Genomic DNA, 216,131 nt, shown 5'->3' with positions numbered 1-216,131 from the left:
GTGGAAAATCAATAATAGGGGTGGATCACGGTTAAGTTACTGTTCGTTATTTTATGTGCCAAAGAAAAAACGAATTGGTAAATGTCATTCAGCTTAATATTTTCAAGTATAACTGTACCACGATACTTGTAAAAAATTGCGATCTTTTTACTAGCATATGTACATTATTATAATATCACCCTTACAAACCAAGTGGAGAATAAATATATAACCTCAAAAGTTCCTCCTGCCATTTTCGCAAATTACAACTAAATTTTTTTCATCGCTGAGCCAAATTTTGCTGCTCAAGTTCATGCTGGGGTAGTTCTGTTCCATTCTAACTACATAGTTATAGATTACGTGGTCAATTGTTGTTGTAGTATCATAGAATCTACTTCAAAATTATGTTGAGAATGATCTTGGGCTGGCAGCGTTAAACTAATATAAAATCGAGTTCTTTCCAGTCTCCGAATCACACATTTCTGGAAATTGAACTCTTTTATGCTCTTATAAGATCCCATCGAGCGTTGAATGAATATTTACCAGAAGCTTGGTCATAAAAATAAGATAATTTCCCACCGAACTTTGAATGAATATTTACCGGAAGTTTTATTATACAAATATACTTCCCTACCTTTGTTCGAATTTTACTGCCGGTGAACGATCGCTTTAAGAACATAGTCGTTGATTTGTTTTCCTGTACTTTTTTCCTTGGAAACCAGTCATTTATATCTAAGCCTAGGTGATCGGAAACATTATTTTAATCAAGTTTCAGCCCGTGTTGCCATTATAAAGGTCTGCAGACCTGAAAGTAAAACTTATGACTATTTACATTCTAAGAGGAATCGAGGTTAAACAAAATGATTTTGGTCAACAATCAATCAATCTCACGCAAAATCTTCTCATAATTTGATATGAAGAAAGAGTAAATTTTACAATTCTGGACGACCGTCTTATCAATCCAATCAATTTTGGATAATCAAGGAACTAATAAATTAAGTATTTTCTCAGATGATAGCGGGAGAACTGAATATACCGTCTTAGATCACTTAGGATGAAGTTTTAAATTTGAGATCCACTCAAGACAAGAACATAAGTAGATTTTTTCTTAGCAAGCTCAGAATATTAGTTTTAGTTTACCCATTTAATGGAAAGCAATATCAACAGATTTCTCGAAAATCAACCGATCCTGACTACTGTAACGTTGGACAAGCAAAAATGTGTTTTTAAAGATAAATGGAGCAACTGTTTTGTTAGATTTGCACTTCTGCCACTTTGTAGGATATGGATTTTATCCCACTTTGGAGTGCTAATCAATATTGTTTCTGTTTTGACAAGGGAAAGAAAATGATGTCATGAAAAAGCTTCTCATAACCTCAGTCGAAAGAGGTCTTTAACATGTAGAACCCTCGATTTGTCGGATAACTTTATATAAATTATAGTCCAAGTTGGTATTTTATAAATCATCACCTCCATTACTGCAAATTTGTGTTCGGTTAACAAATTAGAACTAACCAAGTAGATGACCTAATTTACTAAACCTATGTATGACGATAGTATTGTATTAAGATAGTTTTAGTATATTAGAACCATGAACAACCTATATTAATCGGTTCCCACGAAAGCCGGGTCTACGTAGCAGAACGGACCCGGATTTTTTATCCGGTCAAGGACTGTCAACTCGGCAGAATTCTGCCGCTACCACAACAACAACTAAACCTATCTTAATCAAAAGCTTGCTATTGGACATTCTTGATCTATTCTAAGTCTGTAAGAACTATCTTAACGGATTTTGAGTTTTCAAAAGCCACTGGCCGACATTTAAAATCCACATTGAACCTACTGGACCTAATTACTCTAGAATCATTGAGATTCCGAAAGCTGGTTACGTTCTTAAATAACTTACTAGTTCTACGCCAATTCCGCAATGTGATAAAATATCATATCTTTCAATGAACAAAGATTGTAGTTAGCAATAAAAATACTGACAGAGTAAAAAATATAACTTGCGAGTATTCAAATTATAATTTTTTGATATTTTTTTCAATTTCGAGTTTACAGCATAAGCACTCATGTACATACATACATATATTTGCATGTGTGAGTACATATGTGCCCATATCGGGTATTTTCAGCAGCGGTTATCAGCTGAACTCCGCCAGTTCCGCTAAAAATATAACATACAGATTTAATTTTGAGTGTGCAGATGTTATACGCTATAGTTTAAAAGCTATAAAAGCGCGTATCGGTTAGTAGTTGTTGTTTCAATAGTTGTTGTTTCTAACGAGTGACGAATTAAACTCACTAATTGCTCAACGCTGACGTAGGAAAATTTAATCTTTGAAAAAAAAAACCAATACAATTCCCGACGTGCTTTTCGAGTGTGCCGATGTACTTCGTGTAGCTTTTTGCGCATATTTGTTTTATTTATGTTTATAGATTTACTTAACAACATGCCAGCAAGAGTTGTTTCAAATAAATTTATGTTATCGATAAAGTGCTAAGTGAAAATTTTGTTACTGGCGCAGTATGTGCTCATAATTCTAAACAAAGCTTAATTAAAGCTCTATTTAGGCTTTTTTCTTAGTATTATATAACATTTGCGCTAATTTTACTTTAGATTATAGACAATTTTTATATTTTATTTAATTTTTTTTTCATTTTGAAACGATTTTCCAATTTCCGCTGCATTTACGCTCATTTCGGCCAGCGTTGAAAATGGCGTCGCTTAACAAAAGCTCATCACGTACATATAAGCTCAAAAGGATATTACAAACAAATAATCTACGCTGATTATATAATTTATAAATAAGTTATACGAAATTAAAATTTTCCACATATTAAATACTCATATAAACATACATACCTACATACTTATGTATGCACATACATACATACATACATATGTAAGTATGTAAATTTCTAATTGTGAAATTATAGCCAGTTGAACCTGTAACCATCGTCAGAATCGTAATAAAAATATATTTTTATAATGACTTCGTTGATCTACATAATACATAATGTGTACACATGAAATATTTATTGTATATCACACACATTACACACATACATACAAATATACTCACCCCCTCTACTGCTGCTCGAGTAATGGTGCAACTTTCAAAGTTATAAGAACATGCTAAATACGAAAATGAATATGTGTACATACATATGTATGTATAATTTGTGTGTGTGGATATGTGTGCGTGCCTGTCCAACTCGCAGATACATTAATAAACCAGTGCATATGCTCATAAAATTACATACATAGAAACATGCATACATATGTATATATACGCTTGTAAAATTACTTCTCACATACATACTTACATACATATATGTATACAGTTACAACCTAGTGCACACTTCCAAACATAAATACACGTTGTAGATATGTGTTCACTTATGTAGGCTGTGTATTTCATTTTTGCTCGAATGTGGGTGTGAGGTTTCTATTAAAACTCTGAAAGAGACTTCGTAGCTTTTGACGATCAATATGTTCGTCACACATAAGTAGACCCATACATACATGCACACATACATATGTGCTTATGTATGTATCTTCATACAAACAACAATTCATTATTCATAGTTTTGGGGATATTATGCACACAGGCAGACACACACATGCACACAGCAACATTCTAAATTGAGAAGAGAGTTGCCGCGCTGCCGTGAGAGCGAGCGAATTCTTGAGTGTTGAGGTGGTAGGCGCCTTTACCTACACCTATTGGGGTGGCTCGAAGCCACATTCATCTCGTACAATATTGCATGTAGTTGTTGTTGCTGCTATTACAATTGTGTTAACGTCGTGTATGTCGTGTGCTTTTGTGCCCCTCAAATGTGAAAAGTTGTCGAATTGCCTGGCCTGACGCATTGGAGGGTTCGGACGATATTGTGCTCAGCTGGCTGCCGCAGTAACAATACAAGCTCTCAGGAATACGGTCGGTCCAGCGGGTGGACGATAGTTGCTTACATTTTTACTAAGTAACTAAGCAACACCAATATTGTTACTAGCGTACATATACACATACATACATACATACAAAACCACAAAAGAAACATACAAACATACACGCTATAAAGTAGAAGGAAAAAGTTTATAAACGTGAAAAGCGCAAATTGCACGTTCGTTCAAAAAGAAATAATAAAAAAAATAGAAATAGAAATACTTACATGCATACATATACAATATAAACGTATATAAGCTTGTGTGCGCTATTTATTTGTGTGTGTGTGTGTGAAATTTATAAAGTAAAGAAAAACTAAGAAAAATTAACAAAACAAATGAAAAAACGAAGAAATATTTAATAATAAAATTAAACAACACGATCAACTGCATAACCATTAACTGCTATGTGTTAAACATTTTCGAACATAAGTAACTGTGAAATCGGTACGCTTTTTCGCTTTTGTATGTATTGTGTGAGGTATATTGGAACCAGAAGTTGGGGAAAATTCGTGCATGTCAAGCAAAAACAGTTGGTGTTAAGGTCGTACGGAAAGTGTGACAGTCAGTGAAGGGTGCATGACAAATGCACTCATACGAGCATATTGTAACAACAAAAATAAAAAATGTACGCAAGTTTGGCAGCTTAAGAAGTGCAGCGCTAGAACCATAACATTACCTGATGCATCTCTTCGCAAGAGAACCGGAGAGAGCGTGCCTAAAAAGTAAGTTTTGAAAGTTGTATTTTTTATTTTTTTATTTATATACATATATATATATGTATGTGTGCATATAATTGTGCATACAAATATGTAGGTATATATAAACATGTATGTTTTTTAAGTAGCTACAAATTGAAATATACCAGTTTAGCAACGTTATTAGTTAGTAATTGCAAGCCGGTACCGCGTGACACCAAATACAGTTATTTTTTCGCGATGTCATAACCGAAAAATATTTCAAAAATATTTAAAATACATTTTAAACTAATAAAATAATGCCAAAAGTAAGTGCTTTTTAATATGTACATAAACATGTATTCCTAAGTATTTACGAATTGAAGATCTCAAACGCAGTAAAAATTCATTTTTATATTTATGCATTATTATTTTGATAATTATAGAGTAGTAAATTGTAGATACCATGACACGTGACTAAAGTATTACAAAAATATGTATTTACATAAATACATACGTCTCGTATATGGTATACACTTTTCCCCCCATATGAGTGCCCTTTTATTTTATAAAGTATACCAGAATAGTACCAGAAACCTTAAATTACCATTAACTCCATATTAAATAAACAATAAAGCCGTTTTCTCAACAATCAATTCTAAAGACGCGTACCAACTTGGGATTGAAAATTCGGCAACATTCTACAAAACTAATAATTTGGGAAGAGCTTGGGTCTTTCCAAAGACAACAACAAAACCGAAATTTTTGCGTTTATTGTTGACAAAACTAGTCCCATATTCGACGAAGAACGTCCAACTTCGAGGTGTAAATATTTCTGACATAGAAACATTTTGTTTTCAAAGGCTGCTTAAAACTAGTTGGACCAGCTATTTGTCGGAAAATATTTATATGGACACGCAAGTAAAGGCCAATATATAACAAGTTTTCATTACATATAAAAATACCTTTCTCCAGCATCTACAATTTGTACCCCAACCCAACGAGTGAGCAATCAGGAATTCACTTACTCTATCTAAGTTGCAGATTCAAAGGAATCATTTGATGTTTTGGTTTATATGGGTACGTAAAGTCAAATTCAAATCAAAATTGAAACGAAACATTAATTAGTATTTAACAAAGATATAATTCCGGTTTAATAAATTTCTTTGTATTGAAAAAAGAATATTACTATATTGTTATTAGCCCGAATAGCAAAATTATCATGAACAAATGAACTAAATTGACCTAAACTAGTGGTATTCAAGCAGTACCTTTCATTGGTTCCCTTTAGCACATCAAAAACACTGTGGATCCATTCCCAAAATCATAGATATTTTAGGATTAAAAAAAGAGTCTTAAAAATCATATCATAAGCACTGAATTGCGCCGACGCCAACTACATACGTACCTCTCTTTGGTTCAACCGAAGCATGGCGCATAAAAATCGATCACATTAGCTCAACCGTAGAAGACACATTTGGTTTGGTTGGCGTTCGCTTGAATTCAAGTACAAATTCTGCTTTGGATCTACAACCATACTTCTGCGGGCGATGCTGTTGTAATTTTTAATGAAAAAAATTAAGGAAATCCACGTCACTTCGTTATGCTTGCCTGTTTCCAAGAAGACAGTGACAGGATTGCGACTCGCAACGTCATGAACGAAGCGTACTAACAAGTAATTTAAATAAGGTTGTTGGACGGCACACGTCACGTGTATTTTTCTGTCAAATGCAGTCCAAGAAAAGTACCGGAATGAAATTGTCGTAATTAGTAGGTATTTTTCTCATTCTCGGTTTCCACCAATTTAAGAGATATCTAACTGAAATTTGTTGAAAAAACGAACGGCCGACAGATTGTGCAAAGGAATTGTTTGTTCAGATGTGTGTTTTTCTTTAACAAATCCCTTAATTTAATAGATAAGAGCACAAAAGCTTCTAAACCTTATGTTAATTCTTATTAAAAATAGCTTTGGGTAAATGTTTGTTATCTAATTATTTGTTTTAAAGGGCTTTCTAAGCTTTGTTCTATCAACTGTAGTGATTTATATAACCTGAATAAGGTATATAAAGTGGGCACGAAATTTGTAGCACCCGGAAGGATATGTCGGAGATAAGGTCTCCCTGACCAGTGTGACGAGCCGAGTAGGTTCAGCTATGTCCGTCTGTCTAACCGTCTGTATATATGCGTACTAGTTACTCAATTTTGGAAATATCGATCTGACGTTCTTCCCAAAAAGCTCCTCATTTGTGGGAACCGCTGATAGCATATGACTGCCATACAAACTGAATGATCGGAATCAAGTGCTTGTATGAAAAAGCTATCTTGACGAAATTTGGCACGGGTTATAGTCTAAAGCAATAATGCAATCACCGAAACAATGTTTAGATCGGATCACTGTAGCGTATAGCTGCCATACAAACTGAACGATCGGAATTCAATCCCACGACAGTCGGGTGTACATAACCGAAATGAACTCGGATTTTTATCCGTTCGTGGACTGGCAACTCGGCAGATTTCTGCCGCTACAACAACAACAATAACGATCGGAAAATATTTTCATTTGGCGAAAAAACTTGAAAATCAAGTTATTGTAAGGAAAACTTGGAATTATGTTATAGCTTCGGTGCAGACGAAGTTAGCGTTTCTAAGATGTTTAGAACTCTTTCTGATGCTACTATAGAAAAATTAATAAAGGGTTAAAACACAATATTATTATATTTTCAACAATATTTTTCTCAAAAATGTACAAAAACATACATATGTACATATGTACGTACTTTTAAATAAATTAAACATTCCGTAAATGTTTCAAAGTTTTGTGAAATATGTATGTAATGTGAATATGGACCTGTCATCAAATACAAATGCACTTACGTATGTTTCTACATACATACATACATATGTAAATGTTAATGTTAACAATAACAAAATAAATTATTTCGTTGCTTAGCACTTTAGCGCCCGCACTTTGCTTTTCCTTACCGAAACTTTACACACATAACGCTTTCAAGTGACTTAACTGAACGTGTTGGTGAGAGCGCCGAACAGGTGTCCATGTGTGCGTGGATTTTCTCTCATACATAAACACACACACTCAGGCAAGCACACTTGACAGTGTATTGAATTTTTCGAAGATGGAAACGAATTTGAAGTTCTCTGGTCGAAGCTCGTGCTGGCATGGCGAACTTTTGCAGTTGAAGCGACGTCGTGCATGATTAAAAGCGTTTGGAGTCTCAGCTCCGCAACGGGCGTTGGAAAAACTTTCATACACTTATGGATACAAAAATAAGGAGCTAAAAAAAGTAAATTTCTGTAAAAATTAAAAATATTTAACATATTTGTTTCTATTTTACATAGATATGTACATATGTATGTGTTAATGTATGTATACAAAGTTGAAAAAATTGAAAATTTTCACGAATTAGTGCGTGTTTTGTGCAGGACAGTGAAAAGCAGTAGCAAACTTACTCAAAAGTTTCACAATAACCACGAAAAAGCATATTGAAAAAGTTGAAATCGAAAAATAAGTACATGCATACAAATGTGTGATTTTATGAAAGTGTGTGTGCGTGTGTGTGAATGCAGCTGGCGAACATGGAATAAAGATTTTGCAGAGCAGAGTTTAAAAATTACACATTCACAAGCATTTTTACCTACATACAATAAATAAAAAAATATGAAAAAGTAACAAGTAAAAGCCAAATGCTGAAAGCTGAAAACATTCGAAAAATTTCTGTGCGCAAATAAAACATGATCACTTCAAATTAATTTATTGGGTGTGCCAATAGGTTTTCTATGTGGCATATCTATGTATATACTTATATATTGTATATTTATGTACGTGAGTGTATCTAAATGATGACCTATGTGAATTTTATGTATGCGAGCACTTACAACCACACACAATTATACAAAAATACGTATAATTGCATATGTATTCGAAGCAGGCAGCTGTACTTTTTCTCTAATTGGTACATTTGCACATTTATGTACATTTGTATGTAGATATGTAAATATTTGCATTTTCTATGCGCCCGTGTATTGGTGCAATGAGCTAAATTAATGTGCATGTGTGTGGGTGAAATGAGAACTTAACCAGTGTATTCCCTCATACGTATGTATGTACATACATATGTATGTGCAAAGCATGCTTAAAAAAGTAATAACAGCAACAACAAAACAAAATATGTGTATTCTGCATAAATATTTAAACAAACATTCATACAATCATATGTGTATATGTACATATGTATGTATGTATTTTCGTAAGTTTGTGACTTATTGACGAACAACGACAGCGAATGCATGGAGCAGCGCAACGAGCGCTCATATGTTCATACAGCGAGTGAATCCCACAATAAAACAGTATTTCTCATGGATAACAGAACGCATGTGCATATTTATGTATGCATGTATGTATGTATGTATTGCTGTGTGCAAATTTGTAAATGCAGTGCAAACATTGATGTGTGACATTCTTAAATGCTTTTTGTTTTTGTTTTTATTTTTTCATTTTTGCTCTCCTTTTCAAACAGTATTCTAACCAGTGCTACTAATTTATTTAAAAAAAAACACTTGTTTTTGGTGCCTATGTGTTTAGGAAACAAGTTAATTAGTTGAAATTACAAACGGTTCTTAATGTTCGAAACGCTTTTCAAATCATCATTACATAAGTGCACGTTTTGACGAATGCACTTGCGTTTTGTATGCAAATACACACACATATCCATACAACAAACACACACATGAACGCATATATGCACACAAGCATACATTTAAATGACAGTGCGTGCGTGTGTGCGCTGTCTCCTTACACAATAGACGCGAAGAGGAAACTTCTTAAAGTTTCACTTCGTAAATCTGATCTTAAAATAGAAGTTAATAAGAATTACGGGGAAATTGGAGAGAGACCATCATTTATTGTTTTGCTTTTTTTTTTTTGAAATTCGGCCAGTGGCGGAGACAAACAATGGAAATGGCAGCCATTTGTAAATTGTCTGCCACCGGTGCGATGGCAGCCATTTTGATTTTTCCGCGTACCATTTTCATCATTGCGAGTCTGTTTGTATTACATATGTATGTATGTACAGCTATGGACATATAAATGGCACAAAATTATATTTCAACTAAATGTTAAAAATTGTCCATTAAAAATTGCTCGAAATGTCAAACTTTTTGCATCCAACTTTGTCCCGTAATAGCTCTCATATCTGCAGCGGCGAAATATTCCGTTATGTTTTGCTAATTATTTACCGTTATCAATTTTGTGTAAACAACACTAATATTGAATGGACACGTAAATGGCACAAACTAATTTGCATACACAGTTCCCGCGTAAACTTCGATAGAAGCGCATGATATTTACCATAGTTGGATAGTTTTTTATCAGAAGTATTTTGAGTAAATAATTTATAGAAAATGGGATCAGGAAAGCATACCACAATAGAAGAAAGACGAATCATATGGAAAATGCATGAAGGAGGACAGAAAGTGGCCGAAATTGCTAAAAATTTAAATATTTCTCGGAAAAAAGTATACAATGCAATTAATTCATGTGTGAAGAACCCTGATTTATTGATAAAATCACAAATTCGAAAACCAAGGCCTCGAAAAACAGATGCGCGTACGGATGCTGCTATTGTAAGAATGTCCAAAAATGACCAATTCGAGTCATCACGACAGATAGCAGCCGATATCAACCAATCATTGGATACAGAAATATCCTGTAGGCTTGTCAGGAGACGACTGAATGAAGCAAACTTGTTTGGGCGCATTTCTAGGAAGAAGCCACTCCTGTCAAAAAAAAACATTTCTAAACGATTGGCCTTCGCCAGAGCCCATCAAGAAAAAGCAATCAATTTTTGGAAAAACATATTGTGGAGTGACGAAACGAAGATCAACAGGATAGGGCCAGATGGAAGAGTCTTTGTTCATCGTCCTAAAAGCCAAGAATTTTATTCAAGGTTCACACAGAAGACAATCAAACACGGGGGCGGAAACATTATGGTTTGGGGTGCATTTTCCTGGCATGGCATAGGGCCACTCGTACGGATAAACGGCAAGATGGATAAGTTTCAATACTTAGACATTTTGAGACATCGTATGGAACCATATGCCTTCGATAACATGCCAATTAAATGGAAATTTATGCAAGACAATGACCCCAAACACTCCTCTAAACTAGTTAAGAATTGGTTTAGTGCGGAGAAAATCGATGTCTTAGATTGGCCAGCGCAGAGCCCCGACTTAAATCCCATTGAAAACTTATGGAATGAAGTCAAGATTAGAGTCGCGAAGAAAAATTATAAAAATCTGGACAATCTTTGGGCTGCCGTTCAGGAAGCTTGGCATGCCATACCTAAGACCAAGTGTGAAAAACTGGTTGAGAGTATGAGTCGCAGGTGTGAAGCAGTCATTAAAAACAAAGGCTACAGCACAAAATATTAGCTACTAAATTGTTTGTACACAAAAGAACCAGATAAAAACACGTTTTTAACTCGAATTTTCCCCTCTTTTGCAGATTGTGCCATTTATGCGTCCATCTAATTTTACCACTTTTTCTACCTTTTCATAATTTTTTTTGTGTAATTAGTGAATTCGAAATTGAGTTTGTGCTATATTTTAGATGTATGGAATAAACTTTCAGAAAACCACAAAAACTTGGTTGTTTGAAAGAATATTAAAGATACTTTAGCATATGAAAGTATACTTAAATGAATGTGCCATTTATATGTCCATAGCTGTATGTGGTGAATGTACACTGTCATTGTCAAATATCCCTCAAAGTTATGCTTGTGCATTTATAAATGTAAATATAACTTAAAAAAAATAAATAAATGCAAATGTATTTAAATTTTTTTAATGTTTATATTACGAACTGGATACAATATATACATACATACATACATATGTACATATGTATATACGCGAAGCTTTCTCCAGTTGAAAATTTGCGCTTTATAGGATCAGAATTAATGGTGTGCGTATTACAGTGCTATTTTTGGTGTAATTGTATAAATGTACACACATACATATATTTACTTGTATGTTTTGTTTTATGTACTGTCAAGTGTACAAATTAACATGAAATAGGTAGGAAAAATCGATTTCATGCTTATGATTGATCGATACATAATTCGTATGCTTATTTCCAAAGCAATTTAATATACATACTTACAAATATTTTAAATATTTATGTACATATGTACATACATACATATATGTACAATTACATACATATGTTTACCATTGATCGACATTGATTTTAATAGACAACTCGGCTGAAATCAAAATTAAATTTTTATCTTGAATCCTTTATCAAAAAGTGTCAAAGACATAAAAAGTTAAAATATAATTATTAGTTCATTTTAATTTGTAGTTGTGAAGGAGCATACCGAGAAACTTCAAATAATTTGAATTTGCAAGTTCTAAAAGTTTTAATTTATTTTCATAGTCTTGTTATGGTTTAGGCAAAAGAGATTGATAATGAAGTATAAACTAATTAAAAGTTTATAAGCAGCGCTAGGAATGTAGAAACAGGCAATATTTTCTCACTTTTTTCCGTATTACTCCTTTGTTTTTTAGCCACTTGGTTTTCGTTATCTAAACTCAATTCGAACTCCTAACCTACCTTTAGATCCTTAAGCTTTCAACGCCATAAAAAAGACTTAAAATATTGAATTCTACGATTTGTAGAAATTTTGTGCGAAAAATAATGAAAGTAAATATAACTTATCGATAAATAGACAGCTCACGTCCCATAAAAACATAAATAAAAAGTCGCTTTTCTAATTTGGTACGTATCTTGAAAAATTTTGGCTATAAACAAATGAATTAATTCTTGTTATATCCTGAAGTTCTGTTACAGAACTTGACTTGGAAGCATATTTTAACAGATTCTTTTGAAAATAACTGAAATCAACCTTTTTGTACATATATGTACATATGTACGAATATATGTACATACATGTATGCAAGATACTCCTAAATGGCCTTGTATCCAAAATCTGTTCTATTCTGTATATGTATGTATGTATGTATTGTATATCCCTTCATATTTTTAATAATAAATATTTTTTAAGCCGATCGTTTTGACTAAGTTGATAATTGTTGAACTAATGTCATAGCAATTGGCCTTGAAAATAGGAAAAATACTTGGTAGTGAATTAGAAAAACGATCTTTGTAGAAAGCCATTATCTGCACTAATGGTCAAATGAATTTGTATATGGTATTTGGAGGGCACAAATGCGCACACATATGTACATATTTAAATATCTTAATATGTCAAAGTGTACGTTGAAATCGCCATCTTAGGTAGTTAAATTTTTTCAGGTACCAACGTAAAAGTTTTTTTGTTTGCTCCACGCAGAAAAACAATTTCTCCAGACTAGTGGAGATATGGTCTTTGTTGGGACGGTACTTATGTATGTATGTACATACGCTCATAGGTCACGTTCAATCGCTAACGCAAGTCTCCAGCTGTCTATATTTCCACTATATAGAACCACAAGAATGTATGTATGTATGCATGCAGAACTTAACAAGATGAAAATGTTTGGTAAATTATTCGTGCCACTGCGGAGGAAAAACTTGTTCAATTGTTTACACAATATACAAGATATTAGATTTGCCACCACTTTATATTAGTGTGGTTAATTCGATAATTATACTCAAAGCAAATACACATATTCTTTAAATTTTAAACAAAAATATACGTATGTATGTATGTATATTCATAAATGAACAGCTGATAAAATCGTTAAAAATTTATTGAACTTCGTAAATTTTAAAGGTTTCAGTGATGTCATAATAAATTTGAATGATATGTACATATGTATGTACAGTGTGCGACAAAACTAAAGCACGGAATCTAACTTGTCGGTATTTAACTCGATAAAATCATAAATTAGGCATTACGTGATGTTTTATTGATTTGTGTTATTAGTTCATGTATTCTTCTTTTAAAATTAGTAAAAATTAAACAAATTAACTTATTAAAAAAATATATAAAATACCATATATGAAAAACTCCAAAAATTTGGTGCGACAAAACAAAAGCACGAAATGATTTTATGATTGAAAAATGTATGTCTTTCAATATTTGGTTGCGTATCCCTTATTTTTCAATACAGTTGCACATCGGCTAGGCATGGACTCAATTAATTTATTTGATATGTCCCAGGAAATGCTTTTCCATGCTACCTTCACTTGAATGTATAAAACGGCCTTATTTTTACAATTCTCAAGTCTGATTTTTCGATCTACAATTTACCATTGGTTCTCTATGGGATTGCGATCAGGTGATTGTGCGAGTCGCTTCAAAACCTCATTCCCGTTATCAACAAACCACTGTTTTACACAAATAGCAATGTGTTTCTGGTCGTTGTCATGTTGATAACTCCATTTTAAAGCCATTTATTTTGCAAGATGTGGCAGCATTAATATTCTGAGAAATATTTTTATGCTTATATTTGTCCATTATACTGTTTATATGATGAATTTATCCTATTGCATTCCCTGGAAAACAACCCCACACTAGTACATTGTCTCCACCTTGTTTCACCGCGCTTGTTTTATAACGTTGATTTAGGCGTTGTCCCTTTGGTCTGCCTACCAGCTTCAGCCCATCTCAATCTTTGATATTAAACTTCGATTCGCCAGAAAAAAGTACAGTTTGCCATTTGGTAATCGCTCAATTTATGTGCATCCTCACAAATTCCAATCACGCCAGTCTGTTCTTTAAATAAATAATACGGCTTTTTTGCAATAACTTGCTACAGGTAGCATGAAAATTCCCCATGGACAGCTCGACGTTGTATGGATCTCTGTAATATATTTAACCGTAATTGTCTTACAATAGATATTGCCGATATAAAAGGGTAATTTTTTATTGCCCGAATGACTCCCTTATCCTCTCGTTCGGTTGCTCTCCACGGCCGTCTACCTCTATGCGCTGTAACCAAAGTGCTTGATTTGCCAAATCAGCTAAATGTTCGGGAAACATTAGGATGATTTATTCCAAACTTTTTTGCAATAGTCATAACCGATTCTCTTTTCTTAAAATCCTTAACAAATTTTTTTCTAAAATGAACAGAATACTTATTTCGAGCCATTGAAATATCTTTCTCTTTAACATACAACCAACCGTACTGCATGACGAACTGCAACTGAATATGCATTAATATTTTTCTAATTAGGTAATAACTACACATATCCAACATTTTTGATCATTAAAAACCATTTGACAAACAATTAATGTGCAATTAATGTAAATTCTTAGTTATGTGCTTTTGTTTTGTCGCACCAGATTTTTGGAGTTCTTCATATATTTAATTTTATATAATATTTTAGTAAGTTAATTTGTTTAATTTTTACTAATTTTAAAAGAAGAATACATGAACTAATAATACAAATCAATAAAACATCACGTAATGCCTACTTTATGATTTTATTCGGTTAAATACCGACAAAGCAGATTCCGTGCTTTAGTTTTGTCGCACACTGTAGATATCAAATGACATTTATTCATACATACACATGTATGTACATATGTATGTATAAAGCATTCCGCTTTTAGCATTTTCTTTAACTTTTCTGTATGATAGTTAGAAAAAATGTTAAAAGGGAAACAAAAACTAAATTGTTTAGTTGATCTCTCATAAGTGCAAGTATCTTCATACATATGTAAGTATGTATCTCTGGAACATACATATGCATGTACATACATACAATCACGTTACAACGCTCTCCACACTTTCCAGTGCAATCTCGCAAATTTATTGAAACTCATTTAAATTTTTTTCGAAAGGAACTGCATGCACTCACCAGCGATGTTAACGTCAGAGGTCTGTCTATGCGTAGCCTTGACGAACTTTCCACGTATGTACATATGTACATATGTATGTACGTGGCAATTTTTTATCCGGTCGTAAATGGTAATTACATAAATAACATGCAGACATACATATGTACATATGTATGTAAATAATATACATGTACCTATGGTTTGAAAACTACCCTAATCTCGCGAAATTCTCGCAGAACTTCAGGGTGAATTAAGGCTTCTTTTAAAGATCCCCATGTACACATAAATACAAACATACATTCATGTAAGCACGAGCATGTGTAAGCATAACGACGGCTCTTTATATTGATCGACGCTTTGTAGGCATATACATACATACGCACGTACGTTTATACGTTTAGATACAACTATGTAAGCATGTTCTCAAAACGAAAATGACTGCAAGGGTGCTTAAATTTGTAAATGTGTTTGTATATACATACATATATGTAGGAGAGTTTGTGAAATAATAGCATGGGGAGAGAATTTAGAACTCTGCACATGACAAGAGGGGAAATGTAATAAAGTAGGGGTAAGGAAGAGAATTTAAGGCAACAAATATAGCTCATATGATTGCACACACATCCGTCCATTTGTCGAATGCCTACATATTTGTGTAGATGTTGCAAGTTGTTAGTGGGTTGATATTTTAGAATAAATTTGTAGCATAAAAAGGGAAAATGACTGCTGGAGAGTTGAACTTCGCAACATTTTGTATGTATGTATGCTTCATTGATGGCGATAACATACCTAAACGCAGAGAACTTGAAATACTTTTCGTGTTCTCCGCTAAAAAAAAACCCCAACTTGTTCGTTACTAACGTTTCATTTTCAACAGTTTCGTCGTTTGCGGTTGTTTTCCCATCAAAATTTCGTGTAAGTGGCCAGATTGAAATGTGAAATTGATGGAAAATTTCAGAAACATAAGTTGGATATGACAATATGATCCTGCTTTAAGACGAATTTATATTTAAAATGGATAACTTTAAAAATCTGTCACTTGTGTAAATAAATTTTGGTTTTGTTCCGGATATATGTACATACAATTATAAATGACTTTGCCTTACAAACCACGATCATTGGCACTTATGTCCGCTGTAAGAATATAGATATGTATAGTATTTTTATTAGAAAAAATCAAGAATGTAAATTTTATAAATATGCTTATTATTATTATAAAGCTAAGTCAATTAATACTGTGATCTTTTTCTAAATCTGATCAATCCACCGATTTATGTAAGAAACTTTCAAACTTTTGCTATGAAGTAAAAAAAGGAAATGCGAATATGTTATCGTTATCCATGTTTTGATCCATCATTATTTTTACTCGTTTAGCAATTCTTTTTTCAAAAAGTTGGTCGGTCTTATGTTTTTCGCTTTAATGTGTTCATTTAGATATTAGCTAAGCTACTTAAAGATTTTCAGTTTTCCATGTATGCTGGCAACCTTGACGGAAATTCATGATTTTCTTTGATTCTCTTCATGTTCACTTCTGTTTCAATTCCACCAGTAATAAATATGTTTGCATATATTTATATACATATATGTATGTATATATGTATATGTTTTTTTTTTGTAATATTTCTGCATTAAATAAAAGCAGAGTTGTGCAGCAGTTAGCAACCGGAGGGTAAACATACATACTTACATGTAGTAAAAGGTATATAAATTTACATGTAGATAAAGTAGTTAGTACATAATTGTGTACCTGAATATAATATAGATGTATGCAAGTGTAGAGAACGAAACGAAAATTCCCCTTACTTCATTTCTTCCCTCGTTTGCGATCGTGTTCATATTACGTACCTGAGTATGCTGCTTCAGTAGGAGAGAGAATCTATGATTTCCCTTAATATGTTTCGCACGTAAAACTGAGAAATTGAGGGACAGCGGCAAACTCGTTATTATATTATATGGCGTCGGCTATTGCTATTGCTGTATTGCTGGCTGGCCTGTTTACCTCTCGTTTGTGGATTGTCGTTCGTGATGCGCCAGTTGAGTTTAGGCTGTTGGAGCTTTTGTTTGTGTCTGCTTAATTTTTCGCGGTTGTTTTGGTGAAAAAGAAAGTTGAAGTCTGGAAAATGTGAGTTATTTAAACATTTATGTTGTACATAAATACATACATATGAAGTGTATGTGTGCTGCTTTGGTTTTTTGATAAGGAAATATGTGTTGATAAAAATATTTGTATTTGAAGAAATACTTTACATCTTCGTATAAAAATAATCATAAGTATATATACATATATGTATGTGTGTATATGAGTACAATATCGAAAAGTACAACGTGGAGTGTTAAAGAAAATCAAGTGAAATTATGCCAACTAATTGATATGTGTGTGTATACGTGCATCAGCATAACAGTTTCGTTGCTTTGCATGATATTCTGAAGGTGTTTTTTCTCTTCAAGTATGGATTATTTCACAAAATATATATGCACATTTATGAAAAATAATTATTAAAAAAAATCATTTTAAAGAAACTGCAATTGAAAAAGAACTTTGTATGATGTTTTAATTTTGAAGTACATAATTATGTCCATAGAGACTTTCGGACACCATAGTAGTGGTAAAAAAAATCGTTGGTTGGTGAATTTCCTCGAGGAAAGGAAAGTGCAGAATAACGGGCGTTATTGGCAAAACAGGCAAAATTGCTTGCTTAATGAAGAGAATAAAAAGTAGCAGTGGCAACACTGTTGGGGAGGAAAAGTAACGAGCGCAAACTGTACGCTAGCTACGAAATCGAACGTCGGGCGGGAAGCCGAACAATAATTTCGCGCGGTGGTGACAGCAAAACGAAGTCGAGACATGTTGGTTGTTTAATCTATGCTATTTGTTGTTGCGCTGGTCGCATTTGAGCTGTTAACGGTGGTAGTAGTAATTTATCCCCACATTCATATTAACGGTGCTTCCATTTTGTTCGAATTTTTCTTCTACTGTTCTCACAACATGTTATTGTGTTATACATACTAGCTAGCTGACTCGGCTGTTTGGCTGCTAATCATAAGTTTGTCCTTTGAAGATTGTATATTCTTTTGAGTTGCTTCTATGTATTTTTGATATATTTAGCATATATTCCTCAACTATTCGTAGAGAAAGTGCATTTCAATCGATACAGTGAAGAGTGAACTCACATAGTGACTAAAAGTATTGAAGGTAGATAAGTACTCATACATATAAAGAAGGTATTTGTGTCCAGAAGTTATATATTTTGCTGCTGTTATACGCTAATGCAAATCAAGTTTACATATCTGTTGCCAATGTTATCAAATAACAACAAAAAACTGTGTGTGAATGTATATTTTAATAACAAATGGTGTATTCTTTAAACAAAAATATTGAAGAATTTTCGTTCATAATTTTTTGTTGGTGTGAACCGTGGCAACTTTGGGCCATGTTTGCATTAAAAAAGTGAGAGAAAATTGCCTTGTGTTAGAAAGTCACATGCTGCACCACTTGCAGATACATTTTTGATAAATATTAAAACGAGATAAAACAAGCATAAAGTTTGCTTCGATGTACATATGTTATATACATATACAAACATACAACATTGTTATTGTAGAACAAACTAGATGTAATATATATTAATAATTTAGTATTTCTGGTTTTTTAATAAATGTTAGATTTTTGAAGACCAGTATACAACTTCTGGTTAGGTAGCTGGCGGTCAGTATATGCAAATTAGTATAGATCTCCACATATGGGACAAATATTGTTGAGCTCCCATGGAATTCATTGAAGCTTCCATCACTTTATTAACATGATCAGTTGTAATTCTAAATATTGCAGAGGAACATAATATTTTCTTAAATCATATTTCATTACAAGCTGAATAGGGTATACTGACATTGTCACGAAGTATGTTACACTCAGAAGGGAACGACGGAGACACCATAAAGTACCTATGGAGGTACATTTATTAATGATCAAATATAAATATTAGCGTAATTAATCGATTTAGCCATGTCCGTCTGGTTATATGCAAACCTAGTCCCTCAATTTTTGAGTTTATGAACGATCAAAAGCATGATCCTCTGCGGAAAACTTTCTTATTTGACAAGATATCTTCACAAACTTGACTCGGATTATTGGTTAAAGCAATGGTACAATCTAGTTTGTACAAGTTTTTGTATGGAACCTTTTTTTTGTCGAAGTTAACGTTTATTTTTGATCTTAAATAATTTGGATATTCCGAAATTAAATTGAAGTTATTCGGGTAGCCGGTCGAATATTTATTTACTCTACTGCTTTGCCGAATAAAAAGCAAATAACAATTTATGTGATATTGTTGTGTATGTACAAAAAGTTAAGAATAATATTAATTGAAAATAAATACCAGAAAAAAATAAATATTTTAATCTTAATCTATTCTTTTTATATTTCAGTTACAATTACTGTTGCAGTTTCAATATTGTGAAGGAATTCTCTAGTTATAACATTTTGGTATTACACTTCTAACTACATTCATTCAACGTCTACAAAAACAGAATTAAGAACTGCAAAATTATAATCTTTTGCGGGATTGGTTTCCCCATATAATCACCATAAATTGCCCATCATCAAACAAAACTGCTTTTAACATTGGCGTCATAACTACATCCTCGTGGGACCATCGCTGTCAGTTGGCGCCATGGAGGACGATCAGCAGTTTTGTCTTCGGTGGAACAACCATCAGAGCACGCTAATTAGCGTATTCGACACTCTGTTAGAAAATCAAACACTTGTCGATTGCACACTAGCCGCTGAGGGAAAATTCCTTAAAGCTCATAAAGTGGTGCTGTCTGCGTGCAGTCCATTTTTTGCCGTAAGTATATTTATATACCTTAGAAAATTGCAAATTTCAATTGATTGATGTGTTTGTTTTGTATATTTTTAGACTTTACTGCAACAGCAGTATGATAAACATCCGATATTCATTTTGAAGGATGTCAAATACCAAGAATTGCGTGCCATGATGGACTATATGTATCGTGGGGAAGTTAATATTTCGCAGGATCAATTAGCTGCATTGCTAAAAGCTGCGGAATCACTGCAAATCAAAGGTCTGTCAGACAACCGCAGTGGTAGTACGCCGAAAACAGAACAACACCGTGGTTTAAATGTACCTGGAAGTGGTAGTAGTATCGGTGGTGGTGGTAAATTGAGTGGCTATACACTCGAGCAGACGCAGTCGAAACGTCCTCGTGTTGGACCATCCCCCATGGAGACTGCCGATATATCAGGATCCCGCGAGGGCTCATCTAGTCCATCTAGACGTCGAAGGAAAGTTAGACGCAGGAGTGTCGAAAATGCTATGTCCGGTAAGTATCTTAAAAGCAAAATTTTAATATAATATTGGTTTTCATCATCTCAAAATTCCAAACAAACAAATTGAATGAGGAATAGAAAAGTTTTATTTTGATTTAACAATATTACACTCGATTTTAAAGTATTAATATATTTGTGAAGAATTCTTAAGACTTATTTTGACACAATTTTAGAAACCAATAAAATATATGTATATCATATTTAAAGCAACATGAATTAATTCGAATATTTTTAATGTTTACAGCAGACGTTCATGACAATTCCAACTCTTCTCAAATCAATCAATCGTCACTTCAACCACAACAACAACAGCAACCACAAACCAATGCAAGTCTAACTGGGGTTGGGGCCTTAGCGGCAGCCACCTCTTCACTTCCAGTTTCGGCATCCGCACTATCGACCGGTTCAAGTGGTGTTTTAGCAGCAACTGGTTCCATAGTTAGCACACAAGGCACTACTCAGCAAATGACCACAAACATTACCAAAAAGACTGAAAGCGTTAAGGGAGCAAGCGATGCCATGAATTCAGAAAATATACCAACAGTGGGTGTAGTTGGTACCGGAGACGAACAAAATGTTGAACATCTTAAGGGTGAAAAGTCCAATCACAAACAAAAGTCATCGGCACCTGGTGTTGCTGGTAAAGAAACTGCCGAAATGGTAATCGAACCGAAAAGTGAATATGAAGAAGAAGGCAATGAGGAAACCGTTGAAGATTTAACATTAGACGATGAGGAAATGGGTATGGATGATTTAGATCAAAATGCCGGTACAAGTCAAGCCGGTGAAGGATCGAGTCAAGGTGAGACAATGGCAAATTTAACTGAACTACAAAAATAATTGCACGCAATTTTGGAATTTTTAGTTTTGTAAATTATACGTTTGTGATTAATTTGTTTTTGTGTTTTTCTTATTTAAAGGATATGCACCGTGGCAACATGACAGATCTCAGGACGAGTTATTATTGGCGCCACAAGAAGCACAGCAACGGGATCCACAAGGTGAGCTAGTGTAATAAGTCAAAGCAAAGCATATATGAAAAAAGCAAAGAAAGCTAAAAAGAGCACGACAGATAAAATGCCAAAGATTGAATGAACAATACTTTTTTACAAACACTATTAGTTGCAAAGTATTAATGCGAAAATGGATGCAAAATGAAAACTTAACATCCACAAACAATAGCAATTAGTGTAATACGGAAAAATGGGCAACTAGTGAAAAGTGAAAGTTTACATATTTGTTTACATTTTTTTTGCTTTAGTTTTTGTTTCTTTGATTGTTTAACATTTTTTCTTTACACTTTGCTATGTATGTACATGCGTATATGTACTTATACCATATAATTTATTTGAGTTTGTAGCTTAAATTGTTTAAATTAATAAAAAAAAAAATATTTAAAATTAGGAGTTACAAAATTTATTAGTCGTGCTCAAAGAAGCTACTATTGCTGTGTCACAGTGACAGTAAATTCTAAAAATCTAGTAGATACATATAACAACGAAATTTAAGAAAAGTTTGCGTTAGAAAAGAATTAAAAACAAGCAAATTAATTTTGATTATACTTTAAATTACATAGAGCAGCATGTAAGATGCGAAGAAAGGAAGAGTGGTGCTGCTAAATATAATGAGTTTAAAATTTAATACTTACATTAACTAAAACCAAAAATGTGCTACATATATATATACAACATATATTTGAAAACACAAATATGTTTATTTAGTTAACATTTAATGTGAATAGCAACAGCTATGCAATGCAGCCCACTTCCACTGTCTTTCTCTTTCTTTGTTTAGTTAGTTTTGTTAAATAATGTTTTTTTTTGTATTAACTATGCAAGTTTTAAAGTATTGTATTTGTTATTGTTCTTTAACACCACACAACTGTGTTTACTTACTTCTTACTTACTTACACACACACTTTACAACAATATTTATTTTTAATATAGTACTTCTGATTTCATTTTGCTTGACAAACTTACATACATATATACATATTTATGCTAATTTGTGTTCGTTTATTGTACTAATATCGTTTACGTATAGTAGTTTTTCAGTTGTTGACTTTGGTGCTGGTGTAGAATTCGTTTTGTTTTATCATTTATATTTGAACAAACATGCCCTTTAGCTATTTACTTATGTATATATATATGCTATTATTATTATTTATATTTTTTTTCTCGAAATCATTCACAAAATATGTACATTTGCCGCTTAACGAAGTTTTTTAGTCGAGTATTAGTTTTTTCCTTCTGAATACCAGCTTTGATGCAAGTAGTATTGCCACATTTTTCACTTCATACATACATACATATGTATCGAAATTCATATATTCATTGAGATTTATTATATGTTTTATGTATTTATGATACATAGATACATATATAATTGAATATTAATGATCATATATAATTGAATATTAGTGCAGTCAGTCTGTCCGTCGTACGCGCGCAGTAACGAAAATGTGTTTTTTTGTTTCTAATTTGTATACACATATTAGCAATACAAACCATATACCCTTCACGCTCACGTCCACTATATATACCTGTAAATCGCTTACATTCAAAATGTCATTCTCAAAAACTCATTTCGTCGCTTCTCATATATCATAGTATATTTTTTTTTGTCGTATTAACACAAAGCATTTGATTAGCTGGTAACTAAGCTGACATTATCACCACATATTTTTTTGTTTTTTAGTATATTTTCTTTTGGGTGAAGATTGAGTTTTTGTTATTTGAAGTGCAGGCTTCATTTGTAAGAATTGAAATTTTTTATGGCAATTGCCTTTGTTTCATATGTTTTAATGTACGTAAATAAGCAGTAACGTGTGTAAATTGTACCAACACACACTCTCACACACAACACAAGCACACACGTGTTTATAGCGTCGTGTGTGTGCGCAGGCGGATGCATGCTAACTCTTCCTGTGCATATACACAAGCTTAGCTATGGCGTAAGCCTTGTCAGAAATACAAAGTGTTACATAATTTTATTTTATTTTTACATTTTTGTATTTAAGTTATATAATTTTTATGTTCGTTGGTTGACGGGACTCAATTGTTTAGTTTATTTTCTATATAAATATTATTTTAAGTGGCAATCTAAGCAAAGTATGCGCTAAAATCTTAGGATACGTGCGTTGGCGGACGCTGTGGTCGTGCTTAGTGCATGGCACAGTGGCTGTCAAATATTCGTTACTCTTTTCGGCTCGGTACACTCGTGCATTTGCTCGCGTTTTCTTTTCAACTACGCGACTTTCTGCTTCAAAAAGTCGTGTAATTTTTTTAAAGTTTTGTTTAACGGTGTTGAAAGTGTAAAAACAAACAAGTGCTACAAAGTGTTGATATGTGTGCGTAAGAAAATTGGAAGTTCTGTTACCTACATAATTTGGCTGGTTGTTTTGTTGGACACCTCGTTGCCGTGGCTGCCGTAAGGTTTGGCTGAAACATGTAGCTGTGAGCATGCGTAAAGCATGCTGCAGCGAGGTACTGTGCGTTTCATGCCACATCGTCATCAACATCTTCATCGCCACACCGTTAACAACATCAGTAGCAAACAAGCAAGCTGTCGCCAAATCAGGTGAGTATTCTTTGTTCAACGGTATCGGTTGGACAAGGTGCACATTTCAATGGAATATTAATGTATATTAAAATTTCATTATTATGCTAATGCATCCTGTCACACACTGTCTGTATTATGAAACACCAGCATATAATCGTATACATATATAATTCCTTGTATGCCATTTTCAAGTACCTGTAATCCTTGCTGCTACCTTCCTTTCTACATCATATTCCCTCTTTTCATACATTCGTACATACATACAAACATACGTACATATTATATCATCGTTCATTTGAATGTTGCCAGTTACATTTTTTGAAACACTTTATGCATATGTTAAGTACAAAATAAGTGTAACCGTTTAATTTTAACGGTGAATTTATAACATTAAGTTTATAGACATAAAAAAAATATCGTTTGGGTTGTAAAATTCTATTTTCTCTTCGACGATTTTTATTTCCGCGTTGTAAACCTCATTATCGACGTTGGGATTGGTTGTTTTAAAGTTTCCCCAACTATTATGTTATTATACAACAAAATTTACTAGAACATTTAAGATTGCAGTACGAAATAGGTATCTTTCGCGTGAGAATTTTGCTCTAAATCGTCGGAAATGTAAAATTTTTATGAACAGGTTGGTATATCTTAAGAAATCCTTATGCTGTGAGAAGTTATGACGATCAGCTGTAATATTAGACACCACCAGTACTCTTTTCCGGTGAAATCCAATAAGCAAACCCCCTTCCCCTTGAGTTACCTTCTTTTTCGAAAATTTTAAAATTTTTGAGTTTTGATAGCATATGCATTTTTTAATTTTTTTCTGCACTATTTCAAACGTTTTAAAACGCAAAAATCTTTCCAAACATTGAAAGTAAGAAATATTAATTTTTTTTTTTCAATAATATTCGAATTTTATAGCATTTTTCAAAAAATTTTAAGCGCAAAAATCTTTCCAAACATTGAAAGTAAGAACTTCACTTAATTTTGGTTTCATTATTCTTCTTAAACTATTTAATAACTTTTTCAAAAGTTTTGAAACTAAAATATTTCAGAATTGTGAAAGCATAGCATGTCTAATAATTAATTACTATTTTGAATATTCTACCAAAATATTATAACTTCAACTGATTTTCGAATTTTCGAAATTACAATGATTCTGAACATGGAAAGTATGAGGAACAATTTTCGTTCCTATGCAGATAACCGAATATGAAGCAATTTTTTAAATCAGCTTTCACATATTGTAATGCATTTAATCAGCAATTTATTTCGATTTTGAAAAACTTTTTTTGAAATTAGCCATCGACTGATCAGTTTATAAACAAATTTGATAAACATCGCTGTACCGTGTATATTATAACCTCAAAAGCTTTTTTTTTCTTTAATACAAACACAGATATTTTTCTATATTTATTCAACTCTCTTCGACTCGTCGCTGTAGAAAATTTAAAAATAGATTATTTTTGAAAATGCAGCCGCGTTATCTTACATATATGTACATATGTACATGTAGCTCTTAAATCAATTGTTGAAATTACTGCCTGACCATAATTTCTGTTGCGGGGGGCGGTGGTTGGTCACTATATGCGTCCATTATATTTTTGAAAAATCTTGTTTACGAATTCTGCGTCGTTACAAATGCCAAAACTGAAGCAGCCTATAGAAACGCGAGAGTTGCACATAATTGCAACGCTGTCAAAAACCACACGACTGCTGGTCAAATGTGACTACTGCGCGACACGACGCCGGTGTTATGACGAGGTATCGTCATGTACTCAACATAATATGTAAGTAGCTTATATTTATTTTGTTATTATTAAATGTAGACCTTTTAGTTATAAGTAATATCAAATATATTTAAAATAAGTGAGCTTCAAAAGCGTATACATACATTTGTTTGTATATGTAGTTATGTAGAACTAAAGGATATATTTTGTGAAGGGAATGCCGATGATGACTTGAAGTGAATTTCAAAACCCGTTTTCGTTTTTCGTTTCAATTAGTATTTAACAGTGTTTTACATACATACAAACATATACTTCTATGCATACATATTTGGAGAAATTTAAGTTGGAGGTTGGTTAATATATTTGATTGGTATAACTGGTTAAGCCAGGCTATACACAAACAACATACATACATACATATGTATGTATGTGTGTATGCAGCAGTTAGAACCGGCCGAAAATCATATGGATTCAAAATGTTCCACACACACTATCTGTCTATAGCTATCTATCTTTTCTTTGTCTGCGTCATTCGAGTGTATTGTATTGTTTTCGAATTTTAATTTTAATTTATCTACGGACGCATAGTGAATGTCGCTTATAATTCAAGTGCTTTTTGTTGTTATTTTCGTTGTTGTTGTTTTTTTCGTTGTATGTTTGTGCACATGCATAAAATGTGTTCGAGACAAGTTTAAAGACGGCCAAGTTCAAGGTCATGGTTTGTTGAAAAATTGCTCCAAGTGCGCCGCGCTTTGCCTTCTCTCCGCTCCCCTTACACACAACACCACACAAGCAATGTTTAATCGACTCTAAGCTCATCGCTTAAAACATCAAGTTCTCTTTTATTGCCAAATATTGAATTTGCTATGCGCTAGTAGTGCATACAACGCAACAACAGTTCTTCAACTGTATTTCTATTGCAGTCATTTACTCATATATATGTAAATATGTATATGCATATACTTGTATAGGCAACTCTATGCCGTTATACAAGTATATCTCAAAATCGACACATACATGCGATTTTTAGTGAATTGAGTAATGTAAAAGCGTTTCAGTGACGCAACCAGCGCATAATTTGCAATGAGAAAGTTGCCTGTAACAGCTGACGTTTAGTGTTGTAACTAAACTTATGCAACTAACGGTATGCAACTACTAGTAAGAAGACAACCGTGAGTCCTCCTCATCGGAGTGATGTCGATTCTGTTTTTTCGACCAAGTCCTGCCAAATCGGCTGCATTATTTTATTAGTTACAAAAACAACCACCGCTAGTAACTGTTGTTGGCCTGCCAAATAGGCTGCATTTTATTTATGTTATTTACAACAACAGCAGCTAGCTTAAGCTGTATTTTCAGATATTCAAACCACAAATAAATTGCGAAGGACTCAATTTTCGACCAGTTCGAGTCTAAGTAACCCTAATTGTACCTTAATTTGTACTCGATTAAGTACTCTGTAGGCTTTGGGCATAATAAAGAACAGTAACAGCAGTAATTTTACCATGAATATCTCTTTTTGGTCAATTTTATGTCTTAACAACAACAACTGTAAGCACCAGTAACTGTGTAACTCTCTATGGTCTGACCCCGTCGAAACAGCAAGTTTCCTGAGCCTATCGTTGGATGACCTCGATGGCATCCTATCTGAACCTTACAACCCTAACGTGAACTAGATAACCATTTCAACAACAACAAGAACTTGTATTTTTGTACCGTTCGCACTATAGTCGGGACTAAGTAACGGGCACGTACTCGGATTTTTATGCTGCAAAGGATTGTCTATTCGGCATCTTCTTTGAAATGTTTTCTGTCGCTGCAACAGCAACAACATTTTGTTTTTTTTTTTGTAACTCTCAAGCCAAATAATATATAAAGTCTAAATTGTTATTATGTATTTTCGGTCTAATTAATCCTAATGCAACTTCATTTTTATGCCATCTAGTACTGCGACGTCCTGAAAAACTTTTTGTTTGTATGTTTTACGCTGTTACAACAGTAACGTGCCAATATGTGTGCCTTATTCAACATAACCTATAAAATATAAGCGATTTTCGACTTTTTTTTTTACAATTTTTTTTGTTTTTCATTTTGTTTATAATAAACCTATACACATACATACACATGTGCTTTACAACAAAGATATTGTTTTTTGTCGTGTGCAGTCTTTGGTAAAATTTTGAAAAAAAGTATAGGTTTTCTGTATACTCTTACAAATCAAGCATTATTTCTCTAATATTTATTTTTATATACATACATATGTATTTACGTATATACTTTTCGTTAAGCAGTTGTATTTATTTAATACGGTGGAAGTGTGCAGCAGCAAGCTCTTAGTTTTTTTTCAATATAAATGTATATGTATTGTCTTTCGAATCTATGCCACTAGTTAGCCCAGTGTTAGTTAAATGAAAGCTCAATAACGGTTGAAAGTAGCTTTTGAGCATGTAAAATTCAAAATTCTTTTTTGCTTGTTTTTTTTCGAAAACTTTTCAAATACCATTTTTTCAAAACTTCTACACAGTAAATTTTTGATAAAAAAAAGCTCTTTGGTCCGTTAAACAATTAAAAAATGTCACGAAAAATAGCGTATATTTGCCTTTTCCCTCCTTCCTATTTGCTCCGTTTTTGAATGGACAAGTTTGAAAATTTAACAAATTGAAAAATGAATATGACCAACATCTGCGCTCTTTCTCTCTTCTTTCTTCTGCAGAATTGCGTGAGTCAAATGTTAGACGTACGAAGTCGAGAAGAGCTAAAAAGTCTGTGAAGAGGAAGAGCTTTGCTAACCAACCGGAATTAGGCACCTCCATTAGAGCGCAGAGGTAAATAATAAAACGTCCCTTTACTTCTTACGCTGAAATATTATTCTCAATGCACAAACGAATAATGCGCTTTTCTTTTCCTCTTCTCCCTCATTCTCCATATGATATATAAATAGAGCTGTTTCTGCTGCTGCCGTCGCCTCTGCAATTGGTAACTCAGCTAACCCGTCAAACACCCGTTTGAAATGTCCGTTTACGTGCTTAACTTGTGGCCGTGTCTATCAGAGTAACTTCACACTAAAGCGTCATTTGACTATCGAATGCAATCAGCCAAAACGGTGCAGTTGTTACATTTGTGGGCGTGGCTTTCATCATAATTTCAAATTGAACGAACACTATAGGCGCATGCATAGAATGTTGCCACCAGAATAATTAGTTTAAATTATATTTTCCTAAATGTACTATCTATACATATAGTTTATGTATGTAAACGTGTCTAAATATACCGTTTTGTGCGTATATTGAAATTACGAGTTTTTTTTACATTTATTTTTAATTTCTTGAATTCCATAAGTATGCGTGTGCACCCTTTTTAAGTGTACCTTAAACTTATTAAGTTGAGTTAATGAAACTGTAGCAGCCACTGCTGCTCTTCGGGCGGCATTTGAGGGAACTTGCTGCATTTCAAAATATTCCGTTACCACTCAATACTTTAGTTTTCGATTCGTACATAAGATTTCATTCAATTTTGTATGGAAGTCTGCTAATTTTAAGTAATTTTAGCTTGTTTTTAATATTTATAAAGGCATTAAGAGGCAATATTTTGCATAAACGAGGTAGAGCGAGGCTAAAAATATATATGTATGTATGCATAGATTCATACGGAAATTATTTTTTGAATAACTTTCTTTTTTGTTCATGGAACAATTTAGTATAGAAGAACTGCTAAGCTTTTGTATAAATGCTTCTTAAAATGTTGAGACAAAATCTAACACATTTTCAATCCCGCCAAGTCAACTCGAAGGCTTCTAAAAGTATTTGGCATTTATTTTTGGATTATTATCTCTTTATAATATTGGCCGTGGCTACGTCTGAGACGGTCCATCCGTTGAGTCGAAGTTTCGATGACCCGTTCGAGCATTTCGACTGGTAACTGGCAAATGACACGCATGAGGTTTTGCTCCAATGCCTGAATCGAAGCGGGATTGTCTGCGTAAACTTTAGACTTTACATATCCCAACAGGAAAAAGTCTAACGGTGTGATATCACATGATCTTGTTGGCTAAACGACCGGCCCAAAATGTGAAGTTATCTGCTCACCGAAGTGTCCTCTCAATAAATCCATTGATTAATGCGATGTGTGGGAAGTGCCGCCGACTTGTTGAAACCAAATGTCGCCGAGATTACGAGCTTCAATTTTTGTCATTAAATAGTCGGTTATCATGGCGCAATAACGGCCGCCATTGACGGTTACTTTCTCACCGGCATAATTTTTGTAGAAATATGGACCGATGATTCCACCCTCCCACAAACCACACAAAACCGTTAGTTTTTCTGGGTGAAATGGCAGCTCTTGAATCCCTTGGGTCTCATCGCTGAACAAAATTTGACTCGAAAACGACGGATCTTCTTGGAACTTTTCAAGAGCCCCTAGAGCGCAGCGATGTCGCTTGGGAAGATCGAGCGGCTTCAGTTCTTGCACAAGCTGAATATTGTACGTTTTCAATTTAAGATCTCTCGAATGTGCCAATTCGTTCGATACGTCAGTCCGCGTTGCTGCGGACGGCGAGGAATCGACTCTCCACTGCCTTCGTGTACACCCTCAGCTACGGCTGGTATATTTTCTTTACTGCGTTCTGGACGTGGTCTATTCGGTCAAATATTATCCAATAGTGAATGCTGGGTCTCGAGATGGGTGATAGTGTTGCGAATAGAACGCTTAGTAGGCCCAATACGTTAACCATAATTTGAGCGAAGCGCACGAAATACATTCTTTACAGAACGTAAATTTTCGTAATAAAGTTGGAACGATTTGTAAACGTTGTTCAGGGGTAAGTCTTTCCATGCTTAAATGTCAAATAATACTGAATAAATATAACATGACAGCTTTACACGACTCACCGTGATCTGTCAAAAAAAGCTATTGGAAAAAGTACCTCTACTTGGATCACCCGTTAGTACTTTAGCCATATCGCCATCGATTTAAAACCGACAATCTTAATGCTTATTTTGGAAGATCAGTGTTTATGTCCTGATGTTCACTTTATTCAATAAATTCAATTGTGTGCTTATAGTCCCAGAAACTATTAGCAAAATTTGTCTCTCTGTCTACCTAAGTGCCACTTTAACCGATCTTGTTAATGCTGACATTTATATACACTCTGGATGGAGGTGCTTAATGAAGATATTATATTTGTTGGTAGAGGGCTTGTACTATTATTAAAGTAGCGCCTAATACAAATCAATCTGAAAAATATAGCAGATTATTAGTACGCTGAGTTCATAAAACGACAAATTTTCTTTCAATAACGGTTCTCTTGAGTTTTGAGAATAGAGAACAGTTATAGTTGATATCTTTAGAGTATCAGCTACATCGACTGACTTCTACGTAACCGGAACGGACCCGGAACAGACCCGGATTTTTATCTGGCCAAGGTCTGTCAACTCATTTTTCAAAATTATTTCAGATATAATTTCTGCCACTACAGCAACAACCTAATGAATTTTACAATCAAACAAAAACATTCCCTGGATTTTCTTTTTGATGTTTTCGTCCACAACAGACTAATTTAGATGTCATTTTTCTGCTTATTGCTGTCAGCAGCACTTTTATGTAAATAATAGCGTTAGATTAAGTACGAAAGCCCTTTTCAAAACTCCAAGCATCCTTCAAAATACTGTAATTCGTGAAACAATCACCTCAGTTGCGAATTTTTTCAAGCGCATTTTGAAGTTTACGTCTAATGACAAATAACATGCATTAGCTCTACTGGTAGAAGCCAATCGTAAGTGATTCTTTCTATGTGAAAAGGAGATTAGTCACTTATTTTTATTGCCTAGCACTGTAAAACACTTTCAGTGCGCCCTAACCTCAAAGAAAAAACTGCAAATATTCAACTAATATCTTAAGTCCCTAGTGAAATATTAAAATAAAAATTGCCTGAACTGTTTTTGGGCTTAAATTCAGTCACTATCGTACTCTTTTTGAAAAAAAAATTCAGCTTTATCGAGACGAGTCGAGAAAGAATGCGTTTCTTACACCAAATATCCATCAAAATCAAAATCGAACGAATACGTGAGAGATATCGAGCTCTCTTGCCATCTCTCCAACAGCTGCCTGACCACTTTCAAGTACCATATCCTTTACTTTTTAAATATTTTCATCAGTTGAAGAGGTCGAATGTCGTAAAGAACGATACATATCTTCAACGATTTCTCGACCTTTATGAGGGCTTTGGTATCACTCGTAGTTTTGTGGTTTTGATAAAACTGAAACAGCCTTTTCCAACAATACCGCACACAAAATTTTATACAAATTCTTTATTTGCTATATTTATCCATTGTAAAAATCACAACGTACTACTGAGGTGTACCGACTTAAGCTGCTGGTGTAAACAAACTGGTTGACAGAACGTGCTCCTATTTGGCATAGTAATTAAGGACAGTTCTACCAACTTAGCAAAATATATATTTTTTGACATATCATTTACCCGGGAAATTTAAATTGCCTAGACAGTTTGTGCGCTGTTTAAATTCGCTAACACGAACTCATAATAATATGAATTTTTGTTAAAAAGATATAAATAATACCAAGCCCACTATAGTATTTTTGATATAAAACATTATACATACATATATTACTAGAAAGCATGTTAGGTACTTTTTTATTGTTGTAATATTTATTACAATTTAAACAAATTAGTTTTGTTGATCTTTGGCTATGAAAAATCTGCTCTTTCTGCTTTTAACCTTGCTCTATTCTATGTGCTGTGTTTCAAAAATAAACAAGAAAAAAACTAGACTTATACCAAAAACAAAACACCCTGTTTTCGCAGATCTGCTTCATCCCGCATTCGATATTGCGCGCAGCTTAAATAGTTTCCTCGATGCCACAGCCACAACTGCCAAATCTAGGTAACAACTATACACAAAACTATTCTCGCCTTTATTTGTACATAATGTAAAATAATTGCCAAAAAACATTTTCAGTCCCTTTACTACCGGTAACGATGCTTTACCCACTTGCCCCCACTGTGGAAAAGTTTACTCGCACGTATCCACCATGCAACGGCATTTGAAAAGTGGCTGTGCCTCTGGCAAAATCAAACGTTTCATGTGCAAGATGTGTAGCAATAAATACGCGCGCAGCGACACCCTCTCCCGTCATATACGCACCGTGCATGCCAGGGATACGGAAAAGTGTCAATCGCGCGCCTAAAATGGACTGCAAGCCTTACGAACCTAGTGCATAAATACATATGTGTGTGTATGTATCTTAAGCTGCGCTTAGCTGCTTGCATTGCTTGAAACCACGTGTTAAAATGCATAAGTTTGTATTATCTGTAGTTCTCAAGCGTATTTTGTACATAGAACCAATTCAGTTTGTATTGCGTAACATATTAGATTCAATCATTATGTTTTTTGTCAATGTGTAAAAGAAAAATAAAAAAGTGTGTTAAAAAATATGATTTTTTAGTTCGATTTGAAGATTATGTTGCTTCAGAGAAGGTTAAAAAATGATTTTTTGGTTAGTTTTGGAGTTTACGTTGCTACAGTTAAGGATCTACGCATACTGTTAAGACTTTTTTGTAACAAATTTTCAAAAACATTTTCATAGACCGTTGTATGAATAGATAAAAAGTTTCAAAAATATATTTTTCTTCTAAAATTGTGGATATAAGGAGCTTAGTACAGATTTGCTAAGTTTTTGTATAATACTTTGGTGAATGCTTCATAAAATGTTGAGATAAAATTTTATCTAAAAAATTTTAAATGCCGATTCAAATCGGCCTATATACGCAATGAAAAGCAAAATCGAAAGGAGTAATTTTTTGGGTAGTTTTGACGATTATGTTGCTTCAGAGGCCGTTGCTTGAACTGATAAAAAGTTTCAAAAATATTTTCGCTTCTAAAATGGAAGTTGTATGGATACTTTTGAAGAGCTGTTAAGAGATTATGTTGAAAACCATCACTTTCGCAGGTTATGTTGAAACACTATTTTTTGGCACATATTATATAAATATTCTTTAAGAAATACTACACAATTAAAAATTTTTTTATGACAAAACAACAAAAATAGTAATTCTGCGCTCGCAATGTCCACTACTTTCACTTGATCTGTAGTAGCTTTGAAAAAGTGCCTCTTAAGATTTCTAGGCCATGTTACACCCATTTTCGTAAACAGTTGTAGATCTGTTTGAGTTCGGCTCGACCCAGCTGGGGATGTTGTGCTTATATAGTTGTAAAAAATTATGGCAGCTTCACCTTGTAGCATGATTTTCAAGTAGTGGCAAAGAAAAACACTTTTCAAGCGAAATATGTTCGAAGAAATGGCATCGGCGCATGCCACATGGCAAACTCAAGGGTTCAAACAAAATAGGATGACTAGCTCCAAATCCGAAATTGTGTTATTAATTAGCTTACCTGTAATAATGTAACTTCAAGTATTTACTGAAGTGTTTAATTAAAATTTTTTAGAGTTGCTTTTGCGCTCGATACTCAAGTCTATGGAAAAGCTGTCAAGATCAAAAGTTTTCAATAATTTTGTAAGTTCCTTCTTATATATGTATATAGGTTAGGTTAGGTTATACTGGCCGGCTGTCACGTCATGATCCTATGTACATATATAACCTAGAAAAGATAAAAAAAAAAAATTTTAATTATCTGACCATATACATACATTGTGACAAAAAATACACGAAAATCGTAAATAATACGCAAAATATTTAATTATTTATCAATATTTGTTTTGTCGCCTTCAAAGTAATTCTCATCATAAGTAATATGGTGAATGTGAGCTCGGAATTCGCACGATCAAGCATGTCCAAAGAGACCTGTTTACCGGTTCAGCTTTATCGAGATCACGTTTCATAGCCAAAATCATTCGAATGGACTCGCGAGAGATGTCGAGCTCTCTTGCCATCTCTAACACTTGCCTGACGATTTTCAAGCACCATATCTTTCACTTTTTTAATATTTTCATCAGTTGAAGAGGTCGAAGGTCGTCCAGAACGAGGCATGTCTTCAACGATCTCTCGAACGTCTTTGAAGGCTTTGTACGACTGTTAGGTCTTTCCAACATTCGCAACGATTCCACACACGAAATTTGGTTAGAAATACAAAATTTGAGACAAATCCTTTGTTCGATATTTGTATCCATTGTAAAAATAGCAACATCAAGCTGATGGCTTAACCGCTAGTGTTATATACATATATATATATATATGTATATATATAAATTGTAATTAATTACCTTTTTCAATTTTATAAAAAAAATAGCAACGCACTACTGAGGTGTACCGACTTAAGCAGCTTTTGTAAACAAACTGGTTGACAGATAAAATAAAAAGAACATTCTTATTTTCCTCAAAAAGCACTGGTATACATATGTTTTATATCAAGGTATTTTTGAAATATGCTGTTCCTGGAAACTTGTACTGCCCGCGATGTGGATTTGTACTCATATTAGGCAACTCTTTCATAATTTTTTTTCGTTTTGTAAGAAACTAATGCCTACGATAAGATCCTTTTTTAACTACGATTTAAATTTTTACGAAGAAAAATATGTGGCGATACGGCTTCGAGAAGATTAAATTTTTCACTTTTGATCATGACAATACCTGAAACTTAATTAAGGAAAGTATAAATAGGTGCACTCCATAACTGCTGGCGAGTTTAAGATTTTGTTAATCATACTGCTTGCATTTATTGTTCACACAGCTCTACAGAAACCAAATTTTTTCGTTGCAAATATCACGCGATCCTCACTCTCAGATTCCTTACCGTAGATATGCGAAAAGTTGAAAGGTTTTATTAAAAATCGTGGATATATCTAGTGTAACAGTCTACAAAATGTCTCGCTTCCGTTTCAAAAGTAATTCGCATGGACTACTAGAAACAAAGATGCCGCCAAATACCTAGATAGGTACCGTCTACCAATGGTTGTGAATACGAGTATAAAAAATCTACAACAAAGTTATTTGCACAAAATGAACTGGAGGGATTTAATACATGATTAATGATAAAACAATTTGTCAAAGCGGCGAACGTGGAAGGATATTGTTTTAGTAACGTTTGTAAACAATTTGAGAACTTAGGAAAGCGAAATTAAATTTCTTGAAATCTATAAAAACATACATATTTCTTTGAAATCGTCGGCCTAGTTGAATATGGAAAAGGGCTACAGAAATGGATTACCTTAGAACTGTGTTATGTCTTTTTTTATATCACAAATATTCTTTAGTGGATTGTGACTTGTGAACAAAGAAAAGGATTTCAGAAATGGATAACCTTAAAAACTTATTTTTTTTTTATCTTTCAAATATTCTTTAGTGGATTGAGCTTGAGACAGGTTTTCCTAGCTGAAAAAGCTTCTCTAAAATTATTATACAATTACATTATTATTGCATTGAAGAGTAGTTCGTTCAGTTCGTTAATTCCGTACATAAGTGTGTTTGAAGCGAAATTTGTCAGTCGCAATGCTTTTCCAATGAGTTGGAGGTTTCCAAAAAATACAAAACATTTTGTTTCTGTAGAACATTTACGCCTGGCAACCGCTTTATTACATTCACTAATTGCTCGTCAAATATATGCAGACCGATTCCACCACAGCTTGGTGTAGTCGGTTTAACAAAAAAGTAGCATTTTAACACATATAACCTTATTAACCGCAACTAAAACGTTAAATGTTAAAAATAAAGCAGCAACAACAACAACTTATTAACACAGGCGGCTTGTGCAACCCAGAAGAGAATGTGCATTGTGATTGTAAAATTGTTTTCGGCCACGGCGAACGCTCTACCAGTTCCTTTATGGAACGGAGACGGCGCTCTGGCTTTTTAATACATACACATATACATGAATAAGTATATTATTTATAAATATTGGCATGCCTAATATACTGACCAAAGCAAACTATACTATGCTAAATGCTACAACAAATAAACACACGCACGCAACTACATACATACATAGATATTTCGTAAGATTTCATTCAACTTTTGCTCCACTTCAATTCAAATATATGTACTTGTTTTGAGATTTTCGAACTTTGAAAAAAATGCAGAAAATGTTTTTGAATTGCTCTTACCACAAGGCAAATTTGCAAAAAAGTCAAATAAAAAAAATACAATAAACAAAATAACCAAAAGAAAAACTCAAACAATTAAACAACAACAAATTTCAGGATATTTCCCCTCATACGTTCACTCAACCAATACCACAAGCAACGCCAACACCAACAACTCCAATTCAAATTTACGCCCAACCGGCAATGCATTTACGAGACAACAACAGCAACAGCAACAATCATCCCACCATCACTCACAACAAACGCTAACCGCCGCGAATATACTCCTAGATAACAACAATAGTAATATGTTTGCAAATAATCCAACCGAAGACAGCCACCCACACGACAACAACAGCAGCAACCACAACACAGTCGAATGCACTGATGCCCTCTACAGTGGCAGCCTTGCATTGGCCGGCACGCACTATCAGTTGCACGAGAATTCCGAAGAAAATTACGAGTGTCCGCAATGTTTTCGCACGTATCGCCGTCACGGCACGTTGCGTCGTCATCTGCGTCAGGAGTGCGGCAAGGGCAAGAGTATGGTGTGTTCGGTGTGTGGCCATCGCACCAAGCGCGCCGATCATTTGCGCCAACACGTGCGCAAGAAACATCCCGAAATGGCGATACGTTCGTTTTTTCGCCGACCCACCGCCGTAGTGGGCAGCAATCATGGTATACGCGCACATGGTTACGCGCATCATCGCCTCTCGCCGCAACAGCAACAACGTAGCGTTGACGGTATGCAACTATTGTCATACGCCGTTACACGCCCGCGTCCACAAGCGTCGCCGGACGCCACAAAAGCGCTGACTTACAATGCGACTGCAACGGCGGCAGCGTCGTCGGCGGTCAGGTTTATGGGTGTTGATGATGTGGTCGATTTGGATGCCGATGAGGACACAAAAGATGCTGATGAGGATGACAAAAGCGTTTCCGATAAGTTCGATATCGATAACGAGGACAATGACAATGACGACAATAACGTGCTGCGCACAGCAGCAGACGCAAATGTTGTTGGTGATAGCACTGTGGACATCGATGTCGCTTATAGGCAACATTTGCAGTCCCAGCAAGCCTTATACCACTTTCGACATCAATTTCAGCATCAGCGCCAAGAACAACAAGTCGATGCGTTCAAGTCGGAAAATGCGGATTAAATGTATTTTAACTTTTTCTCCTTATACGCAAGCACCGTACGTCAAATTAACATACATTTGCTTTGATTTGTATTGTGGTAGCATTTTTGTGCAATATTTACGTAATTCATCGGCCATTATCTAACCAAAGAATTCAGTTTATCGACCAAAAAGCATAAATTGCCATTTTCATTTAATTTTTCCTCTTTTTTTTCATTGCGTGTTAACAAACGAAGTTTGCGCTTTATAATAATACTCGAAAATGTACACAAAGTCAATGTAAGCAGTGTAGTTTTAAGGTTAGAGTTGTTGTTGAGGTTAGGTTAATTACTTTTTTTTAACTATTATTATATTTTAGTACATACGTATATACGCGCTGATTTGTTTATGTGTGTATACATAACAGGTAAGCTTTTCGGCAACGCGAGACTGTTCTAACTTTAGAATTCCAACGTTTTCTTTACTACTAGTGGCATATAACCTGCATTTTATTTATGTATACGAGAAAAGTTTACATATTTTTATGAAATTCGTTTTACCTGAAGGTTTTATATTGAATTTTGTAGGCAATACATATTTGTTTTTATGACAAAAGAATTATATGTATATATATTTATAGTTAATTATATATATATATATATATATATATATTTATCTGTAAATATAATATTTATATATACATATGTACATATATGAATATGTATTTATATTTATTGTAATATAAATTTTTATTTACATTGCCAAAGTAATCAAATTTATATATACATATGGCATATTTGTATTAGTATGTATATTATATATTAATCTTTTAAAAAAAATATAGAATTTGTTAAGCTCATCTTTAACTAAATAAATATGTAAGTTTTTGTGCATCTATATATAATAGAGTTTTTAATTTGGTGTTAGCATAACTGTATAAAATGGGCTGCTTCGTGTCTAAAAAGTAAGGTTTTCTTGTTGGAATTTTGGCACTTCGTGCGTAATTCAGCAAAAAAAGTACTATATTATATTTATTTTTACCATTATGGCTATTGTATATAATTGTTTATACATAACTACATAGTACATATGTATATTAGTGACTACATATGCTATATAAACGTGTAACAATACAAGTAAGTTTTTTTTTGTATGTATTTATGTATACACATATGTATGTATGTATATGCATAAGTCTGTATATATATGTATGTCCGTACATAATCTATATTTTATTAAGTTAATGCGTTAATAGTGTAAAGCATACACGTGTCAAGGGCGGTAAATAACATTTTCTGTTTAATTAAATTGTTGCTACACACAAATATGTACATACATACATATACTAAGCAACACGTGCATACATACATATGTATGTATGTTTAATGATTGAGGTTCATTAAGCCGCTAGCTGCTGGTATATATGTATAGTACATGTTCTATATAAAATTTCGTAATCACTAAATCTGCTCTACTACTGTGTTATTAATTAGGGTTTAACGGCATTTGTGGTTAAGAAGTGTGTGCACCACAGCTTGGTTGCATTCATTTGTGGGTACTTTTGAGGCGCATTTTTGCAAACTGCTACTTATATATGTATGTAAGTACTTATCTGATATAAGTACATATATACCATTACTATGTATGTGTCTTGTTATACTTACATATATATTTCATTATCAATTTATACATACTATATATTGATAGGTACATATATGCATATGCATAATAGTATTGAATTAAACTCTTAGCGCAATGCAAAAATAAGGGGCGTATTACACCCAGCAAAGTCTAAAAATAACTTAAAATCTCGTTGCCAATGCGAAATCATCAATTTTTCAGATTTACGGACATTGTATAATATTGCCACCGCAGCGGCAGCCGTCGTCGCAGCAGCCTCTGCAAGCAGCAATGCGGTCCACATGCACAATAATATCAATAACAGTAATAATAATAATAACAACAACAACAACAATAGCAATTACAACAAACAGCGCCACAGTAGTATTAGCAAAGAGCGCAATGAATGCGCCAAGCATAGTGAATTATTAGTTGCCAAAAATCGCCTATTAACTGGCCTGACAGTGGCGGATGTGACTAGCGCGCTGCCCGCCGCCTACACGCCCGTTGGCGCAATGTCCAGCGCATCGACGCCGCCCACGCAAAGCCCCGCGCCGCCGAACGTAAACAAGCTGCTGTGTGATGTGCTTGAGCCGGAAATATCGATACGCTCCATGTACAAGTGTTGTGGTGGTGGTAAGCGGTTTCTGCAACAGGCGCAAACGCCACAGCAACAACACCAGCAGCAGTCGCAGAAACAACATTTACACATCATACAACCGCATGCTATGACAAATGCCGTCGCAACAATAACACCACCACCGCTAACAACAACAACAACAACTAGCCTGCCAACGCATTCCACAACGACATGCTGCACACCAACATCGTCCAGCCATCACAGCAATTGTAGTGGTTGCCAAATAACAGCGGCCGCCTCCATACAGTTGGCCAATTTGATAGGCAGCACAATGTTGTTGCCACAAACAGCCGCAGCAATGCAAGATGTTGCCACGAAAGCTGTAGCAGCTGCCGGCGCAACCGTAAATGTACCATCCGAACATAATGCTAGCAAGAAATTACATGCCGCCAACACTGCGGAGAATCTGCTGTGTAGAGGAGGCGGCGGCAACAGCGCATTGGAAGCCGTGAGCAGCGCCAGCGCCGGCTCCTCTTCGAACATAGTGTCGCCACACACGGCGGCCGCAACAACCAAGAAGGCCAACGTGCAGTTCCACTGCGAGTTCTGCGCCTTCGCCTGCTCGTGGAAGTACGACTTGAAGCTACATTTGCGGCAAAAACATGGCATACACAACAAGAAAATGTGAACTGTACGCGCTGCGTGCCGAAAATGACGTGCCAAATGCAAGCAACATACGCGCTTCACTGCATTACAGTTGCATTAAGCTGCGTTAGAGGCGTATTTGTGTGCTTATTGTTAAACTGCTTATTTGTAAAACAACTTTAAGTGTGCGCGCGTTTGTTTTTTAGCATTTGAATTGTTGTGTTCAACTATTAGCCTACTTGGAGTTAGCTGTAGTTTACGGTTAGGCGCGTTTATTTAAATATTTATTATTATTATTATTTTTTTATTACATACTTGTATGTATAGCATAAATTGTACAGCTGTAAGCGCGTAATAGTAGTTTATAATGCTATATGCCTATGAAAGTGTATAATAAAGAGCCCAGTGTGATTGAATTTCTATATATGTAAGCATTTAAATTTAATTTAAAAGTCATGCAACGCAAAGTGCATACACACATACATGTATATGACATATATGCAATTAACTAACGTATTTTTTTACTGTATGTACAGCAGTGTTAGCGCATATTTCCTAGTTTGTGCCTGGCAACTGCAGCATATGTGGCAGCAACAAGGATTTATGGCATTCAAAGCGTTGCTGCAACCAAAAATTTGTATTAATTAGCCGAAAACACATGTACATACATATATAAATATATATGCAAAAAAATAAAATTTGAAACTCGAAAGTAATGTACAGCGTTTACACCTACGGTTTGTTATAATTAATTGCTCATAACTGATATTAGTTTAGTTAGCTTTTAGCGTTGCAGTTGTTTTTGTAATGTAGTTTGATAATATTGCTGAAAAACCAACAATATTTTGGTAGTTTCATAGTCTAGCAACACTTTGAATTACGAAATTTGTGCACACTTGTATGTAGGTGTACATATAATTACATAATTATTATTGTAAACTTTAGCTAATTGATCCTAAAAACATTATATAAACAGCAGTACAACGTAATGTACGTAGTACCAGTATGTAAGAGTAGTACTCCTGCCGTCGCAAGGACTTTGGAACCAGTAATTTACCTTTTTGTCGTAGACAACAATGATTTGTGAGTAAAAAAACAACAATTATGCTTAACTTGTATTTTATTGTATTTATTACTTGTAAAAAAAAAACAGAAAAAATTGTTTAAAACTTAATGCACATTAAGATACAAAAAAAACAAAGAATTGAATAATAAAAATAAATGTTTTTACAACTAAAAGTGTTTATGTAGTTATTGCAATGTGTTCTCTATTACATTATATAATTTTTTTTGTTTCCTTTTTGTTTTCATTTCATACATCACATAAAATCTCATTACACGCACGCACACACACTCATCAACGATGCATTTGCAACAACCGTTACGTCCTATTAAACCACAAAAAAAAAACGCATAACATACATTTCAAAAAACCAACAACAACAAACACGTCGCAAAACAAAACATTAAACAGATATAAAGTACGACTTCAAACCCTCAATGCTGATCGGCAATGAAATGTTCGTTGATAATCCACATGAGCGCTTCCCCTGCGCCGTCTGCGGCAAAAGCTATTTGCGCAAGCGTCACTTGCAGCGTCACATGCGCGACGAATGCATCGGCATACCGCCACGTTTCAGCTGCGAACTGTGCCCCTCACGTTTCCGCCGTAAATATCACATGGTGCGCCACCTAACCTCGAAGCACGGCATACCGCCGGCCATAGCGCAACAGGCAACTAGCAATAGTGGTGGCGGCGCGAGCGGTTACCGCAGCAGCGGTGAGAATAATGTGAGTCACACCAATGACGCTTGTAATGGCGCTGTACCGGAGAATTTATCACTGAAAAGGGAGCCTTACGACTCGGAGAACATGCCACATAGCCCACAGGCCGCCATCGCACCACCACAAGCACATGCTGCCAATGGCACGGAAGTTGATGGCGCTGTAAATATGGAAGCGGCTGTGTTGGACAAGAAGCCGATTTATGGTTTGACTGGTGCCATAACCGCCATATCGGCCGCAACGGTGATGAGCGAGAGTAATGGTCCGACGGTCGTTAACGAGGCCGTTAATGAGGAAATCGCCCGCTCGTTGACCGCGGCTAATGCTGATAATAATGGTGCTGCTGGACAACTCGCGGCCAGCAAAGCTTTGGATGCTATTGGTGAGGAGTGGAAAATGAAATTGGGCATACAGTTGATATCGAATACGTTGTTGAAGGAGCGTCTCATCAATACGATGCCATTTGCATACAACAACAACTAAGCAAGCGCTTAATTGTCATACAAGGATTTTTATTATGTATTCAACATGCCAAGGATATTTAGCATAAAATAATACTCATTTTATCTATTTACTTATTTATTTATTTATTCACTTATTTATTTAATAATTCCTATACATATATATATACATTTACATATAAAAACGCAAGCTGTACGGCAAAAGTCACCGACACGCACAACATTTTGTTTCAAGCACCAAATGTGCACTCCACATATGCACACATACATATGAATATGTACTATACATGTATGAATGTATAATTACGAAACATTTACCAAAAAGTATTAACATTTGACAACTTTTTGTTCATAAATTTTTACACATAATTTTATTTTACTCATATACATATGTATGTATACCTAAAATAATTTTAGTAATTATTTATTATTTATTTTCAAAGTGATGCATTATCATTACCATTACCAAACGAAGAAGCGACACGAAACACGACGTTTACGGTATTTTAATTATTTTGTAATTTACATTTTGTAAGCAAACATACCAAAAGATATTTTATTTTTTAACGCATATTCGTCTAGTATTAACTATATAAAAGTTAACCAGATCTCCAGGGAACGACAGGCAGTCACAGTTAATCCCAACTAGATTATAAATTATTTATTTACTTATGTATTTTTCGTCTAAGTCATGCGTGTTTGTGGACATTTTCATTCAAAAACGCCTATGTGGCGTGGTTAGCGTCGATCAGGCAAGAAAGCTGACTATTTAGCTTAGCGTTGACTACCGTTAGAAATTTAGTGCGCATGAAAAACAATGTTTTGAACTTCAAAATATGCTTTAAGTTTGTAAAAAGCGCGCTTAATAATTTTTAGATTTGTGTTTTTAACTTAACTTTAAAAAATTGTTTAATGCGTCCAGCAGCATATAGTTGAAAGCTGTTTAAATATTTAAGAATTTTATTGATGAAAACAGGGAATTTTAGTACTTTACTAACCGAAATTACAGCCAGTTATCTTCATGGGGCACAAATTTAGTTTAAAAACTGCAAAATTTGCATATATAATGATTATAATATTTTTATTTGCTTGATTTTAAACATTTGGTCATATACCATATAAGTCCTAACTATGCCAAAGCATATACAAAATAAAAAAAATCATAAAACATATCAAAACAAAAAAGCCGAAATAATTAATAATTGTTAATAATATTATAATATAATATCATCATTAAAAATAAATAAATAAATAAGTGATGACAGTTAAAAATGTATTTTTATTAAAAAACAAAACATCAATATGACAAAATAATTTAAAAAAAATAAACATATTAAAATATATAAAATAAATTAAATAATTTTAACAAAAAAAGTAAAATACATACAGTAGTATAATACAAATAAAAATATAATAAAAGACATTGCATATGATTTTATCATATAAAACTATGCAAACTATACAAAACACAATATTATTAATAATACAATTAAAAATTAATAAATCGTAATAACATTAAATAAATGAAATAGAAAAGTAATATTTACACTTAAAACAAAAGGTAATAAAAACAAAAAGAAAATAACATCGAAGCGAAAATTAAAAATAAATCATACAAAATATAAAACAATATAATTAAAAATAAAAAAATAATGTTTTTGAAAAATTAAACTATATAGGCTATATAAAAAACATTAAATACTAATTATTATATATAAATTACAAAAAATGTAACAAAAAAGGAAAGTATCAAAATAAATAAATGAAAATTATAAAAAAAAAACAACTAGGAGGTAACAAATGTAATAAAAAGAATAATAATAATAATAAAAGCAAAATAATAAATTAAAAAACAAAGTAATAATATTGACGATAATAAAAGCAAAAAAAACTAAAATGAATAAATAAACAAGGTACCACAAAAGAAGAGATAAAATATATTATGCCAAAGATATAATTATAATATCGCTAATATTATTAAAAAAATAAATACAATAAAAAATGTAGAATTAATTAAAAATTAATAAATAAAATAAAATAAATTATTAATAAAAAAAACTTTGGGTTAATAATTAAAATAATAATAAAAATAATAATAATATAAGCAAAAAAAACATATAAATTTATATTAATTAATAATGCAAGTAAAAATAAAAAATTTATATTAAAACAAAAATATACACATAATAAGCAAATATAAAATACTAAAAATTCACAAATAAAAAAATAATAACGATAGTTATTAACAGTAAAAAATATAATTTAAGTACAAAAATAAATAATAATAAATAAGTTCCAAAAAAATCGTAAACAAAGGATAAAAATATATATTAAAAAAATATAATTATATGAACATTTAAAAGAAAACTTAATAACAAAAAATAAAAAATCACAAATCAGAGATTACTTGAAATATAAAAACGCTGTAATAGTAAGAAATACAGATAAAACTTACAAGCATAGCACAAAGAACTAATACATAAACAAATAAAATTAATAAAAATATACATATTAGATAAAAAATATACAAGAATTTAGTTACCAAAATAACAAAAAAGAAATATTAAAAAATAAAAATGATAAAAAACAAAAATATATAAATAAAAAAATAATAAAAACATATAAATGAAAAAATAATAAAAAAAAAATAAAAAATAAGCATAATATGATATAAAAATTAGAAACATAATAAAATATAAAAATTAATAAAAAAAAAACGTAATAAAAACTGACAAACAAAATAACATATTTTTTAAAAAAAATTTCAGATATTTAAAAAAAATAGTGAGTATTAATAAAATATAAAAAATAAATAAAAAGTAATAAAAAAATAAATATAATAAAATATAAAGCAAATAAAAAACCAAAAATAATAAAAAATAAGTGTATAATAAAAAATAAAAATAATAAAAAATAACGAAAATTAAACATAAATTAAAAATAATAACAAAAAAGTAATAATAATAAAAAGTATTGAAAATAAAAAAATAGTAAACAATAAACATAACAAAATATAGAAAGTAATAAAAAATAAACGTAATAAAAAACTGACAAACAACAATAAAGGAAAATAACATACTTAAAAACAAATCAAACATTTAAAAATAATAATAAAAAAATAAAAACAAAAATTAATCAAGAAATAAAAATTTAGCATAATAAAATATAAAAATAATAAAAAGGAAAAAGTAATAAAAAATAAACATATAAAATAATAAATATAATAAAAAATAAACGTAAACCAAATAAAAACAAATAATATACTATTTTAAAAAATTTTCAAAAAACATATGTAACCTATCAGGTATCGTGTCGTAAATTGATGTTATTTAACATTCTAGTCTGGCGCTGATGTATGTGTAGATATATTTGACGTATAAACCTACCCATAAACGACTGTAGAAATATTATTACAATGTTACACTTTCTGATAATTACATGTGTATACACATATGTATATAAAAGATATAATAGATATATATAAAAGAAACACCTACATACAAACACATAATACATATGTATGTGACAAAATTATAGATATACATAAATGTTAACCAAAAGATTACGAATTTTCTACATACATTGTATTTTAGTTATGTAAGTTGATGGATTTGTGTTGTGAACATGCTGAAAACCAAAATAACATGCATACAATTTAGTATATGTGTATTACCAAAAAATATATATATATAAAATTAATATATACATATATTATTTAATTACGTATTAGTATAACAGCTATTCATTGTTAAACCGCGAAAACAAATGCCATGTTCTTCTACATTAAGCGTTGCATGAATATACATATAAATGAGATGTATGCATATATACACATATACGCATATACCATATAAAAACACAAAATGATAATATATTATTAAATAAACACTTAAATGCAATAATTGTATTCTTCTTTCAGAAAATGTTTTAAAAATGGTTTGTTTTTCTACACTTTTTCTCTACTTATGTTACATCTACCGTTAAACTGTGTCAATTGTGTGTGTTTCTACAACAACTTGCGTGTGTATGTGTCATCGGCAATGGTTTGTGTTGCCTATAGGTTGCAATAACCGTTATTATTTGCATTTTATAAATGTGTTTGTATCACTTTGACTAATCAATTTGCAACTAAGTCTCTTCTAGATCTACTATATAATATCGTCTATCACAACTATACACCTACCGTTAGTGCTACTATATCCACTACTACTACTACCACTATGTACTCTTCTACTACTACAACGTCTTTAACCTCTTATGTGGTGTGCAGGGGTTTCGGTGGCTCTTCACAAAAATGAAAGTAAAAAAAGAAAATATTATTTAAAAACAAAAACAAACGCACGTCAACTTCTTTTCTTTTTTTTTGTTTTGTCAGGATAACTGCAAACCGCTTTCTTCCATCCACTGCTAAATCACGCAATCATTTTCTCAAGTTTATCCAAACTACTACTGTGTTTCCATCAGTGCCTTGTGTCGCATTGCCTCTTGGTGTTTTGTGCTACCGTCATTTGTTTGAGCGTACATAAATATATATTTTCGACATACTGCATATGTATATTTTTAAACTTATAAAACAAAAAAAAAAGATAATAATAAGCGATTGTAATGTTTATACAAATACAAATACAAACATATAGTTTAAATTGAAAGTAAAAACAACAAAAAATGGCTGTTCATTTACTTTATGTTTTCAGGACTTTATGGCATTTATTATGCACTGCATATTTATGTCTTATGTTTTTGTTCTTGGTTTCCTTTTGGGGTGCTTTTTGCGTTTCTTTTAAAAGTGGCGCTTGTTTTCCTTTTTTATGCCTTTTGGGGCTCGTCAATCTCGCTTGCAGTTTTTTCATGTTTTTTTGTTTCAACACTTTGGTTACCTTATGTACGAGTATGCTAGATTTTAACGTTATACATATGTATGTATTTGTATACAATATATATATATATATATATATATATTGTGCCATAATGCTTGCTATAATTTCTTTCAATTACAGATTCTTTTTATAATTTGTATGAAGCGACATTTTTACGTATCTATAATTATAGCTTGTATGTTCGAAAAAATTTTATTTTTAGCAAAATTTGGGTTTTAGTCACAATTCTGTGCATTTGAAAAATGATTAAAAAATAAATTATCGTTTATAAGTTAATATTTTATAATTTTTTGTTTTTAATTTATGTTAGTAAGAAAAATATTATTTTGTTGTCATTGTAATGACATAAAAAGGTTAAGGTAGTTTTCAAACAACTGCGGAGTTAGAGTTTTACTATTTAACGATAAATATAAATAAATGGCAATCAAGAGACGTGTTTGTCAAAGAAACTAAGCGAAATATGTTAAAATATTTTTTTAAATTAATAATTTGTTATTTTTTGAATAAGCAACCAATAGCCGCCGCAATTAATATAATTTTTTATGTGTTATTATTTTTTAAAATTGTTATTTTTTATATATTTTTTTATTGCTTTTATTTTTTTAATGATTTTTATAATATTTTTGTTTTATATTTTTTCTTTAATATTTTTTTGGAATTGTTATTATTTTTCATTATTTTTTAATACATTAATTTTGTTTAATAAATTAAATAATTCATACAAAACTCGACGCGACTGTTAAAATAAGTATTGCTCTTTATATTTTGTATTTTTTTAAATTTTGCCTACATATGTATTTTAAAATATGTGTGTATAATTGTAAAGAATAAAATAAAAAAATGTTTTAATATTAATATCTTAACACATACACGTCAACTATACAAAAAGTTCTTAAAAACATATTTTTTAAAATTAATTTTTGTATGTATTTAAAATATTTTTTATTATTTTTATTTTTTTATATTTTTTAAAAAATTTTTGTTAAATATTTTTTTATACTTAAATTTTTTTATGTTTTTATAATTTTTAAAATTAAAAATGTGTGTGTATTTTTAAAAAAAAATATTTTAATTTTTTTATAATATGTTCATTTATTTAAAATATTGGTTTTAGTTCTTTGTTAAACATTTTTGTAAATATTATTTTAATACTTTTGGTTTTGTTTTTTAATATTTTATTCAAATAATTTTTTTTAAACTTGTTTCTTAATATTTTTGTTTTTCAATATTGTTTTTTTTTTTAATATTTTCGTTTCCAATATTTTTTTAATATGTCATTTTTTTTATTTTCTAATTTCTTTAAATATATTTTTTCGTTATTTTTTATTATTTTTTATTTTCTTAATTTTTTAAACATATTTTTTCAATATTTTTCTAATCCGCAATGTCTCAGAAAAACTATTAATTGCTCCTTAATGTTTTTTTTGCTGCGTGTTTAAATATTATCTTTATAATCAAAAAATAATTATATTTCGCAAATCACACAGAATTGAGCGGTATGTTTAATTATTATTACGGTTATTGTTATTATGTAGTACCAGCATTATATGTTTTTGTTTAGATTTAGGTTGATAATTTTTTTTTCAATAAACATGTTGTCATATTAGTTATATAAGCTCTAGTAGTTTGGTAAATTAAATATGTAGCATTTTTATAGAATTATTTATGCATAAAATCAATGGAAACTACAATTTTGAATTTGTAATTTTGTTTTTAAGATATTTCTTAGCGTAAAATTATTTTTTCTTGTTGTTTTTTAAAGCCATACAATAGTATTATATATTTTTTGTTACGTTTTTCTATTTTGTAAATAAAAATTTCACTATTGCTCATCAATCCATCATTGTTCATGTGTATATAGTCGCTAGTTACTTCAATCAACAGCAAAAAAAAAACAATAAAAATATAAAATAATATTTAACATCGGTTTAAGGTATATAAATTGTATCATATTATCTTCTTCTTCTACTCCTTGTTTGAAAAAAATCTTACCTCATTCACACCACATTCAACCATTCATCACCTCACAACAACAATACATACACATTCTCAATGGACTGATAACGCAACAACAACATTTTGTCGCAACGTCAATAATTAAAAAAAAATTTCATATACATATATATGAATCGAAAATGGACGAATTCTCTCGAATATATAGATTTCCTATTAACCTGGTACCAACACGCTTGCGATCAGTGTGGCAAATCGTATAAGACGCGGAAAAGTTTGAGTCGTCATCGTCGTTTCGAGTGTCGTTTTACCACCGAACGACCGATATTCCAATGTCCCTCATGCAATTACGCAGCTAAACGTAGCGATAATCTCACCAAACACATAAAGACACACTTCGCTAAAATGCAAAAGGAATTTCTGCCGTTGGCGGTGAAGATGCAAAGCGCCATACAGAATCAGCTGGAGACCGTATAAAGAAGATGAACTGCAGTGAAAAGCGCCCATATAGGCATGACGATGCCAGAGCATACTTATTGGAAGACCAATGCGCCGGAGAATAGAAGAGAAAGAGATGAAAAATCGAAACTTAAAGCTGCCTACAATCACTGGATCCAAGTATTTTGTATTCTTGAGAACTTGAAAGGCTACCAATCATTGGATCCAAGTATTTTGTATCGTTGAGCACTTGAATTTTTGTTGAAAACCGTTATACGGTTTTATTTTGAAATGACAGCGAAGCTTACGCGCTAGTTCAAGCTTTTCAAACTTATATAAGCATAGCTAGAATCTACAAAAAGCGAATACGATTCAAAGCACACAAAAAAAAAATATATAAAATGTGTAAGCCAGCGCAGTTTGAAACAAGCTTGTTGCAACTACCTCAGCGAAGGCATCGGCAAAAAATTTGGTCTTGAATCGCCAGAAACGCCAAAAAGGCCATTTAAGCACCGCTTTTTACGGCAATTCTTAAAAATGATTGCTATAAAAATCAAGCTATAATTTATTGAGCGTCTAATTTATGTCTACTATGTATGAATACTCGTATAATTTAAGTAACTATTTATTATCAAAGCGGTTTAGTACTTTGGTTGCATACTAATATTGATAGTTTTGTAGAAATTCTCCTCATTTCTAATAACAAAAATAATTTTATAAGTCAAAAATTTTAGCAATACTATAATCGTATACATATATAAATATGCTTTCGTTAGTTTAAGTTAAAAAATGTAGTACATGCTATGCAGAAACCAATGATTACTAGTACCAGTGACTCGGCTAACCGAAAACTCATAACCAGTAGGGTGTATTTTTTAACCAAAACAAGTATTCTATGTTAAGGTAGTTATGATATTTTGAATGTTCAAAATCTTACTATAATGATATCTATCGGCTGAATGAACTAAGATAGTAATCTTAAAACAGTTTCAAACGGATCGTAGCACGGAGCAGGCAAACCAATTTTGTGCTTGTGAAGCAGCTCAGGCATATTATATTATATTATATTATATTGAAGAGGTTAGGGTAGGACGTATTACATATTAGTTATTTAAGTTATTTATCTATTTTGATCGTATCTAGTCATACTCATACATAACTTCAAAGCTTACCTAACTTTATAGCTTAGTAGGCGCAAGCGAAAATTTACTTAATATGGTGTTATTGGTTGAAAGAAATTGTTCAAATGCTTAAATTCTTAATGCGTAGAAAGTTTGTAGTCTATCTTAGTAAATGCTCCACTTTCGAATTGGTTTACAAGCTCAAACACTGAGGCATTCGAAGAACAGAAAATATTGATAGCACTTAATAGATAGCAACCCATCCAGTGGAAATTTGACTCACTTGTCGAGCATTACGAAAGAGTCGGCAATCTGGCGTTTATTCGAAGCTACGAAGTCTAATCATATATTAAAACTGTTTTTTAAATTAAAATATTTAAGTTTTTAATGACTAAAACTTTTTCAAAAATAATACATACATACGTTTCGAACGCAATTCACCCCAAAGTCATATTTCAATTACAAATACTAAGTCTTAGAAACCTATTTATTGAACTAATATTTTTTTTTCATAAATTAAAATCACTTTAGTCATTTATCGATAAATAACCATGTTTCTGCAATTATAGTCGTCTTCGATTCGCCACTTCTCAGCTCGCTAAGTTTGAATTTGTCAGAAAATTTGATAGCTCACGTGACAAAACCACTTGTATTCCAGCTTCAAGCAAGTCTCTTAAAATTATACAAGTTTATAAATTTTTTATACCAGTTTATTGCATTTATGCCAATTTATAAATTTTCATACCAGACGTATTGCATTTACATATATCGTTTTAATGCCATACTACTGCTTTTATACCAGTTTATAAATTTTATACTAGTTCATTGCATTTATGCCAGATTATAATTCGTATGCCAATCTCTTACATTTATACCAATTTATACCATTTTCATGCCGGTGTATTGTATTTATATCGGTATATTCCTCACACCAGTATATTAAATTTATACCAGTTTTTTCGATTTACCACGCGCTATGCTTTTGTGCGTTGGTTAGCGAGTTTGTTCATTTCGATATGAATAATTTCTTTAATTTTTTTTGATAATTTTTATAAAACAAACTGTGTATAGCATTTATGAGTCCTAGTGTGTGAGCCGAGTTCACAGTAGATATGAAAATGCAATGCGTTTAACCTAAACAAATTTATTGGTTATTGCATTAGAAATATTCTATGTTTTTTAGGGAAACGATTATAACGATCACCCTGTTCACTTTCAAAATAGGTACATATACGGGGTTGCCACTGTATGAAAAACGTTTTTCATCATCATTCAGAAAAAAGTCGGATATAACTTTCTAAATTTCATGATCAACACCGATATTATCTATTGAGTGTTGAAACTATTAAGAAATACCTTAAAAGTGTATATAGAGTGCTAACACTAACAGATTCTTTTATTTTTTTGGTTTTTTGTTTTTGTGAAAATTATGTCGAAGCAACTTTCCATAAACACAATTTTTGCTGGAATTGATCTCTTCAGTTCTAAAACCATAAAAAGTCAATTTATACTATTTAAATATTCAAATAATTTAATAATTACTTATTCAAAAACAGGCTTGAGAACTTTTGCCGATCTCCTACTTATTGTTAGAAACTCAAAAATCCAATTAAAAATTACTAAAATTGTTTCCCAATACTCGCGATGCGCTTAATAATATATCTAGAATTGATTTTCCTTGCGTCACAACAGAAACTAAACAAAATGAGTTCCTGTCGAAAATAAACAAAGTGCATTTGTCCAAACACTTTGTCTATATCCTTTCGATATAGTGATATAGAAATATAAGGCATGCGTTTGAATAAGCTCTATAAAACATAACTATGACAAAGGCTAAGCATACAAGAAGGTTATAATAAAAATCGTACCCTACTCGCATACAAATATGCCTAAACCGCACAGCATCCTTCGTGAATGCACGAAGTATACTACAGATATTTTGACTAAAGTACAATGAAAGCAACAAAACCAACTGATATACAAATAGTTTTACATACAAACATACCTACAAACAACAATGCATAAATACATATATACATATAAAGTTAAGTTTGTTGACATAAAACTATTTTAAACACTAACTAATACTAGAAACAACAACAACACAAAACTAAATAAAAATAGTTGCAAGCGAATGAAAAATCAGTATTTAAAGTATGTGTGACTACAAAACATATTCGATACCATTAAATAAGCGTTTTCTTACATAGGAGGATGTGGAAACTGCCTAAGCGCACTTTTAAAGGGTGTGGTTTTTGCCAAAGTACCGTTATTTTGGCTGCTAAATGCGACATAACGGTATATTATATATGTATGTAAGCAGCTTGGCAAAAGCGAACACTAACAAAAACGGTAACTTTTGAACTCAAACCATTCACCTAACCTCAAAAAAACCGCCGCTGACACCCTTAAAGCGCTTAGCGAGTTTTCTTGTCACCCTATAAAGCGCTAAAAATTTGAAAAATACTCAATTATTAGTTAGTATGGCTGGTCTGTGTTAAGTTTAAAGCGTATATATAGTTATACTTAAGGCAAAACATACAAATATGTTATATAATAAGCAGCTGAGTATATACTGCATACATACATATAACATTATAAGTATATATTTACTTGTATTTATGTACTTAAAGTATTTATAACTGAAACTTTTCGTATTTATATTTGCCAACAAGCATTTTTACATACTATATACATATATTTACATACATACATACATATTGGAATACTACATAAATAATATTTATATTTTTATACGGTAAATAGTATATACTATATATATATATTTTTATACTTGAATAAAAATTGAATGTCCTAACAGAAAATTTGTACTTTTTGCTTTTCGGCCGCACAATGTACATATATACTGTAATAAAGTATATTATATATACACACATATAAATATAACTATATATGTACATTACAGCACCAAAGAAACATAGACTTAAAAGCCAAATTTTTTTCACTAAAATTAACAATTCTTGAAAGCTTCTCTTTGAAGGGCTATTTACAGCGGCGACGTGTCAATCCTTCGGGAATTTTCGGCAAAGTTGTTTAAGAGAGGGAAAGAGGGCGTGAGAGAGAGAGAGATAGAGAGGGTAGTGTGCAGTGAAGTGCAGCAGGAGAGTGTGTGCAGCAAGTCAATTGGCAACTCGGCTAGAAAAAGAAAGTTAAACGCACACACACACACACATACACACCATGTGTACATATTGTATATGATAATCATCTGTAACGCATAATCAATCGCAAATTCATCATCACATAGAATTGGTCCTTAATAATAATCGTATGTATTGCTATGAATGAGTATCGCATCATCATAATAGTCATCATAATCTCCATATATAACTACTATCACCACTACCAAAAACCATCACTACCACCAACAACCAACCACCACCACTACTACTACTACTTCTTCTACTACCATCACCACCACAGTTATCAGTCAGTCAGTAGTCAGTCAGTATTAGCAACAAGAACAACAGTAACACCAGCATTCAGTCCAACAACAAACACAGCCATTATCACAAGGTCATCATCTCTAACTAATGCTAGTCGTCTGGGAGTCCTTACGCACGCCAAATCATCGCAGCTGCATATATACATACATACATATGTAATAGACACCACCAGCCTGTTTGTGTCGTTTGCTCACACACACACATGTACTACTACTACTACTACTACAACCGACCGCCTCCTTGCCGGTTCTAGTGCCCACAAAACGTAATTGTAAATATTTCTCATTCATGTTGTTTTTGCTTTTTTTCGTTTTTTTTTTTACATTTTGTTAATACATTTTTACATAGTTACATACATACATGCATAAAAATTTCGAAAAATAATGTTGCAATAAGTTTTACTAGTTGGTTTTGCAAATTACTTGCTTGTTTTGTTTGTTGTTGCATATAATTATTATTTTTTTTTATTAAACAAAAATGTTTCATAACTTACGCAACGCTTTAATTTGCTTCTTCGCTAATTAAAATTAAAAAAAAAAAAACAAAATATCAACAAAAAAAATTTAAAAAAGAGCTCCAAATAATTTCGAAAAATATTTGATTGTATTACTTGAATACAAAACTACAGTTACCACGCAAGTTAAATATTATACTCGTATATATAATTTTCCAAGTCGTCACTTGCAATACCATACCTACTCACATACATATGTATGTACATATGTGTTTGAATAAAATTTTTACTATATTTTTCTGAAAAGTGCTTTATTTATTTTACAAAATTGTATTTTTTCACTTTTGCTTATTTATAAAGGTTGTACGACCAGCTCATCGACAGCATCCAGCCAAACGCCGCCCCCACCCCAACAAGCTCTAATACGTGACTACTGGTACGAGTTGAAATTCTCCGATTTATTCAAGTTTATCAATCCGGATGGACGCTATCAATGCCCGAGATTTAATTGTCTTAAGAGCTACAAGGATGCAAGTTCACTTCAGAGACATATCAGGTGAGTCAGCCAAAGCACAATTTTCAATAATTTCAGTTGTGTATAATACATTGTCTACAAATCCACATATAGCGAATATTGTCAAAGAGAGAGACTTTATAAATTTTCACAAATGTTTATACCAATTACACAAATCTTTACAAATAAAAGAAAGTCGTGTTTGTTACACCATTTTAACTCAAGCACGACTTGACCGATTTTGATGATTTTTGATTTGTAGGATTAGTGTTCGTTCCAAATAGCAGAATTACTGTTAAAATATTCGTAAGATTCACATAAAAGAGTACCAAAGAAAGTTATGCGAATACACAGAAAATGTAAGAATTGAAATGAAAAATAAATTAAAGGGAAAATTCTCAACGATTCTTATATCGATTGGTCTCAATGATTGCTACCGTAGACGATACAAAACTCTACATAATTTCAAATAATACTTGTTGGTCTCAAATTAAATCAATTTTATTCATTTATCGATAAATAACCATGTTATTTATAATAGTCGCCTTCGATTCGTCACATCTCAGTTCGCTAAGTTTGAATTTTTCAAAAAATTTGATAGTTCACGTGATAAAACCGCTTGCTTTGCAGCTTCAAGAAAGTCTATTGCAATTATACCAGTTTATAAATTTTTATACCAGTTTACAAAACCCCCAAACCAACTTAAAAAATTTATATCAGTTTATAAATTTGTATTCCAGTTTATTGCATTTATACCAATTAATAAATTTTTATACCAGTTTATTGCATTTATAAATTTTCATACCAAGTCTTTGCGTTTATACCAATTTATACCTTTTTCATGCCAGTGTATTGAATGTATACCAGTTCATCTTTTATACCAGCTTATTAAATTTATACCAGTTTTATTTCGATTTACCACGCACTAAGGTTTTGTGCGTTGGTTAGCAAATTTGTGTTTTTGCAAACTTCTAACCAGTTTTTTCATTTAGAATAGCAAATAATCTGACAGTTTCTGTGTCTAATTCATTGCGATGTCTACACATATTCACTGGGCGGTGATTTGAAGAACCCTAACACGGGTTACAAGAAGAGCCCCAAAAAAAATAAAATAGCAGCAAAAGTCTTAGTTAGTATCGAGAATATATATCTCACCAATTTGTTTAGTTTAGTTTACCAACACCAGAATCACACTACATTAGCTTTCAACACAAGAAATTTAAAGCTCAAGTTTAATCCATTACAAAAGTGATCACTTTTAATGAATGGTCTAACGTCAGCAGTGAGATTGATTGCATTTCTAGACTTAATGTTAATTTGGAAATGGTTAGAGCATCTATTATATTCAGATAGGATCTTAATATAGTCAATTAGCACCATTGCCGGAGTTATTATTGAATTTGAATTTTCGATGTCCACGACAATCGGAATCACTGATGTGGTAGACATCAGCGTATTAAAAAATAGTAGTTTTCAAAAGACTTTTTTCACTGCTTTTTAAAACTGAGGCTGATCCAATGGAAGAAGTCGTTGCAAATTAACTTACTGTTATAAATCTTCTTTAAAATATCAAAAAGAAAACCGTTAGTTATTACAAGTGTTATTTTTCAATTATTTGCAGCCATTCCCAAACTTTTTTATATTGTCTAATGAAAAAATTTTAGTAACTAGTTTTTAAAAGTGCAGAAATTGGCAAAAAATTAAATTTGCTCATAGTTCAGTTTAGTTGCCTCAAAAAACATGTTCTAACTGATACTGATTTGTTTTCTGTTGATCGCTTGTATTCTTGCGTTATAAACTCTCAATTAGTGAGAGATGACCCCCCAAAATTTTACAGTCTAAAACACGTTATCCCATTTTTGAGGACATATGCGTCTTGTTGGAATGCCATCGAAATTAAAAAGATCAATTCCGCGTACTGAAACATTTGCTTCTCATATACATATAAATCTATGTTCTTTCATTTATTCAAAGAACAGATTCCATTACAATATATAACCTTCACCTTAGCCCCCAAAATTATACAATCTAAAACAAGGTTATCATATTTTTGAGGACATACGAGTCTTGTCAGAATGTCCTTGACAATGGCTCTTTTGCAGAAAGTTTTGTATAAACAAATAATATAAATAAGTTCATACTAAGTCTTCGGAAACGAGAGGGCTTTGTTCGACATTTGCCTTTTAACATTACCATTTTTTTAATATTTTAAAATTTTTAAATATTTTTAGTACTATTGTGCCATTAGCCTATTTAATTTGATATCTCCTGTTCGCGTCCTGTCCGAAGATAATGCAAATTCTCACATTCTCTATTTACTCGCGAATCTAACGGTTCAGCCATAATGAGAAAAACCAGTTAATAATTTGTATAACCTGAAAAGATTATATTAAGTTTGCCACGAAGTTTGTACCACTTAGAAGGAAACGTCGTAGACTTTGAAAAGTAAATATACAAGTATAAACGATCAGCATGGTGAGCTTAGTCGTTTTAGTCATGTCCGTCTACCCGTCCTTCTGTCCGCCTGTATATACACGAACTAGTCTCTCAGTTTTTGAGATATCGATCTGAAATTTTTAACACAGCCTTTTCTCATCTATAAGCTGCTCATTGCTCTCCAAAATTCGACAGTCTAAAAGTCGTTATCACATTTTTATACGTACATATATATCGTCTTGTTGGAATGTCATCGAAATTGAAAAGGTCAATTACGCGTATTGAAACCTTTGCTTCTCATAGCCGCTCATTGGTCGGAACTGCCGATATCAGACAACTATAACATATAACCGTCATACAAACTGATTGCACAAAATCAAGGCCTTGTATGGAAAATTTTTTCATTTGACAATATACAAGGGTACAATATTCAAACATTTTATTTAGATCGGTCCACTTTAATATATAGCTGTCATATAAATTGTTCGATCAAAATCAAGTTCCTGTTTGGAAACTTTTATGGTTGGCGAGATATATTAGCGAAATTTGTCATGGATTATTTTCCGAAGCAACGGTACAATCTCCGGATAAATTGTTCAGATCGGGCCACTATGGCATATAGCTGTCATACAAACTGACCAAACAAAATCAAGGCCTTGTATGGAACATTTTTTTATTTGGCAATATTTGTTTACGAAATTTGACATGGCTTATTGTCCAAGGCAACGTTACAATATGCAAATATTTTGTTTAGATCGGACCACTATAATATATAGCTGCCATATAAATAGATTCATCAAAATCAAGTTCCTGTTTGGAAACTTTTTTGCTTGGCCGTTTAGAGAGTTTAAAATGCATTTTCCAACTAAAAAGCGTTTAGCGAAATCAAATTGTCTTTGAGGTTAACATAATTCCATACTTTCTGAAAGTGCACCTAATCTAACTATTGCCTAAACTAAAAATTTATATAGCATGTAATCAATATACATATTTACTATCGATAAATGATTGCGATGCTTGTTTTTATGTTGTTCCAGATATGAATGTGGTGGACAGAAAAAATTTCGCTGCCTCATGTGCGGTAAAGCATTTTCACAAAGCTCCCACCTAAAGCGACACCTGGAATCCGGTGTTTGTGTCAAATACTACTTATGAGATAATGTTTTCTTTAAAATCAAATAGAGCTAGTGCGTTCAAAACGGCAACATGTGCAACACCAACAGCAGAGTATCATAGTTGATATATATATACAAATATATATATATATATATATATAAAAGTAGGAATTACATATGCACTACATACATACACACATATGTAAGAGCAAGAAAATAGCAACCAATATGTATACAATGCATGCGGTTTACATATACAATACATACATAAATACATATATACATAGCTAATACATACAAGCAAAGAATGAAAGATACATATGTATATTAGGAATTTCATAGGATTTTAACCTCAACCTCAAACCAAAAACTAAAATTGTTCAAGAAACAAGCGAAAAGTGTGTGTGTGTGTCGCACGTAAGGTTACTTACACACACACGCACACACACATACAACAAACATATTTGAAGTATGAAATACTAAAAGTAACAACAGCAAAACCAAAATAGCAAACAATAAGCAAGTAGGATAGTTGGGTGCACGGTCAAAAGCCCAAAGTTTTTAAACAATTTGATACCAAGGGGAATAAAATATAAAAATAATACAAAAAAAAAAACTAAAACCAAAAAAGAAAACAACAACTTATAACCAACAACAAAACGAATTTATTGGATGCCACATCATTTATTTACATAGATAAAATATTTGATGATATTAAGTAATTTAGAACAAATATTCAAATTAACTTGAATCTACATACCTACATACATACATACAAACAAATAAACATACATACATATGTGCGAGTGCAAACTTGTGTATATGCCTGTGTACATATGTACATATAGTACGTACTATGTATTAACTGACAAAAAATACTTATTGTATTACATACAAAACAAAAACAAGAAAAACAAAAGCGAACAACAACAAAAACGTGAAGAAAATAATATTGCAACAAGTGTCATATTTACATACACATAAATATATACATATATATATTATAGTATATATACAAAATTTGTATGTATGTATAAAATTAGTTAAATTTGTCTTAAAAGCGTAAAGCAGGTGTTGTTGCATTAACAGTAGTGTAATATTAATATTGAAACGTGAATGCAAGTACACAGAAAAATTAAATAATTTCAACAAAATGAACAAAAAAAAAACAGAAAACGAAACTTAGGGTTCAAATAAAAGAGTAACAAATTTAGTCAAACTAACCAAGTAACTTAAAAAAAAATTAAAAATTAACAAAGAAAACAAATTATATATACAATATATAATAGTGAACCAAAACGTGGTATGCGCTGGGTGTGGAATCCACTAGGTCAAATGTTTTACAGCAAATTGAAAATGTTGAACAGGAATTACATAATATGTAGGTGTGAAGTTGAGAAACGTACTGTGTTTATTTGTTGCCAAAAATCTACATGCACATATATGCATACATACATACATATGTATATAAAGAAATACATGCATATACACACATACTACGTACGTAATATGCATATGTTAGTTAAAAGAATATATAAAAAGTATGTATATATGTGCCTATGACAAATATATTGTTGTTTTATATACGTGTATACACACACAAACACACTCATGCACACACACACAACTTTATATGAAACACAATAATTATTAAAAAAAAATAATTATAACTCAGAATCTTTAGGGATTTAATAGGTATTCGTATTGAAATTGTAGAGGCGTTACATACCTACATACACACATAACTAGCAAAGCAGAGAACAAAGCAACTAACAGTTAATGTTATTTAAGTTAAGTACATTGCAATTTTGGGTGCTGCTTTAAATATTTTACTTCGTTAGGCTTGTTTTGGTCTTAACTACAAAATTATTTCTTATAACCTATTTCTTTTTTGTTACTTAGTTTTTTTTATAATCAACAAATCTTTTTTTTTAACGAAAATTGTTTGTTGAAGCATCGATAATATTTTATTTATAAACCAAAAATGTTTTTTTTAACCAAAATTGGTTTTTATAACCATTTTTATTAACCAACTTTTTTCCTTTGTATAATCTAAAAAAGTTTTTTAGCTAACATTTATTCTTAAAACTTTGAAAATATTTTTTATAACCTAAAAATGTTTTTTGTTTAACGAAAATTGTTTTTTTGTAACCTTAAAAATATTTTGTAAGCTAAAAAATGCTTTTTGGTAACCAATTTATTTTCTTTTTTTATAAATTTTTTTTTACCAAAAAATTATTTTAAAAACACCGACAACATTATTTTCCTAACTTAAGAATGCCTTTTTTTAACTAAAACTGCTTTTTATATCCTTAAAAGGAGTTTCTTTAGCTAAAGTGCTGGTTTTATTAACCTAAATTTTTTTATGACGAAAATTGTTTGTTGAAGCATAGATACTGTTTTATTTATGAACCAAAAAAGTTGTTCTTTTTACCAAAAAAATTTTTTAAAGCTTAAAAATATTTTTTTAAAGCTTAAAAATAATTTTTTAAGCTAAAAATTGTTTTTCATTAACCAACTTTTTTTTGTTTTTTATAACCAAATAAAACTTTTTTTCTAAAAATGATTTTTAAGGCATCGAAAATCGAAAAGATGTTTTTATTAACCTAAAAATGCTTATTTTTAACTAAAACTGTTTTTTATGACCTAATAGTTTTTTTTTAGCTAAAGAGTACTTTTTATTAACCTAAAAATGTATTTTATTAAATTTTTTTTTTTATACAAAACTGGGTTTTATAACAACAAAAATATTTTTTCTTTAGCCAAAATATTTTTTTTTATATCCTAAAAATGTTCTAAAACTAAAAAATGTTGTTTTTAACAAACAATTTTTATGACCTGAAAAATATATTTTCATAATCGAAAATTTTTATAACATAAAAATTTACTTTTATAGCCTGCGATTTTCATAACCTAATTTTTTTTTTATATTTTTGCTATACAACATTAATATTTTAAGCATTTCCACCCAGCAATGTTTTTGCAAACTATTTGGAGGCTTTAGCATTAACTGCTAACACACGTGTGTACATATGCACATACATATGTATGTACATAACTTTATATACTCCAAGCGGAATACTTGTGAAAATATATATATATATGTATATACTAAATATATAAGTATGTGTTTCTATGTTGATACGAAAGCTAGACCCAATATTTTAACTAAAACTCCATTTTTTTTAACCCAAAAGTGCAAATATGTTAAAACTTGCTTTGCTATAATTTATAGTAAGCGTCTAAACACTACTGTTTAGCTTGCAGTTAGTTATACTACATAATAAACAGTTATTTTTTCGGAATTCAAAATTTCATACAAAAAATAATTCGAAATTGGCGCCGATTTTTAAGAAAAATAGGCGTAAAACGTTAGCTATAACCGACTAAGTTGCTATAAATTGCATTTAACTTGCATACTTACACAAATAAAAAGCTAAATATCCGAGCTATTGTTAAAATATGCATGTATTATTGTTTGTATGTGCATTATTTTGAAAACTAATGTGCTCAGTGTGCACTTTTAAGGAATTATATGCTGCTATAATCATATAGCTAAGTATATATCAAAATTGCATATTATTTAGAACGAAAGTAAAATTTTTTCACTTCAACAGCTTTGTTGTTTTGTAATTGTTGTCATTTTAGGTATTTTTTCAAAAAATGTTCCAGCTTTGCGTCGGTTATAACTGCGTTTTCACTTTCGTTTCGATATCGAATCATGGTTTAACCATGCAGAAATACATACATACTTAGGTAAATACATATATTAGTGTTTTTTAAACAAATTTGTATATATGTTCGTAAGGAAAGTCATATGAAATAGTTAAAACACAGAGAACTTAACTGCTACTAGTGCCATTATAACCAAACTATAAAATAAATTTAAAAAAATATATATTATTAATATCTTAGTCAAATAATTTGTACCTTAGATGCTACGAACGGGTTTTTAACTAAAATATTTTTTCTTGTTTTTGTAAAAATAATTAAAATAAATTGAATTTATTTTTTTAATTATAATTATTTAACTTTTATGTCTGGCCACAAGTCCGTCTGCTTTGCAAAACAAATGTGCGTATTTTAAAGCGAGGAAAAATTATAATTAAAATTTTTTTCAGAACAATGTACAAACCTAACTTCAAATTCGGAATATATAGAAGAATTAATATACTTAACCTTAAATTTAAAAAATCCATAACCTTTCGTTTGTAGCTATACAGCTACTTGTCTAACAAATATTGTTTCGAAAAGATTTTTTTATGTTAGATTTTCGTAATAACGCGAAATCTAGAATATAAAAGCATTACTAAAATGGAAAAGTTGTCCGCATGAGTCTAATGGATCAAAATTAATGTGCTTAAAATATGATACTTCTTGAATATCGTTCTTAACATTTATTGAGGTTAGATTTTCGAAAACATGAAAAAAAATTCTGAAAATATTAAAGAAATAAAATAAGTTTTCGAAAACAAGAAAAAAATTCTGAATATAATAAATATATTCGAATTTAATTTCATTTCGTTTAAGATATGAAACTTCTTGATTGTCGTTCTTGAAATTTTTTTGAGGTTAGGTTTTTGTAACATGAAAAATATTCTGAAAGCTTAAAAAAATCGAATATAATTTCGTTTCGTTTAAAATATGGCACTTCTTGAAAGTTTTTCTTGGCTTTTTTTTGAGGTTATATTTTCGAAAACATGAAAAAAATCCGTAAACTAAAAAAAATTTATATAATTTGGGTTCGTTGAAAATATGTAACTTCTTGAGTATCGTTATTGACATTATTTTGAGGTTAGGTATTCGAAAACATTAAACGAAAAAATTAAAAAAAAAAAACTGGAAAAATATAAATTAGTTTCCAAGTTGAAAAAGTGGCCATAAACAGTTTAATTTGTCGAAGGTTATTTTATATGAACGTGTGAAACCCGTACATAGATGAGCTTAGCTGAAAACTCTGTATATATTAAGTTGATATTTTATCTGTAACTAAAAGCTAATTTATTAGTCAAATATTCAACTACGCCAATGGAACAAAATACACTGAGATGTGCGTAACTAAGTAGGGCGGTAGTTAGGGGAGCTTAGAGAGCTTATGTTAGATACAGTTAGACATTTCTCCGGTTAAAAGTCGGTATATACATATGTATGTATGTATAACAAGCTGAAGGCGAAGCTAACCGTCGAGATACGCCTAACCAAAGACGAAATGAAGTGAAATATTGAAAGGCCTATGCCATATAACGGGAACACTAGTAGACGTCTAAACTTGACAATGTTGTTTGTGCCATAGTACCGTTAGCACTGTACTAAACAGCTACTAAACGTACTAAACGAAGAGAATCTTATAAAATGTTAATGCATTGCATAATATATACATATACATATGTAAGTGTAACTAAGAAATTGTTAAAGTTTGCTAATTTTATTATTGTTAATACTCGTTAACTTTTAAAGAAAATTGAATTATGTACAATACTATGAATATATATGTAATATGAAATTAGCAACAGTGCCAAGTTCAACTTGGAGTTATTAATTAGTGGAAATTATCTTGGAATTGTCTTATTACATATGTACATGCATATATACATACATATGTATGTCAAAGAAAAATTGATGTGTGAATGTGTATAAAATACAAAGAAAGTTAAAGTACCTACAAATTCCAAGATATGAAAATATTTTATTAAACAATTTTTTTTAACATTGAAATATTTTGAAAAACAATTTTTAAAATTTCTGTTCAAAAACAATTTTTTTTTCAAAAACAATTTTTATTTTTATTTTCAAAAATTATTTATATATTTTTTTATCAAAAACAATTTTGAAATTTTGTTTAAAAACAATTTTTAAAATTTTGTTCAAAAACCATTTTTTGCACTTTTGCACGGCAGGTCCCACTTTTATAATTTGTTGAAAATTACCGTTATTATACTCAATGTGCCAATATTTTTCACTTTTTCCAAAAAAATATTCCGCAAACATATGTATATACATACATACATTAAGTCCGCCTATGCGCAACGTCTTGACCTAGAGACGTGACTTAGTTTCATATCTAGTCAATGTGTTATTTAATGTAAGTCAATCGACTATAATTTAAAAGAGCAAAGTTTACCTGCATACATATATGAAATATATAATAAAAAAATTGTTCAAAACGCTAAACGGGAACCTGCTGCTATTCTAATTTAACAACAACACATACATACAAACATATAACAATACTTATGCGTTAAGTTCCCTTAGATGAATATATATTTTAGGCGAGATACAAATGTATATCTAACACACACTCGTATACATACCGATTTATGTATGTATATTTGAGGAAAATGCAAATAATAATAATAACAAAGAGAAGCAGAAGCGTAAGAGTTGAAAATTTTTTCTAATCGTAACGGGGAAAAGTGTGTTAAAGCGTGACTTGCATAGGCTATGTGATGGCATCAGATCAAATGTAGTTATAGTTATAGGGCGAGCGAGCAAGAACAAGCTAAATAGGTAGTTAATGTGTATGTAATTCCTAACGGTGCGTTATTAATCATATACTCGTATATATATAAAAAATATATATTTTATAATTTTAATTACGACGAAGAGATTAAATCAATTTTACAATGTAAAAATAAAAAACAGAAGCTAGAATTTTTAAATTAACACACACACACTCACTCACACTGATATGCACAGTTTATATGTGTATGTGTGTAAAATACAAGCATCCATATGCATATGCTGCATATTGTTGGTAAAGCTATTTCTTCTCCTTTGGACGCTATTAAGTTTATACTTTGCATATTTACACCGTTAATTTGTTTTTTAGTACTACTTATGCGTACTTTTGTAGCGTAGTGTTAGCAATTTTATTGGTTTAAGCTTAATTTTACGAAATTTATTATTAGATTTGATTTTTGTGGTACAAAGTGAGTTTAGTTTTTTTATTTTTAATTTAAGTAAACTAATTAAAGTTAATTTTTTAATTATAACTATTATTTTTTTTTTAATTTTAAGCACATTAATTAATTTTAATTATTTTGTTATTGGCTTTAAAAGAATTTTGTGTGTAAATATATGCATATTATTATTTTATTTTTGTTTTTGTTGGGATTTTTATAATTTTTCTTCTCTATATTTTATTTATACACATTTTTTAATTTTTAATGTTGCAATTTTTTGTTTTAATTTTCGATATTTTATATTTAAAATTATAAGTTTTTATTTTGGTTTTTACATTTCTTAATACTTTATTTTCGATTCAATTTTTCGTTTATAGTTTTATATTCTTTTTTTATTATTTTATTAAAAAAAATTTAATATTGGAGTTTTTTGTTTTAATTTTCAAAAACATTTGTGTATGAATATATGTATGTATGTGTATTAATTTTTGTTTTATTATTTTTTTCTTTGACTTTTTATAATATAATTTGCTAGTTGTAAATATTTTATTTTTGATTAAATTTTTCGTTGTAGTTTATTTTTTTTAATTTAAATTTTTTTATCTTTACCAATTTAATCTTTAAATTTAATAAAAAAAAATAAATTTTTAATTTTGAACGCTTTTTTATTAAAAAAAAATTAACTTTTTTATATACAATTTTATTATACATTATTTTTAGTTTCGATTTTATTTGAATATATTTTTTCTTAAATTTTTAATCGTTTTTTTAATTTTTAGCTCTAAAATTTTTTTTATTTCAGTTAATTTTTACATATGTACATACAATTTTTAGTAATTTTTTATATGTAATTTTTATTTATTTATTTGTTTTTATTCTTTCTATACTTTTATTTTATTAAAAAGATAAACTTTTTTAATTTTAAAGTTTTTATTTAATATATTTTTTCCTAATTTGTTTTTTTTTTTTAATTTTTTTGTTTCCAAAACTGTTATATGCATTCAATTTTTAGCCATTTATATTATATATCATACATATGTATATTAATTTTTATTTATCCTTATAAATTTTATTTTTACCTTTAAATTTTTTTCATTTCCTTAAATGTTACATATATGTACATACATATGCCTTGTTAAACTGTTTATTTTTGTGCTGCGGGCGGTGAGTTGCAACCGAATTGTTGTTGTTGTTGTCATTTTATAGCATAATGTTGCGCGAATTTCGTCAACTAATTAAGTAAACTTGTTGGTACAGTTGAAACTATACATATACATCTATAAATATATATGAAAATAGTTATATATACAAATAAATGAACAAAATATACTCCAAAGAAATCAACCAAATACATAGGTATACACTTATTAAATGCATACATGCATATACATACATAGCTCTATGAACAATATGTATACATTTATATTTATATATACATAAATACATATGTACATATAGGCAAAAGCATATATTAATGTGCGCTTGTTGCAATTTTTTTGCGGTCAAACGGAGAAAGCTAATAAATAAAACAAAAAAATATATATAAATTAAAAATAACATATAAAATAAAAAATATATAAGCGAAATAAACAAATAATATGTGAATTACCAAACATACAGGGTTTATTGTTTAAAGTTATTATTTTTGTTTAAATAAAAATGAAGCATCATCCACAGCGCCGCGTTGAAAGTGCAACGAGTGCATACAAAATATATGTATATAGTCTTATGTACATATAATATAATATACAAGTAAGCTAGAAAAAAAGAATATACACACACAAACATACACAACACACACACAGTTATGCATACACACACATATATACAAGTGAAAAAGAAATCATTATTAAAGAAGTTTTGCCAACGCACGGCAGAGAGAGTCTAATAAATAAGAAAATATATCTAAAAAACTTGTTATATACATATAAACAAAAGAAGTTATTTGTGAGCTTAAAGGAAGCGAACATTTTTGCCATATTACCATATTAGAACGTATTGAAATAATTGCAATTAATTGACTAAGAAACAAAAAACTGAAATGAAACGAAAATGTTTTTGTAGGCAAAATTAGACAAAAAATTATAAAAAAAAAATAAAAACAAAAAAATCGTGAACATAATTCAAAATGAAAACACAGACGTTTATGGAACATATATATGTATATGTTCACAATATATATACAATATATATAAAACACTGATGCATATACACAATACAAAAGGATAGGTACATATATATTTATTATAGCAATAGTTGCCCGTCTGTTAAGCGGAATTTAAAATAGTCTTTAACTGTTATTTCGTTTAAGAAAAGCGTGGCGTAGCCAAAAAAAAAAAAAAATAAATAAATAAGAAAAGAAATTAAAAAAAGAAAACAAATAACCGCAAAGAGCAACATGATATTTATATATACACACACTAAAACGTTTATGATGATATTTGTTAGTACCTAAAAGAAAATATATATACATACATATATATATATATATGAAATAATACTGTAATAATACTGCGATTAAATTTAACAAAAAACAAAAGCTAGAAAAGAAGTAGTGGAAACGTATTTATAATTTTCACCAAAATCGAATTGTAATACCACAGAGCGCTAGAGAACAGAACAACAACTAAAAAGTGTACGAATAGGCTGCGCATACATTTACAAAGCCAAACTGATATTTTTGCCAATTTATATTAAAAACAAATACATACAAACATACTGTAGCTATGTAACTATGTTATACGTTGTTTTTGTTGAAAGATAAATATATTAATAAAAATTAATTGTAAACCATTTCGTTTTTTTTTGTTGTGTTAACTTGTATGCCAAATGGTATTTAATTACAGCAAATTGAAGTACACAGCAAATAACATAAGAAAACATAAAAGCAAGAATTACGTTTGAAGTTAACCGATACCGATGCAATAGCCGAAAAATATACATAATAAATAAAAATAGAGAAAATATAAATACATAAGACGAAACTATGAATATTAAAGCGTTTATATATATACATACATATATATAGCATAATTTGTTTAATGAATGATGATGCCGTTAATAATGAATAAAATATTTAAATTGGTAAGAAACGTAATGAAACGAAAAACTCAAAAGCATATGTGTTTTATTTCGATGATGAGAGTGGGCGTGAATGTGAGCGCGGGATGATGAGCCGGATGCTGGTAGTAGCAGAAGAAATGTTATGTATGTTAAAAAAAAATTATTTTTATATGACAACTTGTATAAAATAACATAAATATTTATATTATTTTTTTAAATATAATTATGATATTAAAATAAAAAAAATAATAAATAATATAAACATTAAAGATAAATAAAAATTAAAATAAAAATATTCAAACAGTTTAAAATAAAAAAAAAACAATTAAAAAATAAATAAATAATATAAAAATAATGATAATTATTTATATAATATACATAATAATAAAAATTATTTATATATAATATTTATATTTTTTTATTTTAAATATTTATGATATAAAAATTGTTTATATATCGAAATTATATTTTTATAGATATATTTATTACATTTAATAATTATACAATTTTATTAAAAATGTTTGTAAAATTTATATTACATTCAATATTTATATTATTTTATTATTAACATGTATTAAATTTATATCACATTCAACATTTTCATTATTTTATTATAAATATTCGTCATTTTTATAATAAAAATTTTACAAGGTAACAAATTTTATAAGATTAAGATTTGTTTTTTTTTTTGTAATTAGAATTTTTAATGAAAAAAATTTACAGTGAAAATTATAATTAAAAAATGTATACATTTTTAATAATTTCAAAAGTACTAAAACGCAATTTCTTTCTTTTCTCTCACCAAAAACAGTTAAACTGGAACTGCAGCGGCGTGCCGTGTTGCCATCTAATCAGCAATTGGCTGCCACACCAGGAGCAACAACCACTACAACAACTTTGAGCAAGGACTATATATTTTGTGAGCAAAATGTGGATAATATTAATATTGCCGACTATATTGAATTGTCAGCAGAGAGTTTTGAGTTCATAGAAACTGCAAGCACCGATGTGTCCTGTCTGGAAATCGATAATATTGTAGAAAGCTTTGCTGATATGAGCGAAGAAAATGAACAAACTGTTGATTCACTGATAACTTGTTGTGCGCCTAGTTCAACACCTGAAAGGAGTGTGAGCAAAAATCTAAACCTAACTAAAGCTATAGGGGAGAGCGCGCCAACGGCGAAACGCGAAGTGGTTTCATATCAACGTTACGGTCGTCAAAATAGCAAACAATTGCTGCAAAATAAATTTAAATGCCACTTGTGCGGCTTTGGTTGTGGCATCAAGGAGACGCTCTTGACACACTTTAAACGGGAGCATCCTACCTAGTGGTGTGGTAGTGGTTATTGCAACAATTAGCAATTAAGTTTTCCAAAATGTAAATATTTATTAGAGAAACACTTTTGTTTTGTTTTTGTAAAGTCAGGTCAATTATTGTGTAGCTGGTGATATGCATTTATTGCCATTTCAATAATTGCTACCGTAAGCTAACAGTAGACGGTACTACCTGCGTCTGTTGTTTTTTATCATTTCCGCCCTCTACAATTCAGTTTGTCAACTACAACTCCACTATAACCTAATGGGAAATCCCCTCACGTTTGTGTTTTGTTAATACATCAATGTTATGATCACCTAATAGATAATGGTAAGAATCTATTGCTGAGAGGTTAACATTTACATAACTACATATGTATGTACATACCTATATATTTGTGAGCAAAATGGTATGTACATACATATGTAGTATTATTAGTGTTGCAATTTTGGCACATGCAACTGAGTGTAACATAAAAGAATCATAAAAAATATTGAAATGAAAATTAATTAAAAAAACAATTAAAATAAATAAAAAAAAACATTCGTAAAAAGAATTGAATTAAAAATTAATAAAAACAAAACATTTATAAAACAGAATTAAAAAAAAAAAACAATTAAAAAATAATAATACAAAAAGAAAAAAATAAATAAATAAAAATTAAAAAAAAAGTAATAATTTAAAAAGAACAAAAGAAAAAAAATCTGTTTTATACTTATATATATTATATGTATGTACATATATTTTTAAGCAACATGTTGCCAGATTGTAAAATAAAAAAAAAAGAAATAAATAAATATTAAAAAAAATCAATTAAAAAAATAAAAAAATGTTTTACATATATATTTTATCGCAACTTGTTGCAATAGTATCAAAATTCTTATATAAATAATATTATCAAGCGCTTAAGTAGTCATATAATGTTTGTATTATCCTATTATCATGCCTAAATATATAAATAATTAAATAAAATAATGTGACAAATAAATTTTAGTGAATATTTCAAATAGTCGCATCACTTTTTCGTTGTTTATTTTTTACTTTTATTTAAATTTTTAATTTTGCTCTGACTTTTATTTTTACTTTTATTTTCAAATATTATTATTATTTTTTTTAATTTTACGCCTTACTTACTTGTACTTACCTATTCCTCTCTCATTTTCTCTTTTGCAGAAAATTATTGGGCGCTTTCCATCAAATCTGTGACGTCATTGAACAATATCGCTTGGAAAGAAATACTGAAGAAACGCCATAGCGCAGCCGCTTCTGCACAATGCACTGATAGTTTTAATGAAGAAAAGCATGATGCGCTAACACTCTCTTCCATAACGGATCCACACATTTGTCCGCGCTGTGATAAAATGTATGCATATAAAAAGAATTTGTCGCGTCATTTGCGCTTCGAGTGCGGCAAGCAGCCCTCGGAACGCTGTCCGCATTGCTCTTACGTAACGCGGTACCGGCACAGCCTCAATACGCATATGAAGTCGCAACATATGGAAATTGACAGAGCGCAAACTGAGCAAACTTAATAAAATACAGAATTGCGAAATTTACATAAATACAGTTATATATGTACATATATATAAATATGTATGTCGACTTTTGAAAGCGCTAGCCATGCTACATAAAATGTTTGGACAATTCTGAGCGCTTGTACATAAGTATGTTTAAATGAAGTTAGCATATCTACGCTAGCATTGACGTACGGCTTGAAAATTAAATAATACAACAACAAAAAGATGTTTGCCTTCCTATTCAAAGTTTGTCGTATTTTATTATAAGCGCATTTTCAGCTTAAAAATTGTTGAAAATGGTATTGTAAATTTTGCTAGGTTATACATATAAATATATTTATTATAGGTTTTGAAAATAAATAATTCCAAAAAAATCAGCAATGTGTCATTTAATGCTATATAATGAATCCAACGTTAATTATTTTTCCAAACTTTTCACACACACGCACACAAACACCTACATAAATCATTATTGTGAACTACAGCTACACATCACAAACACTAATTTGTTGTATGTATGTATGTATGAAAACTCATACACATTTGTACGTACATACACCTACATATAAATACATTTTTTTATTTCGAAAGGATTTGCTTGTTTTCGATTTAATTCTTCTAATGCTATAACTTTTTCATTTTATTTTTACCATAATTATAATTATAGCATAAATTGTATTGAAAAAAATTTATGAAAATAATTTTTGTGATATTTCCTTAATTAGTTAAGCATGATAAATCGGAACAGACGGACATTACACCCGAGGAATTCGAATTGGACGATTGCCTGCTGGAGAGCAATGACATCGTGATCACCCAGAATAAAGATGGCTTTGTGTTGCATGTGAAGAAGCTGGGCAACATAACAACGGCTAAGATTGCGCCCACCGATGATGAACAAACAGTCGCTACCAATGTTAGTGAACTCAATGCTCAAGCGCATATAACGGATGTGCAAAATCTTACAGATGTCAAGCCCACATTGGCAACGTTGACGAGCACCCCAATTAAGTTACCTTCCTCCGAGTGTGGTGAGTCATATAAACTACATCTTAAATATTACAGTTATTTATATTTATTTATATGTAAACTAAATAACGTTGAGCGTAGAGCTAAGAAAGATTTAAATATGAAAAGTGGGCGTGTTTGGTGTAGCTCATTCTGTGGCTTATGGGGTTAGTGCCTTGTGCGTGCCAAAAAACGCTTGAAATATTGAAATAAAAGATCTTAATTTGCTAGTGAAAACATTTCAATGATTTTCGCAAAACGACAAGCCGAATTTGAAGTGATTCTTATAATAAAAAGTTCAAAGTTAAAGTAAATCGTATGATATATGCTAATACTGAGTTGGTTTTTGATCGAAAACTGTTGTACTAGCAAACTAACTGCAGTATAGGAATAAAGGTACTTGTATGGAAAGCTTTCTCTTTTGATCAAATATCTTCAAGAAATTTCGTTTAAATTATTGCCTAAAGAAATGTTGCAATCTTCGAAAGAATTGTACAGAACGTGTTACTATAGCGTACAAGCTACCTTACAAACTGTCCGATAAAATTCAAACCCTTGTATGTAAAGCTTTTTCATTTAATCTGATCTATCAATGATGCAATCTCGCAAGAAATTGTGCAGATCGCGTCACTAAAGCCTTACAAAAGGGCCCATCTAGGTTCTTTTAAGGAATATTTTGTAATTGTGAAGAGTTTTTTGTAGAGAAGAGAGAAAACTCTTGTTACTTTTTTCAATAGGTGGCTCCTATATTACAATATATGTTTAAATTGACCTGAAGATTAATTTTTTCAGCCGTTGGCAATACTTTCTTGATCGCCGTATGTTTTGAACATATATTTTGTAGCCATGTTTGTTCTAAAATATATGAACTAATTTTGAAAATATTTAAATGCTAAAGTTAGCATCGGATATTTCTGAAATATTATCCCAAACGCCCATTAGTATAATTGTCACTCATTTAGACTCCTAATAAGAAGCATCTCTAGTTATTTCAAGACACGTTCACATTGATGACCACCGAGCAATTTCTAGAAGCCTTCGTAAGTGTTCACATGGGTTTCCTCGAACAAATAAGCCCTATCATAAAAAAGTGTAATGTTTTGTTCAAACTTTGTGTTATTCCAAAGATACATATTTTACACATTGTGAATTTTCAAAGAAAAATATTCATAACTCGGCCATTACGACGTCATGTCGAGCAATCTTTCGGAAAAAGGTACCTCCATGTTGAGAACAGACCTTCTCACAGGATCATTTGTTGTAAAAAGAAAAAATAGGTGTTTTAGTTAGGACCATAAACTGGTATTGGACGAAGGAGAAACAAAAAAGGAATATATTTTACAAAAAAATGCAAATTTTGGTGAAAATTTGTCGATGCTTTTTTTTTAAATAGTTGTAACTGGACCAAAAAAGTTCTTTCAAAAACAATGTGCTAAATTTCGTTAAGACCGTTTGAGGAGTTCGCGAAAAATCGTGACAACTGACTTGCGAAAACACAGTTTCGAGAAAAACGCGTTTAACGTTCAAGTGACTATGAAGCTGGTCTGGAGCTACAAAGCTGTATCTCCAAAACTATTACAGGGTTCAACTTGAGCTTTTAGAGATATCATGGAATTAAGTTATTATAGATTTCAATAATATAATAAAAAAAAATATTTTTTGAAGCCGTGAAACCGATAAAACCGATGTAACCCCTTAAACACCTTATATTTGTCTAATTATTTCCTATTACAAAATAAATTTTAGTGAAAAACTTTCAAATATTTTCCCAAAAGTCGTTTCTAAATGTCTGTGGCACAGGTCTTGTACATATTTTGAGTTCTCAAAAGGTGGCAACCCTTTTCCACCACAAATCTTTTATTAAAATTCTATTGAAATTTTAGTAGTGACTTTTAAATGCTTGGTAAACATACATATTTGGTCTTTTTTCAGTTTTGTTTTCTCAAAAGGTGGCAACCCTTTTTCACAATAAATCTAAATTATATTCTATTGAAATTTTGAGTAGTTTCGCTAAAATGCTTGTAAAACATATTTGGTCTTATTTTCAGTTTTTTTCTCAAAAGGTGGCAACTCTTTCGCATACTTCTTGAGTTTAATATCAATGTTTCATAAATTTTTCGCACGAAAAGTCAATGCAAAATCGCTTTTAGTCTTACTTATCGTGTCCACATTAAAAACAACAAACACAGCCGTTCTGTAGTTTTGAGTTTCATAGGTTTTTATATATGTAAATATATCTGAACGACTGTTTTTTTTATTCTTAGCGTATATTTTATACCAATTCCTCCTTAATACTAACAACCTCAAATGCCCTGCTATTTACTTTAGAACTGATCAATTTGAAGAAGATAATACCGACGGTCTCGCCAATCGCGACGCAACAAACTTCGGCCACGATCATACATTCACACCAATTCGGACAGCAACCGCATACATCACATCAGCAACAACATCAGCATACGCATCAGCACAGTCATGAATTGGAACACCAGCAACAACAACAACAACATCAGCAAATCCAACAATTACAAGCACATCCGCAAGTACAAAGCATCGTCACCACACATCCACCACACCACACACAGACAATCAATTTGATGAGCCTGCGGAATGTACAAATCGCCGAACAAAAACCGGTTGCATCGCGTATCAAATATTCACGTGGCAAAATAATAACACCGCAGAGCACCACCGCCACCAGTGTACAAATCGTGGAGGCACACGATGCCGAGACACAACACCACCACCACCACCAACTCACCGAAGGCACGAAATATGAGATAAGCGAAATCGATTTAAATAATCCGTCAGCCTCGGCGGCGATCATCAGCGATTTGGTGAAATATGCCGAAATCGATGACATCGAACTGCCGGACGGTACGAAAATCGGCATCGGTTTTGCACCAACCGAAATCACCGAGCACATACAAACCGGCGTGCCGACAACGACACAAGTGACGACGGTCGACGAGGACTCCGAGCAGGCGTTGCACCACCATCATCATCACCATCACCATCATGTGCAGCATTTACAGCAATCACAAGTGCATCACATACATCCGCAGCAGAGTCATCATGCGCAATTGCAGCTGCAGGAACAGGACGATGCCACAACGAGCGTTGAGGCGACGCTCCTGCCTGACGGCATTACACTGCACGAACAACCGACCATCACCAAGAGTTACACCATACTGACAACGCGACCCATCAAACAGGAGGGCGCCACCAGCATTGACGGCACGACAACAACCACATACGAACTGTCGTTGAGTGATTCGTCGATGCATCAGGATGATGCCGACTCGAAGTATGTATGTCGTCATTGCGGCAAGAAGTACCGCTGGAAGTCGACCTTGCGCCGCCACGAGAATGTCGAGTGTGGCGGCAAAGAGCCGTGCCACCCGTGCCCGCACTGCTCCTACAAGGCCAAGCAGCGCGGCAATCTCGGCGTGCACGTGCGTAAGCACCACCCCGACAAGCCGGCATTGGAGAGCAAGCGCGGCCGCAAATAAGCTGCTTCGTATTTTTATACGGAGAAACGGAACTGTTGCTAGTACAATTGTTGGTTGGGAGAGAAATCTTTAGTTTTCCACTATTTTCTGTACATAATTCTGTGTATGCAATGTCAACCGACACCCTGTGTGCTGGTAAATATGTATGTACAACGTGCTAACTGCGTATGTATTGTAGTAACTATTTTTACTTACCAATAACTGTTTGGTATTCAATTTTTTTTTGCAATCGTTTGTTGAGCCCAGTAAAGAGTCTTCAATTAGTTTTCTCATTATTGTTTGCATATCTAAATTTATTATTGAGTTTTATTTGCAGTTATTGATTCGAAATCATATATGAATGTTTTCTTGTGGCAATAGGACAGCTTTAATTTGGAGTGTCCAATTTATTTTTAAATCTATACTTTAGTAATTAAATTGTATTAAATAATTATAGCACTGTAAATGCGAAGCACTCGCCGAGGTGTTAGTGGAGAGAAGAGAGAAACAGCGCAAGCTTTATTATTGCTGGCTTTTTTGCAATTAAAAGGCGATTCGTGGAGTAAAATTTCTAAATTTCAAAAATTTACTTTGCAAAAAAATTAAAAAATTTATATGCAAAAGTTAACTTAGCAAAATATTATATACTTTTTTTGCAAAAAAATTTACTTTGTAATTATTTTTATTTACAAAGTTCAAATTCTAAGTATATTTTTCAAAAATGTTACTTTCAAAGTTTTGCTACAAAATATTTTAAATACACAACCTATGTACCTACTTTGCAAATTCTGTAGTGAAAGTTCTTCATTGAAAAAAAATTCAAAATTTATTTAACAAAAATTTAATTGAAAAAAAGTCTTTGAAAAGTGGCTTGCAAATAGTTGAAATTTACAAAAAATTAAATTCAAAGTTTTGCTATAAAATATTTTAAATATAAACTACTTTTCAAAAAATTAATTAACGCAAGTTTTTCTGTGAAAACATAATTAAAAATTTTTTGTACAAAAGTCTTTGAAAAGTTGTTTGCAAATAGTTGAAATTTACAAAAAATTAAATTCAAAGTTTTGCTATAAAATATTTTAAATATAAAACCTACTTTGCAAAAAATTAATTAACGCAAGCTTTTCTGTGAAAACATAATCAAAAATTTTTTGTACAAAAAATAAAATTTCGAGGGGAAAAACTGAAAAATAAATTCAAAATTTGCTAAAAACATAAATTCATTGTTGCTCTTTGAAAAAAGTTCAAATTCAAAATGCAAATACCAGATAAAATTTTTTTTATTTAAAAAATTAAATTTTTTTAAAAAGGGAAATTTTAGTTTTCTTGCAAAAAGTTTTTAATTTTTTTTTTTTTCAAAAAAAAAACTTAATTTTTTTGTAAAGTTAAATTTTTTGGCCAATGCAAATTTTTATTATCTTTTTTTAGAAAAAAATTGAATTTAGTATTTTTGGAAAGCAAATGTTGAATTTGAGTTTTTTGATAAATTCTTCGGATTTTCAGTTTTTCTGGAAATAATTCAAATTCAAAATTTGCTTTGCCATTGTTCCTCTATGAAAAAAGGTCAAAATCGAAATGTAAATGCCGGATTAGAGACTTTTCAAAAAATTTAATTTACAGTTTTTATTTACAAAAAATTTAAAATCAAAGCTTTTTTTTAAAAAAATAATTTTCAGAGATTTTTGCAAGAAAATTAAAATCTTCATTTTAGAATGAAATTCAATTTTTTATATAAGAAAAATTTAAAATATTAATATTTTAATTAAAAAACTTCCAATACAAAAATTACATAAAAAAATTGGTTTTAAAAAATTTAATTTAATTTAAATTTTATTATATTTTTAAAATTTAATATAATTAAATTCAAACTTTATTTTACAAAAAATTACTTTAAAAGTTTGCTTTGTAAATACTTTAAACACATATTTTGTGTCGCAAAAAACTTAATTATTTTTTTGGTTGAATTTCTTTAAATACAAATTTTTATTTGAAAAAAAAACTGTATGTTTAATTTAAGTTTTTTGAAAAATTAAATTTTAAATTCAATGCCTTGCTCTTTAAAAAAAAAATAAGAAACAAAGTTTTCCTTCGAAAAAAATTTTTAATTCACTATTAAGCAAAAAAATTCATTTCACAATTTTAAATATGTAAATTATTTTTGCAACAAAAAATTTGTATTTAAAGTTTGCCTGAAACAAATTATTTTAAAATTTTGCTTTCTTAATTTAAAATATTTTTTACATAACAAAAAAATAATTTGAAATAGTTTTACTGATAAAAAGTTAAATAAAATTTTTGATTTGCAAAAAAGGAAAATTAAATTAAAATTTTGCTTTGTAAAAAAAATTAATTAAAATTTTGTATGTGCAAAAAATAAATTTAATTTATGTTTCCAAAAATATTTGATTTCAAAAATTTCTTTATAAAAAACCAATTCCTTCAATTTTTATTTTTCAAAAAAAAAATTATTTTCACAAACAGCGTTCTGCCTCCGCCAGCATCGCGTTTATATATATTTTTAACATGAAAAAATTGCACATAAAAAGCCAACGGCCGTTAGAAATCCAAAAAGCCGTTAGAAAAAGGCTTAAAAGTTGCGCTATGAGGGCTTTATAAAAATATTTCTTTAAAAACAACAACAAAACTACTTACTATGACGTAGAAAAGCTTTTTAAAGTACTAACTAAGCAAATCTTAGCTGTACAGTTATTAGACATACTTAAATGCAGTGTTTTGAAGTTGTATAAACTTAGCATTTTTTGAAAACGTTATTTTTTGCTTGATTACCATACTTGTAAACAATGTTTAGTGAATGTTGACGCATATTAGCAAAGATTAAGTATAATAGCACATATGTATAAACAGAAATATGATTTTGCGAATATAAAAATAAAAAAAAATGCACAACCAGAAGATTTCGCTCCAGATTTATGAAAAATCTTGTGTGAACGCAAATAATGGAACAAATAAAATAATTAAAATAATTATGTGTATAAATATATTCTTATAAAAAAACCACAAAAAAACACGTGTTGTGTGTAAAGGAGTGTAAGTGGAAGAAAGAGAAAAGAAAGTAAGGAGAAAGAAAAAAGTAAAAAAAAACAACTACAAAAAACCACATGCATTAAACAAAGTTTTAATTTCAACAAAAAAAATTATTAACTGTACAAAAAAAACATAACACACACATACATACATACACATTTGTATTTGTATGTAATTACGCAATAGTTAAATAACTAGTTTCTTAATTAGTTCACTCTTCTTAAGGTATAAGCTTGTGCACAGAAAACAACAACAAAATTAAGCAAATGAAGTAAATTAAGACTTACTTTGCTGTTTCATTCGTGTACATAAATTATATGTGTACTTTTAAATATTGTATTAGTATTAATTCAATATTGAGAAATAAAGTTTTATTAAGTAATAATAAAATTGGAAATGTGGGCGACAACGTGTTTACTTTCTATGGGTCTCTCATTCACACACACCCACTCACACACATCATGCTATGTTTCTAGCATTTTCTTCACACATACGAAATCATGCATCATATAATTTCTACACCCTCCCTCCTTTATAGCGCGCCAGTCCATAAGCGTCCCATTTAAACTTTTACTAACCTATTTTTCTGTATTTACAGGTCTAAAGAAGCCTAAGTACGGGTGCAAGTGATAAAAGTGCCATATATGGTTTGTTTCGTGTGGCTTGTGGGCCATGAAGTGCGTCGTTGCTCAAGTCCCATGCTGGCTCTGCGAAATATTAGTGCTTTTTTGCATATTGCTGTTGTTTTTGTACGATATTCGATTAATATATTTCTCTTTTCTTAAGGTATTGCCGCGACGTGGTCAACTGTGCGGGAGTTGTGCGTGCGTTGGAGCTAACCAAAAAGCGTCAAAAAACTGCAGGGACATGCATATTGGGTTTGCATTGGATAATAGTGTACACTTAACATATTAATAATTGTGCTTAGCTCTTAAAATGTTGTTCATTTAAAAAAAAAAAGCATTACTGTTGTATATGAAATAGTTACACAAGGAAAGTACCAAGTGGTCTGTTTTTTCGAAACAAAATGCCAACTAAGCAAAATCACTTTTAGGTTAGGTGTGCGCAGGTTGTGTTTATGTTTTGTAGTCTTTATATGTATATCTATGATGATTTATCTAGTGTTATAAATATAATTTATTATATACATATTGAAGTAATATTAAAGAAGTCACATATGTATATATATATATATATATTTATCAGGTGCGCATGCGCATAAAAAATTGTTATTTCAACAAGTTTCAATGTAATTTATTACATACATTTTGAAGCAATATTATAAAAGTTACATATACTATATGTATATATAATTATATTTATTAGGTGCACATGCGCATAAAAAATAACTTTTTGTGTATAGATTTAAGCGCGCGCCTTTATACATGCCTTGCACCGCGCATTTAGGAGTTTATATATTTTTGAAATTTATGAAAAATTATTTCAGCATTGATTATTTTTATGCAGCTCGATCTTTTGTGCAAACTTATGTATTTATCATTACTTAGTTTACTCAGCGCTTTGTTAGTTTGTATTTTTCAAGTAATTTTATACCTATTTTTAATACTCTTGCTTATTTTTCAACATATTTTGCCACTTACGCGCGTGCCTACTAGTTTATAACGGTTAAATGTAAATTTTATAGCTATTTATTATAGTATTTTCGCTATAATATATATTTTATAGCAACGTTATATAGTATTTTCGCTTAAACGCTTACGTTTAACTGTAAATACCAGCTTTTCTTACGAACGCAACTCAAAAAGGGCATTCATAAATACATACATAAATAAATATTAGAAATTAAACTCATTGTAACTATGTATTGATTCATATAGCCTTTGCATTTTGTACTTCACCATCTGCTACCTCATACGTTTACATTTCATATGCATATGTATGTATCTATAACTGTAATTTTATCATTTGGATGTGGTATTCATTCATAATCGTATCGCTTCATTGGCATTGGCTCGTTATTCGTTATTACATATGTATATACATAGTTTAAGCGCAAATTATTATTTAAATAACTATTTTTCCTCTTCTTAAGTGATTATTAGTTGCTATGTACATAAATACACAAATAGATGCTTCACTTGGACTAGGTATTGTTGCTGTCAGGTTCCCCTTGTTTTTAGTATGTATTTTAATTATTATTATTTTTTTATAAATACTGTTTTGTATTTCTTGATTTGTGCCAGTCCAAACTTAATATTATTTTTTTCTCTCCTTTTTTTTCTTTTTTATTTTTCTACTTTTTTATTTTCATATAATTTGACAACAAAAACACACACGTTAATTTTTACCAACTTGACCACCAACACCACCACAACGCAAATGTAACATACTCACCATTGAAATATAAAAAATAATAATATGCAACGGTAAAACACGACGTTAATCAATTTACACATGTAAAATATGTCCGATATCAATGCAGATTTAAGTATTACGCGCATAGCGGGACTCACTTGGAACGAGTGGAATGCGCGTTTGGCCATGCCGTTGGTTACACAATTGCGCGAAGGTGTCAATCCGTTAGTTTTTCCCACCGATCTCTCCATAAACACGATGGACAAGGCGGGCGGCGGTGCGCTTGGCGGTGGTGTGACACCCACTTTGGATTGCAAGTCACCGGCGCCGGAGACATCGAATGACATGACTAGCCTTAGCGCCGCCACTGATGCGCCGCTAGCAAATGCAACGCTGAATCGTAGCAGCTCCAGCGCGAGTGGCATAGACAAGCTGGGCGCCGCTGCTGTTGCGACCGGCAGCGTAGGTGGCAAAATGAAACACCTAACCGAAGAAGAGGCCGCCATATTGATGTTGAAGGCAACGGTGGAGAAGTCCACCGCCGCCGCCGCCGCCAATAATAGCGGCAATCTGAGCGATGCCAGCTACGGTGAGGATGTCGCTAACGCGGGCAGCAGCGCGATCAGCAACAGCGGCGAATATCATACAGCGCTCAGCGGTGCCGCCGCCTTTGCCGACATCAATATATTGAGTAATATTAGCGCATTGAATAGCTTGATCGGTGCTGGTGGCAATGGTATAGGTGGTAGTGCGGCGGCTGGTGCCGGCGGCGGCGGTGGTGGTCTCAGTGTCAGCGGCAGCGGTCATCCGTGTCCGGAATGCGGACGTGTGTATAAGCTGAAATCGTCGTTGCGCAACCACCAAAAATGGGAGTGCGGCAAGGAGCCGCAATTCCAGTGTCCCTTCTGTGTTTATCGTGCCAAACAGAAAATGCATATCGGTCGCCATATGGAGCGCATGCACAAAGAGAAGTTCATCAAATTGGAAGATTTGAAAAGTTTCACCGGCAACAGTGGCGATGACAGCGGCAGCGCACCGACTGCTGCGGCGCTGGCGGCCAATACGGCCAGTGAGCTGCGTCAGAATTTCTCTTAGCTTGCAAGCTCGCATGCATAGTTGTTGTTAGTGGTGTTGCAAAGCGTGAGCGCGACACTGCGACAGAGCCATAAGATACAAAAACGTTCGTCACAATAAGCAGAGCCTTACAAATAGACCGGTGTGTGCAACTCGAAAGTGTCGGCATAGAGTATTCGGGTTGTGCATGTATGCACGCAAACATATATATATACATACATACAAAAAAAGAAACAAAATAAGTGAATGTAAAAATGGAATCAGAGTGCCAAATTTTTTAATTTAATTTTTATTGATTTAATCATTTTGTTTTTGTTTTTTTTTTCATAGTTTTAAAGAATGCCTTTTAATGTTTATACAACGATGTCGTTAAACCTGACAGCTGTGACCGTGAATTAGATTTCGAACTAAGCAAAAAAAATTAGAAAAACTTAAATCCTTTGGAATTTAAAATTTGCCATTAAACTTTTTTTGTTTTAATTATAAAATTATACATGCTCATACATACATACATATGTATGTATATAGGAGTTAAACTTCTGCTAACCACAAATAATTTCAAATTATCGTTGGCAACAAAATGTTATTGAATTAAATTTTTTTATTATGCTAAAATGACAAGCGCTCATTTGTGTGTATAAGACAAAGTTAAAGCTAACTGTACCATATTTATTAGTTTAAATGCGAATTTTAGATATTTTTTATTGTTATTATTGGCAACATACATACATACATACAACATACATGTGTGGCAACAGCGCAAAACAGCCAGAAACGCGTTATTACACAAGCATTCCAGGCGCCAAAGCCATAATATTTTGCAACAACATAACTTTTAGGTTTAAAAAGTACAACAACAATGCTCAAAAATTACAAAAAACTACAAATATTGCCATAATAAAAGCGCATTGCGCAAAATTTCACAATATCCGGTTAAGCTGTTTCAAACAACGTATTGCTCAATATAACAGGCATTCATACCAAATTCACTTTGAAGTTAAAAAAGTACCACAACAAACCACACAAATCAATAAAAGCAGCAAAAATAATAAATTACAAACGTAAAACCGCATATCTCAAAATTATACAATGACAAAAAAAAAATTAATAACCCTAAAATTGCTTTTCTAAAAATTTCTTATGACCAGTTAAGCGCTTCTATACTTCACATTGTAGCAAAACAACAATAATTTCGCTTTTTGTACAATAAAAATCATAAAAAATACAAATACAAGTCCTGACAGTGTTTTTCTCAAAAGTGTCCAATATACAGTTATGCTGTATCAGTAAAAAAAAATTGCACCAAGGCAACAATAGTTCAAAATAACTCAACTGTTGAGTTGAAAAAGTTCAAACAATGCGAAAAAAATCAAGAAAAGCAACAAAAATAATAAATAATCAACGTAAAAGCGCCTAACTCAAAATGTTACAATATCGAGTTTAGCTGTATTAAGCATAAAATTGCACCAAAGCAACAATAATTCAAAATAACTCAACTTTTAAGCTTAAAAAGTACAACAACAAAGCGCAAAACCAATAAAAAAAAACAGAAATAATAAACGATAACTCAACATTTTCCATTATCGTGTTAAGCTGTTTTGTGTGCTGTTAACACACTGTATGTATGTAAGCATATGTATATAACAATTTAAAGTAACCTCGAACTTGATATTCTCCCCGCCCCACATAAATAAGTTTGCAACAAAAAATGCTCAGGTGTACTCAGGTGCTATAATAGTCCCTGTAATAGTACAAATTGAATATTGAATAACAGATTTAATTCTTGTTGCTTCTCATGTGGCATACAAACGTAAATATACATATGTAGTATTTTGGTATTATTTTTTATACGCAACAATATTTTTTGTAATTTCTTTTTAAAGCCGCGTTAAACTAATACAATTGCACAATATTAAAGCAAGACACAATTTAAAAGTTATAAAAATTCGTTAAAAATGGCATAATACGCCAAATAGTTGTAAGTGAGTTTTATACATACACATTTACAGTGTTGAAGCATTCCACAAAACGTCAAAGTGTTTTTTAAAAGACATACCAACTAATACATACCTACTTATATAATTTTATATATGAATATACAAACAAAATATATATTAAATGAAAGTATGTGGTACATATATAAATATAGTTGCCTATAGACATACATATATATATATACATATGTAAGAAATAGCATATACAGCATACAGCAACAAACTCAGTGAAAAAAGCTTCAAATTTAGTCCTTGATTATTAAAAAATAATATTTATATACATAGTTACATACATACATATATATAAATATGTATGTATGTATGTATACAGCGAGTAGCAAGTAGCGAGTAGTACGCCACAACAGTTTTCACATGGCAAGTCAATTTGTTTGTGATATAGCCGACGAACATACTACGCAGGCATAGTAGAGAAAATGTGAAAAGACAGGTGGTTAGACAAAAGACAAATAAACAATAATAATTATTGATAAAAAATAATTAAAAAAAATTAAAATAATAATACATGATACACAATATAATAATATATAATAATGAGGAAAAAAACTAAAATTTATAATAAATAAAAATAAAAAATAATAATAACAATGAAAACAAATAATTTAATATAAAAGACAAAAGCCAACATGCAGCGCGTGACCTTTGACCTTTGATATAAGGTTACTACGCATATAAATACTTTATAGACATACAAATATGTATACACATACATATATACATATATATTTATATGTAGTTTTAATGTTATAACATTTTACCTCAGTTATATCCGCAAGTGTATTATCCAAGAAATTGAAAGTTGTGAAAAAAGAGGGAAATTTGAGGTTATACTCGTTTTTTTTTTTATCATAGCAAAACCGAGTTTTGGAAATACAACGCAGATGCAGACTAACAAGACAACAGTTGTACGCAACTTTTAGTATTTATGTGTAGGTGTGCACGTAACTGTATAGTCAGAGAAACATATGAAAATAAAAATATATATAGTAAGTCATAAATAATAACGGTGTTTATATGCAGATTTCACTATAGACATTCCTGTTAAATACATACAATAAAAAACACCGTTATGTTATATATATGAATTAGTGTAGTTTAGCGTTAATGTTAGCAGACGAAGACAGCGAAGTTATAGTTAGTTGCCTAAGACAACGAATATAAAACTCAGGTACTTAGTTGAAGCAATTTTGAAATTAATTACGCTAAAACAAAAACAAAAAAAATATAAAAATAAATAAATATTAAAATTAAGAAAAAATTTTTGTTGCAACAAGTAGACAGTTTAAGCATTTTTATACATACAAACATACATATATATAAATATATACTTTGTGCCAGTGAGACAATTTATTTTAGGTGTGATGCTTCCGACACTGACTAAGTTTTTTATTAAAATTAAAATATTTTTTTATTTTTGCATATTTTTCTTGTACGAAAAATGATAGTGCTTTCAAGCAGAGCTTGACACTGCCATTAAGCTTTTGACGAAATTCGCTAAAAACATAAAGAAACTTTTTTAGTAAATACAACAAAAAAACAACAAAAACAATTTTTAGTACATAACAGTAAATTATAAACTATATTTGGGCACAAAATGCGACATTTTGCTTTTTACCACACTCATACATATTTACTTTCAAGTATATTTTTATACGCCTGAAATAAAATAATTTAAATTCTTTTTTTTTTAATCTTTTTTTTTTGACTTTGAAATTTACAGCAAAAAATGAATTTTTAGTAGAAAATATAACGGTATGTGCTAAAAGTAACAAGCACTTCAGTATATACTTTAATATATACAGCATATAACATACATACATACATATGTACATATATATTGCTAAATATTGCTATATATACATATGTATGTATATGCATATGTATTTGATATACATATGTATGTTCGCATTATGCATTATGCATATAATAAATTGTTTTAAGCTAACGCACGATATTATTTAAGCATAAAATTTAGAATTTTCATTCAGCGAGACCAAGGATCGCTCTAAACAAAATTAAAACTGTTCAAACTGAGCAACAAAAAGTGAGGTTATCAAACAGTGGCCACATAAATTTGCTACAAATACACGTGGAAATTTTCAAAATTTTTTAATATTAAAAAAATAGATATATTTATACTATATACATATGTATGTGTATATAAAAACATATTTACATACATATATTATATGCATATTGTGGATATTTAATTTGAATTAATTAGTGATTGGCTCTTTAAGATAAATTGGTGACGGGTTAGTTCTGAAAGAAACAACAATAATAAGACAAAAAAGTAAGCGAAATTTATGCAAAAATGTTAAAAACTTATTATAATTTTTTTTTGTTCAACAAATTAACACACAAACGAAACATTTCCTTAAAACATTCTAATAGTTTACAACTTTTTTTTATAATTTTATATACAATTTTTGCAAAGCAAAATTTACAAGTTGATATACAGTTACAAACAAATTTTAACAATATAAAAACAAAAATTATTAATTTAAAAAAGATTAATTAATTAAAATAATTTAATTAATTAAAAAAAAATTAATCGAAAAAAAATTAATTGCAAAAAAAAATATTTTTTAAATATAAAATGGCAAAGCAATACATGTGTATGTGCTTAGCCAAAATGAAAAACTAGTTTTTAGGCAGAAAATTTATTTTTGAAAATGTGAAAAATACTCATAATATTATACAATTTAATAATGTGCTAAGCAAATTGAACTGCAGTGTCATGCGTGTCAGCGTAAATGCACAAAAACAAGACAAAATGCAAGCAACCGTTAACGCTGCATTTGAATTTGCCTATAGTCTATCTTATAAATAGAATAAAGTTTATTGTATAAATAAGGTCGTTGAAACAACCAATCAGAATAAAAATAAATATTGTATTTTGTAAAAACCAAGCCTGAATGAGTTTGAGTATTCCTCTGCACTGCGCAAAAATCGGCCACTTGTTTTTTTAATTGTTATAATTTTTTTTATTTTTTTGTGTTTATTGCAATTTTTGTTTTATGTATGTTTACTTAAGTTAATTTTTCAGCACTTTTTAGCATAGCTTTGTTGCCATATACATACGTATTTTGTTGTAGCTTGTTTATTAAAAAAGTAAGTACATACAAGCAGTTTTATATTTTATTACTATTTTTTACTGAAATATTTTAATTTATTTATAATTTTTTTGTTAATTTTTCTTTTTTTGTAACTTTTTAAAATATTTTCTTTAACTTTTTTAAATTTTTTTTTAATTTTTTAATATTATTTTTGTTTTTTTATTTTTTTATTTCTTTTTGTTGTAGTTAAAATTTTTTTGTCTTAATTTCTTTTAAATTTAATCTCGAAATTCTGTAAATTTTTTCTGAATTTAATTTAAATTTTTTTTAATATTTTTTATTTTTGATATTTTTTAGTTTTATTTATTTATTTGTTTTTTATGTAAGAAAATTTAAAATTTCTTATAGAAAAACCCATAAAACGCACAAATATTTACAGCTGTACTATTGTGGGTTAATCATTTGTTTTTTTTTTTTTTGTAAAATTTCAATTTTCTTAAGAAATTATGCATTTAAGTTATATATTTTTCTAATACCAAACGTTTTTGTTATATTTACAGATGATGTGGCAATTTCAACATGTTCAACTGGTGCGGCACTTACCTCAGCAGCCGGCACCAACGTCTACAGCGCCGAAGCACAAACTCAGTCACAAAGTGAATCACGTATACGCGTGCGCGACTGGCTGATGCTGGCCGATCAGTCTATATTGCAGAAGACGATAGAGCAGCAACCAGGTATTTTCACTACACACATATAAAAATATACTCAACAAGTAATTTATATATTTAATTTTAAATTTTTTTTTATAATTTATTTTTTTAATTTTTATTTAATTTTTTATAAATGTGATGTATATAATTTTTAAGACTTTTTAAACAAATATTATTTTATAAAATTTATAATTTTATTTATATATGCATATTTAAGTTTTTTTATGTAATAAAATGTGTTAGTGTAAGCAAAAGTACTTATGTACTCACAGTTACATATACATTTTTATATATTTTTAATTATAATTATTTTAAACCTTTGTTGTTGTTTTTATCATTAATTTTTTTACTCTCTTTGCAGTCTTTATTTCGTTTTGTTACCACATACTACATTATTCTTTATTTTTTTCCTCTTCCACTGAGCTTTTTCGTTGGTCGCAACGATCGCTATCAACACTTCACACATTTAACCAGACAAAAAAAAAACCAAAACATAAAGAAATTAATATTGCATATGTACTAACCTTACTTATCTCTCCCTTTCTCTTTCACGCTGCATTTTTGAACATGCAAAAAAACTAAAAAAAATCTTATAACTCACCCAAACTAACCGTCAGATCAAACACTAACCACAACCACTAATGCGGCCACTAACACCGTTACCGCGGCTACGGCACTAAGCAATGTCGATATAAACGCACATAACCTAGCAAACGCATCGCCTGCAATTGTATCGTCCTCAATGGCGACAACAACAGCAGCAGCGGCCAATACAACGCCCAATAAGCAGCCGACATTGATGCGCATCGGCAGCATTGGACGCACCACAATAACCTGCGTGGCACCGGCGAGCACTGGCGATGATGGTGAGATGAATTTGTTGAATAACGGTAATATGGGCGTAATATCGGCGGCAGCTTTGGCAGCTGCGGGTGTAGAACTCGAATCGGTGGACGAAAGCATGACCGAGGTGCTGGTGAAAATCGAGAATTCCTCATCTTCAACGCAGGAGGAAGATGAAGAGATGGAGGCGGAAGGCGAGAATGAGGGCGAAGGCGAACTCGCCGAGGACGATGATGATGATGATGATGAACAACAAACGGGTGATAATGGCAAAGAGTCCGATTTCAATTATGAACTAAAGCTGTCCAGCCCCATGTCGTGGGCTTTTGACACAGTGAAAATCGAGAATGAGGAGGAATTCGAAGATATACTCTCCGGTGAGCAGGACACCACCAATACCGAGGATGAGGATGATCTGTTGACCACAGCAGCAGCCACAACCAAACAAGCTGCCGCCGGCTCAACCGAAAACAGTACACGTGTAAACGCAAATGTTACCGAGTGCGCCGAGTTGCCGGCAAGCACACGTGAGGCAGCAACGAATCGCGCCGAGAGTGCGTCGCATAAGGGCGGCCAGCAGCGTGCCGCTGGCAAGCGACGCACACTGTTGGAGCGCAAAGAGACGACGACATTGCTGAGCAAGCAACAGCAACAATTGCTTCTGGAACAACAACAACACTTGCAACATCTGCAATTACGACCGACGCAACAGATGTTGCAATTCAAGCTCGCCTCCATACCAGCAACCATCACCTCAATAACAACAACAACAACAACAGCGGCTACGGCACAGAAACACAACAGCAATGGTGTTAAGGACGTCGCAAGCGTTGGCGTTGGTGGTGGTGGTGATGCTGTTGGTGGCATTATTGTTGGTACCGCTGGCAACAGCGAACCACATGCGAAACTGCTTACCGCAAGCAATAGCGGTAAAAGTAGCGCCAATGCCGGCGATTTTAAATCGTCCGTTTCCGATGATAAACGCTATCGCATTCTGGTGCAAAATCAGCGCATGCGCAAGGAGTCGCTCGAACACTCGGAGGATATGATCTATAATGCGGACATCGAGAAGCCGTGGGTGTGTCGCAATTGCAATCGCAACTACAAGTGGAAGAATAGTCTTAAGTGTCATTTAAAGAACGAGTGCGGCCAACCGCCACGCTACTTTTGCAGCAAACTCTGCGGCTATGCCACGAATGTGCACAGCAATTTGAAGCGTCACTTGAACACGAAGTGTCGCGATCGCATGGAGGAGGATCAGAAGAACAACACCAGCACCTACACGCTCGTATTCCAGCAAAATGAATAAACAGCCGACCGGATGCACGCGCACACGAACCGACGTTGCAGTTATGTATAGTGTAGGCGTTCGGCAACAGTTCGCACACGCTCGTTTTTATTAGCAACTTGTCAACGTTTGCATATTTAACGTATTTATTTATGTATGTATTAGGCGTTTTTTAATTTATTTTTATTTGTAAAAATGGAACATTCCTTAATTTCGAATTTAAGTTCGGATTTAGTTCGAAATCCAAAACGACGCTAGTCAAATTGAGCGGCACATATAAAATATGTTTGCATAAACGTTCATACATATACATACATATACATATATGTATATATATTTATTGTCGTTCTTATATATTTATATATTTTAGTGCGTAAATTTTCATTAAAGAAATATTTTTCATTTTAAAACATTTTTTATATTTTTGTTGTTATTTTTTTGTTAATTTGTTAATTTAGTATTTATTTTATAGTGCGAGAGTCATGAGAAATAGTTTCTCACGCTCTTATACGTGCATATACATACATACTACATACATATAGTCGTGTGTATATGTATGCATATATGTAGGAGCAACGCAAAAGTCATTAATGAAACCTTTTCTAGTCAAATGATGATTAAAAGTCTTATAGAAAATTTAATTACACATAGATATTTATTCTAGCATATGTACGTACGTATTTAACATTGCAATTTATATACATATACATATGTTGCTGTCATTTTAGTTTAATAAAAATTTAATTGTTTTTTTGACGCAAAAAAAATATAAATATTGATATAAAAAATTATATAAAATAAAATATTTTCGAAAACTTATGTATTAATATTATTTTACGTATTGTAAAGCTTATGTAAATGTAATATAAAATTACTTTAATGCAACATACATACATAACTCAACGTTAAAGTGTATTTATTCTAATCTTTTGTGTAATAATGCTTATGGCAAACACGCTGAAATAAGCTTTTTCGAATTGAAAATTGGTCAAGTTGCAATAATATTGTAAAAAAATGAAAACTTTGTAAATGCAATAAATTAGAAAAACAAAGCAGAAACACAACAACACACACATTCACACATACACACAATTATTACCGCAGTACTAATGTGAAAAGAATTTGTATTTTGCCAATTCAAAGCCATTAAAGTCATTTAAATATTTATTTATAGTTTTAACTTTAAAATGCTTACACAAAGAATGAGAGTATAAATAATTTGAACTAAAGAAAAACTGTACACCCGAGCATAAAATTACTAATAAAACACATTTAAACCAATTTAAGGCGGAATGTAAACGAAATGTGCAATTTTATTGAATGTTCTCATTGCAGCGCGGATAACGGAACGGTGGCGCACTACGCGTGTTCAGTAACTGGTGTTGAATATTGACAGAAAATTAAAGAAAAATTAAATAATAATAATAAATGAGATTAAAAAATAATATTAATAAATATGAATAAAAAAATTAATTATAATAAAAAATAAATAATTGATAAGAATTATTATATTTTTTTACCTGAAAATAACAAATTTAAATATTTTTTTAATAGTTAAATATTTTACATTATCAGTAACTATTAAAAAAATATATATTTAAACTTTGTTTAATATTTGAAAATATAAACTTTGTTTTATCTTTAAAATATTTGAAATAATTTTTTTTAAATAAAATTGTCTCCTTTTCAGCTCTATTCAAAATAAAAATAATAATAATAATAATAAAAAAATTAAGACAAAAATAAATAAATAATAAAATTAATAATATTTAAAACAAACTTAAAATACTAAAAAAAGTTTGAATTTTGTTTAATCTTTAAAATATTTTGAGAAATTTTTAATAAAATTATTTCCTTTTCAAAAAATAAATAAAAAATGGAACAAAAATAAATTAATGTCACAATTAATAATATTCAAAAAGCTTTAAATACTTTAAAGTTTTTTTAATAAAATTGACTCACTTCCAGCTCACTTTAAAAAAAAAAATAAATAAATAATAAAACAGTTTGTTCTTAATACAAAAACGAAGAAATATTACAATTGCTGCATTTTCAGCTCACTTCTAAAAAACAAAATAATAAAAAAAAACTAAAAAAGTGTTTTTTTTTAATACAAAAATAAAGAATATTAAAATTAATGAAAATTATTTTAATATTTAAAGTGTTACAGGCCTAGCTGCGTCGTTAGAAAGCAACCCTACCTACTCCACATATAATTTTTAAAATATGTCAATAAACAAATAAATTAATTATTTTTCAAAGTTTTTTTATATAAAGTCTATTATATAAAATATTTTAATAATTTTTTTTACAAAATCTCTTCCATTTCAGCTCACCGCACACCCTCATTGCTAACATTTTTACAAGCATAACTGTTTACCTACAACATATACATATAAACATATATTCTAGCCAATATAGAACTCTCTCTAACCAGTTTTCTCTTCTAGGTTTCTGCTGGCTGCCGGCGGTTAGTGGAGTGCCATACAGTGCCCAAAAAAAGCAGCGTTTGCTAAGAAACTCTGAAAGAACTTTGAATTTTATTAATTATTTAAAATTTATAATAGCAACAAAGAACACAACAATAAAAGCAATAACTTTGGTGGCGCTTTGTTAAAAAAGAAGGTAGATGTCAACTAAAGCAAGCAAGCAAGCAGCGCGCCGCAGAATTTCGTATAAAATTATTTGATATACATATGTACATATATACATGTTTATATTATATATGTATATATACATATATATATAATATATGTATGCATTGAGATTTATAGCTTAGTTTATATTTGTACTTCTTTTAATTTACTATGTGAAAAAAATATTAAGTTGTAAATTTTATATATTTTTATATACTTTACATAGTGTTATTTATACATACATATATCTGTGTATATTAAGTACTTATATGTTTATATATTTATATTTTTTACCATTATTCTTTTATATTTGCCAGTTTAGCTAGTTTTGCTTGTGACTTTGCGTTCACACACGTTTACTATATAATTGTATGGTTTTATATAATGTAACATATAATAAATTGAATTTAATTAGTTTAAATATACCCGAATTATAAAGTACTTTTAAATGCATGCGTAAACTTATACAATTTTTTATATAAGGTTTTTTATATGAAGAGTGTTGTTTTTTATATAAAGAGTAATTTTTTATAAAAATAATATTTTTTTACATAAAGAATGAAAACAAAATTTTTTATGTGAAGAAATTTGTGTTAACCACTTTTTAAGCAACACTGTACGCATATATGCGCATCTCTTGTGTATAAATATATATAATATATTAGAAATGTATATGTATGTGTGCTGTGTTGGCGTGTAAAAGTAGTGTTATACTACCAAGTGTGGTTTAAAATATTTTTTTAGAAATAAGTTAAGACACAGCCAAGCCTAATCTCAAGTTATAAGTCAAATAGTCATCTGGCTGTTGCACATATGTACATGTTTGTATGTATGTGCATGCGGTTTTACACAATTTTTAGTTACCAATAAATAGTTGTGCAAATTTCCAGAAACTATGAAGTTATATTCTAGCTTTTTGTTCGGAAAATTTGTGCTACACACATATTTTAAACTAATAACTACACACATCATATAAGCAAGCATATAAACAATGCAACGCATACATATAAAAACGGAAACAAGTAACTGTTATATTAATATTAACAATGGTTATTGTTATTTGCATCATAATTGTAACTAACTTTCTGACATAAAACTTGCAACATGCAGCGTGCGAGTTAGCAAATGCTTTACTGCTGTGTGGCAGCTCCTTTTTTATGCAAACAAATTACATACATATATAAAATAATTACATAATGATTAAAAATAATAATGCCAATAAAAAGGGTGACACATATGGGGTACTCAAAAAGTGTCATAAAGCATCGTAAAATCATAAAATCATAAATTTTTATACTAGTTTAAAAAATTTGTTGTTGGATTGCTTACTAAAATAAGTTTACGCAAATACAACTCTGAACGCTATGTTTTCGGATCGTTATAACTTATGTATAACTTTATGAGACGATGTGAAACCCCTAATAGTTTTAATAAAAAAAAAAGTTTTATTGAATAAAAATTATTAAAATTAAAAAAAATATATATAAAATATGTAAAACATAAAATTAAACCATTTCAATTTTTTAATTTTTTTTAATCTTAAATTTAAGAAAAAAAAATATTAAAAATAAATAAAAATAATAAAAATATTTTTATTTACTAAATTAACATATACTTAACAAAATTATAAATTATTCAAAATTAATTAAATAAAAAATTACAAAGTATTAAAATTAAAAAAAAAAATAAATATAAAATTATAAATTATTAAAAATGAAATATTTAAATAAAAAAATACAATTTTTTAATAATTAAAAAAGTATAAAAAAATATGTAAAATATTACAAATTATTTTAACTAAAAATATTTCACGTATTAAAAATATTTAAACAGAAAAGTATAAAGTATAAAATTATATATAATAAAATTAAATCATTTCAACTTTTTAATTTTTTAAATTTAAGATACAAAAAATTTTTAATAAAAAAAATAAAAATATATTTTACTCTGTGCAACATATTGCTAGAGTATAACAACATTTAACAAATGAATATAATTAAAAAATTACAAAGTATTAAAATTAAAACACTTAATATAAAATTATAAAAAAATATTTAAAAATTTATAAATTGTAAAAACAGAAATATTATTTTAATATAAAATATATGAATTAGTTAACAATTTTAAAAAAATATATACAATATAAATTATTTAAAAAAAATTAAGTAATTTTAACATATCATTATGTGATTGCACAAATTTTAAACTTTATTCTATAATATAACTATAAGTATGCACAGCCGTTTTGAAGGAATATGTGTTTATAAAAACCAAAAAAACATTTATAAATTCGAAAAATATAAAAATTGTTTACGGTAAAATATGTATGTACATATGTATGTATCTCAATATGAAAAAATAAAAATTACTTAAAATTACAAAAATATATATTTTTATACAAAAAATAGTAAAAATTACCAAAAAAATATAATTTAAAAAATAAAATAAAATAACTAATAATAATATCAAAAATACTAATTATTTAAAATTTAAAAATATGTATTTTAAAAATAAAAATTATTATTATTTAAAAAATTATCAAAGAAAAAAAAATCAAAAAAACTTAAATTGCTAAAAAATAAATTAAATAATAATTTAAAAAATATTAATTATTTAAAATTGAAAAAAAATATAGTGAATAATAATAAAATAAATAATATTAATAAAAATAATTATACTATCATCTATATCACGTGCACAAATTTCCAAAAATAAGTAAAAAGGTATAAAGAAAAGTGCAAATTTAAACTTTAGTTATATAGTACGAGTATAAAGTGTAAATATATTTGCAGTATGGAAATTTGTGAAACGCTCGACCAACATTTATATTTCTTTATTACAAAACGCATAGTTTTCTCCTTAATTCAGGCTTAAATTCGCACAGTTCACATAAGCAAACACACTAATACACACGTACATGCGGACGCACACATACAAAACGAAAAAAAAAAATAAAAAAAAATCATACCAACCGATTTGGAAACATTTTCAAGTAACAAAGCAATTAGCAAAATTCAAAAGCAGCCCATCATCATCTTGCCTAAGCGTGTATGCATATCATCAACACCTTGCCAACACCACTACCACCACCACCACCACATTCGTCACCTATGTATGTATGTATGTTTGTATTTACTCATATTATGCCAGTCAGTGATTTAAAAAAAACAACGAAAAATATTAAAAAAAAAACATAATAAGCGAAGTGTATGCAAAAACAAAAAAAAGAAAAATCGAGAATGAAAAAAATAATCATTTTAATTTTTCATTTTCTGTATTAAACTGTTTTAACAGTTGCGAAATGCAGTATTTAACATATATTTCTACATATATAATACATTGGTGTTTTAAATAACATTATATATATGTATGTATATTATTTGTAAGACTCCTTCCAATTGAATTCAAGCATAAAATGAATTATTTTTTTAACCAAAGTGACTGCTATTTCCTTTCGAGACTAAACTATTTACAAATGTATTTTAGAAATTTTTTACTTTTACCCACTAAATAGCAAAACAACTAATTTAATTTTTCTCTTTTATTACCTCTCTTTTTCAATGGTGACTCCGTTGCATGCCACACGCTGTACGCTGTACGACAATCAATAAATTGTGCGCGCGATCCACCAGATAAACTCAATGTCACGAGCGTATTCGCTGCCGCCGGCACACATCTGCGATCCAACTTGCGCGTGAAAGCCAGTCCGCCCAGCAGTCGTGTCTGCACGCCGGTCATAAAGTACGAACCGACGTCCACAGTCGATGACAATGAGCATGAGGGCGATTTGGCCGGTGTGCCTAGCCTTGGTTTGGTCACGCAAAGCGGTGCGATTACAGTTGGTATCACTGGTGATGGCAGCGCCGCATTGCCCGGTGACTGTACCGACGACGAGCAACCATGTGATCTACGCTTGAGCGCTTTCCCGATGAATCTGGTGTCGATGGCGATACAACGGGCTGCACTACAGTCCATAGCGGCCGCACCGTCCACCCACCTCTCGTCGCTGATGAACTTCCCGCATCCGCACGCCAGCGCACATGCACAATTGACGACGCAAGCAGCCGGACAACCGCGTGCACTATCACCAACACGTCGTTACAGCATCAGCACCAGTACTGCTACGGGTAATAATGCTACTGGCATTGGTGCGGGCGTTGTGCCTTCAAATAGAGCCAACACACCACCGCTTACGGGTGGTGGCGTTGGTGTTGGTGTTGTTGTTGGTGGTGGTGGTGGTAACATCAACACTGTGCCACTAACTACGGGTACGAGTGCGCCTAGCGCCACCTCAGGCGGTCCATCTACCTCGGCAGCGGCGGCGGCAGCAGCAGCAGCAGCAGCGGCAGCGGCTGGCAACACCGCACTCATAGCAGGCAGCAGTTGTGGCGATGAGGCCAGTGGCGTATTGAGCAATAGCGGCACTGCTGCTGGCAGTAGTCACATGGCGGCCATTGCATCCGGTACCGGTGGTGGTGGTGGTGGCACCTTCGGTGGTGCCTACACATGCGAACGTTGTGGGAATTCGTATGCACGACCGCACAGCCTAAATCGGCATATGCGTTTCGAGTGCGGCGTCGAGCCGAAATTCGAATGTCCGATTTGTCACAAGAAGTCAAAGCATAAACATAATCTCGTTCTGCACATGCGCACACATCAACATCGATGATATAATCAGCCGTCACGATATACGCAATGACCACCGATACTCCGCCAACGCATACTACGACTACATACTGGGGAATTTAGCAAAATTAGCAGCAACAAAAACAACAACAACAACAACAACGACAATTGGTGCAACAGCTGCGGCAACAACAACAATCGACAGTATGGATTCATCACAATTGCAAAGAAAATTTTTTATATGTTGCTATGAGCAGCGCGCGCACCCACACATACACAGGCGCATACGCATGCGCACAACCACCCACTTCGCCACGTTGAGTTCGACGCTTTCCTTTGCTATTCGCATATAAATCTGCCTACAGACACACACACATGAAACGCATATAGCGCAGAGCACATTCCAACGCATAAGTATGAAATTGTTGAAATCGTTTTTATTTTAGCGAAGCACGCACGCCGTTACAGTGGTAAATACATACATATATAAATAGTGAACAATTAAGTTAAAAGTGTGATAGATTGAGGGTTAGGTTGCGTTAAAGATGTTGATGGCAACAACAAAAACACACACACACACATACACTCATACACGAAACACCTTTACACTTACACAAACACACAGAGAGACATGCATGCAGGTATGTAGGAGTGCAATTTGATGAAGGGAGTTCTCCAAGCAAGCAACACACACATTAACTAATTAGCACGAATGTGATTTAATTCTTTTAAACATAAAGAAGTCTTATAATTTTCCAAATGATCTTGAGAACTTAGTCGTTTTTTTATTTACATTCATTTATTTTTACAATTTTAACTATAGCTTAAAAGTATACTTTTATACGAACATATAAATATATATATTATAAAACTAATATTCTCTACAACATTATGTAGACATGCACACATACATACATACATACTTATATAAGTAAAACAAAAAATGTATATTAAGTAAAGCCTGTATGTCTGTATGTATGATTAAAAGTGAGAGAATATTAAACAATTATTGTAAATGTAATTGTATATGTAGTTTTACAAAAACAAAAACAAAAATTAATATGCAAACAGTCAGCATATGTGAATACTTGTTGCATATACATATAAATATTTTGGCTGTTACCGTTATGGCCGCCACATTACAGCACAACTAAGCATGTATGTAAGTGGCAGCCAAAATTGGAGGAGGAGGAGACACAAGAAGTGATATTTGAAGCACAAAGTGATATGGACAGTGGTATATGGAGTACATAAGTAGTTATGTAGAACGTATAAGTTGCGATGGTATTAGGGGACTTTGTTAAAAAGGAGTAAAAAATAACAAAAAATGTAAAAATTAGAATAAAAGCGAAAAAAGCTTGGACTTGAGAAGAGCAATTGTATGTTGACAGGAGAGAAAAGCCAAAATTTAACGAGAGAGATGAAAGAGGAAGAGAAAAATAAGATAGAAAATTAAAACGAAAAGATAAAAGGAATAATAAAAAGTAAAAATTAAAAATTAAAGCGAAAAAAGCTTGGACTTGAGCGGAGCAAGTGTATGTTGATAGGAAAGTAGCAAAAATAAAACGAGAGAGAGGAAAGAAAGTAAGATAGGAACGAGAACGTAGAAAGAAAAGATTAGCGGAAATAATAAAAATAATAGATAAAAAGAAAACATAAAAATAATAATTAGAAAGAAAATATAAAAAATAATAAAAAGAAAAGTTAAAAATAATAATTGAGAAAAAAAAACAATCAAGAAAGCAAGCGAAAAGAGAGTGCAGCGCGCGCAAAAGTGTGAAAAGAGCGAAAGTGTAGCGAAAATCAGTAAACATACAAAAGTAATAGTAAATAATTAATAATGATCTCAGTTATTTAAAATTACGAAAAAGTAAAAGAAAACAAAAACAAAAAGAAAATGTAAAAAAAAATTAAGAAAACTAAGACGCATTTCAAAACAAAAAAACGACGATAACGACATTCACATTGTTGCATATTTATATAAAAAAAATTTTGTACTAATATTTTGTGAAAAAAACACATTATGATAAATTAGTGAGCGTACATACATACATACATACTCACACATGTATGTAGAACAAAAAAAGAACACACAACAAATAAGATTTCAAGCAAAATTTTACAAGTTTACGTTTCCAAAGTAGTTAAAGTGATTTGCTGTCGTAAATTATGCAGTTACAATATAACGGTAATTTTTTTTTTAACAATTTTTACTTGTTTGTTTGCACAATCATACACACGTGATAGCCGTATATCGACGAGAGAGACTGCAACTTTTAACATTTTTCGAGTTGTCCAACACAATGGAATGGATTTTTGTGGTTAGAAATGCATAAACAGGTATGCAACGGTAAATGTATGTATGTATATAGTGGTAGATTTGCTAAAGTAATGATTTTTGCTATATAATATGCATATGCATACTTATATGTAAGCTTTTTATATACAATGGCGCACGCTTGTATTTGTAGTGCGCTCAATTGCTTTTGTTAGTGTAAAATACAGTTTTCTGAAGTTTTCAAGCACGCAAAGTGAATGTTTGAAAATCGCGCACCCTACAACAACCGAGAAAAATGCAACAAAATTTCATAAACTTGTTGCTATTATATACATATATACATATATACACTTAAATGTCTGTTTCAGCTTAAGTCAAATTGACAAGTGTGTCAGCAAGCCGGCAAAACAGTTCTTCTTACCCCCGCCCCCCTTTGTATGGTTTGTAGCATAGGTTTCAATACATACATATGTGTACAAGTATATGTAGTACATATGTATATGTACTACTATATATATGTACTTATGTATGCGCGTATATGTAGTCAACTATGTGCAATAAGTTAGTTAAACGATTTTATTTATATATATATAAGTGTAGACATACATACATGCATATGTATTTGCAATTATTAGTCATTTGTGTAAAAAAGTTTTGGAATTATGGAGTACACGAAAATGCACAGTTAAAAATACAGTTAAATGAAGAGTTAAGATAATTGTGATCTGCGTTTGAAAAACGACTAAATAATTATTTAAAACAACAATTATATATAAATATATATATATATATATATATATATATATATATATAAATCTATGTTATGAGTATGTCTAAAACATAGAGCTCTAAACTTTAGTGATACACTTATGGAAAACAAAGTAAAAAACAAAAAGAAAAATGTGAAAATACAGTTCTTAGCTAACAATGTTTAACAATGAATTCGAAAAATTGATAAATCTTATGTGATATTTATTAACATAAAACACTCAATAAAATTGAGATGAGCTTGTCTGGCAACATCAACATCAATTGTGCAATGGTTTGACGGCATATAACGGTAAGGCTTGAAAAAGTATACAAAAACCGTTAGAGAGTCTTTCGAAGCTCCCCAAAATGCTGGCCATTTGCAATTGACTTTCAAAATTTATGTCTCAATTTCTAAATGTATGCAATGAAGAAGAAGTAGAAGAAAATGAATTGAAGATAAGCAAAAACTAGTCATTAGTGCTGAGCGTTGAGTGAGGAGTTAGTGTCGTTTGAGAAGTAACGATTTGTGCATAGGTTTTTTTCTGTAACTGTAATAAATTTAATTAAATATAATTTTTTTTCTTAATTGTAAGTCGTTAGTTACGTATAGCGGTACATTAGTTGCACTTGCATAAAATTCACTGTCAATCATTCGCAAATTTTTTTTTAACTTTTTCCAAATGGAAAACATATGCTCATGCCGGGTTCCATCAGCCCTTTAAGGTTAAAAATTTAGTTTGCGCAAAAAAGTAGTTTATGTTTGTGCAACTCTGATGTGGACCTTTGAAAAAAAAATCAAGTTGGATCTCTAATGTGTAAATCTATAAAAAAAAATAGTTATTGTCACGTCGTTTGGTAGCATTCCTTAAAAGTATACGGTTTTTATATATACATATATATTGTGATTCACTAAAGGCACAACAGGCAGCGGAAATGGAAATAACAGTAAACATTGTGTTTATAAAAATTATTAGACAACATAAAAATGTAGCAAATGGAAAATTGAAAAGCAACTTAGTAAATTATTTGTTAAATATTACAAAAATCCGCATATGTATATATATACGTACATATATTGAACTTTAAATGAAAAGAAAATGAGCAAAAATTTAATTGTGTACTTAACACATACTACAAGTTGGCTGGCAATGAACAAGAAGTGTTTTTAGTGTCTTTCAGTTGTCGGTAGAGTATATACATACATACATACATACATACATACATATAAGCTTGTAAATGTTTACAGACATCAAAAAAATACAGCATAAACCCTACAAATATGTTAGAATACAGTTTAGTGTTTTCTATTTTTTTTTTAATATAAAATAATTTAAAAAATATATGAATGCACAAAACTTGTATCATTTTAAAAAATATGCAGTTTTAACATATTTTTAAGATTTTTGAAAAATGCAGCTGAGCGCATTCAAAATTTTGATCGAAATTTACCAAAATTATTTCAGAATGGTAATCTTAAGTTTCAAAATATTGAATAATATTCCATTGATCACTAAAATAACATTTTAATTACAATTAAACAAATTATTTTCAAAATGCTAATTTTGAGTTTCAAAATATTTCTTCGATCATTCTTTGTGTTATATTTTTGGAAGTTATAAAAAGATTAATAAAGTAATAAACATTTAAATTTTTTTCTTAATATATTTATCCATATCTTGTATATACGCATATCTTATATTTTCCAAATAAAAAAATAACTTAAAATCATTCAGTTTTCAGTAAAATTTGATGAATACAGATTTTAAACTAAAATTTTTTTCTCTTTTAATTAATTTTTTTATGTGTAAACTCTTTTTTTTATTTTTTTTTTTTATTTTTGAGATAAAAAAACATATTGTTAAACTATAATAAAGGAAAAAGTATCCAAAAGTATATATATTTTATATAATTATTGATAAATCATGATTCAGAAATCAATTTCTTGTTAAAAATTATAATTTGTCTCAAAAATCTTTACCACGAAATTTGTAACACCCTGTAGGAAATGTCGGAGACCATATAAAATATATACATAAATTACAAGTATGATGATGTGAGTCGATTTAACCATATCCGTCTGTCCGTCTGTCTATAAATACGCGTACTAGTCCCTTAGTTTTTGAGATAACGCGCTGAAATTTTGCACACGTTCTTTTTGTACAAGAAGCTGCCCATTTGTCGGAACCGCTGATATCGGACCACTTTATACTCATATACTTATGAACTGACCGATCGGAATCAAGTTCTTGTAAGGGAAAATTTTTATTTTCACCCGAAGATCGGATCACTACAGTTTTTGTATGGAAAGTTATATATATTTTTGAAGGATGCTATGCTATGGTGCTACCGAATTTAATATTTTTTTAGTTTAACAAACGATTCTTTGCATTCTTTTTCGGCTCAACTAATTTACATACATATGCATTTTATTTTTTGCTTAACAAATATAAATATCGGTTGCTTTTAAATTTGAAAATTTAATTTTAAATTAAAAAATTTAATTTTTAATTTTTTTTAATTAAAAAATTAAATTTTTGCACTTAAAAAAAATTTTAAAATTTGCAAGCAACCGATATTTATATTTTTTTCATTTTCACTTCGCAAAAAAAATTTTTAAATAAAAAAAAATTTATGCATATTTTATTATTTGATAAAAAAAATATTTATCGGTTGCTGTAAAGATTAAAAAAAAACAACATATGTAGTTTGTCTTAAAAACTTTTTTTTATTGCTGTTATATTTTTTTTTTTGTAAAAAATATACCTATGTAAATATGCGTATATAACATATCGATAAAATTAAACAAATAGTAAAAAAATATTGAAAATTGGGGAATGCAACAAACGAGTTGCCACTGTCTGTCTGTATGTATGAATGTTTTTCTTTAACAAAAAAAATATATGTATGTATGTATGTAATTGTGCGTTATGCAATCGTATTGGTATGTGATATAAAAATAAAATATTAGTTAAACTTTTTTCACTTCAACATAAATATATAAAAGTCCATTTGAATGATAAACATTTATTGTGTTGACTAGCGACTGATGTACCCCTGTTTCCACTCGTCCTCTTTATTTTCATTAATGAGCTCACAAAGCAAAACGCAAACCAGCAACAACAAAAAGTCAAGCGAAATTTAGCAGTATATACGATTTTGAGCACACACACACAGACACATAAATCGACGCGTATATGCTTAAGTTTATGCAAAAACAATTGTGATAATAAACGAATAACTAAATTTTGTAGCTTTCCTTCGGCCGTGGGGACTAATGAAATTTTAAAGTAGTAACAAAATTACCTGTTTGGAAAAAAAGTGCAAGAAAAAAGTATAAATTAAAAATAAAAAATTGAAATAGAAAAAAAAAACTGTATGAGAAAAGTGCATATTTACTAAAATTTTACGAAGGTTACTTAACGCATAATCGAGAAAAAGGAAAAAATGTGAAAAATTCGAAACAAAAAAACTATAATTTGGTCAGTATTTCAGATAAGATGTTATTGTGTAAATTTTTTTTGTAATGTTTTGTATTTTTTTTTTTTTTTGGTTTATTTTATGTAATTGTATGAGAACTGTTGTTAAAGGCAATTGAAGGTAGCACCTACATTTATATATATTAAAAAAATTATTATATCTTTAAAAAAGTAATATTTAATAAATTATATATTATAAAAAAAATTATGTATTTAAAAAAAAATTTGCTTGATCAATTATAAACTTTTGTTATAATAAATAGTTTTGATAAATAACTAGTCAAATATATAAATAAATAATACATTGTTAGTAACAACTCATCTCATGCTGCATTTTCCACACCGCCCTCCACTTACCCCTTCACTATATACTATAACATATGTATATTAATTATTAGTTTTTTTTTATAATTATAATTAAAATTAAAATTTATTTTCCACACATTTAATTTAATGCTAAATAATTAACTTAAGTTCTTAAGCAAATGTTGCTCTTTAAGGTTGTGGTCTTTTCGTTTGTTTTAATTGAAATTTTTATGTTATTTTATTTTTTTAATTTTTACTATTATTAGTAATTATTTTAAGCGTGTTTTACTTGCTTATTGTATAACAAAAATATATACATACAATATATATAATGTAAATACATATTTAAGTTGTGTCCTTTGCAGCGTTTCTTACTTTGCTGGCCTTTTGTCAGTCAACTAACTAATAGTTTTGTTGTAAACAATTTTTTTAATTAACTTTGTGCAATCTTTTTTTTTAAATAATTAATAAATATATGTACATATGTACATACACGCATATAACGAGCATCACATAGCGCTGTTGAAATTTTTCTTTTATATATGTGAATTATATAATAATAAACTATTTATATACATAAGCTATAAGCCTATGTAAAAAAACAACAACAGAAATTGTAGTCAAAACCGTTATAACTGCATATTAATTAAGTGCAAACTGTGCAATAACGCGAATATCTATGTGATAATCTAAAACTATTTGTATTTTTTGCAAAACAACAAATACAACAAATACTAAAGTCCAAGTTATATAACATAACCACTATGTAAGCGCATATATACTAAATACATACAAACATGTACGTAAGTTAGTCAAAACTTTTTAAATGATTTTCTTTTTTTTATAGCAAGTGTTGTTAAAGTTTATTATAGCAAAGCAAAAAAAAATTCTAACAGCACAAATTTAACAAACTAATAGTAGAAAACGCATATGTACACCGTTATCCATGCATATGTATGTATATGCTTTCGTATGCGAACATGCGCCAGCTAAAGTCATTCAAGCAAACTACTGAATTTTGACGATTTATTTAATCATAATAGTAGATAAATGCAAATATATTTTCAAATATACACATACACATACAATATTATATATAGAAAAAAATAAATTAAATAATAATAGCGAAAATTTAGTTGGCAGGCAAAATTTCGATGATTAGCTAAAATGAAATGAACAACACACAATTTGAGTGAAAAGCAAGTCAAAAAAAATAAAATAAAATAAAATAACAGAAACCGTAAATAAACAGTATATTATAGGAAAAAAGTAATGTTGTATTTTATATTTTATGCATAACACACATTCACTGTATGTCGATATGTAAGCAGCGCGGCGCTCATGCATAAACGCTCATACATAGGTATATGCATACATATCGTCACCTTAAATGTAAAATAAACGATATAATAGAACCACTAATATTGAAACGAAATTTGAGTTTTGGTTATAAAATGGTTATATTATGGGTTATGTATTAGTTATCATACACTCATTGAAACAAAATTAGAGTTTTCGTTATTAAATGGTTATATATTGGTTATTATATCTGACAACGATTTGCAATTTTTTTTGCTGATACGTTGTTTTGCATTTTAGGTGATGATATACATACATATGTACATATGTTATGCATATGTGTGTGCGTGCGCCTGCGTTTACTTTAAAAGTTACAACTTTTTGTTTTGCAATAACATATTTAACCAAATGAGCTGTGAATATAACATAGTGAAATAAGCAAACGAATTAAACAAAAACAAAAACAAAAAAATCCTAGCATTAAATGAAAAAAAATAACTTATGTGATTACACGTATGTGATTGTAATGGAAACTAGAAATTTCACATAAATTTAAATTAAAATAATTATAAAAAAATATGTATGTATTTGTAATTAGGGATGTACGAAAAATACAGCAGCACATACATACACATATAAAAAGATATGTATGTGTGAAGCAACACTTACACATATACATATATACTATACATCGGCTAATGCAATCGAATAGCGTATTTTTTTACAAATACTATGTAAATTTTGGTGATGCTTAAATACAATTATGTGCAAAATAATTGCCACAACTTTGTGTGTGTGTCTTCGTTAAGTAAAATTGTCAATATTTTGAAGCGCCACACAATTCAGCTACTAACAAGCAACATTTTCTAGTTACACGCAAACACACATACATACATACATATTTAAAAAAAGAAAAGAAAATAAAACAGTAATAAATAGTTAAAGTAACAGTCGCTTATTTACATATACTATATTTATGTATGCATTTGTGTAATTGTTAGTTGGACACACAGGCAACATTTATTAAGTTTGTTAAGTCTTTAATTGCATAATGTACGTATGTATGGCGCATAGTTTAATAAAAAGAAAATGAAATAAAAATTAGAATAAAAGTGAAAAAACGAAAACTTTTTGCATAGTTGTAATGGCCCACCCTTGTGAAGAAATGCCTTTTGAAAACTGTGAAATTGCGATGTGCAAGAATTTACACACAAAAAAAAAAAAAACAACAACATAATTTAATTAAAAAAACAATAACAACAAATGTTGCACATAAACGAATTGTTAACTGTCTTAAGTAGCTGTTGTTGTTAATTAAATGCATTATGCAAAGCCTAAAATGCAAACTAAATGAAGAAAAAATATAATAATTAACTGTCTATTTGGTGCAAAAACAGCAAACAACAACAAATTTTACACTTGTATGAATTATTTAGATAAAACATAAATCTATGCAAAAGCAGTAAATACAAAAAACAACAACAAATAAACCGTTCCAAAGTTGCTTGCACTAAAGCAGTACCGATAAATTGAAAGTAATTTAAATGAAAAAAAAAAAAATAAAAATTACAAAAAATATTAATAAAAAATTATTGAAAATGTGAAAATTTCGAAAAATACAAACGACAGCGTGTAAAACACAAAACTACACTGTAATACAGAATTATTAAAATATATAAAAATAAAATTTATATTCTATTGTTAGTAGCCGCTGAAACGAAAGTAACTATCTAAAGAGTATGCCTACTTAAAACAACAACAACAACAACAAAAAAACGAATAAATATAAAAAATGCAAAAATGTTTAATGAGTTTTATTTTGAACTAACATTTAACAGAAAACAACAAAAGCAAACGAAAAAGGGTTGGAAAGTAAGCACGCAATGCATATACATATATAAGTACTTATATATTTTTCTATAAAACAAAAACATATGCATATATCTACAAAAAAACTAATGAATTTTGCTCTCTTTTGCAGACAGCCTCTATACAAACACAAATTGCAATTTTTCGAAAATTTTTAAAACTTCAACTAATTGTTGTTTCTTTTCTTTTAGGTGCTTGGCTCACAACTATGAAGCGTTCTCCATGCACAGCGATGGCGTAGAGCACACAGCTTGCCTTACTATATGTATATGCATTTATCTACATACATATATACATATGTATGTAGCTTTGTATGTGCATAAGTGAGTAAATGTGTGTATTGGCCGTTTGAAAAAAGCAAAAAGCAAACACAAAAGGCAAGCGAAGCAAGCAATTGTTGTTATTAACTAGTTTTGTTGCCTGAGAAAGTCTTTAGCATACTAATGAAATATACATACATAGACTTACTTACTTTACTTATGAATTGTTATAATTAATGCTAATAAATTATTGACTTGAAAGAACAAATTAACCAAATATCCATTTATATTCAAATGAACACCGTGGCAAAATGCAAAAAAACCTTAGAAATATAAAAATAATAAAAATAAACACACACACACACAAATACAATTAGTGCATTATTTATTGCATATTTAATTAATGCTATTAACACATATGCAATGCAATGTTGTCGGCTGTTATTAAAATACAAAGAATATATAACACGCTTGAGTGCATTTCTTTCACATAAGTGTTGGTGTAGTTATGTATACCTGTATATACATATGTACGTATGAATATTTGTTTTATAATTTTAATTATTCTTAAAACTAGCAATTATTTACATTAATTTTTAGTAAAAAAATATTTGAAATTTGTAGTTTTGTAATTATTAAATTAAATAAATGTTTTTTTATATATAAATTTAAAATTAATAAGTTAATATAAAATTAATTTAAAACATTTTTTTTCTAAAAATTAATTCAAACTATGCACTACATAAGAAAAATTCAATAATTTAAATTTTTATAACTAAAAAATCATTAAATGACTTTATATGCTTTAATTAATTTTATTTTTTTACCAAAAATTATTTCAAAATATTTAGAAAATATTAAACTAATTAAATGTGTTTTTATTTATGAATTTAAAATTAATTAGTAAATATGAACCTAATTAAACATTTTCTTCTACAAAATTAATTCAAAATAAGTACTACATAAGAAAAACTCTATCCTTTAAATTTATATATTTAATTTTAAAAAATCATCAAATTATTTCTTATTTTTTTATTAATTTAAAATTTTTTTTTACCAAAAATCATTTTAAAATCTTTAGTAATTATTAAACTAATTAAATGTTTTTTATTTATAAACTAAAAATTAATTCAAAATATGCACTACATAAGAAAAATTCAATAATTTAAATTTTTAAATGTTACATCAATTGATATAAATTAATAAAATAATTTTTATTTTACAAAAATTAATTCAAATAATGTGTAAACAATTTAACTAGCTATAAAATACTGAACAAAATACTGTTTTAATTTTTGTATATTAAAAGTTTTTTAACCTTAATTAAAAATAGTAATAATTAATTTTAATAAAAACAAGAAAAAAAACTTTAACTTCGGCTGCACCGAAGCTAATATACCCTTCACAGGTGCATTTCTTTTAGTAACTATGTGTCCAGTTTGTATGGAAGCTATATGCTATAGTAATCCGACCTGAACAATTTTTTCGGAGATCGTATTATTACCTTAAGCAGTAATCCACGTCAAATTTCGTGAAGATAACACGTCAAAGATTTCCATACAAGCCCTTGATTCCGATCGTTCAATTTGTATGGCAACAATATGCAATAGTGAGCCGATCTGAACAATTTTTTCGGAGATTACATGGTTGCCATAGAAAATAGCCTGTGCCAACTCTTGTGAAGATACATTGTCAAATGTGAAAGTTTTCCATACAAGAACTTTTTTCCGATCGTTCAGTTTGTATGGCAGCTATATGCTATAGTAAGCCGATCTGAACAATTTCTTCGTATATTACATTATTATCTCAGAAAATAACATGTGCCAACTTTTGTGATACATTGTGATACATTGTCAAATGTGAAAGTTTTTCATACAAGAACTTGATTCCGATCGTTCAGTTTATATGGCAGCTATATGTTATAGTAGTTCGATATCGGCCGTTCCGACAAATGAGCAGCTTCTTGAAGAGAAAATGATGTTTGCAAAATTTCAAAACGATATCTTAAAAACTGAGGGACCAGTTCGTATATATGCAGACAGACGGACGGACAGACAGACAGACGGACATGGCTAAATCGACTCAGCTCAAAATAGTGATCATTTTTACATATATATACTTTATAGGGTCTCCGACGTTTCCTTTTGGATGTTACAAACTTCGCGACAAACTCAATATAGCCTGTTCAGGGTATAAAAAGTATATGTATATTTTTTATTAACTTTTAAATACTAAATGCCAAAAATTCACTGCCTTTCAGTAAGTTTATATTTAACAATTTAATTTTGCATTAATTTAACATTAAATAAAAAATTAACTGAAAACTTTTTTTGCAAAATATACACTACCTGAAAATAATAATAATGAATATTTTAAATTTTAATAATATTTAAAAATTAATTTTTTATATTTAAAGTGCTTAAAACCTAATTAAAAATAGTAATAATTAATTTAGAAAAAAAATTAGATGCATATTTTTTATTAACTTTTAATTACCAAATGCCAGCAATTCCCCGCCTTTTGGTAATTTTATATCTAAAAATTTAATTTGTTACTAATGTAACATTACTTATAAAATTATCTGAACACATTTTTATTAAAAATTTATTCAAAATATACACTAGCTGAAAATATAAATATTTTAAATATTTAATAATAATTAAAATTAATTAAAAAATAATAATTTTATATATAAAAATATAATTTTACATTTGCCAAAGTTTTAATTTAATTTAATTTAAATTAGTAAAAAAAAAACTGATTAATAATATTTAATACGTAATTTAATGTTATTAATTTTCCAAAAAAAAATTAAAACACGCTTGAATACATTATGTTTCTTTTTTTAAGAGTTTCTGTAGCAAAGAAAATATAATTAAAGCGAAAAACTTAGTATTTTATTTCTATTTCAATTAATTTATTTTTATTTAAGTGCACGTGATTATTTGCAGAGACAATTTTTACACGCTTAAGCATATATAGACATCAAACATATAAACAAAGTACTCATCAACATCATCATTAGCCATTTAACTATTAAATACAACAAAAACTGGAAGATTTTCGACAGCAAAATGGTTTTTTAATGCCTCATCATGCCCACATACAGACATATAAAAGTCATGCGTGACATAGATACATAAATCATATGTATATATAGCACATTCATCACTTGCCCGTTACATAATCATCAACAGTACAAACGTTCATACATAATTGGCACATTTTTAAGCGTCAAAGCAAGCGACTCACATACATACATACAGTTATGGGTAATTAAATTGCATTCTAATGTTTAAGTTAATTTTTGTATTAAAAATTTTCATTGTTTTGCAACATAACCTTACTTAAACACACACATTTAATGAAATATAACCTCAAAACCTGCGTTACCCACACACAGACCTTGAATCTCCCTAACCCTTTAAGTGTTTGTTTTTTGTTGAAATTAATATTTTTGTTGTTGTACCATTTAGTAGTATTTTATTTACATTTTATTTAAATTACAGTTATGTTCTTTATTAAAAATATATTTTTTTATTTCTTTTTCATTTGTTTTGTCTTTTATTTTTTCTGTTGCCCGCCACATACAAACATACGTCAACACCACGCCAGACATGTATCCTATACTCGGCAGTCTGCTGGGCGTTGATACGAGCGTGAGCGCGTCTGGCGCCTCACTGCCCGGCACTTCCGCGTCCGTCACCATACGCCGGCAGGAGCCACCAGCGACTGATTTGTACGGTTATTTGAATAATAACAGCAGAGGCGTGGCGTCGCAGCTGCAGCGTGAGAACTTCATGCAGTGCAAGCATTGCAACCGTTATTATAAGTCGCATCAGAAGCTGCAGGAGCATGTGCGCAAATACTGTCTCAAAAAGAAAAAGTACAAGTGCATTTCGTGTGAGTATCGATCGCGTCGCAAAGATCATGTGTTGCGTCATGCGAAGCGCAAGCATTGTGAGCTGTATGCGGCTTCACGTGACAACGAAGAGAGTCTCTATGAGATACGCACAGAAGAGGAGGGTGACGATCCCGCCCGCTATGATGAGCATACGTTGGACTATGATGGTGTCTATGGTGAGGGCGACGGTGAGGTTGAGGGCATGCCGGTTAGCGCCTTACTCGATGTGGGACATTTTGGCTTTGGGCTGGGCAGTAGAGACCTGACTATTACCGCTGTGCCCATTTTGCAGGATAGTGATGATGATGACGATGATAACTATGATGATGAGGATGATTGAGCGTATAAGTGACGTTAAGGAGCAGGGAATATTAGTCAAATACATATTTTTTTAAAAATATGTAGTGCAGTTTTAGGCGCTCATACTTATTTTGACGTGAATTTGGATTAGCAGTCTTTTAAGCTCTTGTTATTAATCTTATTAGTGTGCCGCAAGTTCGTAAGTGCAAGTAATTCAGGCGCATACCAAGTAAGTACAGTGAAAACTCGATATAAGGAATACATTCAAGTAAAACTAACAATTTAACAAAAGTAGAAATAAAATCAATCGTCGCCATGATTTCTATCATTGTGGTCATCTGAAAAGAAACATTGCTGGATTTTTGTTTACTGCGAAGCTATCTCAAGAAGCTGCAAAACTAAAAAACAAATTCATAAAATGGCGGTTCAAATAAATGTCGATTTTTTCACTAGTTTTTTGACGATTTTTTTAAATATATTATTGAATTTTTTCATTTTTTATTGCTTCATGTGATGATAAAATATTTAAAGCATCAAAAAAAGTGGTATCGCAAAAAACGCGTTTTAAGTTTAGTCCAAGGCTCTAACTGGTTTAGTTACCACGACACTAAAATGGCTATAACTTTGGAAATAATTTAAATTTTGAAATATCGAATTTTCGAAAACAAAAAATTTTTAAATTTTTTCAAATTTCTAGCTTAGAATAGGCCTTCACAAATTTTGAAAGAATCGTTTTTTAACACGTCTGAATTTTAAAAATTAATTAAAATTAAATACATATATATTTTTTTTCATTTCTTTTTTAATTTACTAACTCTTTTGAATAATGTTCTTATTATAAAAATAGCAAATTACAGCATTTTTAAATAAATTCATAAATTTTTTAAATCTTAAGCTAATAAAAATGATTAAATGTAAAATACAATTAAAATTTAATTATTTATTTAAAAAAAGTAAACAAATAATTTTTAATTCTTAAAATTTATTTTAAAAAAAATTTTAAAAATTAAAATAAATAAAAATAATAATTTAATAAAGAAAATAATAAACTAATAATTACCAATTATTTGGCTTAATTTAAATTAAAAATGCGAATATGAATAATATTTCATAATTAAGAAATAAATAATAAAAGATATTATATATGTAAATAAAAAACTATATTAAAGCATTCGTAAATAAATTCATAAATTTTCGAAATTTGAAAGCTAATAAAAATGATCGCATATAACTTAATTATTTTAAAAAATTATTAAAAATTAAAACAAATAAAAATAATAATTACCAATTATTTGGCTTAATTTAAATTAAAAATGTGAATAGGAGTAATATTTAATATTGAAAATTTATTAATTAATAGATAAATATAAATAATTAATAAATATAAAATTAATTAGAAATATTTTTCTCAAATCTAATAAAAATATTTAATAATTTTTGCTTTAACTAAAAAATACAGCGTAAATTTTATAAAATTTAATATTGCAAGAGATTAATTAAAATTAAAAATGTGAATATGATTAATATTTAATATTGAATATTTAATAATTAATAGATAAATATAAATATAAATTGAAAATTATTCTTAATTAATTTTTGATTATTTTTAAATTTATTTTTAATAGCTTAATATTTTAAAATTTAATGCTAAATTTCTGATGGGGAAAAATACGTTATCAGGAAAAATTTCGGAAAAAGGCTTTAATGGGTTGTAGTTTTTGTTTTTATTGCAAAATTATTTTCAATTAATTTTCAGTTTTTTATGTTATGTATAAAAATGTAATATTAAAAATAAATTAATTATTACAAAGAATTTTCGAGAAAAAAGCTTTTAAAAGCTGAGACGTGTTTTTAAAGCCTTAATTGTGCTACTCTTGTTTAAAGATAAAATGTGTATATTATGTAAAAATATCAAAAACATTCTCAAAATAAGTTCGCCACATCGAGGTTTCACTGTAAATACTTGCTGCAACTGTGTAAAAGCAAGGTATAACTGTTAAATTTGGCTCAGGACTGCGCTCAAAAATATTCAAAAAGTCCAAAAACAACACTGTATACATTGTCACGAACTTCACTTCAAATACGTTTCACAGAAATTTCCTAATTTATGCTTAATTATAAGTAATGCTTTGGCGCCGCTGATATGTTTTGTATCAGACATTTTGAAGTTTGTGTATAACCTCAAAATTTTATATCACCGCCAAACATTTTGTGGTACTTTAAACCGAAAAAATTGAGATTTTAAAGGAAAACACAAAGAATAACTGCAAATTTTTAAAAAAATTTAAAACTTTTTATTTGCGCATATTTGTACACTATTGAAGCAAAGCTTGTGAAGCGAATTTTGTTCTCTTCGTACATATTTCGAATAAGTTTTAACTACAGTAAACTACATTTAATTTTAATTAATTTTTATAATTTTATTTTACAAAATATTAGTTTTAAAACATAAGTATATACATAAAAAACATATATACAAATATTTTATCGGTTCTGCTGATCGCTCAGGAATTTTAAGGCTCCAATATAATTTGTTAATCAATATGAAATATAGGCTTGCAAGCATTCTATGTAAATATTTTTGTAATTTTGCTATTCATTTCACTTAATTTTTGTACTTTTGTTATTTGCTTTTAAATGACATTTCGCTGTAGTGCAAGTGTATACAAGCATTTGTTTTAGACAATTTTAAATTTATACTTATTTTGTCAAATCTCAATGAATCTTGCCATTTTTTTGCTAAATATTGTTTAACTGTTATTTACACCCTTACAAAATGTATAGGTAAACGTATGTACATATGTATGAAAAAATATTTAATTATTTTTTTATGTGATAAGGCCACACTCGAAGTGTAATGTCAGGCAACTTGCCGAAAAATGTGCCCTGTGAAAACTAACCTCAAAAATTTTGCGTGCAATTTTTAGATTATTTGCTACATATTTTTTTTGGTTCTATGGATAATTAAAGTTACAGTAACTGTTGCTCCAATTTTTCTTTTAATTATTTGCTATATATAATAATATAATTTTTTGCTGAAAGTATAATGAAAGTGAGAGTAATTATTTTTTTATTTTATAATTATTTTTTTATTATTTCTTATTTTATTATTATTTTATATTTTGTTGTATTTTTTCATTTTATTTAATTAACTTAATTATTTATTTTTTTTTATTTTGTTTTAGTTTTTCAATTTATTTAATTTTTTATTTTTTTTATTATTTTTTTTTATATAATTTCAGTTAATCGAATTGTTTTTCTAGTAAATAATCTCAAAAAATGTATGTACAGAACCTGCATTAATTAATTGCAAATATTTCAGAATTTCTGAAAACACCACCAAAACATTAATTTTTCAACTAAAAATTATTTTTTTGTTATTTATTTTTATTTAATTTAATTTTTTTGTTTTTGTTTAATTTTTTATTTTAAATATTTCGCTTCAGACTATTATTTTTTTATTTTTTTATCTAATATCTGGCTATATTCGATTTCAGTTAAAAAATTGTATTAAGATATCAATTTTTTTCCTGATAATTTTTTTTTCAATTTAAATATTTCTAAATTTTCCTTTTTATAACCTAAAAAATGTATAACAACACCAAAAAACATTAATTTTTAAATTTAAATCTACTTTATTTTTTGTTGTTTATTTGGATTATTTTCTTTTTTTCATTATTTTTTTATCTATTTTATTTATTTTATATCTAATATCTAGATGGAATTTCAATTAAAAATTGCATAAAAATATCGATTTTGTTTCTAAAAAAATGTGGAAAAAATATTTTTAATATTAGTTTTGAAGATTTCCATATTCATCTTTTTATAAAAACATGGTCTTTTTTATATAAACATCTCCAGTTTTTTTCATTTGCCAATTTCTGATTTGCCACAGCTGTTTAACATACAGTTATTTAACATAATTTATGCGTTATTACTGAAGAACTATATTTTTATTAAAAAAAAAATTGCTACGAGTGCGTGATCCTTGCCACAGTTCTTTAATAGCAAATAATTTTCATATAGGCCTGGGCTTAACTTAAGAAAATATTTATACAAGTATGTTTATAATTAAAAATATTTTTATTTTTTAATTTAAATAGAGTGAAACACAAAATTTTTGCTCAACATAAGTATGTGTGGTTACTTTTTTTAAGGTTATATGTATGTAAATGGTAAAACTAAATAAAAATAAACTACAAATCAAATAAAAAAAATTGTCTTACAGTTGCAAACTTTTGTACTTATACATTTATACATTTCAAACAAAAAGAAAATTATTAAAATATGTGAAATAATAAGCATAAGTAAGTGTTTAATAAAAAGTGAGGTTAAACTGAAAATCGAGCTCTACTAATTTGTCATCTTTGCAAGTCATTCAAATATTTTTCACAACATTTGCACATAGCTGCAAACGCATCACCCATTCATTATTTACAAAATTTTAATGAGATCATTTATTTTGTTTTATGTAAATTTCAGGCACCTCCGATGGTTATTGGACAATCTTGGAGACAGTACCCTATTCGTTGCAGAACACCGCCACCAATGCGACCGGCACCATTTCCAGTATGGCGAATACGCAGTTGCCGGTGCAGCAGCACCAAGCGCTGCACCACCAACAGGACGAGGGTAACTCCAGCGAGGCCAATCTACTGGCTGGTGCCACAGTTGTGGTCGAAATACCCACAGAAACGATGCGCAACGCCATTAAGTACACTATACCCGAGGCGGAACATCAACTGCTACACACCGCGGAGAGCACGCTAGCCACCGCAGGTACCAAGCAGCGCATACACATTGTAAAGGATATGCGTTTAAATCCCACGGTGACGGTGGCACAACAAACCAATATAACAGCCACGCACGTGGAACAGTCGAATCGTCAGCAGAGCACACAACAACACTTCACACTGAATGATTGCCTCAGCACGGGTGTGGTGGTGCAGCAACACCACCACCACCACCACCATCCGCAGCGGCAACAGACGACGCAGCAGCAACAGACGGAATTCATAAAAATCGACACAATCCAAGAGAAGATGATGTTGCGCAACGTTATACAATACGATGCGGTGGACGGCTTGCCAGCGGACACATCGCAAGTCATCAGCGCATTGGTGGAGAGTGAGAAGCAGCAGCAGCAACAGCGCCAACAACAACAACAGCAGCAGCAGCAGGAAGTGTTGCGCAACACGCGTGAGCTGGAGTTGTTGGACAAGGCCGCCATTGAGGCGGTCAGCGACACGGTGCTCAACGCTTTCGAGCAACAGGAGGCGGAACACATCGAGGAGCACAAATCGCAAAATCATGAGCCACAGGACAAGCAACTGTTGCCGCTCATGCATTGCCCCACAAAGATACTGGTGCCCAACGCCAACGAAGTTCAGCTGCAGTATGTTTGCAATTTGTGCGGCAAGTCGTACAAAATTAAGGGATCCCTGAAGCGTCACAAGCGCTACGAGTGCGGTGTGGCGCCAACAGTCGCGTGCCAATTCTGTCCGCATAAGTGCAAATACAAATCGGATTTGCGTAAACATGTCTCGCAGAAGCATGCGGGGCATAGTGGTGAAGATATGCTGTTGGACCAACGTTTAAGCACCGAATAAAATGGCGGTTTCCAGTAGCATTTAAATTACTTTTAAATGAGAACTTTTGAAGTAGCAAAATCTTAACGAAATAGTGCAAATTAATTTATATTTGGTAGCCAGTTGAAAACTGTAGTTTAACGGTTTATTTATTGTTGCGTTTAAGCGACACTTCGCAGTCAATCACACTGGTGTTAAATTCCACCTTGGAGTATCGAACTCTTTATCTTTTTATTGATGACAGTTTCAAAGTTTTTCGCTGATTATTTTTAATTAAATATGTTTATATATTTTTTTAAAATATTTTTTTTTTTAATATTATAAATGTTTTTGATGAGGCTTGGAATTTTTAAATATATTTTTTATTACAATTGCTACTTAGCATATTTGAAACTTGCCAACTTGAAACTATGAGGCTCATATAATGCATTAAAACTATTTTTATACCCTGAACAGGGTATATTAAGTTTGTCATGATGTTTGTAACACCCAGAAAGAAGCGTCGGACACCCTATAAAGTATATATATAAATGATCAGTATGTTGAGCTGAGTCGATTTAACCATGTCCGTCTGTCTGTCTGTCCGTCCGTCCGTCCGTCCGTCTGTATATATACGAACTAGTCCCTCAGTTTTTTAGATATATTTTTGAAGTTTTGCAAACGTCATTTTCTCTTCAAGAAGCTGCTCATTTGTCGGAACGGCCGATATCGGACCACTATAACACATAGCTGCCATATAAACTGAACGATCGGAATCAAGTTCTTGTATGGAAAACTTTCACATTTGACAATGTATCTTCACCAAATTTGGTATAGATTATCTTCTAAGGCAACAATGGTATCTCCGAAGAAATTGGTTAGATCGGTTTACTATAGCATATAGCTTCCATACAAACTGAACACATAGTTACTAAAAGAAAAGCACCTGTGAAGGGTGTATTAGCTTCGGTACAACCGAAGTTAACTTTTTTTCTTGTTGTTTGTATGCATTAGTGATCAACAAAACATGCTGGCCATATTGTCATAAAATCTGCGACACGTGTACAACTTACATGACTGTTCAACACGAATATTTTCAATTCATACCAATTTTTAGTATAATCAAACCATTTTGCTTACATGAAGCTTCTTTGTCCAGCTCGAGTTTAAGTTTTCAACATTAACACGTTCGCTCCTAGTGTATTACCGGTGATCCTAGTGTATTACGAAAAAAAATCTTTTTTTTTTTGCCACAAAAATCTACTTCCAGGTGCCAAGCAAAAAACTACATGTTGCGTTTTGGCCTAAGCGTGTATCACCAGAGATACCGTGGCGCCTGGGGCAGTTTTGTGTCGTGTTTACCAGTGAGAGAACGGGAAGCCAACGTGTTAAAATATTACGAATTTATTTAACATTTCCTACATAATTAAGTTTTATAATTTTTTCATATATGAATATGAACTATAAAGCCATTTGTGAACAAATTAAATGAAGAATACAGAAAGTAATGGGAAAATACTTTGTGGTTGAACTTTTTTACGATTTTTATTATATTTTATTAAGTGTAATTTTTTTAAAAGTCCTTTAAAAACTTAGTGTTAATTTTGCTAGTCTTTATTAATTAACAGTATTCCAAAATATAAAAACAATATTTATATATGTACATATGTATATTTTTTAATTTTTAACTTAAATATTTTATAGTCAACCAATGCAACTTTTCATAACATACACATATGTATATATTACGAGTAATTATTATATTGAGTTTTCTTTTTTAATATTATTATTATATTTTATTAAGAGCATAATTTACATTGCAAAATATTATTTATTTCTTTATTTTTAAATATATTATATTTTTTAATATTTTTCTTTTTTTCATTTTTACTGTAATTTTTTATAGTAAGTAAATGAAACTTTTCATAACACATATTAAAAGGAGCTATGATGCTATTAGTTAATTATTATATTGACTTTTCTTATTTAAGCTTATTATTATATTTTATTAAGATCATCATTTTATTGCAAAATATTTTTTTATTTTAAAATTTTTTAATTTTTACTGTATTTTTTATAGTAAGTGAATGAAACTTTTCATAATACATATTAAAAGGAACTATGTATAATGCTTTTACGGAATTATTATATTATTTATATTTTGAATACAAATTTTTTTTTTAATTTTTTTGCATTGAATATTTTTTTTATATATTTTACATTTTAACTACCATGAGTTTATAACAGTTTATTTTAATTTTTTACGCTTTTCAAACATTTACTAGTTCTTATTTAAAAAATTAAATTCAAATTAAATTAAAAAATAAAAATATTTATATTTTCAATACGTTTTTTTTTTATTTTTGTGCATTGAATATTTTTTCATATTAATATATTTTAATTTAAAAAATTTCAAAACAAAAAAATCGTTTGAGGTAATACTTTTTTCTTACTATTTTAACTTCCAGCTTACTAGTATGGTTATTATTATGAACGAACAGTATTTTTGTCTATTTTCTGTTATATATTTTGTCGTATAAATTATATACTTCTTATGCTGTATTATTAAAATTGTTACTTTTTTTTTGCTATATATTTTGCTTAATTATATCTTGTTTGAAATTTATTTATTTTAAATTAAAAGTATCTTAATTGATATTTTTTTATAATTTTTTCATTTATAAATTATATATTCAACTAAAATTAAAAGCATTTTAATTTATTTTATTTTCTTATTATTATTTTATTTTTATTCATTATTTTTTTACTATCTCGACCCACAGTTTACTTATATTTCGCCTTTGTCGCTCGAAATCCTTGTTTGCATTCACCAGTGACTATTCTAACTATTGTAAATACTAATGTAAAAACTAAGTATGTATTATTGATTACTATTTAAAAACCTGTGTAATATGTAGACTGAAGTAAAACATATGTTTTAAAACAGACATATGAATTAATCGAAGTAAACTTAACAAGCCAAAAATCTTAAAATGAGTAAAAAAAAATATTTTAAGCATTAATAATAATATTAGTATTAATTATTAATAATATTTTAAATAAATGTACTGATGTGTGTGTATTGAACGTAAGCCTCTAAGCAGTTACAACTCCACAACAACAATAAGGCATCATAATTTTAATGTAAATAAAAAAGAGAAACAGCAATAAATTATAAAATACGATATTTGTATGTATGTCTATTTATAAGTAAGTGAAATTCACCAACAAATTCTGTGCTGTTTATTTGTCAACTATTTTTTTTTTAAATTGGTCAATATTGGCAGCTATTGTGTCGTAAGACTTCAAAAGGCAGCGTTTTATGCATTTATTTAATTATATGTATTTATTTATTGAAGTGTAAAGAGGCATATTTTCTTCTACAAATACATATATAAAGAATCATTAGTGTTATTAGACGAGTGCGATGTTCAAGCAGTTACAAAAATAAAAATAAAATTTAAACACATATGTACTATGTATGTAAAAGCGAGCTTTCTATTTAATGAACAAGGTGTGGAATGTAAATAATGTAAATATGTATGTGAATTACTTGTTGAAATGTGTAAAAAACAATTTATGAACTTAAAACTAATATTTGTCTCTCTTTTTTTAGGTATCAACACAAAACGAGTTGTGAGCTGAACTTTGTGTTTTTGCATTTGGAAATGAAACAAACACGTGACTGCATACATATTTATTTATGGGCTGACTGAAATTAACACTTTACTTTAAGTATTATTTTGATATTTAAAAAAAAATGGAAGAATGTTGTATTATTATTTTTGTGTGTATTGTAATAGACAGTTACTACAATTTATGCATACAAATATATATACACATATGAATTTACTGCTACCTAGTGGACAAATAATGGATTTTTATATGAGGGATTTTGGTAATTTTAGACTATTTTAGCTTTGAGAAATATTTTTTTTTATTTTACTATTTAGGTCTATGGTCATTAAAATTGTACAGTAATATAAATACAAACAAAACAAAAGACTTGCGTGCTTTGAAGGTCAAGGTATTTTGTTTGTTGTCTTTCATTCTACAGTGCAGTACCTGTCTCTTAAATAGTTAGACTTTCGAAAACTAATATTTTCAACTTATGTGACAGGAATTCAAAGCATAAATAGTTTCCAGAATCGTTGTGTAGTTTTTTGTAAAATAAAATGCGCTTTTTTGATGCTAAATATATGTACATATGTATATACATATATAAAGTTACACCTGTTTGTTGTATATGTATGTATATCTTAAAAATTATCGTAGCAGTCAAGTAATTGTTCACTTTGAGGTTACAACTAGGCTTACGGCTAAATAAAAATGCAATATTTATGGAATAGTTAATGACTTTTAATATAAATGCTAACCGAAGAGCTTTTAATAACAAAAAGTTTAGGAATTATAGATTTGTATTTGAAAAATGTTGTTTGTTTTGGTATTTGATTAAGTTGAATAAAGTCTCAATATTAGTATAATAATTAATGAATTTATTATATTACTTTTTAATCTAATTTAAATTTTGATCGAAAAGCGTTTAACCATAGAAAGTGTAGATATTAAAATTTATTATTATTATTAAAAAAATTGCTTTTATATTTAATTAGGTAAAAAAAAGTGTAGATATTAAAATTTATTATTATTATTAAAAAAATTGTTTTTTTATTTAATTAGGTAAAAAAAATTGCAATAATTTTAAATTATTAATAAATTTTGGATGTTAATGTTGACCGAAGAGCTTTTAAGCACAAAAGGTTTATGAATTGATAATTTTTAAATTAAAAATTTTGTTTTTGTATTTGATTAGGTTAAATAAAATTGCAATAGTTATAAAATAATTAATGAATTTGGGATGTTAATGTTGACCTACGAGCTTTTAAGCACAAACAGTCTATGATATACCAAAAATAGTGAGCTTTTATGAAAATTCGATTAGTTTAATGAAATTTCTTAAAAATCGGTGTATAGGGGCAGTTATATATTATATCAAAAATATTTATTTACATTTTATGTATGTCATTTGAATATGTTTAGTATAAAATATATTGTGTGCAAACTCTTCATTTTTTGTTTTCTTATTTTTCTACGCTGTCGCTCATTATTTTTTCAATGCAACTACATACATACATATTTAAATTTATAATTTTTTATTTACTTTATATTTTTTCATACTTATGTAAATTATTTAAGCTCATGCTTCTATATATATAAACTATACATATGTACTTATAATTTTACCAACACTAAAAATTCAACAACTTTCTGCTATTTTCCAGACACCATCTCCTTGGACAGCATAACGATCACCACGAGTAAGTACAATTTGCGCCGCCAAACACGACGCGATTCGGCAAATCTCGGCAATGCAGCGACCAGTAAAAGCAAATTGACAACGGCGGCATTGGCTGAGCTACAACAACAGCCATGCCACCCCAATTACGACAGCAGCAGCAGCAGCAGCGGCGGCTCGCTCATAGAGGCACAACAGAATACATTGAAAACCGATTTGCATGTGGCCACTTCGTTAACCGCTGCGGCCGACGAACAAGGCATCGCCAACAATCCAACCGCGCTCATTGCACTACAACAATTGGCCTCTATTTCGTCGGTGCAATCGTTGGAGCGCATCATGCCGACTTTACGTAAAAATCTGCTCGTCAATACAGATAGTTTATATGCAAATCGATCGGGCAAGTTGCCGCGACAAAGCTCGAAGCGGCTGTCGCAATTCGAGACCAATCGTTGTCCGCTCTGCTCGCGTGTCTATCGCTCGCAAGCTTTTCTCAACGAGCACATGCGCAAGGAGCATTCGGTTTTGATATAAGTCACCTATAATTAGCGCATACTGCTACATAGATATATGCATATGTACGTACTTTGGTATAAGTGCATACATACTTGCCGCGTGTTGACTAAATAAAACAGCTTTAATTAAGCCACTGAGCGTAACTTAAAATTAAAAATTAAATAAAATTATAATGCATTTTTGTTTTGGGGCCTGTTCGTAGACAGAAAAAAAGCGTAGAGCAACATGCATACTCATATATTTTGTATTGTATAACATTTTCGACAAATATGCTAAGAATTATTTCAAGTGGCATGTGGTATTTCACACTTTAGCAGCGCCACAACAACTTATTTTCACATACATACACATATAGAAAGTAATGAAAAATGCGTAACAGTGCCCTGTAAACAAAACAGAATGTTTCAACTATCAAATATATAACTGTACTATTATGAGCAAGCCAAATTTGTTACAATGGCAGATTGTTTAAGTTTTTTATGTTAATAATAAAACTTGAAAAAGTAAATTTTATAAAATTGTTGTGCAAGATTTATGTTATTAACGAGGCAGTAGATTGTTTAACGGTTGTTTTGGAACATTTTATAGTATGTATTCGTGAAAGCGCTGGCATCTGTTGAAGTTATATGTGTACTTTTTTGCTTGTGTTTCATGTTTTGTTGTTGTAGTCGTCTAATTAAGTAATATTTGTTCCGCAAGTTTTAGTTTATATATAAATATATATACATGTGTATATGTTTTATGTATAATTTGATTTCAAAATGAAATAATACTGCTGCCAAAAGTAAAGAAATGTACATTCTAATAAATGTATATATTTACATTTGTACATACTTTATTGTAAGCAGGGTTGCAATATTTTTATAAACAAAATATGGGTTAAAAAATTTCAGAATTTTAATGCCATTTCGGTGACAAAATTTAAATAAAAAATAATAGTTTTATAATTACATATAAATTCTTTTAATGATAAACTTGGGATATTTATTTGGGTTAAAATTGTTTTTTTTTTAATTTCTCAATCTCAATTAAAAAATAATAATAATATTAAAATTTATAATTATAAATATATAATTTATAAATATAAATAATTTGAAATTATAAATTTGAATATTTATTTGAGTTAAAAATTTATTTTTAATATTTTAATCCGGTATTTTGGTTTAGCAATTTCAAAATAATTTTTTATAAAGATTTCCTGAATTACATAATTCTATTCTATATACATACATATATTATATATATATATGTATATTATACCGATGCTAATCCAATTATTTTTTAACATAACCCTGCTTATAAATATGTTTATCTTGAACAAAAATGCGAAATAGAAGCAAATTAAAAGTAATACAACCTAAAATAAGTTTTTATATACTAAAATATATATTGTGTGTACATATGTGCATAGCATATATTAAATACCAACAACCATCAGTTTGTAGCAAAAAATTAATATAAGTCCGCATAATTTTCAAAAATATAAACAAACATACAAATTCTTTACACGGAAATTGAAAATTCTGCAAGTTTAAAGAACAAGCACAGTTAAATTTCGCTAAAAACAGTTATTTTTATTATTTTGGCCAATAATACATAAAAAATAAAATGGAAAAATTAAAAATTGAAAAACGAAATTTTAATGAAAAACTGCAAATTTCTGTTTAAGCATATGCTTAAATGCATGCACAACGCTATTTGTACACATTTCTTTGTAGATACATACACTTTAAGTATAAATACATACATACACACATAATAACACAACTGCCTACGTCAGGCTTTGAAAACTATTTTCCAGTTTGCCAAGTTTGTCTTTGGGCACATTAAACGCGCAGCCTCATCATAAATATAGCTACACTTATACGGTACATACATACGCACGTACTGCGATGCATACAAAAAGGATCAACAGTCGGTTTCTTAACTTTTGCCAACTGTGCTCATGTTGGAAAATCGTATCGAATACAACGAAAATCGTAGACACAGCCGTCGCAGGAAGGCAACAATTCCGAGAAATAGCTGCAATTGTTTTCCAAATATTCTAGTACCTACTAGCTGCCTACATCCAAACACAAATGTGCACTTTTGCTGCTGCATATGCATGTGTATGTGTGTTATATGTGTCGCTTGTGCTTGAAAACAACAAATTTGAAGGCGAAATGTTACTTGCAAAGGCTTATTTGTACATTTGGAAAATAAGCAGACATATGTATGCATGTATGAAGGTGTATAGTTGAATTGCATTTTGAAGAAAATGCCTCATTTTGCCGATCCTGTCGCACGAACACTTGCAACAGGCTTGCAAAGCGTTTTTCCTGCTTGCATTTCCATTTATTTAAACATATTTGTGGGCTTGTGTGTATGTGTATATAGTAGCTGCAGGGTATATATGGCGCATGCTCAAACTTTCTCTCTTTCTCTTATGCTGGTGTCAAGGATAACTTCAGACCTAGATTTCGGTTTGTGTATACATGGAGAAATGTTTATATATGGATGTATATATGTTTACATACAACATACATGTATATGCAGGTATTTGCGATAAAGTCAGGCGCAGCAACAACAACAATACAGCGGCAGCTGCTTGCAGCGGTGCAACAGTGTGTGGACACCGCCTGCGCATATACAGCCAGATTTACTATGCAGCTAGCTAGATACATATGTATGTGAATTTGTGTGATCTTTGCAGTGTTGTGTATATCCTCTGTGGCAGGATTGAAAATAGCTTCTGTGATCGACGCATTACTATTTTGCCTCCGACCTTTTTCTATTTACATGTTTGTGTGTGTGTGGGTTTGCGTTCGAAATGCATACATGCAGGCTTTTGTATGCACACAGCGCCGCACATGCATACGTACATACGTATCTGGAGATATACTTATGGATACATGCCTGTGATTCTACGAAAATCGAAGTAACGCTTAGAAAATTAAGTTAAATATTTTTTTCGTAAGCGCAGTGCTGAAACACGAGTGGTACTGTAGCGACGCTTCTTTACGTTTTGTGTGTAGCTGTGTGTCGTATGGAAATAATTAAAATAAACTAAAGCTTCTGGAGCTTTAAAAGTATTATACAAAAATTATTTTGATGATTAAAAAAAAAAATTTTGGTGTGAAGTGCTTTTAAAAATAAATCTATAAAACAATTATATACAATTTTTGGAAATTAAAAATATTTTTTAATTTTTTTAACATTAAAATTAATTTGTAATTAATTAATTACGGTGCTTTCGTGTAATTATTGTATAAATAAACTTTAATTATTGTATAAACAAAGATTTTTTGTGTAGCAAAATGCAAAATAAATAGTGAAAATACACCAAAAAAAACGCTAAAAAATAGTGCGCAGTGCCTACTTGCGAGCTACAAGTGCAAAAAATATTTTTAAAGTGTAGTGATATATGTACATATAAAAAAAATATAAACTGTAGTAAATAAGAAATAAATAAAAACAATAAATAAACCATTTGCCAAGACAGTTTTGTGCATGTGAAGTAAAGAAAAATACATAAAGTGATTTTAAAGCACTCTTTTTCAAATAAAATCACATTTTATGCAACAAATGCATTTCAAAACTATATATTTAATATTACATTTTAAAATTTAAATAAATTTTATATAAAATTATTATTCATAGCAACAAAATTTTGCCCAAATCAACTTTTTCAACTAAATTAAGTAAATTAAAATGCATTTATAGCTTAATTAAGTCGAATCTGTAAAGGAAATGCATTTCCAAACTGAATACTCACAGCTACACACCGAGCGTCAAGCAGCAATCCTGTGTTTCAGCACTGCCGCCGTGCCATATGCATAGATACACAAACACATTTGTACAAATATCAATGCACACACGCACACATACACATGTTATAACACCGTTCTAATCTATTCTCTCTCTATCTTTCTATTTTTCTAGGTCAAGATTTAGCGTTACGTGCCAGCGAAAGTGACAACATTGTGAAACCGGTTTCAGTACCTTAGCAAAACTAATCTATTTTCTCTTTTGTCTTTCTTTTTCGCAGGAAATTTCGAAAACCAGGATTAGGCAGCAAGCTCAAGCTCTACAGAAAATCACATATTTATATACATCACATATTTATATACATATACATATGTATGTACAGCGTTCAAACTACCTGCAGGCGTTATTTGACTCGTAAGTTAGTAAGCGTATAAGCCTTATGTCGTCGAAGTCGATAGCAAATTAACAACAAATCATCCGATCATACAATTTGCACATCTTCCGTAATGTTTATCATCCAAATTGTTGCATACATTACTATATTTCAAGCCAAAAACTCGCACTTAACGAAGTTAACAGCAAAATAATATTTAAATATTGCAAATAAGTATAATTTTTTTCTAAATATGACTTAAACGACTTTTTTGTATTTAGCGTAAAATATCGAACTTCTAGCATAAGGGCGTATATTTTTCATAACCAAGCGCAACTTGTTGCACAAGTGTATTTTTCACCTGTAGTTCAAGATTTATATATGTACATATACATTATATAACAATCTAAAATCTCTTGTAAAATTTTTGCAATCTATTCGTTAGCAAAGACTGTTACAGCAAATAGAAATCACGAATTTGGTCACATATGTATGTTCCACAAATTCCACAAAACAGTGAAAAAATCTAAAATCTCAATATTTTTGTTATAAAGCTCGACTTGGAGCAAAATCATGTCAATTATAAAATGGGCGTGGTAGCGCTTAATACTATATCATTTTATTGAAGCTTGCTATATATGTTCCACAACTTCCACATACATAAGTGTGTTAAATGAAAAAGCGCAATATTTTCGTAACAAAACACGACTTAGAATATAATGATGGAAATTACAAATATACTATATATGGTGAAGCTTAGTTTTATATGATTATACGAAGGCTTGCTACAAATGTATACATATGTATGTTCCACAACATATATTTTTGAAAAATTCTTGAAGAATTTATTAGTCACTACAAGCACAAAAATACAATTTTAATACGTGAAACACTTAAGAACAAAAATTATTTGCGCTGAATTGGCAGTTTCTTTCAAATATTAATAACCTGAAGAGGGCAAACACGCGAACTAGTCCCTCAGTTTTTGAGATATTAATCTGAAATTTCGCACATGTGTTTATCTCCCCAAGAAGTTGCTTATTTGTCGGAACTGCTTATATCAGATCACTGTAGAATATGGCTGCCATATAAATTGACCGATCGGTTCCTATTATCGGGTCTGGTCTGACCAAGGACTGTCAACTCGGCACTATTCCTCTATCGGATCGGATTCAAATTGCTTAGATCGGATTACTGTTGCAAATCGATCGGAATCAAGTGTTTGTATTTGATAAGATTTCTTCAAGAAATTCCGTATGGATGACTGCCCAAGAAATCTATACAATATTCGAAGAAATTATTGTGATCGTACCACTATAACAAGCAGCTTTCAAGCAAACTGAACGATCGAAATTAAGTGTTTTTATGAAAAGCTTTGTATTTGACGAGATATCTTAACAAAATTTTGAAAAGAAGAAAATGTTTAGATCGGAACACTATAACATATAGCTGCCTTACAAACAGACCGATGAAAATCGGGTTCTCTAACAATTGTTGTTGTTGTAGCGGCAGAATTCTGCCGAGTTGACAGTCCTTGACCGGAAAAAAATCCAGTTACGTTCCGGTTATGTAGACGCGAGTGCCATGGGGACGGGGTTCTTTAAGTCATCTTTTGTATTGCTGCAACCAAAGTTTAGGGGGTTTTCTTGTTTTAAATTACATATGCACATAAACTCAAGCGGAGAGTGAATTTGTAATAATTTTAGACTTTTTATGTTTTAAAATAATAATTTGAAAACCGAGAATGTAGGATTGTTTAAATTTTATAAATTACTAAAAGTGATCTGAGAGAAGAATTTTTGAAAAAAATATTTTCCAATATCTTGAATATAATTATTTTATTTTTTGTATTTTTATTTAGGTCATTGTTATTCCGTTATTATTATTATTATTATATTTTTGGCTATTATTATTTTATTATTATTACTATTTCTACTATTATTATTACAAATGTTTTATTAATAATTATATCATTTTGGTTTACAATTGTTTTATACAACATTATATATTATTTTCTTATTGTGTTTTGAGTAGCAAGCAGATTAAGTTAATATTTAAGTTATTACAATTTCTTTTTTAATATTTGTTTATACCTTAAAATTGCAGATTTATTAAAGTCTAATTAATCATTAAATTTCAATTTTCTTTAAATTTATAATTATTTTATTATTAATAATTCTATATAATTTTATTTATATTTTTTTGTTATATTCTATAAAATCATAAACAACTTTATTAAACATTGTAATAATTTTTAAATTTATTTATATTTATATTTTTTAGACAGAAACACCTACATTCATGCGATTCACGCTGCACTGTGTAATAAAATATATTAAATACATAAAAAAAATCATGACATTGTTGTTTTATTTTCATTTTAGTCATACAACATTTTTTATATTAAATATTTTTATTATTCTATATTATAATTTTATATTTTTTATAATTATATGTAAGCGTTTCTATTTGCTTGTTTGTATTTTTATTTATTTCTTTATATATTTTTATTGTGCATGTAAATTTTTGTTTAATTATTTGAATTTAAGAATTAATAATTTCTTAAACTTTTATTTTTATTATTGTTAGTGTTTAGACATTCGTATTAATTTAATTTTAGTTTAATGATAATATTAACCCCATATAATTTTTTTGTACATTGCATGCTAACCCCTTCACTTTACATAACATTTAACCTCACTTCTTCACGCAGCATCAATTTCATAACACATTTACATATACATATGTATGTACATATGTTTACTTTAACAGAAATTTAATTTTCATAAATTTTTAATCACACAATTTGCGTATTTCAGATTTTAGCCGCAAACCAACGCAGCCGCACAAGGAAAACACCTCGCCGCAAGGCGTCTTGATACAGAAATCATGCCAGCGTTCCATACTCAACACACACGGCGCCAAGCGACTCAACGTGCGCAACGCCAGCACCAGCGCCAGCGCCGCCATGCCGCCAGAAACTGCGACCGGGCTCGTGCCCGGATTGTCGCCGCAAATTCAAGCCGAGCGAGTTACTATGCCAGCGAATTTGTGTCGGAAAAATATGTCCATGACGGATGTGTCAGATATGCTCATCAATCTGTACAAAGCAAACGTAGCTAATGCACCAAAGAACCAACAGACTGCAGCGTCCAAGTTTAGACAAACTTCGCCCACGTCGGCTGAGGGTCACGAGCCATCGAGCATAGCGGCTATTGCCACCAAAGGCGCTGCCGCTGCAGTGAACGAGCCAAAAAACTTGCAAAATGATGAAATGTTGTTCGCAGCGAAAGAGGAACAACAACAACAGCAAAAGACGGCGGTAACATCAGAGAATAATGGTACCGTTGAGCAAGCAGCATTTCATCAAGCCACTGAGAATGCAAATATAATGCAAGCTACAAGCACAAAAGCCGACAATAATTTGTACGGATTTGCTGCCGGCGCAATGCCACCCTTAAATGCCATACCAACATCGGTAGTGGTGACACCGAATGGTGAACCGCTCGATATAAAACCCGTTATAAATCCGACAACCGGACAGGTGATGCCCATGCTACCTAATGCGGGTCTCGGTGTCGGCTCCTCGGTGATTAAGCCGGTGCCCACATTGACCGATGCCCAAATCCCTTCTTTAGCACCCTTGAGTAGTGCTTTGGAACGCGCCAATGCACTTAACAGCCAAAATAATGGTTCACCAGCTGGTGTTATGCCCGCCGGCTGTGATGTCTTGCCACCGGCGGCCGTGCTTGCCGCAGCACTCCTACGTGATGGCTACAATAATTTCCAACAACAATTGCGCACACAAGAGCTGCTGAAGATGAATGGACCAGTCGATGCGAATAATGGTAATGTCGGTGATGCGAGCGCCGCAAATACATTTTCTTCGAAAATATTGGAGAATTTTTTACGTCAACGACGTCTCAAATCGGAAAGTGCAGCCGAGAATACGGCAAACGAAATGGACGCCGGCGATGGCGATGACGAAGATGACTCACGCTATAACGGTTTCGAGGACATACACTTGGTCGAGGGTAACAAACCCACTTATAACAATTCTTCCATGCCCGGTGTCTACCAACCGAGCGGCGCTTCTTCGTCCTCACCACATTTAACAGCCTCAAATACCGATTATATGTCGGACGACTCGCAAAAGTTCATGTTCGGTGCACATTCACAGGCATTCCGCCATCTAGAGTACACGCTCGGTGTTGAAAACGGTGCCAACTCGTTCGGCGCGGCGAGTAGCCAAGAAGGCGGCAATAACGAAAACAGCAATGAGGGACCCGAACCCATTTACGAGTGTCGTCATTGTGGCAAAAAGTACCGTTGGAAGTCAACATTGCGACGCCACGAGAATGTCGAGTGCGGCGGCAAAGAACCCTCGCATCAATGTCCCTACTGCCCATACAAGTCGAAGCAACGTGGCAATCTCGGTGTGCACGTGCGCAAACACCACTCGGATCTGCCACAATTGGCGAGTAAACGACGCTCGAAATACTCAAATAAGTTGGACGGTGGCAATATTAGCGCAAATGCATCAGATGACTCATCGAGCAAATTGATCATTGATTGCTCGAAATAATGTTATAACGGTTAAAACGAAAACGAAGAGACTGCGCGCATTTAATGTGAAACTTCAAAATATTAAAAAACAAAAAACAATTGCCGTGCGTGCGCTGCAGTTTGACAGCTGCGGCCGCATAATTAGATACACACATACCCACACATGTATGCGCAGTTGCATACTTGCTGCATTTTCATCAAAAATTTATATGTTATTCGTCGTTATACATACTTAAATACATATAGACTTACATGCAGATATGCCTACATATTTGTGTTATGTAATTTAGTGAAAATTTAAGACTGTTTACAATAAGTTTAACAATTAACTGAACCGAGATTATATACTCACTTACGTGCATACTTACATATTTTTGTTATACTAAATTTATTACATACATACATATGTACATTCAAGCATAATATTGTATGTGTTTCTTGAAGTTATACTCATTACTTTTACATTTTATGCTTTAAGTCAGTCAGTTGCAATAAAATGACTTTTTTCTTTATTTGACTGCTACTACATGCATGCATACGCACACACATACTTCCATGCGTGCATCTTATGTAAGTGTCGTCAACTAGTTATGTGCCTTTAGTATAAGTATTTACGTCCATATCACTAAAGTAAGTGTTCAAGTCTTTACCTTTCGCAACATTTTTTAAGATTTCATTACGCTTACCAATATGCAAGGCATTTTCAAATCTTTTTTATAACTGTAGCTTCATTTAAAAGCAATTCGTATGCAATAGTTGACTTGGAAAGTGAAATTTGAGAAACATTTCTCGAGTCAAAACCCTTAAAAACAAAGATTTAGCTACTAAAGTCAAACATTATGAGGAGCTGAAAAAGAAAATAAGACGAACAGCTAAAATTAGTTATTTCCAAGGTGCTTAGAGTATAAATAACATGATTTTAATTTTATTAATCGATAAATAACCTTAAAATGCTCGCTCTGGAATTACGAAAATTCGTATTTGGCTGTTATGTCTAATTTAAACGCGAATTAGTAGCATTCTGGACACGTACATACATTAAGTCTATGTTGTTGTTGTATATTTGTAATGTAAAGTGAATCGGAATGTGCTTGCTGAATTACCTTTTCTGAACAAATGTTGCATGAAAATCGGTAAATTTTTGCGGTAAAAAAGATATTAATGAATAATAATTATTATGATACTACTTAATTTTTTAATGAACGATAAATTTTTGCAAAAAAAAATTATAATATATAAAAAATTATAATAAAAATATTTATCATAAAATTAATTGATTAATAATAATAAAAAATAATAATCATAAAATTAATTGAACACTTAGTAAAAAATAATCAAAAAATAAATAACTGCTATTATATTAAATGAGTTTTTATTAATCGAAATTTCTGCAGTAAAATAAATAAATAAAAAATAATAAAAAAATTATAACAAATAATAATCATAACATTAATTGATTAATAATAACAACAATTAGTATAAAAAAAATAATTATTATTATAATATTAATAGATTCGTTAATAATCGATAAATTTTTGCAGCAAAAGAAATATATAAAACATTATAATAAAAATAATCATCAAAGCATTAATTGATTAATAATAATAAAAATTATAATCATACAATTAATCGAACATTTAATAATCAATTAGTTTTCTCTTGTAAAAAAAATATAAAAAATAACAATAAATAATAATAATAATAGCAATAATAATAATAAATTATCAGGAATTGAGTAACTATTTTTACTTAAATTAAAAAATATATGTGACCTGGTCTACAAAAAGGGGGCTTAGGTGTCCAAAAAAAAAGAGAACAATTAATGAGATAACGAGAAACTGACGATTATTTTTAACAGCTTTTCCCAGAAAACTAGTTTTCGCACGTTAGCCCCCTTTTCGTAGACCAGGTCACATATACATATATGTTATACATTCATACATATATTTTTTTTAATTTAAGTAAAAATAATTAACCGGTTCTTACATTTTTTTTATACATATGTACATATAATAATAAATAAATAAAAAATTAAATAACAACAACAACAATATCAGAAAAAAGAATTAATGATAAAAATAAAAAGATAACATTTGTTTCACCTAAAAATTAAAAAAAAAAACTCATAATTGTAAAAATAACTGTAATAATGAAAATGACAAAAAATATTAATAATAATAAAAACAACAATAAAAGTTTATCACTGTTGGTTTATTATTCTTTTTACTTAAATATGGAAAAATTAAACAACAATAAAAATGACATAAAAAACAAAAATTAAAACTAAGATAAAAATAATAAAAATAATCAAAAATGAAAATAAAAAAATAATTACAATTGTTATACTTAAAAATGAAAACAATAATAATTATAAAAATTACTATAACAATGCAACTGACAAAAAATATAAACATTACTAAAAACAACAATAAAAATTTATCAATGACGCTTTATTCGTTTTTTAATAATTTTTTTTAATTTTTTCTAACTTAAAACATAAATAATTAAAAAACAAAAACAAAAATCTATAATACAGAAATCGTTCACATTTTCGCTTAAAAAAATATATTAAATATATACATAAATAAATTAACGATGATAAAAAATATACAATAACAAAAATTAAAAAATAATAATAAAAAAATAACATTTATTTAATTTCAAAATTAAAACAATAATAATTATAAAAATAACTATAATATTAAAACTGACAAAAAATAGTAATTATAATAAAACTATAACAAAAATTTATCACCTATGGTTTATCAACTTTTTCATTAGAAAATTGAAACACTAAAAATAAAAAACATTAAAGAACAAAAGTCAATAACAAAAAATCGTTCACTTTTTCGTTAAAAAAATATACATATGTACATAAAATATATACATATGTATACATACATAATTTAACGATAAAAAAATATACAATAACAAAAAAGAATATTAAAACATAATAATAATAATGAAAGTAATAATATTAATAACAATTAATTTACTTAAAAATAAAAAAATATTAACGAAAAGAATATTAAAAAAATAATAATAATAGCAATAAAAATTAATACATAATAATAATAATGAATATAATAACATTAAGAAAAATTATTTCACTTAACAATTAAAAAATATAATAAAAATTACAATAATAACGAAAATGATTAAAAGAAAAGTAATAAAACAACAACAACAAAAATTGTTGCCTTTATAACTGATTAAATTTTCCACTTGAAATTAAAAAAATAATAATAATTATGAAACATAATAACAACAAGCAAAGCAAAATAAAAAACTGAGTAATAATTAAAACAACAACAATAGCAACAATTGTTTTCTCAATAATCGATTTTCAAGACGAAAAAATCAGTATAAAAGATAATGGCAATAATAAAATAATAAATAAAAAAGGTTATAATAATAAAAGCGACAATAACAAAAAATGTTTTTCTTGATAATTGCTAGTTTTTCACGTAATGATAAATAAATAACAATAGAATATAAAAATAACAATTAGTCCCGCGGAAATGACGAGGACATTTCATAGACTTCATTACAGTCATCTAAAAAATTTTAAATGATTTTTAACATATTCAGACTTAAATATATTTTATATTTTTTAGATTTTCTAATTACCACCTAAATAAGCTAAAATATATGCATGTAGAAAAGTAATGCATTCGAAACCAAAGCCCAGCACTTACATTAATTGGGAGATTTTTTTTTTTTTCATATAAAATTATATAATTAAAATGAAAACTTGAAAAAAAAACATTTTTAGGTTAAGTTGCAAGTGCAAGTATTATACTCATATAAATATATACATATGTATATTGAAATAGTGCTTCAACATAAATAAATACCTTGTCGATTACGCTCTCAACGACATATAGATATTGCAAAAAAAAATAAAGAAAAGCACTATATATTATATAACACCTATCATTTAAACTTAAGTGATCTCTATGTAAAAATGTTGACTGAATTTTATTATTTATTAACAAGCAAGACTGAATAGCCTCTTTATGGCGCAAAAAGAAGTTTCCATTTATACATACATACATATGCACAAATGGGTATACAAGTTGATTGTATGCACAAAAATTAAAAAAAAATTATGATTTTATATAACTAGACACTTAGGTGTATGCATCTATGACTCTGAGTACGTGTGTACTAAAATTTATGTAAAACACACTTATGATTAAAAAAATACTACCAAATACATATGTAAATGTCGCTAAGTTAGTTTACCGCAAATAAATATAACTTTATGGAAATATCTTTAATAAAGTATAAATAAAGTATATTCTAAAATAAAAAAATCTCGTTAGCTCCATCAGATGCATGACCACTTGAAACCTCCTAAAAAGCTCGCCTTAAGTTCATTAACCGCATACTTTCTGACGCTGAGACTGCTCCTGGCAGGACCTGAAGCCCCGAAGCGCCACTATCATCTTTCGAGAGCAGACAACACCCGTCTTAAGCTTAATTTATAATTATTGAATGGACTTATAATCAACAGACAAGAGGCCACGGTAAACAGCTATCTCTCCGACTTTTCTTGCTTCCTCACTGTACGGAACTTAACACTCTCCCGAACTAAATCCATAGCGACCATATTCAAAAAACGGGTCGTCGAAGGCAGTCGATGGCGACTGTCAATAACCCAATTAAGGAGAATAATGAACTCCTCTTCAGGCAGTTCCTGCTGGGGTGCTTTCGCAGAAATCGTGCCTGCAGTCACCTGTTGGGGCGGAACCGCCTCCTAGGAGCATCAAAAAGTCATTCCTCAACCACGTCGATAACATCAAACAATACGCCGACCAGACTTCAGACACAACTTACTTCCAACAAGCACTGGTGGCCATTCACAGTGGAACCATAAGCTGGAGCTTTCACCGACTCTTTCTCTCAGTGAATGGCGTAAATTGAGTCAAACCACCACCCATTGCAGACGAAGAGCTCGAGTTGCCGCGAGAAACGAGAGTGACCCTTGCGCAGCTTCGTTCTCTCGTACTCTAGCAGGTTAAACTCCTACCTTTCCAGAATAGACCCCGACATATCCAATATATGTCCTGCGTGCAATGAGTCTCCTCTTTGCATGCTTCACCAACCCCACCCATCTGACATTCCTCTCCCTTTGGTCCGACACAGCCGAAACAGCACATTTTTGGGCCTTCCGTTGGATGACGTCGACAACAACTTGGCTAATCATTACTATCCTAACGGAGGTTAGGCATCCGTTAAAACAACAACAACCAACCAGAACCTCTTTATCATTAACCGTATATATTCTGACGCTGAGACTGCAGCTGGCAAGACCCGAAGCTCCGAAGCAAAACTATCATCCTTCGAGAACAGATAACACCCGCTTTTAGCTGAATTTTTAATTCTTGAATGGACTTATAATCAGCAGACAAAAGGCTACGATTTTGAAATACTCCCATGGACCAAAACAGTATCCAAAAGCTCAATATAAACCTGGAAACCCAACTCTCCAACCTTTCAGGGCGCCCAAATCGAAATAAACAAATAGCGGACACCTATATATATATATATATATATATAAATGTATATATGTTTATGGACGCTGGATAAATCGTTCTTCATTGGTCTTCTTACTGTTTTGAAAGACGATCGGTCGGTTGAAGTAGTATTTTCCAGAAGCACGCAATCCCTATTCGAATTTTTTCATACTTGCGCAGAACGTTTAATGTTGTTGTTGTTATTTTATTAACAGCATATTAACTTATCTTTGCAACCTAAATATCAGAAAACGCAATGTTCATAGAACTCCAGGTGTTCGATTTGGCGTCAAATTACGGTTTCTTTCGCAAGCTAAATATGACTTCAAGGTAAATCCAGCAAAGTTTAACCCGATGCATCGTACGAACTGAGAGTTGCTAAGCTAAACGTAGGCAAATATAAGCGAACAGACATCAATTTCTTCTTAGACTACATGCTGGACCTTTTTCCATGTCTCCGATAAGATAACGATAGTATGAGGTAGATTTGGAATTGTGATTGTTATGGCGATTCCTTCCACACCGATGTATACAATGTGGCATATTAATTTTGGCCTAACGATATTAGTATTGGAATATGATATAAAAATGCAAGATATTTTGCTTCTAGCTTTTTTAATTGTATTTACAAACACACTGTTTATAAGTTAAAGGCAAAGGTATACATAAAATAATACATATAGATAACACATTCATTTAAAGTATGTATGTATTTGAGATTATTGATTTAACAACGTGCATTTATGGTGAAATATAAAAATGTATTTTGGCTTGTTGAAAGGCGCAAATAGTTACGGAATGACATTTACTTTCCGGAATATACGAAACGGACTATGTTGAGATTTGTACTGGTTTCTTTTCACTTATTTTCAATAGGAACATCCAATAGCAATACTAAGGAAATCCTCAAATCCGATTGTTATCGTGCCATTTTGTTGAGTGTCTCGTTGTCTAAATGACTCGGTAAAGCGTTGAATTTGCACACACAGAACAATAAATTGATCCACAGACACTTCTTTATGATCTCTTGGATCGCTCTTTTTAACCAGAAAGTTGATGAATTCTGGCGTGAATCTAAAGCCCATTTGCGAGAATGCTTTTTTATAGAAACGAAAAAAGTAACATTAAAAGTTATTTTGGATTCTATTAAGATGAATTTGAATACCTTGAGTTAGTTCGTTTTCATCTATGTGACCGCTGCTATCCCGATCGTAGGTTTTAAATACCATTAACCACTGGTTTATGTACTCATAAAGCTTTTCGAATTCGTAAATGTCAATTGTACCGCTAGCGTCCTTATCGAACATGCCTGTTTAAAAGATAAGAAATTCAAATTATTTACATACATACGTATATTGTAAGCTAAATACTTATTCAAACAATTAGTCATGATTTCGATTAAACCTCAACGAATTTTTAATTTCGAACATATTTTGTACTTCAAGGTTTTTTTCTTTTCAGAATGCAATGTGAATGTACACATCCCTGAATACATTACATCCATGATTAAATTCTTTATAATAAAACATATTAACAAAACGTTAAGCTTTATGAGAAATTGAGCATCAGGTGTTGTTAGATTTGCAAAAATTATAATCAATATTGATAATTAACAGAATTTGGCCTGACTCATTTTTTTAATTGTCTGATATGCGTATTCAAATATTTACTTACTAATCATTAACTTGCAAGCATTATCTGAAAAGTTTTCACCACGTCCATTCACCAATGCTGCTTTCAGTTCACTGGAATTTATTTTTCCGGAACGATCGCGATCGACCATATTGAACCATTGCTGTGCCTGTGGCGAGACTTGGGCGTTTTGTGGCGGAAAGGCACCGGGAGGTGCAGAGTAAGGATTGTAGCCACCAGGATAACCGCCCTAAAATAATGTAATTAACTGCATAATTCTACTCTTAAATTTGTTACTTACGCCGTAAGACATAATGTTAAATATTTGTTTAATTATATACAACAATTAACTTTCTTTAAATTGTCAGATGAACTTTGCAAATCAATTGTTTATGCCGAAAAATTCCTACGTAGGGTTGCGTGCAGGTGATTAAAAGTTAAAACTAAAAAAAAATGTGGAACGTATTAAAACGATTTGGCAGCACTCCTAATAAATTTGATGGGTCAAGCATAATTCATTCATTTACAAAATTTTAATTTATGAAAGAAAAATTACAAGTTCTTGAAACAATTCAATTGTTTTTATTTCATGTTGTAATTCATTAGTAAATTTTTTTGGGAACTCGAATATGTTGGTTTAAAATTATTACTTTGATAACATTTTGAGCAGATTTTCTGAATCATCCTATGATAAGTGCTGCCATTTCTTTTCATGTACATAAATCGGGCAAAGAGTCGCACATTAGTACTTAGAAGTATCGATAAATGTATTAGGATAAAATTCGTTCAAACATTCATTTTTGTATTTGTTTTATAACGATTCATCAATAATAATATTATTTAAATATGTATTTTTATGTATAGGGATTCACTTTGATTAACCTTGTTTTCAGTTTTAAAATGTAGCATTAATTAATAGTTGTTTACAAGATAGAATCCATGAAAATCGATTAATTACTGCCGTTGTGTAGTTGGAGATAGATAGTACGATTTTTGGTACTCATCACTATTTATTATATTTGAATCAAAACTTATAAACCACATCAAATCGTGTATTGCTAAATTTGTTTGTGTGCGTAAAAACTGTTTGTGAATATGGCAAATTTTGTTAATTTAGAAGTGTTTTCCAACTATCAAAAATATATCGACAATGAACAGGAAATTCGAGAGGTGGGGAAAACCAATTTTCATTGATATTTGCAAGCTGAATTTTCAAGTTTTCCCTTTTTGCAGAATATCAGAATAAAAGTGCGAGAAATCGAGCAATTGGCCAAAGAAGCTACAATCCAACTTCAAATCATTCATTCAGATCTATCAAAGAGTATGTATACATACATATGTGCAAATTTGAGAGATATTTTTATGAACATATTTCTTTATAGTTGATGGTGCATGCCAAGCAGCGCGCAAACAAATAGCGTCATGTGCCGGTGTCTATAAACAATTGTCAGAGATCATTCCCCATGGACAGTATTATAGGTAGGAAAATTTACAGTTATTTATATTTTCTAAATACGTATTCATATTTAAAAATTAAAGATACTCTGATCACTGGACATACATAACACAGCGTCTAGTTTTTTTAATTGCAATGGTTGTATATTTGGAAGCCGGTTTTCTGGTAAAACGCGAGACCGTAGCAGAAATGTTGGGTTGTACGTATACACGCAGCGTTATCTATTGGCATTTTTATAATTAATAAATTTTTTTTAGTACAAGTTAGTCACACAGAAGGCTTTCACCTGGATATAGAGGACTATTTAATGGGAATTCTTCAAATGGCTTCGGAACTATCTCGTTTTGCCACCAATTCAGTAACCATGGGCGATTATGATCGCCCCCTTAATATTTCACATTTCATGGCGAATTTAAATTCAGGCTTTCGTTTACTTAATCTAAAAAATGATGGTTTGCGCAAGCGTTTCGACGCCTTAAAATACGACGTAAAGAAAATCGAAGAAGTTGTTTATGATATCAGTATACGTGGTTTGCGCAACGAAACGCCACAATCCACTGCAGAAGATATAGCCGCAAATGAAACCGCCAGTGCGTAGGCGAAAATTGATTCATGTGGCATTGGTATACAGAACTTTAATAATTTCGCGCACGACTCGTAGGAATTAAAGCAGACTTATTTTGGTGTTAAAAGAAAAACTTGACAACGATTTGTGTTTTTTTATATGTAATAAACTGATTTAGTTAACGTTTTCATTTATTAAAAATATTACTTTTTATAATTTATGCTAATAATTAATTGAACTAAAACAAAAAAAAAAAAAAAATAAATAAATAATGTGACTTTATGCAACGCAAAATATGTGTATAATAATGGTTATAAGTCTCATTACGATTTAAGAAACGTTTTTCAAGTTCCCAAAGAGGTTTCAGAGCCTCTAGCAGAAAAAAAGTATTTTTATGAGTTGTGAATCATGCTGTGAAAGTCAAATAAATATATTTAAAAAATGTTGTATTAGACAAAGAAACTAACAAGCGAATTATCATAACATACATTACGGCGCTACACTAAAAAAAAAATTATTAAATTTTTTACAAAATTTGAAATACTCTGGCAATGAATAACTTATAGCATCTCAAAGAAAAAACAACTAAAACTTTACCATATTAAGTTCCTTTATAATCTATTTATTTGTTGTAGTATCATTGTATACAATAACCGGTGAATAATATGTTAATGTTTTCCTTTGTTTTTGTAAAACTTCATGTGTGTTCGAATTTATTAACAATAATCAGCTTGAGTCACAATTTTATTGCAGCAGTTGCGCACTGTCTAACCGATAAGAATAAAATAATGATGTTCGTAATCAATGTTCTAGGTGAAGTTTAGAGACTTTTAAGATTACGAATATGTATGTAGATGCTAGAGTAAGCGGCGCGACAATGACCAGCGCAGTTAGACTGATGCGTAGATATGAAAACGTGAAAGCTCTTTGGTCTCTAGAATGTGCACTGGAGTTTACCAACTATTTGACAGAGTCAAACATGCATATTTAATATTAGTATATACATATATGTTGTACAAACATTTTTATGTATTTTACAATAACAAGCCTAATTTCTCCAAACGGAACTCAACGCAAAATCGGTTACACTTAAAATATTTGAAGTAATATATATGTATACATACATATGTATATATTTGTGTACGTTCCAGTTTGTCTAATAAACATCAATTACTTTTAAGATTCAACAGGTTCAGCTAAATTTATTGTAATTTGAGGCGCTATAAATGCCAGTGGGCGTTGAAATGCTAAATTATACATACATATGTACATACATAAGTATACTAAAAGCTAATCCTTCTATGACCTTTAGCAAATTTGTCACCACACGCAGATTTGCAATTTAGTTTCAAAATTTAGCATAGCTTAATTAAAAAATAATAATAATATTTAATTTACTTTGCATTTTAAATAAGCACAATGAGTGGCATATCATGTGCCATAATTTTCAAAATACACACCTCCAAAATGAAGTAAGGGCAAACAAACAAATATAGTAAATATCTTATACAAGTATGTACATATGTATGTCTGTTCACAAGTCTAAACGAGTGTGCGTCCATCACGATATTCATGCTTTGAATACAAATACATGTTTAACGTCTATTCAGCTTTATTATATATACATATGTATGTACATATAAATTTGTTTATTTTCTTGTTTGTCAGAAAAAACAATACTTGTCAGAGTTCAAAGTCCTACTGTCTTCTATCTATGTGTGTGCATACAGATGTATATCTGCACGTAGTTATGTATATAGATCCCTATATGTACATACATACATATGTATATCTAGTTGCTACTCACACATCTCAGTTGTTTAGTCTTCTCGCAACAAGTGCGCGAAAACCTCAAAAGTGCTATTCTCAAAGAGTAAACGCGTTGGTCGCTTTTGAAAATATGCGAAAGATTGCTATTGTTGTTGGTATACTTATGTATTTCTAAACAAACCCTGCAGTAAATTAGACTGGCGCCATTTTGAGTATCTGCTGCCTTGAGCTTAAGCCTGGATTTCTAGTGCTTTTTGAATGCTGTGAACATTTTTAAAAATGATATTATTTTTTTAAATTTTTTATTTTATTTTAGGTTACAAAATTTTTGACCACAGTTAATCCATATTGAAAAATTCGTTTTATGGCAGAAAAAAATTAAAGCTCCAAGCTTTTCTTATTATTTATCACTTTGCTAACAGAAAAAAATTATTATTTTTCACTCAATCAGCTGGCACTTTTTGTTTAAATTTGCATCTAACTGGCCATCTCTGCGGACAAAAAACTATAACCGTACCTTTTTGGCAGCTGCACAAACCAGGTGTTATGAAATGAAATTTTAAACAATTTTATTACAAAACGGCCTTTAAATTGCGAAAATAAAACAAGAACACTAACAATAGCTGACTTTATAGTTCTCGTTAGGGTATTTTTAACTTGCATTCATATGTATGTAAGTATGTACATGCACATGTACTTCCGCACGTGCATTGTGGTAATATGAAGTGACGTGGGAGTCAAAATCTGTTAGCAGATGTGCGATCTTGTTTCGGCAGCGGGTAATTGTAATGAGCGATTGTCACTGCGGCTGAGACAAAGTTAATATTATGACGTTTTATAACGATTTATATTCAAGGTGCTCAAAATTGACTTAAACATTGTAACAACCTTCATTTGTAGGTTAAACTGAGGTGTAAGAAGTTTGGTCAAGCAGTTAAAACATGTACATATGTATGTATATGTATAAATACTAGTGTATATATGTATATGTACATATGTATATTATAATATATACTTCTTACAGTCGCAATTATGTCTATAATAACTTGCCAAAGCTTTTAAGTTAGTTTTACAAAAACAAGGCTTAACTTTTGTTTACTTTTAGCAATAATTATTTACCAAACGTCGTGCTCTTGTAAACGAATGCAAACGTATACATACACATACACTCAGCAATATGTGATTTGCTTGTGTGCACCTAAAGGTAAATATACGTATATATGTATGTACATATAAATGTATACATGTACATATGTATACTTCCACATGCTCCCTAATAGATAAAACAATTAAAAACGAAAAACTCAGTGGCGTTATAAATGCACACGTCGTTTGCATATATGTATGTACATACATATGTTTGTAAAGATGTAAAACTCTACATATTTACATATGTACTCATACAATGTACATACATATATAGTATGTAACAAAGTTCTTATCTTTAAATAAAATTCTCACAAACAAACTCCGCCAACAAATTATAACGTATTATTTTTGCGCTTCAAACACATTAAGCTCATTCCAAGTGTTCTACTAGATACATATAGAATATATTTTAAGACACACAAACATACTCTCACTCCAAATATATCTGCCTATTTTAGTGGCAAACAGGAAAAACGAATGCGCTGTATGCCAAGCAGTAAATCAGACTGTGTTAAGGCCGGTGGAAATTCATATTTATACAAATATGTTATGTATGTGTAAGTTATATAAGTGCGTTTTCATACATAAGTATTTTATTAATATAACTTTAAGTTTATTGCTTTGCGCCATTTTGTTTTAATTATCTGCTATTTTTAATGTAATTTGTCTATGAAGCCGCTGCCTACGCACAGCTAGCACGTACGCACAAGCACATTCATGCACACTGTTGCATAAACATAAGTATGCGCCAGTTTGCAGCGGAATGCAACGAGGGTAGTATAGAATAGACTACTCATTTCTTTGGACTCGACGAATTTCTACTGCAGGTAACTGACTGAGAGCGATGTGCCGAGCCCGCTCGCAAACACACAAATAACGCTTATCATATACATACATGCATAAATATGTACATATGTATATATTTCTACATCAATACTTAATACATATGTACATATATATATGCAGTCAAAGATCTAGAGGCTCGAGCGTTTTCGCTGGCGGTTAGTAAGCCTTTAGCAGCCAAACGATCAAGTTGGTTCTTTCGAGTGCAGACGGATTAATTAATACAGGAAAATCAAGTATATTGAAATAAAAGAAAATACGTGCAAACATACATATATGTATACACATATATAGAGTTGAAGAAAAAAGTGTATAAACAAAAAAAGATAGTGAGGCGCATAAAAGACGTAAGTGTAAACAACCGTAAATTACAAATAAACAAGATATAAAACAATGACGTCAAGCAACCAAAGCAAACGCGACCTTCTAAATATGTAATCTAGTTTATGAAAAATATAGTAGTGTTAATATGCCGAAAGCAGCGGTGCAGCAGTGGTTTTTCTTCTGTTTCCTACTAGACAAACAAACACATACAACGTTTAAACATACTTGACCGAGTTTTGAACCAACAACAAAGCACTTGAAATTGCTTTAACTTGTTTTCTAAGTCACAAATGTTGAATATGCTTGTGTATTTGTGTATATACACACACATTTACATGCATATTCAGCGATAAACACAAATAGTATATTTGTGTGTGCATGTGTGCCAGTTTGTTTGTTGCATGGCTTAATAATAGGTTGTTGCTGCGTAAAGGTGCATTTTTGTACGGTCAAGTCGTTGAAAATTATTTATATTCATATTTTAATATAGATTTAATTGCGTAATAAATATACGACAAGTCAAAATACAAATGTAAATGCAAACATACAAACACATACAAATACATATGACTATATGTAGTATGCCTACATACATATGTACATGCATAGGTGTAGAATACCTTTATCAGTTGAATGTTTTGATCCGATTGCCTGCGCGATGGGCTTGTTGTTTATTAAAAAACCGGTCTGCTCTGTATGTAGTTGTTCTTGTGAGGTTTTGAAGTGCCTTTTGCTTTTTAGGTTTTGTTTATGAGATTTTAATGAGAGAGAGTTAAATAACTGCATTAAATACAATGGTTTATTGGTGTGTCTATCATTGGGAGATTGCAGCTGTGCCCAGTGGGAAAGTAATTCCGTTTTCTTTTGAAAATTTTGATTGATATTTGTAGTTAATTAACTGAAAGAAAGATTAATATTAGTTTTCATAATTTTGATAAATAATAAAACATCAACAAATACTTCATATTTAGACTTTTTGGCTATTCGTGGCGTTTATTTTGAGGTTATGCTGAAAAAGTTGTTGCTAGAGACTGAAAATCAACTAAAACAATTTATTGAGTTAATATTTAAAGGTAAAACATAAAAATTATAAACTTACGAACTGAGGGTCAATTAGTTTAAGCTTTTATCGGCTCTAAAAAGATTCATTAGTTTAATATTCTAAAGTTATAATACAATTTAGTACAAAAAATAATAAAAACTTTATTTTAAGAATTTTTCATATTCTTGGTTTCTCTTTTTATAAGTTTTACTTTTTGAATTCAAAACTAAGAGTTTTTATTTTTAATTTGTAAAGATTTCAGTTTTATTTTGAAATAATTTGACACTGCTTCTATGGAAAAATATATGTACATATGTATGTACATATGGTACTAGTTGGGAATGCGGTTAAAATACAATTGGTTAATTTTCACTACAAAGCACTCTTAAAGTGGAGGATACATCTTCTACTCTATTTATAACAGATTTTCCTTATTTAGAGGAAATATAATTAATATTTATACCATTTAACAAATTTATAATGTTCGCACAATTTGCTCTCCTTTTTACACCCCATGGACTCCAAAATTATTTTGATATAAAGTGGACGTAATCAGAAGTTTTTCTCACGCTAGAGAAATACGAAACGGCTATATGCAAACCTACAAACACAGTGTTTTATTCATGTACCTATGCACCTTCTTCTGAGAACGTGCCATTTTTACAACAGGGCATGAATGAATACTCAGCCATTCGCTGGCGCTCTGCAACATTCCTATATACGTATGTTTAAAACCTGTATACATACATATGTATGTATATGTGAAAACAAATAGAGAAGCAAATTCTCCAAAAACGCCATCTATTAAGAGTGATGGAGGCAAAAAACTTGTATTTGGACTTTGCACCTTTGTGAACAACAAATTAAGCGCAGTAACTGTAACAGCATGTGTGTGTTAGAATACGTATGTGTATGTGTATTGATTCAGTGAAGAAAAAATAAATAAATATCTTTCAATTTTATGATACAACAAACAATTGAGCAAAGTAAAGCACGTGTATGCATGTATGTATGTGCATGCACTATGTATTCGATATTTTCATAACAACTACGCTTTTTCCAAACGCAATTCTATTTATCAGTGTAATTAACGATTTGTTGCGAATAAAATAATATAATCAATGCAGGAAATATTGAACTATTTTATGCAAAAATTTTGCTGTGAAACATACATACATACATACATATATTTTTATAGTATAAATATGTATGTGCATATACATATATGTACATATGTATGTATAATACAAAATTAGATTAAAAATTTTAATGTGATCTCTAAGTGGGTCAGAAATGATAATGGCGTTGAGGCATTAGAATGGAGTGCCAAAAAATTAGAATGGAGTGCAAAAAAATGAGCATCATAAACAAAAATTAAGCCGATTTAGTTACCGAAATTCATGCGTTGTCATAAAACTACGTTCTCTTGCATAAATTTGTACATATGTATGTATATATATTTCTAAATATGTATCTATTCTATTTCAAATCAGCTATAAATAGATTCCGCACCCGGACACCGCATATCCTATTAATTCCGGTTTTCAAGTTCCGCTTTTATAAAACAGCAAATAGTAGCATATATTTCGGCGTACATAAACAACGATCCGCTTTCTCCTCACCGCTAATGCACCGAAATTGTATAATTTCGAAATAACGGTGTTAAATATCTTTAAAACACATAAGAGTAAGAAAATATATTAATTAAATTTAAATAAAAACGTTTTAAGAGATCTTTTGTCTCGAAGAAAAGCGCAATGGAAAGAATGTTATGTTAAATAATATTAGTTATGCAAAATAGGAGCAGATTTCCTATGATTTTGAACTTTAAAAACTTTTATAACCGCCAAGCTCAGAAATAATTTTTAGTTAAATATTTTTCTTAATAAAAACTTTCTTAGCGATAATTGTACGGGAAATTAATTTATTAAAAAAATTTTCATTAAATTATATGACTCACAACGGTGTTTGAAAGACATAACAAACATTTTATCAATGAAATCTTATTTTTCCAAAAAAAAAGTGTTATTAATGGACCAGATACGTAAAAGGTCAGTGAAAGTAGTTTATATTATTAGAGCAAGGGAGCACTTATAGTTTTTAGGTGAAATTTTTGAGATCAAAGGTCAAAGTCAACTAGCTGTAATAATAATAAATAAAAATGTTGTTGTTGTAAAAGTTGCAATCGATTGATGTACGTCTGGTGACGATTACCAAACTGCTTATAAAATGTCAGCATACTATATAGTGCATACATATGCAGAGTATTAACCGCTATATTTCTTTTCACCTAATCCTACAGATTGAAATTATTTTGTGAACGGCTTAATTTGCCTGTACAATGGCTGAAGCCCATTCAGCGGTGGCATTTTCCTTCGCCATCACCCACGAAGGCTTCGACATCAACTATGACCAGGAGGTACTCAATCTCGTCTGGAATTCCGGTGTGCGTTCGTGGAAGAAACGCATAGCACGCGCACGGGTAAGTCTTCTACGCACTTTCTTCACTCGTAGGCATTTTACAAAACCAGTTAAATTTCGAATTACAGAACGGCATACGTAACGGTGTCTATCCGGCGCACATACAAAGCTTATGGCTCATTACGGCCATTGCCATGGGTCTGCATTTCTCTGGTTTTGCAGTGCCATTCGATCTCGTCCATCGCATTTTGGTGCATCTACCAGCCAATACCGTTAATTGGCAAGTGACGGCGTGCTTTGGGGCAGCGCTAATTGTTTGGCTTTCCATATGTTTCACAATGCGTTACACGCTCAAATTGCTGCTAATGTACAAAGGTTGGATGTATGAGTCGCGAGCGCCGGGCAGTAAGGTGTCGTTGAAAACCAAAGTGTGGGCGGGAGTGGTTAAAGTACTCTCCAGTTGGAATACGCCCGGTCTCTACAGCTTTCAAGGTTCATTGCCAAGACTACCGGTGCCGGCGTTGCACGACACAATGCAACGGTATTTACGTTCTGTACGTCCTTTACTGGATGATGAAAATTACTCACGTATGGAGGGTTTGGCTAAGGAATTCGAGAGCACAATTGGCAAGAAATTACAATGGTATCTAACTTTGAAAAGTTGGTGGGCCACCAATTACGTTTCCGATTGGTGGGAGGAATATGTTTATCTTCGCGGACGTAGTCCTTTGATTATCAACAGCAACTTCTATGGCACTGATGCGATCTTCATGAATTTGACTAATAATCAAGCAGCGCGCGCCGCGAATGTTGTGTATTTGTTGTTGGGATTCAGACGTTTGATCGAACGCCAAGAATTGCAGCCGGTAAGCAATATAGGTTATGCATAAAAATATTACATACTATTTCACAAACACACTTTACACTTCACACAGATAATGGTGCAAAGCATGATACCGCTTTGTTCGTGGCAATATGAACGCACTTTCAATACGGTGCGCGTACCTGGTTTAGAAACTGACCGCATCGTTCATTATCGCGATTCCAATCACATTGTTGTGCTACATAAAGGACGTTACTTTAAGGTGGTCATCTATTACAAAGGTCGTATTTTGCGCCCATGTGAGATACAAATACAAATGGAAGAAATCTTGAACTCCAAAGCCACACCGTTGCCCAGTGAGGAGCACTTGGCGGCGCTGACCACAATGAATCGTTCGAAATGGGCTGAGATACGTAATGCACATTTTGCGCGTGGCGTAAATCGCGTTTCACTTAATCTGGTAGAGTCGGCCGCCTTTGTACTGTCGTTGGACGATGAATCTTATGAGTTTGATTTGGCACGTCCTGAATTATTGGATAAATTTGGCAAAACATTATTACACGGCAACGGTTACAATCGTTGGTTCGACAAAAGCTTTACGGTGTGCGTTGGTTCCAACGGACGCGTGGGCTTTAATGCCGAACATACTTGGTAAGTATGCTTTATTGTAGTTTGTAGTTTTTGAACACATTTCAAAACATCGCACTTATTGCTATAAAACAACTTTTTTGCAACTTGTAAAAATGTTAAACCTTTTAAAAGGGCCGATGCTGCTGTAATGGCTCACGTATGGGAGAATCTTGTTATGGACGATGCGACCACCAATGGGTAAACAAGATTCCTTATGTTAACAGTAGAAAAGACATGTTGTTCGATCAAGTCTTAAACTTGAACATTTGTTGTAAAATATTTTTATAATGTAAAATGGTGAAGGTTTTCTATTTTCTACTTTCTGTGCACTTATTTGGTATTTGGTTAGCTTTGTTGACAGTTTACTTTGGAAATTCCCACTTACTACTTTTTTACTTACTTTTTAAATGTGTCTGCTTCAACTTGTATTTAAATAGCATTTTAAAACTAAAAGTATTACTTTTTCAGCATGACTTCAGCTCCTTTTCCTCATGGTAATATTTGTATGTAGGTACATACATATTTATATATGTATGTAAATATGTATAAACTCAAACAATAATGATGAGACCTTTAAGAATGCACTTACAGTATTATATGTAGCTTATAATATTTTCTACAGTTACGACAATTTAGTAAATATTAGATTTATATACATTACATACTATATCTTTACTGACCTTAAAGTTGCACGGTGTCTTGTCCTCCTCTGACAAAGATGTGGAAACAGATTTCTTCCCAACCAACAGATTCTTCTAATCTCTTTGCCTTGTTAGCATAGCTGTAATCAAAAATCTATTACTTTTTGATGGTATTTTCTATTACTATTCTTCCCATTTACTCAAATTTTCAAAATTGTTGATTCCGACTCCTTTGTTCGCCAACTTTGTGCTGAATAAGATTCGTGCTTTGAAATCCCTTTGCATAAACACGTCCAAATTTTAAACTATTCTCCACATTAAACGCTGGTTAAATTGATTGAGCACTTAACTTTATTTCTTACCGTGAAATTAATACCAACTGTTTGAACTATTTAATTTATATACTGTGTATGTATGTATGTATAAATAAAGCATTTCTAGCTGTCAAAAAGAAATGAAAGACAAAAATGGCTGATCATGTCAACTTACATCAACTTTACGTGCATATATACATATTCATTTGAGCATCCAAATATACCCAAATTACATTACAAGAACCTGCACACATACAAAGACAAATTCATAATTACAAATCCTCAAAATTATAGCAGCATTCGTAAGATATTAAATCGAGCGCTTATAAAATGACCAACATGTGTATGAAACAGTTATCCGCAGCGTATAACATATTTACAAATAATTTTTTTAAAAAAATTAAGCACGCCTTTCGCAAAAATTAAAGCATTGACAATATCAATATTGCAATTGCAACTTTAATATTTGCACACTTCCATACATACTTTTGTAAATATGTATGCAGATACTTATTGAATGCTGTTTGAAGTAATATTTCTTTCCAAATATTTTAGGGCTGATGCACCGGTTATGGGTCATCTTTGGGAATATATTTTCGGTGATGATATTTATGGGTAATGGATTTGTGCACCAACAGAAATTCCATAACATGTTTATATTTGTTTACTAAATGTTCTGTACTCATGTAAATGTGTGTAGTTTTGTGGTTGTTAACATTATGCTTAAGGTTAATTAGTTAGTATTTGTTTACAATTAACCGCTTTCTAATGCCTTCTTATTTGTGTGCATGTGTAATTAGTCAATAGATAAAAAGTAGTTTGAAAAACAAACAAACGTCACTAACAAAAAAGTATTTGTGGTCATACATACTTACATATGTACGTGTATCTTATAGACTTTTTCACATCTAAAATTTATGTTTCACATTCGTTCAATAGTCTAATGTAGCATGCATTTGTACATACATTTGCTTATTATATATATTAACACTTAATAATGTATAAATACTAGATATGATGAGGCTGGCAACACAAAGGGAATACCCGAATTTCAGCCACCGCCACCCACACGTTTGAGTTGGGATCTCACGGCTTTGCAACCACAAATTGAAGAGGCGACACTGGACGCTACCAAGCTTATAAATGTAAGTCACTTCATATAAGCATACACACAGCTACATAAATATTAATAAAATTTTATACGTTTAGGATGTGGACTTACGCATTCTTGTACATAACGAGTATGGAAAAGGTTTCATGAAAAAGTGTCGATTATCTCCTGATGCATATATACAAATGGCCTTACAATTAGCTTACTACCGTGACGCTGGTCGATTCTCATTAACCTACGAAGCATCTATGACACGCCTGTTCCGTGAGGGTCGTACAGAAACGGTGCGTCCATGTACAATCGAATCGGCGGCTTGGGTGAAAGCAATGGAAGACAGTAAAACAACAGTGAGTGCATAATTTTATTATTTTAGATATATTCTCATAATACTTTCATTGTTCAAATTCTTTAACTTTTTTCTGATCTTGTCTAGAGCGAAGAGCGCGTAAAGCTTTTACAGAAGGCATGTGATCGTCATCAGTTGGGCTATCAAGATGCCATGTGTGGACGCGGTATTGATCGGCATCTGTTTTGTCTTTACGTAGTTTCTAAATACTTAGAAGTTGACTCGCCATTCCTTAATGAGGTATTGAGCGAGCCGTGGCGCTTGTCTACCAGTCAAACACCACACGGACAAACGCCGAAAATGGATTTGAAAAAGCATCCAAACTGTATAAGCTCAGGTGGCGGTTTCGGACCGGTCGCTGACGACGGCTACGGTGTATCCTATATTATAGCGGGCGAAAACTTAATATTCTTCCACATATCAGCTAAATTAAACTGCAAACAGACGGTGAGTAGTGTAGAGTGGAAATTTTGTATTTATGAGAGTTAAAATTTTTATATTTTCCGTTTTAATTTAGGATGTTCATCGCTTTGGTGATAATATCTGTAAAGCATTGGCCGACATACGTGCAATGTTCGAGGATCATTTTAAAAAGCAAGGAGAATCTAATGCCAAGAACGGGACTGCCTCAACGAAGCCAAATACGGCGAAGTTAGTAAAATAAATTTAACTACATACGTACATACATGCATACTGAAATTATTGTTAGAACTTTTAGAACTTAGTTTTAAGTGTTAAAATATGATAGTTGATTTGTATCATAATTATATTTTTTATATACCGTAAGCAATGAAGTCAAATTATTGATTTTCTCAAAAAGTTAGCAATTTTAAGACGTTATTTTTTAAATTTATTTAAGAAATTTAATAAAAACAAAAATAAAATAAAAATTGATATATAGAGTTTGATTAATTTTGTTTTTCTAATTTCCCAAATACATATGTATGTCGTGTATAGAAATCCCCAAATACTTGATACCAGAAAGCAGGTGCTAGAAAATATGTTGAAGACATCTTAATAGCGGAATACTATTCAAATGCTTAATGTTGTTATTGTAACGGCAGAAAGCATTCCTGAAGTAATTTCGAAGAATGGTGCAGAGTTGACAGTCCTTGGTCGGATAATAATCCGGATCCGTTCCCGTTACTTAAGCCCGACTGTGGAACGGTGCAAATTCTTAATGTTGTTGTAGTTGTAACATTTATCAAGTCCCGGTTAGGGAAAATGCTTAATTATTTATACAGTATTGGGATAAAGTACCAGCAAATACTATCAATTAATTAATAAAAATACAACCTTTTTGTTTTTTATACTATTTTGTGTATTTTTTTGTTTTTGTTTAGTATACTACATAAATACATACAAAGTGATTAATGCCGCCTTCTATCCCGATCATTTCGAGAGTCGCGGTTGTCATAACGCCGATCTTTATAATCGTCTCGCCTGTAGTCATCTCTATAATCATCACGTCCACCACGATAATTATTTGTACCACCAGAACGATCATCCCAATGACGATTACTGCTTGATGCCGAACTGACACCAAATCGATCTCTATCTCTATCGCGTTCACGTTGTCGACTATAATCTTCTAACTCATTATCATAATCACGCGTACGACCAGTTCTTTGCTCACGCGCAGCAATAGGACTACGCGAACGTGAGTGATCTTTGCGTGATCTTTTTTTGGAAGAAAACGATGATTTATTTTTGTCATCATCTCGATCTACACCACCCTCTTCATCGCTAACCACATCATCATCTAAATCCTCATCGAGTGAGGATATTTTCGGCTCCAGTTCGTTATTCTCTTCAAGCACTGCACGTTTTTGTATACGCGGTAATATTATATCACACACACGGTCACTGCGGAGTAACTCATCTATAAAATCATCCATGTGAACAATTTCATATTGGCCTGCCCTGTTTTGACGGCGGAGTTTACGATTGTCGTTATATAAAGGTTCCAAGTACTTATAACAATCCAAAGCACTGCCAGTGAGACTATTAATATGAAAAGATAAATAATTATTGTTCAATACAATTCTTATATTTTTTTAAGAACTCACCGTAAATAAAACGCTCCCAGTGCACGAACGTATTTAAACTCTTCATTCTTTATGAACTCCACCACAATATCCTTTTCTGGTTGAATTTGTAGCATTTTAAGTGTGAGGCAAAGAAATTGTGTTGGCTTTATATTACCGCCGAAAACACCACCGATGAAGCGGAGCTCCATAGCTTTATCCACCAACAGTTCGGCGGTGAGCGCGAAGCACTGTTCCTTCCAATATTTCGAATCATAAATGCGAGAACGTATAATTTTTTCAACAAGATATTGTGGATTTGTTCCATGGATATTTTTGGCTTCTTTAACTGTACGATTTGCCATTATGTTATTAAAAACTCATTCACTTTTGCATACTAAACTGTTTTAATGTGATTATTTTGTTTTGGTTGTAAAGTGTTGCAAGGAAGTTATCGATAACATCAAATTGACGTTTCTCAAATACTTAACGAAAGCTTAAGCTGTATTCACATGTATATGTTGGAAATATTTAACAAGCTACGTGTCTGTTTGTTAATTTATTTTTGATTTAATTAATAGCAAAAAATTAAATATGTCAGTTACTTGAATTTTTTTTTGTGTGGAAGCAATTATTTTAATAGTTATTATGTTTAGATGGTTATTTTTAGAAGGGCTTTTTGTAGTTCTATCAGTACTAAAAGCAGAGAACGTATAATACAGAGAAGGTTCACGGTGCTGCCAATTTTACGATATTTCATTTTTGGAGGGGTACACTGAAAAAATGATCGTCGAAAATAGCACATTTTCAGTGATAAATGAAAAAGAAACCAATGTTTAGAAATGTAGCTAGATATTTAAAAATAAAATAGATATTAGATCATATGAAGGAAATAAAAATTGAAAATCATGGAATAAAATAATTATAATTGTGCTAGTGCACAATAATTGCTAAACTTAAAACAAAATTAATGAAACAAATACCAATTCGTGTTTGTGCTCTTCCAAGCATATTGTTGTTGTTGCACTTATAAAATTGTTCAGATTATTAGCAACTCGCAAAATACAGCATTTCACTGACAGTATTTTAAACTGATAGACTGTAATTTAAATAAAATTTTTTAAATTTGCGAGATCCAGGTAATATATTCCAACAACCAAAAATATTTTTCATGACTTCTATTCTGTTCGGAAAAAGCTTTACAGGGATTATCTGGAAATTGCTTTATTTTAATATACTTTAATCACAAGAATGCAATATATTAAAAAGAAAATATATACTTCTAATTGCTTCTGCCGGAGGGTTAGCAGTAAGACGTATCTAGCTTTATCTGTGTCCTAGTCAAAAAATGTACACACGTCATTATTAAAGCATAAATGTGCTGACATATTTATCACAATTTTGACTGTAAAACATATTTACTAAATACAAGACTATTCCTGCAAGCGCAAAGTAAAATACAAATAGGCGATATGTGTTTCAAAATTAAAAATTAATATTTTCCCCATTAGCAAGCAATTGGAAATATTATTTGGTAAAGTATGTATGTGTTGATTATTTTACTTTTCCATCTTGTTTCGTACAATAATAGAAACAACCATTGTGCATTTGTTATTTAAATTCAAGTTGCTAATCCATACACAATTGTCACACAATGGTTTAAGAGGTTTATAAACTCATCAATTGGCCCAAGCAAGCAACTGTTTCATGTCTGGGTCATTATCTGTAAAACAGTAAAAACATCATTGAATTTGTTGTCACTTTTTCGAGCATAAGAAAGTATTCACCATCATTTTCCTGTGCTGTCGAAGAAGGTGCAGTGGCTTTCTTTTTCTCAGGAATTTTCTCCGGCATTTCGTCGGCTGGTACTTCGGGTAATGTAACATTTGGCTCCGGTATGCCAATAACTTTTTTATCGAACTCTTCTTGTTCTAATTCATCCAATTCACGCTCCAGATCCTCGTCATCAAGGTCAGCACCTGCATATTATATATAGAAGTAAGCGTAAGCCAAAAAAGATACTTTAATGTTTTTATTGGTATACGAACCAAAGGCAACTGGATTTGATATAGCATCGGAGATTTCACGGGCAACATCTTGTTGTTCGGCAATATCATCCATCATGTCATGGACGTTATCCACATCCCTAGAATATAATGAAAATTGACGAATTTGGTACAAATTAATAAATATTTATGTACGAACATATTTTTATGTGCAGCTTTGAGTGCATCAGCCGCATTTTTCATTGTTGTCAAGACGGCTGTATTTGTATTAGCACTCTCCAATGCTTCGCGTTGCATTTCAATCGTCGAAAGCGTTCCATCAATTTGTTGTAGCTGTTTTTCGAGCCGCTTCTTTTTCTTAAGCGCTTGCAATGCAACTGAAAATATAAAGAAATAAGTATGATGTATTGTAAAATATGGAAATAGTGTATAATATGATAGGGGTTTCTATGGTATAATTTGAAATTGTTTAACAATTCATTTCCCTATAAGTGTACGAATACATACATATGTAGCAAGTTTGCCAATGTTCATTATAAAACTTCAGACGATAATTTTAAATTGCCGTGGTGTTTGTTGGTTGGACACATAATAATTGTGCATAAATAATATGTATTGATTAAATAGTTTTATATTTTAACATTACGTTCTAATCATTGGTAGAAATAGATGAATTCCGGAATGGGAAGAATAGTACCCACAGTTGTAGCATTATTTTAAGAAAATGGAAGGAAGAAGACAAAAAAGAGATGTTTAATAGTCAACAATGAGTCATTTCTTCTTCTCTGTTGACAATACGTAAAAGATACGCAATTCACATGAACATTCTATAAATGTACTAATGCAGTTGTAAAATAATAATTCTTGTCACTGAAATACAAAAAAAGCTCACCTCTTTTGTTTTTCGATGCATTTTTCCTGGCAATGTTCAGTTCTTCTTCTATCTTTGACTCTAGAAATTCCTGTTTCTTTATAAGCATGTTTTCCGTCTCGCGCAGTTTCTGTATGGCTTCGCCTGTAGTGGGCGCCACTTCCTTTTTCCCACCGAACATTTTCCCGAAGAAACTCATTTTTTCCCAAATTTATCCTTTTTACACACTTAAAAATAACAAAATATCAATATCTGGATAATTTTACTCCAATTGCAACTTTTCTTCTTCCTTTCTATATAAAAAATATTTTTCGTTTTGACATTGAGTGCGTCATCCTCAACGTTGCCATATCACTTTGAACTTTTTGTCTCCTTTTTTTTGAGTTTGTGTCAAAAGCTGTCAGGGTTGCCGACATTTATACGTCATTATGTAAGAAATCAACATAATATCAAAAATGTTATTTTATTTATTTAATTCAAATATTTATATTCATAAAAATTACAATATATTTTATATAAACTTTAAATAATGACCATATGAGTTAACGGATAAAATTTTTCAGTTCGTACTGCCAAATGTACGGTAGTCTATCGATAATAAAATATCGATAAAATGGTAAACATATGGTGAAACACAATAAGTTCCTTATTTTGCCGCACATTTTGTGATCTTAAGCAATATTAGAAAACAAAATAGTTATTGTTGTTTTTTTCTTACAAAATAAAATTAGTTTTATTTAAATCAATTTCGTTTTGGAAATTTTTTGAATAGAAAATGGCAAATATTTCATTAAGTGAAGCGGAGAAAACTTTTATACTACACGGCGTGGAGGTAGTTATTTTTTGTAAATAATAATTGATGTTATTACAATCTCGAAGTTTGCAGGAAGACTTTCGTTGCGATGGGCGATCACGACGAGACTATCGTCCAATGGAACTGGAAACCGATTTGGTTAGTAATGCCAGCGGTTCTGCCAGATTACGTTTGGCAAACACCGATGTATTAGTTGGAATTAAAACCGAAATTGATAAACCAAATTATTTAACACCAGACCAAGGAAAAATAGAGTTTTTCGTTGATTGGTAATTTCCATATTATAATTTACGTTGTCGCAGTTTTCTAATTTGCCAACATACATTTTATATATTCATTATACAGTTCAGCAAACGCTGCACCGGAATTTGAAGGACGAGGTGGTGAGGAATTGGCTTTAGAATTAGCCGATACCTTAACAAATGCATATGAGTCTCCAAAAGCATTTGATTTGAAAACCCTTTGTATATTACCGGGTCAACAATGCTGGAAACTTTTCGTCGACATTTTGGTAAATTCAAATACAATTTAAAAAAAAATACTAGTCTTATTAACTTTTGTTTTTAGATTTTAGAATGTGGAGGAAACTTGTTCGATGCAGTTTCTTTAGCAGCGAAGGCAGCTTTATTTAATACAAAAATACCACGTGTGACGGCGGCCCTTATGGATGCCGGCGAAGCCGAATTATTGATATCGGATGATCCATATGATTGTACGCGTATTCAGATTGAAAACTTGCCTATTCTTGTAACAGTGTGCAAAATTGGCGATTCGTGTGTTGTAGATCCCTCAGCAGAGGAGGAAGAATGTAGCATAGCAAGTGCTGTAGTCGGTGTTTCAAAAAGAAATGGAAAAAGTAAGAATTTAATTTCGAAATTGCTTTTTATAAAATCTCTTTTTTTTAGATTATATATCTAACGTACATACAATTGGGGAAGGTTCTTTGCACAAGGATACCATGCATAATTGCATATTATTGGGCCTGTCAGCAGCTGAAAACTTAAATAACGAGTTGGTGAAAGCATTGAAACTCGAAGAAAGCCGCGTAGGTTCTAAACACCGAAATACCATAGGTTTTCTTAAATAAAATTGCAAAAATATAAACCCAAGTACGCCGATAATTTATTTGAGGCTTTTAATACTTCTATAAACTTTGCATAATCATTTTATAATGGTTAATTAGGTTTAATATAATAAAGCATACTTAGTTTAGTTCCGCTTTTTGTTTTGTTTGGATGAAATTGGTTTCTTTTCCTTCTCGGGTGGTTTGGCGCCCGAGAAAAACGATGTGATCATTTCGCTGATCTCTGGCATCTCGTTACTCACCTATTCAAAGAGTATACAAATATTAATATATGAATAGATTTAAAGATATCGTACTTACTTTTGGAAACTGAATACTTTCAATTTCCTTTTTGGTCTCTGGATCATTGATCATTTTTGGTAGAACAAGCATAACTAAAAGTGGTAGAACCATCATCAAGACCATTGGGTTGAACAAGAAATCTGTGATCTGTTGGTAAGAGAAAATATTGTCAGTGAATTTTTATAAGGTCTCGTAAATTATCACACTTTACCTTCCATTGCTCACGTGTCTGGAAATACTTGAAGCGAGTAAAAGCTTTAAGTTTCAAAGGGTATGGCACTTGTATGATTTGCGAAGGCTGTACATAGTTTACTTTACGAGCGCGGAATTTACCCTTGGGATTAATCTCCACACGTACTGGCTCATAATAAAAGTCGGGGTTGTGTACTTCTAACACATAACTTCCAGATGGTACACTGCTTATAATAAATGTACCATCATCACGTAAAAATCCTTTATATTCTCCACCATTTACAGATATTGAAGTCTCAGATTGTCCTTTGGTTTGTGTCTCCGGAGCAAATACTTTTCCTTCAATTGTAAAAAGGCCAGCTAATTCCTCGCTCAAATCGTCCTGACCAATCACCAATTCTGCATTGCTTATACTAAATAGAAATGACAGAAGCAGCCATAATGAACGATATCGAGTCATCTTCCTAAATTACACTATATATTTCCTCGTAAATTGCTATTATGTCGAATTAAAAATAAATTGCTAACCACATAAAATCACAAGAAAATTGTGCTGATACTTCAATTGAATGAGTTTCGATATTAGCTTCTCGATATATTTATAATCGTAAATCATATGATGCAAGCGTTGCCATTTTTGAATAAATAAAATAAAATTATCTTGGTACGATGTCATCTTACATTTTTTCGATTCTAAAATAATTGAATAATTTTAAAAAATAAAAGAATAAATTTAACGTAAATTCGAAGAAGTGTCCTGAGTTGGTAGTCACTATCTGATTACATATGTACATATACGATTGTGATCACAACTTTATATTACATTTACAAGAGGACTATTTGCATTACAGGAACTGTTACGAACAATAACATAAAGTGTGTCACCATGGTCTTTTCGTCTTTTCTCATCGTCCCTCGCCTACAATAATCGATTTAGGCGACAAAAAAGTCCTTGTATGAACACAGTTTTAAGAAACGCAGGAAGTAGTCAAGTGGATTGCCAAGTTTTGAAGTATTATGTAGTCGATGTCTTAGACCAATAAAATAATAACGATAATAATAAGTAAAACACTAGGTTTATATGAAAATTTACTGTTAAATATTATGCGGTTTTATGAATATAATAATAATAATGGTCTAAAAATTCGTGTTTTATGATCAAATATTTTAAACAACTAACGTGTTAACAAATTATTAATTTAAAAGTGTTAGTTATCGTTGAAAAATCGCATTTGTGTATTTCTCTAGTTTGGCGCTAATTTAAAGCAGTTATCACTATTTTGTTTTACCACCGACACGGAAATGTCATATATCGCTTTGGCATTTTCAAGCAGAAATACATATGTGCACATATGTACATACATATGTATATCGGAATATAATAACCTAGAATTTGTAGTAATGAAAAAAAGTGTTCTCTTTACCGTTTTCCCAACATAACCGGAACGGATCCGGATGTATAAGAAGTGTCGGTCTAGCAGGATTCTTCAGAACTATTTTGGGAAAGTTTTATGCATCTACACAAATGAAAAACAAAACAATTAAAGTTTAAAATGAGCTGCATTTGTTCACAAATATAGCCAATAGTTGGCTGCTTTGTTCAATCAAGACAAGTATGTTTCACCTAGAGTTATGCCGGATGATCTATTACGTGGGTGCTTGAATTGTGACCATAGAACACCAGATTTGGTAGGAAAAGGACACACCTTCTTTGGCATATCGTTGTGTATTTCGATAGTTTGTTAGAACTCATTATCCATGATCAAAATAAAATCAAATGTCTATGTTATAAGGAGGCGGCCTCAACATCATCACTACAGAAACCGCTGGGAGCATAACTCTTGCATTAACAGCATAATAGTGACAAAAAAGTAAGTACAAGTAGAACTGTTGATATAAATAATTATTTATTAAATAATTGCAATTTTCTTATCTTCAAAGTTAGTATGCATTCAAGCAAACATTTGTGTTTCAAAAGTTCGTAAGAGTACGACTAAATAAGCTTTTCTTGCACATACTTACACGCACCTGTATACGTGCATTGCTATTTATATAAATACCAGTAACCGCGTGTGATTGTTGTTAGCAAGCCCATACAAAAATACATATCAATGTTAAAACGACAACGACACTCACATTCACCGTCACTAGCAAGTTTGATTTGCGGTCATATTGTCAGTTAGAGCGGCTCGAACCACTTGGAGTTGTCTTCAGTTTGTGGTAGTTTCGCTTCGCGAGTGGTTGAGCCAGTTGAAAAGTAGTGACATACCTGGTGTACATATAAACTTAACATTGGCAAGTGCGTAACCTAATACAGTTGTTTTGTATTTATTTATTTTTTATTTTTATGCAAGCTACATATGTACTATATTAAATGTTAAAAGTGCAAAAGTGATTCAAGTGTGAGCAAATATTTCAAACTAATTTGTGCTTAATTAAAAAAAAAAAATAAAGAAAAACAAATATCTCTTATTATGTGCTAAAAATATGTAGTTAAAAGTATTTTGGTTTTAAATTTTTTTTCTGAAATTCTTGAACGTATCCAAGCTTTACCACGCCCTCGGTGTTTAGTTATGCAAAGTGTGTATTAGGGTCATTTGCGATTATAATTGAATTTTAAAGACATTAGTTGATCTGGACAGACATACACACATACATATGTATGTATATACTTATGTATATATTTAGGTGAATGAGTTTGTAAGCTGTGACGTCACACTGTCTCTCTGCTCCAGTGGTAATCCCAGAATATCTGAACTAGCCTATATAAATTAGTCATAAGATTAATCCAATGTACATTACATTTAAGATAAAGCAAGCTCAGTAGTGTGAATTTCATACAAAAAAACAAATACATATGTATATGTATGTATATATACACCTTTGGAGTATGTACATAAGTTTGTTGAAAAAACTGGTTTAAAACTCTTTCTCACTTCTCGAAGTCAGCAACATCAACAAACTTTGTGACAACAGCGTGCGATCTCGACTTGTCGGAGAGTTTTTAATACTCTCACTCCCTTTGTAGCATATAGACAGACCGTTACAGTGATCGCCCATTGCAAGCATTGTTTAAGTATTATTTGTACTGAACTTAACTTGCGTGAGCATAATTTTAAATTAGCAAATAACCTAAAGAAAAACAATTTAGGTTAAGAAATTTGGCATCTTTTAATTGAAACGAGTATGTACTGTAAATCTTGAAATTTTATAGAAATTGCAAACATAACCTTCCTAACGAGACGAAAATGCGACAGGTTTATTATGCTGCCGCTGAATTTGTATTATACAATTTTTTTATAAATAAAGAATTTGCATCAAAAGTGGTCAGAGGTTTATTGATGAGGTTTTCATACAAAAACTTGATTTTAGTCTTTCTGGCAAACTTAATATACCTTGTTCAGGGAAGAAATTATGCTTCTTTCATACAAATTTTATTTATTGTTTGCTTGTTTAATTATGATTCTTTCATAAAAATTATATTCATTATTTATTTGTTTAATCGGGCAACCACTGTAGTTGAGGGCATGCACCATATACTTGAGTTTCGAGGCGTGTATCAACAACATCTTGTACGTAATTCGCAATTTGGCGGTAATGACAAAGAAAAAATTGCACAAAACATACACACATATGTATGTACATTGTACATATGTATGTATATGTGTAAGTATACACCTGAATAACAAGTATGTGGAACACCTGTTAAATATTTCGTTTTACATTCAAATGAACTGCTATTTTTTAGCACACAAATATTTTTGTACAATATTGTACTCGCACATAACATTTGTATGTACATACATATACTATACTATATATAATATAAGTACAAGCATCTGTACGTTTAATTGCATGAAATATCATTTCATTGTATGCATTAGACGGTTAATGCTTCCTTAACCAATATAACGTTAAACACATATACATACTTACATAAGTACATATGTTTTGTTGTATTTAAAACCCTGCAAGCGGTAGTCACACTTTTTTCGAAAATCACGAGAGTGTAAAGATGTGATCGCATATTTTCTTTGAAGCGTTCGTAAACTGTGCTCGTGTGTATTGTTGTTGTTGTACCGGTTATCAGAGTGAATCTCAGTTGGCTGTTTAGTTTTTTTGATTTTTTTTTATAAGCAATGTGTTTTTGACAATAATGCGACAAGAACCGATTTCTTACACGTGTTTGTTTGACATCGGAAATCGGACAGCGGTGGGTGGGCCGTATGCGTATGGCATGGACACGGTTTCTATGCAGACAGGCACTGTTATTCATGAAATGCTATTTACAAATAATATTTTTTATGCTACAACAACATAAGAGCAACAACATACAATTTTGGAGTTAATAATGTTTTTGTTGTTGCAATTTTTTTGTATTTTTATTGCTTTTTTAGTTTGTATGATATTACAACAACAACACTAACCAAAAGCATACATTTTTTAAATTAAGCCATGTTGTTGTAATCTATTTTTAGTATATTTACTTATTGGTTTCATACAGTCTCATAAAGTTATAAGTTATAACGAACCGAAAACATATCGTTGAGAATTGTAATTGCTTAAATTAATTTTTATATGTAACACAACAACAATTTGTTTAAACAAGTGTAATAATTTATGATTTTATGAAAATTTATGATTCTACGATGCGTGATGAAAAGTTGTGTGTTTCTTAACTGTATTGATTAGTTTTTATGATATTACAACAACAACACTAACCAAAAATATATATTTTTTTGAATCATACCATGTTGTTGTAACGTTTTTTTAGTATATTTACTGTTTTGATTAGTTTTATGATGTTACAACAACAGCAACCAAATTTTTTTTTGTTGTAGCGGCAGAAAACATTTATGACATACATACATATGTATGCACATTTGAAGAATGTTGAATGAGTTGACAGGCCTTGGCCGCGTCCATTCCGGTTACGTAGACCCGACTGTTAGTTGTTGTTATTTTTGTTGTAATTTCTAGTGTATTTATTGTTTCGATTAGTTTTTAACAACAACACCAACCAAAAGCATTCATTTTTTATATAATTTTGTTGTTGTTATTATTTTTTTAATATGAAATAATACTGTTTTTGTTGTTGCTGTTAGTATTTCGTTTAAAATCATTATTATTGTTTTTATTATTCTTATTATTATTTTTCACCTATTTTTCAAACTCCAATCACTGCATATATGCATTATATGAGAGTAAATCTTAAATCCATGCCATAATTTAAATAAGTTTCGCCCTTCACATAAACAATTTTGCCTCAATTAGTTTACTTTGCTTAAATGTGTCTTAAAAGCAGCTTACAAATGTAGCAATTACTTCACCCCATTCAATAAAATATAATAATCGATAAATGTAATTAACCGTTTACTCGCCTCAGCTTAGTGTCCGAAGTAGTTGAAGTTCAAAACGAAAGCGAAAGTCAAACACTTTCAAAGTTTGTAAATATGGCAGTTATCTTTATCTGTCTGTATGTAGGCGCATTCCATTTTACATATGAATGTAAGTGTGTATATACGTATGTATTTTTATATACTGGTTTTTCCAGCAACACTTTCATTGACTCATACACCGCTTGGAAAACAACAAATTCTGCTGCAGATTCGTGCTTAAAAACTCGTTTCAATGCGAAGATCAATTCTCGATGCTGTTTGTAATCCACACGTATACATGTGCATATGTATGTGACCGAGTAAAGCAAAACCACAGCTGAAGAGAATTAAAACAAATAGTGAGAACTCTGATTCAGTTTCAATTATGCTTTTCCTTGGAAATTAAATAAAAATATGGGAAAATAAACTTGCTACATTAATTATAATACACACACACAACACACCTCACGCTTGTCGCAAAATAAATCCATTAATGCGTATATTAAAGTACAGTGGGTACTTGTTTAAAGTAACGAAGAATAAACATACATATTTCTAACTATTTCTTTATTTTTTATAGTCACTTTCTATAGAAAAGGAAAATCATATATTTTAAAGTTTATTTTTATCTATTGACATTTTTTTGCAAATAAAAAAATTTATTATTGACAACTGACGTCTATTTTTTCGTTAAAAGAACGATTTTTCTAACTATATTTTTTATAGACACTTTCTATAGAAAAGGAAAATCATATATTTTAAAGTTTATTTTTATCTATTGACAGATTTTTGCAAATAAAAAAAATTTATTATTGACAGCTGACGTCTATTTTAAAGAAATTTTAAGTGATATTTTGAGTGTTTTAAAAACTGAGACATTAATTTTTGGTAAAAAAAAGGTAATAAGATGAGTAAAACCAATTAAAATTATAAAAAAATAGTTTATATATAAAAATTAATATAAATATACATATGTATATGTATATATAAATAATTATATTTAAAAATTAAATTACTAATTTAAGTTAATACTTGGAAAAAACTTATATATAGTACGTATATGTAAGTTTTAAATAAGCATTTTTTTATTTATAAAATTACTTTTTTCTGATTGTCTTTTTTTAATTCTAACGAATATATACATACATATTTATGTGTGTATGTTTTCCTTGTATTTTTAAAACCATTTTTTATAAGTCTTATATATGCAGCTTTATATAAAGCGTATAAAAAAATTATTTCGAAAACAAAAGAAAGTACATATTGCGAATTTTTTTTCTTAAAATTAAAAAAAAATACAGATGTAAATATATTTTTAATTTTTAGGTCTATGGGGTATTTAAGATTATATTTTTTCGTTGTGTTTTTTTAGCCTACATTTTGTAGAAAAAAATTATTTTAAATAAATTAGCTTTATAAAAAAATAGTTTGTATTTATGTTTTATATTTATATTTTAAACAAAAAATATTATATAAAATTATTAAGTTAAATATACATATATGTACATAAAAATTCATTAATTTATAAAGAAAATATTTTTTCCGTCATTTAGTTTAATATTAATTGTTTAAATGCTTAAAATTTATATAAAATAAAATTTTAGGTTTAAGAACTTGAATAAGGACTTAATAGTTAAAATTTTTTAAAATAATTTGTGATATTTTAGATTATATGTAATTTTTTTGGTTTTAATAATTTTTTGTAAAAAAAATATTTTTTTGAATAAAAAATAAATTTAGCTGCGTGAAGCATTTTAAAGCAAAAATTAATTTAAATTAATAAAAAAAACTAAAAATTTAAATTTTTTCATAAAACATAATTTTTATCTAATTTTAAATTTTGAATTTTTAAATTCTTAAATTTTATGAATTATTTGTTCTCATAATTTTTTGTAAAAAACACGTTTTTTAAAAAAATATATGTACATATATTAGGTGCGTGGAGCGTTTTACTTGTTTAATTAAAACGAATTTAAATTATTCAAAATATTTAAAATTTATTAATAAAAAATAATTTTTACTTAATTTTAAATTTTGAATTTTTAAATCCTTAAAATGCCATATGAAGTACACTTATTTGAAATACCGTTTTATGTATGTCAAGCAAGTACTAGAATTATCTTGAATTTCCTGTATTTGAAAATAGTTTTTAAGGAAAACGTTTGTTAAAGCTACTCAACTTGGTCTATGAAAAATAAATATTTACCGTACAAAGCGTGACTACAAGACAATATCCAAAACTTTACATTTTTTTAATGTTAAAATGCTCATAATTAGATGTACATACATTTTCTACTACTTGCAAATTATGAAAAAAATTATGCATTATCGAGTATCTACTGTACTTACGAAAATTTGAGCTTATTGTACTATTGTTCTATTTGCCACACAAATATGCCTTTTATTTCATGTAAAACTCAAATGTACTTTTTCTAATACTTCCTTCGTTGACCAGAAACAGAACAAATTCGAGGGCGGTTTTCCATAAACCAATAATTCCAAGCCAACATAGCCTAATTTACATATGCGTGACCAACATTTCAACCAACACTGCGTGTTGCAAGTTAACTGCCAGTCGTAAAAGTGGCAAAGCTTGTGCTTAGGTTAAGTTGATTAAATTTTTTTGAACATAACCTCAAATTACGTTTTTAAATTTTTACTTACTTGTTGACCAAAGTTAGCTAATAGGACGAATGTATGCATGACGCCACCCGCACACATCATTTATGTGCATGCAAGTCACATTTGCCACTAAAATGTCCTGGATTCGGAACTTGAGCCATTAAGGCCAATACAATCCCACACATAGTTGACTGACCTCAGCGATAATGAGACTTAACTCATGCCTTAGCGCTCTGAGTCATGAAAAAACGATTAACCGCTCAAGTGAAAGGTGAAATATTTCATAAGCAAAGGCGGACGGACATAACGTCAGCAGTGATTTGACACTTAATTTAGTAGAATTAGAAGCGTGGGTTACGTTTGAAAGCTACTTCCTGATTTATTTTAGTTAATTGAATAATTTAATAATATGTTATTCTATTTCAATAAGTACCTACACTATTTTTACTTATCTGCTCACAGTTTGAGGTTAGCTTCTTTGAATCAATTTACGTCAATTTCGGTTTGGTCAACTGGGCTAATTGGCTGGAATGAAATTTAGTCGCCTCAAAGGATTTGTCGCAGGCTGAAAACGCTTTGTGGATCACAAAGAAACGTTATTTTAATTGTCAAAATGTGGTCTCTAAGATCTGCGTCGCAAGGATCAGCCTCAAACCCAAACATAAGTGTTTTAAACTCAATCCTATTGTCCGAACCTAAAAACTTAAAAACTTAGGCAATTTTTTCCACGATATGACCAAACTCTTCTTCTTTATTGGCGTAGACACCGCTTTCGCGGTTATATTCGAGGTAACAACAGCGCTAGTATTTCTTCCTTTTCGCAGTTTGGCACCAATTAGAGATTCCAAGTGCAACCAGGTCCTTCTCCAACTGGTCTTTCCATAAGTGTGGACGTCTTCCTCTTCCTCTGCTTCCCCCGGCGGGTACATCGTCGAATGCGCTCAGAGCTGGAGTGTTTTCAGCCATTCGGACGAAAAGACCTAGCCTTTGTCTTTTAATTCGTTGAACTATGTATGTCAATATCGTCGTTTATCTCGTACAGCTCATCGTTCCACCATCAATTATGAGGGAAGCCTTCAATTGGACTTTGTAACATATGACAGATGACCAAGGTTAATGCTGAGTGGATGGAGTGCTTTGTTGAGTCAAAATCAAAAATGAATGTATAAGTCATTGCTTTTTATTGTTTTTTTTTTTTGTAATGGTGTAATGGATAACGTTTTCGAATTCGTCGGACACTACAAATTAGAATTTCTCGGTCTTTATTTTGAAAAGTGGTAAAAACCCCTTTTTATGGATATATGTTTATATACATATATTTACTTCAAGATAGTCGATAGTTAGATCTTATCTGAACACCGAGGTGAATTTAAACATTTAAGCATCCATTTTAAACTTTTTATTACATATTACAAAAATACATATTTTACAAAGATTTGTGAAATATTCAAGGGAAAATGTTAAAAATTTGGCCAATACTATTACACGGATCAACTTGAGTACTTGGGACAATATTCTAGAGATGTTATAGAAATAAATAAAGCAATATTTGTTTTGAAACGGCGAAACCTTTGTAACCCCTTAAGCGCTTTGAATGATGTACATCCGTATTTTGAACAATAATGTAGTACAAATATGTTTTTTTTTTGGTTCTGACACCAATAGCGGTACAACCTTTGGCAATGCTCACTTATTTTTGTCAATAAGGATTTTGAGTTTCAGCCAAATCGAATTTTAGGTAATAATTCGACCATTTTAGGGAATAATTCGAATGGTTTCCAGCTTCTCAAGAACAATTTGTTGGATTTCCGGGATTATTTTTGTCCACTCTTTTGATCATCAGTAAGCTGCCTTGAAATTATCTGCAAAATCAGTTTAGTTTCAATGAGTTTTTTTAGATACATACACATTAAAAATCGTTGATTCAAAACCGGTTTTAGGCTAGGTTTGTCAGAATGATCCGTAAAATATTTCCCACATATGCGATTTTATAGAAAAAATCGACCCGCTCTAATACGCACGCATCCGATAACGCACGCACAATTTCCTATTTTGATAATACATAGAATCATAACTAAATTTGATATACAATATCTATGTGCCATGAAACGTGCGAAGTGCTTTCAAGTGCTTCCATTAATACGCTACTAATGATAATAGACTACGCAAGAAAAGCTACAATAACTTAGTGTTGTAAGAATATGTCGAAGCAACAACAACATACTATTTTTATGTTCTTTTTAGACTGATTTATTAACCGCTAATCTAATGAGGTTCCAATTTGCCAATTATAATCATAAACAAGAAAAAATCTTTAATTTCGGCTGAACCAAGACTGTAACACCCTTCACAGGTGCATTCTTTTTAAAGGCTGATCCATTTCGAGGTTCCCTACTTTTTTAGAGAAAAATGGAGAGACTTCAAATTCCATGGGGAATGTTTATTATCATTCGAAAGAATATTCTTTTGGCATTTATTTTTTGAAGATTATTGTTTTCAAATGTTGGCGTCTCAGATGGTCCATCCGTTGAATCCAATTTTCGAAGACTCGTTTGAGCATTTCGACTGGTAACTGGCAAATGACATGCGTGATGTTTTGCTCCAAGACCTCAATTAAAGCGGGATTGCCAGCATAGACTTTAAACTTTACATATCCCCGCAGGAAAAAGTCTAACGGTGTAATATCAGACGATTCTGGTGGCCAATAGAGCGGCCCAAAACGGGAAATTATCTGTTCGCCGAAGTTTTCTCTAAAAATCTATTGATCGATGCGATGTGTGGGAAGTGGTGCCGTCTTGTTGAAATCAAATGTCGCCGAGATCACGAGCTTCAATTTCAGGCTTGAAATAGTCGTTTATCATTGACGATTACCTTCTCACCGGCAGCATTTTTGAAGAGATATGGACCGATGATTCCACCGGCCCATAAATCACAACAAACTGTTGTTTTTTTCTGTATGATATGGCAGCTCTCGAATCTCTTCAGGTTGCTCTTCGTCCCAAATGCGACAATTTTGCTTGTTTACATACATACCAATTGAGCCAGAAACGGGCCTCATCGCTGAACAAAAATTGGCTCGAAAATGTCGGATCTTGGATCTTTTGAATCTTGGAACTTTCAAGAGCCCATAGAGCGAAGCGATGCCGCTTGTCAAGGTCGAGCAGCTTCAGTTCTTGAACAAGCTGTTTTTTGTACGCTTTGAGTTTAAAATCTCGGCGTAAAATGCGCCAAGTCGATCCCTACGTCAGTCCGAGTTGTTGCGAACGACGCCCAATCGACTATCCACGGTCTAAGTGTACACTTCCGTCTACCGCTACTGTTTTTTCTTCACTGCGTGCTGAACGTGGTTTATTCGGTCGAATATTATCCAGTAATGCATACTGGGTCTCAAGATGGGTGATGGTGTTGCGAATAGTACGCTCAGTAGGACGCTTTGTTGGCAATAAGTTGAGCGAAGCGCGCGAAACAATCGATTCCTCAAAAATGAGAGACTAGTTCACGTACACACATTCAGTCAGACGGACAGCCGAGCATGGCAGTTGCTCATGCTGATCATTTATATGAAATATATAGTTTATAGGGTCTCCGGGGTTTCCTCCTTGGTGTTACAAATTTTGTGGTAAGCTTAATATAATCTGTTCAGGGTATAACGATGTGATAATTCACTTGGCACGTATTTAAGTAAGTCTGTATTTATGCACATATATTAGAGTACATGATTCATAATCTACGCATATCATACAAATTTATAAGCAGCACCCAATTTCCATGCATTGATATGTTTTTATGGAGTTCGAAGTCCTAACCAACCAATAAGAAATATCAACTGTGGCTGTACCCATGATTAAAGCATGCATACTATACGTATAGTATGTGCACTGACGTCGACCTTTCTTCAAAAATATATACTTTTTCAATTAAAAGATCACAAACCGAGCATTTCTGCGCTGCTTGCAAATCGTGTCTATCGCGGTGCTGCTGTAACGAACATTTAAAATGTAGCCATTACCATATCGATATAGCGGTGGGGAAAAAGCAACTTTGCTCATAAATGCAATTACTTAAATTTATGTGTGTGCCTGTGTGTACTATGTACTTTTGTACCAGACATCTGGTTGTTGGCAATATTACAGATCAGAGTCAAGTGACAAATGATAATGGCACAGATATAAATAGTCATTTTGACATACTATACATATTTATATATTAGACACTTGTGCAAAAAAAGTGGCAGTCTAAGTGGCTATTGTTCACAAAACTTGAGAATTTCTTAAAATTGCAGTTGGTAATTTCTTATGAGCTTATCGTTACCTTAGTTAAACAGTTTCCTTACAGTTTTTCTTAAGACAATATTCTTTTTGGACACCGAAAGTTTTTTGGGAAGCTCTGTTGCTAGCATGGACAATACGTAAAAGCGATAACTACCATATTCCGAGAAGTTTGCATTTAGTCATGATTTTGAGTATAGTTGCTATCCATCGAAACAAATTATTCTTAGTAATGCTAGATGGAAGTTCAGTATAATTTGAGCTGAAGTATTTTTAGTGACCTGCAAGTGGCACATAACGTTGCTGCGACGGCAGCACTGATGATGTGGAAGACATTTTCTACCCCTAATTCGCAAAAAAAAAGAACGTCAACGTTTTTGGCGAACTTTAAGAGCGACTTGATATCTAATTTTGATATCTCATTCTGTCCTTTGAACTGCGAAGGTCTTAGATGTCTAAGATGAGTTCTAGATAATGCTGGATAATAACATAGGATGTGTTCCACTTTCTCTCTCATGCCTACTTTCCTACATTTTCTACATTTGTCGTCGTTTCTAATGCCCAAACGGCTCGCAAGTGATGTTCGTCAGTTGTGACCCGTCATGAGGCCAAAAACCATTGTGCCATCTTTTCGAGACACAGATTCGTCTCTCAGCCTTTTCAGGAATTTCATTGTGTATCGTTTTCAGCGACTTACGGATTTCCTGTATTGCTTCGGTACCTACACGGATGGCATTTTTGGCAGTATCATCAATTATTTAGTGTCTCGGAATTCTTTTATGGCCTGGAACCCAGTATATATCCCGCCGCTTTCCGGCAGCCATTATATCTACTGCCTACCTGCTTCTAAGGACATTTTTTGACGTAATGCGATGTGAGAATATTGGCTTAATTGTTGCCTGCTTTACTTTCAAATTGTTTTCAGAAGCTCATTAAGCAACACGTGACAACAGGAGTGGTGACAGTACCTCCCTGAGTAGTTCCTGTTTACACAAATCTGATTTCGTTTCATTCCGTATTAATCCTCTTGCAATATATAAATGGAGGAATTCAATCCACAGACCCAAAAATATTCTAAAAAAATTTCACGAAGACTCACCGAAAACAAATAAATGCTTTGAAGTAAAAATTTCTGTTCTGGGTTAGCTGTTTTTCATCTTTTTGTTCGAAATCATGAATTTACTCTCATGAATTTCGACCTCGGCTTTCAAACCAGCAATAAAAATGTTTTGACTAGAATAGCAAACCTTGAAATACCTCTCAAAATATCTAACGGTGGTTTGTTGGCGTCTTAAAACTTGCAGGAATATTCATTTATCGAAAATAACATAACGCACACTGCTAATAGGAGTAAAACCTCGGTCAAACGACTAGCAAAATCGCGAATTTGCGGATTTTAACATCTCAGTGCCGTTCAATTGCCTTCAATTAAGAAACACTTATTGATCTGTGAGACAGTGACACTCAATTTTGTTACACTGTGCTATTAAAACTTTATCTTATTTTATCAACAACGAGAGACGAATGAAAGCGCTAATGACAACAGACAACCGATCATAATTTTAGTATTTTAATTCGAATCAAGTCGATAAAGTTAACAATTTCATTTGTTAACAATTCAAATTAAGATGGATCCACTTTATAAATAAGTGCTGATTCATCGATTCGATGGAGTAACATTTTAACCGCCGCATTTAATATTTGCGACTTTGGAGGTGACGTTGAGGTCACCGTAATTCCTTATGGCAAACATAATATAAGTCATTTAAACTTAAAAAAATATTACAAAATTAGAAACAATTTTTTTTTTGATATTTACGATGAGTGAAATTATTCAACAAAGAAGTTCCGTCAAATTTCTAGTGACAAAACGTTCAGAATATTAGAAAATCCTTCGGTAATAATTGTTTGTCGCAACGTTGGAATATCGGAGGGATCAGTGAAAACCATTTGAAAGATCATTTGGGTCTAAGAATAGTGACAGCACGATTGGTTCCGAAATCACTAGTTTTTTTTTTCAAAAACAGCGTCACATTAACGTCTGTGAAACGATACTTTCCGACTACCAGGGTGGTATGTTATGCTTACCTACCCTGAAACAGACGATCAATCGGCCGAATAACGTGGCAATAGTGAACCGAAGCCGAAAAAACGTCAAAGCAGGTCAAACATCAAGGTTATGTTGACAGTTTTCTTCGAATATCGAGGTGTGGTGCAATACGAAATCCTTCCGACTGGCCAAACTGTCAACAAGGAATACTATTTGAGTGTTATGGTCGGTTGCGCGAAACTATTCGTAAGAAGAGGTCGGAATTATGCGCCGACAACTCTTGGTTTTTGCACCATGATAATGCACCGTCGCAAACTGCATTGATTCTTCGTGAGTATTCGCCTGATTTAGCTCCGTGTGACTTCTGGCTATTCAGCAAACTCAAACGACTGCTACGGGAAAACCGTTTTGAGTCAATTGAAGACATTAAACGTGAATCGCTACGCTCATTGAAGACTATTCTGCAAATTGACTTTAAAAACTGTTCCGAGGACTGGAAAAAACGTTGGCACAAGTACATATATAGAGTCTGAGCGAGATCACTTTGCGGGGGATGACACAGATTTTAAAGAATAGATTAAGAATTTTAAAATTTTGAACAAAGTCTTACTAATTTCTGCTCATGGTATGATTATATTTAAATCTATTTCAAAACATAATTTGGATCCAGTCGCTTTGCATGAATATCTCTATCTTTCGTATTTGCCAACTTTCATAACATAACCGTTAATATTAAATATAACTGTTAACGATTGGTGTAAAAGCCAAAATGGGTGTTTGCCTTACCGTTTTGGTAAACTTAATGAAAGTGCTGGCGCTAAGTGACTTTCACCTAAGTTAACGCCAAATTATCTCTAAAGTGATTTTAAACAAATTACTAGTAACTGAAGAATGCGAAAAGACAACACAACAATTATATAAGTGCTTTGCTACTTCGGTTATGTTTGGAAAAGCTCCAAATAAGTAGTTAACTCGGTTTGGAGCTTATCCGAGAATAATTTTGAAGTTAAAAAACGTTATACTTGGATTATGTATGTATGTATACTTATTTCATTTAATAGAGTTAAAAAGCATTTTCATGAAGGAGAGAGTTTTTATGTGAAGATCAGATGCTGGCTAATAACAGCCATGCTTTCACAGACTCCTTAGAATTAATGACTAAACTAGAAGTTATTCATCACTCCATTTGTCGTCTTGTAACCTTTAATGCTTACATGGACATGATACCGACTCTGACCCGGCTTTGAAAACTTATAATATCTGTCGTTTAGGATTGGCCGATGTTATACATCATTGAAGTGAAAGCGAAACGTGGATGGTGCCCAGATTTTTTACTTTTTCATGAATTTAAACATATAACGCAATTATTAAGCTCGATTTTGGAGGTTAATTACAAAAAACGGCGAAAGCCCTTTTTTACTTAGAACGCAAATTGTGTAAATTGGCGGTTTTGCGAACCGGAGACAGAAACTCCAGATCACCACCTAATTGACTGCATAGCTGTATGCAGATGCAGGATAAAGGCCCTTGGATCCAAGTTTCCAAATGAGGATTATCGCCTCATTAGCACCTAGGAATTTATTGGAATTTATCAATTTGCTGGGGCTAGGTTGGTCATTGTGACTTAGGAGAGGGCACAATTGACCTTAGGTTGCGATGCAATCCTTATCTATGTATTTATCTTATCTTAGAACTCAATCTATCGATAAAATTTGGCTTGATTCAATACTCAGAAAAAAGCGATTTTGCCGTTGAATATATGCTGATGCTTACTCGAATACAAATATCACTTCTGATAATAACTTTTTGCTATAATCTTGAGTTTGTAGTCTCTTTTGTCTCTAAGATTTCAGTACCGACAAACACGATAAGTTTTTTGTTTTCTCTATTTTTTGTCTTTCCTCCGTCGTTGAAAGGAGATTCTAGAGCATATTTATGTACATCATTTTTTAAAGGTGAAACGATTCGGATTCGGTTCATTGAGCTTGAAACCTGAGAGAAATGAATAGACATTTATTCGATTTAAAATAATGCTTACACTATAAAGGAAAGAAGAAAGACGGTTAATAATTTATCGATATCAATATATTTATATTCTTAACTAATATTATAAAGAAGTATTTATTTGATCAAAGATGAAAGTGAGGCCATAAAAAAGAAGAATTTCTTTGTTCGAACTTATAAATTAGCAAAACGCTTAGTAGCCAATAGAAATTTTCACAAGCGTTTAATTTCCCAGCTCGGTGGGATGTCTGTAGGTATGCGCGGGCCGTACTGAGGGCAAAGAGATCACTAAATCTCTTGCGATCGATCCCTGAGTGGATGGTCACTTCTCTGCAGGAGGCTGCGCTTCGGAGCAGTAAATCTACTGTTATTTTAACGGTTGCAACCTCGGCCTGGAAGACACTGCAATAGTCAGGAAGTCTGAAACTGGAGTTGATTAAGAGCTCCTGGCAGTAAACCCCACCACCAACCTTCCCACCAAGCTTTGACGCATTCGTGAAGAAGCTCACTGCTCAAAATGTTTAATTTTTTGTAGATAAAATACACTTTAAACATTATTTGATTGGTGGATTTGCGTCACATCTCTTTTAAACGCTCCAAACTGACTCACCATTTAAAATATGTTTAGTCATATTTTTCAAAAGAATCGGAATATGGTTTCGTGCTGTTTCGTTACCTTGAAAGATTGCATATGGATCCACCAAAACACACAGCTGACTAAGCAGCTGCTGAGTTTGTGGATTTTTCTCTTCACCATAAAAGGTGTGACTAACGGCTAACAATTACCGTAAATGATGTTAGTAATGATTCTCTTAAGCAGAGCTTGTTTTGAGTAGGAAAATTCGGACTTGCCGCACTAAACCTCGTAAAAGCGCTCTTACCAATGCAGAACTGAAAAAATAACAGTAAAAGAGTGTAAAGAAAAGGCATAAAACCTCTTGCAGGGACATTCAAAAATCCGTAAAAAGTTTCGTACTTTCGAATTTTTAAAAATGCCTTTACGTACATATGTACATACATACGTACCTTCAAACTTACATATTTTTATGACCGTGCGCGTACGAAGACAAAAAGCTTTGTACTCGATTAACATTCCATTTTATTGTAGTTTGATGTGAATGGATATGTGCTGAATTGAATATTATTTGATCTTGAAAATATTTCATTGTCTCAGCACATAAAGTTTCAAGGTAAAAACTGGCGATTAGATCACGAATTTATGAAATCTTACTGTAGAATAAATTAGACTTTTTTACACATACGAGTAGATGGGTGTTTGTGCTTACATGTGTGTGTATGAACAATATAGTATGTATGTAGGTGTGGTGTTTTTGCTGCAAAAAATGCATTATCATTAACATAAAACATTGTTTTGCAACTATTTCAGAACGGCTTAATAATGGCGAATTTTAAATGGGAAAATGAAAATATAAAAAAAAGAATTTTTAATATTTTTTGTTTGAAAATGTTATTTTCAAACCTACTAAATTACATATTGTTAACTATTACTAATAATGCATATTTATATATAATACTTGTGATCGATTACCTCAACAATATAATACATCTCGCGAGAAAGTAGAAAAAAGTAATTGTTCGGCGGCTACTTTTTTGAAGCTTTGTGACGGCAGTGACGCATGCTCAAGCCGCAGCCACAAACCACACTACGAGTATCGCCTATTTATGGAATAGTAATTTTTATTATGCTAATTATATGCCATACGTTTTCTACTTGTTCAATAACATTATTCAACAAATTGAAGGGCATTGTACCGTGTTTAATCCAAATCAGCCACAGGTGTTATATAATACATATTTTACAGCGACTACATGATTAAAGAAAGAAAAATCTTGTGGTTGAGTTTGGACTTTTTCTGCAAAATTATAATTAAATAAAAAAGGTCAATGGCGGCGGCAGTTCAAGGGTTAAAAACCCACATTGGAGTATGGTTAAAGATAATGTAAATAAAATGAAGGTCAATAATATTGCATTGAAGTTTTTAGCTCTCCAGCTGCTAAGTCTTAAGATTTATTTGCCAACTTAATATCATAAAAGCCGATTTTCGAAGAAGTTCTATGGTTAGAGGTTTTCAGCAACTTATGCTCTGTAGATTTTTATTGAGAAAAATAAAGCTAAAGGGTGATCCATTTCGAGGTTCCCTACTTTTTTAAAGAAAAAACACAGAAACTCACAAATTTAATGGGGAATGTTTATTATCTTCCGAAAGAACAGCCTGAATCGAAGCGAGATTGTCTGCATAGACTTTAGAGTTTATATATCCCCACAGGAAATAGTCTAACGGAGTGATATCACATGATCTTGGTGGCCAATCGACTGACCCAAAACGTGAAATTATCTGTTCACCGGAGTTTTCTCTCAATAAATCCATTGATTAATGCGTTGCGTGCGAAGTGGTGCTGTCTTGTTAAAACCAAATGTCGCTGAGATCTCGAGCTTTAATTTCAGGTATCATATAGTCGGTTATAATGGCGCGATAACGGTCGCCTTTGACGGTTACGTTCTCACCGGCATCATTTTTGAAGAAATATGGACCGATGATTCCACCGGCTCACAAACCACACCAAACTGATGTTTTTTTTCTGGAGGAAATGGCAAATTCTTGAATTTATTGAGGTTGCTCTTCGTCCCAAATGCGGCAACTTTGCTTGTTTACATACCCATTAAGCCAGAAATGAGCGTCATCGCTGATCAAAATTTGACTTGAAAACATCGATTTTCTTGGAACTTTTCAAGAGCCCATAGTGTGAAGCGATGTCGCTTGGGCTGGTCGAGCGGATTCAGTTTTTGCATTTTGTACGCTTTCAATTTGAGATCTCGACATAAAATGCGCTGTTCGACTTGACATAATTCACGCGTGATCTATCCGAAAAGTGCTATTGAAAAAATTTACTCTAAACCTTCTAAAAAAAGTTTTTCATACAAAGACTTGATTTTAATCGATCAATTTATATGGTAGCTATATGCTATAGAGTTTCGATATCGTAGATTCCGACAAATGACCAACTTCTTGAGAAGGAAAGAAAATATGCAAAATTTCAGATCGATATCTCAAATATTGAGGGACTAGTTCGGTTATAAACAGACAGACGGGCTGAGAGGCAGACGGCAGAGGTTCAGTAGGTTGGCTAAATGCACGAATATTTTTTTGTTTTCGCTTGCTATTCTAAAAAATAAGTGTTTAGACACCTATGCGGAAATCTCTCTAAGTATAAGCTCTTAATTGTAACGGGAAGGTCCTCCGCCTTACAGTTTTCTATTTTTTTCTTTCTAATTTTCAGATAGAAAAATTCATAACTCGCTCCTGACTTGCTGAAAGATACCTCGTTTTAGAGATTTTGAAATATTTTTAGTGTCCTTATGGAAACAAAATGATAAAATTTAAAACTGACTTCTTCTTCTTTATTGGCGTGGACTCCGCTTACCTTTATACGATCACTGTAGTAAATGCCACACGGACCTACACGTCTCAGTCCTTGTCCCGTCCATCATCGCACTTCTTGGACTGGGGGATGTCAGCTTTTACTTTCATGAGGGTATCAACCAGTTTTGCAGCAGCATCTCCCAATTGAGGGATCGGACCTGTGATTCCCTTAAATCATGGCCCTTATTACGTTTGCTGTGGTCGTTATCAAAAATGGCGTTTCTCTTCCGAAGCTGTTGTTTCCTTTTCATTGAGAACGTTTTTTACGTAGCGGGTCCCAAACCCAGTTCACAAACCTGGGGATGGATGGTTCGTCCCCTCACTTTAGCTCGCCTTCAAAGGAATGTTCTTTAGCTACCCAGAGGATACTTTGTCCAAGACCGAAATTCGTGAGCTACTTGATTAAAAAAAAATTAAATTAAAAAAAAATTAAATTAAAAAAAATTTAAAACTAAAAAAACACCCTCTTCGTATTGCAAGCAGAGTTTGTCACAGGATTCATAAGTACTCAATAATTAATTAATTTTTCTGTGTTTTAATTGAAGCGAAATTTTTAAAGTTTGACAAATTTTGAAACCTCCAAACAAACACCCTTTATGTATTGTAAGCTGTATTTCTAACAATGGTGTTCTATTTGAATTTCCAAAATTTAAAAATTGTATAACAACGAAATAAACACCCTTTATGTATATTAAATTGAAATTCTCACAAGGATCATAAATAGTAAACTTTTCCGCGTTCCATGTGGAATGAAATTTAAAAGATTTGACAAACCCTAGTTATACACAAAAAAAAGTACCCGGAAATTGTAAATAAAACGCAATATATTTAATTATTCATCAATATTAATTTTGTCGCCTTTAAAGTAATCCTCTCCAGATGTAATATACTGCTAGTGATTTTTTCAGTTCTCGAAACACTTCTTGGGATGGTCTTCAGCGAAGAAGAAAAAATCACACGGAGCCAAAGCTCGTGAATACGGTGTTTGATCGCTTATATTCATTGTATTTTTGGCTTTAAATTTGGTTATAATCGTGACTCGATCCGATGTTGCATTATTGTCGTACCTCTGGTACAAATTCATGATGCACCAAACCACGAATATCGATTTTTGAGCGGCTTTGGTGTGGTTTTTTGGTTTCAATTCGTTTTTTTTTCTTCCATTCTGATGATTGTTGACTTGTTTGTATGTCAAACTTATAAACCCATGTCTCATCGGCAGTTATAATGTGTAATAATCTCTGAATGTGGGATCGGAATACGCTCGATCAAGCATGTCCAAAGAAACCTGTACCGTAAGGTACTCCTTTTGAACAAATTCAGCTTTATCGGGATGAGTCGGGCAAGAACATTGTTTCACATCCAAAATATCCACCAAAATCATTCCAATGGACTAGCGAGAGCTGTCGAGCTTTCTTGCCATCTCTCTATTACTTGCCTAACGATTTTCAAGCACCATATCCTTCACTTTTTTGAATTTTCATCAGTTGCAGGGTCGAAGGTCGTCCCTCACTACAAATTTCTTTTAAATATCATTTACCAGGGGAATTCAAATTATAATTTCCGGGTACCTTTTTGTCACAATGTATACTGAATAAATTTCTCAGAGGGGTCATAACTGCTATATATACTATTACAAGCACATTAAGTACGTAATTAGTGCACAAACCTAATTAGGTACTTGAAGAAAAGCACCAAAATACACGTTGGAGTAATTTATTAACGCACTCGATTGTCAAATGCTTACAAACACCTACACCTAAATACATACATATGTATTATATTAAAAATATATTTCTTTTATTTCCAGATTGGTGGCGCTCCTACTTACATATATTGCACAATAAATAAACAGATACCCTCGTCAATATTATAGTCTATAAGATGTTTGCGCATAAAAGAAGCAGCTTGGCGCTGAGTGTGGTGCTAATCGCAGTGCAAATGCTATCATGGACACCGACAATGAGCTTGCCCCAAGGTGCCCCGGAAACGGTGTGCGACACAATGTTGCCATTTCATGGTGGTGGCATACCGCCGCGGGATTCTTTGCCACCATTTCGAATAGAAACATCGTCATCGGTAATTGGACAAGGCCAAACGATGCGTGTGGACATTGTCGGCGTTCCGCCTGGCTTAAGTTTCGGGGGTTTCGTGGTGCAGGCACGCAATCGCAACTCGCCGCATCAAATTGTGAGTTATTAATTATGCTTGCAACACACAACCAAATAAGTACATATATATTTTTACATAGATATACATATATTAGGGTGGGTAAAAAAAAAAAATATTTTATTACAATTCCATGAACAAAAAAATAGTTTTAAATTGCAAAGCTCATAGATTTTGTAGGAAATTTTCTGCTCTATAAAAGTGCATAATTTTTTGATTAAATTATCCGTTTACGAGATATTCATCGTTGTTGTGGTTGTAACGCCAGAATACTGCCGAGTTGACAGTCCTTGACCGGATAAAAAATCTGGGTCCGTTCCAGTTACGTAGACCCGAGTTGGTGGGAACGGAGGTATTCATCGTCAAGCATCAATGGCTATCAAAGGAAAACAAAACTAATAACAACAAAAAAATTAGAGGCAATATTTGTAGTTCAGTGAATTTCCTTTAAGACTATGAGCTTTGCCATTTGAAATGATGTTTTTTCATCGAGTTATAGAATTTTAAAGAAAAAAAGAAAGTTTGCCTTAAAATTGTCAAACTTCAACCGTTAATATCTTTTAAACGGTTAGGTTTCCGAAAAAAAACGTAAGGGATTGTTTTGTAGAGCATTCAGTTTCCTACAAAATCTTTGGAACAGGATTTTTTTGCAGCAGGTAAGAAGCGAGATATCAATTTTTAGAGTACATCCGACCTCCCGAGTTTAATGCTTACAAATCGTTTGACATAATCTTGATCCTACTTCGTTGTCCTTGATCTGAGAACAGGAAACAGTCACGGTGACCATTTGTGGTGGATATGGTGGATGCGGAAGCAATTCGAAGTTAGAGCTTATACTTGGAGAGCCTTTCTTTGAGCTGTCCATCAACCGATTTTTCAGAGTACTAAGAGAAAAAAAAACATTCGAGGTTTTACCCACCCTAATGCTATACTTTCCACACGAAGAAGTTCAAGTACTTTACATACATATGTGTGTTTGTATATAATTATTAGTGCTTCTTGTCTTTGACGACATATTTCATTAATTGTAAGATAGTAATCTTGCGTTTGAATTAATGTACTATACAATGTATGTATTTATATAGTAGGTACATTGGTTACAAGTTACCAGTGACAATTTTCTCTTTCATCATTATTTCTTTTTTATGCCCTGATTAGGGTATATTAAGTTTGCCACGAAGTTTGTAATACCCAGAAGGGAGCAACGGAGACCCTATAAATTATACACAAAAAAATATGCATGACGAGCTGAGTTCATTTAGTCATGTCCGTCCATCTGTCTGTTTACACGCGAACTCGTCCCTCAGTTTTTGAGATATCGATCTGAAATTTTGCAGACGTTCTTTTCTTCCTAAGGAGCTGCTTATTTTGTGGAACCAACCAAATTATTAGCTATAGCATATAGCTGACATACAAAAATCAAGTGCTTGACTTTGTCATTTTACGAGATATCTTCACGAAATTTGGTGAGACAATCTCCGAAATAAATGTTCAGAACGGATCCCTATAGCATATAGCTGACATACAAGTATTGTAAGAAGCCTTTTGTATTTGTGAAGGGTATTATAGCTTCGGTGCAGTCGAAGTTAACGTTCTGACTTGTTTTATGAAATATCGACTTCAAAAAATATATATAATTATACCCTGAACAGAATATGCAGTGCACTCTTGAAAACTCGTACACTCGATAACTCGAACATTCGGAAACTTGAATAAGATGGCTCTAAAACACGAACAAAACAATCGGAAAGAATTCGGAGTGCATTACTCCTCGATAATCGAAGAACACTGTCAGCATAACTTGACTTTTGACCTGCTTTGACGTGGTTTTTTCGGTTTCGTCACATCTTTGTCACAATATCGTCTGTTTCCGGATCGTCAGCATAGATCCAGGACTCATCGCCAGTAATAATGCCTTTCATGACATTCTGGTAATCGGAAAGCATTGTTTCACAGATGTTAACGAGACGCTGTTTTTCGAAAAAATTTAGAGATGGCTTCAACATTTTAAAAAGCGTCATGGAATACGTCTTATTTCAATCTCATTTGAAAAATTATCTTCGCGACCGGAACTAGTTGATCTGCTCAAAGCTAAGCTACAAGCTAACATTCAGGAAATTGGATTATGTCCAGTACAAATTTACAATTCGAGCGTTTTATGTTTTCCTGACAAACAGCGTATCACGTTTTTGACGTGTGGCAATGCTACACAAAAACAAAATATAAAATTGCTTGTACATGGAAACAAAAAACTCCACAATATTTAAACACTTTAACTCCCGAGTGAAGTCCAAAGTACAAACCCAGTTTGGATGACATCAACTTTGTTCAAAAATTGGTTTAACTTTTCGTGTGTACCACAGGCAACTACACAACACTACAAACTTAATACCCTATTATTTAACTAAGTGAAATGCTATTTAAAAGAATCTGATTGCCTCAAAAGACTTCACTTCTTCTTCACAATGCACTTTCGCATCCAAATGAGAATGAATTACAGTCTTAAGAAAGCATTTTGGCGCCGAATGCCACTCCTTTGATTCAACCAATGAATTAAAACGCAAAAAGAATAACAAATTACATTATCGAGATTCTCTGTTGGTAGCCATTTTCTATAATATTCCAAAAAAATATTCAAAAATAACCAAAATATGTTGGACCTATATTTCCCGTTTGTAATAATGGGTATTAATGTGGTTAGTTTCGCTTTTAGCCTAGTTTTCCTAGGGCTCTGTGAAAGTAAATATATGTGTATATCTACTGTATTTATGTTTTTCAAAACTTCTTGCAGATCGGTCAATTTAATCCACCATCTGATGGCAGCGCTAAGCTGATGAACTGTGAGAACTCAGTTGGAAACTCAGTTACGCACACAAATCCAGGACCAAAGCAATCCGTGAGCTTAGAATGGCTTTCGCCGGTAGACTTTTTGGGCGATGTAGTCTTCAAGTAGGTCAAATATGCAATAATGTACATAAATAAATTACTTATGCTTCGTTTTTCATTCGTCAATTTCAGCGCTACTGTGGCTCAAGCCTACGATTCGTTCTGGGTCGGTATACCATCGGACCCGGTGCAGATTGTACGACGCGACACTACAGACACATATCCACAGACTACACGCAAACCTTATGTAACACCGCCACCACGTGGCCCTTACACACCGCAAACGGTAGTACCACAGGTGAGAGCAACAGCAGAGGATCCGCTCTATGCTGATTGTGGGGTTAGTAAAACTTGCTTTGGCTTTCCGGATGGCTGTATTGCAACGAAGTCGTGCAAAGCTATGTCAGCGATTACGGTGCGTGGTGATGTGTATGAATTTGAATTGAAAACCGGAAGTGGTGAGTTATGAAAATTTATATTTTTGTAGACATAGAGTCTTGATGTTCAGGGTTTTGTAGATTTTATGCATATCGGTTAGTTAGTTACTTTATTCACCAGATTTACTGAATCTTACAAAAATAAAAAAATAAACTTGAGATCTTTTCGAAACATAATCCTAACCTCAATTTGCTAACCACAATAGAACCACCGCTTTCGGAAAAATACGCTTCAGTGGTCACAAATTTTAAAACTTTGCTCAAAATCTCTTTCTGTAAATAATCCGGTGCTCATTTATCAACATTTCTTTATCATTAGTAAATTTTTGATGTTGCTGTAAATGTCTCGATCAACAGAAGTATCGAAACGTGACAAAACTTTTATACTGATAGGAAATTGAAGGTCTCAGTTTAGGCGATCTTCGGTTTAATATGGACTACATACCATAATATTTTGATTCCTTGACAATGAGATTAGACCATCTCGTAGCCACGATTCTACGACACTAGACCTTCCGTTTGGGTGTCTTCTAAATCCACTAACGAATCCAAAACTTTTAGGGAATACTGAGGAATCCATTTGAAGAGAAATGAGTCGGAAACTATGACCGAGACGTTAAAACACGCTGCTTGGTTAACTTTTTGAGATGTGAACCCTTGAATATCAGTATCGTTCGACTATACGAACGAATTGGCAAATTACGGGTTTTGGGGCCCGTGATGTGTCCAAAACTATAAGACTATAAGATTTTCAAGACTTTGAATGCAGTGGATGCTTCACACGTTTTCTTAAGTAACTACGATTTTATCGAACACTTTTTAACCCAGATAAGAAACTAGATTTGAAACTCGAAACCAGAACAATGATTTCAATACTGGTCTTTATTGTTTTGAACTCAAAAACTTATATTTTGCCTGCTTCTTTCGAATTGGCACTTCAAGTGTTGGCTCTAAAGGCTTACGTCCACCGAACTGAACTCCCTCGTACCATATTTTATCTGTAATCTATTTTCTATTAAAAAATTACGATTTTTTTTAAGATGGTGCTGCCTACGTTGCACTGGGCCTATCGGAGGATGCTAAAATGGGTGACGACTTGGTGACAGAGTGTGTGCCACAGAATGGTCAGGTGAATCTATATTCGTCATACACCTCAGGTGCTCCAAATTATGCCTCCAACAGAGCCAATGTGGTAAGTTTATGAAATTCATAATTATGATCTCCAAATCTCAATATTATTTGATGTATGCCCGCAGCCCCAGAATAATGCGCGTTTACTGGAATCGTCGGTTGTGGACGGTATCATCTATTGCAAAGTGCAACGAGATGTGGTAACTCAAGTGCAAGGCAAAACCATTGATTTGCTGAACAACAATTATCACCTTTTGGTAGCGAGTGGAACCGGACTTAAAGGTTGGAAATTTATAAATAAAATATAAAATTTTTATTTATTAACCGAAATTTGGTTTCTACTGACAGAAAATAGCGTCGGCTATCATGACATTGGTCGCTTGCCATCCGGCAGTCCTATAAATTTGGCTGTTGTGCAGGATCTTTCTGGTTCCTCCACATTGCTATTGCGTTTACATGGTGCTTTCATGGTGATAGCGTGGATTGGCACAACGTCTTTGGGTATTATTTTAGCGCGTTACTTCAAACAAACTTGGGTCGGTAAACAGATGTGCGGAAAAGATCAATGGTTTGTGGTAAGTAAAAATTAAACATTTCATTGACATATTGTCACTAGGGTTGAGCATAGCGTCCTAAAAGTATAAAATAACGACAAAAAATGTTTTAAGGGAATGCTACCGAGGTTATGGTCGGTGGATAAATCTGGGGTTTTTCTGATCCGTGGGATCGGGTATCTAGATATTCAATACAGAAGTTTGAATTCTTTTTTTAGGGAATCTTACTGCCTTGTCAGTCCGTTGTCGAAAATGCATTCGGGTCCGAGTATCAGTTTATATACAAATATACTTCTCATCTGCAATTCTGGTGTTCTGACATCCTCGACATCATTCACATGCAAAAAACAATTCTTCAGAATATTTTTGAAACCGTGTTATTGGCTATTTTCTGATCAGTTTGTGGTTGGCATTTTTATGTCATCAACTTTGATCAAAAACTCCTAATCTATTTCGTTCTATTGCGAGAAAAATAGCGCTTTTACGTTTGGGTACGAGAGGATTAAACTCTCTCGGAATAGAAGAGAGAAAATTCTGATTGAAGAGATTTGGACTCTATTTGTAAGATTGCATCCCTGCAGTACATTTCAAGCAGAGGTCTTTGCTATTGTGAAAGTCACAAAGCTAGTCTTTAATACAACAGCAGACAACTGCAAAGTCCATATCTATGTAGATAGCCAAGCAGCAGGGAAGGCCGTAACCTCGCATCGCATATTAGCCTAAAGTGTCTTGGAGAGCAGGGTAGCAGTGGATAGTGTCGCCAGAAACAAGCGACTTCACTTCTACTGGGCTTCAGGTCACAAAGGCAAAGATGGCAATAAGATAGTGGACGAGATTGGCCAGAGTGCTGTACGGCTGTCATCCGATAACATGGTAAACAAATACATTGTTTTACAACGATTTGAACAAGGGCATGGCAAGGAAGGTTAAAATTCGATGAGATGATCTATCATGTGTAAAGCGGTAGACCAAAAATACACAAAGTTCCAGTCCATTCTTGATGTAAGAGACTGTAGATGAGACAGATCGAGATGAATGCTGGAAATGTCACAACCAAGGCACCAGGGAATGAAGCATCTCTTATGTACTTGTCCCGCATTGGCAAGGTAAAGACTTAAATATTTCGGGGCCCCTCGATATGACACACGGGATGATGTGCTGGTAGTAAGGCCGCAAAACCAAGAACTGCCATTCTGAAGTATGAGTACTTTTCATGATCTACGTAACGGTGGTCCATCTAAGACTGGTGGATTATGTGCCTACGAGACTAACCTAACGTAACCTATTTGTAAGAGGTAGTCTATTATTGATAAAATCGACATCATTGGCCATAACAACCGCGCCGTTAGTTCTGCTTTTTCCAGGTTGGGCAAAGAAGCGAAGCAAATGGGTTTGGTAGTGAACGAGGGCAAGACGAAATATCTCCTGCCATTAAACAAATAGCTGTCGCACTTGCGTCTTGGTTCCCACGACACTGTTTACAGTCGTAATTTTGAAGTCGTAGATAATTTCGTCTATCGTGGAACCATTATTAAGATCAACAACAACGACAGCTTGCCAACAGGTGATCTTGACGAACAGAGACCAAATTCTATAAGTCTCTCATCATCCCCGTCCTGCTGTAAGGTGCATCTGAAAAGTCAGCGTTACGAGTTTTCGAGAGAAAGGTTCTGCGGAAGATTTATGTCCTTGGCGCATATGCAACCGCGAATGCCGCAGTTGATGAATTGATGAGCTGTGTGATATATACGACGACATTGACATAATTCAGCGAATTAAGAGACTAGCCAGCATATGATTATGCCGTCTGAATGGATGAAAACACTCCAGCTCTGGCAGTACCCGCCGGGGGAAGCAGACCCATAGTCTCTTAAGCAAAGTTGTTCCGAATGATCCGTTGAATATTTCCCACGTACGCGATTTTATAGGAAAAAAATCGACCCGCTTTAATATACTTATATACATATATGTACATACACTCACATTTTTTAAAAGCAGATTTAAATTTAATAATTTTTCGCAATGATTTTAGTGGCATCGTGCTTGCATGGTCACCACCTGGTCACTGACGGTCGTTGCCTTCATCATTATATTCGTTGAAATCGGCGAATGGTCCGGTGAGCGTAATCCCCATGCGATACTCGGCACAATAACGACCATCATTTGCTTTATTCAACCGATCGGTGCACTCTTTCGTCCCGCGCCGAATTCCAAAAATCGCCCGCTTTTCAACTGGACCCATTGGTTGGGCGGAAATCTGGCGCACATACTATCGAGTAAGATTACTCTATTTTTTTTGTGTTTTTGTTGTTAGTGTATTAATTGCTTGTGCTGCTTGCAGTCGTTACGATTTTCTTCGCTGTCAAACTGACCAAAGCCGAACTGCCCGAGTGGATGGACTGGATACTCGTCGCATTCGTGGTGGTGCACGTGATTGTGCATTTGATTTACTCGGTAAGTACAGCGCGTTTGTGTATATTTATGAATTCTACTTTCCTCTTTTCTATTCACCTGAGCAACTGTCTATGCGTTTCTTTTTCGTGACATTGTTTTCATTTTAAAGATTTTTTTGTGCATGCAGATTGCCGGTTGCTTCGCCGATCGCCAGCAGACGCAAAATGTGAACGCCTTCCAGATGAGCGACATGGGTCATCATGGCATGCGCAATGGCCACCGCATGGAGCGCAAAATGGATGCGCCGGTATGCACACTCACACACATACATATTCGTATACATTACTTCTTGTGAAATTTCTAACCTCTAAACCTCTTTGCTTGCAGTACGCCGGCTTCCGCAAGGGTCTCTTGGCCGCCTACATTATATGTGTTGTACTCTTTGTTGTTGCGCTGGTGTTGATTGTGGTGCTCGCACCCATTGAGGAGACGTTCAACAAACTCAAGAGTAACTAAACCCGTCACGGTGCATTAAGTCGTAGCGAAGTGGCCGTTGTACTTAGCTCAAAACTAATCTGGAAAACCTGAAATAATAAATACCAAGGGAATTTGCTCAAGTTTACAATATACTCGTATATGTTAAAGTGCTATGTATGTATGTACTCGTATGTATGTTCGAAATCCCGTGTTGCAATGGCGGCAATTTGTTTATAATTCAATGTACTTGTACCTCAAAGCATTTGTTTTAGCATAAGTCCTTATCATATTGATTTTTATGTACATACATATATTGAAGTTGTCACATTTCAGTTGTTTTTCTTAAGAACTCTTCTGTTGTACATTGTTAAAATAATTTATTCCAAAAGATATTTTATACAAATATATATACTATACATGTATGTATGTATATGTTTTTAAACTTTTTAAGTTTATTTGATTTTCATTTCAAGGTACTAATTTTCGGGCTGTGAACTTGGATGCTTTCTGTTTGCATTTATTTACCTTTAAAGTTGAAAAGTAACGGTATAAATATATATAAGAAGTTCAAACATTGTCCGAATAGTTTACGGAAAAGCTGTTAGAGCAGAATTTGTACGCAGGGTTGGAAATAATGCATAAGAAAAATAATTGAATTAACATTTGAATTAAATTTTTGTATAATTAAAAAATAAAAATATAAGTAAGGAAGGTCTAACTTTGGGGAAGTAAGTGTGGTTGTAGTTCGACTTTCCTCGTTTTCGTACTGGAGCATAGGAATGTCAAGGTAATATTATATACCAAATTTGATTCATATCGGTCGAGTAGGTCCTGAAAAAGGGATTTACACCGATATGTGCCACGTTCATCCAATTTTGACCCCGGCAACAATTTTCACTCCGGTTTCTACAAAGTTTTCTTGTAGGTGTTAAATTTGATGTCTTTGCCATATTTATTTACGAATTTATCGCACTTTTAGTAGTTTTTAAAAACACCGTTATATGGCGAGAGGGCGGGGTTGCAAACCGAATTCATTAATTTTCACACTGTGGTTAGAGGTTCTTATAGGATTTGTTGTGAGTAAATTTGAATATTGTATCTTAAGTGGTTTAGGATATAGTATGCATATTAAATCTCTTAGAGGGCAGGGCCACGGCCATTTTTACAAAGGTCAATTGTTGTTGCGATCCCCTTTGGCAACTTACAGTTCTATATCTTAATTTAGTGCTTAGAAATGGCATTTTGTAAATTTTCATTTAATGGTGTTTTGTGGGCGTGGCAGTAGCCCGATTACGCCCATCTGTAAACTTTTTGCCCAGGAACAGATGTACTAAGTTTCATTAAGATATCTTAATATTAACTTACGTTATCGCTTTCAAAGATAGACAGACGGACGGACAGACAATCACTCGGATTTCAACTCGTCTAATCATCCTATCATTTGTATACCTATATACAACTGTATATCTAGCTCGATTATTTTTAGCAACATGTTGCAAGAGTATAAAACGTAAAAATAAGTATGAAGTTCGTTCGCCCTATGGTGATCACACGCTGAATTTGGTAGGAGTCAACTCGGTTGAATGCTGACCTCGAGAAATAACTTGTTTTCTGGGGTTTCAACGCTGGGAAATTTTGAAAGGCAAAATATCCAATTCATTTCACTGTCTAATATAAGGTAGTCTACTAGAATCGATGCCAACAAGCAATTTGCGTAAAGTCTTCCCGATGGTTATTCAAAAATGCATGTTCAAGTGATCCGTCATAATGTCATGAATCGCAGATTTTGATAAATTTAACATCTGGGTAATTAAACGAATACTTAGTCGAAGGTCTGAGTGCAAACTTTACGCCCACGAGTCATATTGTCGGTGTTTGTCGAAGTCACTGGTCTCCTAGCAAGGTTTTCATTACCGACCTCTTCTCGGCCCTTCAAAAAGGCCTGGTGCCACACACCACTTCTTGCTAAAGTAACATCTGGGTAAGCTTGCTTGATCATATCAAACGTTCTCTGTCGCAGATTTACCGAGTTTCACACAGAATTTAGTCGAGTATCTCTGCTCTAACGAACGCTGCATTTTCCGCTTGCACCACTCACAGAAACTCGTCGCCAAGTGTTCGGAGACAACTGACCAGTAAAGAAGAAGAAGAGAAACAAAGAAGCCAAGTTTGAAATGAACAAATTTAGCTAGAAAATAATTCTAGTATTTGTACTAGGTGCTCATACAGGTATTATCCATAAATCAGTTTAGTTAAATTTAGAGCAAAAATATTTTTGTTTTACTTTCATAACTATTCGAATATAGAAAACGGCATCGAAAAACAGACTGGTTGTACTTTGAAAAGCTTAAATTGTTGTTGTTGTACGCCAACGCACACGAGCGGTGTCAATTTTTGTATATAAGAAAAGCTTTGTTTCCGTTAAGCACATACATATGTACATATGTATATCAGACAGACCTGAGATACGATCGCTTAACTATTCACCATGCATTCGTTGTTACAGAATGTTGGTGAATTTGGATATTGAATTTGAAATGAATTTTAAAATGAATATTTTTGTATTGCCGGTCCGTTGCTATTGGACCCGCAATTTTTTTATTACAAATCTATTATTACATTATATGATGTATAAATTGGTTTGTTGCTGCTACAAATAAAAATCATCGCTCCTCGAGCACGGCTTTCGCTTGGGGATACAATTTCAGCTCTTCAAGCGTCTTATTTGGGTCGATGGCTGTTAAGTCGCTACGTGGCCAACTAGATATTAGGATTAATTTGTTTTCTTCGATTAGATAATTATTGGCAGCGACAAAGTTTAAGATGTCCTGTAGGAAATAAATAGTAAAATAAAAAAAAAATTTTTGAGGTTAATATTTTTCTATTTTTGTAAATCATTCTTCACTACCTGCAGCGTGTTGTGTTTATAGAATCTTCGTTCTAAAAATTCTCCGCTTGGTTTCTGTATGCGTATCGTGGACACATTAGTATCAGAGTCTGAGGGTTCTTGCGGTAGTGATTGTTGAGCCTGAATGGAAAGTTGAGGTTATGTGAGATTATATAAGCATTGCATAAACATTTGTATAAAGTATAGTAGTTTTGTACGAAATACGCACCACCAAACGTATCGATTCTCGTTTCGCCTCCTCTTCTGCTTGTTCCGATTCTATTCGTTTGCGTTCGGCGGCAATTGCAGCTTCTTTCTGACGCTTGGCGGCTTCTTTGGCCATGTCGGCCTCTAACGTTTCACGATAGGCCAAATCCTGCTCAGCCTTGACTTGATCACGTTCGGCACGCTCATCTTCTTCGCGTATCTCGTCTTTTAACTGTAATTTGTACATTTCCACTGCATCCATAAGGCGTGACAAGAAGCTATTTAAATCTGAATTGCCTATCAAACGACATGCAAAAAAAGGGTGTGTATTGTTAATATGTATGAATATGGCGTGGATTGTATAGCTCACCATCCACAACGGAGAGCACCTCGCATGAAGATCTGCCGGAAAGCCGACTTTTACCTATAATTAGTATCGACGGTAGCTTATCAACTGGTTTTGTACTAATTGTTATGGATGCTGTATTGCTCACACAGGCAGTGACCGAAGATAGAAACCTAACGGATTAGTTAAACGTTATATTAAATAACTGTAATTATAGTATAAGCTTTAACTAACATATTTCTGTTGCTTTCAAATGTTAAGTCCCATCCATAGAGTATGAAATTCTGCGCAAATGCTTCAATGATCCGCTCATTTTTCATTACTTGATCACAGAATACGTTTGTGAGAATGCTATCACCATGATGCAAATAAATTGCAAGCAATTTTCGCTGTAAATATACATTAAAGATGTGTTTAGTAATGAGAATTTTTTTTTGCACATTAATGTAACTCAATTACCTCACGCGCTGGCTTGTGACAAGCTTCGCGTATAGCATCTTCTAAACTGCCGACATAGAATACGGGATGCGGCTCACCGAAACGTTCACGGTAGTTGTCGAAGAACTCTATAGAACCTGTGCATTCATTGCCAATGTTATTTGGAACTGTGTAAATTAACGAAGTTTAATTCAAGCTCAAGAAAACTGTGCATATTCAATATATTTACTTAAGTGCCGGCTGCGTGGTGGTGCAGGCTCCTCATCTGGTAAGGGATCATAACCGTCTTCATCGTCTAAACTGTTATCGTCGTCAGTCTCGATGGTATTACTGCAATAAAAATAAATTAAATTAAAAATGCATGCTTTGTTAGACTAAGCGCTTACTTGCTAATATTTAAATTATTAGAAACTCCAGCGATGTCCATATTCTTCTCACACTTGTTGCGCAGTGTAAAATTATGTGACAAACCAATGCCAGATTGCTGCAAAGTAATAATATAGTTGTATTAACAAGTATTTATGGATGATATTTGATAATATTTGATATTTGATGCTTTTATAATATTTTTATTGCGAAAGCACTCAACTTACGGCCAAAGTTAAATTGTCATCACAGTTAGAAGGCCAGCCTTCCCATTCCTGATTTCGCACATTTATATTGCTGACATAATAAACTTTTGTTTTAACCTCCAAAATAGTGTTACTACCTAAAAATGGTAATGTTATGGTTTTCCCGCTGGGTTGCTCTACAATAGTCAATTTGAATGTGTCACGTAATCGCTGTGCTATCTCCTCGCTGTGCATAGAACAAAAAAGCATAAATTATAGACTCTTGCGATAATGTAAATAGTAGTTTCATTACTTTTCTGTATCGATGTAACCTTCTTCGGTTAGGTTGTGTAAGATCAAGTCGTTTTCGGGTCCTAGATCTAAATTGCCCAACTGCGTGGTTATTTTTCGTGCCTCTTGCAGTTTCGCTGGCGGCCAACCACGAATTGCTTGTCGGCAAACTGGCACACTTGTCTCTTCTGCTATTCTTAATTTTAGTTGTTCTAAAAAAAAATACAAATATTCCATAATATGGTTACAATTGTCAATGATTCATGTAAATGGTTTTTAAATGCTTACCAATTGTAGCAATTGATGGCAGACGTATGGTGTAAACACCTTCATTGTAGTGTATGTTTAGTATCAAAGTCTTAACATCGTTGTGCCTTGCCGGGTCCAAGTCCATGTCGGACGTGAGATCAATTATTTCAGCATCTGCGGAAGTTGATGCTAAAATAAAACATTTATGATTTATTAGAATGTTTCGAAATTGTTAATAAAAATATAGAGCTGCCGACAACAAAAGGATATACGTAAATTAAAAATAATATATGTATATGAATTTATTTCAATTAGTGTAGTTTTGTAGTTTATATATTTTACCTGACATGACTAGAAAAAAATGTAAAAAATACCTGTCTAAAATTTCATATTTACTTTTACTATTCTTTGGATTGATTCAATAATCGACTGATCTTACTTGGATAGCTATTTGTCATTTGTGTTACCTAAATACATCTTCAAGTACATCATTTCATAGATTGCCATTGTACTATCTCTAACAAGTATTTGAATCATGTTGCTGACACATAGTCCTTAGCCATAACTAAATTGTGAACTCCAATCCTAGCCACACACTAATCCTACTTTTGAAACTACCACCAACAAATTTTATGAATTCTTACTTTATATTAGCATAATTATATATATAGCGCTGACTCACCTGTTAAACCCACATTAGGTCCATTAATCGAGTTCCATTGGCGACAGTTGGATGACCCCGCATTTGTAGATAAATCATTAAGGGCCGTTGTGGTTGAGAAACCAGATGAGTTTTCTGTAAAAACTGATGATGAATTTCTATCATGTGTTGGCGCATCATCCTGTGGTATGACGCGCTGAATAGCAGTCTAAAAATATTAAATTTTATTATTATTTTGATGTTGTCTAAGAAAGTCAAGAACTAACCATTAAATCCCAGTTGGTCTCCTCCAAATGCGAAAAAGCTTCACCGATATCATCTATTCCAGTGATACTCTAAATATAAAATTGTAAAGTTATTGTATATTAAACACATTTTTCGAAGGAATAATTTTAAAAAATTTCGCAGTTATTTTCTTTTTTTATTGTTTAGAAAATAATCAACTGAGAATATCTTTTATTTATTTGGATAAGAGAATGCTTGTCAAGTCGAGTACTGCGACACTTGAATGTATACACATATATTCTTCGTCATTTCACAGTCAGACTTATGCATGACACAGCTTAAATTAGTAAGTGCGCGTGTTGGCATTCAAACTAATAGAACTTGCATCCTGTTGTCCATCAACCGTCTTGATATCAAAGCCACATTAATTAATACAATTGAGCAATCCTTCATCTATATATACATGTGTTTACTTATATAGATACTTTAATATCTAGGTACATATACGAATTGATCTCATGGAATCATTATCTGATTTTAATTGATTAGTTTCACTTTTTACCTGCGAGATTTTTTAACATCAATTATATGATAAATTAACTACCTGAAAAGTCGCTAATATATCGTCTTTGTTCTCGGACATTTGTATTTTTTGCTTTAGCCTGTATGTTTGATGCTTTTATAGAATGCCTTTTATATTTTCGATTTCAGCTCTTTCCGTAAAAGTCTAACAAATAACTTATTTACAAATGCGTTATAGACACAGCAAACGCTTTTAACCACTAGTTTATGTTAGAAATTTTATTTTTCTTTTGTGTAATAATAAAACACATTGAAAACTACTATTCAGATGAAAACTCGCTCGACTCAACAAAAGTGTTGTCAGTGTAGTTTTCTGGACTGTCTTGCGTAAAAATCCCCCTTTGTATGATTTACTGATTAACCTGATGTCAATAATGACAGCTAACGTTGCTTGAACACACACAGGGTACCTTTACTAATTCTATTAATTTCTTAAAAAAAAACTTTTATTATTTGGGTCTTAGCTGATAATATAGGCTGTTAAATTAACCTTAATATTGTAAATTAGTTGTCAAATATGCCTAATTTATTTTTTAATTTATATAATCGATTCATGTTCATTAAAAATTCATAAGTCATTGTAAAAGTATGTTTCCGAAATTATCATGTGTTTCGTTGCTTTAAGTAACCAACGTCAATTTTCTTATATCAGCTGTTAGGGTAGAACATAAATATTTACTGCAGTTTTGAATTTTTGCAAGTAATTTTAAATTATTGTTCTTAAAGCTTTCCAGTTTAATATGACGATCGCTTTTAAATGACAACTCATAAGAGTTTTTATTTCTTTGAGAAAACAGTGTTTATTTCTTATGCATGCATGATTTTACCATAATATTATTTTTAATTTCGGGAAACGCTGCAACGGAATTTTTGTTACTAAGCAAATACTTCTTGATGAATAAGTATAAAAAAGATGCAATTTGAATTCTTTGCGAAAGTAGTAACTATACTATATTTAATAGACTATCTTCTTGTACAAATAAGACCTATATTTTATGATAGGGTTTTTTCTAATATTTTATGCGGTCACAACAATAACAGGAAGTCGTCAATTCGTATTCCCTGAGCAACCAAAAAAAAAAAAATAGTAAACAGCTGATTGTGATTTACAACAAATTGCCATGGATGCCACTGAAAATAGCCTCGAAATTGCTACATTAAATGATTTCCACTATTATGTCTCTTGGGGTAGCTATAGAAACATTACCCAAATAAGTTAAAGGAATTGACAATCCCCTCTCAGATATGAAGACGGGACTGTACCGCTTACGTACTCGGTTCAAATTAGAAGATTTCACAGTTCGAGGTGTTAGCCTCGGATGTCATCGCGTTCAGGTTCATATCGGATAACCTGGGTATCTTGCTAATCCAGGAACTATCAGTCTACAAAGGAGAGGTCAGAAGCTTTAAAGCGGATGCAAATAATGTATACTAGGGAGTCTCTGGTAAGATATTTAGAACCTGTAGAGTAGTTCGGAATAATATTGACTTCTTTTGCATTTCAGAGTTCCTAATACAGGATCTGATCGATGAACAGGCTAAGGAGAACGAAGGTGTGGACTTTGTTTTGGCAATGGCCTCCTTTCCGGGGGAGACAACGACACCACTCCCAGAGACCGTGCATAGTCTATTGGACTACTGCAAAAAGTACGATTTGCCCCCAAGGATCTGATACGAACACCTACTATAAGGAATGGGCAGTACTGACACACTCACGAACTCACGTTCGTTACAAGGAATATAATGTAGGTGCTAGATTTTACTTTGGGTAACGAACTGGTATCATCAGAACCCTTCATGTCAGATCATGAAATCGCAAGATTCGCACTGAAAGTAAAGGTCAAGCAACTCCCTCACTGACGTATTCTTGAGAACACGTATTGGATGGCTTTGCGGGATACGTAGGGGATGAATGGTACTAGGAATGGGCAGCTAGACAGAAGTGCTGGAGCAGAACTGGAAAGCACATTGTCTACGCTTAACCAGTCCATCATAGATGCATATCAGCTGTCCTTTAAAGACGATAACCAAAAGATAGAATCAAGCAGACTCTCAGAACACAGGAAACTGGTATTGAAGATTTTTAACAAGCTCAAATGTACGGGGAACGGGAAGAAGTGTAAATGCAACCTAACTATTTACAATAAAACAAAACAGCACAGTTTCAGAAATTTCTGAGAAAATGTCTCTTCAACACCGGAGGCAGTAAGATTGCACAGGGTTGCAAACTGAGAATATTAGCTATTAAAAGGTCTGATGAGACCTATACGACCAGCGTAGAAGAAAGAGCAACGGCACTTGTGCTTGCGCATTTTCCGGGGACATTTCGGGAAAACCGGTGTCAACCTGTGGTCGAACACAAGCCATTTCACAGAGATTGGATAGTCTCAAAACAGCGCTTTACTGTGGACTCGAACAAGTGGACTATGGCTTCTTTCCTAGATAGCGAAGGTGTTTTTGACAATACGTCTCACGAGAGCGTGGCAAGAATACTTGAGGAAAGGACTGTAGCAGTACCGGTAAGGGATAGAGACCGTACTGCACAATTAATAGCCATTGTAAGCTCAAGAAGCAACGTGGTCCTAGCCTTTTGTGCAAGCTGACGGTTCTGCGATGTGGAGCTGGAGACTCCCGATCACCTGTTTATAGACTTCACAGTAGTCTGCAGACGTAAGGTTAAAGACCTTTGATCAATGTTTCTGCAGAGGGCTCATATCGCCTCAGTGGCACCCAGTATACATATTGGAATTTATCAATGTGCTGGGGCTATGTGAGTCTTTGTAACTGAGGGTTGGAAACTAGACCTTAGGACATTTATTATCTATCTATCTTTTTGAGATACTCTGTGAACTACTGAACTACCGTTCTACAAGAACAGTTAACAAAGTCTTTTGAGAACTTACTTTTATGTATTACATAGACTTACATCTAGCAGATGCCGCCTTCCGTTGTACATACAAACAAACATTTATATACTCATGTGAATACAGAGGCCACAAGTGTTTAGCGTGTTGACAAGTGGCAGCTGATGCTGCACTTTGATTTCGAAATCTCTGTTAGAAGCCATCGTCAACGACGAGCACAATTAAGTAATTAGCGTCAAACGCTATTGAAATTCATAGTGAAATGTTGTGCGCTGCGAAACGTTTAACGGTAATTACAAGTATATTAGCGTACTTGTTTGTAAACACAGCCGCCATTTCGGAAATTTGGCCAGGAAGTCCTACAACAACAATGCCTCTTCATTTGTCGGAGATCGTCAAAAATCTGCTCAATAATATAGAGAGAGACGGCTATTGGAATGAGAACGTCGATTCAGCTTTGTTGTTTATTGAGTTTTTGGTAAAACGTGAGTTGTAATTTATCTAAAAATAGATGAAAATTGTACTAAAAAATAATAATAATTAAATAAAATAAGAAAAAAAAATAAATAAATAAAAAATTAAAAAAAAAAATTAAAAAAAAATACAAAAACAAAGAAAAATTTTGGAAAATATTAATATTAAAATAATAAATAATTAAAAATATTGATAATAATACTTTATTAATTAACTTCAAATATCCACAATATTGTTAAATAACAAATATAAAGTGCAAATTTCTTTCCGCTTTCGAACAGAAAAAGTGCAACAACAAAAATCTTCCGTTTTGGACACGGCGATTGGCAGTTTATATTTGGAAATTCTTGAAAAAATTAGCTCTATACGTATGAAAGTGATTCAAAGCTTTGGTGCGCACAATTTACAAGCTGTCTTCCAACACAATCTAATGATAACGGGTTTCACGTTGCGACGGCATCAAATCGATAAAAACTTGGAATTCAAAACAATGGCGCAAAATTATTCAACGCTGCTTGGAACGGGATTCCCGAATGATACATTCGCAGGTATGTTTGACAGACACTGTATTACGAAGCAGAACCAAGTTCCAATGGTATTTTCTTAAAGTGTTCGAAACTAATTGCGGTTTGTAAATATTTCTTGAATTTGTAAATCATTTTCGTAAGGTATCCTTGATATTTTTTTGTATAATTACATAAGATGGAATAGAAGCTAACGGATTGTGTGATGAGCTTCAAATGTAGAGGTTATAAATTAAAACATAAGTACTATAGATCCAACCAAATTGAGGTTAGGTTAGGTTAGGTTAATTTGGTAGGTCAATAAGCCACGCATAGTCCAGTTTTGGTCCTTTACGATACCAGACCTGAACTCTATCAGTTGCTAGGTCTAAGAAGAGTAGTCATCCTTTAGGATGCCTGAGCTTGATGCGAATTTTAACAGATTCTGCGGTCTCTATCGATACCTCCTCTAGTGTATCATAACGTGAGGTCCCCAGATGCTTATAATTTATATTTATTTTATTTCTTTGTCGAACAGGTCTGTGCTTGATGCATTCACAAGGTCTGGAACTATGTGAACGATTGCGACGCACTTGTCTGCCCGTGATTAAAATCAGCACACCAACATATGGTTTTCGGCGTACACATCAGTGAGTTGACCAAAAATAACTGTAAATGACTATTTATAATAATAATAATTTGTACAAACATATATACATACATATTGAGCATTATTATTTTTACAAAAATAATTCATTGCTACCATTATAGAGCTTTACAGTTATTCTTTCTTATGCACCATAATTGTGCACGTTTTTATGGCACCCGACTCTCCTTCGAAATTCTGGCCACCGAGCATTGCTCGCAGGTGTATCGTGAACATCAGTTAATCGCCACGCTTGACAGCAAAGAATGGCAAGAATTGTATATAGAACAGAGTAAGTCTTGTCTCAAAATATTTCTTTTCTTTCGGCGCATATATAGAGAACTGTAATAATGTTAGAAAAATATTCTAAAAACGAAATTAAAAAAAAAACTGGATTTGGAGCACAATGTTTACACTATAGAAAAAAATTCTAAATACAAGAAAATATTAATATTTAATACTTTTTGATTTTGACGTTGCCAGATTTTTAATTTTTTGAAATTATTTCATTGACGCTTTTTTACATTGAAAGTTTACAAAACATAAGAAAAAAATAGATTGTACACATATAATACTTTTTAATTTTGGTGTTGCCAAAGAAAAAACTAATATTTAATATTTATTAATTTTGGCGTTGCCAGATTTTTAGTTTTTTTAAATTATATCATTGACGCTTTTTTAACATTAAAAATTTGCAAAACATAAGAAAATATAATATTTATATGTTCTTTAATTTTGGTGTTGCCAGATTTGTAATTTTCTGAAATTATTTCATTGACTTTTTTTACATAACAATTTTACGAAATATAAGAAAAAATTATATTTAATGTTTTTTAATTTTGGTGTTGCCAGATTTTTAATTTTCTGAAATTATTTCTTTAAGTTTTTTCATCGATAATTGGCAAGATATAAGAAAAAAATTATAAAAATAAATTTATAAAATTTTATAAAACGTACATATACATACATATGTACATATAAATTTCGGAGTTGCCATTTTCTTAAATTTTTTTTGAATTATAATTTTTTTTCCATCTTAAATATGTTCAATAAAATATTTTAATATTTCTTTATTTATTATATAATATTTTCATTGAACTAGTGCTGCCAGATCAATTAAATTCATTACACTTAAAAAATAAAATTATATTTTTAGTTAGAACATATGGTACACAAATTGTGCGTATAAATTTACAAATATTTAACAAAAAAAAATTGTTATTGACTTTGTGAAAAAATAATGCAGCTAATCTTAATTGGGGCCCACTGTATTACTTATAAAAGTCATATTATTACTTATATTTTCACAGGTGCTATTTGCGGACTTTTTGGGTTTGCGGAGTTTCTTAATGTCGAAGAATTGACAAAAATTATAGACTGGGAAAGTGCTGCCACTTGCGGTTGCATAAAATCACATTTAATCAGCGATATACAGAGAAATTGCCGTTGCACGGACCACAAGCACGTCGTTTTGTTGGTGCAGTTCGTCAATGCTATGCTCTTTTTGATTTAAGGCGAAATTGAACAACTGTCTTTATTTATTTGGAATATTTTTAAGTAAAATTAAATAAATTTTTAAATATTTGTGTGTTGAAAAAAATAACACTTTAACTTTATTAAAATATGTAAAATATATTGTTTATTGTTTGTTTCTATATCTATGTTTGAAAGCTATGAATAATATATTTTTAATAAAAACTTTAGCCTTTGCTTTTGAAGGACATGCAAGACGTTCAAACCGTCTCGTGTAAAGTCTCCAGGCTTTTATGAACTTTTTACTTTATATTTTCAAGTACTGTGAAGTTCTATGCCAACCAAATTGATTAACTGCTGAATCCTCGAACTTTTGTACATTGAAAAGAAGATGCTTTTGCTCAACCCCGTGTATAGTAATTTTAGTTTAAGAACTGAAGCCGTTCGACCTTCACAAGCGGCATCGCTTCGCTCGATGGGCTCTTGAAAAGTTCCAAGAAGATCCAACGTTTTCGAGCCAAATTTTGTTGAGCGATGAGGCCCATTTCTGGCTCAATGGGTATGTAAACAAGCAAAATTGCCGCATTTTGGACGAAGAGCAACCTGAAGAGATTCCAGGGCTGTCATTTCATTAAGAAAAAACAACAGTTTGATGTGGTTTGTGAGCCGGTGGAATCATCGGCTTATATTTCTTCAAAAATGATGCCGCTGAGAAAGTTACCGTCAATATTGCGCCAAGATAAACGAGTATTTTATTTGAACGGCGACATTTGGTTTTATCAAGACGGCGCCACTTCTCACACATCGCAGAAATAAATGAATTTATTGAGAGATCACTTCGGTGAGCAGATAATTTCACGCTTTGGGCCGGTTGATTGACCTCCAAGATCGTGTGATATCACACCGTTAGACCTTCTTCTGTGGGGATATGTAAAGTTTAAAGTCTATGCGGATAATCCCGCTTCGATTCAGGCCTTGGAGCAAAACATCACGCGAGTCATTCGGAGGGACCATCTGAGACGTAGCCGTGGCCAACATTTAAAAGAGATATTCCTCAAAAAAAAAAAAAAACAATGACAAAGAATGTTCTTTCGAATGATAATAAACCTTTTCCGTTAAATTTGAATATTAACTAATACCCCATCCGATTAGTCGTCACTCGAATACCAAAGGCTCTATTATGTACCTAGATATCAGTCTTTAATCCTTGTTGCTTCATCTAAAATTAATCGAACGAAAACAAATTTGTTTAATTTTATTTTTATTAACAAAATGGTCTTATAAAAATTTTTCCTTGGTTTTCGAAAAAACTTACAATCATCGAATAACTCGAAAAGTATTTGTCGGATTAATTTCAAATTTTCACAAAATATTTCTAAGACATGATACTTTAAGGTTATGAAGTAAAACGATTTTTTGAAAATTTTGACTACTCATAACCCCATAATACATATGTACATACATACATACATATGTATATTCCTAACAGTAATTAAAATTAACTACAAATTTCATATGAATGTACATATGGATATGGAAATGTTCATATGATTCTTACAATATAATACTTTCCTATTAATAATATTTTATATTTTTATTGAACTAAGTCCATATCTGTATATAGTTACAAATACTTAGGTACGAAAAACATACATATGTATGTATATATGCAGTTGCTAGATACGAGTACATTAAGTTTCAATTTTAACTATCTTTCATTGTTCTGTATGCTTGTATATATGTATGTATATTTGTACGTATGTATGCGTAATCTAATGCGGAGCTTTTAAACCAGCATGTGCGGTAAGACCTTTAGAAATAAACACAAATGTCCGTTTGTTGGTTTTGCTGGAAAGCATCTGCAATCAATTTATTTGTATTAAGAAAAATGATGAACTTTTGGTTGGATTTATGGGCTACACTGGAAAAAACTTTCTCTGTTGAAATAAAATGTATAAGTCAACTTTTAAACAGAGAAAAAAAGGTGAGGCCTTTGGTGCCACGCCCTCTGCACAACTACTAAAAAAAGGCGTATGTACTTCGCCCAACTTATGGTCAACATAATCGGTCTACTGAGCGCACTATTCGCAACCCCATCGCTCACATTTAGACCACGCATTCATTATTGAATAATATTCGAACGAATAGACCACGTCCAGCATGCAGTGAAGGAAATATGAGAGTGAGAGTGTACACGAAGACCGTGATGAGTCAGTACAGAAACAATGATGCCGCCCAATTCCCAGAAATTGAAACGATTTATCAGCGGAAGTCAAAGGGAGGGTGAAATGTTTACGACAAAGTTCATTTTTCTCTTCTTTTTCTATAACAACAGCGCAGCAGTCGTTTCTTTTTTTTCGCAACTTGGCGCCAGTTGGAGATTCCAAGCGAAGCCAGGTCCGTCCCCATCTGGTCTTTCCAATGTAGTGGAGGTCTCTTCCCCTCTTACTCTGCTTCCCCCGGCGGGTACTGCATCGGATACTTTCAGAGCTGGAGTGTTTTCGTCCATTCGTACAACATGACTTAGCCAGCGTAGCCGCTGTCTTTTAATTCGCTGAACTATGTCAATGTCGTCGTATATCTCATACAGCTCATCGTTACAACGAATGCGGTATTCACCGTGGCCTATGCGAAAAAGACCATAAATCTTCCGCATAACATTTCTATCGAAAACTCGTAACGTTGACTCATCAGATGTTGTCTTCGTCCATGCCTCTGCACCATATAGCAGGATGCGAATAATAAGTGACTTATAGAGTTTGGTCTTTGTTCGTCAAGAGAGGATTTCACTTCTCAATTGCCTACTCAGTCCGAAGTAGCACCAGTTGGCAAGAGTTATTCTGCGTTGGATTTTGAGGCTGACGTTGTTGTTGGCGTTATGCTGGTTCCAAGGTAGACGAAATTATCTACTATACAACTTCCAAGTTATGACTGTCAACAGTGACTTGAGAGCCAAGTCGAGAGTGCGACGGCTGTTTGTTTGATGACAGGAAATATTTCGTCTTGCCCTCGTTCACTACCAGACCCATCTGCTTCGCATCCTTATCTAGTCTGGAGAAAGCAGAACTAACGCGGATGTTAAGGTCAATGATCATCGTCGTACGCCTGCAGCTCGAATTATTTGCTCCAGCAGAAGATTACAGAAGTGGCACAAATGGGGGTCACCTTGTCTGAAACCTCGTTTGGTATCGAACGGCTCGGAGAGGTCCTTCCTTCACCGGTGTAAAAATTGGACCATGGGCGTCGCTCCGCCCACATTTTGTTGAAATCCAATATCCGATCGACCGATTTCGACACAATAGTTGACTTTTGACCGAAAATATTGGTTTTTGTGTGAGATATACAATTAAAATTCAGACAGAATTCTTTCCTGATAATACTAACTCTATGTATCAAAATTGGACTGAGTCGAGTCAATACTTCCCTGGGACCCCTTTTACCTAATATAAAGATTTTTGAACTTACAGGTGACTTTATGTTGGATATATCGGCCGTTATTTGAGTTATCTCAATGAAATTTTCAATATATGTTTGCTTATAACGGTATATCTTTGTGTCTAAAATATATAAAATTGGGCGAAAACTTGATCTAACCCCCATATATTCAATTTATGGATTTTCGAACTTCCCGCTGTGTACTCCACGTGATTGCTGATTGTAAGTAAGGTACTTTGACGAAACCCAGAGAACATTTTTATAGTATGTGGCATGATAATAGTTAATAGATAAAATCGGGTCGGTCCCACATACCACGTATAATTTTTGTTTTTTTAACAAATCTTAAGCCGAATTTATCGGTCAGTGTATGAGTTATAGAGTATATATACAATTGCTTAGATTCCGATCTTCTTGTTTACGTTTTACACCTTAAGGTGTTTCCCTGGCTTTCACTCTTGTAAGTTGCAAGAGTATAAAATGTTCGGTTGCCCCCGAACTTAGCCCTTCCTTACTTGTTTATAAAATTTTTCTTTCAGTGCATAGCACTTGGACCGGGCAAATAGTGACAAATTATTGTCTGAATGTGCGTAGTGAGATCTAAATGGTCATGCTGATGCACAATTGTTGTACTTTGCTTTGAATGGCTTTGGCTGGCGTTTGGAATCTTTCTAAACAGTTACATCGAATCAAAACAATTGTAAAAGCCGTTCGAAAATGTTGTGCTTGGAAAGAAAAGCAATAATCTTCACCTTGTTTGCTTTGGGAATACTACTCTGTGTAAGCGAGACCGAGGCGGATAATTTAGATTTGGGCAATATAGTCAAGAACCTACTCTCGAATATGGAACGGAGTACAGTTTGGGATGAAAATATGCATTTCTCGCTCATTTTTGCCGAGTTTATAATTAAACGTATGTTATTTTCAAAATCCGGCAGTGAGAGCTTGCAAATGAAATCAACTTAATTTTCTTGTGTTTGCAGAAAAGGTGCGTTTTTATGAGCCCACACGCTTCGAAAACCAACTTTATGAGGACATTTTGAAACGCATCGCAACTTTTCGAGCTAAATTTATAGTTAAGAACGGTATCGGTCGACTGGATAATCTGCTGCAAAAGAATGTCCGGTTGATTAAGCCTGCTGTGATTGAAGATCAAATTAATACCGAGTTGGAATATAGAACGCTGAAGCGGTCCTACGAGAAGTTGCAAAATACTGGATTTCCAAGCTCAACGTTGTCAGGTGAGTTAATTTCGATTCGACAGCTCAGATGAGGCAGTAATTAAAGCCTTCCATAGACTATTGTCTGCTCCATATCAGCTCTTTGGATAAGTGCGATGCAATTGAGAAACAGTGTCTTCAGGTCATAAGCTCCAATGCGCCCACATTCGGCTATCGTCGCATGCATCAGTGGGTTAATTAGTATATATAAATTTATTTAAAGTTGCACATAACCACAATATTTTATAGAATTCTAATACTTTATGTGTTGATGCATCACACCTGCGCGCCGCAATTCGGTCCACAAATTGTCTATGAAATTTTGTCGACGCAACATTGTTCGGAAGTTTATCGTGAACATCGGCTCTTAGCCATGTCATATTCGCAAGCTCGTCGGGATTTGTATATCGAACAAAGTGAGCCATTTACAGTGTTGTAGCATAAATATAATTTTTCTGATTTTTTGTTTACTTTGCAGGTGCTTTGTGTGGCCTTTTTGGCTTTAAGGAGTTTCTTAATAAGGCGGAAGTGCGAAAAATTGCATCATGGGATAAGTTCGGCATTTGCAATTGTGTCGGCGAAATAACGTTTTTCCCGGCTTCTAATGAAAATGACATATGCAAGTGTGGTGACCATTCACACAGCGTTGCATTGTTATTTTATGTGAATGCTATGTTGTTTTTGTATTAAGCAAACACATATATGTGTGCATTAGGGTGAGCCAAAAAAAAACAATTAATGGCGAATTTATTGGAAGCTATGTACAGGGCAACAAGTTTTCCAGCAACGTGACGGTGAGCACTTAAAGTTTCCCATCAAAATAACAGTTAAAAAATTTGTGTTCATTAAAAATTATAAAAATGTTGAACCTTTGGAATAATATATACCTACAGATATATACAGATTCTTGTAGAGTACAAAATTCCTATTTATGGGAAATTTTTAGTTTAAAATATTTAATGTTCTTATATAACAAACAAAACTAGCTTCAAATAAAATATTGCTTTTTTGCTCACCCTAATGTATTTACATACTTATATAGAAATTACTGCTGTCAAAGAACTCATATGTGCTTTATTATTAATATTCAATATACGTGAACTATAAATATACCAGAAAAAGTTTCCCTACTAACGGGTGATCCAAGTAGGGGCGCACGTGTGAGCCGTGTCAAGCGTGTAACGGGAAGGTCCTCAGCCTTGCTGTTTTCTATTTTTCATTATCCGATAGAACAGTTCAAATCTCGCTTCGAACCAATTGGAAAAATATCTGTTTCATAGATTTTGTAGGGAATTGAATGCTCTACAAAACGTTATTAGTAGTGAAAGGAAAAATATTCTGAAACTAGAAATAGTTTCCGTTAAATAGGCCAAGCTATAGGAAGAGCTCAATTTTATATACAGAACGTTGTGCAAACTTTCGAAAAACTATAGTTCCATTTCGTCAAAATCTCAACCTGGCCCACCTGATAAGTTGACCTTCCGCAAGAAACGTGAAATATTGCGATCAGTAAGCGAAAATCTTAAGGCAAGAGTTTAGCAAACAAGCTAAGATTGAAAAAAATCGCACCATAAGGCTATTCATCAGGATACCGCATGGAAAATATTAAATAAGAATGAATCTGTTCCTCAGCAATTCATACATTTCGGAAGTCAATACATAGAAAAAAAGGTATGAATTTATGGGTATATAAATAGCCTCTAAAATTTTGTGAAATGGTCGTAAATCTAATACGGCTGTGTAAACAGATGTTAAGCAATACCAAAAGCTCCTTCAGAATCGGAAGCACTTCTCCGAATCGTTCGATATCAAAAGAGGTTTCTCTCTATCGTATAACATCTTCAAACTATTGCTGGGGAGAATAATACGAGGTTCAGAGCTAAATAGAGAAGGTACAATATTCTATAAGAGTGTACAGCTGTTGGCGTACGCCGATGATATTGATATCCTTGACCTCAGCAACCGCACCATTAGTTCTGACTTCCCCAGACTGTATAAGGAATCGAAGCGTATGATTTTGGTTGTGAATGAGAACAAGAAGAAAAATATCCTGCCTGCAAACAAACAGTCATCGCAATCGCGACTTGGATCACACGTCACTCTTGACAATCATAACTTCCAACCGAGATAATTTCGTCTATCTTGGAACCAGTATTAACACCAACAACAACAGCCTCGAAATCCAACGCAAAATAGCTCTTGCCAATGGACTGAATTGGCAATTGAGGGTAAAGACCTCTTGAGGAATAAAGATCAAACTCTACAAATCCCTCATTCTTCCAGTCCTACTATATAGTGCAGAGAATGGACAATGACAAATATAATGAGTTGGCTTTAGGAGTTTTCGAGAGAACGCTCCCGTTCATCGCACTTCTTGGACGGCGGTGATGTCAGCCTTTAATTTTACGAGGACATCAACCAGCTGCACATCGACACCTCCACCATTAAGGGAATGGACTTTCCAGGTACATGCCCTTAAATCATAATCCTTACTAAGTTTGCAGTGGTCGTCATCTCATCAGATTGTTTTGTGATTTTTGTTCTTTTCATTGAATGTAAATATTTTCTTACGTGGCGGGTCCCAAACCCAGCGCACAAACCTGGAGAGGGATGTTTCGCCTTCTCACTTTAGCTCGCTTTCAAAACGGATGTTCTTTGGCTACCCAGAGGATACTTGGTCTAAGACCGGAAGTTGTGAGCTGTTTGAGCCATATGTAAAATAATCGTTTCTGGCCACTCCCAATGGCCAATGGCACGCAGAGAATTTTCCTCACTTGCCTGAACTTCTACACATGAATCCAACCTCCTGCCGAAATTGTTTCCAATTTTTAAATTATGACTGTTAAAAGTGTGACAGTGTTCAAGACCACAATGCGTCGACTGTTTATTTGATAATATATTTTTCTGGATTTTATTCAATATCGAACCGATTCTTTAAATCAAGTTCAAGTTTAGACAATGTGAAATAAACTGTGACTATTTACGATGATTAGAATATTGGTGTTAGAAGTATAGGCCGTTAGTAGTACAATACACCATATCTTGTAAAATAATGTGTTTGTCAAGAGTTTAGAAGTTTCAAACCACTAATTCAAAATTGCTTCCATCAAAAATAATATTCACGTTAATATGATTTTTTGAACATTTTCCTAGCAATTTCAAGCCTCCTTGTAAAAGCAGCCGATTTAGTAGTGAAAAATTGGAATATCCTGGAACTCTACAAGGTCTGTCGCAAAAGAAACAGGACTGTTAAAAAAAACAACAAAAAATTAATATTTTCCAAAAGTTATATTTTTTTATTCAAAGTAGTTTCCTTGTGCTTCGATACAGCGTTTAGCCCGGTCAATTAGCATTTCAAAAGAGTGTTTAAGGTCATTTTTCGGAATGCTCTTGAGAATATCGGTCGTCGCCTTTTGGATAGCTGAAATGTCCTGAAACCAGTGTCTTTTCATGGGCAAATGAAGTTTTCCAAATAGGTAAAAATCACAGGGTGCCAGATCAAGTGAGTAGGGTGAGTCATTAATGGTTAATATGGAGTTTTTTGTCAAAAAATCAGTGACAAGCGTCGACCGATGACACGGCACATTATCGTGCAACAGGCGCCAGGACCCTGCCTCACGGTATTGTGGTCGAGCACGACGAATGCGTGACAAAAGACGCTTCATAACACCAAGGTAAAACACAGCATTAATCGTTTGGCCGGGTGGGACGAACTCTCGGTGTACAATACCCTCGGAATCGTAAAAACAAATCAGCATTGCCTTTATTTTTGACTTCTGAAGACGACCGAGTTCTGATCGTCACAGAGGTCCTCACGACCTTCTTGGAATCGCTTAACCATCACTTTTTTCATCATTTGAAATGTTTCAGTAAACGTTTTCCCAAGTTTAAAACAAAATTTAATATTTGCTCTTTGCATTTTACGACCGATGACCTAAAGGTCCTGTCACTTTTTGATCGATAACATCGATTGTAGTTATCCAATTGTCTTAAAATTTCTACGAAATGTCAACAAGAGATCAAACTTTTTATTTCATATATCCACCAATAGGTGGCGCCACCAGAAACAGTTATATTTAAAGTTCTGTTTCTTTTGCGACAGACCCTGTATATACATATGTTGAAGGTTGAACATTGGTTTATGAAGAAAACAATATGAAAAGGTTTTAATGGCTCACCTTATGCTTTCGAATTTCTCTAAGAGGTCATTTTGGCAGTACTGTCTACATTTTCGCCCCTTGTAATTTGATAATCGTAAATTTACACCGTTATTGTTGCATTAGTTCATCACATATGAACTGTTAAATACATATGTACATATATACATGGGAAGAATTGCAAGAAAACATAAATGGCGAATATGTGAAAATAAACGAACGAAGGGGTGTGAAAAAACGATTCATACATATTTAGGCACATTAAGGTGGAGCTGAGTCATAAAAAGGCATACAAAATTGTATACATATTTAGTATAACATTTTGGAGCTACCAAAGCCCAATACCTCAAAAGCTAAGAATATTTTTCTATTTAAATACTTATTTAATTTAATTGCGTTGTTCAGGAAAAGTGATAAATAAGGGGTGTTCCAAGTAGATGTACTTTTTTCCAAGAAGATCCGATGTTTTCGATTTTGTTCAACGATGAGGCCCATTTCTGGCTCAATGGGTATGTGATCCAGCAAAACTGGATTTTGGACGAAGAGCAACTTGAAAAGATTCAAGAGCAGCCATTTCATTCAGAAAAAACAACGGTTTGGAGTTGTTTGTGAGCCGGTGCTATCATACGTCATGTTTTGGGCTACCAAGATAGTGTGATAACACACCGTTAGACTTTTTCCTGTGGGGATGTGTAAAGTCTTAGTCCTATACGGACATTCCCCCCTCGATTCAGGCCTTGGAGCACAACATCACGCGTGTCATTAGCCAGTTACCAGTCAAAATGCTCGGACGAGTTATCGAAAATTGGACTCAACCGATGGACCATCTGAGACGTAGCCGCGGCCAACATTTGAAAGAGACAATCTTCAAAATATAAATGCCAAACTGAATGATCAAATACATATCCTTGTAAGCCTTTTTATTTGCCAAGATGTCTTCATGAAATTTGCCGTTGATTATTTTTGAAGGTAACCCTTGAAGGCATTACAGCTTCGGTGTAGCCGATGTTAACGTTTTTTTATTTCATTCCATTTTATTTCTAAAAAGTGAAAATTTTGTTTTTGATACCAAAAGCAAACTAAACCTAAAACGCGATAACTCTCTAGAAAAAATATTTACGATGACTTCTTTGCAAAGTTCATCTTCAACGATTTCTTACACATCTATGAAATACTTCTAATAAATTTCGCAAAATTAAGCACTCGGGACTCGAATCCTCAGACCTGTTGAAAAATAATCTTTGAAGTTGCTGGCAAAGCTAATAAAACGGTTATATTTGAGACTCATTCAACCGCGCTCTCAACTGAACTCTCTGTTTTGCCAAATTTTTTGTTTTGCTTACATCGACGCATGCGTAGTGGCTTGGTATGTACGCTCTCACGCTCAGGTGGTAGTGCTCTCTCAATTGCTAAAATCTCTTTCCTTTGAAAATATCCAAATGTTTGGTTGATTCAATTTACTATAGAGTTGCTCCAGAGTCAAAGTGTGTTAACCGTTACTTGTAACAACTGTTTGACAGCGCAGGGTTGCTTCATATAATTAATTTCGGATTTATTCGTACTTTGAGAGGTTCAGAAGTGCAATTTAAATTTAAGAAAGACTTAAGCTTAATTAAAAAGATAACTATCAAAGTTATAATAATTTTATGGAATATTTAATTTTCGTCACTTCAATGAAGTTTTTGTGATTTTCTTATTAAACAATCATCATCTTAACGTAATTGTTGGAAAATGTTCTTACAATCTGTAAGTCTTAAATTGTGTTTTAATGGTGTTATTGAATGATTTCTGCTTTCAAATTTACTTTATTAATTTTCGATTTTTTGTTTTTTGTTAGGAGATGTATTTTATCGGCAAATACTGTGGGCGAAAAATAGTAAGACATCTGTGCCAAATGTCACACCAAAATAATCATTAGTGTTTAGTATACGCTTGTCTTTCTGAAGTACATAAAGTGCATTCGGTGTCGTGTGTGGAATACGATTTCTGCTGCCGACAAGTTCGTAATGTTGGAATTGAGCGAATGTTTGTAGCGAGCAGGTGCTTTTGATTGGTACAAAAGAGGGCGAGCGAGAACCACGTTCAGGTCGGCCATTAACATCAAGTGATGATCAACTCGTCAATAAAGTAAAGGAATTGGTACTTGAGCATCGATGATTAACAGTCAGAGATCTTACTGGTATCGTTGGAATATCGGAAGGATCAGTGAAAATCATTTTGAAAGATCATTTGGGCATAAGAAAACTAACGGGGTTTTCAATAAGAGCGTTACCATGCCACAACGGGCACGCTTGCAGAAGTCTACACACTGAACCCAATTTTCGACGGTTTTCAAGCACAAATTGGCCGATACTGCTGCAGTTTCACGTTCATCAATCGTCGCTGACTTGTAAGCATAGACCATAGACTTGATCTAGCCCAACAGGAAATAGTTTCATGGAGTCAAATCGCATTTCGTGAGATAACACGTTCACCAAACTTGGACTTCAATATACCGATTGTGACATTCGCTGTGTGGCTTGTGGCGCCTGGTCCTGTTAGAAACACATATTGTCCAAGTCCATTTCAACGAATTCGGGCCAAAAATATTCGGTTATCATTGAGTAGTGGCGATTCCCATTCACAGTAACGTGCCGGTCTTGATCATCACGGAAGAAGTACGGCCTAATGACGCCGCCGGTCCATAAATCGCCGCCGGTCTTAAATCGTAATTGTTTCGGTATGCAACGTTGACACATGGAGTACATATGGATTGCTGCCTAACCAATAACGCATATTTTGTTTATTGACGAAGCCATTCAGCCAGAAACGAGCCTCATCGCTGAAGATGATTTTCGATGAAAATCCGAATCATTTTTAAGTTGTTGCTTAGCTCAATTCATGAACATACGACGATTATGGTGGTCAAGCGGCTTCAGTTCTTGCGTCAACTTAATCTTGTAAGGATGTAGGACAAGATCTTTTCGCAAAATTCGCCACAATGGCATGACAGAGATGCCCAACGCGTGTGAAGACTGATTTGGGTTTTCCTCAATTGATGCGCTAACGGCAACAATATTTCTCGACACTATGGGAACATTTCGTTCTGTGCTTGTGGATTCAAAATTTTCCACTAGACGCTCAATTGTTGATCTGACAGGACGATTATGACGACTTAAAGTTGAGTGAAATGTCAAAAAAGCGGGAAAAAATAAGGCGTCGTTTGCTGTCCCTATCGGTCTACTTTTGTAGCGTCTCTATTAAAAAACCCCTTTAAAGCATGATTGGTTCCAAAATGACAAAATTTTTTCGAAAAACAGCATCGAGTTAACATCTGTCAAACAATGCTTACCGATTACCGGCATGTCATGGAACGTATTATTATTGGCGATGAGACTTGAATCTATGCTTACGACCGGAACAGCATACGGAAACAGACGATCAATCGGCCGCATACATATTGTGGCAAAGTTGAGCCGAAGCCGAAAAAACGTCAAAGCAGGTCAAAAATCAAGGTTATGTTGACAGTTTTCTTCGATTATCAAGGTGTGGTGCACTCCGAATTCCTTCCGATCGGCCAAACTGTCAATAAGGTATGCTATTTGAGTGTTATGCATTCGTTGCCCGATGCGCCGACAACTTTTGGTTTTTGAATCACGATAATGCGCCGTCCCATACTGTAGTGATTCTTCGTGAGTTTTTCGCCGTATTCGCCTGATTTAGCTCCGCAAATTCAGCAAAACAATCACTCCGGCGAAACCGTTTTGAGTCAATTGAAGACATTAAACGTGAATCACTATGCGCATTGAAGGCTATTCCAGAAAATTAACTGTTTCAAGGTTTAAAAAACTGGCACGAGTATATTGGGACCAAGACGGAGGTCTTTGAGGGATTAGATTTTGAAGAATGAATTAAAAATTTTAAAATTTTGAACAAAGTCTTACTATTTTTTGTTTGTAGTAGTAAATCGAAGAAGGTCAAAAATTTGGGTTATGGACAAATACGGGTTTCGAGGTAAATGCTGTCACTCAAAAGTGAGCGAGGCAACCTTGTTGGGTAGGTTTTCGAGCTACATGCAGTTACTCAAAAGTGGGCATGGTACTATCCATTCAGCTGTTTATCTAAAACACCCTGTTACTCTTTCATTTTTAAAATATATTGCTCTA

The 216,131-nt window shown here is 31.8% G+C and overlaps 14 protein-coding genes across 21 annotated transcripts; 9 read left to right on the top strand and 5 right to left on the bottom strand.

The window, feature by feature from the left end:
* The first annotated feature begins 3,887 nt into the window (after positions 1 to 3,887).
* LOC126755484 (longitudinals lacking protein, isoforms F/I/K/T-like) lies at positions 3,888 to 120,141 on the top strand. 3 transcript variants are annotated; one of them, XM_050468080.1, is made up of 7 exons: positions 3,889 to 4,653; positions 19,836 to 20,254; positions 20,327 to 20,750; positions 21,002 to 21,559; positions 21,678 to 21,758; positions 89,047 to 89,223; positions 89,817 to 92,634. In XM_050468080.1, exons 2-7 carry the CDS (start codon positions 20,081 to 20,083, stop codon positions 91,349 to 91,351), a joined length of 2,949 nt encoding a protein of 982 aa, XP_050324037.1. In that variant the 5' UTR covers positions 3,889 to 4,653; positions 19,836 to 20,080; the 3' UTR covers positions 91,352 to 92,634. The 3 variants fall into 3 exon arrangements, with proteins under 3 accessions (XP_050324040.1, XP_050324037.1, XP_050324039.1); XM_050468082.1 differs by lacking the exons at positions 89,047 to 89,223; positions 89,817 to 92,634 and adding exons at positions 73,207 to 73,512; positions 75,818 to 77,765; XM_050468083.1 differs by lacking the exons at positions 89,047 to 89,223; positions 89,817 to 92,634 and adding an exon at positions 117,517 to 120,141 and having other exon boundaries at positions 3,888 to 4,653.
* LOC126755488 (probable serine/threonine-protein kinase DDB_G0277165) lies at positions 25,400 to 42,028 on the top strand. Its single transcript, XM_050468088.1, has 2 exons — positions 25,400 to 26,108; positions 40,061 to 42,028. The coding sequence occupies exons 1-2, from the start codon at positions 26,075 to 26,077 to the stop codon at positions 41,104 to 41,106; spliced, it is 1,080 nt and encodes a 359-aa protein (XP_050324045.1). The 5' UTR covers positions 25,400 to 26,074; the 3' UTR covers positions 41,107 to 42,028.
* A 7,924-nt stretch (positions 120,142 to 128,065) lies between the features above and the next one.
* On the top strand, positions 128,066 to 133,946 carry LOC126755487 (longitudinals lacking protein). The gene is made up of 2 exons (XM_050468087.1): positions 128,066 to 128,574; positions 131,353 to 133,946. The coding sequence occupies exons 1-2, from the start codon at positions 128,535 to 128,537 to the stop codon at positions 133,116 to 133,118; spliced, it is 1,806 nt and encodes a 601-aa protein (XP_050324044.1). The 5' UTR covers positions 128,066 to 128,534; the 3' UTR covers positions 133,119 to 133,946.
* Positions 133,947 to 139,219: 5,273 nt separating this feature from the next.
* On the bottom strand, positions 139,220 to 140,694 carry LOC126755678 (peflin). Of its 2 annotated transcripts, none has more exons than XM_050468413.1 (4): positions 140,555 to 140,694; positions 140,296 to 140,503; positions 139,787 to 139,930; positions 139,220 to 139,717 (listed from the first exon to the last, which is right to left on the bottom strand). In XM_050468413.1, the coding sequence occupies exons 1-4, from the start codon at positions 140,564 to 140,566 to the stop codon at positions 139,491 to 139,493; spliced, it is 591 nt and encodes a 196-aa protein (XP_050324370.1). In that variant the 5' UTR covers positions 140,567 to 140,694; the 3' UTR covers positions 139,220 to 139,490. The 2 variants fall into 2 exon arrangements, with proteins under 2 accessions (XP_050324370.1, XP_050324372.1); XM_050468415.1 differs by having other exon boundaries at positions 140,551 to 140,693.
* Positions 140,695 to 141,222: 528 nt separating this feature from the next.
* LOC126757605 (translin) lies at positions 141,223 to 142,568 on the top strand. The gene is made up of 5 exons (XM_050471630.1): positions 141,223 to 141,423; positions 141,487 to 141,574; positions 141,636 to 141,732; positions 141,793 to 141,908; positions 141,967 to 142,568. The coding sequence occupies exons 1-5, from the start codon at positions 141,349 to 141,351 to the stop codon at positions 142,305 to 142,307; spliced, it is 717 nt and encodes a 238-aa protein (XP_050327587.1). The 5' UTR covers positions 141,223 to 141,348; the 3' UTR covers positions 142,308 to 142,568.
* A 3,623-nt stretch (positions 142,569 to 146,191) lies between these two features.
* Positions 146,192 to 154,596, top strand: LOC126757603 (carnitine O-palmitoyltransferase 1, liver isoform). Of its 3 annotated transcripts, XM_050471625.1 has the most exons (10): positions 146,192 to 146,383; positions 149,705 to 149,884; positions 149,952 to 150,689; positions 150,759 to 151,297; positions 151,409 to 151,474; positions 152,787 to 152,846; positions 153,244 to 153,376; positions 153,441 to 153,689; positions 153,776 to 154,135; positions 154,206 to 154,596. In XM_050471625.1, exons 2-10 carry the CDS (start codon positions 149,744 to 149,746, stop codon positions 154,350 to 154,352), a joined length of 2,433 nt encoding a protein of 810 aa, XP_050327582.1. In that variant the 5' UTR covers positions 146,192 to 146,383; positions 149,705 to 149,743; the 3' UTR covers positions 154,353 to 154,596. The 3 variants fall into 3 exon arrangements, with proteins under 3 accessions (XP_050327582.1, XP_050327585.1, XP_050327584.1); XM_050471628.1 differs by lacking the exon at positions 151,409 to 151,474; XM_050471627.1 differs by lacking the exon at positions 152,787 to 152,846.
* Positions 154,597 to 154,985: 389 nt separating this feature from the next.
* On the bottom strand, positions 154,986 to 156,263 carry LOC126757604 (pre-mRNA-splicing factor 38). Its single transcript, XM_050471629.1, has 2 exons — positions 155,758 to 156,263; positions 154,986 to 155,692 (listed from the first exon to the last, which is right to left on the bottom strand). The coding sequence occupies exons 1-2, from the start codon at positions 156,078 to 156,080 to the stop codon at positions 155,059 to 155,061; spliced, it is 957 nt and encodes a 318-aa protein (XP_050327586.1). The 5' UTR covers positions 156,081 to 156,263; the 3' UTR covers positions 154,986 to 155,058.
* Positions 156,264 to 156,923: 660 nt separating this feature from the next.
* On the bottom strand, positions 156,924 to 158,925 carry LOC126755693 (charged multivesicular body protein 4c). Its single transcript, XM_050468441.1, has 5 exons — positions 158,614 to 158,925; positions 157,921 to 158,098; positions 157,764 to 157,861; positions 157,503 to 157,694; positions 156,924 to 157,438 (listed from the first exon to the last, which is right to left on the bottom strand). The coding sequence occupies exons 1-5, from the start codon at positions 158,789 to 158,791 to the stop codon at positions 157,395 to 157,397; spliced, it is 690 nt and encodes a 229-aa protein (XP_050324398.1). The 5' UTR covers positions 158,792 to 158,925; the 3' UTR covers positions 156,924 to 157,394.
* Positions 158,926 to 159,224: 299 nt separating this feature from the next.
* On the top strand, positions 159,225 to 160,618 carry LOC126755616 (exosome complex component RRP42). The gene is made up of 5 exons (XM_050468315.1): positions 159,225 to 159,424; positions 159,479 to 159,675; positions 159,752 to 159,917; positions 159,974 to 160,262; positions 160,312 to 160,618. The coding sequence occupies exons 1-5, from the start codon at positions 159,368 to 159,370 to the stop codon at positions 160,491 to 160,493; spliced, it is 891 nt and encodes a 296-aa protein (XP_050324272.1). The 5' UTR covers positions 159,225 to 159,367; the 3' UTR covers positions 160,494 to 160,618.
* LOC126755617 (ER membrane protein complex subunit 7 homolog) lies at positions 160,505 to 161,542 on the bottom strand. The gene is made up of 3 exons (XM_050468316.1): positions 160,984 to 161,542; positions 160,791 to 160,919; positions 160,505 to 160,732 (listed from the first exon to the last, which is right to left on the bottom strand). The coding sequence occupies exons 1-3, from the start codon at positions 161,422 to 161,424 to the stop codon at positions 160,616 to 160,618; spliced, it is 687 nt and encodes a 228-aa protein (XP_050324273.1). The 5' UTR covers positions 161,425 to 161,542; the 3' UTR covers positions 160,505 to 160,615.
* Positions 161,543 to 162,317: 775 nt separating this feature from the next.
* Positions 162,318 to 191,227, top strand: LOC126755477 (putative ferric-chelate reductase 1 homolog). Of its 3 annotated transcripts, none has more exons than XM_050468066.1 (11): positions 162,318 to 162,835; positions 182,540 to 182,919; positions 185,690 to 185,847; positions 185,917 to 186,242; positions 187,262 to 187,413; positions 187,478 to 187,634; positions 187,701 to 187,927; positions 189,939 to 190,182; positions 190,248 to 190,360; positions 190,470 to 190,607; positions 190,688 to 191,227. In XM_050468066.1, the coding sequence occupies exons 2-11, from the start codon at positions 182,614 to 182,616 to the stop codon at positions 190,814 to 190,816; spliced, it is 1,950 nt and encodes a 649-aa protein (XP_050324023.1). In that variant the 5' UTR covers positions 162,318 to 162,835; positions 182,540 to 182,613; the 3' UTR covers positions 190,817 to 191,227. The 3 variants fall into 3 exon arrangements, with proteins under 3 accessions (XP_050324023.1, XP_050324022.1, XP_050324024.1); XM_050468065.1 differs by lacking the exon at positions 162,318 to 162,835 and adding an exon at positions 163,129 to 163,263; XM_050468067.1 differs by lacking the exon at positions 162,318 to 162,835 and adding an exon at positions 163,131 to 163,263 and having other exon boundaries at positions 190,488 to 190,607.
* A 2,104-nt stretch (positions 191,228 to 193,331) lies between these two features.
* On the bottom strand, positions 193,332 to 197,519 carry LOC126755695 (FAS-associated factor 1). The gene is made up of 14 exons (XM_050468442.1): positions 197,237 to 197,519; positions 196,674 to 196,742; positions 196,429 to 196,615; positions 195,786 to 195,935; positions 195,520 to 195,709; positions 195,249 to 195,453; positions 195,042 to 195,139; positions 194,885 to 194,985; positions 194,677 to 194,822; positions 194,452 to 194,606; positions 194,242 to 194,390; positions 193,894 to 194,168; positions 193,686 to 193,805; positions 193,332 to 193,605 (listed from the first exon to the last, which is right to left on the bottom strand). Exons 1-14 carry the CDS (start codon positions 197,273 to 197,275, stop codon positions 193,441 to 193,443), a joined length of 2,049 nt encoding a protein of 682 aa, XP_050324399.1. The 5' UTR covers positions 197,276 to 197,519; the 3' UTR covers positions 193,332 to 193,440.
* Positions 197,520 to 200,340: 2,821 nt separating this feature from the next.
* LOC126756416 (uncharacterized) lies at positions 200,341 to 203,214 on the top strand. The gene is made up of 5 exons (XM_050469478.1): positions 200,341 to 200,563; positions 200,834 to 201,100; positions 201,594 to 201,705; positions 201,827 to 201,993; positions 203,012 to 203,214. The coding sequence occupies exons 1-5, from the start codon at positions 200,341 to 200,343 to the stop codon at positions 203,212 to 203,214; spliced, it is 972 nt and encodes a 323-aa protein (XP_050325435.1).
* Positions 203,215 to 207,255: 4,041 nt separating this feature from the next.
* Positions 207,256 to 208,564, top strand: LOC126754991 (uncharacterized). The gene is made up of 5 exons (XM_050467231.1): positions 207,256 to 207,522; positions 207,593 to 207,850; positions 207,907 to 208,018; positions 208,079 to 208,245; positions 208,308 to 208,564. The coding sequence occupies exons 1-5, from the start codon at positions 207,327 to 207,329 to the stop codon at positions 208,517 to 208,519; spliced, it is 945 nt and encodes a 314-aa protein (XP_050323188.1). The 5' UTR covers positions 207,256 to 207,326; the 3' UTR covers positions 208,520 to 208,564.
* The last annotated feature ends 7,567 nt before the right edge of the window (positions 208,565 to 216,131 follow it).

This window comes from Bactrocera neohumeralis, chromosome 4 (assembly GCF_024586455.1).
Source record: "Bactrocera neohumeralis isolate Rockhampton chromosome 4, APGP_CSIRO_Bneo_wtdbg2-racon-allhic-juicebox.fasta_v2, whole genome shotgun sequence".
Taxonomy (NCBI): Eukaryota; Metazoa; Arthropoda; class Insecta; order Diptera; family Tephritidae; genus Bactrocera; species Bactrocera neohumeralis.
The sequence above is the reverse complement of the archived record's forward strand: the minus strand, read 5'-3'. Positions and strand labels throughout refer to the sequence as shown.

Bases quoted from the DNA above. Each gene is read 5' to 3' on its own strand.
- LOC126755484 (XM_050468080.1), top strand. From the start codon at position 20,081: ATGGAGGACGATCAGCAGTTTTGTCTTCGGTGGAACAACCATCAGAGC. The intron at 20,255-20,326 runs GTAAGTATATTT...GTATATTTTTAG, and splicing joins CGTGCAGTCCATTTTTTGCC to ACTTTACTGCAACAGCAGTA. The intron at 89,224-89,816 runs GTATTTTCACTA...ACTAACCGTCAG, and splicing joins GACGATAGAGCAGCAACCAG to ATCAAACACTAACCACAACC.
- LOC126755488 (XM_050468088.1), top strand. From the start codon at position 26,075: ATGACGAGGTATCGTCATGTACTCAACATAATAT. The intron at 26,109-40,060 runs GTAAGTAGCTTA...TCAATTTTTCAG, and splicing joins TCATGTACTCAACATAATAT to ATTTACGGACATTGTATAAT.
- LOC126755487 (XM_050468087.1), top strand. From the start codon at position 128,535: ATGTACAGCGTTCAAACTACCTGCAGGCGTTATTTGACTC. The intron at 128,575-131,352 runs GTAAGTTAGTAA...TGCGTATTTCAG, and splicing joins CTGCAGGCGTTATTTGACTC to ATTTTAGCCGCAAACCAACG.
- LOC126755678 (XM_050468413.1), bottom strand. The intron at 139,931-140,295 runs GTAAGTAAATAT...TCTTTTAAACAG, and splicing joins TGCTTGCAAGTTAATGATTA to GCATGTTCGATAAGGACGCT. The intron at 139,718-139,786 runs GTATTCAAATTC...TCTATAAAAAAG, and splicing joins TGAAAACGAACTAACTCAAG to CATTCTCGCAAATGGGCTTT.
- LOC126757605 (XM_050471630.1), top strand. From the start codon at position 141,349: ATGGCAAATTTTGTTAATTTAGAAGTGTTTTCCAACTATCAAAAATAT. The intron at 141,575-141,635 runs GTATGTATACAT...ATTTCTTTATAG, and splicing joins TCATTCAGATCTATCAAAGA to TTGATGGTGCATGCCAAGCA. The intron at 141,909-141,966 runs GTACGTATACAC...AATTTTTTTTAG, and splicing joins CGTAGCAGAAATGTTGGGTT to TACAAGTTAGTCACACAGAA.
- LOC126757603 (XM_050471625.1), top strand. From the start codon at position 149,744: ATGGCTGAAGCCCATTCAGCGGTGGCATTTTCCTTCGCCATCACCCAC. The intron at 149,885-149,951 runs GTAAGTCTTCTA...TTCGAATTACAG, and splicing joins AACGCATAGCACGCGCACGG to AACGGCATACGTAACGGTGT. The intron at 153,377-153,440 runs GTAAGTCACTTC...TTATACGTTTAG, and splicing joins ACGCTACCAAGCTTATAAAT to GATGTGGACTTACGCATTCT.
- LOC126757604 (XM_050471629.1), bottom strand. From the start codon at position 156,080: ATGGCAAATCGTACAGTTAAAGAAGCCAAAAATATCCATGGAACAAAT. The intron at 155,693-155,757 runs GTGAGTTCTTAA...TCATATTAATAG, and splicing joins CTGGGAGCGTTTTATTTACG to TCTCACTGGCAGTGCTTTGG.
- LOC126755693 (XM_050468441.1), bottom strand. From the start codon at position 158,791: ATGAGTTTCTTCGGGAAAATGTTCGGTGGGAAAAAGGAAGTGGCGCCC. The intron at 158,099-158,613 runs GTGAGCTTTTTT...TTATATTTTCAG, and splicing joins TGCATCGAAAAACAAAAGAG to TTGCATTGCAAGCGCTTAAG. The intron at 157,862-157,920 runs GTTCGTACATAA...ATTATATTCTAG, and splicing joins AAAGCTGCACATAAAAATAT to GGATGTGGATAACGTCCATG.
- LOC126755616 (XM_050468315.1), top strand. From the start codon at position 159,368: ATGGCAAATATTTCATTAAGTGAAGCGGAGAAAACTTTTATACTACAC. The intron at 159,676-159,751 runs GTAATTTCCATA...TTCATTATACAG, and splicing joins ATAGAGTTTTTCGTTGATTG to TTCAGCAAACGCTGCACCGG. The intron at 160,263-160,311 runs GTAAGAATTTAA...TCTTTTTTTTAG, and splicing joins TTCAAAAAGAAATGGAAAAA to ATTATATATCTAACGTACAT.
- LOC126755617 (XM_050468316.1), bottom strand. From the start codon at position 161,424: ATGACTCGATATCGTTCATTATGGCTGCTTCTGTCATTTCTATTTAGT. The intron at 160,920-160,983 runs GTAAAGTGTGAT...TCTTACCAACAG, and splicing joins AGACACGTGAGCAATGGAAG to ATCACAGATTTCTTGTTCAA. The intron at 160,733-160,790 runs GTAAGTACGATA...CTCTTTGAATAG, and splicing joins AAAGTATTCAGTTTCCAAAA to GTGAGTAACGAGATGCCAGA.
- LOC126755477 (XM_050468066.1), top strand. From the start codon at position 182,614: ATGTTTGCGCATAAAAGAAGCAGCTTGGCGCTGAGTGTGGTGCTAATC. The intron at 190,183-190,247 runs GTAAGATTACTC...TGCTGCTTGCAG, and splicing joins TCTGGCGCACATACTATCGA to TCGTTACGATTTTCTTCGCT. The intron at 190,608-190,687 runs GTATGCACACTC...CTTTGCTTGCAG, and splicing joins AGCGCAAAATGGATGCGCCG to TACGCCGGCTTCCGCAAGGG.
- LOC126755695 (XM_050468442.1), bottom strand. From the start codon at position 197,275: ATGTCCGAGAACAAAGACGATATATTAGCGACTTTTCAG. The intron at 196,616-196,673 runs GTTAGTTCTTGA...TAATATTTTTAG, and splicing joins AGACCAACTGGGATTTAATG to ACTGCTATTCAGCGCGTCAT. The intron at 193,806-193,893 runs GTGCGTATTTCG...CTTTCCATTCAG, and splicing joins GAGAATCGATACGTTTGGTG to GCTCAACAATCACTACCGCA.
- LOC126756416 (XM_050469478.1), top strand. From the start codon at position 200,341: ATGTTGTGCGCTGCGAAACGTTTAACGGTAATTACAAGTATATTAGCG. The intron at 200,564-200,833 runs GTGAGTTGTAAT...GCTTTCGAACAG, and splicing joins TATTGAGTTTTTGGTAAAAC to AAAAAGTGCAACAACAAAAA. The intron at 201,994-203,011 runs GTAAGTCTTGTC...ATATTTTCACAG, and splicing joins AGAATTGTATATAGAACAGA to GTGCTATTTGCGGACTTTTT.
- LOC126754991 (XM_050467231.1), top strand. From the start codon at position 207,327: ATGTTGTGCTTGGAAAGAAAAGCAATAATCTTCACCTTGTTTGCTTTG. The intron at 207,851-207,906 runs GTGAGTTAATTT...AGCCTTCCATAG, and splicing joins TCCAAGCTCAACGTTGTCAG to ACTATTGTCTGCTCCATATC. The intron at 208,019-208,078 runs GTGGGTTAATTA...AATATTTTATAG, and splicing joins GGCTATCGTCGCATGCATCA to AATTCTAATACTTTATGTGT.